Here is a 283,316-nt window from a genome sequence, read left to right on the forward strand (position 1 = left end):
GGAGAGGACGGGTGGACAACACTTCACTGTTTCATAATCTTTCCCTGCCGACCGTGGGGCATGGGTCAGCCTACGCACTGGGCCTTATTATCCTCATTTTACTGACGAGAAGACCAAGACTCAAGAGAGTTCTGGAAGGACCTGTGAACAAAGCTGCCTGTCCCTGGATGATGAGAGGTTAGGAAGGCTGGTCCTGGCCCAGAGGAAGGAAGGTCCAGAGCCCGACCCTAGGGGTCACCTCGCTTCACGCATTGAGCCCTGCAGCCTTAGGGAGGCCCCTCAAACAAACTCAGGGCCGCCTTGCTACCTTGTCACCTACACAGGGCCACAAGCCTGGCCCTGAAAGCCAGCTAAGGGCCATTAACAGTCCCACTGTGACTTGCTGGCCTGGGCAGGAGGCGAGCGGGGGGGTCTCACGAGAGCTCTGTGCCTTGGACCCCACCGGTTGCCTGGTGAAGCCTGCGGACCCATTCTGAGACAGTTTTTTAAAATTCAGGACCTCGGTCAAGAGCTCCTTAAAGGAGGCTGGAGCCCAGGGGTAGAGACCAGCGAGTGCTGGCTGGGTGGCTTGGGGCGGAGGAAGACAGAGCTTTCGCAAGACACATTGCCCTTGACTGTCCCCTCCGTGCACCTCCCAGGCCGAGCACTAAGACTCCAGTCCCATATTTCCTACTGCGTGATTGACTCTCTTCTACCATAGTCTTAGTGGTCTTTGAAAAGGTCCAGCTGGGGAGAATGGGCTCATGGGAAGAGTCTACTCCTAAGCCCATTCCCAGAGTTCCTCTCTCTGGGATTTGCACACGATGCCTGACCCCGCTGCCAAGGCCGGTGGCCCACAGAAGGTGGGGTAGGCGGGGCAGAGAGAGCCAGCCCAGCAAGGCTGACTGAGCCCATCCTCCTTGTTTACAGGGCTTCCCCCCCCCCCCCCCCCGATCATGAGTTCATTTCATCTTCGCTACGCTCCTAGAAGTGAGGACCGCTGTCTCCACTTGGCAGGTAGAGTTCAGAGACGTGGAGCATTTGCCCACAGACACACAGCCAGGAAGTAGAAGATGCCTCTGTGGCTGCTGTCTTTTCCTCGGGATCCCTGCTGCTGGAAGAAGCAGGAGGCAGGTCTCCTGTTGCTACAATTGCAGCTGGGTGGCCGGGAAACTAGGACCTGTATTTTGTATCTGGCTTCTTTCATTTATCCACTTGTTCGTTCATTCATCCATTCATCCCTCTATCCGTCTGTCCATCTATCTGACAAAAACGTGCCAGCCGCTGTGCTAAGTAAGCCCCAAGAAATGCGGTCAAGGCAGGTGCAACCTGGCCCCCACGGAGCTTATGGTGTGGGGAAGGGAGCAGAAAGAGAAAACTAATCAAATAATGACACAAATAAGTGGAAATGTGAACAGTGCCAGGTGGCTGGGATGTGTGGCTGGGGGAATGTGTCTGCTGGGCTTTATTTATCAAAGGTCAGGGAGGCCCTTCTAGAACTGAGATCGAAAGCATGAGCAGGAGATGACAGGAGAAGGCGGGTGTGGGGGGAGCTGGGCCAGATGGGGGCAGCTGTGGAGCCAAGGGACTACCCATTCAGGCTCTGGGGTGGGGGAGGGGCAGGCTGGGATTGAGATCCTGGGGGGATCACTGACCAGCTGCGTAAACGTGATAAGCCCTTCATACTTGGAGCCTCGATTTTTCCGAAAATCGGGATTATCATAAGAATACCCACTCCTCAGGAGTATCATGGAGATTTAATGAGAAGCAGCAGCGAGTAAAGCTCTCAGCACGGTGCCCAGCCCGTGGTCAACGCTCTGACTCAGCACTGAAGCTCTTAGTAAGTGTGGACAACGAATAAATAAATCCACGAAAGCACTTGTAAGAGGATCTCGCCACGGCATGAACCGAGGGGGGGGGGGGTGTGTGGAAAGTTCTATGGTTCACTTAGCAGTGGTTCAACTTCAGCTGAGTGTTAGGATCATCTGGGTCCCCGGGCCACACCCCACGTTAATGAAATAACCCGATCTCTGAGGGTGCATCTGGCGTCAACAGCCTTCAAGCCTCCCCCCCGGGGAATCCAATGTCCAGCCGGGACCAAGAGCCGCTCTCCGCGAGGGTGGTTTCACTGATGTCAGGAGCAGCTGGGGAAGGGTTCCTGGGACACTTGGTGGTTGGGTCCCCCCCGCCCTCCTCCGAGGACGGGGAAGATTCAGAAACGCAGAAAGGTCCAGGGAGGGAGTCCCAGGCTGAGAAGAGGCAGAACGACATCTTGGAGATTGGGGTGGGGCCCGGAGTTTGGGAAATGGGGTGCCATGAAGGAGACCAGAGGCTGGGAGAGGCTCACGCAGCGGGGTGGCGGAACCAAGCTGCCGCCCACTGCTGATGAGACTCGAGGGCTAAGAGACGCCTTTGGTTTGCCGGGACTGGAACGCTGCTCGTCAGGACGGGTTTGGAAAAGCTCCCGTCTGCAAGGCTGCCTCGTTGAGAAGAGCCGGGATGCCAAAGGGTGTCGTCTTATATGCCAATTCCCGTTGGAGTGGCTGTTTAGAGCGCCGTGTGGAGAAGGATTCTAAGCCTGGATCTGAGTGTGGCCAGCGATTGGCAAGGCCGAGGCCACTGCCGAGGCCGAGGGTGGAGGGGCTGGGCCGGCAGCACACAGAGCAGGCCCTTCTCACCCCGGCCGGGCGGGGCTGCAGGGGGCAGCTAGGGCAGAAAGCACGGATTGGTCTTTACTTTTCTTCTGTGGTGGTTTCCCTGAAATCGCTTCAAGAAAGAGGACCTTCCCTACACCTCGGTGGTCAAGAAGGCAGCCGGGAAAAGGGAGCTTTGGTCCACACTGGATAAAGTACAGGACAGGAAACAGTGCGGTCAAGAAAAATGGCTGGGTGGGCTTCGAGATTCTGATGATCCCTTGAAGTTCTGATCCTTGGAGGAGAAGAGTTCCCCAAACTGCCTTTGAGAGGTTGTGAGATCCCCATCACTGGAGGTATTCAAGGAAAAAATGCTAGAAGGCCAGTGGACTGGACAGGAGAGAGACTCACGTCTCAAGCAAGGGCTGGTGGAGGGCACCTCTTAGGGGTTCTTGACGTGGTGATTCTGTGACACAGCCCATAGCTGACGGCGGGACTGTGCGTGCCGAAGAGTGACTAACTCCTGAAGGCATGAGCAAGGACTGCATAGAGCCGGGTCTGTGCCCTAGAGGCCCAGAGACCAGAAATTAGGACCCAGAGGGAGAGGGGTGAGAGGGGAAGAGAGTTCACAGAGGCCACAGTCTAAGGAATGTTGGTTGCACATTGGGTTTAACCGCCTGTTCCAGGCGGATGACCCAACGTGACCCCAACGTAGCCTCTGAGTGTCCTTACTCTACACGAGCTTTTGCTTTGGAGCTATTTGGGGCCTGGGCTGGTCTCCCAGGAGTCTCTGTCTCAGAGGAGACTCGTAGACATATGTTCTCCTCTGCTGTTCCAACAAACACTTCCTGGAACAGCCAGCCAGCTTCGCTCTGACTGGTCGTGTTTGCAAGGGTAGCGGAGGGGGAGGGGGGGAAGGGGTGGGGGACAGGAGGGCAGGAAAGGCAGTGCCGTCTTTGGGCTCTGCTGGGGTCACAGTGACCTTCCAGGTCCTTTCTGCTATGGCTCTGGGGAGGCCAAGGCTACAAGACACGCATCGCCCACTCAGTGCTGTGTGCACGCTTTGAGCCACGAGCTCAGCTCTCCAGCCCCGCGGTGTAACCCCTGCTCTGTGCTCCCTGGGACAGCAGAGAGCGGTGGGGGAGAGGCTGCATGGATACAGAGCCACCGTCAAGACGAGAACGGGGGGCACAGTGTGCTATCCTCCCATTCGGGTAAACCATACGTTTTAAATACATGTGTGTCAGTGCACAGACTCTCTCTGGAAGGGTACTCAGGAAGCAAATCTCTGTGGCAGATACTTTCTGGGAGAGATCCGGGTGGGGAGGGAGATTGGGTCTTCGCTGCTTCACTGTTTGAATCTTTTGAATTTTGTACCACGCCTGAGTTGACGATTTAAAATGAAAGAAGCCCCGTTCTGCAGTCAGACTCCCTGGGTCCGAGCGTGAGTCTTGAGCCTATTACGTAACCCCTCCGTGCCTCAGTTTTCTCTTCTGTAACAACAGGGAGGTTACCAGCACCTGGCTCGGGCTGTGACAGGGGACTAGACCGTGCAGCACAGCGGCGATCACAGCGCCTGTCACGCAGGAAGCCCCCGATGGCTCTGAGCTTCTACGGCGGTGTTTGGACAGGGTTCCTGATGAGGAAACTGAGTCTCTGAAAGGCTAAGGGACCAGGCTGTCAGGAGCCCGTTCTGGACGTGAGGGCAAATGAGATGCTGTCCCTTCTCATGTTGGACGGTGTGTGGTGAGGGAGGGGGACACACACACGTGACAGAGCTGTGCACCTGCCCCGCCCAGGAAGCGCGGTGACAGAGACTGGAACGAAGGGCTGCGCGGATGCAGAGAAGGGGGCCACGCATGCTTCCCAAGGAAGGGAGGCCACCAAGGGCAACACGAGAGGGGCCTTGAGGACTCGCTGGCTGGGCAGGTGTCTGTCTAGGGGAAGCGGGCAGTCTGGGTAGAAGGCACAGCGTGAGCCAAAGCTTGGAGTCACCGAACGCCGGAGGGTGAAGGGAAAGCCCAGGAGACAAGGGTGGAAGGAGGTGGCAGAATGGAATGAGAACCAAGGGCGCAGAGGAATTGGTCCAGAAGGTAGGATGATGGAGGCAGGCAGGAGGGAGAAGGGAGGCGTGAAGCCCCCGGAGAGGAGACTGAGCCAGGGCAGGACAAGAACATTCTTCTCTGCGTCTCCACGTTCCACCCCCTGAGGGATGAGCAGGTGTTTCCCTTTGCACGCGCACACGGGCTCACGTGCACAGATGCACGCTCAGCCTTCATACGTATCTCGCCTGGGGTTCGAGACTCGGTCACAGTTTGGCACCGGTTTTATTGAGGCAAGTCCGAAGACACCATCAACACAGGGTGTTGGGAGGGGAAGCTCAGAGACCAATAACCCTTTCTCCCCAGGGCTGTCCCCAACCGCCCTGTGTGAGCTCTCAGCACCCTTTTCCGGCGCCCCACCCTGATCTATCACCTTGATCTTCTCTTTTTTTCATTTTTTTCAATGTTTATTTATTTTTGAGAGAGACAGACAGAGCACAAGTGGGAGGGGGGCAGAGAGAGAGGGAGACACAGAATCCGAAGCAGGCTCCAGGCTCTGAGACATCAGCACAGAGCCCAGCGCAGGGTTCGAACCCATGAACCGTGAGATCATGACCTGAGCAAAAGTCGAACGCTTAACCGACTGAGCCGCCCAGGCGTCCCTATCACCTTCTGATCTACTGATAATTTGCTGATTTCTGTATTATCTGTCTCACTTCACCAAAACGAACCTCCATGAAGGTGTGGGGTTTGTTTTGTTCTTCGTTTTATCCCCAGTACCTAGGTCTGTGTCTTGTACACAGTAGGCGCTCAAATCAGAACACTCACCATGGTGGGGGGGGGGGGAGGGTAATTACCATACGCTAAACATTTCTCACGCATTCTTTGTTTTGTCAGTTTTCACAATCCCAGCGTGCCAGGTGGGCATTTTTATTTCTATTTTACAGAAGAGGAAATTGAGGGTAGACAGGGATCCAGTAAGACACCACCACTTTCTGAGAGGTAAATAAAATCATCAGTCCCAGTTTGACACATTTGGGTTGTTTCGGTCGGGATTCCGCAGGAAACGGACGGCAGACGCGAGGGTTGAAGTGAAGAGAAGCTGGTGAAGCGTCCTTACCGAGGCGAGCTCTAGCACCTTCCTCCTGCTGCTGGAGCGGATTCTCACAACCTTCCGTGCTGGAAACAACACAAATTGTGCGCTCTGGTTCTGGAGGGTAGAAGTCCAGCATGTTGGTTCCTTCCGGAGGCTCCATGGCGTGGGGGATCCACTCCTTGACTCTTTCCGCTTCTGGAGGCTGAGGGCTTTCGCCGGCTCCTGGCTAAATCATCCCAACCTCTGTTTCCATCATCACATCTCCCTGGCCCTCCCGACTCCCTCTTCCGGGGGCCCTGATGGTTGCATTATTGGGCCCACCCAGGCAATCCAGAACAATCTCCCTGTTTCAAGATCCTTAACGTAGTCACCTCTGCCAAGTCCCTTTGGCCTTTTCAGGTAACACATTCACAGAGTCCGGGGCTTGGGGTATGGACACCTTGGGGGCCACGATCCAGCCAACCACACGTGGCCGTGGGAGTAGCATCAGGAAGGGAACTAGAGTTGGGGGGGGGGGATAAAAAGCGACCTCTGTCCTCCTGCCCCTGCCTCCCACTGGCTGAAGCCCAACCAGAGGCCAGAGGCACGGAGCAGAGCAGGGGAGGGATGGGGAGAGACAGAAACTCAAGCAGCACAGTACTGAGTTCATTGTATTAGCCGTGACTGTCACTGCTCTTCCAAAGAGGATCCAGGCCCTGGGGCCGCCTGCCTCTGTCCCCGGAAAAGCAGAACCCTCCCACACCATCCCTGCACAGTGGGGCAAGAGTCTGTGCTCCCCGAACCACACCACGAACCACGCTGTCAGAATCTGGGGCAAAAAGCTGTCGGGGAAATTCAAAGCCAAGGCCAGCTAGCTCTTCAAAGCCCTCTCCTCGACAAAGCGACAAAGCGCGCTGAGAGAAGGTGGGAGGACAAAGGCGTTGGTCAGCGGGGGGGGGGGGGGGGGGGGGGGGGGGGCTACGGGAAGAGGCGACAGCCGGTCTGAGCTGCCACAGAACCACACCCCACCCCCACCCCCACCCCCACTGGCCCTTAAACAACCCCCTCCAGAGAGCTGGAGAGTAAGCAGTGAGGAACCGAGAGCCCAGGACCTGGAATGTGGAGACTGGGGTCCAAGCCAGTTCTGTCACCACTAGCTATGTGACCTGGAGAGAGTGATAGCCATCACTACAGCTCCCTCATCTATACAATGGGGATAACGGGACCCAGTGCCTAAGGGCAGATTCTCCGGAAGCAGAGCCTGAGACAAGGATTCATTGGAGGGGACCTGGAGAGGAGTAAGGGATACGGAACAGGTGGGGCAGAAGCCAGCAAGGCTGTGGGTACAGTTGGATCCCATAGGGAGCACCTAAGAGCTGTTCCCCTTGAGAACAGGCCAACAAAAAAGATAGCTTTTGCACCTGTCTTGGGGGAAGCACGTGTCCCATTCTTTCCCTGCTCCAGGAAACTGAATAACGACCCCCCCCAAAGATACCCCCACATCCTCAACCCCAGAACCTGTTACCTTCTAGGTAAAAAGGGACTTCGCAGGTAAGGTTGTTGAGACTGGAGATTATTCTGGGTTATCTGAGTCCTTATAAGGGGAGACAAGAGGGTCAGAGTCAGTGATTGGGGGAGGGTGACAATGGGAGCAAGGGGCGGGGGGAGGGGGGAGGTGAGGACGAGGCCAGCAGCCGGAAGAAGCGAGGAAATGGATTCTCCCCAAAGGTCGCCAGAAGTCACTCTGTCCAATGACACCTTGATTTGCAACTTCTGATCTCCAGAACTGTGAAAGAAGACACTTGTGTGGTTTCAAGCCACTAAGTGAGTGCTAATTTTAGGGCAGCAGTAGGAAACCAACACAACCTGTCCCAGGCTCAGGGGTCCAGGCTCTGTGGCTCAAGTGATCACTGTTTCTGCTTAACGAGCACCTTCTGTATGTTGCACAGGTGACCCCAATCCCTCCCTCGGATCCTCTCACCAATTCGGAGCGCCCTGCCCCACCCCCAGCTGCCCTGTGCTTTAGCCTCTAACAGCCCTCAGGCCTGGAGCAGCTTTGACCTTGGGTACAGAGAGCCAGAAACCACTTCAGGTAGTGACAGACAGATGGCCTTGCCTTGAGTCTGACCAACTCGGAGCGGTAACCCACACTGGAGAGCCTCCCCCCCCACCCCCCACCAACTCGCCTGGCATTGCACTCTGGCTCTGCTCCTCCCCTGCTTTGCCCTGCCCCCTCCTCCCCCATTCCCTCTGGTTCCCCTGGGAGCATGTCTTTAATGGACCCATTGCATGAACCCTAGTCTCAGGGATCGGCCCGAGGGGACTTCTCTATCTGGTGCCCACAATTATGCCCCAAGGAGGGTAGTATACTGAATCTCATTTTGCAAAGAAACTGAGACTCTGACCAGCTCACAACTGTAAGGGGTCAAGCCGGAATCTGGATCCAGACACAGGAGACAGTGCTATCTTTTTTTTAAATGTCTATTTATTCATGTTTGAGAGAGAGAGCGAGCAAGGGGGTGGGGGGGGTGGGGTAGAGAGAGAGGGAGACAGAGAATCCTGTGCAGGCTCCACGCTGTCAGCACAGAGCCCAAAGAAGGGCTCGAGCTCACAAACTATGAGATCAAGACCTGAGTCGAAATCAAGAGTGGGACTCTTAACCCACTGAGCCACCCAGGTGGCCCGAGACAGTGCTTTTAATCCCTGAATTCTACCACCTCCTGGACGTCCCCTGGGCTCCTCCTCCTCTACCCCTTGGGGATAATCATCTATAATTCCTGGGGGCAGGACGTGATTGGGGCAAGGAGCTGGGCTCTGTCAGAGATAATCCTCCTGGGTCGCTGCCCATCTCACACTTCTGGCCCCAGCCTAGGTCCCCACAATGGAATAGTGGGGTATGGGGAGGTCTGGGCTCTCCAATGTGGATGTCAGAGCCACGGCTCCCTGAGGCCACCCATTGTGGAAAATCACACCGGCCTCACGATCCTTGAGTCAAATCCTGGCGAATCCTGACTTACCCCCTCTCCCCTTGTTTCCTCCCCCGTGAGACGGGGATAATAACCCCGTGGCCAGGATGAGACAAACAACAGACGGGAACTTGGCTAGGACAGAATTGGGCGCAGTGGGGGCTCCTTCCTGCTCAGATAATCTCTCTGAGCCTCAGTTTCTTCATTTGTAAAATGGGGATAATGATATTGCAGTGCAGCCATAGCGAAGAACGACTCTATCCCCAGAGCTGCCGTGAAGGTTCCGGAGCACGGGCTCTGGAGTCCCCATCCTGGGTGACCTGGGACGAGTCACTTAACCTCTCTGGGCCCCCTTTTCCTCGTCTGCTTAGTAAGAACTGTGTGAGGGAGAGCAGGTAGAAGTCCTGCACAAAGTAAGCGCTGTTACCACTGAGCGAAGGGCTTGGCCCACGCCTGGCATGTTGTTAGTGCTCAGTAAACGGTGGCCGTCCTGTTATCGGAGCTCCCTGGCCCCTGTAGTGAGGAAGGTCACCTCCACACACCCCCCCCCGCGGCCCTCTGGCTTCAGGCGCAGGCCCTGCAGGCTGGCTGCTGTGCTCAGGTCGGTTGGATGGGGTTGACTGCACAGAACACAGGCCCTGGGTGTCCCCTCCACCTCTGGGGGCCCGTTCATGCCTCCAGCTCTCCCTGCAAACGCACCCCTTCCAACCTCTTCTCTCCGCACCTAAGGGCCCCTCCTTCACCCACCTCGCTCCCCACCTGCCTCAGCTAATTGGCGGTGACTCAGGAGAGAGCCGAGGCCGAGGCTGCGTGGGTGTGCGATCCTTCCCCGACTCGTCTCCCTTCCCACAGCTCCTGAGATTGCGGGGCCCGGCACCTGAGGAGCCCGCCAGCCCCTGGGACCCCTCTTCTCCCCCGAGAGCAGTCTGACGTGGCAGTCCATGCTGGGGGGGGGGGGTGGGCAAGAAGTTCCCCGAGGGGTCCTGCAAAGGCCTCTCCAGCTCCCGGGCCTCCGTGTGCTGGTGTTGACACGTTCCTGCCTAAGTGGGGAAAAGCAGCTTCCAGAATCTCTGTCTGATGCCTCCTGTAATGAGAACAGCAGCTGTGGGGGCTTTTCCCTTTCTTTTTCTGGACGAAACAGCCTCCCCTGCTGAGGCTCAAATGCCCAGGGCAGACAGAGCAGCCCAGAGTTGGACCGACTGCCCAGAGAGGGGGGCGGCTTCGGCCCCTGGCCTCTCAGCAGCCAGCCTGGCCTTATCCTCCCTCCCATCAGGGGAGCCAGCGGCCAGGCCAGAAGCCCTTCATTGCTTCCCGTGCACCCAGGAACTCGGCCGGGCACTGGGCCAACCCGAGCAGGGGCTAGGCCCATCCGTTTTCCAGGCAAAACCGAAACTGGGAAGGGGAGGATTTGGGTCTGAACCCTAACCACCTCCTTTGTTAAACAAAACCAACCCAGAAAACAAACAGAGTGAAAACGTCCAAATGCACCGCATGCAGCTCGGCCGGGCTCAGGTCGTGGGTGGAGTTTAGGCCATGTTGAAAGGGCCCGAAAGTCCCGGGTCTGGGCTATGCCTGGACTCGGGGACACAGCCACACGTCCCCACCCCTGGGACTATCACAGGCTGTGGGGAAGAGAGACCGAAGGGGCTCCAGTTCCACGGAAGGGGCCTGAGGCGCCGTGCCAGGGGAGAGGGCATGCAGCCCCCAGGGTGCCCAGATACATGGTGAGGTCTGGCTGAGGGCGTCCTGCTGCTGAGAGCCACGCACCCCCCAGCACACCCCTTTCCCTACGGGACCCCCTTCGACGCTGTGACTTTTGCCAGCTCTCCCCTAAGGGGCAGGGTCCCTCCTTTCCTCTCCTCCTCCCGGAAGCAGCCCCCAGACTCAATGGCTCCCGGGTCCTCTCTCCTAGACCCTGCCCCCCACCCCTCCTTCCCCACCCGAAGTACTCCACCACCCTCCTTGTATCCCCTTCTGTTACCTGAATGTCCCCACTGGTCCCCCCGACCCTCCTCCCCTGCCAACCTAGAGACCCAGCTAGGTGTGCACCCTGAAGGTGTCGTCATTGCCCTGATGACAGATTGCCCGGTCTTGTTTCGAATTCAAAGAAGCTCGGCTTTAGCAAAAGGGCTAAAACGCTCCGGAGCGTTTAAGCTCAAACAGGAGGCTTCAAAGGCATCTCCTGCTAATGAGATTAAATGAGATAATGTGTGCGCACTTTCAGACGGAGCCCCCAGACCACCACAGGGAGCCTTTGCTGCCCCTTTGAAGTCAGGAACTTGAGAGGGAAGGTTTGCGGTTTTGCAGGACTTGTGACGCTGGCCGGTGGAAGGGGCCCCCCCAGGGACGGGGTGACGCAGCAAGCTGCAGGCATGAGTGTGTCAAGGGCTGTGTGTGTGCGTGCATGTGACTGAGAAGCTCCTGCCACATGGCACAGAATCTCATCTCTCCACCCCCCTCCCCGGGGGTCTCACTCAGCTGCTCTGTCTTGTGGTCACTGTGGTCAACACAATCCCTTCCAGCTTGGCCGGAGCCCCTTACCCTTGGGTCCCCCCCACTGAGCAGAGACTGGTTGTCATTTCTAATATGACTTTGCAGGAAGAACAGGTAAACACTCAATTGTATTTATGCTGGCTGTCTGGCCTATAGTTCTTTCTTAAAGCCAGATTTCCCCTTCTAAGAGACTCCAAGGAAACAGCAAAAACATTTTTGCACCTCTGTTTCTCTACTTAGGATAGCCACACAGACGCATAAGTGTCCATCTGGGCACACGGGGATTCTTCTGGACAATCTCTGCTGACTCAGGGCCAACTGTGGTCCCTAGGCATCGAGCTGGGGGAAGGGCCCTCCATATCTCCTTTTTCCTACCCTGTTCAGGCACTGCACTGGGAGCTTCGCATTGTTAACTTACTTATTCCGAGCAATGGCGGTGAACACAGAGTCCGGAAAGGTCAAGTTCCTTGTCTAAGGTCACTGAGTTAGAAAAAACAGCTTCAGTTATTTAATGGATTCTCTGCTGGGCTGAAAGGCAATCCACATTATATATGTGATATCACTGGACCCTTCCAAAGCACAGCAAGAGTTTAGGTGCTAATAACTAATAATACTGTTCCCCTTTTAGAGATGAAGAAACGGATACACAGAGAAGGGAAGTGATTTGTCCACTGGGACGCTTCTAGCTTTCCGAGGGCTTTGCCCCAGGGACTACAGTAAATTTAAGGATTTGCAAGGGCTCAGGTTCAATGTAGGCAAGAAGCAGGGGCCTGTGGGCGTGGCCCAGAGCCCAACTCCCTCAGTGCCCCGGCCGGGCCACGGTCCCATCTCTTGGACCCAGCGGGAGAAGGAGCTGGGCATGCTGGGGTTCTGCTAGGCTCTGCCACTGCCCCTTCCCCGTCCTCCTCCAGCAGCCCCTGAGTTCTCCTGCCCTGACCCAGGAGAACCTCAGCCGAGTTCCTGGGTCACCCCCTCGGACTCGGGGCAGCCCTTCCTCCTGGTGCCCAGTCCCCGGGGACCCTACTTTTTCTAGCCTCCTCTGTACTGTCTGCTCCAGCAGCAGACTGGCAGGACCTCCAGGCTTTAATCCTGTGTGACTCCAAATACATTAACTCACCTTTCTGAGCCTGTCTACCTCCTAAGATGCAACTATGCACCTGCTACTACTTCCCCCCCCCGCCTCCGAAAAGGCGACGTAAAGCTTTCCTTACCCCACACCTCCTTTGCTTTTTCTCATTTTTCATTTTCAGGGAGCGCTATTTATACAGTTCTTAGTCTGTGCCAGGCACGGTTGTAAGCACTTCTATTGCTAATGTAATCGTCATAACTATCCTGTGAGGGAGGCACCCTCATCCTCTTATTTTACAGAGGAGCCCTCGGGGGGCACAGAAAGGGTTACAGAATTCGCCCAAGGTCACACAGCCTTTTTAAACAAAGTGAAATATAATTGACGTCTAACAGTATGTTGCACGCAGCTTTTAAGAGGCAGAGGCAGGAATCCGTCCCAGGCAGCCTGGCCCCAGGGTTCACGCTCTTAACTTCCTCTTCTATGCTGACATAGTGTGTATAAAGCATTTTAGTATAAAACTCAACCGAAAGGAAATGCTTTTAATAAGTAATAACGGTCGTTACCACGTGGCCTCAAACGGGCCTCTGTGTTTTTTGTCCCTGCAGGGGACCGGTGATACCCCCCTGGCAGCATTCGGCAGAATAATGGGGGCGAAGTGCCCATCACAGATCCTAACACGGAGCCAGCCATGGGCTCTCGGTGGTCCTCCTCTCTGGAAGGTGCGGCGGGTGGAGAGGGGTCGGGAGTGACTTGAGTTAGACACATCCGCTGAGCCAGCAAGAGAAGGTGTAGAAATACCACCAGCCTTGGGGGGATGGGGGAGGGGCCCGGGCGAGGCAGCAGGTGGCTTAGCAGGTGGCCAAAAGCACAGGGGTCTCTGGGGGTCCAGGTGGGGAGAATCGGAAAGAGGGATGTGAACACTCATGGGCCAGCTAATCTTGCCAACAACCCTGAGAAAACAAGAGTCTCAGAGAAGTCGAGAAAAGAGTGAGTCCATTACAGGCCTGGGTGGTTTGGGCTTGGGTATCAGGAGGCAACGGGCTGTGCCCCCAGGATGGTTTTGTGGTTCCCCATCAGGTTGCCCTTCAGCGGGATGAAGGGCGTCAGCTACAGAGTCAAGGTCCAGGTAAGGAGTAACTGTTTCCTACAAAGGTGCATCGAGCTGGGGCCCTGGGCTGAGGAAGGAGGAGGGGCCTTGTTAGGAAAGGGACAGCAGGTGGAGTGAACCAGCAGCGGGGCGGGGGGCTCTGTCCTGGGAGGGGGCAGGGCCCAGCCGGGTATGGGGGGGCGGATCCCCTCCCAGAAGACTCTCCCCACGTACAGGTCTCAGAGTCACCTGCCCTGGAACCCGTGGCTAGAGGGTGACAGGACCCGTCTCCGGGGAGGCTGTCGGCTGTTTTCAGAGGCAGGAAAGCCACTTCCTGGGGGCCCAACTGTGCCCTTTGAAACACCAGGCCAGACCCAGCAGCCTCTGTCTTCACTTTAAACCAGAGGAGGGCCGCAGTGGACTCACCGGGAGAAGCCATGACCCTGAGAGGGCAGATTCGTTTTTCTGGAAAGCCTCTTCCCAGCTTTTCCATTTCCCCCCCGTGGCAGCGACAGCCCAGCCCGGGTCCAGTGGCTCCCCGAGTGAGGTCAGCGCAGTGATGAGGTCTGACCTCAGTCAGTGTTGCCATGGGGACGCCCTGGATGCCACTGCCACCTGCTGAGCAGCACCTTTCTTCCAGAAGGAGCGGGAGGGGACAGTGACTGATGCGGACCATGTGTCACCCTGCTCTCGGCTGCCAGGGTTGTTTCTCCCCAGACACATATTGCCACGCGCGGGGCGGGCCAGGGGACGTTCGCGGGGCCTGCTGGCTGCGCTGTGTGCGTCCGCGTGTTTGGGGCGCGGGGAGAGGCACTTAGGAGAGCCCCCAGGGTGCCTCATTTTCCTCTCTCCCTGCGCCAGACTGGGATGCTGATCACTGTGCTCCTGGTGGACCCAGACTGACATTTACAGCAACCTGATCTCCATAGCAACCAGCTGTGACATCACAAGGCACCTACAGACCCTTTCCCCGCGACAGAGGAAGCGTGACTACTCATTTAGGGGCAGAAATGAGGGGAAGTGGGCGTAGAAGGGCGAGGCGGGAGAGGGTCTCTCCCCAGAAATACCAGGTTTTTCTCTGAGCTGCCTACCAAGCCTTCTCTGGAGGTGTGAGTGGAGCCTAAATGAAGTCTCCCTCCCCCACTTGTTCCCCTCTCTCATCCCTTCAAAATTACATCTCAGTGTCTTCAACCGTAAAATGGGGATAATAGAAGTCACTCTTCATTGAGGGATTATTATGTGCCAGGCGCTGTGGGCTTTCTCATTTGCCTCGTGACAACCCGGTAAAGCGTGTTTTCCTTTTAGAACTCTCCCTTTTGTAAGTGGAGGAAAATGACACACAGAGAAAGGATTAGAACCCAGTCTGGCTCGAGAGCGTACCCACAGCCTCCCTGGCGCTCAGCGGCACCTCTGTTTCCAGCCGTGCTGGGCCAAACAGTTCTACGCGGGCTTCAGCTCACTTTGCGCTGCCGGCATCTTGCCTCACGCGAGCACAAGGCCTTTTTCTTTCTCTGCCCTGGGGCTTGTGCAGTGCCCAACACGGACTGCCGGCAGGAGCATGCTTAGCATGGGGACGTGCTGGGGGCGGTTAGCTTCCACTGGGCCAACAACCTCTCACCCGTGGGGCGTGGGAGCCGGTGGAGGGATGCTTCCGTCAATCTGTCATCTGGCTGACAAGCCCAAGGATCCTTCTGTACACCGTTCAGAGGGGCCTGGAGGCACTGAGTCCCAGTCACCCGCGGCACTGACCTAAAGATGCTCTGTGATGTTGGCTTTTTTCAGTTGTGTCGGTCCCCTGTTTCTGCTCCCTGGGATCACCTCTAAAATAAACTGCCTGCACACACGTCCTTGCATCAGGTTCCCCTGATGAGGGAACTCCAGGCCAAGGCCGTTGGCGACAGAGTCGTGCTAAGAGCAACACCATAGAGTGGCATTCTGGAACTGGAAGCCATGGTGAGGGGCAGTGAGGACCCTGTTGTGGTGGGACGGGAGACGGTGACAAGCTTTAGCATACGAACGACATGGGGACAGCGGTAATTATAAGGGTTGTGGGGTCGGCTGGCTTCTGTTAACGGCTCTCACAGTCTTAAAGAAAGAAAATATCACGCTCAGATCCGTCACATGTCATTTCTGGGCCCGTCACGAAGACCCAAATCCAATAAAGCACTGTTTAAAGAGACCCCCTCCTCCTACAGCCAGAGGGAACCTGGTGCCGAAAATCAGGCTCAGGATTGAACTGGAGGGATGGCAGGGCCCCAAAGGGGCCAAAATCCCAGCCTAAACAAACCTACGCAGGGTCAGGCCCAGGCTGGGGATGGAGTGGGACCCTGAGACCTGAGCTGGGGATACATGTGGGTGAAGGATTTTGAGGACCTTGGAGGCCCAGACACGTCTAAAACGTTGTGCACTGAACTCCCACAACTCAGCAAAGCACTTGTGGGCCAGTTGGGGCTAGGGGCCAGGTCCAGGCTGCCTCCAGGAAAGGCTGCCGTGTTCCCCCCTTTCCCTGTCGCCTGTTCAGGGCCAGACTGAGAAACCCCAGCCCCTACTGGGTCACGTGCAAGTTCACCAGGTCCGAGGCTCGCCTCATTTCCAATGAGGCGATTAATCGCATCCAATGAGGATTAATCGCATCTTGAGCAGAAAGACAAACTGGGAAGATGGGGACTGGCCTGGGCTGAGACGCAGCTAGATGTGGGTTCTAATCCCACTCGGGGCCCAGGCAGGCCCTGTCAACGCCGTCCATTATTGGGACACTTCGAGAAACTCATGGGTCCAAGAGGCACAGTCAGGGACTGAGGAAGTATTTACGCTGGGCCCTGTAGACATGGGGCTGCGGCCGTAAAACGGTTCTTGCCTCTCTCTCCAAAGCACAGTCCGGTGGGGAAGACAGGCGTGCGTAAAACAAACCAACTCCCAGTAACGAGCGCTGTTTGGGATTTCACTACATGCCCGGCTTTGTGCAGAGCTCTTCCACTGCCAAGATCACAAGACCCTTCCTCAAAACGTCCCCAAGATGTCCCGCCCACCTTTTACAAAGGGGGACAAGGTGGCAGCGACCTTACTCTGTGCACTGCCCTCGTACATGACCTACTTAGAGCAAGACAGCCTCAGCAGAAGACCCGTGTGGCCTGATGGGGAGATCCGGGAAAGGCCGCCAGACTGGTCACAAGGCAATCCGCACGGCCAAAGAGCGCCATCAGGGGCGCCTGGGTGGCTCAGCCGGCTAAGCGTCCGACTTGGGCTCTGGTCACCATCTCGTGGTTCGGAAGTTCGAGCCCCCGCATCTGGCTCTCGGCTGTCAGCGCAGAGCCCGCTTCGGTTCCTGCCTCCCTCTCTCTTTCTGCCCCTCCCCAGCTTGTGCTTTCCCTCTGTCTCAAAAATAAATAATCACCAAGAAAACAAACAAACAGACAAAAAAGAGCAGAAGAAACGTCAACCGTGGTTAGGTTATTATTAAGCATCTGTAGTGAGGGCTCACGTTTCCGGAAATGACCCGAAAAGCCGCAGATCAAAAACCAGCATGGGGCGCCTGGGTGACTTCAGCCAGGTCACGATCTCGCAGTCCGTGAGTTCGAGCCCCGCGTCGGGCTCTGGGCTGATGGCTCAGAGCCTGGAGCCTGTTTCCGATTCTGTGTCTCCCTCTCTCTCTGCCCCTCCCCTGTTCATGCTCTGTCTCTCTCTGTCCCAAATATAAATAAACGTTGGAAAAAAAAAATTAAAAAAAAATAAAACCAGCATGAACTCAGGCCACTGCCCTGTACTCAGGCAGTCAGGGAGCAGCCCCTGACCTCGGCAGCTGACCCCCGGGCTCCAGAGCCCCAGTTCTGCCCCCAGAATCTGGGGAGACGCAACACTCCAGTCTCAGCGTTTCCCCCTTTCAAAGCCTTTCTGACGAGCGAGCCCTGGAGGATGGGGGTCCCCGTTGAGACGTGCTCTGGCCCGGGGGGGAGGCGGGGCTGTACTCGCTGGGCCCCAGAGTTTGGAACCAGAGAAACCCACGCAAGCTGGGTTCAGCAAACAGCGGGGACTTATCTATGAGGTTTCAGGATTGCCCACCCTGGGCTGGCAGGAAGGGCCAGGTCTGGGGAGACTGGAGGTGGGGCCGGGGGCCACCAGCGCTGGCTCTCTCTCCTCGTCCAGCCGCCGCTCTGCCAGCTGGCTTCGTTCGACTCTCTCTCTTTGCCAAGCGGGGCCTTCTGTTCCTCGGAGGTCGTGGCTGCCCCGAGCAACTGAGTCCACTCTTCTGGCTCTGGCCCAGCCACGGGAGAGGCCAAATGGCTGGGTCCTTCCCTCTCCTCCCCTTCCCAGATCCAAATGTTTGGGGGAGAGAATGGACGGGCCAGACTGGGTCACGTAGCCAACCTGTCTAATCACCACAGCCAGGGCGCGGGGAAGAAGTATGGTACGGAGGGGTCTTTGGCTCCCCCAAAGCAGCCACGGCCGGCGGCCTGCCTCGGCGTCCCCCTCTCATCGTCTCTCCTCCCCACCCGCGCCCCTGCCGAATGCCCGCGCCTCCTTAACGTTCCACTGACCCCCACTCTCAAGCAATCTGTAAGGCACCAGGGAAAGCTCCGCCCCAACATGATATTTTCACTCTTAGGATTATCATTATTGTCTGCTATCTGTTGAGGTTTTCCTATACTCCAGGCACTGCCCTCACTACCTCATTTAATCTTTACAATGACGCTGCGAAGCAGACACCTTTATTTTGGTAATAATGAGCCAAGAATAAGAAGCCGAAGGACAGAAAGGTGAAGCCACGTGCCGGTGTCGCCCTGGAGGCTGTCGGGATGCGGAGCAGTGAAGCTTCTGGTTCGTTAGGCAGGCCCGCCCCCGCCCGACGAGAATCTCAGGGCCAGGACTGATAATGTGAGGCTGTGACCTCGCTGGAGGGGATCCCAAGAGAGGGACCATGGGTTTCCTGGACGGGGCGAACTTGGGTCTCAGAGGATGAGTCAGATCCGGACGGCAGAGGGGCAGTTGGGAGGGAGGGTTGGGGCAGGGCCGTGGGGAGCCGGCTGGGTGGCCTGGGCTGACTGCAGAGCAAAGTCAGGAGCCGACGCTTGGGCGGGTGGGCAGGGAACAGGTCCCGGCGGGTCTTACTTCCTGCTCCCCCCCTGTGAAGCACATGTAGCTGCTCCTGGCACTGGCTGCGTTGAGTTGACCTGAAACAGCAAGTAAAGGTGGCCCAGAGCAGGAGGAAAGCGGTTTTAGGCTGCTGTGGCCGAATGGGACCAAATCCTCCCCCGTCTGTGCCTGTAGTTTCTCTCCGGGCAGGTAGGTCCCTCACAAGTCAGGGATGGTGACAAGAATCACTCTGCCTCGTTTCCAGAGGAAGAAACCAAAGCACAGAGAGGTGGGGCGAGTTGTCCAATGTCACACAGCAAGTGGAGACTCAAACGCAGTCAGTGGTCCTTGCTGCAAACCCAAGAGGCCCGGGAGGAAGGGGTTCGGGTCAAACCTGGAGACAGGTTTCCCGTGTCCAGAAGAGATCACGGATACTGAAACACTGACTGTTAGAGGCAGAGAGAAGTGTCTGGGGTCCACCCAGAACTGTGTTTGAATCCTGGCTCTGTCACTGCCTAGGTGAGGACGACGGCAGTGTCTCAGAGTGTCCTTCAGAGGCTTGAAGACGTCAGTGGATGCACGTGACCATCACGGCGAGGAAGCGCCCGATAACTGCGCGCGTTGTTTCCTACCGTCAAGGTTGCCAACGTCGCTAAACCTACGGGCCTCAATTTCCTCAACTGCAAAAGAGGGGTGATGTCTGAGAGGTGTCGCGAACAAGGCCATCGGGAAGATCAAACAAGAAAACACGCCCAGGTCCTCCGTATCCAGGTGCCTGGCTCCACATGCGTTCTTTCCTTCCTCTCTCATGTCAAATCTACGCTTCCAGCTTACGTGACGTGCCGGTCTAAGAAAAGCACCGCTTGTGAAATTGAACGCACAGGCGTGCGCTGAGGAAGCATAGAGCACTTTCCCTCTCTCCCCGGTGACAGAGCCCCCACGGGCTTCGGGGTAAAACAGTCGTGTGCTGAGTGGGTGTACTTTTGCTGCCAGAGGGATTGTACTAGCTTCTGCTTCCAGAATTCTCTCGGGGCCTGGAGATTGCAGTTAATGGGGCAGCGGCCAATGGGGCTGGCCACACATCTGGGCAGTTGGGACCCGTCTGCAAGGAGATCCTTTTGGTTGGGTGAACCAGGGGTGAGGCAGAATGTTCTGGGTTACCGGACAGGGATAACAAACCTCTCCCAAAGACTGAGCAACAGATCGGAACCCCACCCCCACCCCCACCATTTTTTTTTTTTTTTTCTTTTTAAACACACCACCAATTAACGAGTACTTATTATGTCCCGGGCACTGTGCCACCCAGTTCACATCAATCCTGGCCACCGCCCTCTGTGCAGCCTTGGGCAAATTACTTAACATCTCTGGGCTTCATTCTCCTCACCTGTGCAATGGCCTTCACGCTGTGCCTGCCTCCTAGGATTCTGATGAGGTTTAAATGAGCTCATACAAGACAGTCGCGGTCTCAGCGAATGTTAGCTGGACGTGGGTACGAATGGTGTATGTTCGTCAGTTTAAACTTCACGCTGACCCTGAAAGGCAAGAACGATTCTCCTCTTCCTCATCTCACTCCTGGTCGTGGGGTGAGGGCGGCGGGGGGAGGGGGGGGAAGGCGAGAGGATGGAAAAGGAAAACCCAGACACGAAATTAGTGGCCCCTGAGTGCTGACCTGACCACAGGCAAGTGCGTGTAGACGACATGTGATACATCAGGTTCCTGGGCCTGAGTCCACAGAGTGTGGCTCCGTGAGTTCAGGATGAGCCAGCCCAGTGACGCATTTGCAGTGTAGCATCCCAGGCGATTCAGAGGTGGGGACCTGGGTCAGGTGATTCGGCCAAGGTCCCCCAGCCAGTCATGGGCAGAGGCAGGATTTGACCGCAGACGTGGGTCCCTGAACTAGCATTGTTTGCACAAACAACGTCTCCCCCTCTCCTCTGCCCCCTAGGGCTTGGGGCGGTCTCACCCCACCCTCTGTCCAGGGAGGAAGGCTGGGGGCGCTCTCTTGAGCAAGGTCCCCTAAGCAGCCATTTCAGGCCACCCCCACGCATTGCGGCTTCCTTTCCCCCAAGCCACCCGAGCCACCACAGCGCTTTGTGGATTCTGGAAGTTCTCACCAACAGCCAGGGACACACGCCCCGTTGGCTCTCCCCCCAGACTTCCTCTCCAGGGCTGGTCCCCGCCCTCTGGTGCCACCGGGCATTCAGGGAGCCTCTGGCAAACTTCAGGAGCTGCCAGAGCATTTAGTTACTTTGATCATTTTATTAATAAATGCATACTGGTGCCAACATCATGGAAGCTGCTGCCTGGGAACAGGGGTGGGAACGTGCTCTGGGGAGTTTTCTGGCTGGATGCTGGCGACATGGGAAGCAGACAGGGATCTACGGGGAGAAGGGAGGCGGGCAGCCGGATGGCCCAATTTAGGGCCTCTCAGGGCATTCAAGGACCTCTGGGGGTTGTGAAGACCTTTTTGGGGAAAGGATTGTCGAGAGGAACGAGATGTGAAGGAGCCTGGTGCCCTGACCCTCCAGTCAGAGGACTCAGAGCCACTTGGGGCTGGGAGACTTGCTTGGCCCGCAGCCAGACGCATCCTCCCTCCCGGGCCAGCCAGCCCCCGGGTGCATGGGGAGGGACAGGCTAAGTGGCAGCCTGCAGACGACCTTAAACCCCAAAGCAACGGGAGGGGCAGCGAGGCACCTGCCCCAGAGGGGTTGGCGGCCTGATGCTGGGCTCCGTAGGAGAGAGTCCCGATCACATGTAGGAAGTGCAGGGCGCCCAGGGCCAGGCGCACAGCAGACCCTCAGTACCCACGGTGAGCATTATCAGCACCTTTGCGGGATGTGGTGAAGAGAAATACTCAGAAATGATGTGCCCAAGAAGCACAGGCCAGAAAAGTGGGTCTTTGTGTAGAAGTCACTGGCAGGCAACCTCGCAGGGGGCGAGCTCCAGGCACCCAGGGCTCAGCCCCGGGTGCAGGCACCAGAAAAGTCCTCTCTTCCAGCAAGGATGTGTGTTCTCTTCTATTACTGGCCAGTGAGTAAATAATCGGAAAGCCTTGCCAGGATCCGCCGTTTACCCTTTAAGGGAATGAACTTGGGTTTCATCTGGGGAGTTAAAAAAAAAAAAAAAAAAGCCTCCCCAGACAAGAGCCTGGATTGGGGGAGAGTGTTTCTCCCAGTCTCCATCCTGGAGTGAGCTAGACAGATGGCGTGGATGGGGTGGGAACCTGAGGACTCCCAGGAGAGGCTCCCCTCCCTCCCCCACCGCAGGCACCTCCCGGACAGTCAACAGTCACCTCGCGCAGGAAGCCAGCACCGCACAGGCGGGCGTCTTCACTCAGTGCGCCCAGGCCCTTGGGACAATATGTGTAAATGCATTTATTCAGTATACACTTTACCCAATCTATATATTAATATGATCATTCCTTCACAACTAATAAGCATGTATTATTACATAACATATTATGAATGTTATCAAACACACACACACACACATATGAATTAAACAGCAAATTACATTAGAGTATAAAATAGTATTTAAAAATTTTTTTCAGTGTTTATTTATTTTCGAGAAAGAGGCACATGCATGAGCTGGGGAGGGGCAGAGAGAGAGGGAGAGACAGAGAGAATCCCAAGCAGGCTCCGCTCTGCCAGCACGGACCCCGACTCGGGGCTCAATGTCGCAAACCACGAGATCGTGACCTGAGCCAGAGTCGGAGGCTCAACCAGCCGAGCTACCCAGGCGCCCCTTTGAATGTTTTGATGATGGTGAATGGTTTTATGCCATCGTTAGCTCAGATCTCAAAGCGAAAAGCTATACTTAAGGTTAGGCTCATTAGTTATAAGGGTAGATATAAATTCTTAGTTCAAATCGCCTTCTTGCTCCTTTGTGAAACATGGGGACCTCTTTCTTACTAGACCCGGTCTTTGCCTTTGCTTCACCTGCGGCTGTCTGAGTGGATGCCACGGGGGAGTGAAGCACCCACAGGGCACCTTGTTCCGCTTATGTGTCGTTCAGTGTTTTCCTACTTTCCTTTTTTCCCCTTCATTCCCTGCTTTTTAAGTCCCTCGTCTGCCGAAAAGTCAGTTGAACGGTATTATAATCCATAAAGTTGCTGAACTGGACTCACATGAAGAGAAAAATTCTTCAAAATGCTAAAAGCAAGGACAAAGGCCGGGCAGCAAGCCTCTCTGTGTGGTCCCTGGAGTCACATTTGACATATAGACCAAATATGGACATCAGCGTCAATCTATAAATACGGCTACAATTTAATGCCCCGTCCCTTTGTTTTGGATACAATGGAAATAGAAATAACAATTTTGTAGTGTTTCTTTCCCCTCCGAGAGCTACCTTGCACACCTGATGACGCACCGCTTTGGAGACTTCTGTGTCAAGGTCCTCACTGTCCCCCTCACCTCTTAACCGATCTCCACTGCAAACAGTGGCCAGTAGGAGCTTATGACAATGGGAAAATGTGGGTGTGATCAAGCCACTGCCCCTCCCTTGCTTCCCATGGGTCTTTGGGGAAAAATAAAGCTTCTTACTTGGTCTGGCTGCTTCTCCCACCTCCCGTGTCCCCAGCCCTCCCCTCCTCCTGTCCCACTCTGCGTCAGCCGGGGGGGGACCTCCTGAACTCCGTGCCCCAGTCATGCACCTCTGCCCAGTACGACTTGTGGCTCGCTTCCTCTTATCCTTCGGGTCTCAGTTCTGGTGTCACCGCTCAGAGAGGCCGGGGCCGGCCCCTGATCTAAAGAGCATCCCCTTCCCCCCTTTATCCCCTGTCTCAGTGCCCCCGAAAGCCTTAATCGTATTTCGTCACTATGTAAATCTGTTTGTGGACTCTGCCGTCTCCTCCACTCGATGATGAGCTTGGAGACCACCAGGGAGGACCCATGTCTGCTTCTATCACTGCTGTATGCCTGGAGCCTGGTATATTGTAGGTGCTCAATAAGTGAATGAATAATGAAATGAATGAATCAGATACGAAAGGATCTATAAATGCTTTCTTGGACTAGACGCATCTCTTGGCCAGAGCTAGAAGATCCTGGTTATGGGGAAGCAGCCTCCCACCTCCCGGGTCTTGGACCTCTCCAGCACCCCCCCTCCTTACGGCAGGGAGGCCGGGGGTACCGGTCTAAGGTGCTCAGAGACAGCCCCGAGTGGTTTTCTGGGAGGGGTGGAGGGGTGGAAAAGCCAATGGAGAGTGAGATGTCCACCTTTCTCTTTGAGGGCTGGGAACCTAGAGCATCAGAGAGGGCTAGGGTTATACTTAAAGACACACAGGAAGTCAGGACAGAGAGCCCCGCCAGGAACACAGGTGAAGAGACAAATGGGGGTTCTCTTGATTAAATGGACTGCACTGCCCAGGGAGCTGTTGTTGAGAGCAGGGGTGCTGTCACCTGGGCTGGGCCTCTGTGAGGGGTAGGGCTAAGGCCCGACTTCACCCTCTCTGGGTACAAGAGTCTGTGCTCATATGATCCTCTTGGGACGTCCCCACAGCCTGGTCAGGGAGACACGGACACAGGGTGGCTCAGAGACTGGTCTGAGCTCACACAGGTAGTGAACAGTGGAGCTGGGATCACACCGGGGTCTCTCCTGCACAAGGAGAGCTCTTCCGCCCTCCCCCTGCTTCCCTCTCCTTCCCCTCCCCTATTCCCCCTCCCCCCACCTCCCCGCAGGCCCCCCCCAGCTTCAGCAGCCCTGAGGCAATCTGCAGAGCGGTCCCCTTGTGATTAGCCGGCACACAGAGAAGGTCCCCTTGTGATTAGCCGGCACACAGAGAAGCAATCACCAGTCTCACCGGGTGTCGCCAAGTGTCTGCAGGTGTGGCCGCTTGTGGCCACCGGCCCGGCCTCTCCTGCTCAGTGCCTGTTTCCGAAATGTGACCCTGTGGGAAAAGACTGGAGAGCAAGCGGGAGAAAATATCTCCTTTGCAGAAAGGGGCCCAAAGGGACCCTTGTTTTACTAGATTCCTTGACGGTGAAGGTGTTTCTAATATATTTTTAAGGAAAACTGAAGCCCGGGAGAATGGACCTCTCCAGCCCCCCTTACAGCAGGGAGGCCGGGAGTACCTGTCTCAGGTGCTCAGAGACAGCCCCGAGTGGTTTTCTGGGGGATGGAGATGGGAGGAGATGGTGGGGACCGTTTCTAAACGCCCTTCCCTCTTTGGGTCGCAGTTACGTCTTTACAGTGAAGGGATCGACCCTAAGCCAGCAGTGGACGGGCCTCCCAATCAGGAGGCTTAGGCTCTGCGGATGGGCTACAAGATTTCCAGAAGGTGGGTGCTTGGTCTGGGTCTTGGCAGGAAGAAGGGTAGGAGCAGTCAGGGTGGCTGGGGGCGGGGCGGGGGGCACTGGCCAGGGCCAAGGCCAGGTAAGCAGGCTGAGAAGGGAGGAGAGGGAGGCCGTTCCGAGGGGAGGGAGGCAGGGGGTGTCGTGGGAAGAGCCCCAGGGCACCAGGGACATCTGGACACCTCCCAGCTCTGTCACTGACTTGCTGGCTGATGTGAGGTCTCTGCCCCTTCCTAGGCCTCAGTTTCCCCATCGGCAAAATGGATGGGAAGGGTTTAGACAGGGTGGCCCCTGAGCTCCCGGGGCTCCTTCAGCACCTTCCTTCCCCCCTGGGCAGTGGCCGTCCTGGCTCCAGCGGAGGTTGCTGGTACCACCACATTTCTCGGGGGGGCCCCCCCGCTGCTTGCTGTTCTCTTGGGCCCACTAATCCCCTTAAACCGGTTTCTTCCTGGCTGCTGTCACCATGAGAGTCTTGTGGGGTCCTCCTCTCCCAGGAACAGGGACTTGGCATGGGGCAGGGGGGGTTGGGGGGACGGTCTGGCCTCCTTCCGCCCCCTCACCTGCCAGCGGCCCCCAGGCCATCTGTTCCAGGCTGGGTCCCAACAGAGAGGCCATTCAGCACTCCCTGCCTGTGCCTACCCCCTGCCCCCCCCCCCCCCGTCTGAGCAGATGGCCCGGTTGCCACCCCTCCATGCAGACTGGGGAGTCCTGAGGCCCAGCTGGAAGCTGGGGATGGCGGGGTCTGCCCTTCTCTTACAGAATTGGTCAGCACCCTCACGGGGCCCCTGTTGCTACGCACAGCACCCTCCCACCTCACGCTGCCCAGCCCAACCCTCCTCCAACCATTCAGAGAGGGCTAGGCCCTCAGACGGCACCAAGCCAGTCCTCTGGGCCCAGGCTGAGTCACCAGACCCCAGCCTGAGGCCTCACAGCTCCTCAGAGGACAAGCGCGACCGGGACCCATATCGCCGGCTCCCGGTGAGTGCCCACTGCCTCACGGTGTAGTTTCCACGTTGTAAGAGCACAGGGGTCTCTTGAGGGGCTGGGTGGGGGGTGGTTAGATTCTGGCCCAGGAGGTCTGGGGAGGGGCCCCGGAATCTGCATTCTCGGTCAACTTCCCAGGAAATGCCCAGGTCTCCCAGGGGCTGCCATTCTGTCCTATGCTTTGAGCCTGAATGGCAGTTCAAGGTCTGACACTCAGGCAAGACACGACTAATTATCCCCATTCTACCGGTGACGACACTGAGGACCCAAAAGCGTGCAATTTCGCCAGGTAAATTTCACAGACAGCCGGGCCTGGTGCTGAGTACGCATGGCTCCTTAGTTGGCGGCTTCCAGACAACAGTCCCCTGCCATCTCCCCAGGGGAGGGCAGGAATGGCCCTGAGATCATCTCCGCCTCCCCCGCCCCCCAGTTATAACACTTAAAGGCCCCCAGTCCTGGAGAGATGATGATGTCTCCCCTTGTCCCCAGCGCAACCCTAAATAAAATCAGCACTAGACGCTAAAATAACCGTGAGGAAATCTGATAATGACAACAGCCCTTCGGTGCATTTAAAAAAAGATATTGAATTCTTGGAATTCATTTGATTTGTGGCCCTGCTTCTGTGGTGCCCAGAGCAATATCCCCATTTCCTGAGATAGCTCCGCGTCCCTGTGCCCCACCCAGTGTGGAGTCTGGGCCAGGAGCCCGTTGGCTGCTGAGAGTCCCCTCTCTTCCCTGGGGCTGGGCCCACCCTGGTTCCTTCTGTGCCTCCAGATTTCCTCCCTCAAAGCTGGAAGGCACCCGCGGGGGGGCGGGGGGGGGGGTGGGGGACTGCATTTCCAGGAGGGGCCCTAGAGAGGCAGACTTGTGAACGGGGACTTGAAATGCGTACCTCTTCTCTCCTTGACCGCACGGCTTCCCTTCCTGGAAGTGGGGGGGTTGCTTTGAAGAAAAGCCCAAGCCTCCCTCCTCACCCCTCTGGGGAAGGGGCCCCTGCCTAGCCCTCTTTAGAGAGGAGAGAGAAACACAGGCCACCTGGGGATGCAGCGCAGAAGCCATTCTCTGCTCTGGGGACACTGGTGTTAGATGGTGCTGCAAAACAGAAGCCGAGAAGCCGGGAGGGACTGCAGAGGCTACAAAAAGCCAGCCACGCTGGGTGCCTTGTAAGGCATTTAACCTCTCTGGGCCTCACGCAGGTAAAACAGGAACTAGATCCTAATCTCCCTTTATCCAGGATTATCCAACGAGGAAAAGAAACAGCATATACACGCGTAAGGCATTTAGCACAGAGCCTGACTCTCAGGCAGAATTCAACACCCCGTCCGTATTGTCGCTATGAGCTAGTTTGACATCATAAGAAAGAGCACTGCGACAGGAATCGAGCCACTCAGATTCCAATTCGGGCTCTGCGACTGATGTGTGTGGGTGGCTTTGAACAAATCCGGTAGCCCTCTGGGAGCCTCAGTTTCCCTACGTGTAAAATGAGAGGCTGGGACCAGATGACGCCTCTGACTTTCCATCACTCCATCACTTTCCATAGCTCCTATGCGCGTCCTTCCTGACTCAGTGAAATGTCAGCGTTTCTAGGAAGACTTTCCTGAGACCACCCCCACCCCCACTAAGCTGTGAACCTACTGGTCACCCCTCCAGGCCCACCTCTGGGACTGCATTCCTCCCACTGGCCCCACACGGGAAGAACATGTCCCGGGAGGGGCCCCACACAGGTCGTATCACCTCCACCTCTGGTTTGCAGCCCCAGGGAGAACCGTGAGACTAAGGTGACACTTGGTCAGTTCTCTTGGGCTGATGGTACTCCCTCCACTTTACAGATGGAGACACTGAGGTCCTGGCTATTAAACAACCCACACAACACAGCTCGGGGAGCCTGGGAGTCTCAGAGCCTCAGCCTGATTTTCTGCAGTGATGAGGGCTCCGACAATCATTACAGCAGTGATTACTCCTTAAATTGGTTATTGTTCACTGTTGATGGTGCCAAGTGGCCTTTTTTTTTTTTTTCCCCCTCTTCGAGGTTGGCATTCACCAGCTTGGGGGAGGGGACTGAGCTTGAGGCAAAGTAGAAGGAAAAGACAGCAAAGGAGAGGGAGCAGGAAGGCTGGACAGAGGAGAGGCCAGGGTGGCTGTGGGATTTCTCACCATCCTCCAGGCAGCCCTGGACCTCTGATGGGGCAGGGAGAGCAGGGTGGGGGCAGGAGGCAGGAGGGTGGTGGTGGGGGGGGAGTAGTTCAGGGGTTAGAGGCATGGGGGGAGGGGTTCTAATTCAGGGCCAGGGCAGCCACGCCCACCTCTGCTCTCAGTCTCTCCCTGACTCCCCCACACTTCTAGACTCCCACCATGGGCCAGCACTGTGCTAGGCACAAAGATACAGCCAACAGACACAGTCTTGTCTGGAAGTAACTCTCAGCCAGCCCTGGGCACTTGGAACCTAGCTGCCAAATCCAAATCCACTATAATGTCCTGAAGGGCACTGCTGGGGTCAGCTGGCTGGGAAGGGGTAGGGGGGTTCTGTGTGGCCCAGCCTTGAGTTAGAGATGGGGGGAGGCACGTAGGGCGGTTGGGAAAGGTTTCGAGAGGAAATGAACCGAGGTGGGAAAAGCATAAGCGAGAGCCAGCACATGAGGATTGGAGCATGATAGGGGGAGAAAGTCCTGGAAGAGGCAACAGCACACAGGACAAGCCCAGGTAGGGGACAGAGTGATGCACAAGAAGGCAACTGGGAGTAGCATCTGGCTCGGTCTGTCTTCTCCACCAGATGGCAAGTTTCTCTGAGGCAAAAATGGAGTTCCGCTTCTCACTCGTTTTATGTGTATCTGTGCGTCTGCATGCATTCATTCCTTCATTTTTTTTGGCTGCAACAATTTAAAGTTTATTACAAATCTTGCAAAATAAAGTGGCAGATCTAGGATGGCCTTTACCCTTGGCCGCCATGTACTGTTGCACAGGCTGTGTACTGCAAGGCTCCCTCTGAAATAGGAGTGGCCCTGCTCTACATGTCATTAATTAGCAGTAATTATTCTGCCCCTGCCTCAGCTTCTGTAATACGCCTAGAGTAAGGTGCTGGGAATACAGTGGTGAGTGAGATAGATAAAGTCTGTGCCCTCAAGGGGCGGGCGGGTAGAAATGTTCAGGGGATACAAGGACTAGGAAGGTGGACTCGGTGCGGCCAGAGCGCCAGGAGAAAAGGGAGAGCCAGCACAAGCAGGGCCACACCATCTACAGCGACGAGTCTGGATTTTATCCTAAGCGAGATCCTAAGCCACGTTTCCCAATCATCGGTCAACTTTTTCAAAGCTCTCCTGGAAAGACTGACTTGCAGGGGGCACAGCTGAGAGCTGGAGGGACCAGTAAGGAGGAAAGACAGCTGTCCCCGGGGGAGGTGACAATGGCTTGGGTTAGGTTGGCTGGGTGGCATGTTAGGGCAGGTGGCAGCAGCTGAGGGGAAGAGGTCCAGGAGGGGCAAAATGGAGTGAGGTGCTCTTCCCGCCCTCAAGATCCAGAATGATGACAACAAATGTTATTATTGTCGGTGCGAAGCATTTCCGCAGCACTGTTTCTCACCGTGTGAAGCAGACAGGGCGCTGGTAATCCGCCCAGCGTCAGCGGTGTAAACGGAGGCACAGAGAGGCGAGGCGTCCCGCTGAGTTCCCATGGCCTGGAGGAAGCCCACGGGAACTCTGTCCCTGCCTCAGCATCCCCACTGGCACCTACTCTGGCCGGGTCGGTTCCGAGGCCCTTCCCCATGGCGGGCGGCGGGAGCAGCCCGGCACAGTGGGCTTCTGTTTACTGCCTGGGGCTGAAAACACATGTCAGCAATTGGCAAAACACAGGGAAGCCGCAGCCTAACATGCTTAGATTGGCAAACGCACACTGTACCCTTTTCTTATATGAGGACGTAAAACAATAATTTATTTACGCTCAGAAGCCAGCGCGTTGTCTTCGGCCAAGGCTTCCTGCAAGCCCCTCCTCCGGCCCCACCCCCTCCCCCAGCGAGGGGCTCCCAGAATGCCCTGGGGTCTGAGGATGGTGGAGGGGGGGTGGGGCACTGAGGGGCCAAAGGAGAGCTGCCCTGGGACCTTGCAAGTGAAGGTGCAGAGATATCCTTGAGCGCCTAGTGTATGCCGGTCCTTAATTATTTGTCATCGAATCGTCAGACTAATCCCGTGAATTGGAGACGAGAAACCTAGGAGATATGGACCAGGGTTTGAATCCAGGCTCTGCCCCTTATCAGCTAGCCGTTTGGTGAGAGCTCATCTCTAAAGCGGAGACGGTAACAGCCCCTACGTCCTCATGGCTGCTGTGTACTGTGCACGAAGTCTCTTGCGTATAGTAAGTGCTCAATAAATGCTACCGAACCTGGCGAGCCTGGGGTTGCTGTTACCCCTGTGACGAACGGGCAAACAGAGGCCCAGAGAGGCTCTGAAAGTTAATTAAGACCACACAGCTAGGAGTTCACAGAGCCACTGGCAGGTGTGTGGCGTTCTGTGGTCTGGGTCCGAAGACTGTCACCAAGCAGTAAATGTACCTGAGGGCTGTACTCGTCATCTCAAATTTACCTAGTGCTGGGAGAGGCCCAGTGTGTCCTAGGCCTGGTGGGGCGAGTTCTAGGATGAGCAGACACAGAGCCGCCATCCCAAAGGACATGGCCTAATGGGGGCAGACAGGTAACAAGAGCCCCCATAACGCAATGTGTTAGGAGCTGTCACCAGGTGCTCCGAGGGCTGGAAGAGACAGCCTTGAGGGGTCACTGATGTAGGGGGCGGGGTGGAGTGGGGGTGCCGGGACAGACTTCCCAGAGTTGGCACACTGCACAGTGGGTGGGAGGAGGGCATTTCTGGCAGACGGCCCAGCCTGGGCAAAGTCTACGAGGGCTGAGCACCCAAGCGTGTGGGGTGTGGCCCGGGCTGGTTCTCAGGGTCTGGGCATGGTGGGGAATGTGGAGGCCAGGCCTGGCATGCTGACCCCCACCAACCCAAACAGCCGTGGCATGTCCTTGGCACCGTGTGCTCGGCGGACTCCAGCTCCAGTGCTGCCTGAGCCAAACCCCTTCTCCCAGCCCTGAGGCCAAGGACGCACACAGTCCTTTCCACCCCGTCAATAGCATCCTGGCACTGGGACCCCAGATGGAAAAGGCGAGGCACCAACCGACCCACGGAGGTTACAAAGACCTGGTGTGGGGTGCGAGGGAGGGCCGAAACGTGGGCTTTGGGGCCGACACCCTCGTGGGCTGGAATTCTTGGCGCCTGAAGCCAACCCTTTCGGAGCCTCAAAGCTCCATCTGTAAAATGGGTCACCTCGCAGAGGTGAGCTGGATGCGCAAACCAGGCGTCTTGCACCCACAGGCCGCCCTACGTGTCGGCCTTTTTCCCTCTCTCAGCTCAGAGTGAGCGTGGGACGAGGGGGAGGCGGTGGTGACTGGGAGAGGGGAAGCCCTGGCTCAACCTCCGGGCGGCGGGGCGGGGGGGAGGGGGGGATCCACGAGGACAGGGGATCCGCCTCTGACAGCCCCTCCACCGGGAGCGGAGGGCTGCGGCCAGCCACGCAGGGGTTAACGCGCCGCGGGCGCGGCAGAAGGGGCCCGCTGGGTGCGGACTCCGCGGCAGGTGCTTCCTCCGCCCGCCCGGAACCCCCAGCCCGCCTTAGCTCGCGGCCCGGCGCCGGCCCTGCGCCGCTCCCCGGAGCGGTTACGTAACGATGCCGCGCGGCCGCCAGGCTGCTGCGATCCGCCTCGGCAGCGGCCCCGCGAGTATTAATAAACCGATCACTCAAAATGGCAGGCCGGGCTTTATTCGCGTAGCTTGGGGCTGGGGCCCTTCCCGGGGAACAATACACACGGCCCGCCCCTTTGGCCCAACCCCCACCCCACCCGGCCCCGCCCCGCCCCGCCCCCGCAGCCCCTCCGCTCAGAGCCCCTCCGTCGCCCCCCTCAAAGTGGGCGCTCTGGCCCCAAGGACGCCGGCAAAATTATTCCCGAACCTAGCGCCGTGGGTTCCGGGCCCATCTCATCCGCTTCCCGGATGCGAACTCTGGCAAAGGGAGACTCGTTAGTTCGCTCTACCTGGACAAGCCGAAGACCATTCGGTTTCTGAGAATACACTTTGCAAACTCTAGAGCCTTGGTTCTCAGACTTTAGCTCCGGTAGGTCGGTCGGAATCCACCTGCGGGAATGCAGATTGCCGCCCCGGGGACTCCCTCCCTCCGGAGTTTGCTGTCCGAGGTGGGACCGAGAAGTTGCGTTTCTAACACGTTCCTTGTAACCCTGCTTTGAGAACCATTTCTCCGGAGGGATTTTTATGAATTAGAACCCGTTGGCCCTTGATGCCCTGGTCCCAAACTTGAAGGACTGCATTGGGGATGGGGTGGCGCACTGCTTTGCAGGAGTCCAGGGGCCATCCTTGCCCGCCCCCGTCAGAGCCATTTGGGGCGCTGGGCCGGACTACCTGGGGTTCTAATCCTGACCTCAGCGCTTTCTAGGGTGTGGCCTCGGGCAAATTATGTAGCTCAGTGGGCCTCAGTTTCCTCATCTAAAATGGGGCTAATAATGGTGCCAACCTCCTGAGATGTATTAAGTACATATAATGTGCCCAGACCAGTGCCTGGCACACAGTCAGTGCTCAAAAGGCTATCTATTGAGATGATGATAAAGCCTTCTGGGGGTATGCAACCCAGGGGGCCCAGCATCCCCTTGGGCTGCAGGCGGGGGAGGCGCTGGCCCCAGCCCTAGCTAGACACCCAAGGCCCTGACCTTCCAGCCCGGAGTGGCTGCTGTAGATTCTCACTGCGACAGTCCTGGGGTCTCCAATCTGCTGCCCCCTACCCACACAGCAGTTTTTTTTTCCGGCAGGGCTCAGCACTTTGAGAGTCTGACCCGGCCTGAAGCTCTCCTTTGGCTTGCAAAAGTGTCGGCTGTGCCCGCAAGGGATAGTCCCTCCTGAGTTTTTGGGTGTCCTGGGCCTAGGAGACAAGGCCCCCGGACATCCCCCTCACTCCCCCAGCTGGTGGAGGATGACTTTCCTGCAGACAGCCACATGTACCGCCCCCCACTCCGGCCCCCCGCCATTTCCACGTGTTCATTCAGTGCTTACGTCCATGAGCATTTATTGAGCACTTGCTGTGAACCAGGCCCTGAGCTCAGGACTTAACACGTAGACGCTCACCTAATCCTCCAAGTACCCTGAAGGTCGTCGTGATTTTCCTCTTTCCGTCTGACAGATGAAGCCGAGAAACTTGCATAAGACCCCAGAGCTAGTTAGCAGAGGACCAGGGCCTTGTGCCTACATCTAGGATGGTGTAACTCCCAAGTCCTGCTCAGACCTGGCCTCTGGAGCCTCGGCCCCCTGGAAGCAGGAGAGGGCTGGCTGTGGTCCTCGGGGCCCCCAAGCGGTCCCACCCTTACTTTAGGCCCCATCGCTGAACCCCCATCCTGAGGGGTTGTCTCTCCCACAGGTGAGGAGCTGCCACAGCCAACGGTGTGGCTGGTGGCTGTGAGGATGATTCATAGGAGGGAGGGCGGCCTCCAGGGAATGGGGTGGAGGGAAGGAGGCCTGGCCAGTCTCCCCAGGCTGGGGGCGGGGGGCAGGCAGTGTGGGGGAGGCCTGCCTGGTCCCGCAGCTGCTCCTCACGGTCCCCAAAGGGGCGCTCAGCCGGCGACCAGCAGCGGAGAGGAAGCCCCCGGAGGTCTTCTTGCCAGACAGGCTCTGTCACCAGGAAGGAAAATCTGGAGGAAGTGAGGGGAACCAGGAAGGGAAACCGGTAGGCGTTACGAAAGCCTAACTCCTCTGCCTCACTCCCTGGGACAACGGCCCTCCCATCTTGGACCAAAATGGCGCTCCGCATGGCAGCTTTAGCTAACCGTGGCTCGACACTTTTCGTATCTCAGAGCTCCCTTTTACAGTTTACAAAACACCAGCACCTGCAGAGGCCCTCTCCCTCTCTTCTGCTGGGCTGCTACCCATAATATCAACAATAATGCCTAGTCCTTGCCAAGGGGCTTAACTCCCAGAAAGCCCTAGGAAGTAGGCTCTACGCTGCTCCCTATTTTACACACCAGGGAACTGAGGCTCACAGAAATGAAAGCACTGGCCAGTGATCCATACCTAGGATTTGAACCCAGGTCTGTCAGCTCTAAAACCCCTGTCCTCAACCACAAGGGCCTCTGACGACAGTCTCTTCCTCTCTGTACCCCGCCCGCTATCCCCAGGGAGGGGGATCACTGTGAACCCAGTCGCCAGGCCTCGGCCCCAAAGACTAGGCCCAGTGGGCATTGCCCTAGCCCCTCTCCTCCTCTTCCTCCCCGGATGCCCGCACTAGTCCCTCTGCTGAGTCTTTGAAATCCAGTTGCCTGCACGTTCCTCCCGAGGGATTCACAATCCACAAGTGATTTCTGGCCGCAGGTACAGGCATTTCCTGTGCCCACGCCACCCTCCAGGCACACACTCACCCACGTGCCACCCATCTGCACGGGTCAGAGTGCGTGTATCTACACGGACACAGGCACCATGAAGGTGCTGTCACCCCTGCTGAGGGTGACCGGGGCAGGCAACCTGAGACCCAGCTGCGCCCAGGCTCCCGTGGGAGGCTGGAGGGGAGTGACCCTCCCCCAGCTGGCTCTCCCCCCGCATCCCCTCGGCCTCCGGGGCGGGGGGAGGGTGGGGGTTCCACCTTCACGCACACCCTCCCCCACCCTCCTGGGGCTCTGAGGGACAGTGTCACAATGAGAATCACAGTAAGCATGAGAGTAATGCCTTTCTCCTCTAATGCCACACTTGATGAGCTCCTAGAGGCGGGTATTTTTATGTTCCCGCTTCTCAGGTGCCGCAGAGGGTCAGACAGCTAGTTAGGAGTAGAGCCAGGGCCCTAACCCCCTTTTCTCATCCTCTCTGGCAATGCTCCTCCTCCTGCACTGCGAATAAAGAGGACACCTCCTTGTCAGCAGGCCAAAGCACCGGTTCGTGCCTAGATTTGGGGAGCACTTTACGAACGTTCAGTTTCTGTCTCACAACAGCCCAGCAAAGTGAATTGTTTTTTACGCCCAGTGTAAAGATGAGGTGACAGAGAATTTAAGAGCAGAATGCCAGTCGAAGGGAACATTCCTGAACTAGATGCAAGTCACTTTAGTAGGAAGGAAGACAGCAAGAGTTTCTAATGGGCGCTTTAAGGACTGCAGATGCCTGGGGTCATGGATAGCTTCTTCTTTCTCCTCTTGCCCATCAAGCCCTTTGCCGGTCACTGTGAACTGTCTCCATTGCTGCTGTGTGTGCGTCTGACTCCCGAGAGCTATGAGCTCCCCAAGGACAGTGACTGGGTCCTGGTTACCCCCAGAGCCCCAGCACCCGGCACCTTGCCCGGCACACAGGAAGAGCCCAGTCAACACTGCCTCCTTCGTGAGGATGGGGGGACAGCCTGTGCTCCCAGGCTCCCCACTGATGGGCTTGGGAATCGGAAGACAGAATCAAGACACCCAGGGCTCAAAGGTTATCCACATCCTGTGCCACCGAAGGTGCGAATCCCTTCCCTAGCACCCCTCATTAATCCTTCCCTGGCTTCTGCTTGTATGCTTCCAGTGACGGGGTGCTCACTACCACTCAGGCAGCACCTTCCATGTTGGAGATCTTGGGTGATTGTTACAAAATCTCTCCTATTGATGTAAGGCCCTTGGATATAACAGTGATCACACCAAGGGCAGCACTGGTAGTGTCTCCGTGTCAAGGGGGGGACAATCAGAGGTGACACTGCACACTAGCAAGGCGGGTACCCTCCCTGTGGCGACCCAGAGCCTTGCATGCTGGGAAGACAGAAGAGGCAACAAATGAATTCATCATCCCAGCTTCAGCCAGCTCTGTTAAGGCAGCGAGTTGAGACTGAGTTGTTGGAAAGACGCCTGTCGAGCCTCAAGTCGGGTGGACCTTGGGTCTGTACTTCACCCAACACACTTAGGAACAATCTCGATCTGTAGTTCTGTCCATTCGTTCACTCACTTACCTATTCATTATTGGCCATCACCGGCTGGGTGCAGGGATGGTGGCACCGTGGGCCACAAAGGTGGCTCCGGATCAGAGTCGTTCCCTTGGTAATCAGGACAGCTCACTGTCACTGGGAGCTCTCTATAAACCAGGCCCCGTTCCATTTACTTCCGTGCAAAGGGCACAGCCTCTCCCGCCCATTCCCAGCTCCGGGGAGACAGGTGAGAGTCTGCTTGGCAAACAGTTGGCGCTCAATAAGTGTGTGCTGTTGCTGTTCCACAACAACCCCGGGCAGTGCCCGGTATTGGTCACCCCCATTTCGGAGGCGGAGGAAATAAGCCATGTAGAGGTTGAATAACTTGCCAGATGGCTGAGCCAGGGTTTGAACCCGGGCAGGGTACTCCCAGGGCCTGCCTGATTAACCCTTCAGGACCTGGTGCAGAAAGAGCTCAGACCTGGAGTCAAAGTGCCCACCTAGCTAGAGACCTGAGGCAACCACTCACCTCTGCCTGCTCTATTTACTTATCTCATGAAATGGAATGTGTCATCAACCTTGCCTTTCTGTCCCCACCCCCACTCCCATCAGATTAAAATGAAGAGATCCAGGCATTTTTCTTAGAAGGCTGCAGGGTGGTGAGACCTGGGGTGGGAGGCACATTACTGGTCACAGGGGGTTGAAATGAGCCAGAAATTGGGGTGGGGGGGGGAGCGTTGTTTGTAGGAGCCTGGTTCTTTTAAGCTGACAGGCTCCCACAGACCCCAAACCACCCCCATCACCCTCACCCCCCACAGGATGCGCAGAGATACATGGTCTGACAACTGTGCCCCCCAGGACGGGTCCAGGAGCCCCAGATAAGATCTTAGTCCTGTGACAGTGCGGCTTACAGCGACATGGCTGAGGCCGGGCTTTAGGATGAAAAAGGTAGAGGTATATGTGGAGGGGTGGGTGTCATTTGGGGGGGGGGGTCTAGGCTGGAAGCCCAAATCCGAAGTCAATGATCATCATCTGTAAAATGGGATGAATCACGCGGCTGGTATAGGCTGTTGTGAGCATCAACTGAGTTAAGGCTTGTAACTCCTTGCGCACACGGTGCCTGGCAGGGAGCGGGCGCTCAGCAGATGGTGACCATTGTTGTCACTGTGTTCCCTACACACTTGGGTATCTACCAGCCAAAGCAGTCCCTTCCATTTTAGACACTGGCCTAGGCCCCAGGGGATACCCCAAGGATATTTAAGACAGCGTGGTCTGCCAACCCGTGGGGGTGTTGATAGTCTCACGAAAGGGGCGCCGGCTTCAGAAACTTGCCAGAAAAGTCTTCCTGGGCGCCGCGGGCCCTCCGCTTTCATTCTCAGGCGCCTTCTCCCGGGGCGTGAGCGCGCCCCCCGCAGGCAGTCCCTAGGAAAGCCTCGGCTGGGGAGCCCCGGAGCCCAGTCGCCCCAACCCCTCTCCCCCTCCCGCCCGGCGGCCACCCTCGGGGGCGAGGCAGCCGGCGCGTGGGAGGGGACGGCGCGCCATTGGCTTGCGCGCGGGACCGAGAGGAGGGACCAGCGCGGGCCGCCAGACTCGGGCAAACCCCGGCCGCGCAGGACGCCGCGCGCAGTCCCGCCCGGCCCTGCCCTGCCCTGCCCCGCGCGGGCGGCGCGATGTGAGGCTCCCGAGGGCCCAAGCGTCCCCTGGCTCGCCAGCCCCGCGCAGCGCCGGCGCCAGCATGCGCTAGGAACGTAAGTTCTGTCCCCCGCCGCCGCCTCCGAGCCTCGCACGTTCCCCTCCCGCCGCCGGCCGGTACCTGCGCAGCGCAGCGCAGCGCAGCCCAGCCCAGCCCAGCCCAGCCCAGCGGGGCTTCTGCGGCCGCAGGGTCATGGGGGCCCCGGGCGCGCGACCTGGACGCCCCAGGACCTCTCGGCCCCGGCAGATTCTGCCGCGACTCCAGGGGTCCCCTCCCGCCCCCCCCCCCCCCGAGGCGCAGTCCTCCAGCCCCTTCGGTTCCTTCCCTCTGCCTCGGTTTCCCTGTCTCCCCTGGCTTTCTCCCTCCGCTGTGTCTGCTCCGTTGGACTGTGTATTTCGCCCTTACCTCCCCCCTGTGCTTCGGAGCAAGAGAGAAAGAGCGAAAAGCAGTTTCTGTCTCCCTGAGGTCTGACTGTTGTCCCCGCGCTCGGTTCTCTGTCCCCTCCCCCCCATCGCCATTGTTCCCCGGTCCGAGGAGTGCGCGGCACAAACTTGCGAGTGCCCCTCCTTCTGTCTTCGCCCCCGCAGGGCCGCTGATCGCGGTGGCGGAGTTCCCGCTGGCGGGTCCTACTGGTTCGGCCGGCCGTGGGGACGCCCAACAGCCCGGAGCTCGCCGCCTGGGGTCCCCAGCTCTCAGGCCCGGGTCTCCGAAAGTGGGTGAGTGTCTGGAGCCGGAGATAAAGGACACGTTGGAGGAGGAAGGAGCCAGACCGGGAGAGACCCCCGACTCCCGGCCGGGGAGGTAGGTAGGGGGAGGGGGGAGGGGGAGGAGGCCGAAACCGAAGGCGCGCCTAAGCCCCAGTGGTTGGGTGGGAGGGTCAGGAAAGCACAGGTGGAGACGTCGCCCCCCGCCCCCCCTCCCCCCGCTCTCCCCTAAGTCGCGCGCTCAGCAGGAAGGGGGCAGTGTGGGGCCATCGGCCTGGCTCTGCGTGGGCTGGGGCTCCTGCCGCGGACAAAATACTCGCACCCATCCAGGGGGTCTGTCGAGGAACCGCCAGAATCCCGCGCGCCTCCCCGGCGCGCCCCGCAGTATCCGGCGCCTGCTTTGCGTCCCCTCGCTCCGCCCTCCCCGCCCCCACCCAGTCCCGGGCTCCCGCCGCCCCCTCGCGGCCCCGGGGGAGCCAGTTTCTCCGCCGCCGCCGGAGCTAGGTGGGCGGGGGCAGGAGCAGGGCGGAGGCCGGGAGCCCCGCGGCTCCTCCAGAGCCCAGCGCCCATGGCCAAGGCCGAGTCGGCGGTCCCACCACCGCCCCGCGCTTCCTGGTTGATTTCCTTCAGACAAACTTTTCCTGGTGGGACAGTCCTGCGGGGAGAACGCATCAGGGCCGCAGGGATGCCCACCCCAACTGTGCGGCCTCTTGGACTTACACGTCTGGCCTGTGTGGAGAAGGCCACGGCCCCCTGCAGACCCTCTCTTCCTGCCGCCCAAAGAGCGCAGGGACGGAGTGGGTTGGGGTGGGGGGCGTTGGTGGAGTACCAGGAGGGGACGCTGTGCCTTCCTCAGCGGAAGCCTCACCCTCAGCCCAGGAGGAGGAAAGGTGTTTCTCCTTGGGCTGCTAGGAAATAAGGCACTGTGTGTTCTCCAGGTCTCTGTTATCCCATCTGTAAAATGGGCCGTCCGGTCCCTGAGGTCCCCTCTGGCTCCAGTACCCCGGGGATCAGCAGCCCTGGCGTCTTTTTTTCCCACCCACATGCCGTAGGTTTTACCAATCCTTCCAGATTTGGAGTGGAGGGCTGAGACCCAGAGCCCCTCACCGTTGTCTAGCTGTCAACACTTTTGCTGGATCCCTGCCCCCAGGCCCCGCAGTAACTTCCCCAACTCTATACTCAGCCACGGACAACCCTCCAGCCCCTCTGGAGAAAGGCCCTCCCCCTCGCCGGTGTGCGGGGGTAGGAGAGCCATGAAATTGGCAGTGACCCCTAGACATACACAGTTCTAGACTCTTCCGTGCTTTCACTTACTGAACAAATTGTGGGCCTGACACCAACGGTGATTTAGTGAACGAAGTGCCAGACACAGTCCCAGGCACTGAGAGGTAGCTGAGAACAAAATGAAGATTCTTTCCCTCACAGAGCTGACACTTAAAGGGTAGAGGAACAAATGATAAAATAAATTAGACGGCGTATTGGGAGGTGAAGGGGGAAAAGTTGAGTGTCAGGGGGTGTCGAGGCGCGGGGTGGGTGCTGTTTTACATAAAGGTGGTCGAGGAGGCCTCCCTGAGGAGGTGACTTGTGAGTCAAGGCTTTGAAAGAGTGAACTGTGGGAATAGCTTGGGTAAATAAAGATCCTGCGGAGATCAGCCTGTGCAAAGGCCCTGAGGCAGGAACGTATCTGCCGTATTTGAGAAACCGTAAGGAGCCAGCGTGACTGGGGTGGAGAGAGGGGGGTGGGGAAGAGATAGGAGGCAAGGCTGGCTGACAAGGAATGGTGCCTGTCCATTTCGCAGGGGAGGGAAGTGATGCTCAGATGGCTCTGAAGTTACCCCAGGACATGTAGCGGTGGCAGCAGGGCGGGGTGCCTGATGTTCTGACTCCCGGCCTATAATATTTTCACTTCATCCTGCAGCTCAGCTACTCATTGGCCACACTGGTTTGCGTCCCGGCCAGGGTCAGGCCTGGCCAAGAGCTGGAAACATTGGAGGGGAGCCACCCAGGCTTAGTAGCTCAAGGGGCTCCATATCCCTGCAATCCATTGCCAAACCCTCTCCAGGTTCTCCCTGCCCGTCTGTCGTGAGTGCCTCCGGGCCGCATCTGCCTCCGGGCCCAGAGGGAGTCCCTGTTCCCTTCCCATTTCCTTCTTTGGCCGTCCCTTGTAAACACCCCATTCTGTATCCACATGTAGCCCCTTGAAGGGGACTGTTCTGAAGCTGGTATGGTGAAGGGAGAAACTGAGGCAAAGAAGCTGAGTCTCCTAGTCTCAAAATAACAGCAGCAACATTACTAAGCGCTCACTATGGAACAGGTACTGTTCTGGGTGTTTTTGTGCGCCTCCCCATCAGTGGATGGTAGGTGGCCTGATTACACCCATTTAACAGATGAGGAAACAGAGGCCTAGAGAGGTAGTGTCACTGGCCCAACACCATGCAGGTACACAAGCCTTTTGAGTCTTAACCCACTCCTTTGACACTAAGCCAGAGCCCCCAAACCTGGGGGAGATGGGCAGTCCTGGCTGGCCCATCCGCATCCCGGGAAAAGTACAGGGACCCTTCTGCCTGCCTCCCCCAAGCCACCCAGAGGGCAGATCACCTCTCGCTTCTGGAAAAGTTGGCATCCCTGCAGGGAAGTTACTTTTGCCCCTGTTGTCCTCCCCTCGTAGAGGTTTGGAGACGGGTGGGAGGGGCGGTGGGGTATTGACGTATGTCCACTGCCCCCTCTCAAGAGCTCTGGCCCCATGGCAGCTGGAAGCCAGGCCGTCCCCAGGATCATGGTCCCGTGGGATCCAGAAGCACTAGCTGCCTTTGAGGGCCCTGACGCGGTCGCCAGGCTGTGGGGGAGGCAGGCCCATTCCCGGCTTGAGAGGACAGAAATTCCCCATGTGCTCTGCCCTTTGTGAGTGACGGTAGGGACAGGGAAGACCCTCTCAGCGACTTCTGAGTGACGATGGGTGGCCGGATGGATGGCCGTCAAGGGCTGAATCCCGCTTGCACACAGCAGCCCTCTCAGGCCCTGGGGTGAGGCCCAGGGATGCCCCCTCCCTGTCCTCTGCTCTCCCACCCTTTCCGACACTGCGGGGAATGTTTATTACTTTTTTCGTCCCTGAAGATTTGCAGATGTTTGTTTATGATGAAAGTTGGGGCTTTCCTCTGCAATTCTGGAAATCAGGCACCTTCAAAACAAAGAGAACTCGCGGATAAAATATGCGTGTCCCCAAGAGGCCCCCAGGCAGCGGGAGCTCGGGCCTCGTGTGCCGCTGGAGTGTGGATTTAGAAGCCAAATCATGACTGTCACAGCCGGGAGGGCCCCAGAGACCACGCTCCCATTTTTTTTTTTTTTTTTTGAATGAATTAACCGAATCTCACAGTTGGGCCCTGGTTTTCCTGCGGTGGCACAGTCTTTGGTGACCTCAGCTGTCCTGTCTCCCCGCCAGTGACTCAGGGCTCCGTTGGCAGCTCCCACGTTCCTGGAGGTTCTTGGAAATGGGACGTGGAATCCCTTTCTTGACTCAGGATCTAGGCCTGTCACCGTGGCGGGATTTGCATCATGCTCCCCCCCCCCCCCCCCCAGTTCTACCTGTCACCCTGCTCCCTTGCATCCGCGCTGAGCCCAGCGCTGAGCCCAGGGGTGACGTGGGACACGCGCCAGAGAGATGATACGGCCCTGCCCTCGACTGGCTCACCAGCCACTTGACAGGCGAGGCTGACTGCCTCAGGCCGGCTCGGCCTTTAGAATAACTACACCCTCAAGGGACCCGCTGCCCGGAAGTCGGCTTGGCTTTGTGCCTTAGCCCGAAGGCCCCGAGACCCACGAGGACCACACCTGCACCTTAGCAGTCACTGTGATGATGTCCGTAGGACAGCCGGCATTAGCCAAGCCCCCTTTGTGTCCTGGGGCTTCTTAGTTTTGCTGTAACTTTGCCGACAAGCTGGTAAGTCGGGCCTCATGACCCCCATTTCCAGTGCAGGAGAGGTTAATCTGCCCAAAGGCGTAGGGCTAGTAAGGAACATGGGTCCCTTCATCCCCAAGCCTCTCCCGTACAGCCCTTGAGATGTGAGATTCACTCCGCCTGAAGACCCAGCTGGGGGCTCTGGGTTGGGGGGGTCTTTCGACCCCATCTTGGCCAAGGGGCTGGTGGACTGCCCCAGGAAGGGACGATGGGGTGGATGAATGGGCTCCCTCCTCACCTCCGCTTCTCTCCGAGCAGGGCCTGGAGGCTCTGCCTCTCACTGCCCCCTCCCCTGGCACTGCCCTGTCCCAGCCCCTGTTTCCAGCTATTTTGCACCCGTGTGATAAAAGAACAATGGGCCTCCCCGCGGCCCTGCCCCGGTCCCGCCGGAGCCACAGCGCCTTCACCCAGGGGAGGCTGGACCCCAGGAAGGAAGGAGTTCGGATGCTGGCAACCTGCCAGAGACTTTCAAAGGGAGGTGTGAGGAGGAAGACGGCTTACAGCGTAGTTCTTCCTGGAGGTCAGGTTCCCCAGACATCACCACTGGCCCTGCCCACACACCCCAGCTCCTCGCGGGATGTCTGTTTGAAGTGCGGTTACCTCGGTTCAAGTGTCAACTCTGGCCACTTACCCCGAGACGCTTGAATAAGTCACTTGGTTTCCTCGTCTGTAGAATGGGGGTGACGATACAGCCGTCCTCCTAGGGTTGTCATGGGGATTGCAGAGAATTCCTGGTCTGGAAGTCCTCGTCCCCTGCCTCCAGCCCTGGGGTGGGTGCTCTCCGGGGCAGTTCCTACCAGATGGGGGAGGGACAGGTGTACTGTCTCTTTAGCAGAGGGTCTTGTTCGAAAAGGAAGGAAGTGGTTCTTGGCTCTGAGACTCAGCAGCAACTGCCCCGAATCAGCTGGTGGGTGTTCCGGGCCCCAGGCGCCCTTCCTCTCCTCTCCCCTCCCCCTGCCGGTCAGGTTTCTAAGCCAGCCCTCATGGGCACAGTCTCCACGCCAGGGACAGCTCTGCAGTCCGGCCGTTTCTATGGAAACCAGGCAGGCTTCTTGGGGAGGCCGTAGGGGGGTTGGGAGAGGTCCTTTAGGACCAGCACGGGAGTGACGCCCCAGGCCCGTCTGACCTGCCGCCAGGGCAGGGCCTTGGCAGCCGCCCCATAAGCAATGTCATTAATTGCTGTCCTGTATGGAGCTCACAGCAGGTGCCAGGCCCCTTGAGTGCCTGTGCTCAGCGTCTCCTCACAACCCTGTGAGCTCAGAAGTAGCAGTGTGGTTTCACCAAGGACGAGATGAAAGCTCAGAGGGGTTGGGAAAGTTTCCTGAGGTCACAGACAAGTAAGAGAAAGAGTTGAGGTTTGAGCCCAAGTTGGCCTAATCGTGCCGTATATTCCCCACCCCCCCTCCCATTCTCCCCTGGCACTTTGTACCCCTGACAGACCTCTCCCTTCCCGGCCTCCGTGTAGTCATGACCTCTCTGTCTTACTGCCACTGGGAGCTCTTAGGGATGTTCTTCCTGGCCTCAAGACGTCCCTGCACTTGATGCGTGGGGGTGTGTGTGTTCTGCAGGGAGTCAGAGCTTGGCCAGCAGTGGGGGGCTCTCAAACCCTTCCCCAGCTCACTACTCGGTCGCAAATATTTGCCGAGCCCCTCCCATGCCGGGAAGTGTCCCAAGCCCCGCGAGCCAGACCTACAGAAAGTCCCAGCCCGCGGCGCTGTCCGTCTAGCGGTGGCTGCAGCTTTCGTGGAGGCGGCCATCGTGAGGTCTCCCCGCCTGCTCTCCCCGCCTGTCCTGACCCCCGCCGCTTCCCGGGCACCCCATGGGCCGGGCCCTTCGCCGAGACATTGGCACCCACTCTCCTGTGTCCTCAGCACCCTGGACCCACTTGTCCGAGACCACCAGCCAGGAGGAGGTGTCAGATTCAAACCCAGCCCTGCCTGACCGCGAAACCCCTTTCCTGTACTCCTCTGCCACCAGCTCCTGTGTGGCCCGAGGCAGACCCTGCTGTCTCTGGGCCTCAGCTTTCTGCCCTGTCCAGTGTGTGTTTGGAACAGAGCCCCCGCTTGGGCCCTGCCACGTCTAACATAGCGTGATCTTGGGTGTTCTGGGTGGGGTTCGGGAGGCCTGCTTCCCGCAGCCCAACTGTCACTCCTGTGCCGATGAAGGGCCTGCCCGCGTGCCGAGGCCTAGCGGGAAGATGCTTGGACGAGATAACAACCCTGCCTTCAGGTCACCGGGTCTCCGGGAGCCCAGGTGCCCATGACGTGACTAGGCCTATGGGCTGGAAGTGGCCAGGGGCCGCCCACACTGAGACCCACAGAAGTCAGGAGGGGCTGTGTCCCAGAAAGCTGCCCGGAGGGAGGGGTCGTGCGGCTTTAAAGAACCAGAAGTGTCAGGGTGGGAGGACCGAGAGCAGGGAGGACCCTCCCGGGGGCAGTGGTTCAGAAATGGGAACCACTGTTCAGAAGGACAGCGACTTGCTGGCTTTATTGGGAACTGAGGTCAGAGAGGCCAGCCAGGGGCAGAACGTAGAGGGTCCTGAACTCAGGCTCTAGGGGACTGCAGGCTGCAATGTCCCTGCACCTGTTCTTTGCTTGGCTGGTTGTCCTCCACGCTGCCCCTTCCCTCAGCCTCCCTCGGGCAGCTGGCCTCACCTGGGGGAAGCCCTGGGGGCCCTTCGAAGGCAGCTGGCCCTGGGAAGGAAGCAACCGCCCTATGGGGCAGGCTTTTTCCATTGTGCACGGCTGAATGGCTGAAGGAAGAGAGCGAAGTGGGAGTGTGGGCGGGCAGGGCACTTTGCCCCAGGCCCCCAGGGACTCAGAGGGGTCTGAGTTCCCTCGCGCCCTATCCTCCAGCGCATGCCCGGAGCCAGTGTTCTCGTGGCCCCCATTTCCCAGGGGCAGAAACTGAGGGTGGGAGCCCTACAGCAGGGAAGAGGGCAGAATCGGGATTCGAACGCACATCTGGTTCAGACGCGATGCAGGGGGTACGGCAAAGGAAGGTGCCTTCTGTCCTCACTTAGGTTAAAATGAGACCAGGCTGGGGGCGCCTGGGTGGCTCGGTCGGTTAAGCCTCCGACTCTTGATTTTGGCTCGGGTCATGGTCTCACGGTTCGTGGGATCGAGCCCCATGTCGGGCACCATGCTGACCGCACGGAGCGTGCTTGGGATTTTCTCTCTCTCCCTCTCGCTCTGCCTCTCTCTCTTTTTCTTCCTCTGTCTGTCTCAAAATAAATAAAATCAACATTTAAAAAAAAGGTGAGGCCAGGCTAAAAAACACCTGGAGTGGGAAGGGAAGCAAGTTCAAGGGCAGATCTGAGGGGGCCGTGTACGTGGCTTGCCTCGGGGGGGTAGGGCCTGTGGAGGGGCTGGCGGGTGTATGGGAGTGATACAGCCCCCCACCTGCCCTCCCCAGGCAGGGCCCTGTGCTGTGGGTGAAGAAGGAACAGAACTTAGTGCTCAGAGGAGTTAGCTGTGCAGAGGCAGGTGCAGGGGATTCTTCTCCCTGGAGATTTCCCTGTCCCTGGGAGGCCCTAGGGCCCTTTGTTGGTGATGAGCTCCTTGCTGGGGGCTGGGCTGGGGGGAGGCCACAGCGGGTCCCACCAGCCCGGGTACCTGATGGCGGTGCCTGTGGATAAAGCCGGCCCCCCCCCCAAGAGCGGTGCTGATGTCAAATGGAGCCCGGGACACCGCAGTCCCCTTTCTGTACCCAGTCCCTGCGGGCTGGCCCCGCCACGCTCCACGGCCCCTGCCTCGCAGGTTCAGGCCTGCTGCGCGGAGGGGAGCGTCGTGCACGCGTTGGTGGCAAGGGGTCACCGGGCGGAGGAAGGCAGCTGTCGCTCTGAGCTGGGGTCACTGATGCAGCCCAGGCCTGGTGGGCTTGGCCCGAGGGCCGGCCTTATGGCGCGGGACTGGGGTCCGTTCATAATTGTCAGACTCTGCGAACGGCCCAGCGGTCCTTCAGCAAATGGCTGGCTTGCCAAGCCGGCACGTCTACCCCATGGAACATTACTCTGCCATAAAGAGGAGAAGACCGTTGACTGGCCCGGCGGCTTGGATGGACCTCAAAGGCATCTCATTCATTATGCTGAATGAAAGGGGCCGGTCTCAAATGGTTCTAGTTGCTACGATTCTACGTATATAACACACTGGGAAAAAGAAGAACAGAGCCGGGGTGACGGCCAACAACAGATCCGTGGTGGCCAGGGGCTACGGGTGAGGGGAGAGCATGACGCGGGCAGGGGTCCTGACTTCCCGGTGGTAGATGTGTGAATCTACACGCGTCCTAAAAATCTATGGAACTGCAAACAACAAAAAATGTCAGTTCGAGGCCAGAGGGGAGGCCGGAAGACAAAGAAGGGGTGAGGGCGGGGCCCCCCGGTGCTTCCTGGGCCGAGGACGGGTGAGGGGGGGCGAGCCCCGGCTGCCACCAGCAGCGGCTGGCCGGCCCTTGCAGGCTGTCTCGAGCGGCTCCACCTGGCAGCGGGAGGGACACCGGGCTGACTGTAGCCTCTGGGGTCACGAGAAGTGGTGGCCAGCGTTGAGGTGTGGGGACAGCGCCCGGCCCCTGAGGAGCAGTGTGGCTAAACCCTGCTTTCTCGGGCGGGGCTGGTCACCTCTCCGCCAGAGGGCCTTCCTGGCCACCAGCGGCCACCTCCGCACCCCTCCCCTGCCCCAGGGTGAGGGTGGAGGGAGGGGACGGCATAGCTGTAAGTAAGGCCGGCGGCGGGGGGGGGGGGGGTGGTGTTGGGCGGGCCCTTGGCCTTGAATGTCACTCACCGGAGGCCATCGGTACCAACTTGTGTGGTTAGCTCCAAACTTGAGGTACTCTGCCATTTCCCTCCTTTACCCGAGTCTGAAGCCACGATATCCACACGCCCCACACTTGGATTCCGTTCTGATGTTGCTTCGTCCGGGTGCTTTATTTTAGGACGCTGAGGACGGCTCTGCCTCTGGCCGCCCCGACCAGGGCCGGGAGGGGGAGACTTGGCTGGTCCCACACACACACCCCTCCGCTGGCAGCCAGACTGGGACCCAGGTCTGAGGCCTGGTCAGGGAGGTCCAGCAAGCCCAGCAGAGGGGCGGGCAACATCTGTGAGAGTAGTTTTGTGGCCTTGCCAGAGGGTAGTTGTGGGCTGGAATAAGGTGGGGTGGGGGGTGGGGGGGGTGCTGAAGTCACTCAGCCTGTCTCTGTTGAACTTTGCTGAGCTCGAGCTCCTCATCTGTAGAATGGGTGTAAGCAGCCCCCATTGCACACTGGCGGCTCCCAGCCCAGTGCCAGCCTTCGGAGGCCTTTGCCTCACCGGGGTCTACACTTCTATCTCCTTTGCATAGGTGCTGATTGAACCGGAGGACCGGCAGCCAAGTCATCTCCGTGTCTCCCAGACCAGCGCCTGGTAGACGGTAGGCGCTCAAGACCTGGCCGGGGGCGGGGCGGCGGGGGGGGGGGGGCCCGTGGAGGATGGCGAGCAGACACGGGGAGGGGAAGAGGCTGGCAGTGGGTGCCCCTGGCAGGGAGGGGCACGGGCTTCCACCAGCAATCCCGGCCGTCCTTCCCCTGGCGCCGCTGGGTCCCGGGGTCACCCCACTCCCCTTCTTTCAGCCCTGGCGGCTTGAAGGAGGTCGTGTGGGAGACAGGGAGGGAGTCTGGCTAGGCGGAGGGGTTGTCTGGGCCACAGTTCCGTGGGGGACCTGGACCCCAGGACTCGGGCAGATCACCCCTCGTCTGGCAAGACTGACCCAGACTCCCGATGGCCCCCACCTCCCGGATGTGGTCTCATCTGGGCCCGAACGCCTTTCCTGGGCGCACACGCTCTGAAGGGCTCCGTCCGGCCTGGTGACCTGGGGTGTACCGTGTGCCTTTAGGCCCCATAGGCTCACAGAGCGGGAAGGGCTTTAGGAACATCCTCCTCCACCCATTTAATAGACGAGGAAGCTGAGGCCAGGAAAGGGAGACACTTGCCCCTTTCCTCACGCAGCCGGGTAGTTAGGGAGCCGACTACCAAGCCTGGGCCCTCAGATTTCTTGTTGGTGCTCCCCCTGCTGCCCCACGCTGACGGGGAGGCCTGGCCAGGCCCCGAGGTCCGAACTGGGTGCCCCTGACGTCTGGGGGCCGGGCAGGACCTGTGGCTGAGGCTGGTGTCTCCCCTGGGCCTCCGTAGACAGCGGCTCCAGGACGAGATGGCGGCCAAGCAGCCCCCGCCTCTCATGAAGAAGCACAGCCAGACGGACCTCGTGAGCCGCCTGAAGACCCGCAAGATCCTCGGCGTGGGCGGGGAGGACGACGACGGGGAGGTGCACCGCTCCAAGGTGGGCCGGGGTGGGGGGGGCCTTCAGCTGGCCACACCCGGGGGCCCACCTCAACACCCCTTTGGGGAGGCGGGTCCGGCCTGCCATCTGGGAGAAGAGTAGCTGTGGCTGCAGGAGCCCCAGGACTTAGCTCATTTTCTCTAGGAACGTAACGGAGATGTCCGGGGAATCGTAACAAAAACGAAGACAGATCGCTAGAATGAATTTCGCGCTTATTATGTGCCAGCTACCGCACCGATCGCTTTATAAGCATTATTTAATCTCACTAAAGGGCTGGGGGATGGTTATTAATCCATTTGATAGAGGAGGAAACTGAGGCCCAGAGAGGGCCAGGACTTGCCCAAGGCCATTACCAGTAAGTGGCAGAGCCAGGCTTCAAGCCCGTGTCTAGCGGACCGCTGAGCTTTTGTTCTCACCCACCGTATTTTCAGCTTCCTGTGTAAGCCCCGGTGTCAAGGAGAGGCAGAGGGGGGGTGGCTTCAGTGTGACCTTCCCAGCCTGGGTGACCTTCTGGCTGAGCAGAAGTACCCCGGTGGGTGCCCGGACACGCCAGGGGGCTCCGGGAGGGGAGTGAGTGGGCTGGGCATGGCCCTGACCCCTGTTTGTCCACAGATCAGCCAGGTCTTGGGCAATGAAATCAAGTTTGCTGTTCGGGAGCCTCTGGGGCTGAGGTGAGCACTTGAGCGTGAGCTTGGGCCGGGGGCAGGGTTATGGGGAAGGGCCGTGCAAGACCCTGCCGCATCAGCTCTGCCCTGGTGCCCTCGTGCCTGTGGTTCCATCCCGTCTCGTTCCCTCCCCCTAACGCCAGCCATCCCTGGACATCTTGGCTGGAGAGGGGAGGGTCCCCTGGGGCCTGGGCGCAGCAGCAAGGGGCCTGGCTGTGACCCGTCTCTCCCCGTCTCTGCCAGGGTCTGGCAGTTTGCTTCTGCCGTGCTCTTCTCCGGCATCGCCATCATGGTGAGCCCCAGCCCCCCGCCCCCGGCCCTGGGTCCGGCTCCCTGTGTCCTGCCTCTGAACCTCTGTTGGGGGTTCCTCCTCTACCCTGGGGGCCCCGCTGCCTCTACCCACGTGGTCATCATGCTGAAGGCCCTCTAGCTCCCTCCACAGTCCCAGCTCCCAACACTCATTCCCACCTGTACCCGACCTGCTCTGGCACATCCTAGATCCCGTGGTCCACATTCCTGACTCGTTGCCCCTAGAAACCCAGAGCCTTCTGTCCTGACACGGAAGGCTTGGGGCCAATCAAGGTTCTGACAGTGGACTGCCCCAGGGATCTCAGCCCTGCTTCTGGGGGGAAGGAGGGACATGTCCAGAGGATGTTTCAACAGCGACCCCCACCAACTTTGCCCATGAACTTCCCACCAATGTCCACAGGCCCTCGCCTTCCCTGACCAGCTCTATGATGCGGTCTTTGATGGAGCCCAGGTGACCAGCAAGACCCCCATCCGCCTCTATGGCGGTGCCCTCCTCAGTGAGTATTGCTAGGGCAGACTCCGAGGGACGTGATGGGCAGCCGGGGACCAACGGGGACTGAGAGGAGCACGGGGAAGCCTTTCTTTGTGCGTGGGCTCCCCCTCTAAGCACCTGCTGTCCCTCCCTTCAGCTGAGTCTGTCTCTGCTGGGTGTGTGCCGCCATCTCGTGGCCACTGCTGGAATGCACCCGGTGGACACGGGCAAACGCCGAATACTTACTGTGTGTAGCTCCCCCCCCCCCCCCCCTCTGGTCATCCAGGTACAGAGGTGAATGAGGCTCGGGCCCTGCCCTCCAGGACCTCACGGCCTAGCGCGGGAGACCAAATCGACACGGGTCTGCAAAACCCCTCCCACCCTCGGGCCTCTCCTTAGAACCATTCTGTTTCCGAATTTGTCACACCCCGTGCCTGGCCGGAAGCCGAGTTAACAGCCTTTAAAGCCTAGCACAGGAGCGTCCCTCCTCTTCTCTAAAACATCCCGCGGTCCCTTTTACCTGCAGAATAGAGGCCCAGCCCCTCCACCTGGCATTCGGGGTGGTCTGTGGGGTGGATCCAGCCTACCTTCCCAGACCCGCCTCCCCCATATCCCACCGTGGGCCCTGGGCTCCGGCCGCATCTCGTGATGCCCAGTCCCCCGTTTCAGAAAGCCTCCATGCCTTTGCACATGCAGTTTCCCCCAACCTTGTGCTGATTGCACTTGTACTCATCCTTCAAGGGTCTGCACCAGTGCCAGGGGGCAGGGGCAGGGGCTGGTGGAGATCGGGGTGGCTTCAAGGACATCACCCATGCAGTGGGAGAGCTAGGGTTATGGGGTTCGGTGGGATGGCGGATGGCTTTAATTTGGGGAGTGTGAATGGGGGTGGGGAAAGTGGAAGTCTGGGTTCCTGGCAAATCTGCCCAATGGAGGAGGAACGGGCCCCTGCCCCAAGGGGTTAGGGCTCAAGATGCCTTCCCCAGTCTGCTCTTTGTCCCCCCTGCCCCAGGCATCTCCCTGATCATGTGGAATGCTCTCTACACGGCTGAGAAAGTGATCATCCGATGGACTCTGCTCACCGAAGCCTGTTACTTTGGGGTCCAGTTCTTGGGTGAGTCTTGAGGTGGGCAGTGAGACAGGGAGGCTGACGGGGTGGGAGGTGTGGGCAGGGTGGTGTGGCCCCTGGCTTTCCAGCTCTTGCTGCCTGGTTTCCAGGAAGTGACAAAATCCATCCGAGGGGGAGGGGCTCACGTGGCCGTGTCTACCTGTGTTCCCCTGTGCTCACCTACCCACACACACCTGTACCTTCTTGAATACACACACACACACAGCCACAGCCTCCCCCGTGTACGTGCACCTGCCGCCTCCCATAACCCATCGCTCACTTGTGTACCCAGAGCAGGTGTGATGGCATGCTTGCCCTTGCCCCAGTACCTGCCACGTGGGGGACATCACAACAGACATGTCCGTGAGGGCCAACAGCTGGCAGGACCCCCCCCAGCTCAGCATGCCATCTTTTTCCTTTTTTAAGTTTATGTATTTATTCTGAGAGCGAGCGTGGGAGGGGGAGGGGGAGAGAGAGAGAGAGAGAGAGAGAGAGAGAGAATCCCAAGCAGGCTCTGCACCGGCAGCACAGAGCCCAGTTCGGGGATCGAACTCACGAACGGTGAGATCATGACCTGAGCTGAAACCAAGGGTTGGCCACTTGACTGAGCCGCCTGGGCGCCCGTCAGTATGTCGCCCCGGGTTGAGGGTGAGGCACACCCCTCCGCTGACGTCTGTCCCTTCCCGGTCTTTCTCCCACAGTGATCAGTGCCACGCTCGCAGAGACCGGCCTCGCGTCCCTGGGGATCCTGCTGCTCTTGGCCAGCCGCCTCCTTTTTGTCGTCATCAGCATTTACTACTATTACCAAGTGGGCCGAAAACCCAAGAAAGTCTAGCCACTCCCTGGGCCGGGGCCCCTGTGTGGCGGGGAGGCCCCGGGGCCTCAGTTTCCCTCTGGCTGCTGGAAGGCAGGAAGGAGCCTGCCCTGTGCCGGGCCTGCCCCCAGGCAGGCGGGGCTGACCGCCTTCCTTTCCTCCCGGGCACCCCCAAATGCTGTGATCTCCTGGGCTTTCAGGTTTGGGGAGGGACGGGGCCTCTTGAACCTCTGGCCCTCGCCCCACACAGGAACGCCTCCTTTTCGTGGGTCTCTTGGCCTCCGGATCCCCTGGACAGACACTCACTGGAGAGCTTGAGTCGTGGGGTTTTGGCCTGAGATGGGGCTCCCGCCCCTTCTGCCGGGAGGCCCTTCTCTGGTTTGAGACAGGCTGAGCACTGTCCCCCAGTCCTCCCTACACCCCTGGCCACTCTAGTGCCCATGTGGCTGACCTTGGCTTCCGTGTATGCCTGGAAAAATCCAAGAATTTGACCCCGTGCCCCTATCCCTCCCCACCCATGGGAGCTGCCCCTGCCCCCTAACCGCACACGCCTGCCCTTCCCACAGCCCAGCTGCGGGCGGACCGGCAGGGGTGGTGGTCTCTGAGCCGGTGCCTCCCTTTCAGCCTCCCTCTGCAGTGGGCCACCTGTCGCCAGAGCCCGGTCCCCAGCCCCAAGCCCGGCCACCACAGGCTCTCCTAGGGCCTTACTCTAGGCTGCCGTGCCTCCACCCGGCTCCCGGACGCCCCTAGGAGTCCCCTTCCCCCAACTGGCCTGGGTCCAGCCTCACCCCCAGGCTGACCCCGACAGTGGACGCAGAGAGAGGTGGAACCCCCGTGATGGGGTTTGGAGGTGAAGAAGAGAGAGACGCAGTGGCGTTTCCTCGTCCCTTCGGTCTGCCCAGTTCAGTCCCCTCGCGCACCCTCGCCTTCTCCCCGGGGTGCTGCCCCCAAGACCCAGCGGGGTAGGACTGGGTGCCCTTCAAACTCAGCAGGGGAAATAAATAGAAATATTTCAGCAGGCCACTCCTCTAATGTCGTCCCCACCCCAAGTGCCCTGGAGGAGGCTAACACGCGGTTCCCTCAGAGCTGAGGACACCCTCCCTGCCCCTGCTCGTGCGCCCCCCTTTAGCCCTCACTCCCAGTGCTCTCCTTCCCTCTAGGCCGCAAATGTGCACAGAAGTGGTGGCCCTCACGGTCTGGGGACAGGGGTAGAGAAAGGCAGCCCAGGCCCCAGACGTGTTTCTCGTCTTGGGATAGTGTTGGGTAGGGCGGCGGGGGGGGGGGGGGGGGGCGGCAGGTGCAGCCCAGCTCTGGCTGCTTCCAAGTGAACCTCTGCCTGGGCCCCCTGCCCAGCCCACACCGGGCCCGGCTGTCCCCGAAGCCCAGCTGTAACTACTGTTCCACGCGGAGGGGAGGGGCCTGACGGGTTGGACGACGCCCACCGCCACCTTGGGGAGTCAAGTGGATGGCCAGTGGGCAGTGCCCTCAGTGCCCTGGGGCCCTGTCGCGTCCTGTATCTGACCCAGGCCTTTTAAGGCTGGGCTGATCCTCTGGAGGGTGATGGGTGGTTTGTCCTAGTCAGTGCTCCTCCCCCCACCCAGGGGCACAGGGGAATAGAAAGCATGGGCTTTGCAGCCTGGGTGAGGCACCTGCCGGGCTGGCCAAGCTGCCTCAGCCTCAGCCCGGGTGGGGGTGGGGCGAGCCGGAGGGCGGCCTGGCCTTGTCCCTTGGGTGGTAATGAGGGCCTGCTGGGATGGTGCTGTCGTGAAATTCTGTGCTGCTTGGACATCGGAGCTGGGCCCAGAGGGACCTAGCAGAGCCCGGCAGACCTGGTCCGGGGATGTGGCGGGGGGATTAAGGCAAGGAGCCATCGCTGGGAGGGAGGCAGTGACAAACAGGGAGGGGGACCCACACATCTCCTGAAGAAGGCCCAGTGTCGGCCCGGCTCCCCATCCTAAAGGTTTGGGAAGACACCCCCCGCCCCCGCTCCACCCACCACCCTTTACCTTTGCCCCTGGAGCCCCGCGCCCTCCGTGCCTCAGCTCCCCCCTTCTGCCCCACCCCCACCCAAGCAAGACCACCTTCTTCACAGCCACTATTTATTCTTCGTTCCTTTTTCTTTTTGTAAGAAACAGTCACAAAAACCAGTGCAAAACCATCAGTGTGGGCGTCCTGTTTTATATTACAAAAACTCCTCTTGATATAGAATATAAAAGGGGGGGTTCACAGGAAATAAACATGATAAATTAGCTCTGCTATCTACTGGAAGGAACATTTACAGGTTTCAAAATAGACTTTCGACACGGGACCCATGGGGAAAGGGAAGAGGGGGCTTCTGGGAGATGGGGGTGCCGGGGCCTCAGCTGGTTCAGGGTATCCTGGCCGGGTCCCTTAGGTATGGAAAGGAGGGACGAGAGCTTCGTAACCCCTCAGATGGGTTCCCTTTTCTAAGAGGCGGCAGCTTCGGAGCCAGAAGGTGGCTTTCAGTCTGGGGTTGTGTGACCAACAGGGTAGGGTTGTTTATCGGCCGTACGTGGACCAGTCCAGTTAGACCTCAGTGCCTGGGAAAGGCTCGGTCGAGCCAGACTGGCACGGACCTTGCCTTTTCATGCTTCAGAATGGCTGCAGACAGCCTTGCAAATAACGACCAGCCTGGGTCAATGCTACGGACTGTCTGCTTTGTCTTTCCGGCCCCAGTGTGGGCAGTAGCCAGATAAGGGGCTCTTTGGCCCCCTTCTGGAAAGCCGTTAGGGATGAGTCTCATATGCACCCTTGAACCTGCCTCAGCCAGATATTCCTCCAAGACCCACCCTTCCTCCCCCTGAGGGGATGGACTGGACAGGAGGAGGGGGGTGAGTGCCAGATAGATGCCAGGCCCTCCTTACCTTGAAGGGCCCGGATTCTCCTGGGTGCTGCGGACCAGATGGGGCCCGGAAGTCTGGGATGCCCCTGGCCTAGAGCCACACAGTTGCCCAGTCAGACCCCGAGTCCCGCCCAGCCAGCTCTTTTTGTCAACCTTAGGCCATTTGCCTCTGCTGGAGCCAAGCACGTGGGTGGGCGGGGCTGGAGAGGGGCATGCCCAAGGCCCCTCTCGGGCTGGGCTGGGGTTCCAGCTGCAGGGTCCCGGGGACGCCCATCGCTAGGGAGCCCACGGCATCATGTGTGGAATTGCCAGGACAGGCTGCTACAGGGACTCTATGGCAAGCCCCAGCTTGGAGACCACGAGGGGGACCTGGGACTAGAGGGGACAGCAGGAGGATGGGAGGGGGAAGGGGAGAGACAAGAGGAGGGTCAAAGCCAATCTTTACAGCAGGCACAGAACTGGGGCTGCATCTCTGAAGGGGGCAGGTGGCAGAGCAGAGAAGCACAGGGCTCCAGGCCACAGCTGTCTCTCTCCCACTGGCTGGAAAGCTGGAAGGGAGGCTGGAAGCTGACGCAGGGCCTGGGAGTCAGAACAGGCCCTTCCCAGACCCTGAAGAGGGACGTGGAGAGGAGGTCAGGCGCCACACCGCCCCTCCCCTTGCCAAGCCCGCGGCAGACGTCACTAATCAAGCGTAAGTTGTCGGGCAGACACCAACTAGGATTACGCTGTCCTTTCCCTCGGACCCCAGGCCAAACCCCAGATCCCCTGACCAGCCTCCGGCGGTCACTCCTGATTCACTGGGGTCGAGGGATCTTGTAATACGGTCGCCGACAGCGGTCTAGGATGTAAGGCCTGTGTGCAAGGAACTGATCGGTGGGCGCTGTGTAGGCGTGAGTGAGTCTAGGGGACAACCTCTCCCTGCCCAAGCCTGGAAGAAACACACAGAAATGTGCTACGGACAGTGAAGGGACAGGAAAGCATGTCACAGCTGGAACGAGATGTCTTGGAGCTCTGTAGCCTGCAGAAAACGCATCTGGGGGAAGACGATGTGTGGCCTTAACACTTTGGGAAGGAGAAAGAGAACGTGGGATGCCATGGATGCAACCAAAGAGAAACAGAGAACCCTAATGTGCAGTGAGCTGATGCTAAAAAGGCAGAGCAGTCCAAAGGCAGAAGGCTGTCTTGGGAGGTAGTAAGCTCCCCGTCCTTGGAGGTATGCAAGAAGACGGTGGCAAAGTCTTGGCAGAGAGCTTGTGGAAGACGTCCAAGCCTCAGTTCTGGGTGGGGAGAGGAGAACCAGATGATCCTGGGGGTTCCTTCCAGCCGGGGAACCACAGAGTTGGTGAACAGGGAAGGGGTTAGGCTTGTGGGCAGAGGTGGGCAGTGTGGCAAAGGGACGGTAGTGTGTGTTTGTGTGTGTGTGTGTCCCTGCAGGCTTAGAAAGAAGTATGGGGGTGGGGTGAAACGAGAGCAGGGGCAATAGTCCGTAATTTTCTCAGCTGTGGGCCTGGGAAGTTCCTGACCAGCCTGCTCTCTCTCTCGGGAAACCAGGACGCTGAGACTGACAGAGCCCTGGAAGCGGTGAGAGGCAGCCTAGGGATGAGTGGGTTCCAGTTCACAGTTGTCACGCACGTGCTGTGTGACTGTGAATGACAAACTGCCCCTCTCTGGGCTTTCCGGATTATTCGATCCAACAGATGGGGGAAGCGAGGACCCTGCCAGCTAGGCCATTTTCAGATCCAGCGTCTGTAGCCCACTCTTGGCCCCAGCCCGAGGCAGGGGCAACTCCATCCTCAGAAGACCAGGGCTTCGGTGTAGGTTCCAAGTCCTCGGGGACACGGTGCCCGAGTCTCCCAGGGGGCCCCTGGGCTTTGTCGATCTGAGAGTTGCTTTTGCCTCCTTGTTGCCTCGATCCTCCCGTTCTTGGCACCTGGAGCTGAGGAGAAGGCCCAGGCCTGGGGCTGCTAGGGGCTGGCGGGGCTGAGGAGGGAACCTGGGCTTGGGGTTCCTTTGGTCTCTAGTCCAGAGTGCTCCCTGGGTTCAAGCGCCAGGGCCCTCGCAGAGAGCCCGGAGTCCAGGCGGGGTACGTCCGTCCATTTTCTTGTCTTCATTTTGTTTTGTTAAAAAAATAGCTATTTTCCTCTGCCCCTTCCTCTGGCCACTCAGGATGGCTTCACCTCCTCCCCTGGGGACAAGAGGGCAAGGACACCGGGGAGGGGAGGGTGTTGGGTGCCGGGCAGTGGTGGCGGGTGAGGCTTCAGGCTCCAGGTCACGCCCTCTACTGGATGCCCCGGAAGAGACACATGGCAAAGATCATGGCGAAAAGCTGCAGAGGAAGTAGAAGTTGGCTTGTCAGGCTGGCCTCCCAGCCCTGCGCTGGGCTGTCCCACCCCGACGGGAAGCAGCCATCGGCCGTGGGACAGGAAGGGGGCCCACCCATCACTCAGCACCCTCCCGCAGTAGGGGTTCCTGACACTCCTTGGGGGCAAGCCCTCCGCATGGTCCCCTTTGTGCAGTGTAGTCACGGAAAGAAGGGAGCTTTGGACATGGGTTCAAATCCAGCTCCCCTATTTGCCAGCAGCAACCTTGGGCCCAACATGTCCCTTCTCTGGCCTGAGCATGTACTGGAGCTTACCACGTGCCGGGCACATTTCCAAGTGCTTTCCCAAACACCTTTTACAGAGCAGGAGGCAAGACACAGAGAGGTCATGCAACTCACATAAGGTCACACAGCTGCAAGTGAGGGAGCTGGGGTTTGAGTCTAGGCATTCTGACCCCACAGCCTATGCTCCCAAGTCCCACACACTCCGCCTTCTAGCTCACAGGAGGGTGGTAAGATGAAATAGAAGGTGATCAATGACCCAACGAGGCCTGTTCTCTAGTAGATGATTAGTAGAAAGTTACCAGGATCATTATTAATAGGCAAGGGCGATGTAGCCCTTCCCAGAATTGAGAGCACAGTCACGGAACACCTACCTAAGGGCCCTGGGGTGTTGGGGGCAGGCAGAGACCCAGATTCAGGGATGCCCCTCTGACCAGAATGGCCGATGCCCCCACGGTCAGGGCTCTTGCAAGCTGCACAAGGGACAGTCCCTAGAGCCCAGGCTCATGGCCAGATCTCCGGGAGGGGAAGCGAGGCTGGGACAGGGATACAGTTAAGGTCCCTCCTCCCGGAGCAGGGTTCTGCCTCCCATAGGGGTCACAGCTGGGCTTGGGGGCTGGGGGTGAGGAGGACGGCGGATCAAGAATGCAGACATTGTCTAACGAGCCCCCCGCACCCCCGCCAGGCAAGCAGTCCCCATCCTCCGCAACCTCCACAATGCCAGGAGCAAGGATGAAGGACGGCCCGGGGGGGTGGGGGTGAGGGGGACACGGTTAGCAGCGCCATCTTGCAGAGAAGTAATCTGTGGCTCAGAGGCCCTGTGTGGGGAGAGGCAGAGCCGGGAGTTGAAAAGAGTCCTTCCTGCGCGGGGCACACCCCCGCCATTTCCGCAGTCCCAGCGCAGATTTATCTGCTTCTCGCTCACTGTGTCCTCCCGCGAGAGAACTTCCCCTGGAGCGCTGCTGGCAAGCAGGGGCTCAATCTAGGCTTGCTGAATGAACGGATGAATGAATGAAGGACCCCTCCCGCTCCCTCATCTCCCATCCCCCACCCTGAAAGCTGCGCATGGTGCCGGGCATTCGAGACGTCCCCGAAAGGAGGGACGGGGAGGCTGGGGCTCCGGCCGCCTGACTTCGTTTCCCCGCTGGCCGAGGCCCGGGAGCGGTCCTTCCTGCAGATGGCCAAGCGTGGGCTATACGCGGTCAGTCCAAACTCCAGCAGTAGCGGGGGCTTGAGACCCAGGAAGGGGGCGGGGAGAAGGGAGGGGCAGCTCCGCTCCTCGGCTGAGGTGCCCCCTGGTGGCGGCGGCCGTAGTCTGCAGCTGCCTGCCTTTTGACGGGGGTTCCGGGACTGGGGCGAAGGGGTTAATCAAGACCGCCCTTGGGAGGTGGACAAGGCCTCACAGGTCCCGAACCCCCCCCCCCCCCAACAAAGAGCCTGATCTAGAAGCACAAGCCGCAGCCCTTTCCTCAAGGCAGCGGTGTTGGTTCTCAGTTAAGAGTTCACTCTGGACCTTGGGGGACCTTGGGGGAGGATTAGGCAGAGAGGAACCGCGAGGGGGGCAGTGGGAGGAGGATGGGGGGGTGACTCTCGGAGCCTGCCCACTCACTGATGGAGACTTGCTCGGAGGAGACCAGAGTCCAACAGCGACTCGGGCAGCAGACAGGCACAGCGGGGCCTGTACTGTCCCTACAGCAGGGAGCCAATTTGGTCCCAGATTTAGGATGTGGAGGCAGAGGCAGGCTGGGGGGTGCAGGGCACCGGGCATCTCCCCAACACCCCGCGTGTGCCTTGCTTCCGGGGGACCCGCGGAAGTGGGGGCCTCTACTTACCTCTATGGCCAGCACCCCTATGGCGAGGGCTCCAGCCAGGTAGACGTAGGTTTCAAAGGTGTTGAGGATCACGGTGTAACAGCCCTGGGAGGGAAGGACCAGAGGTGAAGCCACAGCCGGAGAGACAGTGCAGAATCAGGACCGAGGTACGAAGCCTGGGAACTGGCACGTGACCGGCCCCACGGCTCAGGCAGCAGCAGACTTACCCTGTCAAATCCACCGTTTGGTGGGGGTGGGGGGTGGGAGGGGGTGGGAGGCAGGAGGCCTCCGAACAGCAATCTGGCAGCAATACACCGGAGACCCTCGTGACCCTCGAGGTCCCCTCTAAACGGATGAATGCTTTCACAAGCAGTCCTGGGCATATACGAACTGGGATAGAGGTGGATACAGACACACGGAGAACGTGGGTGTGGTCCTACTGACGCCCTCGCCTCCGGTCCTCACTGTGCTCCAGCCCACCCCAGGGCCTTTGCACGTGCTGCTCTCACTCTCTGGCTTGGAACACTTTTCCCATGCCAGGAGGATGAGGGTGTAGCACTTTATGTCAAGAGTCACAGCAGCACCCACACTCACAACCTGCCAGGAAGCAGGTAGGGAACGCTGGGGATAAAGCAGAGAAACAGTGATGCTGTGAGGAGAGAAGACTTAGTATCACCCCGACAGATGGGGAGTATGTACGACTTCCTATTGGTGGTCACCACTCTGGCCTGGAGTCGCGTTCTAGCAAGGTCATCATCTACTGGGAAGCCCCCTGATTTGTTTCCAGCAGGGGAACACGTTCTTGACTTGCTTGGGGGCCATCTTGACCCAGGGAAGGCTGAGGAATGAGCTGGAGAAGCCGCCCTGGAGGGTCTGACTCATCCCAGTGGGGGAATCTGAGCACTCATCACAGGTCACCTTCTTTCGGGATTTCTTCATTTCTTTTCATTGGAGCTCAATGGTCAACGGCGGTGGGCTAATTCAACGTCCACAGACAGGGGCCTTCTGCCTTGGCCTCTGGTGGCCACGTAACTGAGTCCCGGCCATCAAGATCTATGCAGATGTCTACCGGGGCTTTCTGGAAGGATGGTGTGCCCCACTTTCCCCTGCTCTGTGTCTTAAACATGGGTGGGGTACCTGGAGCTATGACAGCCATTTTGCCACCGTGGACTGATATGTACAAAGAAAGGCCACAAAGATCACAGAGACCAGGCTTTGACTGACAGGACAAAGCTACCAACTTCCAGAACTCTTGCTGTGTGTAAAACACAAAGGGAATTTGCATAAGCCTCTTTAGTTGGGATTTCAAGTCCGTGCATTCAGACGTTTTGCTCACCGACTGTGATGGGGTGCAAGGCAAAGTCAGAAATGCACACCGGGCTTTAGGAAGGAGTCCTTCCACAGAGGCTTTTGAAAGGAAGAATGCCCAGGAGGGATATGAGCATCTCAGAAAAGGATCCCAGAAGTCAATCTCGGGGGATCCTTATGAAGCGCAGAGAAGAGTCAACATAAAGGGCTAATGTAGCTGCACAGGGACCTCCCCGATGAGCTGATTCCAAAGCCATGCCCAGGAGATGGAAGAAGGTGTCATGATCAAGGATGAGTCCACAAATGGGCAGCCTCTGAGGATAAAGCCCGAAAGGAACAGGCCCCAGCAAAAGCCTCCCTGAATAACTGACAAGTGGCCTTAGGACACAGGTTTGGCTGTGGGCACCAGGAGGCCCAAACAGCAGTGCCTTCAACCAGCCAGAAGTTCATTTGTCTTTCATATTAAATCCCAAGCTCTGGTGGCCCGTCTGCTCCACGGAGTGGTCAGGGGCCCGGGCTCCTCTGGTGATGCTCTGACATCCTGGGGGGCCACCCTCTGCTGCCAGGTCCCAGATGGCTGTCACCAGAGCTCCATTCCAGCCAGGGGGGAAAAGGAGTAGGGGTGGGCACAGTGCCTCCTCTTAAGGACCTAACACAAGTTGTACACATCACTTCTGCTCGCCTGCCCTTGGCTGCTGCGAGGTCCCTTGGCCCAGCTGCAGGGCAGTAGGATGTGCTGCCTTTCCCTGGTGGTTATGGGGTCTAATAGACCCCGTCTTTCCGGGGAGAATGGCCAGCAGTGTGTGCCACAGCATGAGGAATCTGAGGTCCAGAGAGGGTGTCACAGCAGGCGGCAATCCAGGCCCGCCTGACATCAAAGCCTGAAAACCTCCCCCAGGCCCCCCTCCACATCCTAAAGCCTCCCCTCGAGGCTGAGACCCAGCCTCTCAGGGGCCCTCGCTACTCCAAGCTCACAGCGGCCTGACCCCCAGGGCCCTTGTGAATCCTCTGACATGGCACAGGCATGTGCAGGGGACAGGAGCTGAGGTGCTGAGCTCCAAGCTGAATGGCCTCCTGGGTCGGCCAGGGTCAGGCCTCAGTCAGGCCCCTTCGTTGAGGCTCTAAGAAGCTTGCCCTGAGGCCCCCACCCCAGTCCCTTCTAGCTCCTGTCTAGGTTTTATTTTCTTTATAGCAATCATTACCATGTGAAAGTACGACTTAGTTTGCTAGACTGTGAGCCCCACAGGGACAGGGGCCTTGTCTCCTGTTCCCTGCTGTGTCCCCTGCATCTGCAACTCTCTCAGGAGATCCTCATCAAAAGCCTAATCAAGGGAGGGGCATGGGGCAGGCACCGGGTTCATCCCTGCTCCCCTCTCCCACCCCCACCCCACCCCTGCCTTGCCTGGTCTCACACACACACCCCAGGGGCTGGGGGCCCGGTGGGGGGAGAGCACTCGGAGGGAAGGAGGAATCAAGTACAAGGGCACTGTCCGTCTCACAGGGGGGGGGGGGGGGCAGGGGGAGGTGGGGCAAAGCAGGGGCCAGAGAAGCCTCTTCTTCCTGCAAGAAGAGGAAAGGGTTTCTTCCCAGACTGAGATCAAGTCCTTGGGTTGCAAGAGAAGCAGAGTCTGGTAGTTTCCCTGACCTTGGGGATGGGGGGGAGGAGCCTTGCTCTCTCGGGGTCGGGAGGTGCTTCTAGACAGCACATGTGAGTTTCCCCCAGAATCAGGGCTAAGGAGGGGCCCCCACTATGTAATTCAGGGGCTGACTCCCGACCTGCATTATCGGAAGCTCGGGGAGTGCTCTGCCTAGAACACTGGAAAACTCCTACTCACCCTTTAACCCCAGACAAAACGCCCACCCCTCCGGCCTCTGCTATCGCTGGCCCATCTGCTCCCCTCGTCGTCCTTCCTCTACTTTGGTTGGGCCCCAGGGGCTTGGATGGAGCTTCATCAGCCCCCATTCGGGAGTTGCACATGGCAGCCGACACTTCCAGAGGATTTCTGGGACGACTTCAGACCCTCTGTGCCGACGCGGCCACCTGCCCGGCTCTGGCCATCGCAGCCCCTGCCTGGGGGAGCAGGGCCCGGTACCTGCTTGTTCAGGAACAGGTCTCTTCCCAGAAGGCACTCCTCCCTGCTCAGCAGGACCCCGTCCCGAGTCTGGGGCTCTCTCCGGCAGCAGGCCTCCGGGACCTCGGCACTGTCCAAAGTCAGCAGTCGGAAAACCGATGCGAACCTGAAATCTTCAGGCCCGTTGACCCCACAGCAACCAAACTAGGAGGAGAGCACAGGGACAGGGCTGGTGGGTGGGGGCTGGACCCAGGGGCAGAGATGGGCAGACAGCCACTCCCAAGGCCACCATCAGGCAGGGCGGTAGAGAGGGTCAAGACCAGCTTGGGTTCTATCTGCTCCTCCTGTGTGACCCTGGGAAAGTCACTCGACTTCTCTGAGCCTTCAGCGCCCTCATGTGTCAAGCAGAGGTGGAGGTGGCAATAACAACCCCTACCTCACGAGGCATCAGCACCCAATAAACTCCTGCTGAGATTACCGATTACCGTCACTGACAATTACAGTTGTCTGAGGGCTCAGGTCAGGGGTAGCAAACAGGTTTCAGCCGGAGCCTGGACTGCATTTGCTGGGCCGTTAGTAAGGGCCCAGAATGCTGTACGGATGCTGAGTCCCAGGCCAAGCCGGGCTCAGTGGGCCGGCCCTGACTGATCACGGATGCAGGCACTTGAGCAAAGCGGGCTCTGGAGGCCAGACACTGGCCGCCCTGGGCATCGTGGCTCTGAATGCTCACGGCATCCCTGGGGGAGTCACTCACCGTGATCATGACGGAGTTCCAGGTGGCAGAGAAGACGTCTGTGTCGTTGTTGCCCTGGTAGTGCTTGGTGAGCTCCTTGGTGAAGAACTCTCGGGTGAGCTGGGGAAAGAGGCAGAGGGCAGGCTAAGACCCCCGCCCAGCAGCGCGGTGCAGCCCCACCCGTCCAGGTCTCTTCAGCTGCTTCCGGAGGGGAGGGAAGGCCTGAGGGCCCAGCGCAGGGGATTCTCCTAACTTGGGGTGGCCCCTTAGTCCCCACTCCAGGGCCTGTGGCCTCCCCGTATCGGCTCACTGGCACGAAAGGGAAGCCTCCCCACACACCCCTCAGTGAGCCCGAGGCCAGGGCACGCTGGGAACCTCTCTCAGCCCCTGCGGCCATTTCTCAGATGCAGAGTTTATCCACGATGGGCAGCTTGCCATCCTGAGCTGTCCCCCAGAGCCGGGGGATCCCCTGGGTCCCAGCCCCGGGGTCCCAGCCCCTGAAGACACCACAGTGTGGGGCAGGGAGCCTGCAAATCCAGTTTCCAGAGGTGTCCTTGGAAGTTGCTCCTGCCCTCAAAATATTCTCCTGGGGTCTAACCACCCTCCTTCCCGCTGCAGTGATGGGGCGGGGCCCTGCGTGGTGCCCAGTCGGAGGCTCCCTTCCCTGCCCACATGGCTGCCTCCTCCTCCTGTCTGTCCCCTGCTTGCCTCCTCCCCTCCCCCAGGCCGGCTTGCGTCTCCTACCCCCAACCCCCTCCTTTCCAGGCCCCCTTTGGCTGCAGTGGTTGGTCCTATAGACTCAGGGGAGGGAGCTGGTACCCCTGGTGGCTGGAGTCCCTGGAATAAGGTGGCTGGTGGGGACAGTTTGTCCAAACTGGATACTGGCCAGGCCTCAAGCGAACGTGCTCTGTTCTCTTGCACATCACTGGACCTGGGGGACAGCCTCTCTGACTGTCCTCAGACCGTCAAATGACTACTGCTGGGTACGGTGTGGAATGGAAGGTTCCAGAATCAGGTGTGGGGTCGTATCAGGTGCTTCGGAAGGGCGGAGACCCTTAGGGACCCTCCGATTCTGCCCTCTGGAAAAACTCTTGCAGGAAGAGGGTCGCTGGGGTTGTGGGGCCGCGAAGCGGGGCCGGGGCACGTGGGCCCGGACGTACGTTTTCCCTGAAGATGAAGGCCAGGATGGCCGCCGAGAGCTCCGCCAAGAAGATGATGAGGATGAACAGGAAGAACTGCAAAGACAAGAGGCAGGCTGGTGAGCCCTGAGGGCCGCGGGGAGGGGCCCGGCGGCCGCTGGCGGATGCCCCCTTCCGCTTGTTACACAACTGACGAAATGCACCGGTTTTATAAGACTAAGGAACTTCACCGCCATAGGTGCGGCATTTTTTCGTAATAAGCATGCCCACAATCCATCTTTGGGGTCAGCAAGGCTGCAACACAAATACGGAAAAGTAAGCAAACAAATACGCCTTCTGCGCCAACAGCACCCCTTCGACGATACCCCTTGTTCAGCGTTCAGTGTGAGCGATGGCACCGGGCAGCCCCGGAAGGCGGTCCGTGCTGACCTGGTGGGGCCCTGTACCACCCACGTGGTACACACTGTGGAAACCCTGAGTTCCGGGGGACCCTGGACCGGCTCTCCACACCCTGCCAGCCCCAGCACCCCCTCTCCCTGCCTTGCGGTCTCTGGTTCCCAAGGGCAGAGGGGAGGTGATAGGGATCTTCAGCCACGATAAAGGAGCGAGATGGGCGGCGAGGTGATGCGTCCGTCAACATCCGAGAACCCAGGGCCGGAGGTGGAAGTCTGACGGACCCTTCTCTGCTCTACTCCTTGTATTTCTCGATGTTCCCCAAAGTATCCATAATGCCTCTTGTCTCGGGCCCTCACCCCCTGCACTCCCTGTCCCGGGAAGGCCCCTCCCTTCCTCACCCACCAGCTCCTCATTTTCCAGACCAGGTGGAGCCCAGCCCCTCGCCGGTGAGAAGCCTCTCCTGTCTCCTGCCTCCCTGACATCACAGGGCCCCGTGGACGTGTGTGCACAGCAGCGGCCACCCCCACCCCCCACCCCCCCACTAACATCAGCAGCACAGGCTGTGACTTCGCGTGTTGCGTTCCCGATGCCCGCCAGCACAGGTGTGGGAGCATGGCTATCAGATGAACGAACACGTCCGTGAGTGACCCACTCACCATAATGACCTTGTTATCTGCTACATCTCAGACCCCGGCCATTACGGGCACCGTTTTGGCAGAAGGCTGCTGGCGGAAGAAACGGGAAATGACTTTGCCTCCGTTGCTCGGCATTGCCGGCACCCTTGGCATTTCCAGTCTGCGATCACACAGTGTGGTCCTGCCGTTGTCAACCCACCTAGAGGCCACCAGCAGAGGACCCAGCCCCCAGTGCCCACGGAGACTCAGCTCGAGAATGCGGGAGCAAACCCTTCCTCTTCACCCAGCTGTCCCTTCTGGGCACCACACGACGTCTTCTCTCTCTGCTGGAGGGCGTGCTTCAGGACTGGCCTGAGGGATTCTCCTGAACCCTGGGGGTCTGCTTCCGGAAGGTCAGTGGCAGGCTTGCTGGGGTCTGGGGGGCAGAGTTCCCTAACCGGAGGGGAGAGTCACAGAGGGCCTCTTGTGCCCCAGGCCGCGACAGCCACGGTCCATTCTGCAGCCCCACAGCCCCCACTTCCACCAGAGGCTCTGCAGCCCCGTGACAGTGACAGAGGGCCCTGGCGGGGCTCCTGGCACTTCCATTTGGCTGGAGACGCACGGCCATCCGGCTCGGTTTCTCGTGGCCACCGCGAGAGCCCCTCCCTGCCCCCTGCCCTCTCGGTGGAGTTGCTGGAAGTTCTCAAGCTGGCAAGGAGTAGCCCCAGAAACGGTTTCCATCCTCGGCGAGGCGACTGAGCTGGCCCTGGCTATCGATCACAGCTTAGACAGTTATAAAGTATGGACGATGAGACCGAGCTGGAGCATCGCGCACGCCGTGTGCCCATCGCGCTGGGAGTGTGCTGCCTTCCCGGATGACTTAGCAGGACCTTGCTTAGCTGGTGCAGGCACAGCGTGCGGATGCTCAGATGGTGGCTCAGAACCAAGAGGCAGGCACGGCCTTCCTGAGGACACGTGTGGGCGAGTTCTGAAAAAATAATAGTTGCTACCACCTATTGACAGCTCACCGCCTAGGCGCCGCGGATCTTACGTGGCTCATTTCTTTGGATGCTCTCGGCAGCCTGGGGAAGCAGATGCTGTGACTGTCCACACCTCCGGCTTACCGAGGGGGAGACTGGGACCCCGAGGGGGTAGTACTGTGACCAAGCTGGCCCAGCTGGTAGGCGGTGCACCTGGATAAGCGTGGGAACTCTGATTCTAGAACACAGCCTCTGAACACCGTGTCACCCCAGACCCTGTAAGAGCCTCTAGGTCTTAAGACTTGACAGATTGCTGGGGCACCTGGGTGACTCAGTTGGTTGAGCATCCGGCTTCGGCTCAGGTCATGATCTCGCAGTTTGTGGGTTCGAGCCCCGCATCAGGCTCTGTGCTGACAGCTCGGAGCCTGGAGCCTGTTTCTGATTCTGCGTCTCCCTCTCTCTCTGCCCCTCCCTTGCTTGCATTCTCTCTCCCTCTCAAAAATACACATCAAAAAAATTTTTTAGGACTTTTCAGATTGCCTGTAGGGGTCTCTTGTGGACAACCCAATTCTTTGAGTTTCACATTTATCCAGTGGTTGCATGTGCTAGGAACAGAGTGAAGCAAGATGCTCATTTTCTCACTGAGCCACGATCACAACACCGTGGCTGGGAAAGAGGTACCCTCACCTTCATGTTACATAGGAGGAGTCTAGGTTCAGAGACGTTAAGTAACTGCCCTCAGGTCACACAGCCAGGAAGTAGCAGAGCAGACATTGGAAGGTAGACTTTTCTGACTCCAAAGCCCATGCTCTTATCAGACCTCTAAGACCACTTCCTCTCTGTCCCTTCATTCCAGGGCTATTCACTGAGCACCTGCTTTGTGCCAGGCATGATGCGAGGTACTAGCAAACCACTATGCAGAAGGCAGATGTGGCCCCCAACTTCCTGCAGTGAACGTTGAGCCAAGGTTCATGACTCATGAGATGGAATTTAAGAATGAACCTAGTAACTTGAAGGAGGAAGGGGGCCTGCATATCTCCTTGCCTGGAGCAGGGTTTCATCAAGCGCAGGGACCGAGGGGCGATTTGAGTGTGTGTGAGCAGGTCACCTGAAGCAAAGCAAGGGCTGTGGTGCCACTTCTGCCACTTTGCCTTCTCCGGCATGAAGTAGCTTCCTCTTGCTGAACAGAGTTCCCATCTGGAGGGCCTTCCCCTGGACCTGGCCACGGGGCTTGTCCTGACGCCTCCCCGGGGCTTCCCATCTGGGGGCGAGGCCTTTCCCAGGGCTTCTGAGTTAATCTCACCTCATCCCATTTGCCTAAAGACACATTTGCCAGTAATTCCTGAGCATCAAATGTACACCACTTTGCTTAGGATTTTGGAAACACTAACCGAGGGACGGCAATGGCAATTTTGCCTACCTGCGAGCACTGCCAGGGTTTTCTAGCCCATCTGCCTACCGGCCCATCTACTCTCAGTTCTCATTCGAATAAATGTTGACCAAATTTACACGCTTGATGTGCCATTCAGCTCATTTATCTCTTCTAAATACACTCATTTCTTTTCGCTGTGCTCCTTTCCTAAAATTTAGCAAGCCTTTGTCAGAAAATATTAAAAAAAATTTCTGAATCTTTAAATAAATTGGTGAAGAACCGTCTGCAAACGACTCCTAGGTAAGCCACTACGGAAAAGGGATGACACGAGATGTCCATTACAGGCGGAAACTGTCCCGTTGTATGTGGAAATGCTGTGAAATTGATCAACGGGAGCGTTTGGAAACTGTATCTTTAGAGAAATTGATCAGTGGGGGACGCAGTCATTAGGTTCGTGGGGGGGGGGTGATGGGGCCCTGGGGTTTCAGACTCAGACTCAGAGCAGTGGGGGAGGGGCAGCTCAGTTACCCCCACCCCCGGCCTCCTCCTCTGCTGTGGTGGCTGACATCACTTCCTCTTGTCCTGTTCGTGACAAGTCTTCCTCCCTTCCTGAAGGTGGAGGAGCAGGGGTCTCGGGATTCTCGAGGGACCCGAGTGGCTACCTGTAGAGAGACTCTGTGCCCCTCTTCAGCGGGAGCCACCGCATGGCCGGTCCAGGTTAGAAAACAGAAGTGGCTCTTCTTAATTTTTAGGTCATGAGGTCATGAATCTATTTGGAAACCTTCCTGAAGCTGTGGGGTCTGTCCCCAGAAACATGCATGTGCATACAACACACACACACACACACACACACACACACACACACAGCACATATGTACACGCACACAAAGCCCTAACCTAATATTTTGTACATAATTTTAGGTGAATTTCAGACATGGGAGTCCATTTTAGGTGAGGGGCCCTTCGACTAGCCCTGGTCTGAGAGACAGGGGACCTCCCCCATGGGTCCAAGAGTACCCTGCTTCTTTTGGGGTGCCTGGGTGGCTCAGTCGGTTAAGCGTCCGATTTCGGCTCAGGTTGTGATCTCATGCTTCATGGGTTCGAGCCCTGTGTCGGGCCCTGTGCTGACAGCGCGGAGCCTGGAGCCCGTTTTGGATTCTGTGTCTCCTTCGTCTTTCTGCCTCTCCCCCGCTAGCACTCTGTCTCTTTGGGGGGCAGGGGGAAGAGTATCCTGCTTCTGACTTGCACTGTGGCCTCAAGCTAATAGGTGCTGGGCTTCAGAGAGAGGAGGAGGAGGGGGGATGGGAAGGGAGGGGGAGTGGGGAAGAAGGGAGGGGAGGGGAGGATTGGAAGATAGGAGGGAAGGGAAGGGGACACAGGGGAAGTAAGGAGAGAGGGGCAGAGACTAGGAGAGGGATAAGGAAAGGCAGCAGGAATAGAAAGCAAGAGATTAAGAAGCAGAGAGACGGAGGCAGAGAAAGATCAAGAAAAGAAAGAGAGGAATGTAGACAGAAAAGGAAGGAAGGAGAAGGTGGCAGAGGAGAGGGGTGGAAGGGGCTAATTTAAGGTTCCAAAGACCAGGCTCTGGCCACAGCTAGGACTCAGCTCTTCCTTGGGGGACTTGGAGTGCACCTCAGTTGGTCTCTGGGCTTGGTCTTCCCGCTTAAGCGCCGGGGACTGATGTATCCATTCACTGGCAGGCTCAGAGGCTGCCACTTCATGGGAGGACTTTTGAGGGCCCCAGCCTGTTCCAGTCCAGCACCCTGGCCTGGTCCCCTGTCTTGAGGTCAAGGATGAGCCCCAGGGGCTGAGGTGAGGGGGGAAAGGGAGGTGGGCCTCACCAGGCACCCATATCCCAGCTCCTTTTAAAGTCCCCTTGGGCTCCCAAGCCAACATTGGCACCGGCTGGCACTGCAGAAGGTGGCCCGCCAGGGGGCGCCCGCAGGTTTCTTTGTTTCTCTCCAAACGAAAAGTTTGCGGTGTTCAGGCTGCTGTAGGCCAAAGGGACCCAGGGCTCCCAAATCACACATTTCACTGCTGATTTCACTTCCTGTCTGGGATATGGGGAATGTCACCGTGACATGAACAGAGGCCACCCCATCTGTTCTGGTCTGGAGAGGAGGCATTGTGGCAAATCTCTGCTCGCCAAAGCGGCAGGAGCAGATAACCTTGCAAGGAAGCCCTTCTGCCGACCAGCCGCGCCTCCCCGTCGCCGGACTCCTGACCCCTCCATCCACTCACCCACGAGGGGCACCTGCACGCTGACCCATCCACACACACGCCTCATGGAGAAGGACTGGGCTCAAACTAGAAGCTCTCCAGGCCTGGGCGCCCACTGGACTTCACCGGGGAGGAAGGCCAGGAAAGTAGGTGCAGGCCCAAAGGACCCCCGCCCACGGGAACACGGAAAGTCAGAGAAACAGAACGTCCACTACTCGCCTCATTTGGCTCCAACCTATAGCTAAGCCGCCCCCTGATGAGCAAGCGAAGGCATTAAAGCTCAGAGAGGCTTAGAAACTAGGCCCGAGTCACATCATTAGTGAGGGGTCTGAGCAGGGTGTGCGCTCAAACCCAGGCCCGCCGCACGGCCGGCCACATGCCTGCCTGCCTGCCTGCCTGCCCCTGTGTGGCCTGCAATAGCCGTTCAGGGACCATTTATTTAACGAATAAAGAGACTTCAGAGATCATATCACCTCTGTTTTAAAAGCGGAAATGCAAACGGCAAGAGACTCATCCAGTAGGTATCTCTCCTCTTTCGCCAAGGGGTTATATATGTGAGTTCTCGGAAGCATCATGGTTAATGTTCTCAGTTGACTATGCCTTGGAGAAACCTGGCTGTTCAGACCTGGAGGCCAAGGCCACGCTCCATCTGAGGACAGCCGGCCCACACGGCAGGCATGGGCCCGTCGCAAGGACCAGGCTCCGAAAGCTGGGGCCACCAGTGCGAACAGAACAGGTTGGTGGCCTTCCCACTCCTGGAGGACAGCCTCCTAGGCTCGGACCTGGGTGTGACCTCCGAGTCCTCTGCAGTGTAGACACAGGGCCCCCCACGCTCTGCCCCAGGGCACCCGCGGGTGGGGTGGGGGATGGGGCTACTCACAAACAGCAGCAGACACTTGTTCTCACGGACGGCCCCGCAGCAGCCCAGGAAGCCGAGCAGAAAAAGCAGGCCCCCCATGGCCAGGAGGATGTAGGCGCCCGTGATTAGCAGGGGGTTGGCGGCCACGATCTCCCGGAAGCCGGTGGGGTCCACCATGACCCAGATGCCGATGCCCAGCAGGCAGGCCCCACCCAGCTGCCCTCAGGGCCAGTCAGGAGGGAAGAGAAGAAACAGGCAGACACGGAGGTTAGACACTCCAAACATACACCATCCCTCTGAGCCAGGCCCCAGGGTGGAGCCGGCGAGCCCCAGTGAGCCCCAGAGAACCAGGCGGGAGCCCCATTCGCTGCGCGAACCAGTGTCCCAGCAATGCCTTTCTCTCGTTTGCGTTTTCCTGGATGCCCAGACCGTTAGTACATCCTCTAAACCCAATCTCTGACCCACGCCCCGACACAGGCTGCTGAGGACCATGTCACGTAGAATTTATTTGCCACTTTTTACATTGCCCTTGAATGTCAGAACTGCTGGATAACGAGGTCCTCTAGTCCAACCCTCTGATTCCAAGAGGGCACCTTGTAGCCCCGCCCACCTGCTGGCAGCCCCCCAGGGCTCTGCTCAGGCCTCTGGCTTCTCCCAAGAGCAGAGCCACACCCTGAGCCCCCGCAGGTTGTCCTAACCCTGCCAAGACCCGGATGAGTGAAAGTCCACTGGTGCCGTCCAGGGCAGGGCCACTGTGAAAGAGAGCTTCCTTTCCGGTCAAGTCTGACTCTTTCTCTCCTCTCTCTCCATTTTGTAGCCATGTCAGCAACTCTCCTGGGTTCCCTCCCTTGCCCATAATCCTGAGGAGCAGGAAACAAGCCTACAGACTTGAATTCCGGGCCCACCTTCCAAGCTCACACGTGGCTCTGGGGAACCTCTGGTCCCAGGGTGTGGCTCTGCTCCTGGGAGAAGCCAGAGGCCTGAGCGCAGCCCTGGGGGGCTGCCAGCAGGTGGGCGGGGCTACAAGGTGCTGGGTTGGCCACCTGAGCACTCCGGGCCTCTCTGTGCCTTAAAGTAGAGAATCCATAGGCTGGATGCTAAGGACGGAGCTAAGCTATGGAGCGCTGGCACATTCCAGGCACTTTCTAAACTAATCGCGCTTAATTTTCACCAAACGTCTGTTGGGGCAGGGAATTAAGATACTGAGGTTCAGAGAGGTGAAGTGTGCTTCTGACCCCACAGCTGGTAAGATGCGGAGCCAGCTTGGAACCCCAGGCCCAGAGAGGTTTCAAATTACATCAGGTGGTTACATCAGCCCAGCGCACCCAGCCCGGATGTCCGCCACTGCACCTCTGGGGGTCAGGGTGGAGCGGGGGCTCTCTGGCCTGCCCTCTGATCACCCCCATCTCCTCCTTCTCCCCGACTCTCCACAGGGGTCGGATCCCAAGGCGGGAGTCAGGGCTGAGGCCCCAAGCCTTTGTCAGAGACCTGAACCATCCCGGGGGTCATGGGCACAACATCCCTCCTGGGCCGGTGGGCTCTTTGCAGTGGGGTGGGCACTACTGGGGGCTTCTCATCCAGGAAGTTCTGGCTGGGCAGGTAAGATCTGCTTCCAGCACTGGCCCCTGTGCCTGCCCCCAGGACTCAGTCCCGTGTGACTACTTCAAAGCAGTCGTCTGTTCCTTCCACCCAGCAGAGGCCCAGGGAGATCCCAGGCATGTTCTAGCAATACTTACAAATATGAAGAAATTGAAAACAAACATCAGATACTTCATGCAGCTCAGACAGTCGCCTTCCATGGTGTTCTACCTACAAAACAGCAAGGCCCCTCAGTTTTCCCACTGGGGGAACCCACCCCTGTCCCTTCCCCATGGGGGTTCCCAGTGGTCAGCCCTGCCCTTGCAGCAGGTGGAGGAAGAGGGAGACTGGTAACGACTTCCTCTCTCAGAGGCTGCTGGGGCCAGAGTTAGGAGTGAGACCTTGGAGAAGCCAGCCCGCCTGGGCTTAAGCCTGATGCCACCATTTATTTGCTCTGTGGCCTTGGGCAAATCACTCTACCTTTCTGAGTCTTGTTCTTTCCAACCTGACAACGGAGATTAAAACCAGAAGCTTCCTCCCAGCAGTATTGTGAGCAGGATACAAATCCAGGCCTCATAAACCTCCTACCACCCCATACACCCTCCAGCCCGAAGGACTGCCCAGGGCTGTTTCATGGTGCCAGTGAGGAGGGGTATCACAGGGGCAAAGGGATGTGGGCACATACCTGGGGGCCCAAGCCCTGTTCCTGGGGCCAAACCCTCCCCACACCCTGACTATTTCCAACCCGACACCTACAGCATCGCACCTACCTAAGGAGCCTTCCCTAGCCCTACCTAAAGGTATGGCCCTGGTAGCGAGTCTCTGAGTACAATTCTGTTCAGCCAGCATTAATTGTGCATTGACTGTGTGCCAGGCACTGGGGCTTGAAAGCCACAAGATGTAGCCCTTCCACATCCCCGAGGGGAGAAGCATCTGCTGTCATGGGTCAGACCTGTATTCAATATTGCCACACTTTCTTCACGACAGCCCCAGGGAGAGACTCTGATTCCCCCCGGGGCAGGGATCAGAGGTCCAAGTGACAGGTGAGGAAACTAGGCTCGCAATGGAAATAGCAGGTGCAACGTCCCCCAGCTGGTAAGGGGCAGGGCTGGAGCTGAGCCAGTCCAGAGTCCCTCTTCAGGTGACCCCGGCAGGCGGTCTGTGCTTGTACAACATGACTTGGTGCAAAGGATCCTGGGAGTATGTGTTGGACGCGGACGAATACGGGGAAGATGGTGCTTCGTTACTTTCAACGGTTTCCCATCTTCCCTGCGGAGAGAGCCAGGGTCACTTTTCCTCACCCACAAAGTAAGGTTGACAATTCCTGTCTTAAGTGGTTACTGCGAGGTCTATGATGAATCATATTAATAATAGTAATCACCATTGGGGAGCGCCCGCTGTGTGCTAATATGGCCAAGCGTTTCACATATATTATCTCATTTAATTCTTGTAACAACCAATGAGGCGTGCGCATTGGTTAGGGCAAACTTTCACATTACCTGGCAAGGTGTATGTATGTAATTATCAGAGAGATTAAGGGATTTGCCCAAGGCCACGCAGCTTGTAGGAGGCAATGCTAAGATCTAACGCCAGAGCCCGTGCATGGTGCCTGGCGCACGGTGGGCGCCCAGCAAACCTGCCCCCTCGCTGCCCCAGACCACAATCCAACGCCCTCCCCAGCAAGGAAGGCCAACACCCTCACAGTCCAAGGAACAAAGTGGCCAGGGCCATGCGGCCCATTCCTCTTGGTGACCACAAGACCATGCCCCAAGCTGCATTTTGCTTTAGGCCAGAGGGTTTTTAAAGTGCATTTGAATCCATGGAGACCAAAGCACAGGGGGAACCCTCTGCTGGGGAAGGGCATACAGGAAAGGGTGGCGCCTCGCCTGTCTTCTCGTGGTTTCTGCTGACGTGCCAAGTGTTTGATCTCGGCTGAGCAGTGGCCATGGCACCACTCAGGCACCTGGGAGCCCGTGAGGAAGGTGCTGGGTTGGGCGGGCATGGGCCCTGGAGCCCTACGGCTTCCCGGCTGAAATGGCCCACCTCCTGCTGGCTGAACTGCTCGGCCTATTGTGCCAGATAAAAGACAGAACTGAGCAGGGGACACACAGGCAGGGCACTGAGCATCAGAACCAGACGTGCCTTCTTACTTTACTGGGCGGCAGAAAGAACACATCAGGTCACACAACGATGAGCCCACGGCCACTCCAAGAGAAAAATCAGGGAGTGAACCTCCAGGCTCAAAGCCTTTGTCCTTCCAAAGGCGCTCCAAGGGCTTTTCTTAGATTGGGTGAGAGGAAAAGGGAAACACAGGGTTCCTGGGGTCACCTGGCCAGTCTCTACCGCGGCAAATAATGACATTACTGAGCATTTAGTATGTGCAAAGCTCCACCCTAAACATTGGATGTGTATGAACTCACAACAACGTACGAAACAAGTACGATCATCACCCTAATGATGGGAAACTGAGAGAGGGAAACTGAGAGCATAGAGAGGCTAGGTGACTTGCCTGAGATTGCAGCTAGTGAGTGGTGAAGCCAAGATTTGAACCCCGGCAGTCCAATTTGGATGGAGTGTGTGTGTGCGTGTGTGTATGCATGTGCGTGGGAGGGGGGATGATTCTTCTTTACTTCACTGAGCTGTGGCCTGAGTTTATGCAGTGTCATCTGCCTCCCAAGCTGGAATCCGGTGACACCATCCACTCTATTCTGTGCATCTTCCAAGTGCCTCCAGCGACAGCCCTACTCTGGCCTCATCCTCTCTCAGTCAGATGCTGTCAGTCTTGGCCCTGGCTCCCTACCTCCAGCCACTCTCCTTCCAGCCAGTTGCCTCCAGAGGGACCTTTCCACAAGGCACATCTAGCCACACCACGCCCCTGCGAAGCACCTGGCCTCTCCAGGAGACCAGCCACCCCCTAACTACGGACTGCAAGGTCCTCCAAGGCTCCCAAGGCCACTTTTGGTTCTCCCTTGACTGCCCCGTCGCCAACAATCAAAGGAGTGTCCCCAAAGCTCACTTAGTGCCTCCACTCACGCCGATCTCTTCTGTTAGAACCGCTTTTCCACCTCGTCCCTTCCCGCTTAATCCCTGTTCATCTCTCAAGGCATCACCTCCTTTAGGAAGCCTTCCCTGATTCTCCCCATCCTGTCCCTGCTTTCGCAGGAGCTCCCATGGTCTCTGCTGACCTCCACCCCTGCCCCCACCATGCTGTGTGCCATCATGTCATCAGCCAATGTTCCTGTGAGCTCCCAGAGGCACGGGACAGCAGCCGTGCCCTCCTCCTGGGACACAGCAGGGATTGGTACATGGTTTGGACTGCATGAAAACCCGCCACATAGCAAACGTTGATTAAACAGCACGTGCAGGAAGCTTGGTGCTGGGCTAAGGGCTTTGCGTGCGTGGGGTCGCTGTGTCCTCTCTACCCCCGATATTTAGAAAGAGGGGGCGTGAGGACTCACACAGCAGCGGGCTCCCAACTCCTGCACCTCCTTTCCTCTCTCTGCTGTGCCCTCTCCAGAGTGAGGACAGTCCCCATGTGACTTCTTTTGATGCCCCATTTGCTCGCCTTTCTCTCTAGATCTTCTTGAGGCCAGAAAGCCCAGAAGGCTGCTTAGCCAGCCTGCCTTCTGACCGGTCCATGCCAGTGCCTGCCAGCTGCCGAAGGTCTTGATCATCATCCTTGACTGGGGGTCGTTTTTGTCACGTCCATCATCCCTGCCTCCAGAGTAGTTCTCCAGGATGCCATCTCCGGGCCAACTCATGTCCAGGCCAGCCATGCCCCTCCTCCATCTCCAGCCTTCTAGAAGCAGCATCTAACCCGCATCTAAACATAGTGGCCTCTGGAGTCAGACACACCTGGGCTCCAGTCCTGGCTCTTCATCTTTCTACCTCTGTGTCTCTGGTAAGTGACCTACCCTCCGGGAGCCTCAGTTTCCTCATCTGCAAAAATGGGCATGTAGGACCTGCATCGTGGCATGTTGTGAGAGTTAAGTGAGAAGTCCCGTGAAAGGGCTGCCCACTGCACCTGGCCCGGGGCAGAGTGGACTGCTCTCACCATGACCACCCCAGCTCTGCAGCTGGACATGACCACCGGGCTGCTGTTACTCCTGCCCCAGGATCCCCGGGACAATGACCTGAACCCTAGGCACTGTGGTCCAACCCCCTCTCCCTTCGGCACTAGTATTTGTTCAGCACTGACTCCTTGCCAGCCACATGCCACGTCCACGCAGTGGCTGCCCTGACTCAACAGCCCCGTGATGCGGGGAGCGCAAAGACGAGGGCACCGGGGCTCAGGGAAGTGAAGTGACCTGCCCGACATCCCAGAGCTTATACGCACGCCACTCAGCCCACTCCAGATCCTGTGTTCCGCCTGGTCCAGGGGCAGCTTTCAGATAGGGAGAGGGGCAGAAGGAGCACTGGACTAGGAGTCCAGAGTCCCAATCTCCTGTTCTGCAAGTCACTTCCTTTCTCTGGCCTCAGCATCTTCCTCTGCGAAACGATGGCACAGGAGTTTGATGACTCATCAGTTCCCTCCGTCAGGCTTGAACTGGATGGGCCTTTGGAGGGCAGAAGGAGCGATCCCACTAAAATGCTGAAAGTCTGCAGGAGGCCAGGTTCCAGCAGCCCCTCCCTGGCCCACCCAGGCAACCCTGCTCTCCAGGGCGGGATCTGGCTTCGGCTGGCTCTGGCTTTTTAGCAATTAAGGGGCATAATAAATATGGCAGCTCATAAACAGACTACCTGTATTTATTACGTACGACATTTGGTACAGATCACATCTACTGGGTAGCTTGCGGAGTGCAGGGCTCCCAAACAAATGCAATGAAGGGAGCGTGTCTCCTGGGAAGAGCCTCTGACAACCTCGAAAGTGAGGCAGGTAGGAAAATAGATGACGTGCGCCGGAGAGCAGACGGAGATACAGAGACCCAGGTCCAGGGCAGGGTATGTGGCTGGAGAGACGGCCTTGGTGCCTGACCAAGGATCAGAAGCCCGGCCCTGCCAGGCTTAGCGGGTGCCCTGGGGCAAGTTCCTAAACTGCATGCATCTAAATTCCCTCGTCTTTAAAATCAGTATAAACACAATGCTTCCCTCACAACGCATGGAAAATGCTGAGTGCAGGATTCGACACATGGGGGCTAACGATAGCAGGGGCTGGTAACAGCTGGAGCAGCTCAAATTCTTAGCGTGTGCCAAGGACCACGCACAGTCTCAAGCCTCGGGAAGCTCCAGGATAGAGGTAATGCCATCTCCATTTATCAGGTGAGGGAGCTGAGGCTCAGACGGGTGCTATCACTCATCCAAGGTCACAAAGCGCACAAGCGCCCGAGCCAGGACGCGAACCCAGGTCTCTCTTTAATCTGGAGCCACAACTCTCCAACATCATTTCACACTTCCTGTGCCACCTCAGGTCCTACTGCTCAGGGCAATCAGCCTTTGGGGCCATCATCCGCCGCCAGGCTGAAGTCAAAAGGCCACTGCCTGCCAGCTCCACCTGCCACGAGGGGTTTCTGAATGTGGGACACACCTCCTTAGCCAACTGGCCGGACACGAGGGGCGGACCAGGGAGCCTCCAGTCCCTGCCCGGACCTGGCTGTTAGCTCCACTCACCCACAGAGCCTTTTGGAAGTTAAGCGCATCATAGCCCAGTTCCCTAACTTGCCTCAAAGGAGGGTGGGGCACATAGTTTCTAGAAGGGGGGGGGGGGGCGCTGAGAAGAATCTTGAGCCTATGAAGTCCCAGGGCTTAACTGATGTTCAAAAGGCACTTATGAAGGAGACCGGGGGTCCCTCTGCTGAAGGGAAATGACGCACCCTCCCTGGGGCCAGGGCTGACAGGCCCACTGACGTTTCCCCATTCCACGGAGGGGACGGGGACCGGGAGGGCAGAGCATCAGTGTGGGTGGGGGCTGTGGGGTCAGACCGGGCTTGGTCCTTCCGCTTTCCAGCCTCATGGACCTCGGACATGTCGCGTAACTTCTCTGGGCCTTTGTGTTCACGTCGGCAAAATGGGGCCAGAAATGCTGACGTCGTCAGGAAACTGCGCGGCCTGAAGACTGAATGGTATTCTAGAGAGAGCTCTTTATGCCATGCGTGACGCTCCATGGCTCTGCCCCTTATCTCCTCCCTGCTGCGCAGCCGCGAGGCGGCTCCTCTTGCTGACCCTCCCAGACGCCAATACACCGAGTTCTCAGGACACGGGAGGGTCCTGATGCAGAGGGTTTCTGAATGCGGAGAATGGTTCTCAAACTGGGTTCCCCGGGGCTAGCATTCTCTTAAAGCTATTTTCAGGGTTTCCATGAACACCTCAGGAATCACCCCCTCACCCCCGGGGCCGGCTCAGGGGTCTGCCCCCAGGGTGAGCATGGGTGGGGAGCCTGCTGCCCTGGATCTCAGGTCACGGTGGCGCCTGTCACGGTGCCCCCTCGCCTGGCCAGCTGAGGGCTCTGGGCTTACAGACAGGCGTGTTATCATTCAACACGACCCCCAGAGGCAACCGACTGTTTCTTGTGCGACGAAACCAGGTGTGTCAGACCTTTCCGACCGGTCGGAAACTTTTCTCCGACACTCCCCCTTGTGTCACCACTGCTTTAGAATCTGGGGCTGGAATAATTTATGTCACCGGCATGTCAATAAAGAAGTGCTTGGTCATGAGAAGGGAGGGCGGCACTGAGTGGCCTGATCCCTTCGCTTGGGAGATGAGAAAACAGGCTGAGAAATGGAAAAGGGGTGTGGCTAAGCTATCACACCGGTTAGTGATGGAGGCAAGCCTAGGGCGCTGGCCTTGAAGCCCAGGTCAGGGCCCCGTGGATGCACTGCCTACTCGGTGTTGTCCTTATTTGTTTTGGTAGCACGTACCTTCCCTTGTTAGAAGGCATGCTTTATAAAGGCATGGACTGGGGCGCCTGGGTGGCTCAGTCGTTAAGCGTCTGATTTTGGCTCAGGTCATGATCTCACAGTCTGTGAGTTCGAGCCCCATGTCGGGCTCTGTGCTGAGAGCTCAGAGCCTGGAGCCTGCTTCCGATTCTGGGTCTCCCTCTCTCTCTGCCCCTCCCCAACTTATATTCTGTCTCTCTCTCTCAAAAATAAATAAATGTTAAAAAATATATATATAAAGGCTTAGGCTTGTTTTGTTCACTGCCATATTCCTAGTGTCCAGAGCTGGGCCTGGCGCATAGTGGGGCCTCAATTAGTACGTCGGAAGGAATGAATAGAGGGAAAAAGAAAAGGCAGAGACCGGTACAGATCTGCAAATCAGAGAAGCAGACCAAGACGAGTCAGAAAGAGGGAAAGACGGAGAAAGACAGCGAGAAGTGACACAGGAAGAGACAGACTGAGGAAGAGCTGGAGGGGGGACGGACGGGGGCCAGTGTCAGGGGGACAGGGCAGAGGTGCCCACAGAGGGAGCATCAGGTATTGACTTGTCACCTGGGCAGGTCTTTCGGTGTCAGCAGGTCAGAGTCTCCGGTCAGAGGGGTTCTGGTGTGTTCTTTTATTGGCCCAGCTCGTCCTAGAAGAGAAAATATTCAATTACTATAGGAAGTCAATAAGCAGCAGCCGCGTTCAAGAAGCTGTTTATGAAAACCTGCCCTAAGGACGCACACAGGGCGAGCGCCTTGCTAATCCGGGCCCATCAGCGCTAATGAAAAGCTCTCGGCATCCGGGCCCACTCCAGCTGGGGAGGCCCGCACGGGGTGCCCGCCCTCTGCCCAGACGGCAGCTCCCGGGTCCCCACAGGAGCTGTATGGGGGACCACATCTCTAAGAGCCTTTCAGTTTCCGGCATGGGCTTCGTCTATGCGGATGTACTGCGAGTGGCTGATGAGCTGAGAGGAGGCAGTGGGTGTGGTGGCCCACACGCCTGGATGCCACACGGATGCCACCTGGGCACCTGCGGTGATGTCTCAGCAGAGACTGCCGGCAGGGCCCTGTTCATCAAACTCCCTCCCCAGAAATCCGAACTCCCGAGAGAGAAATCTGATGCCGGAAAGAGTACCTTAGCCTCACATAAGGATTTGCCAGAAGGCTCCTTTAGAGAGCCACATCCCAGCAGTGGAAACGAGGGTTTGGTTTCAGTAGCCAAATGGGCCCGGATGGAGGCTCGTGTTCTACCACACCTGTGGGCACCTCTCCGGCCGGGTCCTGCCCAAGGAGGATGCAGAAAAACGAGGCCGGGGAAGCTTGGGCCTCGGTGGGCGTTCTCGCGGGGAGGAAGGGGGAGATTCGGGGGGGGGGGGCGTCTCAGGCGCCAGTTCAGATTCCATCCTGTTCATATGGGGTGGTGGTTGCAAGATTCCTCTCCATCCATCCGTGCACCTGCTCAGGAGACACGGATTGGCACCTACCACGTGCTGGGTGCCGTGTTAGGAAACGGGGTTGCAGGTAAGCTCACCCTCATCACGGGATGGCGTTAGGGAATGGAGAGACTGGTAAGCTCGCCCCTGTGTTCGGAGGAGGAGATCAGAGGACACAGAGAAAGGGATGACGATGGGGCTGGGGACCAGCAGGAAGGTGAGCTAACTGCCCATTGGCATAACTCCACTGGGGGCAGTAGGGAGGTTTCACGGGGAAAGGGTGGCGCGGGTGAGCAAGTCTTGAGGAAGTGTGGAGGTGAGGCTGGGCAGACGGAGGAAAGGCAAGAGGAGGGGCCTCCCTCCTGAGAGCCCCCTGGTGCCCCTGTTTGGCCTAAACACACACCCACGCGGGAGGCTCGTCCACTGCCTGCCCCTGTGTCTGCCGCGAAGCTGTGGGCTACACGCTCACATGCATGAGCTCACTGGGTGCTCCCAACACCTGGAAGGAGCGATCACACCAGCATCGCCATTTGCCGAGAGGAAGCCAAGGCCTGGAGAGGAAATGGCTTGTCCAGCATCACACAGCTAGGAAGGGAGGGAGCCCACATGCAGACCCAGGAGTCAGGATCGGACCCAGGGATGGGAGAAAGTGCTTTATCCGCCCACGTGTGAGAACACTGAAGCCTCATAGCAGCCGTGCTAAGAGGACTACCGGCCCATTTACAGAAGGAAACTGAGATGTACAGACGTAAGTGGCAAAGCTGAGCATCCTCCCGAGATCCCAGGAGATTCCAGGCAAGATGTCAGAAAAGCCGTGCGGGGGGCCAGGAAGGGGAGGGGCAGAAGGCCAGCTCCATCTGGCCTAAACGGTGATGAATCCCCTGAAATCGGCCGTGGGGGTGAGGGAAGGTTCTGTGTACTCTGCCCCCTAGCCATCAGGACACTACCAGCAGGGTGGACACAAGAGGGCTGGTGGGGGCAGGGAGAAGCCCCCCAAGGCCAGGCAAGGTCCAAGAAGCTCTGGAACTTTGTGGAGGGATGGGTCACTGGGCAAGATAAAGCCAACGCAGGCTCCTTTCTAGAGCTAGGGTCTCTGCGGTCCTGGGGAGAGGGGCTATAATGCAGGCCTGGCCCTGGGGCTCAGGGACACGGGGGAGGAGTCAATCTTCCCCTCCCCTTATTTCTCCCCTGCCCCAGACCAACCCTGGTCCCCCACCATCACCATTCCTGCCCAGCCTCCCAGGCTGGCAGCTGCCCTGAGCTCATCTTCCTCTGGACACTGAGGCTGGGACGAGACACCCGGCTGACACACAAGGCCCACCCAGCGACAAGGAGGAGGCACTGAACTCCGTTTGGCATCTCCCCACCTCTTCTCCACTGGATATCCCCACCCATCGTACGCCGGCTCCTGGGCTGAAACGGGCTTACCCCTCTTTCGAGTTCCAACCGCTCTGAACAACCTCCCGTCTTTGTCCTTCTTGCTCCCCCAGCCCCTGGCCTGGCTCCTGTTTTCGGACACAGCGACGAGCTGCATTAAGGGGAAGCTGGCAAAGGGCAGCCGAGGCGATGACTTCCACACGCACCCCATCGCTGCCGGGATGGCACCTGCCTTGGCCAGCTCCCTTGAGACCTTCAGAAAGTCACTACCCTCGCTGAGACGCCAGGCTCTCCTCTGAAAACCGCGCTCCTCAAGTTTGAAGCCAAAGGTGGTTGTAAGAATGCATGATATGAAGCGCATGAAATTAATTGATAGGATTTGGAAACCTGCAAAGCGCTCTTCCCACGGGGAGCTGTTATTATCGGCAGCATCACATATTGGAAATAAGAGGATGCCCAAACCACATCCCCCAGTTATCAGTGGGGGTGGGCATGGGGGAGAACCATGGGCATATGGCTCGGTCAGGACGGATATAAACATCTCTCCCCTAAGTGGCCTCAAATTCAAAATAACTGCTACAATTTTGTGATGACCGACCTAACAATAACTAATAGTATTGAGTGTTATCCATGTAGCAGGCTCTGTTCAGCATTTCTCCTGCATTTTCTTGTGTACCCCCATCTAGGGGGAGGCACCACTATGTTTCTTTCTTTCTTTCTTTCTTTCTTTCTTTCTTTCTTTCTTTCTTTCTTTCTTTCTTTCTTTTTCTCTTTCTTTCTTTCTTTTTCTTTCTTTCTTTTTCTTTCTTTCTTTCTTTTTCTTTCTTTCTTTCTTTTTCTTTCTTTTTCTTTCTTTCTTTCTTTCCTTCCTCCCTCCCTTTTTTCTTTCTTTCTTTCTTTCTTTCTTTTTCTTTCTTTCTTTCTTTCTCTTTCTTTCTTTCCTTTCTTTTTCTTTCTTTCTTTTTCTTTCTTTCTTTCTTTTTCTTTCTTTCTTTCTTTTTCTTTCTTTCTCTCTTTCCTCCCTCCCTCCCTTTTTTCTTTCTTTCTTTCTTTCTTTCTTTCTTTCTTTTTCTTTCTTTCTTTCTCTTCCTTCCTTCCCTCCTTTCTTTCTTTCCTTTTCTTCCTCCCTCCCTTTCTTTCTTCCTTCTTTCTTTCTTTCTTTCCTTCTTTCTCTTTTTCTTTCTTTCTTTCTTCCTTTCTTTCTCTTTCCTTCCTCCCTTCCTCCTTCCTTCCTTCTCTTTCTTTTCTTCCTCCCTCCCTTTCTTTCTTCTCTTTCTTTCCTCCTTTCTTTCTTTCCTTCCTCCCTTCCTCCTTTCTTTCTTTCTTCCTTCCCTTTCTTTTTCTTTCCTTCCTCCCTCCCTCCTTTCTTCTTTCTTTCTTTCTCTTTCTTTCCTCCTTTCTTACTTCTTTCTCTCTCTTTCCTTCCTTCCTCCCTTCCTCCTTTTATTCCTTCCTTCTCTCTTTGTTTTCTTTCTTTCGTTATTTCTTTCCTCCCCCTCCCTCCATTTCTTTCTTTCTTTCTTTCTTTCTTTCTTTCTTTCTTTCTTTCTTTCTTTTCTTTCTTTTTCCTTCCTTCCTTCCTCCCTCCTTCTTTCCTTCTCTTTCTTTCTCTTTCTTCCTCTTTCTTTCCTTCCTCCCTCCTTTCTTTTCTTTCTTTTCTTTCTTTCTTTCTTTCTTTCTTTCTTTCTTTCTTTCTTTCTTTCTTTCTTTCTTTCTTTCTTTCAGAGAGAAAGAGGAGGAAGGGCAGAGAGACAGAAGGAGAGAGAGAGTCCCAAGCAGGCTCCACGCTGTCAGCACAGAGGCTCCATCTTGAACAGTGAGATCATGACCTGAGTCAAAACCAAGTGTCGGTTGCTTAACTGACTGAGCCACCCAGGTGCCCTGGTAGGTACCATTATTATCCCATTTTATATATGAGGAAGCTGAGACTCAGAATATAAATAACCGGCTTGAGTTTCTTCACATGGCTAGTAAGACATGGCCATGATTCAGGTCCAAGCTGGACTCCAAATCAGAACTCCTGACAAGATACCAGCTCATGGAGAGAACACCAGGAAGAGGAAGTTCTATGCCTTAGGCTCCAAAATTTCCAATCCAGGGCTGCTCTATCCTGAATCAGGGCAACCAGGCAGACTCCCAGGGAGCCAGCCAGCACCCGCCCCTGTGCCAGCTGGAAGCCTCCTGGGGACGACCCAATCCTGCCATCTCTTGACAGATGGAGGCCCTGAGGCCCAGAGAGGGGCAGAGACGGGTGAGGTCACCCACCGCCTCGGGGTTCTCCTGTGCAGGCCCCTGCCTGGGCCAGACAGCTTTATTAACCTTGCCCCTCCCACCGCCCCAGATGGCAGCTCAATTCCATCTGCACAGAGCGGGCGGGCCTGGGAGGGGTTCTCTGATTAAGAACAGCTCAGTTCATAAATCACTCCTTTTACTTTCACTGCCCCCAGCCCCCGGGCATACTTTCTGGAGAGAGAGGAGGAGGCAGGTGGAACGGAGGGAAGCCCCACGGGAGGAAGCACAGGCGGGTCCGGGCTGGTGTAGAGCCGAGAAATGTCATCGTGCAAGCACCCCGGCCAGGTGAGGGCTCTGTGGTCCAGGGCAGAGCCTCAGGGTCCCCCGGGAGCCACCACACCTCCAGCAGCCTGCTTCCAACCAGCAGGGCTCTGCTGAGGGCTCACCTCCTGAGCCTCCCCGGCTCCTCACCCGTAAGACGGGGGTCCTCAGAGCCATGGCGACCATGGGGGGGGGGGTGGGCGGGGGAGGGGACTGCTGGAGCTGAAGCACTTTGGTGGCTGTACAACCAGTCCCTTCCTTCCTGCAGGCCGGGCCCCTGCCAGTGCCAGCCCTGGCTGGGTCCAAGGCACAGACACCGGTGGCTTTCCTCCCTCCAGGACCCACTCAAATCTAGTGCCAACCAATAACCCCGCCCTCGGAGAGGCGTGTTCACAGCCGCACCAAGTGCTCTGGGCGGGGAGCACAGGGCAGCGGTGATGCGCTGTGTCATTTGTTCACCTACAGCGATCTCACCTGACCCACACGCACCCCATCACGAAAAGCCCTGCAAAACAGACAACCCTGCCGTCAGTCCCCTTTCACAGACGGGCAAACTGAGGCTCCAAGGGGCCTCAGGAAGGTCCCAGAGCCAGAACCGGCACCACGTCTGCCCGACTCTAAGACCCGTGTTTGTTTTCCTTCATCAGGACGTGGGGCAGAGGCTTGTCAGGATAATGACGATTCTTGCCATCAGGTTCAAAGCCGAGGGGGGAGGATTTATTTGCTCGCTGGCTGGGCCTGCTGGGCCTCCTCCCAAGACAGACGGTCTCATAAACAAGCAATTGGCCCGCAATCCTGGCGTGCCTGGTGATGGCACGGACGTGGGGACATGGACACAGCTGAGCGGGGGATAAAATCTAATTAGGCTCCTGGGGGCGGCACCGCGAAGGTTAACCAGGCCGAGCCTGCCATGGATGCAGAGGGATTCTATATAACAGCTTTCCCTGCCCCCAGACTCACTGAATCCGTAAATGCCGAGGGGACGGAGCGTCTGATCTGCACCGTCTGGGAAGGCCCCGTCCAGGGTGTGAGTCGAACCAGCTCTGGTCTGGACGCCTGGTCCCTGCCACAACCCCTTCCTCTGTCCCAGACCTCCCGCGGGGCTGTTTCCATCAGAGACCCTTCACAGACCGAAGTGCCTCAGTAAGCGTTACCTCCAACTCCCTCTTTTCACGTTGGATGCTGAAGCCCAGAGCGGGGCAGGGTCTTGCCCAAAGTCACACAGCACAGCTGGAGGAGGCAGGAGCTCCCGATTTTAAGCTCTTCCCCCACGCGGGCAGCCTCCTAAGACTGACATGTTAACTTATGTTGGCTTTGGAAAGGATGGGGCACACACTACCTCCTGAACCCTCCCAACCCCCCGGGAGATGGGCACTCCTGCTCTACAAAAGAGGAAACTGAGGCTTAGAGAGATGAAATCGCTGGCCCAAAGTCACACGGTATGTTGGAGGAATCATTAGTACAAAGCAAGATTCCTTGTCCTTCTGCGCAGGCTGGCTTCCAGAGGTGTGGCCCTGGGAGCTTTGGGCTGCGGCCGCCCAGAGTGACCCTTGCCACAATGCATGCCTCCCATTCCTTCCATGGGCCCCGGCTGGACTGAAGGTGCTCACCCCAGACCCAGGCCAACGGCCCCATCCTCCCGCCTTTGCCCGGAGACCACCTGTTTGCAAAGGCCTCCGAAGGGACAGGCTCTGTATCCTCCCGCAGGGACTTTCATTTGCCACCGTCAAGGTGCTGAAGGCAAGGCAACCAGTTTGAACTTGGGCATGAGCAGAGAGAAGTGGCTACTCTGTATCAGGCCCAGGATTTGGCCTCAGGACACCAGAGTCCAAAGGCTGGGAGGGAGTAGGGCAGGGCAGAGTGAGGACGCCGGCCCTCCCCCCAGAGCTCCCGTGTCCTCAGGTCCCTCTGAGCCCCCAGCAAAGTTTCTCTGACAGCCAGCCACTGGCAGTGATCCAGTGATCCAGGCAAAGGTAGGCGTGTGAGGAGGAAAGGAGAGGGTAAGACTTTCCGAGCCAACAAGGAGGTTCCCGGTCCCCAGGGGAAACCCTTCCGGGTTGTGGCAGGGATACTCAGGTTCTAGGAGATGGTGTGGCTACCAAGGGGATGAGGAAGAAAGCCAGCCTTCCAGAGGTGAGCAGACAGGAGATTTTAACTCTCTGGAAACCCTCCTGCCTTTGGAGAGAGCCTGGGGCTGGGGTGGGGGTGGGCGCAGCATCTTTTCTGCATCCCCTAGAGGTCTGAGATGAAACTGAATCCAGGAAAGGATGAGCCCCAGTGTCCCCTTGCCAGGAGCGGGCGCTCTGGGTCCTTCGCCACCCACCCCAGCCCTGAGTCACCTTCCAGGACCAGAGAGACCAGGAGGGGCCTGCAGGTCTGGGGTCCTCCCATTGGGCTCACTTCCTGAGGGGCACCCACAGGACAGTGTTGGGGGAAGAGCCCATCCTTAGGGTTTTCTTTTTCTTTTTTTTAGTTTATTTATTTTGAGAGAGAGAAAGAGAGAGAGAGAGAGAGAGAGAACGAGTGAGGGAGGGGCAGAGAGAGAGAGAGAGAGAGAGAGAGAATCCCAAGCAGGCTCCGCACCACCAGCAGAGAGCCTAATGTGGGGCTCGAACTCACGAACCTTGAGATCATGACCGGAACTGAAATCAAGAGTCAGACACTTAACCAACTGGGTCACCCAGGCGCCCCACCATCCTTATGGTTTTCTAGCACATCTGTGCCATCGGGAGAGGGAGGGTTCTACACAAAGGAGGTCACCCCCATCTAATAGCCAAAGACACTAGCATCCAGGGGAAGAGGTCCCCCCAAGGGCACACAGCACAGTCAGGGCTGGATGACATCATCCAGACCCCCAGCCTGGGTGCTCCCTGCCACACTGGGGGGCAGCCTTAGCATATGCTGGGGGTGGCCTCAAAACCCCACCTGGGGAAAGCCTGTGGGAAGGGTGAATGTGGAGATGGCAGGAGCCACACGGCACCGCCTCCATGACTGGAAGGGACAGCGATGTGGAGCACTGGATGTGTCCTATGAACGTACCGTTGTTGTTGGACCTTTCCCCCCGGACGTAAGGCCTCAGTGGCCGGAGCTGTGTCTCCCACTTCCCGTGAGTCCCTTCAGGGGACAAGAGGATACTGGATGGAATACTGTCGACATATAACTGCTCCTGCTTCACATGCACCAGAGACCACGCTGAGCACTGTTCCAACATCATGTACGATGCGGGAACTATTCCTGAATTACACCAAGGCTCAGAAAAAGTGAGTGAGCTTCCCACAGTGGCCCGGCTGGCAAGGGGCAGAACCGGCTTCAGACCCCAGAAGGCACAGTGCTAAGTGCTAGGGCATCTTCTGGCTGACTACACAAGGCAGAGTGAGTAGCAAAGAGAAGGAACCGGCAGGCAAGAGTCCTGGGTTCAAGTCCAGAAAACTCTGCACGGCCTGCCCTCTCTCTAACCCTGGTATCCTTCCTCTGTTTCCCAAGGCCACTGCATCTCTAAGCCAAGTGGGGGGGCGTGAGCCCTCATCCCTCCCTTCCCACATTTCATCGCCCCTCAGGGCTGGGAGCTGCAAGAGACCCTTTGAAAGACTTGGAAATCCATCCCAAAATATGCAGGGCTGTTGCTGGGGCAACCTGGCTTGCCACGCTGCCAGATTTAAATATTTAATGGCTTCTCGGGTATTAAGGGGGCCTGGGAACCGGGCGGGAAAGGGCACAGGTCTGAGCTGGGGTGAAGGGGTGGGGGAACCCTGGCAACTCCTGTCAGAGAAGCCCCCCTACGCCTCCCCCCCTCCCCCCTCCCGTGCAGAGAAGGGCGCTGAGGGCTCCTGGCTCTGTAGCTGTCTTTAGTGTCCGACAGGATAGGGCAGATTGTGGCTGGGACCCAAGTAGTGGGTGAGACCCAGAATTCCACTGCTGGGGTGAAGGGGGTAGATGCCGGAGTGGGGGTTCTCTTTTGCAGGTGGACAAGAGAAACTGACTTTTTTTGCATACTATGCGGCTGGCACTGTGTAAAGTCGTTGCCTTCTCTCCTTTGAGCCTCACTGTAATCCTAGGGGGCAGCCTGTTATTATTCCCAATACAGCTGAGACAGCTGGGATCAGAAAGACGCAGTGACTTGCCCAAGGCCACACAGCTATTAAGTGGCGGACTTGAACCCAAGGCTGTGGGCTCCAAAGCCACTGCTTTCTTCTGCTACATCTACCAGAAGCCAGGCCAGAAACAGTAACAGCTCTCATGTATGAAGCCCATTCTGTGGGCCAGGCACTGTGCTAAGGGCTTTAACATCTTCTTTTTTTTAATTATTTTTTTAATGTTTATTTATTTTTGACAGAGAGAGAGAGAGAGAGAGAGAGAGAGAGAGAGAGAGAAAATGAGTGGGGGAGGGGCAGAGAGAGAGGGAGACACAGAATCTGAAGCAGGCTCCAGGCTCTGAGCTGTCAGCACAGAGCCCGACGTGGGTCTCAAACCCACAGACCACAAGATCATGACCTGAACTGAAGCTGGACGCTCAACCGACTGAGCCACGCAGGTGCCCCAGGATTACATCTTCTAGATCACTTAACCCTTCCAACAGGCACTGTTACCCCCATTTTGCAGATGTGACAACTGAGGCCCCAAGAGGGGAAGTAAGTAAGACACCAGGACCACAGGTAAGCAAGCAGAGGAGCCTGGATTCAGGCCTCCACGATCCACTCCGGAGTTGATACTCTTCATCCAGCTCTCCTTACCCCGCATTTAGAAGGGTGTGTAACAAAAACAACAAATTAGTTCGTTAAGATCAAACTTAAGATCTTTTTACCCTGGTGCTCTGTCCACACCCTCCAAAGCTGGCTAGGATGGCAAGAGGAAATTCTCCCAACAACTTAGTGATAAAGATGGGTCAGCTTGAGGTCTGCCTTCACTGACTTGCTCTACACACAAGACACATGTACACAAACCCACACAGACAGCAAACGCAGACAGAGGCACGCACACATACACTCACGCACAGACACGCGCACACAAATGTACTGACATATACAGACACACACACACATACACACTCATAGATATGGCCACTGGTCACTTTCCTGCCTAATTGAATTAGCCACAGTGTCATGAAAAAGACATCCAAAGTCATCTGGCCCACACCTCTGCCCACGTCAAGAATACTGGAAAGGTGCAAACCAATTTGATCTTCCTCTTAAAGTTCTTCAGTAAGGAGGCTAAATAAACCCCGCCATTTCATTCTGATGTCTCCTCAAGTAGGGAAGTTCCTCCTGGCATCTCAGCCAATTCCATCCTGCTTTACATTAACCACAACACAATTCCTTCCATTAATACCCTGCTTTACAGCTCCCTTCTGTTTTCACACTCTTGCTTAATCCCCACAACCATCCAGCCAGGCAGGCAGGGCAGCGATGATTTGAATTTATCAGGAGTAGGGCCCAGAGTCGTCAAGGAGCTTGCCTGAGACGACACAGCTATTGTTTAAGGCGGGCTTCCCACCTAGGTGTTGTGCCTTCTATTTGGCTGCCGATTTGACCCTTGTTTCAAGGAGGCCAGGCTGCTATCAATGTCCCGTCAATTTCACTGTGCTCCTCTCTGCATTGAGATAAGCTCAGCCTGTGTTCAGTGAGGGGACTTCCCTGGCCCTGGCTCACCTCCCTGCTGTCTACATGATCCCTGGTATAGCATGGAGGGGAGGTCCCTCAAAGCTGGGTTACCCCAAAACCCCACACCCTGAGATGTGCTGGGGCAGATGGGTGAGGCTTACCCCTCCTCACCCACCAGGGTGGGATCCCTGAACTACCCCTCCCCTCTCCACCGCCCCCCTCGCCGCCCCCAGGGCCCAGGAACTGTTGCTGGAGCAGAAACCATGCCTGCCTCCTCCCCGCCAACCTCCTGTCTTTGGGGGTCACTGCCCAAGTTACATTTGCTTGGTAATAAATATTAGAGGCACTGGGTCTTCCCAGGGCAACTGCAACTGATTCCAGTCACCTGGCCCGAATTAAAGAGGCCACAACCCCTTCCCATAAGAGGAATGACTACAGGTATTTGCAGCTCAAGTTCTGGAGGGCCAAGAAAAGACAGAGCTCCTGCCTGGCTGAGAAAAGCCTGTGAGGAAATGAATCAAAGGAAAATCTGGGGCGGGGCCTGAGCAGACAGGCAGGAGTCAGAGAGCCCTGTTTTCTTCCCTCCCCATAAAAAAAAATCAACCCAGTGGCTCCTAGGAGCCCTAAAGAAAGATGCGGGTCAGGGGTGGGGGAGGGAAAGGGCTGGGCTAGAGTGGAGACAGGTAGGGGGTGGGGGAGGTGCTCAGACAAAGGGGAATGAAGACATAGTCCATCCCTCCACAGAAGTCTGGCCACCAATTCCCACCAAACATCATGATTTCCAGGCCAGAAAAGGTGCTGGCAGTCCTGGCCGGAAGCCTTGGGGATGAGCAAGTATTCAATCTTAGAGCGTGCCCGGAGAAAATTTTTACTTCCTTCTGACAGTATGGTAATCATAAAAAAACAAAACGTCAGGTCCTGGTTTCTCCATCTGTGCAATGGGACAGAAGTCCCCACCTTGCCCTTGCCACGAGCTGGTGCTGGGCAGGATGGGAGGAACCAAGGGAAGGATCTGCCAGGTGCTCACCTAGAGCGGAGGTGGCTACTTTTCCCTTAGAGGGCCAGGTAGTAAATATTGTAGGCTTTGCAGACCTATTGTGTCTGTCACAATGATTCAGCCCTGCTTTGTTCGAGAAAGCAGCCACAGAGAGCATGGAAAGGAATGGACATGGCTGTAGGCCAATACAAGTTTATTTACAAAAAAAAAAAAAAAAAGACCAGGCAGGATTTGGCTCACCAACTGTGGTTTGCGGAGCCCTGACTGACCCTAAGGAATATTTAGGGACTTACCTTGGGTTAAAGCTGCAGATTACAAGTGGATGTGGTTCCCCTGTGGCGCAGGGAGCAGAGAATGGGAGAGAGAACAGAACCAGGTCCCAGAGAACTGGCTTCTAGCCCTGGGTGCAGGCTGTGCAGCCCCTGCCAACTCCCAGCACCTCTCTGAGCCTCAGCGGCTTCTCTGTGCCCGCAAGGACAAAGACGGAAGCGCCTCCCCAAGTTATCGAGAGGGTCTGAGGAGCCCCGTGGGGGGTGGTGGGCAGTGCCCTCCGCAATTAGCAAAGCCCGGCTGGGAGACTAACTTCACTGCAGCAGGCAGGGCTCCGGCTGTGGCCCTGGCAGCGGGTGAGGCCCACTTAAGAGTTCCGAGTGGGGCATGCAAGGGTCTGGACAGCACTGGGGTGAGCTTTCCAGCAGGAGGCGCTGAAGGAGCTGGAGCTGGTCCCCCTCTGATACCACGGCCGGACCCTACTGCAACTCATTTAATTTTTGCAATAAGCTATGAAGCGGGCACGATTAGTACGGGGAAATGGAGGCACAGAGATGTGAAGTAACTTGCCCAGAGCTGCACAGCTACTAGGCCGGCATTTAGAACCCAAGCAGTTAGTTCCAGCATCTGGGCTCAGAGGGTATCTAAAAGGTCTCAGAGCTAGTGGGGCAGACCATGGAATTCTCCAGAATTAAGAAATACACCAGAAAAGAGGGTATGGCGTGGGGGGGTGGGTGGCGGGGGGGAGGCTTGGGAACTAGTCTTTGCTTTGCCAACAGCCAACAGCATAACCTTGAGCAAGTTTTTTGTCCTCCTTGGGCTGCTCTGGGGAGGCAGCATGGGGAGTGGCCAAACGCATCAGAGTGACCAGGGGAGTCATCTCTCCCGCTCACTACCTGTGTGGCTTCGGCTTCTCTGAGCCTCTGTGTACCTTGTCATCTTGTGTATGTGAACATCGAAGAGACCACTCTGCCCAAGACATGGGAAAGCGTTCAAGAAGCTGGAGCTGCACCATCATCCATTCGGAAGCCATACCTTTTGCTCATCCATCCCGGGCCCTGAGCCAGGCTCACGGCTCCCACTGCCAACACTGAGCAAACCTCTAGGTGTCCTCGGTTCCATTTCTGGGTGGAAAGGATTCAGGTATTGTCCTTTCAGGAATGGAAATGGTGGTCTGAATATTTGATGAGCAGACCCCATCCTTTAAACATGTAAACACAGCTCAGTCTGTAGCCTCCAGAGCTAACAAATGCCCAGGGAATAAAGAAGTCAGGGCTCCAGAAGGCTCAATGAAACAAGAACTCTGGGGGCAAAGGAAGGTGGGTCTCACCCCGGCGGGCACTGGATCACAAGGTGCATGGAGTGTACCTGAGTTTGGCAGTGAAGGCCACGCACCCACTCGAGCACACTGGAGTTGCCCCGCAGAGCACAGACAGGAGAGGTGCCAGCCACCCATGTGTCCCCTGCGAGGCCGGGGTGACAGTACTGAGAAAAGGGCTATGGGAAAGGGCTTCGGGCCTGGCTCAAGTCAAGGGCACACTGGCACCTTTTTTGCAATTCCTGAGACGTAAGGATAAAAGGTATTGTCTTTAGTCCGGTGATCAGGGTTCAGATTCCAACTTTATGGCCAGCCTGTGCCTCTCCATCTTAGAGTCTTGTCTCTGCCACTGTCCACTCTCTCTCCCATCTAGAAGTGACCTCGTGCGCGCGCGCGCACACACACACACACACACACACACACACACACACACGCACTGCCCATTTCCTGGGCAGGCGGAAGGCTACCTGCTTATGTCAGCTGAAACGCTTCTTTGAAAGCACACCTCGCTGGGGGCCTGGACATAAATCCCCTAGCCCAGCCCTGGAACTGTGACCCCCAGCAGGCGGTGGCCGCAGTTAATTTAGAGGCTCCGCGTGTGTGAGCCCTTCTACAAAGCTGGCTTTCCCAAGGCAACCTCAGGTCTGCCCAGGCCCTGCTGGGAGGAGGGGGTCCTGGGGCGCCTCCTTGCTGGGAAAAGGAAGAACCTGGCAGGTGTTTCATTTCCCCCTGGCTGCCCGGTAATTAAGAAAGGAAGACTCAGCCAGTTCATGGGGCAGTGACCACATGGGGATGGGGGGCGGGGGGGGGACACACAGAGCAGGCTTTAGAAGGAGGCTGTCCTAGGCTCCAGTGTGACCTTGAGCAAGTCACTTCGTGTCTGAGCCACCAGGCCCTGACCACGTGTGTAGAGCTGGGTCACGTCCAGGGGGACGCACGCAGCAGGGCTATGCTGTAGCTATCACGTGTGTTGGGGGAATGACTCTGAACTTTGCTTGAGGCCATTAACCTCCCCCATCCTCCCCACCACCAGGTGCCTCCTTCCTTGGTGTAATTCTGAATAGCAAATGCTGTTGGAGAAGAGACTCCGTGGGAAACAGTCTTACGTGAGGCATCGTATCAGACTTTCTAGGGTAGATGTTCCAGTAAGAGACAAACCCCAAAAAGAACCTGGATCCCGTTATGTGAGTGAGCAGGGGCGAGAGGGGTGGGGCCAAACCACCTCCTCGCTGTGTACCGTGGGGCCGCAGCGCCTCCCCAGTGATGGGTAATCGGGGTGATGCAACGTGGGTGCACCCAGAACCAGGCTCGGCATATAGCGGGGGCTCCGGGAAGGTCCACTCGCATTGCTGGGCTCCAGGCGGCCGGAAATGTCTGCCTGTTCACATGTACCCCAGTGAAGCCTTCCACAACCTTCTGGGTTCCCAGACCATGAAACTAGGACAAAGCCCTTCAACGGTGAGAGAGCCTTACAGGATTACAGCTGACCTGTGTGAACTGGAAATCCCCAGGCTTTTTTCTTTTTCACCCTTCTCTCTGCTACTTTTCAATGACCTCACACCATTTTAAGGTCATGTTTCTCTCTGAAACATGGATTTAGGGATCCTTGGCCCAATTTCACCAGTGATGCTCACAGAAATCTTTCTTCCCAGGTCGCCCTGTCCTGGTCATGCGGTTACAGATGACCAGCTACTCCCAGAGGGGACTGGCCCTCCCCGGCAGTGGCAAGGGTTCAAGTTCATCTCCAAGAACGGTAGGCTGTTTCTCCCTCTACCGCCCATCTTTTTCCCAGCTTCTCCCCCATCAGCGAGGCTCGGCTGACTGGGCCAGGATGGAGGGGGAGGCAGTCAGCTGTTGTCCAGTCAGAGGAGACACAGAGCTAGGTGACAAGCCATCCCTTACCAATAGTAGAGAGCCTGGCCCTGAGGCTGCCACTCGTCCCGTGCCCAGAGACAACTTGACCCAGAGTCAAGAGCTGTGGCTGAAGGAATCCTCTACCCCCTTGTTTACTTATTCCCGTCAACATTTATAAGCCCCCTCCCCCATCACTGAGCTCATCTCCACCCACCCTCCTTCTCCCTCAACCCACTACAGCCATACTGGTCTCTTCCACACGGCAAGCACATTCCTACCTCAGGGCCTTTGCACCTGCTGGTTCTTCTGCCTGGGACTCTCTTTTCCACATGGCATAATCCCTCATTTCATTCAGGTCTCAGATCAGATTCCTCAGGACGGCCTTCCCTGACCACTCCCATCCCCCCCTCTCCCCACCAGCCTAAAATAGTCTCTCCCTCTAGTCACTATCCGACCCTTTGTTGTTGACGCTTATCTCCAACAATGTTTTCTTCCTGTTATTTATCTTCTCTCCCCTTCCTCTGAATGCGGGGGGCGGTGGGGGGGGGCAGTGACTTTGTTCTGCCTGGTTCATTGCTGAATCCCAATGTCCGGTACAGCACCTGCCACAGTGTGAGTTCTCAGTGGATATTTGGGGAAGGAAGGAAAGAAGGGAGAGAAGAATGAATCTCTGTGTGGGCCTCTTATAAATTTCTGATTTAACCCTTGTTAAAATCTATCGAAAGATGAAGCACCAGCTATAATTTGTGGGACCCAGTAAAAATGAGGAATCTCTTATTCAAAAGTGAAGAATTTCAAGACGGTGGGGCACCTGGGTGGCTCAGTTGGTTAAGCACCCAACTCTTGATTTCGGCTCAGGTCATGATCTTGAGGTTCATGAGTTCAAGCCCCACATCGGGCTCTGCACTCTCAGTGCAGAGTCTGCTTCAGATCCTTTGTCTCCCTCCCTCTCTCTGCCCCTCCCTCACACGCTCTCTCATAAAAATTAAAAAAATTTTTTTTTCAAGATGGCAACAGCAGAGCATTAAGCCAAGTGTGGGGTCTTTTTAAGTATAGCCCCTTCCCCCAGCAACTGCCCAGATTGCATACTGTGACCCTGGCCTTGGGGATGTGTTATTACCATTGCCACTGTGCCATTCAGAGATAAGAGGATCACAATGGTGTAGGGTTTGTCCAACATCACACAGCATTATGCTACGGCTTAGGACCTCACACAAACTCCTGCTTCTCTGTTCTTGCATTGGCTGCAGAAGAAATCTTATTATCCACACACACCTGGAAATCTGGGGACCCAGCCCAGAGAAGAAAGTGAGAGAGCAAAATTGCCTAGAAATCTGTTACCTCACAGGTTCATGATACATACATATATATATGTATAATATATATATATTATATATATAATATACATATATGTCATATCACATACATATATATGTCATTTTATTTCAAAATATTTCCACAGTTGTTTTTTTAAATTTTTTTAACGTTTGATTTATTTTTGAGACAGAGAGAGAGAGAGCGCATGAGCAGGGGAGGGGCAGAGAGAGAGCGAGACACAGAATCCGAAGCAGGCTCCAGGCTCTGAGCCGTCAGCACAGAGCCCGATGCGGGGCTCGAACTCACAAACCGCGAGATCATGACCTGAGCTGAAGTCAGACGCTCAACCGACTGAGCCACCCAGGCGCCCCTCCACAGTTGTTTTAATATGAAAATAAGGTATTGTTCTCCAAGTCTTTGAGGAGTATTGGTATTCTCTTAGTACATACTGGGTTGATCCTGAGAGTCTGGGTACCCCCGACTCGGGGGAGAGTGCCCCAGGCCCTGCAGGTACCTACCACTCAGTCGAAAGAGCATCATCCAAAGTAGAAGACCCCAGCACAGGCTCGACGCCCAGTACCGCCCCAAAAATGCTAGCTTCGTGCCTTCATTCATTCCCTCCCTCCTGCTTGGTCCAAGGGAAACCTCCTGGGGGTGGCCACAGACCCAGATGGCAGGTAGTCTCCCACAGGCCTGCACGGAGACGCCGGACCTCATTATTCCAACAGAGACAGAGGGGAACCCGGGCGAGGCTCGCTCCTCCTGGGGAAATGGGCCTCGGCCTGTTAGCGGGAAGGGGAGCGTGTTATGAGCCTGCTCAGCCAGCCAGGTTCACTTGCCACGCTAACTGGAACACGTAATGCTTTGTTAATATAGTCTAATTTGGGGAGGCTGGCGCACTGGGGTCTCTGGGGTCGGGGTACGGTGTGGGGGAGGGGAGCCCCTAATGGTATTGGCAAAGAGGGCTGGGAGAGTGGCTGAAACGCTCTTTGGTGTTCGGCACCTGCCTTGCAAAATGACATCTTAATCCAGCATCCAAAGGCTTGAAGTCCATTGTGCGGCTGTGTGTGTGCATGTGTGTTTCTACGTGTATGTGTGTGTATGAGGGTGTATGTGTGTGCATGTGTGTGTGAGCGGTGAATACGGTGGCCAGCGGATATGGGCAACCGTGTGCGTGGTATAGGAGTGTGCAGGGGTGCAGGACTGTGCGGAGGGGGGGAGGGAAGGGAACGCAGCTCTATCACACCTAAAGGCAGAACACAGTGGTCTAATTTTGAGAACGCAAACAAAGACATCTATTTTCCCAGGAATGGCTCACCCAGCCCCTATTAACACTAATTAGGAGGCCTGGGAATTCCCCATAACTTCATAATTACTGTTAACAGACTTCACAGGGGCCGCGAAGGAAATGGAACACCCCTGTCCTGTTTTCACAGCCAAGGTGATGATGGTTCAGGTGGGCACCCCCCCCCCACCACCCACAAGGCACGGGGATTCCCCCAGGGGGTCCTGGGTGTTCAGACTGCCCGGGAGGCAGAGGTGGGGGGGGAGGGGGCGCCCTCGTGGGGGAAAACTCACTCTGTGGGGGCTGGGGAAATAGAGTTAGGAGCCCAAGGAGGGCATGGACACATGCCACATGAGCCTTAAGCTTTGAGTCTGGAGGTCAAGGAGCAGACAGACCACTCCAGGCCTCAGGCCACCCTCTTAGCCCCTGTCCGTTAAGATGAGCCGTATTTTAAAGGTGGCACCAAAGAGCTGGCAAGACCGCAGCAGTGACTTCACGGTGTCATCAGCCCCCCCCCTCCCCCCCCCCCCCCGGCCTGCTGCACCCTGAAGCCAGACGCCTTAGGAAACCACAGTTAAGCCATCACGGGGACCCCTCAGCAGCTCGCCAGCGAGATGGCCACTTCTGCCAGCTGACAGGCGCAGGGACTTCCCAGAAGCAGCCCTGCGGCCCTTCCCGAGAGGCCTCATTCACGCCTACAAAGACCCTCCCCCTGGGCCACCCCCCTCGGCTCTGCAAAGGCCTGTGGGGAAGCAGGCGCCAGCGCTGTCCCGGCGGTCCCCTGCGTCTGCCCCCACTGGCGTGATCTTCCAGCCCCCACCCCCAGGAAGCGCTGTCCGTCCGTCTAGCACTTGGGGCCTGGCTCTGCTTCCAGAAGACAGCTCTTTGTTCTTTGCTGTCTGCCCAGAATCTGAGATTCTCCATGTATTACAGAGCTGAAAGGCTATTTTCTTAATCATGTTAAAAAGGGCTCAAATGGTTTCAAATGCTGACTTTTGGTGCTGTTTCTTTTATGCTTTATACTCAGCTGACTTCTATCCTTTTTCTCATAAGGAACATGCATTATTTGGTATTATTCATTCACAAAGCATCGCGAAAGGGCCACTCAGGCCCTCCCACTCTGATGCCACCAGGTCTCTGCAGGTGCTGCAAGGTGGGGCCGGAATACCTTTGCCCCTGTGGTCAGCCTAGAGTACTTCTTCTCACCCTTCAATGCCCAGCTTCACATTTCCTCAGCCGTGAAGCCCTCCCTGATTTCTCCAGCCGAGGCAGTGTTTCCTTCTGCTTAGTTCCTCAGTTTGGAGATCAGAAAACAAGGCCCAGGGAGGGGCAAGGGCCTCGCCAGGCCTCACAGCTAGGTCATGGGTGGTGAGGGCTACGGTGGAATCCAGAAGGGCTTTTCTTTACAGCCTCCAGGGGTTGGGGGGAGGTTGGCACACACCCCGCCCCCCTTGATTCTCAATACCCCCTTCCTTCCCTGGAGCCAGCGCCTGCCCTGTCGGAGACAGCCTTGACCTCCATCTTTGTTCTCCTCAGGAATGAGCCAGGATGCTCCTCTCTCTGTGCCCCCAGGGGCACAAATCAGTGAGGCATGGGATGAACAGAGAATGGCCTGGTTGTTGTTCCACAAAGGGACGTGTGGACAGGAAGCACTTGGGACCCTTCCTCCCTCTCTGGAGCTCAAGGCTGTCTGAATGGCCACCCCTGCAAGGGCCAGGCAGGGCCTCCCTGCCCACCCGGCCCCTGCCCTGGCCTCTCCCTGGCTGAGCCGCTGGAGGCCACGCCCCCTGAGCCTGACTCTCAGCTGTGCCCCTGAAGAGCAGCCGTTTCACATACCCGAGCCTTACAGATTACCAGAAATACTAGTATTTCATAAGACAACCTACCATGTATTAAGCATTATTCGGAGCCAGGGCACTGGTTAGGTGGTGTTGTTGTTGTTAAGTTTATTTATTTATTTTGAGAGAGAGAGAGATGGTGTAGGAGGGGCAGAGAGAGAGGGAGAGAGAGAATCCCAAGCAGGCTCCACACTTTCATCGCAGAGCCCGATGCAGCACTTGAACTCATGAACCGTGAGATCATGACCTGGGCTGAAGCCAAGAGTCGGATGCTTAACCGACTGAGCCCCCCCCCCCCCCGCCCCCCAGCATCCCTGGTCAGGGGCTTTATATACCCCATGGCTCATCCGCATGACTGCTTACCCTTTCAGTCACCTGTTACCACTCCCATTTCCCATGGGAAATGTGAGGCTCATGGGAAATGAGGCCACTCCCCCAGGGTCAAGATCTTGAGGTGACTGAGCTGGGACTTAAGTCTGGACCTATGTGGGGGTTATAAGCCTGGCTCCCAAGATAGTTATATGGATTGGGTGAGATAATTGCACAGGCTAAGCGTTCCACAGATAATAACGCGTCGAACATTACAGCTTGCCTCATTTTCATTTCATAATGAGAGCCAGCACTGCGGTGACCTGGCCCGGCCAAGAGTCGACAGGCAGGCAAGGCTTCTTGGGGACCTGGTAAGAGGGGGCAGACCCCCTCCCCCAACAACCCCCCGCCCCGCCACGCCCTAGCAGATCCTACCCCTGGAAACCCCAGGGCCCAGATTGCTCCTAGCCAGAGAGTATTATTTGAGAGTAAATATTATTTTACCCTCCAGCTTAATCCAGACCAAGCTTATCTTTCCCACCGAAAAGCCCACAGCCCGCAGTAAGTTAAGCCCTTTGCTGCTTTCCTAATTGCAGGTTTGCAGCTTTGCCGGGGGAACCACCAGATCTCTGGGACAGCCCGATAAGTGGTCTGGTATTTGGCAGTGGCATCAGAGAGGCTGGCTCTGGGCTGGGCCGTCCGGCTTTCCAAGCCCACGCTGGGTTGGCCGGGGGCGGGGGGGGGGGGGGGGGGGGTGGGCGGTGGGGCGTCCAAGGGAGAGAAGGCAGCCTGGGGCACATTCCCCTTCTGCGCCCCAGGGCAGATCGAACTACAGTGCGGGTAGGGGAAGTGAATCGTGGCCTCCTGTTTCATGCTGAGTCCCATTTGGCTAGAAAAGTAACACGGGGATCAGTGGGCTGCCAGGCCCATCCTTCTCCTCCAGTTACACCACGTCTGTTTCTTCCTGCCTCTTCCTTTGAAGCATGGGAAGAACTCATTCAGACCAGAGGCCCTGAGCCTCCCCGTGCCCCAGGTTTCTCTAAGGGGGGGGCCCTCTAGATGGCGAGCAGTTCCAGCAGACTCCATGCTGCTGCAGGCTGTTGAAGGGATCCTCAAAAGGTCCAAGGAGCCAGCCTGGGTCAGATCGGCCCCTGGCCAACCCCTGTCTCGCATCTTCCCCACGTGGCTGTCCACCGAAAAGCGCTGGTTGGGCGGACGTAGACCCGAAGGACCCACGTCCAGGCGGGTGGTCTGCGTGGGTCTTGTTCGCAAAACTAGCAACAATGGGTGCAAGTTACAGGAATACGAAGTTTGCCCCGATTACAAAGGGGTGCCACGCAGCTCAGTTGGTTGAGCGTCTGACTTCGGCTCAGGTCATGATCTCACGGTGTGTGGGTTCGAGCCCTGCATCGGGCTCTGTGCTGACAGCTCAGAGCCTGGAGCCTGCTTCGGATTCTGTTTCCCTCTCTGCCCCTCTCCCACTCATGCTCTCTCTCTCTCTCTCTCTCTCTCTCTCAAAAATAAATAAACATTTAAAAAAAAGTTTTTTTTTAAGAAGTTGGATTTGAAATCAGACAGACCTGGGGTTTAAATCTGGCTTCACCCACTTCCTACCTGTGTGACCCAGGGTAAGCGCCTCAACCCCTCTGAACTACAATTTCGTCGGCTGTAAAATGATTCCATCTTGGAGGACGAACCCAAGGATCAAATGACATCAGCAAGCCTGGCACTTACCATGTGATCAGGACAAGCAAGTTTCTTTCAGTCCCGGGGTTAGCGAGCTGCCTGTCGCCACGCGTATTCAAGCAGATGTCAGAGGGTCCTCGTGTAACGTTGGGCACACAGGATTTCCTTCCTGCACTAGACTAAAGATTGCACTCAGTGTCTCCAGGAGATCTCCCAGCTCTAAGAAAACACACCAGGACGTGGCCTCAGCCGTCTGTGGAAAGGTGGGCGTATCAGTGAGTGGGCACCGTCTCCTCGCGCCTCTGTCAGGATATAAAAAACAGGCATCCACACGTGGTATGTGCTTCCATTTATATGAGATGTCCAGAAACGGCAAAATCTCCAGAGGCAGAGAGGAAACGGCGCGAGCCTGGGGCTGGGGGTGGGAACAGGATCTGATGGCAAGTGGGATACCAGGTTTCTTTTTCGGGGGGTGATGGAAATACTCTCAAAGGACATTGTAGCGATGTTGCACAACTTCTTACGGTTACTACAAGTCAGTGAATCATGCCTTTAAAATGAGCGAATTTCACAGCAGTGAAAATTATACTTCCGTAAACCTGTTAAGAAACCCCAAACAGTGACACCAGCAACAAAGTCCAGAGGGGCCGACGCACGGTTGGGGGTGATGCCCCCACCCTGTGGGAAGCAGTGGCAGCTGAGGCCTGAGGTCACCGCCGGTTTGGGGACTCCTTCTCCACCGGTGGGTTCACAGTGGCGCCCTCTGGTTATTCCTTACCCCGTGGGAGAAACTACTACCCACCCACCAGCTGGCCTCACTAACACCCCGAAGTGAAGCCCCAGTGATACGGGGAGGCAGCTTCTGCAGAAGGATGGGGAACCTGGAAGGTGGCAGCATGAAGGAGGAGGCCTCCGGGAGACAGGCCTCCCAGAAGCCTCCGCAGATCAGTGCTGGAGGGCGGCTCGGGGATCTTAAAGTTTGGGGTCTCTAAGTTAGGAGGAAAGCCGAAGGCGTGGCTTGGCCTGGTCTGTAAGGCACTGGTGGGTCCACTTGAGGGAGGTGGGGACAGGACCAATCACGTGCTGGGCACTGCTACCTGCCGGGGAAGGGCTGACATCTCTCCTGGGGATGTGACACCCTCGGGCCTGCAGATGAGCAGAGAAGACCGGTCTCCGCTCGGGGTCCGCACACTGAGGAGAGATCCGACTTGCTCACGGTTGCTCCTGTGCAAAGCAGGAAAACAACTTTCAAGGCCATCTGAGCACTGCTGTCTGCACTGATAGCGAGCTCTCCGTCGCCAGTAGTATGTAAGCAGAATTCAATGAACACCTCTCAAGGAGTCGAAACAGAGGACTTTGAAACCCCTCCTGGTCCGGCTAGTTGGGGAGGCCAGGAATCCTTGCCGGTCGCTTCCCTCAAGAGTTAAATCTGCACTCAGAGCGAAGCGGAAAGGCCTGAGCCATCCTGAGGGAGGGGGCCTGGCACCTCCTCTACCAGGACCGCACCTCCTCCCAGCGCTCACCACACGCCCGCACTGATTGCTGGTTTGGGCTAACAGTGATCCTTGAATACACACAGGCCAGGCCAGGCAGCTCAGGGCTCCAAGCGAATGCACTGGGGCCTGAACTATGCCGGAGGTGGGGGCAAGGGAAGCAGAGGCTGCTGGCCCAGAGCTGCTGGTAAGCCGGTCGAATGGGGCCCTGTCTGGCCCTCCGGCCAGACGCGGGTTTCATACTTGCCCACCGTCAGGCATGCAGGGGCCTTGCCTCTCCCCACTTCTGGCCTCCCCAGGGACTCAGGATCCTGGCGGCAGTCTGCAGGTTCCCCCGCCTCAGCCCCAGACTCACCGCAGGATGAGCTCATCAGAGGCCCCTTCCCAAAGGGGAGCCCCAGGCCTGGGAGAGGCCCCGGCTCCCTTTCCTGTGCCTGCCTGGCCCTAGGAAGGCAGGGAGGGAGGCTGGGCCTCCAAGGAGAAGGCCAGGCTGGGGGTTTCCCCCGCCACCTCCTCTCCAAGCCCACCAGGGCCTGGGCCGCTCTCAGGCGCTCGCAGGCTCCACCCAGCTCCACCGTCAGAGGGGCTCTAGGCATGCTGCTGCGTTTCTTGGTGCGGCTACTAGGTCTGGGACCTAGCCGTGCGGACAGAACCGTGGTCTCCTCTCCCTCAGAGATGGCAAACGGAGACTCTGGAGTGGAAGGCATGACGCCCAGACTAATCACAGTGCAAGACAGAGTGTTCCCGAGGTACAAAGAGACGGACAGAAGAGGGCCACCCGGGCTCCAGCATTCAGTAGTGGCTCCCCGGTGTTCGTGTTCTGGCAACAGGGCAGGACTCCTCCAGGACCCAGGGTATCCCCGCCCCACCCTGCTTCCTACTCCCCATCCACCACAGGCTCATCCCTGCCCTCCAGAAGACAGCCCGATACCTGCTGTGGTCCAGAGACCCTTCCCCTCAACCACCCGTCTTCCCAGGGTGCAGGTCTTCCCTCCCCCCTGCATAAACCTTTTCATGGCTCTCCAGCACTCCTGGGGAAAACCCAACTCAGAGCACAAGAAGCCCATTGATGAGCCCTCCCCTCCCCCCCCATGCTCCTCCCCCACTCTGCCCCAGCAATACCACTTACAGGTCCTGAATGCTTCTGTTCTATCATGCCTCAGGGACTTTGCATGTGCTGATCCCTCCGCCAGGAATCCACTCCCCTCCCCCAAGTCACACACAGATTTCTCTGTCCACCTCTAAGTAAGTCATTCATAATCCCTATCTACGTGGACTGTGTCACCGTGGGCTGTGTCACCCTGTCTACGTGCCACTGCATCACAGGGCCCTGGACCACTTGCCACCTGCCTGTTGCTCAGTGAGCCTTGAACTTCAGCTTGCATCTCCAGCCCCGGGGGAGCCTGTCAAAGTCTAGACTGCTGGATCTCACCCGCAAATCTCTGATTCATGAGGTCTGGGGAGGGCGTCTGAGATCTGCATTCTAGCAAGTCCCCAGGCAATGCTGAGCTTGCTTGTCTGAGGACCACATCTGAGCCCTCTGAGCTCGATCTTGTCTGATTTTTCTTTCATTTCCAGTCTCTGAACCAATCTGGTTTAGAGTTGGCGTTCGGTACCCAAATGCACGAAGGGTCCCGGTCTATCTGTGGTAGCCAGTGTGGATGGCAGGAGAATTTACTGAGACACGTTTTCCTGATTTGTTTGCTCTGCTGTGGGAGCTCTCTCTCTCTCTCTCCCTTTTCCCAAGATGGCGGCCAAGTCTTTGGATCCCATGTCTTGGGGGCTGCTGGCTTCCAAGGCCAGGCACAGAGGTTGCTGGGCTAGGAAGACCGTCCACCCTCTGGGCCCTGGATACTTCTCAGCAGGGCATAGGCTGGAGCCTGTGAAGGTGGAGGCGTGTAAGCCTGGGCAGGGGGGCAGGCAGAGGCAGCAGGCCCGGGGAGAGGGTTGTTGAGCATCTCTGGATATCAGCAAGAAGTGAAAGTGGGGGGATCTGAGAACGACAGGCCCGAGTGCTGGAAGAGCCCTCCCACCAGGTGGCAGGACTTCCACGGGGCCACCCTGAGAAGCCTGGGCAAGGCTGGAAGGCTATGCACCCAAACTCACCGCTTGGAGTTGCAGCCAAACTCCACTCTTGGGCCCAGGATGGCGTGGAGATGGCCACGGCCCGCTCGCCCTCCCTGGACCTCAAGGCTCGCCAAAGGAGCCTACCCTAAGTGTTCTGGGCCACACAGGCGCCACCAAGACCCCTACAGGACGCTATTAGCGCTATCGTTTTCTAAATGACAACACTGAATTTGACAGAGGCTAAGTAACATGCCCTGGGGGCAAGAATCCTCCCTCCCCAATATGCCTGGGATGGAATGTCCTTCAAATGGGTAGCGGGGGCTCCGTGGCAGATGGTCAGAGCTAAAGAAGTAAAGGCAGATGACACATTTGGCACCATCGTGATGCTAAAATTCAAACCTGCTGTGGGTCCACTTAGTGCCAGTGATGCACCAGGCCCCATGCTAGGTCCGGGGCTGTTCCTGATGGAGGGAAGGAGTGTGGCACCAGAGGGCAAGCTGCGGACGTGCAGACTCTCAGGAGGCGGACAGGAATGAGCGAATGTCTTGCCAGGAGCATGTAAGCTCGGGTTGGACTGAGCCTGGGGCTCCCTGACAGAAGAGGGAGCCAGGCCTGCATGCGGCCAGACACAGTGTCGGTGAGTCTGTCCCTCCAAGCCTGGCCTGAAGGTGGCCTGCCCCAGGCCACCTGCCAGGACTCCAGGACCCGGAACGCTGGAGACCCTCAAGACAGAGAGCAAACTGCAGCCAGGATGCCAGGCTATCCCCTGCTCCAGTGGGACCACTGAGGCCTGGACTTCTGGCCTGGACGGCAATTCAACACAACAGCCACCTGATGGCTGTCCTCACCTGACTGCACACTTGTCCCCTGGTCCTGGGGAGAAAAAAAGGGAGGAGAGTTCCAGACTTGGGAAGCTGCCCACTAGGCAAGGGAAGGAACTGGCTGGCGGTGGATGAGGCATTTGCTTTTTAATTTAAATCCTCCTGGATCATTTGAATTTTTAAGGAGCACGTATTACTTCTGTAACAATAACTTTTAAAAATAATTTTTTGTCTGAAAAATGCAAAGCAGTATGCAAAAATCGGTTTGGAAGAGAGAAGTCTATGCAACAAATAGCCTAAGGGGTCATTAAATACATCACCATCATCCTTCTGGTACATTTACCATGTGCCCAGAGCTCGGCTCTGTGTTTTTATCCCCATTATTTAATCTAAGCTCGTCACAGCCCTCTGTGTTGGATGCTATTAGTGCTATCATTTTCTAGATGAGGACACTGAATTTGCGAGAGACTAAGTAACATGCCCGAGGTCACCCAGCCCTGGAGCAGGGCTCTAAACTCTCGAGTGTCAGGGAGCAAGCTCCACCCTAGATCAGGGTGCGCGCGCCGTGCTGCCTCCTGAAACTGCAACTGAGAGATTGACAAGCTCAAAAACCATTTGTTCTGAGTCTGCTCTGTGACTTGAAAACCACTGCGACTGCCCAGGAACCAAAATCAAAAACAAAGCCAGAGCCTGGTGTCTCCAACCACCCTGGAAACTTGGACCGAGGCTAAGAAAGCATGTATTACGGGGAGCCCACTGCCACCTGTCCATCTGTCCGTCCACTCACCAGCCACTGACTGAAGGCGCTGCGTGCCCGGCTCTCTGCCGGATCCTGGCAACCGAGGACCCACGTGGGCGAGAGGCCCACGACCACCCAGAAAGGACCAGGTGAGCACAGGGCAGATTGGACCCCTCAGGGCCTTCCAATCTGCTCTGCTTCCTCTGCAAATTTCCAAAAGCTCTTGCAGTCGGAGATCCAAACAGACATCAACAGGGGAATGAATGAGACACAACCCTGCAATCCGTGCCCGGTGGCAAGCCACTCTTCTTTTCCAAAGCACTTAGTTTGCATAACGCTGAACCAGGGCTTGGCAATCCCAGCGGTCTCTCCGGTCCACGTGTGTTACCAGGCCAGTTAACTGCACTGGGTTCTCTGGCGTTTCGCCCAAGCCTTTGCCCCAAGATGGAAAGGGAGAGGGTAGGAAAGATCCGGGAGCCGGGGAGACAGGTGGGATCTCTCCCAGGGTTCCAGCCTGCAGAGCTGAGCGCACCATGCTCGGCGTGAGGTCCCTTGGCCAATGGTGTCGGCGGGGCCAGCTGGAGGTACAAAGCGCGCTTTGCGGCAGCCTGAGCTGCTGAGAGCAGGGAGCTTGGGTGTCCCGTTCAGCTCTCAGAGGCCCAGGCACAGAGCAGGTGTTCAGGAAATATTTGAGTGAATAAATGTAATTTTGAGGAAGGCAGCTCTCCCCCACGGGAGGGGTGTGACTTGTCCTGATCACTGTATCTGGGGGACATGGACTTAAGCTGCCCAAAGGCACCTACATACCAAAGACTCTACTGAGGATTCCTCCCAGAGTCATAAAACTGAAAATCTAAATAATAAGAACACCCATAGCATGAGTGCTATCACTCAGTACTGACCCTCTGGTGGACAAGCTGGTGAGCACTTTATCTCCTTTAGTGACCTCATGGAATCTCCACATCCGTCCTGTGAGATGCGTAGTGTCATTATCCCCAATTTACAGATGAGAAAACCGAGGCTCAGAGGGCCAAGGCCATACTACTGGCAGAGCTGGGATCTGCACCGAGGTCTGACTTAGAATTAAAGGTCTAAGGCTGGGAGCCTCCCCCCTCCTCCCCCACCCATTTCACAAACGACAAAGTACAGGACAGGGAAGCTGAGGACATCCGTGGCAGGGCTGGGACAGGAACCCAAGTCTTCTGACTTCCAGCCCAGGCTCTGTCGTGACTTGAGAAGTTACAGGTGAACACGGTTTCTCTGTTCCATTAAGAACCTTGGAGTTGGGGGGATTCATTACTTTGGGTCCCTTCTTCTGAACGGCCCCTCCGCAACTCCCCTTCCTGAGGATGGAGGGGAAAAAAGGAAAATGGAAGAGCCACTTGACTCCAAACCCGGGCTGTCGTTTAAAGGAGGATTTGAGGATGGCCACGGACCTGCACGCAGCCAAGCCTGGAGGCCAGCAGGGAAGAAGCTGTCCGCGTCCATCCTGTTTCCTGCCTGGCACAGTCTTCCAAGCCCTAGGCTCCCGCCTCCAGGCTTTCGCTCTCACTGTTTGCTCCTTCCTGGCATCCTTGCCTGTCCGGTACCCCAATTTTCGAAGCCCAGCTGGAATGCTCTGCATTCCCGGACTCCTCACCACCGTCCCCACCCGGAAGTGACCTCTGGATCACTGGCCTTGGAACCTACAAGCCTTCTTTTATAATTCTGCTCTGGACTCTCTTATTCTCTACTTTGAATGTCTTTGCTCTCATGTCTATCTCCTTATGACTGGCCGGGAGCCCCCTGAGAGGCTGAATGAGCAAGGTACAACCGGAGTGAAGGCTGGCCAATTCCTTCCGGTTACTTGTGCACCTCCCCCCACTGGGTCTGCACACAGATCTCTAACCGTCACCCCCGTCCCTCTCCAGGACCTATGGCAAGCTGTGTCTTGTAAGTCCTACCGGGTGAGGACCAAGCCATTCTAGAATCTCTGCAGCGTCAGTGGGGGCTTTGGAAAATAGCGTGGAAAATAATCAACTCGTAGACTTTCACCAAGTTCAACTATGGCTCAGCATTGAACGAAACCCTGGACAAGGGGTGTGGGGGGGATGGGGGGGAAGACACCGGGAGGAAGGGTCCTGCCCTCAGGGGCTCTCCCAGAGGGGAGGGCGGGGACCTTTCAGCTTTGCTCACTCTCTATCCCTGGCAAGTAGAGCAGGTCCGGCACATGATGAGAACACAATAGTCACTGGCTGAAGAAATGAATTAACACTCATTGACCCAGCAGCACTGAGCACACCATATAAGGCAGGATAGTGCTGAACACTGAGCTGGTCTATGTGGTGAGTCAGAGCTGCAGAATCCACAGGCAAGAGACGGAGAAGAGAGAGAGAGAGAGACAGACAGACAGACACACACACACACACACACACACACACTGGTGAAGGGCAAGGAGGTTTGTGGTTGACCAAAATCAAGCAAAGGACAGAACGTAAAAAGCACTTGGCCACAGTTGTCTGGGAGGCGGCATCATATGCTGTGGTTTTCAATCTTTTTCCTACAGAACAATCTTCTTTCAAATGAGATCATACACCGCACCCTAAATGCATAACAGAGCTGCCACGGTGGACGTCAGCGAAAGCCGAGAGGCCGGCCTGCTCCCATGTTCCCTGGAGCCCCACGGAGGCCCCTGGGTTCCACAGAGATGGGGTCCTTGCTCAGTCAGCCCTGCCTCTCCGCTGAGACGCCTCAGTACATCTGAGGGGAGGGCTGGGCTACAGTTGTTCTGAGAAGGGGGTCTTCATAGGCTCAGGGCTTCTGGGAGCCCATTTGGGGCAAATAAACCCTAAAGTGGCTCAAGAAACTTTCCCCAGCCACGAGGGAGTCGGGGGAGGAAGGAAAAGGTCCTCCCAGCAAGTAGAGGGGAAACCAAGGCAGCAGGATATGGGGTGGCTGAAAGAGTGGGGTGGCTTCTCCAGTGCACAGCAACTCCATATGGGAGGGACGTTCGGGGCCAATCCTTCTGGAACGCGAAGCATCACCTGGAGGTACACTGTGTATGTGAGTGCGTGTGAGGGTAGGGCTGCAGGTGCATAAATCAGGCTTTCAGATACCAGATCCACAGAAACCCAGGTGCACCTGTCAGAGCAAGGCCACCCTCCTCCTGTAAACTACAGGAGGGACCGTTTGGGACAAATCAGCATTCCCGTTTCCTCCGTGTCCCCCAGGCCCTGCCATGGCACCAGTAGGCTCACCTCCTGTTTTGTCTCCCTAGCATTCCTTCCTCCTTCTGAAAACAGCACCCGGGTTTTCCCTTTGGGGTTCCAGCCCTCTCCCAATTTCAGGCCAACGCCCCCCCCCCCCCCCCCCCCCACTGATAACACATGCTGCCCCACCGGCCATCGACTCTGACCTAGTCTGGCCAATCAGCACATTCTCTCTTCCCACCCGCCCCCACCCCGGTTTCAGTAATTGGTCAGAGACGGGCACGTGACCTGAGACCAGCCAATAAGCTTCAACTCTGGAACTTCGGCTGGACATCCTGGGAAAAAGAAGCTCTCCTTTCACGGGCTTGGAAATGAGTGGGATGTCAGTCCTGAGCTGTCTGTTCATCACTGCCCTGCCACCCCACCGGGCCCGGGTGCCAGGGATGGAAACCCACAAGGAGGAAAGCAGAAGGCACAGACATGGGCATCATTTGAACCTTGGATTCGGCTCTGCCTTGGACACCAATAAACACGCCCCAAACTGTCAATATATTGGAAACCAATAAAAAGCTAATAAATCGCTTTGTCTCGCCTAATCAGGTTTGGAATTGAGGATTGGCTCCCAACTGATGTGGTATCTGACCTCGGATCAGCCTTTGCCCTGGTCTCCCCTGCAGCCAACCATCATTTCTGGCCCATCACTGGTTCTTGCTGACCTGGGCAGCAGCTCCCACCTTCCCCAGTTGAGCTCAGGGGCCCTCAGACTCAAGCACTGGCCACAGGCCGTCTGCACCCCAGCCTCTCCAGCCCCCTGACTCCCCCTTGGGCTGTGTTTTGGCTGATCTAACGTTGGCCCAGATCCACTCGCTTTGTCCCCTCTCCTCATTGTTCTGCCTCGCTGACCTTGGGTTCTTGTAGGGGAGACAGACACTATACAATGAATGAGGGTCCCGGAATGCAGCCACCCCAGATCTTGGAGCAGGAAGAGTCACCCCGGGGCTTTGGTCCACAGTCTCAGGGAGACCTGCCCTGGGCAGAGGCTGCGGGGAATGCGAAATGCTGCAGCCACTTTGGAAGGCAGTTTGGTGGTCTTTTAAAAAGCCACATATGTTCTCAACCATACAGTTCAGCCAACATGCTCCTAGGTGTTTACCCAACTGGGTACAGCTTAGGCCCATACAAAAACCTGCATATGAATGTATAGCACCTTTGTTCATAATTGCCTAAAATCAGAAGCAACCGGGACAACCTTCAGTAAGTGAATGCATATACAAACTAGGGTACATTCAATGGAATGTTATTCAGCAATAAAAACAAGCCATCAAATCATGAAAAGACATGGAGGAAATTCAAATGCATATTGCTAAGTGAAAGAAGCCAATCTGAAAGGCAACCTACAGTATGATTCCGATTCTATGATGTTCTGGAAAAGGCAAAAGTCTGGGGATGCTCAAAAGATCACCGGTTGCCAGAGAGAGGGAGCGGAGAGGGAGGGGGAAAAAAGGGGTGGGTCATCTTATCGGGCAAGGTGGAGGGTCCCCCAGTATCCATGTTGCCCTTCTTCCTTCGAAATAGAATGGCAATTGGGCAGATGGCCACCCAGAATGAAGCCTGTAATTCCCAGCCTCCCTTGCAGCAAAGTGTGCTGTAGAATGACTGCACTCCGGCCGATGGGGCATGAATGGAAGTGACATGGGCACCCTCTTAAAGGAAGTGGCACCCTCTCCTTCTGTGGTTTCCTCCTTCTTGCTGAGTAGAACAAAGAAGCTGTCATGGGCCATCGTGGATTACATAGACCAGCAATGGTGAAACCACAAGACAGAGGAAGCTGGGCCTCTAACAATTTTGTGTGGAAAAATCTTCTTAGCTCAGAATTTCACTTAGACGGGGCGCCTGGGTGGTTCAGGTTGTTGAGCATCTGACTTCAGATCAGATCATGATCTCACAGTTCATGAGTTCGAGACTGCTTCGGGCCCTGTGCTGACAGCTCAGAGCCTGGAGCCTGCTTCGGTTTCTGTGTCTCCCTCTCTCTCCACCCATCCCCTGCTCTTGGTCTGTCCCTCTCTCTCTCAAAAATAAATAGGCATTTAAAAAAATGAAAAAAAAAAAACAATTTTACTTAGAGGAAAATCAACCTCTTTCTCATTGAAGGAACTATCATTAGGGGTTTTGTCACACACAACCAAACTCATATCCAGACTAATGCAAGGACCTTCAAGGACTTGTCCTGTGGGTTCTGTATAAAACAGGCAAAACACCTTCATACATTCATCCATTCAACAAATAAAGGCCAGGGATGCCTGGGTGGCTCAGTCGGTTAAGCGTCTGACTCTTGATTTTGGCTCAGGTCATGATCTCAGGGTTCATGAGTTTGAGCCCCGCGTTGGGCTCCACATGAACAGTGTGGAGCCTGCTTGGGATTCTCTCTCTGCCTCTGCCTCTCTATTTCTCTCTTAAAAATAAATAAACTTGAAAAAAAGCAGGGGGCAGTTTACAGTGCTGGGACCTGGGGATTCAATTAAGAATGAGGCAGACAAACCCCTGCCCTCATGGACTCCACCTTCTGGCAGGAGACAGACGATACCGAACTCATTACGGATCGTCATGAGCCCAGGGGTACCCTTAGGAACAGTTACCGTCTCTTGAATTCGGAGCTTACTCTGTGTCCATCCTGTTCTAGGCCCTTTTCCTATATTTCATCTTCACAAACCCAGAATGTGGGTGCTCTTCCTTCCTGGTTTGACCGATGGGGAAACTGAGACACAGAAAGGTTGGCGAGACACCTGCCCAAGGTCCACACAGCCAGTAATTGGTGGTGTCAGAATTCGAACCCAGGTCTGCTGGACTTTAGAGCCTGAGCCACTGGGCTCTCCTGCTCTGGAAGGGTATAAAAGAGGACACTGTGATACAGAATGACCGGGTGCCCCTGCTCATGGTTTCTATTAGCGACGACAACAGGCGCAGCGTAGAACCCGGTGCTGAGCAAGCCTGAACTCCCTTACCTGGGTGGCAGGCGTTGGGAGGCCTGGAAAAGTACTGGGCCCGTGTCTAGACGCCAAAGTCAAGGGTTTCAAGTTGCTCTGATGATGGTGTCAGAAGCCCCGGCCACTGCAAGCTCGGGCTGTCCAGGAGATGCCCACCTGTCAGAGACAAGCACATCAATCCTAACTGCCTGGTCCGGGGAGATCTCATCAGCTTCCCCGGACGTGTCTTTTTGTTTGAGATGCTCTCTGGATCCCAAGGGGGCTGTGGGATGGGGCAAAGACAGCAGGAACCTGGGGTCATGCATCAGGATAGAGGTCCCAGCTGAACTTGCCTGGAAGCGAGACTGAGACACAAAGATATGCATATGCCTGTGTGTGTATGCCCTGCATAAAAATACATAAGCATCACACCCACTGTGTCTAGCACCGTGCCCTTTGCAGAGCGGGGAAGCTCGACAAATGTTTCGCGGTTTGCTTTGATGTGAAACATAAATGTATATGCTGGAGTGAGTGGGTGGGAACTCCACAAGAGTGTGAGTGCATCGGAGGCAAGATCCTTCCTCATGTGAAAATGCATTCTTGGGATGCTCCATCCAGCCAGACCAATGGCCTCATTTTACCAACGAGGAGACTGACATCCAGAGAAGGGCGGGGACTAGTGCAGGGTCACATGGCAAGTTGGTGGCAGAGTGGGGCCTAAACCCTGAGTCTCTCCTGACTCGCCGCTGGGTGTTCTCTCCAAGGATCCACCCTCCTTTGTAGCGGTCAGACTTGCAGCCCGGGTACAGTGCAGGGATCGGCCACATGCCGTCAGGCGGATGCTGGTCACAGGCCAGGGCAGAGAATTGTTTCCTGGCTGTGTTCAAACCCCGACAAGGTGCAAGAGTCAATGCCCACAGTGGTCAGAAGCATGGTCTTTGGAGGCAGGTAGATCATGGCCACATGCTGGGGCAATCTTTTTCCAGAAGTGGACCCTGAGTAAGTTAGGTGTCCACTCAGAGCATCAGTCTCCTCACCTATAAAACAGGGATAATGATAGCATCTCTCTCCGAGGATTGCAGGCAGTTAAAGTCTGTGAAGGCCATGCAGAGCATTCGCTCAACAAATGCTAGGGATGTGATGCAGAGGAGAATATTGTCAGGGGCTGCACAGCAAGGTGGAGCACCGGACTGGGGCTTGCTCTGTGTCCCTGGCGAGTCTTCAGACAAACTCTCAGTTCCACCTGGTCATCCATTCCTTCTGTCCCCACCTTCCTCCCTCTTCACTGACTCTCACAGAGCAGCACGGGGCCCCCAGCCCCGCATATCTGCCTCTCCGGGTGGGCTGCAAGCTCCCCGCGTGCCCCCGTGGGATCCCCACCGCCCAGCCCACGTTTCGACAGCGAGCAAAATGCAAATGTCATTAGCGCTCTGCAAGCTGGTGAGTGCTAACGCCCCCGGTGGCAGCCGGCTCTGCTCTCGCGAGAACTGGGGAGCGTTCAGGGGTGGGGGAGCGAACTCCCCAGGAGGGGTGGCGGTCTCGGCTTTCTCCAAAAGGGGTACGGTAAAGAAACAAATAACTGGCTTCAAGAAACAACGGAGACTGTTTTAGCAGCATGAGGCGCAGCGAGGCCTTCCTCGTGGACGCACGTGGCGCCTGCGGGCCCTGCTTCAGTCCCCATCGGGATGATCGGTGTGTCCCAGCCTCTCTGGGCCTTTTCACCACACATACTTGAGGACGAGGCTCATCTGGGGGACCCCCAGCCTCCACGTTTCATTTCCACCCCAACCCACCCCCCCCAAACGTGTTGAAAGAAGCAGACCACCCACCCAATGAACAGACCCCTGGTGGGGTGGGGGGGGGCGGTCTTCACCCCCAGGAGGACGCAGCTGCAGTGGACCCTCCACCCCCCTGCCCTGAGTCTTGCAGGCAGGGGTCCTGGGCTCCGGTTCCAATGCCACACTAGCTACGCCCAGGCACATGCTCCCCTTTGCAGGGCCTTGGTTTCCCCATCTGTGAAACGGGCTGTTGGGCCCACTGGCAGTCCCTACAATCTCTCTCGTTCAGCTGGAAAGCCCGGCTCTAGTAACTTCTGGGCGGAGCTGCCAAAGTAAGGCTGCTCCTCTAATGTCCTGACAACAATGCATGGACGACCCCAGCAGGCACATGAAGCCTTCCTGGAGGAGGGGGCAGGTGTGTGTGTGTGTGTGTGTGTGTGTGTGTGTGTGTGTGTGTGGAATTGAGAACAGGGTGCTGTGGGCAGTGGGGCGGGGTGAGCAAGGGCGTCGAGATACCCAAGTGGGGAGCCTTGAGCCAGTGCTGCCTGTCAGGGCGGAACGGGAGATGAGACGCAAAAGTCCTGGGGTCAGTGCTTCCTGTGCATGTCCCCATTTGATCCTAACTGCGCTATCATTCGCATTTTACCGTTTCACTGGTGAGCGGTTCAGTACCTTGGCAGACACATGACTGTTAAATAGCACAGATTAGATTTGAACCCACAGCTAATTTCAGAGCAGCTCATTTTGACGGCTTGTGGCAGATCCCTGCCCTGCACCGGGGCTGCAAGTCTGACCGCGACAAAGGAGGGTGGATCCTTGATCGCCGCGGGCCGCCACCCGCCGTCTAGACCGTTTAAAATGGAATGTGAACTAGAGAAATGTAGGATCATGCGTGTCGTGAACCCATGCAGACGAGCTCGCGGTGGCACCTGCGGGGGAGCAATATTGTGGCTGGGGCGAGGGGAAGGAAGCTCCGTGTATGAACGTGCACATGCTGTCCTTGTGTGTGTCTTTGTTAAGTGATGCTCCAGCCCTGAGTCCAGGCCCAGAAATGCCAGAGGGGCGGGACGTGGCAGAGGGGCCATCGGGCCTGGGGAGTGGGTAACTCGAAGGCCCAGGCCATCCCACAGCAGCCCAGGAAGCCCTGCTCTCCAGGCTGTGAGCTGGGCCTGACCTGCATCACTTCCCCTGGCTTCCACAGGCCCAGAGGCCGACCCCCTGCCGCCACGGACAGTGGTACATCCGGCCCTTGGCTGCCTCTCCCTTGGCTCAGGCTGCCTGTTCGGGCCGGGGGCACAGGGCCTACAGATGGAGCCCGGGATACACAAGGGGCTCCCGCCAGCAGGTAGGGAAGCCGGCAACCACACCAGCTGACGGCAGGTCAGCCCTGTTTTCCAGCCCTGGCCCTGTCACTAGCCACTGGCCTTGTGATTGGGACATGTGGCCTGCCTCTCTGAGCCTCAGGGAAATTCTGCTGAGCTGCAGAGATGACCACCTACGGTCAGGTGCATGCAAACGGTAAAGTGCTGTGCCCACCAATGGGGTTGTGGTTCTAACCCCAGTGGCCAAGATAACCCAGGAAGTAATAGAGAGTCCCTAAGGGAGGCTTGACTGAGAATCCAGCCAACGCCTTTGTGTAACTCCCCTTCTTTCCTCTCCTGGGCCGCAGTTTCCTCACATGTAAAACTGAGGGTCCAGGAGCTCAGATACGGAGTGGTCTACAGCCCCCTGGGGTCTAGCCTCCTTTGCCACGATTGCAATTAACAGCGTATCCGGATTTCATTTGCCAGAAGCCAGAAGGCCATTCACGCAGCAGTCAGCTGAGTACGCGGGGCCCGGGACGGGTACATTTTGATGGAAGGGAAGAGGAAAATGGGTGACCTGGAAGGAATGGAACAAATCTGGGAAGACAGAAGGAAGCTTGTGGGAAGGAAGGGAGGCGGAGCTGTCGACAGGTGATAGAAACTGGGCAGAGTCTTTCCCTGTTTGCGCTGGGCTGGCCCCGGAAGTCACAGAGAAGACGCAAGGATTGTCTTTCTTTCCTGAGGCCACAAGCAACAGGAGCATTCACTCATTTGGTGAGCATTAATGAACACCTACCGTGTACCTGGGACTCCAGGGGTGCCAGAGATGACTGAGGCACAGACTACACCTTCAAAGAGGCTCACGGTTATCAGGAAGAGAAGTCAATGCCCTTGTCTTCATGGTTCAAGGTGATAAGGAGGGCTCATCACATAGCTCTGAGTTCAGAGGCAGGAGAGGTCCCTCCCTACGTGGGCCCCAGGGAAGGCTTCCTGGAGGAGGGGGCAGATTTAAATATAAGATGACAGGAGGGTGCTGTGGGCAAAGGGGTCAGGGTGAGCAAAGGCATGAGGGTACCCAAGTGTGGGCTGGGTATTCAGGACCATGAGCCAAGGCTTCCTGTTGGGGCAGAGTGGGACATGAAGTGGGAAGGGAAGGCAGGGGCTCCACGGGTAAGGTCTTTGAACGCCAGGCCAAAGAAGGTGAAATTTGTCCACAGGCAATGGGGAGCCACTGATGGTCATAGAGCAGAGGTGTGCTTCAGGTAGATGAAAAGCAGGAAGGGGCCCAGGCAGTGGAAACAGATGGTGAGGCGATGACGGATGATGGGCAGAGACCTGTAGAGGTGGTGGGAGGGTAAAGGTATGAGGGAGGTGCGGTTGGGGGCCCCGAAGCTGACAGGCCAGGGAGACAGGTGTGGGAGGAAAGGCGGATCTCCACCCGTAGGGTTTGTCTCCCAGCTCTACCACTGCCACCAACTTGTGGCCTCAGGCAGGTCATTTAACCTCTCGGGGCCTGTTTCCTTCTCTATAAAGTAAAAAACATCGAGCCACTTCACAGAGACGTAGGATTCAACTTGATAACATGAGACGCGCTTTAGGCACAGAAAGTGATGGTGGGACGCATGCTTTCTAAAACTTAAGCATTTGTGGCTTTTGTCCCCCGTAAGGACACTGAAGCTCAAAGTCCAATGGTTGGCTAGAATCGACAGTACTGGGCCTTGAATCACAGGAGAAGCAAGTTATGAGCAAATAAACCTGGGTGACTCAGAGAAGAGTCTTGATTTTAAAATATTGCTAAAGAAAAGGGCCGCTTTATGACTTCTGCACCGTGCGCTTATTAAACCCAAGCTATAAACGTGAAGTAATAAGTGAAATGAGTTAAGTTAATGAAAAAAATCAACCTTCAGGACGAATCCATATTACCTAATGGCAGTCCATAAACATAAACATAAAATTTTAAAATACAAGAATGAATTGCAATGCCCAGCAGCTCAAGGAAGCGGCAATTTCTCTCTCTGGAAAATAAAAGCTATTGATTTTAGCTTGGGTTCTCATTGCTCATGAGTGAGTCTTTGAAAAGTCATAAAGGAAGGAATTATTTCAAATTGTTTACTCACTAAGGATCATATGTATTGAATTTAAATCATCTCCGATTCCTAATTAGTACAAACCAAATTAGAATCTAAGTACAGAAGAACTGAAAAGGCCCTTGGAGGCCTCTGAGCTCAGTTTTTTTTTGTTTTACAGACCTGGAATCCAAGGGACAGAGGAAAAGTGACTTGTCCAAGATCACGCAGCAAGTGGGGTAGGAGCCAAGTTAGAATCAGGGCTCCTGGTACCCCGGTCAGCATCCTGCTCTGGTCCCTGCAGTCTCTGGGATCAGATCATTAAATCCAGACCTTTCAGGTGTGCTGGGTGTTACCATGGCCTCAGCCCAGGGGGCTCCTACCATAAGAACTTTCTCCCGGCTGCTGGAGTAAAGGACCCTCAAACCCAGGCTAACACTGACAGCAATGTAAGTGCTAAGGCACTGTGAGTATTGACACGTACAGAACCCTCGAGCCCCTGTGCCAACCCAGCTTCAGCAGGGAAGCAGACACATACTGGGGGCCTCGGGTTCTGTCTCGAGAGGGGCCACAGAGCCTCAGGCCCACGGCAGTTCCCCACTATGTCAAGGGGAGGCCGGGGCACAAAGATCTCACTGTATGGTGGGGACAGGAGGGGTCTCTTAACCTAGCCTGGCTCTCTGCCTCTCTCTCTTTCTCACACACACAGACACACACACACACGTGAACGAGCACAACCAGAACCAGGGACTTTTACACACACACACACACACACACACACACACACACACACACACACCAATGAGCACAACCAGAACCAGGGAGCTTCGCCTGTGGCTCGGGCATGTGTGCATGTGTGTGTGCGCGTGTGTGTTAAGCTTCAGCCCGCACACAATTATGAAGCAGATGTTTAATTACTACCTGGGTGTTATTAATCAACACGATTAATACACAACCCATACCACATAATTACTTTGCAATTACACCAAAACGAAATATTTTATTGCTGAGGGTTTGCTAATTACCTGGCCTTGCCAAAGGACAGGTATAACGGGCAGCAATTTTTCTGCCTTCCTTCCCTCCCTTCTCTGCCTCCCCTGCCCTCACATTAATCTCCCGGGCTGATGTCCACGGAACAGGGAGCTGAGGCAGGTTGCGGCAATCACGTTCATTTTAATGGGAACCCTGAATCGTCCTGGTCCTTTCCTCTCAGCGCCCCCAGCATGGAAATGCGCATCCTTTCCAGAAATGGCGATGGCCTCCTGCAGGCCTGCAGCCGGGGCGGGGGGTTACCTGGGGATAACCTGGGGGGTAGGGGCTCTGCAGGAAGCTGCCTAGAGTTGAATCCTAGTTCGACCAGTTAGCTACCGGCTGTGTGACCCCATCACATTAACTGTGCCTCAGTTTCCCTACATGTAAGGTGGAGAGGGTAACAGTAATTACCTTGGGGTTTGAGTACTGAATGTGATACAGGCATAAAGCACTTAGCACAGCACCTGCCAGAGGAAGGCTTTGGTAACACCCATTATTGTTATCATTTACCCAGAAATGGGCCCTCCACAAATCTTCCCAATCACAGGGTCCCCCAACATTCAGAGTTTTGGATTCCACTCTCTCTCCCTCCCCTACCCCAACAGCTCAGTCCAAGCTACCTAGACACAGCTCCTCACATTGGCCCTTTCCCACTACTGCTACCTCGAGGGACTTCACTTCCTTAATCCAATCCTTGGTTCTCTCATCTGGCCTGCAGCCATAGCCTCCACAAGGTCTCCCTGCTGCCCCCACCCCATTCCATCCTCCCCTGGGGAGGGAGACAGATCTTTAGGGGTGGAGCTCAGACCAGGCCACTCTCCCACTCAACAGCCTTCTATAGCTCCCCATTGCCTATGCAGCAAGGTCCACTTCCTCCTCTGGCGTTTTAGGACCCAGAAGATCACTAATGGCCCAAATTCCTCCTTCATTTCTTAGGGCGTTAGCACAGCATAGCACCTAAATTTCTGATGAAGAATGAATGAATGTCTTGCTAGATTTTAGAGGTACCTGTGTCCACTAAGCTGGGATGTCCTAGAACATTTTGTAAGCCTGCGTATCTCCACAGACTCCACAGCCTTCACTGTTCATTTCTACACCATCCTGGTCTCCTACTTGCCTTGACAAATGTCCTCCCTAAACCCAGCTGCATTTAGAAACGGTTGATCTCTTAGGACACAGTAACGGCATGTCTTGCTAAGCAAAAAGACTATGTAAGGACCCGCGATGCAGGACTAGCGTGCGGTCCATTTGAGAGATGAGCGTAAGGGGGGATGGTGATAGCCCTGATCATGGATGGCGCACGTTGGAGGAAGAGACAAGGGAGGTGTGCGTGTGTGTGTGTGCGTGTGTGGGCGTGTTGTGTACATGGTGGCACAAGTGGGGCTGGTGTAGCTACTTCTGAGTGTGCATCGACTCTTTCACTTACCAAAATATTAAATCACGTGGGTCATTCCCTCAATCACTCAATAAACGTAGGATACTGGGTTCTGGAGTCCGAACACTGGTGACAGAATCCTGTCTCTGACTAAGCTGCGTGACTCTGGGCGAATGCCTTCACTTCTTTGAGACCTCAGTTCTTAATCATACAATGGGGCTATTCTAGGGGTGCCTGGGTGGCTCAGTCGGTTAAGCATCCGACTTTGGCTCAGGTCATAGTCTCACCGTTCATGAGTTCGAGCCCTGCATGGGGCTCCATGCTGACAGCTTGGAGTCTGAAGCCTGCTTCTAATTCTGTGTCTCCTCTCTCTCTGCAACTCCCCTGCTTGCACTGTCTCTCTCTCTCAAAAATAAATAAACATTAAAAAAAAATCAGAATGGGGCTATCCTAGCTCCTACTGATAGCATTGCTGTAGATGTAAGGCACACTTTGCTCAGTGCCTGGCATACAGGAAGAGCCCGACCAATGTTAGCCATTTTGTCATTATTATTAATAAGAATAATAAACCCCGGGGGTATAAAAACTCCATTCCCAAAGCAGAATATGGCATTAGAGTACGCGATCAGCAGGTGGAGGAAGGCCTGCAGAAACATTTCAATGGAAGGCAGTAGAGTGATATTCGTTTATCATTCATTCATTCACTCAGCCAACACTCACGGAATGCCTACCGTGTAAGTTGCTGTGTTAGGCACTGGGGGAGGCAGAGGGACTCTGGCGAGGCTGAGTGCGGCTCTGCCCTGGGAGAGCGCAGAGGCGGGGGAAGATCTAACCCACTCCCGGCTATATGCCCGAAGCCTCAGTTGCCCGTCACACCTGGATGCTGGACGAATGGGCAGCGGGTGAAGATGGGGGAGGGGGAGGTAGCACCTGGACGGGAGGGATCAGTGTCACGAGTGGTGGAGACGAGGAGGAAAGGCGCTCCAAACCGAGGGCACAGCCAAGGCATTGGCACAGGGACTTCCACGAGCATGGCAGGTGTGGGCCACAGCAAACGGGCTATGCTCGGCCCTGGCGGGAAGAGAGAGTGGAGGCGGGTGTGCACCCAGGTGCCACGACAGAAGCCTGGGCCAACAGGGAGCCGACGGAAATTCATGGAGGGGGCAATGGGGACCATCCAAGTCCCGGGTTTTCCTCCTCTGTCTGAAGTTCAAGCCTTGGTATTGGGAGTCTGAAGGCCCCTCCTGGGAAGCTGATGAAAAGGTTTCCAGGGAGTGTGGCACCATCTACTTCTCTTGCCCGGGATTTACATAAAGGTCCCTGCTCAGCCACAAGGCAAAGGCACAGGCACAGCGGTCTAGCCACCAACCTCTGGGTGGCACTGGATGCAGGACTAGCCCAGACGGAAGACAGGCAGCCTGCCCGCTCCAGGTAGGAGACGCAGGGAGGGGCGCACTGCCAGGACGCAGCTGTTTTGCCGCCGAGGCCACCAGGGTGCCGCCTCTCCTCTGCCGGCGGGCACGCGGGCAGCCTGTGACGAAGGCAACGGGGGAGAGAAGCTTCCTTCCACGTTCCGTGGGCCTCCCACGCCCGCTCCCCCTGCCACGATCTGGCCCTTCACTCACACACGTGCACGAACTCATGCTCTCGACAGGGAAGGCTGAATTCAAACGCCACTCATTACGTGACCTTGACGCCTTGTGTGAACATCTCTGAGCCTCAGTTTCCTCATCTGTACAGTGGGGACAGTGACAGTTGTCACTCCCAGAGTGAATCGAGAAGACACAAGGAGATTGCCCAGCACGGCGTCTGGGGCCGAGCGAGCCCTGAGAAGGTATTATCAGTATTACGATTTTAGCTCCAACCACATCCTGGGGAACCCCCAGCCAGGCAGTTTCTTCGGTCCTCTGTGCCATCCCATTGGCAGGGACCCTGGGAAGTGGCTGACCTACGTCCTGGTCCTCACCGAGATGGCGTGACGCCCTCCCCGGGCCCTAGCAACAGCCCCAGCCCCAAAGGGGGACTTCTCTGACCACCCCTGAGCCACACACAGACATGGCTGTGGAGTTGACATTAGTTTTCTGGACAAACAGTGGTCATTCCTTGGAGCCCTGGGGAAAGCCACCCAGCATCATTAGGGCACTCTAAGCTCCCCTGAAATGTGTCGTTTCTTACCAGCGGCATGTATCCATATAGCACTTGCTAAATAACAATGGGAATAAATCATTCATCCGGAGACACACACCTCTGGGGAAATCTCAGGCCTTGACTGACCCCCAACTGAAGGCTTTGGCTGCGTTTCTCATTCCTGGAGGAAGGGAGCTGAGAACAATGGGCTTCTCCTCTCTCAGCCCTGGGGCCAGGGGTCATTAGGGATCAGGCAGTCTACCACCCGACTGTCTGACTGTCCGAGGGAAGGAGCTCATCTGGGCCAGGCCAGGCGGGAGAGACGCCACCCTGGGAAGGTCTCCATGCAGGTGAGGCAGTGAGAGCAGGAAGCCGGACTCGACCCACTTCACAGGTGCTGAGGGCCTACTGTGCACCGGTCCCAACAGAACGGCTGTCCGTGTGGCATCTGATGCGTGTTTTCTTCCTAATTCCGAAGTAAGGGATTCCGGGGCCTCTCGCTGCTGCACCAGACCCCTTTCCTAGATGGTGCAGCCCTCCCTTGACCCTGCAGCGCTGGCTGCGAGTCTCCGCCCCCACCCCCTCTGGGAGAGCTGCTGGCTCCTGGCTGCTTGGAGCCACTTACACAGACGCGCCTGGGAGGCTACACCCCTATCCCCACCCCAGGCCTGGCCCGCAGCCCCGACAGACAATGTTGGGCACAAACCCGCCAACTCCAGGGCGCCCCTTGGGATCCGGCTTTGGCGAGACTGCACTTGAACCCCAGGCCTGCTTCCTCGCCGGCATGCAGGTGTCTCGGGAGAAGCCCCCCTCGGCACTTCACCTGCACGGCCACTGCCACTCAGGCTCTGCTTCTCAGGGAGCCGCCCGCAGACAAGCGAAGTTCATGAAGGAGACAGACATGGGTCCTGCCATCACGAGACTCAATGCCCAGCAGGAGTCAAATCTGAGACACTGAGCCACCGTGACACGATCCCCTCGACTATGACCGTTGCTCCCCCCACCTCCACTGCCATCTGGTATCAAAAACTTGCGACGTGCCGTGCAACCCAATTTCCCTCCTGCTCTCATCAAATACCAGCCCAGCCACGGGGGCTTATCTCCCATTTTATAGACGAGGAAGCTGAGGCTCAGCTAGATTATAATTTTTCCAAGGTCACTTGCAACTCCTCCTCAGCTGCACTGGATTGGAACTCAGTTCTGCTTGGCCACTGGGCCCCAGAAGTTGCTTCCCACTAACAAAAAGCACCCAAACGCCACTGCAAAAGATGAGTGATGCTTGCCTCGTGCCATCAGGACCCTCTCCTACATCCCCAGCCTGGAGGCTCTCTCCCTCTCAAATGATTCTCATTGCCGCTGGCTCATCCCGCGTCCCCCACCCCCAAGTCCCATTATGTCCCAGGCTTTGCGGCTCAGCCAGGCGGGGATGGGGAGTTTTACCTGTTAATTTGATTCCTGAGCCCCTGCTGTTTGCCAAGCCTAAGCAGCCCCACAGCAGGCTCAGAAAGGAGGAGGGGAGACAGGAATACGCAGCAAATGGGGAAAACCACATAAGCAGTTGCTAGGGGGCTTCCCTGAGGGGGACGGTGGTCCAATGGGGCCAGGGGAGCCAACCTGGCTGGACCCCAAAGCAGGAAGGGCATCTGGTTCCCAGGGCACCAGCCACCTGCTCACTCTACCCCATTCTTGGTGGGGAAAGGGCAGAACATGTCAAAGATCCCGCTGCTCAGGAGAAGAGCTGAGCCCAGCCAGGTGCGGGTGACCCCTGCTCCCTCAGCCTTCCTTCCCACAGCCGTCAGCCTTTCTTAACACGGCCTCTCCCTAATGTATCTGGAGGCCCCGCTTCCCTGGGCCAATCCTTTCCCATCCTCCCTGCAAGAGGAATTATCATTATCATCCCCATTCCACAGATGTCAAAACTGAGTTTCAAAGAGGTGATGTATCCTCGACACGTCCAACATGGCATGACCGTATGACCCCGCAATCCGACTCCTAGGTACGTGCCCAAAAGAATGAAGACGGACTGATCGGACCTGTCGTATACGTTCACAGCAGCCTGAAGGTGGAAAAAGCCCGACTGTTCATCAACGGATGAATGGATAAACAGGCAAATGTGGTATATCCATCTAGTGGAATAGTATTCAGCCAGAAAAAGGAATGCAAAGTCTTGATGCGTGTTATGATGGTGTAGATGTACCTCCGGAACACGACGCTAAGTGAAAGAACCCAGACACAAAAGGGCAAATACTACGTGATTCCATTTATACGAAGTATCTAGAATAGGTAAACCCAGATGGACAGAAAGCAAGTGAGTGGTTGCCAAGGGCTGGGACGAGGGGTCCCAGTGTTTACTTTTGGGCTCGAAAGCTCCTTGGGTTCTCGAGCTAGACAGAAATGGTGGCTGCATGACAATGTGAGTGGCCTAAATACCACTCAAGGGTTCACTCTAGTTCATTCTACATTATGTGAATTTCACCTTAATTGAAAAAAACAAAAAGGAAAGCAGGGGGAGAGAGGATGTCACGCGCTAGGGTCACGAGCTGGTTAGTGCGAGTCCAGATTCACACCTGGGTCTTTGTGACTGCAGGCCCTGTGCCCTCGGCCGCCATCTTCCCTTGCCTGCCATGCACTTTTCTACCCCTGGGCCTCTGCTTCTTTGTTGTTGCCTCAGCCAGAAAGGCCCTCCCTCCCCGTTTTTGCTGTCTATACCCTACCCTTGTTCGGTGGCCTTGATTAAAAGCCACTCCTGTACCCGAAACCCTTCCCGATCTCCTTGGACCTCTCTCCACCTTGGAGCCCCGCAGCCCTGTTCCCCTCCCGCGGCAAGCTCCCCCTTCGGCCCCCTGCTAGACTTAGCACCGCACAGGCCTTTCCTTCGCCCCCCCACCAGCCTCAGAGAGTAACCACACTCACAGGGTCCTTGTCAGGGTTCAACGACATTAATGCCCACAGAGTTCTGGGCTCTGTGCTCGGCGTGCAGTAAGCACTCAATAAACGGGGGGTTGTTAATGGGCCGGGCTCCCTCCTGAGGGGCTGGGGCCTGCTCATTCATCTCTGCTTCGCCGGCCCAGACCCCGCTCCCGAGGGAACTCCTCAAATGACTGGAATGGAAGAGGAGAGGCAGACAAACCCCTCTGACGAGAGGGCCCTTTCCTACCTGTTTTCCAGCAGAGCAGGCAGCCCGTCTTGTTTCACAGTTTATAATAAACACAACCCCATCTCCCCTTGGCCGGGCTGGCCGCGGCACACACCCAGAGCCGGCTGTTCCTGTTAAATGTCTGAGGCTCCTTGGACCAACCAAGCCCTGACTGAGCCGTGGTGGTTTCCTCCACGAGGCACCTCCATCAGCAGGTTCGGCAGGTCCAGAAAAATCAGAAGTTCCAGCCTCCCGGGACACAGGCCCCTGCCACAGGCTCTCCCCATCAAATCACAGGTCGGTCGCCAAAATTCCAGCTGGCAGGGACACGGACATTCATTAGCCACATACTCGTCAGGCACCTGAGCTGGGGTTGGGGCCGCAGGTGTGAACAGGAGAGCCACGAGCTTTGAGCCGGAATGCGGGAGTCACGGAGTCACGCAGAACCAGGAGGGATGCGGATCCTGCTGCTCCCTGGCTTTGTGACGCGCTGGACAGGTCGTGTAATCCCTCTGAACCTCAGTTTCCTCATCTGTAAAATGGGAACACTAAGAGGACCTACACCCCTGGCACAAAGTAAAGGCTGCATCAGCGTAGCGGTTCTAGTTTGTGTTATCGTTTCCATTTCACAGACGCAACAACCGAGGCACAGGAAGACCAGGAGGAGTCTGCGAGAGTCACAGAACCCCCGGGCGGAGGCTTTACTCTTCCTAGCAAGTGTGTGTTCCAGATGAGACACACTCAGAACAGCCACTGCTTGGCAAACTGCCCCCGGGTGTGGCACTGGTGGGGGCTCAGCCTGCCGGGTGGAAATGCCACCGGCTATGCTTACTCACTCACTTCTGTGTGGACCGTGAGCCCCGCAGAGGGTCAAGGGGGACAGCATGGTGGACGGAAAGAGCACAGGGCTGAGAAGTAAAAGCCCTGGGTTCAGACAGACGCTCACCCATCTCCTGGCCAGGGGACCCTGGGTAAGTCACGGATCCAGGCTTCTGTCCGTGCGGTTGTCTTGGTTTGAAATGCCATATCCTGCCTCACGAACTCCTATTCATCCTTCAAGACCCAATTCCCATGCTGCCCCCTATATGAAGCCTCCGGCCCCCCTGGGGCAAGGTGGCCGCTACTGGGCTGTGCTCCCACTGCATTTACTCTATCTCTGCAACCTCTCTGAGGGCAGGGAATGCAGCTGGTTTGTTCTCTGCAATGTCCACGCAGCACAGTGCCTGGCATGTAGGAAGAACTCACCTAGTTAGGAATGAGTCTCTATTCCTGCACCCCCTGCACTGGACACTGACCTAAGGCTTATGCATTATTCACTAGGCTTAGAATGCCCAAGCATACAACTCATTCAACTGTGGCTGCCTGCCCAGGACTGGGTCAGTCTTCCACCAACTTCAACTCAACACGATCTGTCTTGTAATTGGTGCCCTGCTGACCTCCCTGGCTTCAACTAATGAATATGTAATAAGACAAGCATCATGGAAGCACTTTATCAACTAAGGGAATTATACATTTAAGGTATGAGCAGTAAGAATAATTCCACGCACCAGATAGCGCCAACATTTTTAGCATGTTTTGGAAGCTCCTTCGAATCTGCAGTGGAATGTGAATTCGTCGAAGATGCCAAGAAATTCACTTCAAAGAAAAAAACTAGGTGGCCAAATGAGGAAGTCCCCACACCAGGGAAGGCAAAGAGATGTGGACTTCCCAGATCTCGCCTCTCTGCTTGGCTGTAGAGGGTGGGCCATGCTAAGGATAGCATACCGGAAGGATGGGAAGCCCTTCTCCTGCTGACACCCAGAGTGGAAAGAGGGGGCTCTGGGATCAGAGGAATCCAGTCTGGTCATTTGCCAACCCTGAGATCGCGGGCCAGGTCCTTAGACCCCTGACTGTCAGGTGTGGGGGCACAGAGACGTGGAGGGTGCTGACGCCCACCCCACTGCGCGGTGATGACCATCATGTAAGATGAGGTGGTCAGGCGTGAGGACCGGGCTGGGCACGAGGTGTCAATAAACACTCATTCTCTTCCTTCCCAAACGATGGAAAGAGGGCGCTTTGGGACCAGTGAAAAAGCACACCACAGACTGGGAGGAGTACTTGCAATGCAAAGGTACGATAAAAGACTTGTATCCAGGATATGTAAAGAACCCATACAAATCAATACGAAAACAATAAAACAACCCAGTTGTAAACTGGGCAAGAGAGAGGACAGTTCCCGACAGAAGGCCCCCAGATAGCCAATAAGCATATGGAGAGGTTCCGGCATAATTAGTCACCAGAGAAATGCACATTAAAAACACACTAACATGTCACTATCGAGGGGTGCCCGGGTGGCTCAGTCAGTTAAGCGTCTGACTTTTGATTCCGGCTCAGGTCACGCGCTCACGGGTCTTGAGCCTGGGTCCCAAGTCGGGCTTGGGATTCTCCCTCTCCCTCTCTCTCTGCCCCTCCCCTGTCACGTGTGTGTGCACACACACTCACTCACACACACACACACACAAACTCTCTCTCTCAAAATAAGTATTTTTTTTAAATAATAATAAAAAAAAAAAGAAACGTCACTATTGAGCTATCAGTTGACCAAAATCAGACAGACGGGTGATACCAACTGTGGGGAGGGGGTGGAGCAACTAGAATGTTCCTACGCTGCGGGCAGGACCATCGGATGGCACGACGACGCCAAGCGGCAGCATCCACAGAGCTAAACTGGTGCCCGCCCGATGCCACTTCAGCACATCCACTCTGTCACACACCCACGTACCTACAAAAAGATGTGGCCCCCAAAGTGTGTCGTAGCCTTATTCATAAGCACCCAGAGTGGGAAACCACTCAGTGCTTGTCCACGTAGGAATGGATAAAAAAAACTAATCTAGACGGTGGTCACTCAGTGTCATAAGGAAACCACCGAGCTGGGGAGCCTGGGTGGCTCAGTACCTTGAGCATCCAACTCTTGATTTCTGCCCAAGTCATGATTCCAGGGTCGTGGGATCGAGCCCCACGTTGGGCTCTGCACTGAGAACGGAGGCTGCTTGAGATTCTCTCTCTCTCAACGGGCACCTGGGTGGCTCAGTCCGTTGAAGGTCCGACTTAGGCTTGGGTCATGATCTTGCCGCTCGTGGGTTCGAGCCCCGCGTCCGGCTCTGTGCTGACAGCTCGGAGCCTGGAGCCCATTTGGATTCTGTGTCTCCCTCTCTCTCTGCCCCTTGGCCGCTTGTACTTTGTCTGTCTCTGTCTCTCTCTCAAAAATAAATAAACATTAAAAAAAGATTCTCTCTCTCTCCCTCTTCTGCTCCCTCTCTGGCTCATGCTCTCTCTAAAAACTTTAAAAAAATTTTTTTAAAAAGAAGAAAACCATTGAGCTGTACTTTGGCAATGTACGCACTTTACTGTATATATATATATATATATATATATAGTACCTACACAGGAATTGTAAAAAATTCCTGGAGTAGATGACAGATTGGATCAAACTATCTCTAAGACCTACCAGCCCAATCCCTCTGTGATTCCCAGAGCCTGGAGAATGATCTCAGGTTCTAGTGCTGTAACTCCAGGTTTTTGTGCTCATTTTTCATTCTGTCCTTTCTCTTCCCCTCACAGTCATCTGGCTTGCCTGGAGAGGCCCCTTCTCTTGCTCCCTCTCCCTCTCTGACTTTGTATGAGTCAGTCAGCCACTCCTGGCCTCATCACCCCATCTGCAAAAAAAAAAAAAAAAAAAAAAAAAAAAAGGGAGGGGGGTCATGCTGCCTGGACTCCCCTCCAAGTAGAGAAACATGGTCATACACGGAAAATGCTCTGTGCATCACAGAGCAAACATGCTAAATGCATTCCCAGAATTGCTAGCAGATGTATCTTTGCAAATCAGGCAGAATTGCAGTTACAATGGTGAGGGTGTGGTTTACAAATCAGACTTGGCCCCGGTGCGTTTCTTCGGCGTGAAAGGATCTAAGACAGTGGCCATCGAGCAGAAGTCATCATGGGAAAGGGACAGCCCTGAGTTTGACCTGGGAAGGCACGGAAGCTGGCGTGGTACCTCAGGCTGTCAGGCCAGAGCCGTGCAGGGCTCATTCTTGAAGGAGACAGAGGCGGTGCCTAGCCTGGGGTTTCTGCCAGCCCTTCAAAGGAAGGAGCATTGAAGCTGGAGTCTAAGATCCTGGGCTCGAGGCTGCTTTTGCCCTCATGTGCTGTGACAATGGCCACCTGCTTCCCACCTCTGGGTCTCACTTTCCCCATTTCACAATCAAGGGGAGGGCTAGATCATACTGAGAAACCTTCCAACTCTATCTGTTTATGAACTTACAAATTGCTTAATTCTTTTTTTCTATTTAAAAAGAATTTTTTTAATGTTTTTATTTAGTTTTGAAGGAGAGAGAGAGACAGAGCACGAGCAGGGGAGGGGCAGAGAGAGAGGGAGACACAGAATCCGAAGCAGGCTCCAGGCTCCGAGCTGTCAGCACAGAGCCTGACACGGGGCTCGAACTCACAGACCACAAGATCATGACCTGAGCCAAAGCCAGACGCTCAACCAGCTGAGCCACCCAGGCGCCCCCACATGATGTGATGACTTTAAGAAGTAAGCAATTTGTGGGGCGCCTAGGTGGCTCAGCTGGTTGAGCGTCTGGCTTTGGCTCAGGTCATGATCTCTCGGTCTGTGAGTTCGAGCCCCGTGTCGTGCTCCATGCTGACAGCTCGGAGCCTGGAGCCTGCTTCGGATTCTGTGTCTCCGCCTTTCTCTGCCCCTGCCCCACTTGTGCTCTGTCTCTCTCTGTCTATCAAGAATAAATGAAATGTAAAAAAAAAAAATACTTAAAAAAAATCGCATCGTATGTCTCCCTGCTTACAACCTTATCTACAGCTTCACATTAGAGTTAGAACAAAATCCAAACTCATGACTGAGCCCTCCTCTCTCTGTCCTTCGACACTTGAACCCATTTGTGCCCCAGGGCCTTTGCACACTTTGCCCTCTCAACTCGGATCCCTCCTCTCCCCAGCTCTGCTTGGTCAGCCTTTTCCTGCTTTATGGCACCAGCTCAGAGGCCCCTCCTCAGATGCCTTCCTTGACCAGATAAAGCAAGCCCCTCTCCCTTGTTATTTCCTCTTCCACCTTCCTACTCATTACAACGTGCAGTCATTTGATGAATTTGTGGCTCCCTTCTAAGTTGCGTGCAGGCGGCTACTGTGCCTGTCACCATTAAACCCTCTGGCCTATACACAGTAGATGCTCGATAAATTTCTGCGCGGTTTCCTAATCCGCCGAGGCAGCGCTCCAGAGCTCCTGTGGCCCTCAGGGGCTCGTGTCAGTTCCCCAAAGGGAAGAGAACGCTTAGGTACTCGGGGCCCATCAGGAACCGTGGGGCATACCAGGCTCTCGGCATTCTCGTGTCACTTAATTCTCACTGCAACCCTCGAGACAGAACGAGTAGGGAAACCGAGGCTCAGAGCGGTGCAGAGATGTGCCCGCGGTCACACACCGGGACCCTGGAGGCCTGGGCTTGGAGACAGCCGGCCGTGGGCCACGTGCTGGCATGTGACTCTATCTCTCCAGGCTGTGCTTTCCTTGTCTGTAAAGTGGGGCTAAGATCTCCTGCCCCAAATGCAAGCTGTGGCCTGACCAGGCAGGATAATTAACGTCAAGAGGCGCGAAACGGTCGGCTTCTTCCACCGGAGTCTCTGCCTGCCCCTCGGGGAGGCGGCCAAGGAGTGAACCGGCGCCTTCCGGAGCCAGCTGCCCTGGGCTGGGATCCCGCTCCCCACCATCCCCACCCCCCATCTCGGAGCTGGGAGCCCTCAGGCGCACACATTATTTCTTTCCTTATTTCACTCCTTTGAACTTCAGTGTTTCCCTCTACAAACTGAGAAGGAAGACTCCCCTCCCCCCAGGACTGTTATGAGCGTTAAGCAAGATCATCGAGAAACAGGGCTTTATTCCATCCAAAGCACTGCGCAAATGCTGCCCGTCTTTTGACGTCTGAGGACACCTAGCTATCGTTCTATCAACCACCCTGGTGAAAACAGAGGCACCCCCCAGGCGAACCCGGCAAGGACACTCAAGGCAGCACTCCCCTCCCCCCCCCCCCCCCCCCCCAGCCCGCAGAGGGAGCTCTCACCACAGGCCAGGCACAGCAGGACGCCCTCTGCAGGCAGGCTCCTTAGTCGCTCAGCACTGAGTCCTGTTTCACTATCAGCCCACTTGATAGACAGGGAGACTGAGTAACCTTGCTCGACGGTCCCTGGCTGTGGAGGCATAATTTTCTTCCCTTGGAGGACTTGCCAAGGCAGCACCTTTGTTTCCTATAGAGTAAACCCCTGTTGACTTGGGACTACACTCACTTTCTTCTTCTTTTTTTTCATGTTTATTTTTGAGAGAGAAAGCGAAAGGGAGAGCAAGAGAGCGAGAGCGAGAGCAGGGGAGGGGCAGAGAGAGAGGGAGACACAGAATCTGAAGCAGGCTCCAGGCTCTGAGCTGTCAGCACAGAGCCCGACGCGGGGCTTGAACTCCCAAAACTGCGAGATGGTGACGTGAGCTGAGTTCAGATGCTTAACCGACCAAGCCACCCAAGTGCCCCCCGCCCCTCCTTTTTTTAAAGGATTACACTCACTTTTGAGGTAGCCATGCACTCCGGGCAGGTCCTGGCCAGAGGTTCTGGTCCCAGCTTTGCGAGGGGCCGAGGATGGCCACTGTCCCTGAGTGTGGCACCCAGGAGCAGGCACACAGAACAGTGAGGGTGCATGGGAGGACAGGAGCCAGCTCTCGGCCCAGGAGAACCATCCTGACTAGAGATCACCGAGGAAGAATCGAATCATACCCACCTGGCCCCCCCAGACAGACAGTCACCGGCCTGGCCTGTCCTCTGGCTGCTTCCCCCCCGGTAAAGGTCCCCCTAACCTGGAAATGACTCCCCATCACCCTGTCACCCCTTTCCCTGCATGCTCAGTTCTGTGGCCGTGCTGGTCGTGACACTTAGACAAAATTAGCGGGACAGAGAGAAGGCAGGTGGTGGAGGGGTAACAGAAGGGGACTCTCGGGGCAGAGAGACCGCAGGGGATGGGGACAGAGGGAGGCTGGGAGAGGCAGAAGCAGGCTGAATGAGAGGGAGGAAGGGTAAAGGGATTTGCATCCAAGAGAAGACGTGCGGGGGAGACAGAGACTCTGGGACACACATGGGAGGTCACATGGGAGGGAAAGAGATGGGCCAGAGACCCTAGGAGAAGGGAAATAGGTCCCGTATTTGGCCTTATCCCAGCGAGCGGCTGGGAAGTGGTTTCTCCTCGAAGGAGGCAAGGGAGGCAGCCTTCACGGAAAGGGGACAGGACAGGGAGCCGGGACGCCGGGGTCCGAGGTGCTACCGCTCTGCACAGCAGGGCAGCTCCTTAGCGAGGGAAAATGAACAACCGTATCTGTGTGTCCACCAAAAGGTTCACGGCGGTACTGTTCCTAGCAGCCAAAAGCACTGGGAGCCACCCGTCGTCCCGGGTTCTCCGGACCAACAGACCAACGAGAGATACATGTGTATGTATATCAAGAGATCTCTTTTAAGGGACCGGCGGACGCGATCGTTGGGCGGGCGAGTCTGGAATCAGGCCAATGGGCTGAAGACTCAGGCAGGAGTCGATGCTGCAGTCTGGAGGCAGGACCCTTTCTTTTCTGGAAAACCTCAGTTTTTGCTCTGAAGGCCCTTCAACGGATTGGACAAGGCCCTCCTCCACACTGAAAGCCAACCGATTGAAAAGGACGTTAGCCACGTCCACAAACACCCGCACAGCAGTACCTGGGTTGGTGGTTGGGCCGACAACTGGGTGCCGTAGCCTAGCTAAGCGGACACATCAGGTCTCCTAATACGATTGCCTGTGGTTGCTGTAGAGAATTACCACCAATTTCGTGGCTTAAAGCAACACGCCCGTATTATCTTACAGTTCGAGAAGACTCTAGGGAGATTCCTTTTCTCTGCCAGAGCCGAGAGGCTACCTGTGTGCCTCACGGCCCATCCCTCCTTGAAGGTCAGCAGTGGCCCCTCCACTCTTTCTCAGGCTGGATCACCCTGACACTTCTGTTCTGTCACCAAATCTCCCGTTGCCTCTTTTTTTTCAACGTTTTTGTTTTTTGTTTTTTGGTTTTTTTTTTATTTTTGGGACAGAGAGAGACAGAGCACGAACGGGGGAGGGGCAGAGAGAGAGGGAGACACAGAATCGGAAGCAGGCTCCAGGCTCCGAGCCATCAGCCCAGAGCCTGACGCGGGGCTCGGACTCACGGACCGCGAGATCGTGACCTGGCTGAAGTCGGACGCTTAACCGACTGCGCCACCCAGGCGCCCCTCCCGTTGCCTCTTTTAAGGACCCATGGGATTAGACCGGCCCACCCGCACAATCTCCCCACTCAAGTTCTTTCACTCCATCCTGTCCACAAAGTCCCTTTGGCCACGTGAGAAAATACATTCCCAGGGCCCAGGGATGAGGACGTAGACATCTTTGGGGGACCTGTTATTCTGCCCACGAGGCCACCCAAATGCGCATCGGTAGTGGGGTGGACGCATTTCGGTGCCGCCGCCACCCGGGGGAGTGTGACGCAGCCACAAGAAGAGACGAGACGGCCTGACCCCACCCGGGCTACAGAGTACTCTCCCAGCAGCATCGGGTCCCTGAGAGCGGGCCGGACCCTCCCAGGGAAAGCACGAGAACAACTCGCAGGAAAGAATAAAAAGATGGCAGCTTAGAACTCCAAAGAACGGCGACATCTGACAGAGAATCGGGCTACTCCAGCCTGGACGCTGGGCGCACTGGGCACCTGCAGGCCCGGGTCCTAACTTCCCCGTGACTCTCACCTTCCCGAGTGATCTTCGTGAACGGACCCTGAGACTAGGCTCCACGTGCCGCACACCTACTGCGCGCTAGCTAGGGCCTTCACATACGGCACTGTCGGGGCTCCGCCCGGGGTCCCCTTCTTCCTCGGAAGGCCCGCACCTACCACTCCCATGGGAGCCCTCCGTCCCGCGCACCGGGCGCCAGAAGTGCCTGGAAGCTCACACCTCTCTCCCGGCCACACTCGCGTGGCCCTTAGCCAGTGTCAGAGGGTGTGGGAAGATGAAAAGCCCTTTTGTCAAGTCGAGGCAACTTACGCCCCCGAGTTCCCCTGAGCGGTCAGGCCGGTGCAGCCTCCACAGGACCGCGCCTGGCATTGATGCCTTTCCTGGCTTCCTTTCCTTCCTCGTCTGCCCCCACGCCCCAACCCTCTTACCGGCTTCCTCTGGAACTCAGCCCTCCTAATAAACCCTTAATCCACGAATGCTTGGCTCAGTCTTCTTCTGGGGCATCTGGACCACGATACCTATGCTATCCCGTTTAACAGCAACCCTGTGAGGCGAGTGATGTGATTATTCCCATTTCCCGGATGAGGAAACCGAGGCTGGAGACGGTCAGCAATATGCCCGAGTTACACAGTACATAAGCAGCTGAGCAGGATTTGAACCCACACCAAGCCTGCATGTCCGACCTCCTCTCTCCATGACATCCCCAACTCTTTGGAGAAAATGAAGGAAGGGGTGCTGGGGAGACGCATTTACTAAAGAATGATGGGTGAAAACACCCTGTGGGGCCTTGGATCTCATGAAAGTTAAAAAAAAAAAAAAAAAAAAAAAGGATTCATCATCTGCCAACTCGGGCACATACTGTGTGATCTGAAAACCAATCTGTGGGCCTCCCCCCGGGGCTGCTTCCTCCCCTCCCAAGAAGGAACTCGGTGCCTCTCTCCCTCGGAGCTCAGGCAGGGTTCTGTTTTCTCAGGGGAGGAGGGAGGCTCCAGGGGCCGCTGGGGCTGGCGGGTCTTTGTGCCAGAGCAGTGAGGTATAGGCTGGAGATGAGCCAATGGCTCTCAGTTCCGTGCCCCAACCCCCCCTGCACCCCCACCTCCCCATGGGCCCTACTGAAAAGGAGGAAAAGGAATCATAAAAAGCCCCCACGCCCCCTTCCCTGTGCTCCTGGCATCTCACAGTTCCTGTCTGGGTTTAAGCTTTGGAAACAAAGGCCGACCCCTGGGCCGCACGTGGCCAGGCAGAGGGGACAGCAGGAATGAGTGGCCTCCCAGGCGCCACCATAAATTCCTTTTCTGCCCGGTTACTTACCTGCCCAGCAGGCTCCATCTGGGCCGGTCATGGGCAAGCAGCCTCCCTCCTACATGGGCGTGAGCATTTCACTGCGGCTGATCAGGGACGGGGGGGAGGTGCGACTTTATGCCCCTGCACGTCCCCAGATCCCAGAAACCCGCAGGGTGACTTCGAGGAAGGAGAAACAGAGGCCCAAGTGAGGCGTGTCACAGACCTGGGGTTTGCACGCAGGCCGGAGATGCCAGCACCTCCCATCTGGGCTGACAATGACCCACAGTGAATTTAGCCATTGCAGGCCAGCTCCTTGAGGTAAGATGATGCTATTCAGCCTTAGGAGCCCAGTCCAGCACAGAAGAGACGATCATTCAACAACTGCTCCCAGGAGTCAAAAGCGGTCATTAAGGAAGGACCGCTGGTGGTGAAGGAAGGGGGGACGAAGGCCCAGAGGTCAGGGAGGGCTTCCTGGAGAAGGAAGGTAACCCCCTTGGCATCAAGGCTGCTAGAGGTGGGGGAAGAGTAATTATCCACCCCCCATCGTTTGCTGCCTGCCAGCATGGACCTAGGGGCCTTTCTTTGTCTCGAATCATGAAATGAATCCAGCAAGGTAGTCCTATTATTTCGCTCTACGGATGAAGGAATGGGGCTCAGAGAGGTTAAGTTACTTGCCCAAGGTCACTAAGCCAACAGGAAAGAATGTTAAGATTTGAACCCAGGTCCACGTGTCCAGCCCGGAGCCCGCCCCGTCCCCTGAGTCATGGACAGCCAGGCACAGAAATGAACACTAAGGAACACGCAACATGCTATATAGAATTCAAAGTTGGGAGAGAGTGTTTCTCTTGGAGCAGTAGAGGCAGGCTTCCTGGAGGAGGCACCTTCCAAACACGGAAGCGTTGGGAGGCAGAAAATGGTGGAAGGTCATTCCTGGTAGAGTGGACTGTGTAGGTGAAGGCACAGAGTGGGAGTGCAGAATGGTGTTGGGGAACAGCTTCACTGGATAGATGGTCAAAGGGGGCATTGCTGGAAAGCAAAATCCTAAGATTATCCAGGATATTCAGGCCTATGCTCTGCAGAAGGTCTTGAAATAGCCATGAAGACTGGCACTGGGAAGCCACCGAGGTTCTTAGGATAAGTGAGCGTCTCTGAAGCCAGTGAGGTGGTGTGGAGGCTGTCCACTGAAAGAGGAGACGGGCCACAGGCTGCTGCAGGGCCGGGGAAAAGCAGGTGTGACGAAGACCCGAGGCAGTGGGGACGGTGAGGGAGCACAGCTCCGGGAGGCCTGGCCACAGCAGACCAACAGCCTCGGGCTGGGGGGCCAGAGGACGGGGTCCCTGAGAGAAAGAGGATGCTACAGAGAGAAACAGAGCTTTCTGGGACAGTGTGGTTTGGGGGAATATGACAGGCATGTTCCAGGTGTATCCAGCCATCAATGTGGACAGAGCAGCTCAGGGGTGGGGAGACTCTTTTGGCACTGGAGGTTGGTCATACTCGAGATGTGGACTTCGACATCTCTTGGGTAGAGAACTGGAAATAAAAGCTGGGTGGGGGAGGGACAGCAGGAACAGAAGGCAGGGAGGGAAAAAGAAAGAGAGAAAGGGAATGAAGGAACCATCCATCCACCCATCCATCCATTCGTAACACTCGTAACACAGAGGTGCTAAGAGTTGTGCTGGGTACGTAGAGTTGACAGAAGACCGAAAATATGTGGAGGGAAAGGGGGAAGCTCTGAGGCAGGCTGCCGGACTTCAAATCCCTTGTGCTGGCCACTGAAGGTGGGTGCTAACTTGGGGCACGTGACTTGACCTCTCTGTGCCTCGCTTCCCACCACGGAAGAAGTGAGTATAACAACACATGCGTCATAAAGTGGGAAGTCGAGCAAGAATACATGTGACACAAGTCAAGTGCTTGGACAGGTGGTGGGCATCCACCAAACTCAGTAAGGGGAGTGATCTCCTCCTGCTCTCCTCCTCCCTCACCCCCTTTGATCAATGGGCTCTTCCCGGCCGCTCCGCCTCACGTGGCCTGGGCAGCCTGGGCACTGGCTCTCCCTCTGCTTTGAATCTCTTATCCTGGATCTTCACTCAGCTCACTCCCTCTTTCCTACAGATCCCTGCTCAGATGTCACTCCTCCCAGACGCCTGCCCAGACTGTCCCAGGCACTGCTGGGACAAGCTCCACGACAACAGAAATGCTGTTCGCCGTTTCCCCAGCACAGAAAATATGGCCCAGCACATAGCGGACATCCACATGCATTCGTGCATGAACGAATAAGTGAGTCAACGAATGACCCAGACACTCTGACTACCCAGATTTCTCCACCAGGACAGGGGGACAGTCAACGGGCTGTGTAAATCAGCGAGCTGACGTCCAGCTCTAGCTCTGTGGGCCTGCTTGTCCCAAAGCCAAGTTCCCCAGGTCTGTCAGGGCTCGGGGTGGGGAGGGGGGAACACTGAAAGCAAAGGGCAAAGAAACGTAACAACACTCAACAGCTCTAGTGTTCCATGAAGCCTTGACATCTCTCTCCTCTGGGCCACATCTTTTGTCTGAGTCCAGAGCTCTGAGCACACATTATCTTTTCATCAGGTCCTGAGGTAGGAGACAGCCTTTCAACAGGTCTGATGGGGCGGGACAGATCAGGATTCCCAGATGACCTCTCCCGCTTTTCTGCTTCAGCTCTAAGCCAGCGCTCAAACCGGCGTCAGTAGGCCACGGCTGTTACCCTAACACGGCAACAGCATGGTGGCATTTAACACCAACGGCAAACAATTTAATTGTGAGTTAGCTGGCAACATTTAACAAATGGGAAGCATCTCTTCAAAAATCTGAGTCTTCAGGGGCATCCGGGTGGCTCAGTTGGTTAAGTGTCCAACTTCAGCTCAGGTCATGATTTCGTGGTTCATGGGTTCGGGCCCCGCATCGGGCTCTGTGCCGACAGCTCAGAGCCTGGAGCCTGCTTTGGATTCTCTGTCTCCCTCTCTCTCTGCCCCTCCCCCACTCACACACACTCTCTCTTTCTCTCAAAAACAAATAAACATTAATTTTTTTTTTTTTAAATCTGAGTTTCAAAAAAGAGAGGCAGGGGGGAGAAGGAAACAAACCACAAAAGACTCTTAACTATAAAAAAAAGGGGCGCCTGGGTGGCTCAGTCGGTTAAGTGGCCGACTTCGGCTCGGGTCATGATTTCGCGGTCTGTGAGTTCGAGCCCCACATCGGGCTCTGTGCTGACCGCTCAGAGCCTGGAGCCTGTTTCAGATTCTGTGTCTCCCTCTCTCTCTGACCCTACCCCATTCATGCTCTGTCTCTCTCTGTCTCAAAAATAAATAAACGTTAAAAAAAATTAAAAAAAACAGACCCCAAGGATTGATGGAGAGAAGTGGGTGGGGGGATGGGCTAGATGGCAGACGGGCATTAAGGAGGGCACTTGTGATGAGCACTGGGTAATTTTACCATACATGTTAACTAACTAGACTTCAAATCAAAACTTGCAATAAAAACAAAATAAAATAAAAATCTGGGTTTTTGATTTCTTTTTTTAAATTCCAGAAGATCTGAAAATACCGGAGGCCCAGAGTAGCTTCTGTCTTCAGACGGAGGATGTGTCGAAGTTTACCACAGTCCTCGCCACTCCCTGGTGTCTCCCAACCAATTAAAGCCATGGTTTTAAATGCTGGTTTTCACTGAGTGTGGGCTCCTGGTTTGTCTGTCTGTCTGTCACTCAGCCTGCTCACTCACTTATGTCAGCTGCCCGGCCCCCGTAGGAACTTGAGCGATTCCTCACCTAAGCCCCCTTTGCCTCCATTTCCTCACCTGTAAATTACAGATGATCTTCTCTGCTAACATCAAAGAAGATGATGAACATGAATGTGACTGAATGTGACTGCAGACCATGGCTGGTATCTCTAACTGGTGCTCAGTCAATATTTCCCCTTCCCTTTCCTGTCTAGCTAAATTGGCCCAGCCACGTACTCTCCAATCAGTAAATAAATGTTGAGTAACACCTTTATGCCAAGTGCCATTCGAGACAGCGGGATGCGGTGGTAAATAAACGGACATGGTCCCGGCCCCCCGTGGCAGTCACAAACTATTATTAAAGAAGGAATCCGGCAAATCAATCTGTAGTTCCAGTTTGAAATATGTGCCGTGAAGGCAATAAATGGAATGGAATGAGTGAGAAGAGAAAGGTGTCCCCAGGGAGGTGGGTCTGAGTTAAACACTGAGGGATGAGAGGGGCAGGTGCAGAGGCTGGGTAAGTGCTCTAAACAGAAGAACAGCTGGTGAGTGGCCCCCATGCAGAAAAGGGCTCCCACTATTCTAGGAAAATGGGGGATGATATGACCTGGTGAAGAGAAAAGAGGCAGATCATCGAAGGAATAGAGATTTTTATTCTTAGTGCTGTGGGAGCACAAAATATTGGGAGAAGCATGGTTGATTCAAACTGCCTTTTTCAAAATGCCTGGGCTATAAAACAATCATAAAATACTGTTATAAACTTATGAAGATGGCTAAAATACAAAAAAAAAAAACAAACCCTGATAATACCAAATGCTGGCGAGGATGTAGGGCAACAGAGACCCCCAGTCATTGCTGATGGGAATGCAAACTGGTACAGCCACTTTCGAAGATGGCTTGATTGTTTCTTACAAAACTGAACCTATTCGGGGGTGCCTGGGTGGCTCAGTCGGTTAAGCGGCCGACTTCGGCTCAGGTCATGATCTCGTGGTTTGTGAGTTTGAGCCCCGCGTCGGGCTCTGCGCTGCAGCTCAGAGCCTGGAGCCTGCTTCAGATTCTCTCTCTCTCTCTCTCTCTCTCTCTCTCTCTCTCTCTCTCTGCCTTTCCCCTGTTCACACACTCTCTCTCTCTCTCAAAAATAAATAAACATTAAAAAAAATTAAAAAAAAAAACTTAAACCAAACCTATTCTTACCATACAATCCAGAAATCATGTTCCTTGGTGTTTCTCAAATGACTTAAAATGTGTGTCCCCACAAAAATGGGCATACAAATGTTTACAGGAGCTTTATCCAAGATCATCACCACTGAAAAAAAATGGAAGCAGCCACGATGTCCTTCCATAGGACAAACAAAGATAAAGAAACTGTAGCACTCCCATACAATGGAATATTATTCAGCAATAAAAAACAAAACAAAACAAAACACGAACTATCAAGCCAGAAAGAGACAGGCAAGAACCTTGAATGCCTATCACTGAGTCAAAGGAGCCAGTCTAAAGAGGCCACATAATGTGTGATTCCAGCTATACAACATTCTGGAAAAGGAAACACCATGGAGATAGAGAAACGATCAGAGGTTAGGTTGGCCGCAAAGACAGGGAGAAATGAAAAGCAGAGGAGCACAAGGAAATTTTAGGGCAGTGAAACTACTCTGTGTGATACAGCAATGATGGACACGTGTCAGCATCCACTTGTCAAAACCATACGATGTACAAGACCAGGAGTGAACTTTAACGTAAACTGTGGATGCTAATTAATGTATCAATTCTGGTTCATCAATCATGACAAATGCTCCACAATAATGCGAGACGGAAATAACAGGACCAACTGTGTGTGCATATTTTAGGAATGCTCTCTCCTTTTTTTTTTTTTTTTTTTTTTTGATTAAATTTTTACCCACGTAACGGCTGAGGTGGAGAGCCTGGGTTAGTGGGAGGGGCCGAATGGAAGGAGGAGAGCAGGTGTCCACAGGGGAGATCGAGGTGGCCTCCAGGAGGGTGGTGATGGAGAGGAGGGGGTGGATCCGAGAGTTATTTAGGAGGTAAAATGTACAAAGATCTGATGACGGGCTGCCTGAGGGGATAAAGAAGGGAGCCAGTCAAGGAAGATTCCCTGGCAATGACCTTGACGGTGGGTGGACTGAGGCTCCATCCACGGCGGTTGGGCTGCCAAAGGGGGAACAGGATTGGCAGAGGGAAGCTTCGAAGCCAGGAAAGAGCCCGTGGAAAAATCCAGACACTGGGGATGCGGGTCTGGAGTTTCGGCAGTAGGTCTAGCTGGAAAGTCGGGGAATCTCCCTCCTATGGAAGTGAGCTCCTGTTTGTGAGTTCAATTCGGCCAGCCTTTCTGGGGCCCCTCCTCAGCGCCGTGGCACTTGACATCTACCCCTGGTGACCTCAGCCCTGCCAAGGCCTCACGGATCTCCCCAGCCCTCCACAGATAGGAGACGACGTCCCAGGCAAATCAGAATTGCCAAAGGCCCTCCAGCCAGCCCACGGCAGGGCTGTCGCGGGGCTCCCAGCTCTTTGCCACCTTCTTTTGCAGGAGCCCACATGCCCTTTCCTCCGTGCACCTGTCTCCAAGTCCCCCGCACACCAGGTCTCACGCACACATGTGAATTTTCTAGCTGGCGAGGTACCTTTTGTCTTGCTGTGAAACATGGAGATGGGCGTCTAGGGGAATATTCTGAATCACATGCGGTCTAGTAGACCAGGTTTTGAAAGGTGGGTCATTTGACTCCAGGTTCAGGCTGAGGCCGTGATAAAGATGAACAAAGGTGACAAAGGAACCCCTTCCTTTGTTCCAGCGCAGACATGCGAGTCCAGGACTTGGGAGGGACCGCAGGACCAGGGGAGGCTATGACCCGGGGGGTGGGACAGAGATTGGACAGGTTGAATGCAGTGGAAGACAAGCTGAGTGGGGGTCCCGGATGGGGGCGAACCTTCAGCCAAGCTATCAGGAACCCATTCTTTCCAGAAGCTGGCACGCTGGCCAGGCGACAGAGGCAGGGCCGGACAGAGAGCAGGGTGGGTTAACGCCTCCTCTATCCTCATTCCTTGTCTGTTTCCCGCTGACTAAATTATCCCACATCCCCAGAAGACTGGGCCTAGTTTCTGCCTCAGTTCATTTCCCCTTACTTCCCCTTGAGGAGTCTGTCCCCCAAATTCTGGAGATTCCGAGCAGGGCACACCGAAGGCACATAAGACATTCACCATCTAATTCAACCTCCCACCCCATCTCTCCATTTCACAGATGAGGCGACTGAGGCTCAGGGGGCAGTAAGGCACGTTAGGGTCACACAGCTTCCCTGTCAGAACAGAGTCGAGGGCCAAATCTCAGATACCAACTCACTGCTCCCTTCTCTCCCCAGCACTGTCCCCCCCAACGTGAGCTCAGCATCAGAAGTCATTCAAGACAGGAGCCCTCCAAGGGTGAGGCCCCTCCTGAGTCCTCAGATCACTTGACAATGATGCCCGAGGCCTGCTGGTCCTGGTCAGTCTATGGGCTTTCCACACTGGGATCCCTGTCATGTGTTACGTTATCTTGGGGATCTGGAAAAGCAGCCCCGGAGGCTGGAGGTCCCAGGATGGGGGCCTGAGGTCAGATGATGGCAGGCAGCCGGGGAAAGCATCAGGTTGACAGGTAAGATTAAGTGGGAGCAATGCCCTGCGGGGAGGAGTCTCACCGGGCCCACAGGGGCCGGTCACCCAGGCAGGGCCCTCACCAAATAAAGGCTCCTGGGCGGGCCAGACAGGGTGCACCCTAGAGTCCAAGCATCTTCAGGTGTGGAAGAAAGAACCTCCCAACCAGGTAAGGCTTGGGCCAGCTGGGCATAGGAGCCTAAGGGATAGGGAGGGGAAAAGGCATCCCGGAGGCACGACACTATGCAGAGAGTAAAATGGCGCCCTTCCCCTGGACCCCCAGGGCAACTCCTCCTGCTCCAGCTGACTCCGGCTCTGCTCAGCATACGAGGACCTGTGTGTGTCTAGCCACAGGCCACGCAGACATGAAGAGGCAGACCTGTGGCACGAAGAAGAGCGAGCTCCGGCTTTTGGAGTCAGGCATTTCTGGTTTAAATCCTGGCTCTACCGCTTGCTTAGCTGTGTGACCTTGGGTAAGTTACTTAACCACTCTGTGCGTCAGTTTCCTCATCTCTAAACAGAGTGAGAGATGAGGCACGCAAAGCTCTGAGCACACCGTTGGGCACACAGCAAGCTTAGGGGCCAATACTGGGGATTCTCGCAGGCAACAGACACACGGGCAAATCCAAAAGCCTGCAATTCGTGTACCAGAGGAGGCAAACTTTGCCTTTCTTCTTCCTTCCTTCCTTCTTTCCTTTCTTTTTCTTTTTCTTTTTCTTTCTTTCTTTCTTTCTTTCTTTCTTTCTTTCTTTCTTTCTTTCTTTCTTTCTTTTTCTTTCTTTCTTTCTTTCTCTTTCTTCCTTCCTTCCTTCCTTTTCCTTTTCTTTTCTTTCTTTTCTCCCTTTCTTTCTTTCTCCCTTCCTTCTTCCCTCCCTTCCTCTCTCTTTCTCTCCTCCCTCCCACCTTTCTTTTTCTTTCTTTCTTTCTCTTTCTTTCTTTCTTTCTTTCTTTCTTTCTTTCTTTCTTTCTTTTTCTTTCTTTCTTTCTCTTTTCTTTCTTTTTCTTCCTTACTTCCTTCCCTTTCTTTCTTTTTCTTTCTTTCCTTCTTTCTCTATCTTTCTCTCTCTCTCTCTCTCCTCTCTCTCTCTCTCTCTTTCTCTCTTTCTGTTTTCCCTGCTCCAGAATGAAAACACCCTGATTTCCAAGGCCACCTTGCCTTGTGTGTACTATATGACAGGCCAAGCAAGCACCCCATGCTAGGCTTATTACTGGAAAAACAAGCCTCAGGGTCTCTGTTGTATAAACCAGGGAAGTCTGGGGGTCCATAAAATGGCCTCGTAAAAGAATCCAAGAATCCAGGCCCCCGGTGATATGCAAACCCAGACAACACACTCTGACGTATTTCTCTCAGGCTCAAGTGCCCATCCAGAGATGTTCCGGAAACCTTTAACGAGACAGCCAGCCCCTGACTCCTGTTTCCTGTTCACGTACATCAGGAGGCCCCCACGTGTGTGCCCGCATCAGGTCATGCAAGACCAGCCTTGCGCTGGGAGGGGTTCGGCCTCTGCTGGTGCCTGAGAACTCAGCAGTACAGCAAGGGTGACGAGAGGCGACAGGACCCAGCGAGAGGAGTGCAGGGTGGTGATGGAGTCCTGCAGTCCTCCACATAAAACTCCGTTTCCTGGCACGTGGAAGGTGCTGGAAAAACATCAGCACCTACCTGGCTACCTTGAAAGACTCCTTTGGTTTGGAGTCAGAGACTTAAAACCAGGGAACTCTTGGCCCACCTTTGATACTCAGGAGGCACCAAGGGCGCTCAGGTCACAACAGCTCTGGCCTGCTAGCGTGGGGCCCGACCAGGGGCCCCCTCAGCACCACTTCTCGAGCTTGGGCACACTCTGCTGTTTCCCTGGCCTTGCTGAACGGCGACAGGTGCTTGGTGCCTGTCTCTAGGACCAGAAAAGATGTCATTAAGGACAGGGGCAGGCAGATGTTGATTTTTCTTTTTTTTTTTATACATTTTTTTTTTTTAATGTTTACTTATTTTTAAGACAGAGAGACAGAGCATGAACAGGGGAGGGTCAGAGAGAGAGGGAGACACAGAATCCGAAGCAGGCTCCAGGCTCTGAGCTGTCAGCGCAGAGCCCGACGCGGGGCTTGAACTCATGGACCGCGAGATCACGACCTGAGCAGAAGTCGGACGCTTAACCGACTGAGCCACCCAGGCGCCCCCAATGTTGATTTTTCTATTCCTAGCACCACGAATAGCCTTTGGCACCAGGTGGCCTGTGGCATGAATGAATGAATGAATGAATGAATGAATGAATGAATGATAGCAGTGTCCCCATTGAAACATCAGATGCACAGTTCGCCCCTGAGCAGGCTTCTCCTGAGAGGAAGCAATCATCTCAAGAATCACAGCACAATAAAAACTACCCTACAGGAAGCCTAGCCCGTGTTTACACTGAAGCCTCCTCTCAGTGGGTGCGAGGAGCCAGCCTCCAAATCCCAGGCACAGACCCTTGGGCCCTGGGCTTTATCTCAGGGCTTTCTCCTTCCTCCCATTGTCCCTCCTGGCTTCCCACAGCCCCGGGCCAGGGGCTGGCTTTGTTTGGAGGTCACAGAGCCGCCAGGACTGCCCCAAGACACAAGGTAGAGTAGAATGACCCATTCCCCTCCTGGGGGAACATTCTTTTCAGATCTTTCCCAGGGACCCGCCCCTCACAGCTTGGTTTCTTCAGAGCCACATAGCTCCTGTCCCTGCCCCCTTTCCCAGCTGGCTGGTGGTCAGAGGCTCCCCCCCAGAGGCCAAAAGCTAAGCCAAAGTGGGGAGTAGGCAACACATTTCCACACCGAATAAGTCACCACGACCACAAATTTTGAATGCTAAATAATGACAGCTAGAGGGGGCAAGGAAGGAGGGGCTCTGATCCAACCCTCCCTAGCAGAAGGGGAAGGCCACAAATGAGAGAACGCACAAGCACCCAGAGCCTAGAGATTTCTCAGAACTCAGCTAAACTCAAAGAAACCCAGAGCCTTAACTCCAGACTCCCACCTGTTGAAGGTGAGGCAGGTTTGACACTGAGGGAAGACCCTGGAAAGGTGGTGGTGGGGTCAGTACCAAACTTAGTGTTTCAGCTCATTCATAGCGGCTCGCCACAGAGCAGAATTCCAGGCCGTGTTCTTAGAGCCAGGAAAGAAACGAGCCCCATCGATCCTGGTCTCCCCATGTGAGAAAGATCCAGAGTGGCTGACTCCTTTCTCGTCCTCCTTTCCAGCTACGTGGCCCGAATGGGCTCCTCTAATGGTCACAGAGAGCGAAATAAAATGCTGAAGACAGGGGCACCTGGGTGGCTCAGTTGGTTGAGTGTCCAACTTTGGCTCAGGTCATGATCTCACGGTTCACGAGTTTGAGCCCCATATGGGGCTCTGTGCTGACAGCTCAGAGCCTGGAGCCTGCTTCAGATTCCGGGTTTCCCTCTCTCTCTGCCCCTCCCCCGTTCATGCCCCCCCCCCTCAAAAATAAACATTTACAAAAATGCTGAAGACAAAAATATCTCACAGCAATATCAATTCTATTCATCTTGCCCTTAAACCTAAGTTGTGACCTTCCATTTCTGATGACGTAATGAAGGGGGAGAGGATACTAACAGTAGAAGTTCACGTTTCCTGGGGGCCAATGCTACGCCACGATCTCTCGCTAACCCAAACAGCAACTCGCGGAGGATTTCACAGAGATTCAGAAAGGTGAGACACCTGCCCGATGTCACACAGCTAGGGGGTGAAAGAGGGGGCGCTCACACTCAGTTCTGCCTGCTCATGCCCACCCTTAGCTCTTTCCACCCCCTCAACGTGGTCTGGCCGGACATAGTATATATAACCAATGGGGGAAACCGAGGCCCTGACCAATGATTTCTCTCTCTGCTCTCGGGAGCAGGGTCCTGGTCTTCATTTCGGGCCTGACATTTTCCCAGTTGGGCTGTGTCTCCTCAGGCTGCTGGGAGGTACTCCTCAGATAGCTGAAAGCGGTTACATTTCCAGGGCCGAGAAGGTAGCTGTCCCTCACACACTCCTGCTCCCCTTCCAGAGTGAAGGGCTGCGGCTAGGAAGGGGCTGGCTAGCCAGGAACTACATATCCCAGCTTCCCTTGCACCTGTGTGTCCATGTGACTCATTCTCACCAATGGAAGTGAGAATAATGTGAACCCTTCCAGGCCAATGTGATGAGGAAGGGGCTGGCCAGCCAAGAACTACATTTCCCATACTCCTTTGCCCTATGTGCCATGTGACTCCTCACCAATGAGAGTGGGAGTTATTTGAGGAGGAAGCAGATGAGCCGTCTCATGCTTCTCTTCTTCCTTCCCTGGTGATCTTGGAAGACACATGTTGAAGATGGAAAGAAGTAGGGGCCCTAAACACTGTGTGGAAACTGCCCTCCACTTTCACTGAAAAGTTGCTGGGTGACAAATAAATGTGCACTGGGTTAAGCTGCAGAGATTCGTGGTTTACCTCCTATGACACCCAGCAATACCCCAGTGAATACACTAGTCTCGGGCTCTCAGTTATTACCAACCGTCTCATCCACGACTGTCATTGAGAATGCTGGGGAAGACTCTGGCAATCCCTAGAGCTCAGACAGAAGTTCATTTCATCCAGAAGGCATTTACCGAGTACCTCTTCTACCTGGCCCTGTCTCATCAACATGCCAAAGTTCCCTGGTATCCCCAGCACTCGATACCCCCTGCAACGCATAGCTTGTGACTTTGTGTCTTCCCTGCCTTTCACAACCAGACTTCTCTAAAAAAAAAAAAAAAAGTCATCTCCTCTGCTTGTCACCATTTCCACATCTTCCACTCACTTCTGAACTCCATTTCTCTATTACAGTTGCAGACTGGAGTCTCTTGGTTTCTCAGAACCTTGGTTCCTGTATCAAATGGTCTCACCTTTCAGGAGCACAGCCATCCGGACAGCCCGTCTATACCCACCTGACTTATTCTGACCCTCACTACTACCTCGAGGGGATCATTAGTCACCTCATTTCTAGAAATTTCTGCAGACACCTACTGTGTGCTAGACAACATTCCAGAAGAAGATGGGGGCAAAGAAGAAACCATTCCTGCCCTTGAGAAGCACTCAGTCCAGTAGGGTAGTATATCCCATTTTTTGGATGACAAAACCAAGGCTCAGAGAAGCTAAGGGTCCAAAACAACACAGCTGAGTGGTGATACTGGCCCACTGAAGCAATACGCAGGAATCATCTGAAAAAGACGATCAATGAAGATAATGTGCTTCAAAAGGTTAAAGCCTTAATATGTGCCTAACTCAGAATTTCCATATGGGGACAGAGAAAAGAAAGAAAACAACCTAGGTTCATTTTCCCTTCCACCTTATTGTATTATCTGTAATGTTCTAATTAAAAGTCAAGTGATCTTAATAATCCCCAATGAGACCTAAGGAAATATCTTGGTCTTAATTTTAGCTCCATGCCGAATAGTCCAACATCATCTTAGTCAAAGTTATCCGACCTTCAGAAGTTACAGCCCCTCTCTGGGTGTACAATTAGAGGGCTAACCTAGATGAGCGCTTGGGCTCACTGCAGTCCTCACTGTCTGTAACCCTAGGATATTCTTATTCTCACTTGCTTACCATACATTGGGAGCGGCCTCACCCCTTCACTTGACCCTACCACCAAGTTACCACGTTACTGAGTGCGTCACAAGGTTGATGTCGTTGATCTTTCATCACAGCCCTATGGAGCAAATGTAATCATCTTATAGATGAGGATACCAAGGCACAGAAAGTTTAAGTGCTTTGCCCAAAGATGCCCAGCAAGTGAGTGGCCGAACCAGGATTCAAACCAAGCATGTAGCTCTCCAGGGGGCTGTGGCCCCTCCCACAGTTGCATCTGTCCATAGCTCCTCTGGAGCGGACATCGGACACATGACCTTGCCTGTTTGCCACAGCTGATTGGACCAGAAAGGACACCTGCACCCAGGGCAGCCAGCCCGACGCTTGACCTCTGGAGGGTAAGGCATGGCCTGGCGTGGAGGGCATTCAGGATTGCGTGGGGAGGTTCGGGGGGCTGGCGTGTGGAGCTGAACTGAAACCCATGAGGACTCCGGGGTCCCCTCACCTGATGGTTATGGGCAATAAATTAGCAGACCATGCCAGTCAAAGCAGAGAGAGCAATGAGCCACCTGGAGGGGTCCTGACCAGACACAGAATTCCACGGATGCTCTTCTGACTGTCTCCCGACAGCAAGCCCAGGTGGCCCTTTGTCCCACGTAGTCCCAAGGAACTTGCTGAAACCAGAACCTCTGAGCAAATCGATTTGCCTTCTCCTTCCAGACACCTTTGCTGGGTCTGAGTGTGCCTTTACAAAACCAATACGCTCATAATAAGTAAGCCATTGGCTCAGGCTCTGGACTTTTCTGTAATACAGAGATTTGTGCTGTCACAATATTTACTGTGACAGGATTTGACAAATAGAACAGCGGTGTGAGAGACAGTGTGTATAAAGGGGGTGGGGGGAGATAGAAGGTGAAAAACAACAACAGCAAAAAAAAAAAAAAAAACCTTCCCAGCTCAAGAAAATGGAAAAGGCAGAGTGCATAACAGAGGGGAGAAAAGTCAATTAAATCATGATAATTACTTCCGCTGCCATACCCAAGAGCAGCATGAACGTCTATTAATTAGGATTTCCATGTTGACTGCGGCCATTTGACTTCAATGAGGCTGTCAGTATGCTCAGTAATAACGTTCTCCTGGAGAGAAAATGTGTGAAAATATTTTTACCCTGACAATTAACGGTTTTAAAGAACCCTACACACACACACACACACACACACACACACACACACAGCCAGTTCCCTGAGCCCCTGTGGGGGGACATGAAATGTAGCAGGTCTCTGCAGCCCCACCCCCACTCCCGGAAGTCCAGATACCCTAACCTCACTCCTTATAGTTACCAGCTCCTCCCAGGTCTCTAATGAGCCCTAAGACGCTTGATGGGGTGCAAATTCCTACCCAGAAGCAGAGAACAGGAGCCTGAAGGGTAATCTTGTCCAGCCTCTGCTTCTGGAAAGATTGGCCCAAACCACTCAAGAGAAGAGTCTGTCTTAAGGCGACACTGAAGGATGAGGGTTCAGGACGAATTGACTCCATTCTCAGAACCAGATTCACATCTAGAAGCCAGAAGCATCGGTGGCTTGGCTACCAGTGAGTGTTCTAAACAATCCATAAACCTTGGGTCTGAGATGATGATTCTTCCTGTTCAGACAGGCAAAGGAAGGCCTGCAGTGTTTCCTTAACTGTCAGGCCCAACTGTGGACTGTCAGGGTCATGAGTGGTGTAAGAGATCAACTGGGCTACTTGGCATATGGGGAGACTTGAGGCTCAGGGTAGGCGGGCAGCGTGCTTTTAGCGGCAGGGCCTAGGGCCCAAGCCCTAGTCAGGGCTCTTCTAGTGATCTTATAGGCCAAATAAGGACACAGTATATAGATATATAAAATAACTACTGTTATATAGTACCTGGCACATGAAAGAAAGTCAATAAAGAACAGTTAATTTCCTCCTCCCTTCCCCTGCAAGGATGAGAGGCGGACATTGGCTGCCGTGTTCCCCAGCCCCGAGGGATCAGCGAAGGATGGAGGGTGGAGGCGGAGGGTGGATTCTCCAGTTCTGCCCCCGCCGAAGCTCCCTCAAGCCCCTTAGCTTGGTCTGGCTTAATATCATACAGGTGGGGAAAGTGAGGCCCGGATCAATGATTTATCTTTTTTGCCTTCAGGAGCAGGGTCCTCCTTCCTCTGTTGCTTCTCAGAGGAGAGAAGCAGGGAGCGAGGACGGAGATAAACACGGAACGTGGGGCCAGTCACCTTTCAACAAAATCAGTGCCAACCTCCATGCCCGCCCTGATCTGCTGGAAACAGAGAACCCGGGCTGGGGTGTGGGCCCCACTGAATGCTCTGTGGCCAGCTGGTGGGGCTGAGTCAGGAAATCCTCCGGCCCTCAGGCCCCAGGCTCTCCCTGGCCTCAGGGCCGGGGCTGGAGGAAGGTCAGGGTCAGGGCCCAGGAGGGCCTCGTCCTGGAGGATGTATAGAAATAGCGTCTCCTGCACGGGCAGGGCGGCACGGGCCAGGCTCTCGGAGGGAAACGGGCTTTCCTGTCATTCACCATCAGTCCCGTAGCAGCCAAGTTAAACAACAGACATTGCCCACATCACACACCTAGCCAGAGGCAAAATTTGGATATCCTGACTTGCAGACTAGTGCTCTCTGCTCTCCTAGCCTAATAGATGCTGGAGGCTGAAGAGAGCGACTACGGGCACTCAGCATGGAAACAAGCAGACGTCTGCAGCCAGACTCTCCAGCTGCCCGGATGGGTGATCTCAGCCATGGGACGTCCCTCTCTGGCCTCAGACTTTCCAACTACATAGCAGGAGTGACTGCTGGCACCCCGGGCACCGTTGTCAGGCTGGATATAAGGAAGCCGCACTGGGCAAGTGCCGGGACCGTGGCGGCCAAGGGTTCGGACACAGGGTCAGTGGCCGGGGTAGACTAGAGCGCCCGCACCTCATTGCCCAACTGTGAAGTAGATGGGGGCAGGGAACGGCCACCCCACGGGGGCCGCGCCTGAAGCACCTTGCATGGCCTCTAGCACAGAGTGCCGCGCTGTGGTTGGTGTGGGAGTCCTTCCAAACCTCAGCGGTAGCCTTAGACTGCCCGAGTCTTCCCTACCCTGTAAGAATTATTCATCCACATCCGCAGGCAGTGACTGCCTGCCCCTGACTTTAGGTCTGACAGGGTGACCCGCTTTGGCCAATGGGATGTCAGAACAGAGGCAGGACTGTCCCTGTGTGGTTGGGAGGGCCCTCTTAAACGCCCTGTTCAACTGCCGCGAGGACGTGTGTCAGTAGCCGCTGCCCCTTTAGCCTGGGCCCCAGAATAGCCACACGGAGAGGAGACCACAGGCCCCAGCAGCTGCTGTTTCAAAGAGGAAGAGAGACACGTATGGAGTAGATTCAGACTCAACCTGCAGCCAGAGCCCGGAGCCTGGAGACCGGGCCAGCCCAGCCAAGGTGCAGTTGACCCACGGCTCTAGAACACGTGAATAAGCATTGCTTTAGGCCACTGAGCTCGGGGTCTTTTGTTCTGTGGCACTATTTTGGTGATAAGTAATACAAATCCCATTTTACTACGAGAGGGACAGAGGTGACGGGACTTGCTCAAGCTCACACTGCTGGGAGACAGCAGAGCCAGGGTGGAAACCTGGGACGGCCCCCTTGGGCGTGCCCTTAGCTGCCTCTCCAGTATGCTGAGACAGTGAGGTTCACCAGGTGCCCCGAGTGTTGCCACGCAGGCCCCGACACCTGCCCGTCTGGCCTCACACCTCCCTCAGAGGAGTAACCCCTCAGACTGTGCCCGGGACTGCTAACCACAGCTCTGGCACCAGCATCCCTGCCCCAAACGTCACCCACACCAGAGCCTGGGCACTCTCATGCTTCCCGGGCAGGGACAGAACCGAGGAGAAATGGGAGAAGAGGGAGAAGAGGACAGCTGTGGAAAGGGAAGGCTGCCAGGCTCTGGCTGGCCCGGCCCAGCCCCTGCACCCAGACAGCAAGGCAGCCTGAGAGCCAGATCCTTCCAGTAAATCTACGCTCACTTTGACGTGGAGGCAGAATTCACCGGAGACAGCAGGCTCAGGGAGAGCAGGGAGGGACAGAAGCAGGCAGTCAGCATCGATTTCTCATTGACTCATTCCCCAAGTGATTCTTTGTCAGGGCTGAGTCTCCGAATGTGTGCGGGGCCCTCACCTTCTCTGAGAAGGCAGTTGTTGCCACAGAAAGAACGGGGGGGGGGGGGGGGGGTTGGCAGTCAGATGGGTTCCAGTCCTGGCCCTGCCTCTTGCTGGCTGCAGGACCGTGAATGAGTTCTTTGGGCCTCAAAATCAAGAGAAAGGACTTAAGATCCATCCCCAGAGTTGCTATGAAGGCTTCATGGGTTATGAGCACCAGGGCCTGGCATAAACTTCAAGGTGGTGGAACACGTCACCTACTGTTATTCTCTGGTGTTGGGCTGTGCCAGGGGGCACACACCGCCCTCAACTCTGATGAACTAGAGGATAAGATACACAAGCGCCGAAGACAGGTACAAGCCCAAACATACCCAGCGTGGTCTCTTGCCAATTTCGGTCTGGGAAATGCAGGGCATGAACGAAACCCTTCTTAGTCTCACCCACGGCAGACATCACTAATCAATTACAGCACTCTTTGCTGATCAACCCAGAAGGGAGGCTGTGAGCCCAGTGCATTAGCAGGTGCGATCACGGGTTGGAGTCGGCACTAACAGGGAATCCTATTTGCCATTCCTGCTCTAGTCCAGCCCTTTTTTCTCTGCTGCAGCCGCCGGTCTCCTTGATGGTCCTGGGACATGCCATCCCGTTCCCACCTGGGTGCCTCTGCTGGCCCGTCTGCCTGGCGCACTCCCCCTCCTCCTGATCCATGGCTGGCGGCTCTCACGCTCCACTCTCAACTGTGCCTCCTCAAGGAGAAGTCCTCCCTGATGACTCGGTCTGAAGCGGCTGCACACCCCTCCCTCCACCATGCTGCTCTGTCATCAACCTCTATTTTCCTCAGCACACCTGCCATGAGCTGTGTTCATCTAAGGTATGTATTTATCATCACCCCAGCACCCTCAGGCCTCGAACGATCTCCAGCATCGAGGAGGTGCTCGGTAAATATTTGTGGAGGGACTCCCATCAATCCTCAACAGACCAGACCCCCTTTCGCTCACACACACACAGGCACACCAATGACAGCAGAGGTGATGCCTCAGCTGGGCAGGCCTCGGGACCCCACACCCTAGTTCTGAGGGTGCTCCCTCCAGCCCAGCAGCCCCTGGGGAGGGGTGAGGCAACAGTGCTGCTGGGGAGTTATGCCTTTGGGTTTTCCATCTCTTCATTCACTGTCACCTTCTGGAAATGGGGATGGGATTCACCTGTTTTCAGACCTGAGGTGGGTTGAGAAGGACACCGAGCTGACAGAAGGCATGCTCCCGGGCCTTGGTTCACCCTGGTCTGTGCACCCAGTTCGTGTGTCAGGGTAGAAGGTGCGTCCTAGCCGGGCACCTGGAAACCCCCCGCTGTGACATCACAGGCCAGGGTCCAGGTGGGTTTCCATTTCCACACTGGCCCAACCTCAGGCAGACCCCAGTGTGAGGCCCGCTGAGCACTTCTGGCCCTGGGCCTCCTCCCCTCAGGGTCCGCAGAGGAAGTCTCTGCGCCTGCTCTCACCTCCTCTCTCCCCTTCACTCCCTACTCACCGAACCTCCGCACGAGTGACTGCTCCCCCACGACCAGGCCCTGTTCCACCCCAGACCTGATTTCCTGTCTGGAATGTTCTTCTGCCAGCTCTCTGCATGGCCAGGTTCTTGTCATGGTTCAGGCCTTCACACAACCATCACCTCATCAGAGATGCACCTGACCACCCCCATTACCTCCTGTTATCTTGTTTCATTACCCTTGTATCACTTTCACTTCCTGAAATCTTCCTGCTTAGTCGCTTCCTTTAATTTTCCTCTTTTGTTTCTGCCCATCAGACTTTAAACTCCATCGGGCGGTACCTTGCAAGCCCTCTTCATAGTCTATATTGCCAGTTGGCGGGTGCACGGTAGTCGCTCTGACGAGTGAATGAATGAACGAACGAACGAACGAATGAACGAACAAATGATACTACCCACGACTCCCTGTGGGATCTGGTCCTCGTAGGCGGAACTTCTCTCGGAGGCTGCAGTGCTAACCCAGGCCTGGTGAATGGCATGGGGAACAGACACGTAAGAAGTATCATTCAATGAATGAGCTGTCTTGTCTTCAGGGCCTCAGTTTCCACACTTGTAAAAGGAGGCGTTGGAAGAAATCAATGCTTTTCAACCCCTGTGACTGGAAACCCTCTGGAAGGGGCTCCCACCTGCTGCTTTCCCGCTGTGGGTTTCAAATCGGCAAATGAGCACACTCAAGACGAGGGAACGGAGTTTTCGTGAAGCCGGGTGTCCTCCTGGTAAAGCTCTGTCCCTCCTGTCCTGTCCCGCCCGAGAAAGGGGCAAATCTTTATCCTATGAAATAATGGGATGGGAGATGGTTGCTGTCTTTTCTTTCTTTTTTTTTTTTTTAACATCCTCACTCTCCCAACAGGAAGAGGCCATCAACCAGATGCAGATGTCAGTCCTGACTTAAAAAATTTTTTTTTATTGGTAAAGGAAATGAAGTCTGGGACCCTCCACCCTGGTGCTCTGCTGATTGCCACAAACAATGAGGCATTTTCCACCACACAAAGAAGAATTAAACCGCCCGAGGACTCGCTTTTGCTTTTGTCTGTTTCCTATTTTGGGCTTCCTTTGAAAAAGTGGTTTTGCTGCTTTATAAAGTTTGATCATCTCTGAAGGATCTGTCTCCGTGGCCCCATGCCCAGGGTCTCTGCGCCCTTGATTCCTCTTTTCCCATCTCAGCCTCTGCTCTGCTCAGACCCTTCTCCAGGTCTGGGTGTGCCTGCGCCCCGGGTATGCGGAGCTGGGCTAACGGATCCTGAGGACCCCGGACGGCTCTGCCCTGCGGGGCCTTCCGTGGTGGCCTGTCAGGGGCCACCGTGCCCTCACCCACACGCTCCTTCCTGAGCCTCTCGGTGCCAGGTTTCGCACATTTTGCAAAAAAGAAAAAAAAAAGGGCAAAATAAAAGCATTGAGGCCTGTGCTGGGAGCAGTTGTACAAGCCCCACGTTTAGCCTCATTCAGAAAGACCCAGTGTCTTGTTCAAGGTCACACAGCAAGCAAAGCTAGTTCTTAGAGGTCTTTTCTCCCGGCAGTGCCTGCGGGTAGAAAGTTCAAGAACCCTCCGGCAGCCTGCCTGGGATGTGAGAAGCCTAAACCTGTCTCCAGTTTACTCACCCTGCGCTCCTGATCCCTGGGTGTCGAGCACTGGGGCAACCCCACAAATGCAAGCGTGTGTGACGATCCCCACATTCCCCTGTGGAAACTGAGGCTCAGAGAGCTTATGTGAGTGCCCGTGATCACGCAGGGAGTCCTGGGCAGACAAGACGGGCAAGATGCCCACATCCACCCCAAGTGCAGCCTCTTTCCTTTGTGTAGGTCCCCCAGTCACGGCCATTGGGTCCCTGCCCACAGGGCATTCAGCTGGCCTTTCTCTGCTCAGGGTCGCCTCTCGGGAAACAGTTTGACTGAGCCCCTGTCTTGCAGAAGAAGAAAGCATCAGGCTGCGGAGGCCAGGAGCGGGCTGGAGGGGCTGCAGAAAACCTGCAAATCTCAGGGCCACTCAGACAGTAAGGGAGCTGAGCACAGGGGACAGCAGCTGCTATGAGGTGAGGGGTTTGTGGGGTATCTGAGAGGGCAGGCCTGGTGCTGGGGGCTAGGCGGCCGCCTGGCCGTGCTGTCATTTCACTGATTAACCCCCACACACAGAGGACTTATCTCCGTCACAGAGCAAAATAAGGCATTTGTGTCCTGTGTGTGTGCTGACAGGTTCTGGCGCTCCTGGGAACCCCAGAGGCCCCATGGTGCCCGGAGCAGCACGATCACCGGGCTGGGAGCCGCCTGCACCTCTCTCCCTCCCTCATATCTATCAGTCCCTCCTCCAGCCCGGTGAGGCTACTGTATGAACCTGGCACCTGCCCAATGATAATGCCGCCTGCCTTCCTTCGAGGGATGGGCTCGGTGGGCAGGCCGCTGGAGAAGTCATCCTGCTCCCTGCCGAGCTCCGCAGGCCCTGCGGGGCTTCCTTCTGGGAGCTCCTTCCGTGACCTGGGATTGGCTAGTTCTGAAGGGGGACGAAAGCCAAAGTAACTGCTACCCCCACCAAAGACAGATCCTAACTTCCAACCCTAACTTATGACTCACCTTAGGCTTTATGTAGGCTTCAGATGCCACCTTAAACACACACACACACACACACACACACACACACACACACACACACCCCTGCCTTCAGGACACCTCATGTCAGGCCACGCTGCTCACCTCCTGTGAAGCACGTCCCATGCTGGGCCCCCACTGGGAACCTTTTCCACCAGATCTGCTCTCCACCCTCCAGGAACCAGATTAGGGCGTCACCGTGAAGGCAGTCCACACCCCCCCCCCCGGCCCCACCCTGTGTCCCAGCAGCATGTGACATGCCTTTTATTTCACCTGCATGTTTACCGTCTCCACTGGACTGTCTGCCCTGAGAGCGGAGGAGGCCTCTAGCTTCACCACGGCTTTTACTGTACGTCAGAAACAGAAAATGCCCAGCAAGGAAGGAGAGGGCGTAGTAACAGCGATCACAGAACTGAGCCCCCGATATGAGCCAGGCATCTGGCGAAGCCCCTTACAAGCTGGAGCTCATTCCATGGTTACCGTTACCTCCTGGGGGCACTGAGGCCCAGAGAGGTGAAGCCACCTGTCTAAAGTCACCCGGCCAGGAACTGGCCAGCTCTGAACGCAAGCCTGCAGATCTGCAAAAGGACATGCTGGTGAGGCCTGCCTGGTCACAGGGGACAGAAGCCGTCCCAGCCTGGAGGCCTGCCTGGTGGAGACCTGCGACGTTTGTTTTGATTAATATGGGAGAGCAGGGGACTCGTCTCCAAGCACGGCCCCGAGCAGCAGCGGCCCCGAGCAGGAGGCTGATGGCAACACATGCTGTTGACGGCCTGCCCACTCACGGGCTCCACTGCGACAGCTGTCATCCGAGGAAGCCAGCTGACCCTCCTATGCTCTTCTGGGGGTTCCGGATTTTACCAATGGCAGCGTCTTCACTAAAGAGCCTGTCACCACACCCACACAGTCCTGTGACCCTGTCACTCAGCACACCTTTGCAGATCCCCAACTTTACTCTGAACTAAAGGGAATGTGGTTTGTTTGTTTTTTTAAGTCCATTGATTTATTTTTGAAAGAGAGCCAGTGGGGAAGGGGCAGAGAGAGAGAGGGAGAGAGAGAATCCCAAGCAGGCTCCAGGCTGTCAGTACAGAGCCAGACATGGGGCTTGATCCCATGAACTGTGAGATCAAGAGCGGAGCCCAAACCAAGAATTGGACGCTTACCCGACTGAGCCACCCAGGCGCCCCAAGGAAATGTCTTTTAAAAAGCATAAAATATCGGGGTGCCTGGGTGGCTCGGTCGGTTAAGCGTCCGACTTCGGCTCAGGTCATGATCTCACGGTCCGTGAGTTCGAGCCCCGCGTCGGGGCTCAGAGCCTGGAGCCTGTTTCAGATTCTGTGTCTCCCTCTCTCTCAGCCCCTCCCCTGTTCATGCTCTGTGTCTCTCTGTCTCAAAAATAAATAAACGTTAAAAAAAAATTTTAAAAAATAAAAAAAAAATAAAAAGCATAAAATATGGGGGGGCCCGGGCGGCTCAGTCGGTTAAGGGTCCGATTTCGGCTCAGGTCATGATCTCACGGTTCGTGGGTTTGAGCCCCGCATCGGGCTCCCTGCTGTCAGCACAGAGCCCGCTTCAGATCCTCTGTTTCCCTCTCTCTCTGCCCCTCCACCCTGCCCCCTCAAAAATAAAGAGACATTAAAAAAACTTATAAAAATGAAACAAAATGTCTAAAAAGCATCAAACGTATAAAAAGCATCAAAAAAACTTACAAAAATTAAACAAAATGTATAAAACGCATCAAACATGCCCTCCAGGGGTTTATCCCCAGACTAACAGTGCTTGTATTTCTGATTCTATTTCCAAGGCTAACTGTAGAGTGTGTCTTTCTCTCTTCTCACACCCTTTGAATGGTGCTGAGTGCCTAATGGAGGCAGTTGCAAAACCAAAACATCAGATTATGTCAAGAAACATCAACAGAGACACAATCTCCCGGGGGGACAGTAGCCTGTGGAAAAGCAGCAGCTACCCAGGGAGGAGACACAGACACTTGCGTGCTCGCTTGTGTGTGTGGCTCAAACTGCAACTTCTGACCCGGCAAGTGGAGGCGTCTTAACTGGGTTTATAGAACAGAAGGTCTATTATTTTTTTTAAGGATGAGACACGTATTTACCAATTTTTGCCCCCACCTTTTCTTGTCTTAATTTTTTAAAATCTTTAAGTAAGCTTCATGTCAAACGTGGGGCTTGAACTCACACCCTGCGATTAAGAGTCACACGCTTTAGGGGCGCCTGGGTGGCTCAGTCGGTTGAGCATCCGACTTCGGCTCAGGTCATGATCTCGTGGTCTGTGGGTTCGAGCCCCGCGTCGGGCTCTGGGCTGACGGCTCGGAGCCTGGAGCCTGCTTCGGATTCTGTGTCTCCCTCTCCCTCTGACCCTCTGCTGGCACTCCATCTCTCTTTCTCTCTCAAAAATAAATAAACATTAAAATTAAAAAAAAAAAAAAAAGAGTCACACGCTCTACCGACTGAGCCAGCCAGGCGCCCCTGCATGATTCCATTTATGTGAAATATCCCGGATAGGTCAGTGCCTGGAGAGAGAAGGCAGACTGACCGACGAGCTGGGGGAGAGGAGGATGGAGGGAAGCTGCTTTACTGGGCAAGAGGTCTGACTTTGGAATGATGGACGTTTTGCGAACCAGACGGGTGCTTGCACAACACCGGGAATGAACTGGATGGCACCAAGTCCTTCACTTGAAAATGGTTCACGTTACAGGCGCCTGGCTGGCTCCGTCGGCAGAGCATGTGACTCTCGGTCTCAGGGTTGTAATTTCGAGCGCCACTCGGGGTGTAGAGATTACTTAAAAACAAAAACCTTAAAAAAAATAAAATAAAATGGTTCACTTTATGTTATATGAATTTCACCTCAGTAAATTCCTTTAAAAGATTTTTTTTAGTACTTTAAATCTTTTCAGGAAACGCCTGAGCTTTCCCGATGATAAAAGGAAGCCGCGTGATACGCAGCAAAGCACTGATTTACGACTCAGGAGCCTGGGTCTGCTCTCCCTTCGAATCCTGGGACTCAAAGCTATCGCTTTTGTGTGCTCTCAGCCTCAGTTTCCCCCTCTGGAACTGAGCCTAGGCACGTTGTGTGAGGCCCAGCAGGTGCTAGTCAGGACAGTGATTTTGAAAATGTTAATGGTACTAAGTAGACATTTATTGAGGAATCTCGGGCCAGTTACTGTGCTGTATAGTTTTCTCTGTTCATCTCACTTAATCCTCAAAAGGAACCCATTTTACAGAAGAGAAGCCTGAGGTTTAAAGGAGACTAAAACACAGCCGGATTTCAAGCCCTGCCTGCTCTAAGCACAGTACCACACTGCCTCCCCCTGAAGCATACTGTCACCAATGGTTCAGGACAGCTGGCGGATGCTGGACTTGCCACATCTCGAGACGACCCCAGGCACCAACCCACTCCAGATCCGCGAAGCGAACCCCCTCAGCTGCACGCCAGTGTTCAACACAGAGCAAGGAGCTGGGTCATTCTGCCCCACATCTCACCAACCAGCCGCATCTACGGTCCCGGGGCTTTTTGCTTCTCAAATGGCTTCTTTCTTATTTCTTGGCATCCACTGATTTGCATTTCCTTGAGAGCAAACTTCATATTCAAGTCCTTTTGTTACCAAAACAAATGATCAGACACTCTTTTTTATTTTTAGTTGTTTTAATGTTTATTTATTTTTGAGAGAGAGAGAGAGAGAGACAGAGGGTGAGCAGGGGAGGGGCAGAGAGAGCGAGGGAGACACAGAATCCGAAGCGGGCTCCAGGCTCTGAGCTGCCAGCACAGAGCCCGATGCAGGGCTCGAACCCACGAACCGGGAGATCGTGACCTGAGCCGAAGTCGGACGCTTAACCGACTGAGCCACCCAGGTGCCCCCATTATCAGACACTCTTCATGTGCCAGTTGCCATGCTGGGTTCTAGGAATACAGAACGGAACAGACTTTTGCCCCCAGTTTCAAAGAACTGGCCGTGAAGATAAATGAGAAAATAAATAAGTATTCTCAATATTATAAACTCCGTGATAGATGTCTGCTCAGGGTATGCTGGCTGTGTGTCAAAGGAGCTCATGGGAAACTCAGCATGGCATAGTGTTAAGAGGGTAGGTCTGAAAAAAAAAAAAAAGAAGGTAGGTCTTGGGGGCACCTGGGTGGCTGGGTTGAACATCTAACTCTCGACTAGGACATGATCTAACGGTTTGTGAGACAGAGCCCTGCATCCATTAGTGCAGAGCTTGCTGGGGATTCTCTCTCTCTCTCTCTCTGCTCCTCCCTCATGTTCTTTCTCTCTCTCTCTCTCTCTCTCTCTCTCATAAATCAACAAACATCAAAAAAAAGAAGAAGGCAGACCTGGTTCAAATCGTGCTTGTACCATAGCTGAGCTGTGTGACCTTGGGCAAGTCACCTAACCTCTCTGTTCCTTATTTGTATAATGAGGCTAATTGTACCTGGTTTAAAGGGTTGTGCTATGGATTAAATAACTGAGCATAAATCAACATGTGAAGTGCTGAGAACAAGGCCTGCTACATGGCAACTGCTATGTGATTAGCATCAGCTCTTATTGTTATCACAGTCTCTTGCCAGTGTAGGGTGTCGGCCAGGGGAGCAGTTAAGGCATGAAGTTCAAGAAAGACACCACAACGGCTCCGAATGCCAAACTAACTCAGGCCTGTTTCTAAGTGAAAGTCCATGTGGAAATACAAGTCTTGTAGGAAGAAAGGCAATTACAATTACCACTAACCATGGCGAGGAAGATGTAACCCAGAAGACTGTCCGCTGACCCAGATCCACTGGGAAGTGAGAATATCAATTTCCAAGAAATGTTATAGCCCCCTCCCTGTGTAGTTGCCAGGCCCCAGAGAGTAATTTCATGTTCAAATTGCTTTTTAATCCCGTGAGATTGCATCCCCCCAGCCCCCGTGGTCTCCAGAGGATGCATTTGGACAATTTCACCTGCTTCTATGCTGCAGAAAAATGTGAAAGCCACAGATCAGGCAATGATCCACGGCGTCCCCTTTCTAGAAAGACAGGTGAAATGAAGAGTAAGCCTGTGGGATGCTGTTACCTAGGCGATCCTTATGTATAAAAAGGTGTAGGATTTTCTGGTCAATTTCCAGTCTCCTCTCCTGTATGGGGTCTGCCCACCTTCACAGCTCTTCTCTGCATCCCGGTTCAGGAATGCCCACTCCTAGGCCTCCCTCCGCCTCTTCTAACTGTATGACCTTGGTCAATTTACTTCACCCCTCGGAGCCTCAGTACCCTCATCTGTACAATGGAAATAATATTGCTTTTCTCATGGGTGTTTGCAGGAAAAATTCAAGCAAAGCACCTGGTACATAGTGGGAGCTTAAAAACCAAAAATCCCAACAAAGTTTCCTGAACTGCTAAAATGAAACCTACAAAACAGGTCTCCTCTTGGCCCCATTCCAGCTTCGGACCTGCAGGAGGCTGCCTCCCAGGTGAAGCATCTAGGGGACACCTCCAGCTCACGGCTCTGGAAACCAGACAGCCCCACGTTGCCCCCACTTCTTGAGCAACTGGAGTCTGGGTCTTCCAATCTGGATCCCACTGGAGGCACCTCAGATTCGATAGCCGCATCCAGCCCATATCAGCCCTCCCTTGGCACAGACAGCTCTACACTCCACGGGGTGCTCCCCTCTGTGCCCCAGGGGTCCCAGCACCCTCAATTTACAGGCGGGGAAATGGATGCTCCAAGGCACTGAGTGACTTCCCTGGGACCACCCGGCCAGTAGGTGGTGTAGCCGAGATGCAAACACTCTCATCCACTCAACCGGTGTTCCCCGAACAGGAGCCATCCCAATGATGCCCTCATGATACTCACAATATCTAAAATATCTCCTTGCACACGACCAGTGCTCATTTCTCCTTAATCTATATTGCACCTGGACGATTTGTTACTGAATCCTATTCTTTCAAATGACTTGAACCAATTTTTTAAAACTCTTTTTTTTTTTTTTTTTTTGAGAGAGAGAGAGAGAGAAAGAATCTTCAACAGGCTCCACTCTCGGCGTGGAGCCCAACATGTGGTTTCATCCCATGTGACCCTGGGATCACGACCTGAGCCAAAGTCAAGAGTCAGACGCTCAACCGACTGAGCCACCCAGCTGCCCTACCAACTCATTTTTTAAACCTAACCTTGTCTTAAGTAATACTAACTAGGAGATCACGGGTTTGAGGTGTTAAATATATGTTATCACAGACTCAATTGCTATAAAGCCATTCAAATAAAAAGCATTCTAGTTCACATGAGTTCCACCCAAAATCATCTGGCTTGTCACATGTCGCCAGTCACGGATGCACTTCCTCTCACTCTGGAAGTGTGGAAGGAACCGGCCCCTCGAAGTTATGTTTGATTTAGATCTGCCAAAGACTTCCTAGATGATGTGGCCAATGTTCCAAGACGTGTTGGATGGAGACTTTGTGGAACCAGAAAGTGTGCTTCCAGCCCCAACACAAGTTAGACGGATTTTTACAGTGGGACAAGTGGCATGAAACGAATAGCTTGGACAAGTTTCTGGAGACATCCAAGCAAGTTGGAGGCTGCCTAACGCGAGCATCCCAGGTGTGGTTAAGCAGCTACATGTCTTGGAAAAGCTCTGGATTCTTGGAAACCCACCCCTGACTCCGGAACAGGTCTAGTGCAGGTTTAGCTGACGTGGGCCTGTTATGAACGAGGCAGGCAAATCCGACGTGGTGTCCTACTTTCCTTGAAATAAGATAAGCACTCTACATCCAACAGGCACTCAATAATTGTTTATGAACGACCTAAGTTGAACTTCATAAAGTGCAACAACGCTTTAAAGAAGGAAGGTGTACTGGGTTGAATACTGTCCCCTCAAAATTCAGGATCTTCATTGGAACCTCAGACCGTGGCCTTATTTGGAAAAAGGGTCTTTGTAGATATAGTTTAGTAGGATGAGGTCATACTGGCTTAGGGAGGACCCCTACATCCAAGGATTGTATCCATATAAGAGGAGAGAACACACAGGAAAATAGACACAGAAGGAAGGTGGTCTCAGGAGGGCGGTGTGTGGGGCAGGGGGGGTCCCCGAATGGCCAGCAACTGCCAGGAGCAGGAAGAGGTAGGGAGGGGTCTCCCCTAGAGCCTAGAGGGCGCATGGCCCTGCTGGCACTTTGATTTCAGACTTCTGGCCTCCAGAAGTGTAACAGATCACATTTCTGGTGTTCCAAGGCGCTCAGTTTGTGGGTAATTTGTTACAGCGGCCTAGGAAACTAACACAGAAGGCAAGTCTCAAGGTCCAGAGAGGCCAAGCCACTGAGCTGAGGTCCCACAGGGAGTTAATCTCCAGACTGGGGGAGGGGTGAGTGGGGGAGGGAGTGGGGGGGGTTGATCTTATCTTAGGGGGACCAGTAGCTTCTCAGAAACAGCAGCCAGAACACCAGGGAGGCATCCAGATCCCTCCCCTAAACCATCCCCGATTCAACACTGGGAAAATCCCTGAGACCTTATTTGCCTCGGTGGAAGCGACTCTCCTTTTTTTTAACTTGTGCCTCGCACAGAGCTGTATAAAGTAGCCAGAGAGGCCACCTGCCATTAGGCAAGTTTCTCGGTAGGTTCTCACTGGCTTTCCAGACAGATGCACCCATCCGCGGCTCCCATTTACAGCTGGCTTCCTACCCTGCCAAGGCGCCCCACCCAGGCACCGATCAGACCCAACCTTTAAGAAAAGCATGATTTCTTTGGGATGGACCACGCCGGGCTGCCTCAGCCTGTGATCCAGGGGATCCGTTCTCACTACCAAGACGCCAGACGGGTGCTCCGGATGCACACCCCCCAGCGCAGCACAGCTTTGCTGCTACCCAGCCCTCCAGGAGAAGGTCTATTATTTTTCCATAGCCCGAAGGCTGGGCTTGTTGCCCACCTCACTTAAACACCCTGCTAGCTCTAACCTCCGTCCCAGAAATCATCGGGGGAGGGGAGTGACAAGGTTCTCATCCCTCCCTCCTGCCCCCACCGCTCACCCCCTTCCTCAGAAATGCAGTCCGCTTATTGTTTTAGGCTGGGGCTTTTAAACGCCTTTGGACTTGAAAAGAAAAATTGCGATCCAAAGCGTGAAGATAAACACAGCGCGGCAAGCCTAGGAGCTACCGGAGGGGAGTTCTGGAAGTTCAGATTGTGAAAGATACTCACCCGCTGCGCACGGGCCCACAAATGCCAGTTCAGGGGCTGCGAAGGGCCAGGCTCAGCGCCGAACTGGAGCAAGCCTTCCTTTCCTCCCTCCTTCCCTCCCTCCCTCCCTTCCATCCACAGATACATGTTGAGCTCTTCTACTGCCAGGTACTATGATGTATTCTGGGTCCAAAGGAATTAAAAAAAGAAAAGAAAAAAAAAAAAAAAAGAGCCGATGTGGCCCCTGCCTGGAGGCCCTAAGTGAAGCTAACATCTAGCAGCAGAAAGAGGCAAGGAGGCACATGAAGATGAGTAACAATGTAATCTGATAAAGACCTCACAGCAGGCTCTGGGGTGGCAACATTTCATTCTTATTTTCAAGGCTTAATTAATGCAGGTCAAACTTCCATCTAAGTGCTGAGAGAATACTGTTGGAAAGGAATTCTGATGGAGGAAGGGTGACGGAGGAGGAATCCTAACTTCTGTTTCCAAAGCTGAGTTCATCATTTCTCTGGCCCCTCTAGCTAGCTGTTTCCCCAACCTCTGAATTCCCATCAGTTTTCTCAGCAGCCCCAACAATCCCCTAGGTACCTCAGCTCCAAGACTCAAAGGCGTCGCCATTTCTGCCCTCGCGCCATCCAATTCACTCCAAAGGCTTACAGAATCTTCCCATTGCCTCCTATATCTGCCCCTGGTCTCCACCTCTGTGTCCCTGACTCACTTGAGGCCTGCACCCTCTATTGCTTGGACTGCTACAGTAGCCAAGTTGTTCCAGTCTCTCACAACCTTCAGTCCATCCTCTACGCCCTATCATAGCAAAATCCCCTAATGGCTGACCACCTGATTCAAAACTGTCAAAGCCTCCCTAAGGCTGAACAATTAAATCCAAGTTCGGCATTCAAGGACGTCTGGCCCCAATCCATCTTTCCAATTTAATATTTCACTACTGCTCTGCATATTCCCAGGGTTACCACCAAAGGGGATCCTTCCTTCTTTGCTGAAAATATACACCTCATGCTGTCTGACGTCCAGGTACTGGCAGTTGATGCCCCACAAGCTGGAATGCCTCCCTTCCCCGCCCCCGCCCCCCCGTCCTTAACTCTGCCTCCATAAAGCCTTTCTCCACCCCCTCCCACTTTTACCCCCTAAAAGCCTCTCCTTGTGGATTTTGCTTCTGACACCATTCATACCTACTTTGTGCCACAGGCTGTATTCACTCCCTTTATTTTCTTAGGCTGAATCCCTAGGGGGCAGAAGTGTGGTCTTAGAGACCAGCAAATGACTGGTAATGCCTAGCAGGGCCTGGAAAACAGGGTGCACTCCATTAGTGGGTGCTAAATAAAATCACTTCTACTGTTTCTTTCCTCAAACCTGTCCCCACACCATCCCCTCCCATCAAGGGGCTAGAGTGCCCATTTACCATAGCAACTCAAAATGTTAAAATAACAACATTATTTAGAACAGTGTTTTATATTCATGTTAAAATAATACTGAAAATAATAGGACAACAACAGTAAAAACATGAACAGGTTTGAGCAGACTCGGGGAAGGATTTCCCTAGTAAAGCCCTCAGTGCACACAGCCCGCCTTCATTTCCTCTTCCTTCCCATTATTTTGGGGACTGGTATGGACCGACTGAGGATTCCTACCTCCCAACGAGATGCCCTAGGGTTCCCCCTGCCAACCTGGAGACACCCCCAGCCACCTCGACCCGGCCCCAGGATCAAGTCCACCCTGACCGAAGCAAGACGTGTGTGTGTGTGTGTGTGTGTGTGTGTGTGTGTGTGTGTGTGTGTGAGACCAATGCCCACCCCCAAGCAGGTCCTTCCAGGGAAGCGGTCCTGACTTGTGTCTCCTGGTTCCCCCTTTCACCCTGTAATCCATTCTCCATGCAGCAGCCAGAGACTTATTTAAAATGCAAATGAGAACCTAGAGCTCCTCGGGCTTAAAACCCTCTGAACGTTTTTTTTTTTTCATTGCACTTAGAATAAAATCAGAACTCTTCAAAGGCCTACAGCCCCCACCCCAGCGTTCTTTACCCCCTAAGTGTTCTCCCCATCCCCACCCAGCCACATCCAGCTTTGCTGTCCTGGTCCCTAAGCACAACTCAGAGCTTTGTGTTTGCTGTTCCCTCTCTGGGAGGGGGGTCTGCCCAACCCCGTGCTCCCAAACACTCCCTTTCTTGCCTTTTCTACTCATGAGGGACCTTCCCCCTTCCTAATGAGACAGCTCCAAGACCTAAAGGGGAATTTCAGTAGAAAAGAAGGGGAGCGGGGGAACCCTTCTTTAACACTTTACCGGGTGCCAAGAATGAATTACCATTAGGGCTTTTGAATCTAAAGCTGGCTGCTGGGACTGGGTTCAGATCCCGCTTTGACCTCTTACTAGCTGTGTAATCTGGGCAAGTTACTCCATCTTTCTGTGCCTTGGTTTCCCCGTGTATTAAATAGAAACGAAGACAGATGCTCATCTTTGGATGGGCACAAATGAACATGACCTCATAAATGAGGCATTGCCCATGAAGGGCCCCAGACGCACTCAGCAAGTACTGCGGCCTCCAGAGAAGGCCTAGCAGACCCGGGCTTTCTGCGGCTCGCCGTGCCCCGGGGCCTTGCTTAGAAAGAGTTCGGAGGGCTCTGCCCCAGGTCATGTGGCAGGAAGGGGCCCAGCCGGCCTCCAATCCAGAAGCCTCCTGCTTTTTTGTCCACCAACCCAGGCACGGGTGGCCCCTGGAACGCACCTTCAAGAGGTGTCCCACCTGCTCCAAACCCAGCTCGGCTCTCCACAGACCTCTTTCCCTTCCTGGCCAGGGACTTCTGAAGCCTTATCATGAAGAGGGGAGGGAGCCCTTTCCAGGCAGAGCCACGCCAGAAGTAAAAACCTTCTGTGGGGAGGAAAGCTGGATTCTCCAAAGCCTGGAACCCCGAGAGGTGGCCTGGCCCAGCTCCTTGCTTCAGATAAATAAGGCACCAAAGCGCTGCTACCTGAAGGCAGCCAAGAAGGTCCAGGGAGGTTAAATGACACTCCCACGGCCACTCAGGGGGCAGTCGGGGCACTTGGGCGCCTCTGTGTGACTGCCTCATTCTAACACTAGAACCGCCCCGATGACCACTCTACAGGGAGAGAAATGGAGGCTTTGAGCAGGTCAGAGACTCCCCCAAGGTCACGGGGAAACGGGAGCTGGGCCTCAAACCAGCTCCCCCATCCTCTGCACCCAGCCACCGCCCTGAGGCCCCCCCGACTCATGGAGACACTTGGTTTTCTCCGCCATCCCGCACCCACCCCTGAAGCCACTGTGCCTTCTCCAGACGCCGCATGTACACTATTTTACTCCACAGGTATTTGCTGGATGCCTTCCGCAGGCCCGGCTCCGTGCTGGCTTCACACACACCAGGCGACAAGGCCAACGTGAGAGCTCACACCCCACTGGAGACACACGTAAACAGACAACTAGTAAGAAGACTGTGAATTGTCCCGAGTTCTGTGGAGGAAGCGAAAAGGGGGCTGTAGGGAAGGATGGCAATCTGCTGTTTTCGTTCAGAAAAAGGCTTTCCGAGGAGGTGACATTCAGTTGATCGTTTCAGCTGATAATTTGGAAACTGTCAGACATACAACACCCCAAAAACCCCCGTGTACCAATCATGGGGCCCCAACAATCTGCCATTCCTGTTTTGATGCTATTTTAAAATGAATAAATGAGCGCGTGCAGTTTAAAAAGTGTCCGATGGGGGGTGGGGTTAGAAGATCTGAAGTCTGGCCCCGGCACCACCCTTGCCTGGCGCTGTGACCGTGGGCTGTGGTCGGGCTCCTACAGACTCCATGGCCCCCACGTCCCAGGCCGGGTGCCCGCATGGCAGAGAGCCACGACGGCCTTCAGGAAGTCTACTTTTCCCCCCAGAAGACAGCCTTCTGGGCAGACACTGTGCCTCTATGGGGCGGGGGGGGGGGGGGGGGGGGGCGCTCTGTAATTAGCCTTGATTTATGATCAAGGCCTGAGAAGTCCCTGCCTGTCCCCACGCCCAGCCCTGGGGATCACCCCTCTCAGGGAGGGGCCACGAGGGACCTGCGGGATACGTGGCCCAGGCGGGCCCACCAGAAACCTACAAACAGGTGTCACGGAGAATCCTGCTGGGCAGCCCGGGAAGAGGCTCCTTGGGAAAATCAAGCACAAATGCACTTTGAGCCAAGCTTCCCAATGCGGCAGAAATACAAGGGGATTTAGTTCGGTCAGGAAAAGCCCTGGACAGGTGGCTGTCCTCCCAAACATAAGGGCTCATCTGCCCTCCGCGCCTGGTCTCTTCCGCGCCTGGTCTCTTGACTTAGATGGGCTTTCGCTCTCACAGCGTTTGTATTCAGCTGAAGGCTTAGAGGAAATTCACCTGAGCCAGAGGTGGTTCCAATCCCAGACCCGCCGGATCCATGAGCTCTGGGCCCCCGGCAACTCCTTTTACCTCTTTGCACCTTAGTTTCTCCTCCATGAAAATGGGCCAACGTCGCAATCCCTTCATGTTCATCCTGAAGATGGTGATCCAAAAATGGGCCATGAATCCTAAAGCATGTGCCCCGGGGAAAGACCATGCGGGGAGTATTAGTATACCTGCTAAGTATTCTGATACGGGCAGTGGGTGGCTAAGAGCAGCTCTGAAAACAGCCTGCCCGGGTCCACATCCTAACCCTGCCACTTGCTGACTGTGACCTTGGGCAAGGTTCATCATTCTCCCTGCCTCGGTTTCCTCTTCTGCAGGAAGGAAATAATAGCAGCAGCTACCTCGTGGGGTTGTTGCGACCACACAGATCGTAGCTGGCACATGATAAACCCTCAACCAATGCTACTCCAGATGACACGTGTAGCAACGGTCATCTCTGGGGTTCCCCACTACAGCGCCTCCTGCCCACCGGGAGCCGTGGCTCATTCATCGCTGTTCTCCATTGCGTGGAGGGGACCTATGGGATCGAAACGAAACAGAGTGGGGGTTGGGGACCCCTAAGGGAAGAACGAACTGGCTGATCCAATAAAGCTGCTAAAGCGGAGCTTGGTGCCGTGTGGTGGTTGTGCTGTTTGGACCATGGGTTTGGGACGTGCAAGGGCAGGGGGGTGGGGTGCGGGACAGGCTCTTGGGACTGAGAAAATCCTTCTGCCCACCAGACAAGTTTAGTGTGGTTTCCCAAGGGGACAAGGGTTCAGAGAGGTCTGGGGCAAGGCTGGGGAATGCTCCACAGGGCCCCTGGGGAGGGGGCAGCAGGGGTCTATGGTCTCACAAGACTTCCATTGTATGCTGTCCCCACTGGCCAGCCCCCACAGTGGCCCAGGCCCTGGGGAGCTCGGCAAGAACAAAAACCAAGGGAGGGGAGGGGTGAGGAGGGGCGGGCCCTGGCTGAGACCGACGGGGGAGGGGGGGGGCAGGACGTGCCAAGTCACAAAGGCCTGGGTGGGAGGTGGGCTTCACTGCATGGGCCCCCTACTCAATTCAGTCAGGAGGGGTGTGAGAGACTGGAAAAGCAGAAGGCAGCCAAGCCCAGACAGGGCTGAATAAAAGTCCTTTATTTGTCTTAATATCCCTTGAACGCACAAACTTGAAACCCTAAACCCTCCTTCTTTATTTCTTTTGGATGTGGCTGGGCCTGGCAGAGCTTCTCCCTCTTGCCTGAGCTCCTGACCAAAATTATACCAGTTTCCTGTTTAAAATTCTCCAATTCCACGAGCTTCTGAGATGCTCAGCATCAGCTCCGGGATGGCTGGGGGCAGGGCGGAGGGCGGATGCCCAAGGGAGTCCAGACTCCAGCCCGGTAAGGCGGACACCAAATTGAGGGCCCCAGTGTGGCTTGGCCAGGGTTTGGGATGGATGGGGGAGGGAGACAGTAGTGGTCAGGCTGGGGAAGGGGATGTTCTGGAACTTTCCTGAGACTATATTCTTGTTCTGCTACTTTCCAGGCACGTGACCGTGGGCAAGCCACCTAATCTTTTCCAGTGTTGCTTTCCCCATCTGTAAAGTGAGGACAGTGATGAGAGTATCCTATCAAAAGGCTGTTTGGAGCTTTAAATGGAAGATGCATGGAAACTGTTTACAACAGTGGCTGACCCAGCTGGAGGACTGAGTAAGGGATAGCCATCATTATGATGCTAATGATGGCTCCAGGTTCGGAGTAATCCTCAGCCCTGGAGTGATTTCCCAAGAGCCAGTAGGGGAGGGAACTATGCCCCTCTGACCCTCTTCAGTGCCGGCCAGCAACTGAGCACAGGCCTGAAAAGCCTTTCCAGAACTGTGTTCAGATGTTAATAAAGACCTCAGCAAAAAAGGCTCTGTCATCAGCGAAGTCTGGGAAATGCTGGCTTAACCCAGGTTAAATGGGGTCCTTGGTGCGGGCCTCTTCAGGGCCTTTCTTTGACCCAGTGTACATCTTGAAACTCCAGAAAAATTCACACTGGTCCCTAAAACATTCTGCTGCACAGCTGTTTAGGGCCAAGGGTTATCGTTCCGAGTCAGCCACTTAGGGGAAGGCCCGTGTTACTGCACCCTAGGCACGGGAGTATACTCACTCAGTTATCTACACTCTCCTACCTTCCTGAACCCTATCCCCCCCTTCATTCACATCTGCACTCCACAAACCCTCCCTCAGAACCTCATCCTGTCAGGCCCCGAACGACGCACAGGCTGATAAAGTGATGAGTCTGGCACAGAAACAGTCCTCAATAACCCTTAGTCTCATCAGGGAGGCACTGCAGGGGTGGACACTCCGTCCCCCATGTTCATTTCTTTCAGATGCTCAGATCCAGAATCTCCTACTCGCTATCCTTCTTGTCCGTCGTCTGTCACATCCATTAGCAAGTCCTACCAGATCTACCCTAAGCTATGCCCCCAATCCAACTACTGCTCACCATTTCTAACGACTACTGCACTGGTCCCAGCACCCATCATCTCTTTCCTGGATGCTGCAGTGGCATCCTCAAGGATCTCCTCGCTTCTACTCTTGCCCTACCAGAGTCTCTTCTCCGTGGGGCTAAATATAACCAGGCGTGCCACTCCCCTGCTTAACACTATCTGATGGCTTCCTCTCACACTTAAACCTGAGCCAAACTCCTTGCTCCATCTTCTAAAGCCTCCCTCCTTCACGGGCTTGCACACCAGTCACTCTGCTCCTCGCTATCCTCCAGCCAGGCAGCTTCCCTTTCAGATCTCACCCCAGGGCCTTTGCACTTGCTGGTCCCTCTGCCTGAAATACTCTTCCCCTGGGTCTTCCCACACATATCAGGAATCTGCTTAACAGTCCACCTCTTCAGTGAGGCCTTCCCTGATCACCCTTCCCACAGTAGCTCCTCCCATCCCAACCAGTCACGACCACATTTCCTGCCTGTTTCCTTCATAGCGTTACCCCCATTTAGACGTTTTGTATTTCATTTGTTTCCTCATTTATTTTCTCTCTCCTCACCCTGGACGGTAAAAAGCTCCATGAGGACCAGGGCTTCATCTCTGTATTGTTCTGCTGAACAATGCCTATCCCTAGTAGGTGTTCTAGAAATATTTTCTGGAAGGATGAATTAAGGAGAATGTTCAGTAGAGAGCGGTGGGGACAGTCATGGGGCCGTGGCATCACCAAGGTTCTTAGTACTAATCGGACCGGAAAAACACTCCCCCCGACCGTCACCCCCGGGGCCACCACTCTTAAAGTCAGATCTGAACTCCTCACCATGGGCAGGCTCCTGCCACCCCACCGGCATCACGTCCCCCCTGCTCACTCTGCTCCAGCCACACTGGCCTCCCTAGGCTCCTTGGGCCGGTCTCCGTCCTCACAGCAGCTGCTTCTGTGCTGGGACCACTCCTTCCTTGCTGGCCCACTGCAAGGCAATGGGACCACTCCTTCCTCGCTGGCCCACTGCAGGGCGAAGGGCTTGACATCACCCAGCAGATGCCACTCCCAGACCCCTGGGCCTGAAGTTGGCATTAGATGATGTTTACGGTGCCTGCCCTGAAGCCATTCCGCCTGAGTTCAAATCCAACGTCCCACTGCCCGCCCCAGAAATGGGAGCCCAGTGATTTCTCTAAGCCTCGACTTCCCCCCCCGTAACGTGGGCATAATGATAGTCCTGCCTCCACTCATTCATTCCTTCTGCCAAACAGGAGGGCAGGGGCAGCAGCGGGACGCCAGGTAGGCGGCTACGGGACTCATCCACGCGACTCACGGCGGTGGCCGCCTGTGGCACACGGGGGTGCAGAACCGACATACACCAAACCTCCGGAAAGTTCACACTGAGCAAATGCCACCTCCTTCCTCCTGTCACTTCTGGCTGTCTTAGTCCCTGGGGCCCGAGCCCCCATTTCTTGCTCTAGGAGCAGGGAGAAAGGCAGACTCTTACCAGACCCCCTGGAAGAAGCCGTTGCACTTCCTGGAGTCGGATTAGTTCCCGGGTGGCTTGGGGCCTTAGGATGTGCGGCTGTGGGATGCACCTGTTTTCTTGGTGGGGCCGCGTGGGGCCACCTCCATGCCCTGAGCCCCCTGCAGACTTGCTCCAGGGGCTTGCTGTGGTCTGGAGAGATCTGGGACTGAGCGGAGCCCCTGCCCCTGGACTGCCACAGGCGGATTCGTAGCTTGTAGCCACAGCCTGTTACTGGCACCGCCCACGCAGACCCCAGGAGGGAGCCGTGGCTGCACGTGCACCTGTAAGTCCTGTGTGTCCTCCGACCCCCTCAGGCGCCCCTCCCTTGCCTCTTCCGCATCGCACCACGTCTCCCTCGCTTGTCTCAGTGTCCGGGCCACCCTTGGCCGTCGTCGGCTCTTACAGGACAGCCAACTGAGAACTCACAGGATGGCAAGGAGGAGGAGAGAACGGAGGCTCCTTGTTTTTGCTAATTTGCTTTGACGGCTGTAATTTCATTTTAATTATTTATGCTCATGCTCCGGAGCTCACTGGCAACTGACCAGAGGTGTGTGTTTTGTGCAGCGAGAAGGCACGGCGTGAGAGACTGGTTTTCAGCTTTTACGGGTTTTTTTGGCTGATTCGTGGGAAATGGATGTCAGGGTCCTGTGCCCCCACCCCTACGCCTGGGGGCTACTCCACCATCACGGATGAATTCTTCTATTTTCGCACCGTGGGGACAGAAAACAAGAACCCAGAGCTCGGCGTCCTGTGGGTTGGCTAAGCCAACGGTCCCTGTTCTTGGCTGGGCTATTCCTCCTTGGATTCCACTGCCACCGTCTCTGGGGTGTGGCCTGCTCACAGGGCCCACGGTGGAACCCCGAACGTCAGGGTAGGGGAAATGTTGGTGACAACTGGTCTTGCCCCCTTGTGGTGTACATGAGGGGAATAATGACCAGAGCAGGACAGGGATATCCCCAGTCACACAGCCACAAGCATACCACAGTCCTGCGGCCCCCAAGCTGGCGAAAACCCACCGGCCCCTCCTGTCTGCCCCTGCGCTCCTGCCCTGGCTGGTAGGTTAGAGCAACACCAGGGCATCTGTTAACAGGCATATTCCTGGGGGCGCCAGGGTGGCTCAGTCGGTTAAGCGTCTGTATCTCACATCAGTTATCGCCGGACCTGCGATTCTGCCACTGGAGAATCTTCCTCTGGGCCCAAGCATCACCCTCCAGCCTTCCCATGCAGATACCCCAGGAGGAGTCGTTCCCCGAGGCCACGAGGACTCCGTCCTCACAACCCTCACGTCCACTGAGTACACGGCACGGCCACCATCTGATCGCTCCCAACAACACGGGACAGCAGACGAAGCAAGGCTCACGGTGCCCATTTTACAGACAAGAAACCGCCGGCTCCAAAAGGACACGTGTCCGAAGTCACGTCGTCAGCGAGTTCACAACCCAGATTCTGGACATTCGAGCCCCGCTGGAGCCTGCTGGGGGTGGGTGTCAGGAGACAGGAGAGGAGAGGCGAGGCCGAGAGGCTGGGTGAGTGGGGAGGAGTGGGAGGAGGAGAGGCTCTGGTGGGGCCACCATGGCCACCTTGTTTCCTCCCCACTGTGGCAGCTTGGACGCTCTATTCATTCATTCATTCATCCACTCACTCACTCACTCACTCACCCCATTCCACACAGCTTCCCGTGGCGAGCTGGTTTGTAGCAGAAGACCTGGCTGTGGCCTGCTGTTTTACAGAGTGACTGTGTGACCTTAGCTACAATTAGGGGGGTGAAAGCGACCTCTCAGGCTTGATGTGAAGGGTTTTTAAGTTCCCTCCTGCATGTAAAAGCGCCTAGTACAGCACCTGGCACAGTACGTAATCTCAGCTACAACTTTCCAAGGGGGGGCAGACCCTGGCTGTTTGCTCCTTGTTCATCGGTATCCCATTCTACAGATAAAGAAACTGAGGTTCCGTCAGGTTATCTAGCTCCATATTTCAGCCACTGGCGGCACCAGAATTTGAACCCACTATCTACCTGAGTGCAGATCCCGAGTCTTTGATGCTAACCCTTACTCTGATCTCTACACACACACACACACACACACACACACACACGAAGCCCTCGGCTGTTTGGGCTTTAGCTCTAGGAAACACTCAGTGGGGGTGAAGCTGGAGAGGGCTGCAATGTCTCAGACAAAACTTGACTGTGGTTCTTCCTCTTTCTTCCTCTCACTGTGCATCCAGAGGCGGCTCCTGCTCAAGCCCCCAAGACGGGGCGTCAGGGGCAGGGGCTCTCTTCTCCCTCCTCTAACGGCTCACGTTCGTTCCCGGATAAGGCAATCAGAGCTCAAGGATTAATGGACGTGGCTCCGGCTTTCGAGTCCCACCCGCTGACAGATCGCCTAATTCCTCCCCCCACCCTGTTCCTGAACCTTGCAGGGAAAAAACACAGGCGGCTTGCTTATCTTAGTGTGGGGTTGCCGTGGAAACTGCATCCCCCGTGAGATGCACTGTCATAACATTTCAGCGCTGTTCGGAACCCTTAAAGACACAGCCTCCTCCTCCTCTTGGGGCCTCGGTCCACAAGCAGTTGTCAGATGCTGGGGGGGGGGGGGGCGGGAGGTGAAGAACTAGGAGGAACCCTGGCTTTGGAAATGTTGGCTCTCATCCTTCTAGGGCTTGAGAGCAACTGATGCCTGGCAAGTGAAGGGGCTGCGGGGGAGCTGGAGAACATGCTTCAAGTGGCTTCTGGGCCAGGCAAGGGGCTCTGCTTGGGTTTTTTTGTGATGAATCTCACCAGCTTCCCCACAAAGTTGATATTATGATGACCTCCATTTTACAGAAGAAAAAGCTGAGGCTTGCGGAGGTGAGGTCACTGCAGTGGACTCTGTTGCTGCTCCATGACCCCTCATCCTGGGTTTAGAACTCAAAGTCTCAGGACACCTGGGTGGCTCAGTCAGTTGTGCGCCTGACTCTTGATTTCGACTCAAGCCACGAAACAGAGTCGTGGGATCAAGCCCCACGTTGGGCTCTGGGCTGAGTGCTGAGTGTGGAGCCTGCTTAAGATTTTGTCTTGGTTGAGCCTCTGACTTCAGCTCAGGTCATGATCGCACAGCTCGTGAGTTCAAGCCCCGTGTGGGGCTCTGTGCTGACAGCTCGGAGCCTGGAGCCTGCTTCAGATTCTGGGTCTCCCTCTCTCTCTTCCCCTTCCCCACTCACGCTCTGTCTCTGTCTCTCTCAAAAATAAATAAACATTTAAAAAAATCTTTTTATAAAAGGTTTTTCCTCTCTCTCTTTCTGCCCCCTCCCCAAATCAAGCCCTCTCTCCCAAAACAAACAAACAAACAAAATCCCCTCAAAGTCTCACACGCCAGGAGACCCCTTGTCCCTTGCAAACCAGGAGGGTGGGTCACCTTACCTTCCCCCATTTCCCCAACTCATCTCCCCAACAGACCCGGCATGCCTCCCACCTTCGGGGGGGGCACTGGCTTGAATGCCTGCTCCTGGTTCTCCTCTTCAGCAGATGCCCGTGGGCCCCTGGAGCTACTGTGCCTCCCAGAAGAGAGCTGGAAGTGTTCTGAGCCACCGGTGGCCCTGAGCCAGGGGCTGGCAGGTAGGGGAGCAGGAAAGCCCAGTTCCCCTGCCTTGACTGGGGGCAAGCTCTGAGCTCCCCTGTGGAGTTGAGCTGAAGCCACCCTCTGTGGGACTTTTCCTGGGAGCCCCTGACTTGGCACACTGGCCTCCCTTAGCGGCAACCCTGGGAGCAGATCCTTAATGTGTCACTTGTCCAGAATCCTCCCTGCAGGCTCTGCTCCTGCGACAGCTGACCTCAGGTCACACAGCAGGCCGCGCTGGGCTCCCCTCACTTCACACTCCCCCATAAATCCCAGGCTGCCAGCCACATTTGAAGACTGCCTTTCCCCACAGCCACGCCTTCTGCAACCTCAGGGCCTTGGCACATGCTCTTTGTCCACAGTCTGTTCGACGCCCCCTTCCCAGACTGCTCCCCCAAATTGAGGTCCACTTGTCCTTCCAGAGCTGGCTGAGGTGCCAGCCACCAGAAGGGGCTCGGCAGGGCCCAGGGATGTCACTGTGCCTCCATGGCTCCCACAAGGCTCCACCAAAGCCCCACTCCGGAGAGGGTGTGCCTCGTAACCCAGAGCCAGCTGAGACCCTCTGAGACCCTGTGCTTCCGTCCCCGCACCCCCACGCCCCACCCACCAGAGGCTGTCACGAGGTGCTCACAGACACCACATGAGCGAATGAAAGCACAACGAGGCAGCACCTGCTCTGTGCCAAGCAGTCGGCAAAGCAAACCCACAGTCCTTACCCGCAGGGCCCGACCCGATCCCCCTGGCTGCCTCCCCACCTCCTTCCACTCACCCCCACCGAGTCTCCTCCAGTCCCGGGGCCCACGCTCCGTGCCCACGCTCCCCTCTGCCTGCAGCTGGTCCCCAGAGGAGCTCTGGGTGTGCGCCCTCCCTTCCTCAGGTCTCTGCTTACATGTTCCCCTCAGAGACATCTGTCTGGCTTCTCCCTCAGCTTCCCCCACCATCGCTCAGAGATCTTCCCACTCCCTTAAATACGTCTTTATTTACACATAATCACTGTATGAGCTAATAACAAATACAAAATTATACGCATACAATTAAATATATAATATTTAGACAACATATAAATCAGTTCATATTGACTATGTACCACGACTGTGGCTCCCACTAGAGTGTAAAGGTCCACGGGGGGGACTTTGTCCACTGCTGTACCCCAGGACCCAGAACGGCGTCCACAGAACATCGTAAGTGCTCGATGCATATTTCTAAACAAATGCAGAAAATGCCAGCCTCTCGCTAATGCTGAGAAACCGTCCTTCGAGGTAAGTACTGTCACAAATTGAAGCTCACTTGGGAGAAATGACTCGCCCAAGGCTGCACACACAGCCAAGAGCAGAGGTCACCATCCTGAGCTCCACAGCCCTGGGGCCTGACTGCTGGCCTTGACCTTGAACCTTCTCCGGCAATGCCACGCCCTGCATGCTGTTCCGGAGCCAGTCCCCTTTCCCCGAGCAGAGGCCCAGACCTCAGTGACTGGCTCCTCTGTGGCTGGGATGCACTGGGGGCCATGAGGAGGAGATGGTCCACAGAAGAGGTGACTGGGGCGCCTCTGAGCACCTCTTGGTGCCCGCGAGAAAGAGGTGGGGCTGGGGGCATCATGGGTCATAAAGATTCAGAACAGAAACACACCCACACACCAGCTCCTCGATTTCTGCTGAGGCCTCTAGCCTCCCCACGCTGGGGTCCAGGTAGAAGCTCTCCAACTTCTTCAGGGACCCAACACGTCCACTATTGATTGGTGAAACATACGAGCCAAATTGTGCAAAAGTGTGAATGGAAATCATTATGATGTGTTTCGGGCATACGTCCCTCTTGCCCCCCAAACGTGAGAAGAGCAGGGGCTAAACGTGACTTAGTCCCACTGCTCACAGTCTAGACCCAGGCTGGAGTCTCTCAGAGGCCACCCCTCAAACCAGGCTTTATTTACTGCAATAGGGACCTGAGTAGACTTCACTTTCTGAGAGCCTGGAGAAGGGTCTCTCCCCCTGTGAATAGTTATTCGCAGTGCCACTCTACAGATGAGCAAGCTGAGGCTCACAGAGAGAGGACACAGGATGATAAACCTCATGAGGTCCCCTTTTGGGGTATCTCACTCTGCTGGACCAGGTTCCTTGGACATCTATCATTCTATCTCCTTTTCTGTTCTCCTACAGCTCAGAGTGAGCATACGTGCACACAGCAGACAGACACAGCCTCCCGGGACCCTCAGAGCCCAGCAGTGAAGTCACTGCCTGGGTGACTGACTAAAAGCTGTGAGTCTGTGATGTCGGAGGTCTTGGGTTCAGGGACAGAATGAAGACGCCCTCTGATGGGTGTCCTTCTGACAGCCTGGGAAACCCCAAGAGACCCTGTTCCCTGGTGTATGACCCAGCGTCCCTCAGGCCCCCAAATCACTCAGAAAGGGGCATGGGCCTGGGGCAAGGGCTCCAGAAGGAGTCTTTCAGTTCCATGGACCCTGCACAGCCCCACACAGACAAGGATTGGAAGGAGGTGGGCAGGGCTACGGGCTGAGCACAGACTATTATTGATTTCCTCTTCCGAAGCTTGCGGTGTCCTGCTGACCGACTACGAAAATAAAAACTCATTTCCTACTGATCTGGGGTCCTTTCTTCTTTTCATTCCACAAATACCACAGTTCTGGGTTGATGGCACATAATCCACCCAGGCCTGGCTCCCGGATCAGCATAACTAATCTTGCAGCCTCCTGCAGAGCACATCTTTCTCTGCCAACCACTCCGAAGGACCCACGGACCTTCACTGCTTCCAAGGCCAGCCTGTCTTTTGTCTCCCGGAATTCCTACAGGCCCCCTGCGAGGTATCGTTGCCAGCCTTTCTCACACGAGGAGATTGAGGCTCAGAGAGGTTGAGTAACTTGTCGTAGGCCACACAGCAAGTTCACGAAGGAGCAGCTATACCGTGGAAAGCTTTTTCCTTAGCAGACAGAAAAGCTAATTGAGCTCTGTTCCTACCAGAAGGCTCCAATTTGGACAGTTTAATCCCAGCGTGGGTTAAAGATGGGAAGAGCCCCATAAAATCTGACTGGGGGTCGTTGCTTTATTCCCTTGCCCATGACTTATTTCTGCTGGGAAGTGAGAACCTCAGCTTCTCTGATGATCTCAGCTCTGCCTCGTGTAAACATTTGTAAGCTGTGAAAAGAATTCATTGATGAACTCACGCAACACTCCCTTCTCCCCGGGTGAATGAAACCCAGTGACTGACATGAGGGTGTTATTGTAAGGTTGCTGCAAGGGGGAAATCTGCACGTCTGTCCTCCTTTGCTGTTCCCCGACTCCGGATGCCCCGCGTGGCTCTAACCGAAAGCTGAGGAGAAAGACCCGCCGCCACGCGGGACTGCGTGGCTCCCATGGTCTGCCCCCCCCCCCCCCACACCGTGCCCGGGTGCCCTGCACAGCCCTGTCTGCAGAAATGCAAAGGCAGCCAGACGTAAGGGTTCTTCCTTTGACTTGGCCCCTCTCTTCCTCCAAGCAGTGACGAGGTCACGCGTGTAAAATCAACCCCGACACAGGACCACCTTAATCCCATACCCCTTCCTCAGGTACAGGAGAAACAAAGCCACCATGAAGGTGCCACCAGCTCTCCAAACTGGCAGTCACTAGCCGTGTGTGGCTATTTAAATTTAATTAATAAAATTAAACGAATTAAATTGCCAGTCACCCTCTGCCACACTAGCCACACTTTCTTTTAAGTGTATTTATTCATTCTGAGAGAGACAGATCGGTTTGAGAGAGAGAGATCGGGGGAGGGGCAGAGAGAGAGAGAGAGGGAGAAGGAGAGGGAGAGGGAGAGGGAGAGGGAGAGGGAGAGGGAGGGAGGGAGAGGGAGAGGGAGAGGGAGAGGGAGAGGGAGGGAGGGAGAGGGAGAGAGAGAGAGAGAGAGAGAGAGAGAGAGAGAGAGAGAGAGAGAGAGAGAATCCCAAGCAGGCTCCACGCTGATAGCATAGAGCCCGACATGGGGCTTGAACTGTGAGGTCATGACCTGAGCAGAAACCAAGAGTCAGATGCTTAACCAACTGAGCCCCCCCAGATCCCCCCACACTAGCCACACTTTAAGTATTCAAGGTGGCAAGTGGCCCTCGTGTTGGACAGCACAAGTACAGGACGTCTCTGTCCTCACGGAACATTCCACAGACCAGCACCGCTGTCAGAGCCAATGAAGCCGTGACAGACAGTCCTCCGGTGATCACGTTCATCTGGGATTCAGGCTAATCCCTGGCTGCCCTGCTCTCCGAGAGCCTCGACTTGCCAACTGTTCAGAGAGGGTCTCTGGGCCCCCGCAAGACTCCTGGGAAAAGAGGTATGAGAAAAGTATACCCAGCCAGCTCCCGTTTTCATACCCTGGATTCTCTGTCTTTTCTCCATCTGTAAAATGGGGATGTGAAACCTGCTCCGTGCCAGCAAGAGTCGGTGAACAGACCTGGGTGTGGACGAGGCTCCTTGTTGGTCCCCAGTGTGACCACCTGCCCTGTGCTACCATCAGGTGCTTTAAGACTTGCCCGGGGACAGCAGATTGGGTGAGCAGGGACACTGAGGGCTTCCGAGAGCTCCAGAGAGTAGCCTGGGCAAACAATGGGCAATTACTGATCACCTCAAAAGCATCCCGAAGCAGCTGGAGGAGAGGTCAGCTCGAACCCTGAGGCTGGGATGATATTCACACTTGCCAATATGTAGCCAGTGCGGGCTTTGGACTTGGCCAGAGGCTACATGTTGTGTCTTTTAAACCTCACAATGACCCTATGAGATCGGAAATTTATTTCCATTTTTCGGATGAGAAAACTGAGGCACCGGGAAGCTAACAAAGCCAGTCAGTCTGGCTCTCAACCTCTCAAGCCCGCTGCCCCCCTCACCTTGCCCTTCCTCGCTCTCCAAGGGGGTGAGAATATGAGTTGAATGAGTTGCCCAAGGGCATGCAGGTCTTAGAGAGCAAGTGTTGATAACCGTCTGTCAGAGTCCTCTGCTGGCCCGCCCCTGCCCGCTGACCTCGACCATCCCATCCCGGTGCTTTAGCACTGGTACCACTGGTCAGCAGACCCACACACCCCCGGGGGCCAAGTTCTGCTTCACCAGGTCCAGGCGATGACCCCATGCATACAGAGTGAAACAGAGACGGGGCGGGGGAACCTCCGGACAAAGGGACACTAGTAATGGTAGAAGCCACCTTGCCAAAGCCACAAACATCTTGTGGAAAAGACTTGAAGCGGGCGGCAGTGTGCGCCAAAACACAAACGAGGCATTTGAGGGGAAAAGCTGGCTTTCAGGGAGTGGTGATGGGGCGGGGGGGGGGGGGGGTGCGGTGCACATTCCACCAGGAGAATTTTTATGTCAGAGAGAAAATAGAACATCTCCTATCTCTCTCCTCTTTCAACAACTGCAGGACAGCAGGGGGGTGGGAAGCTCTACAAGCATTTGCTGAATGAATATATATAAATGAAGAGAACGTGTTAAAGGAACGGATGTGGAAAAGCCATAAAAAAAAAAAAAAAAGCAGAGAAGAGGAGAAACGCAAAGTCTGGAGTGGGAAGAGGCAGACTCAGGCAGGGTGCTTGCTGGGTCTTTGGTGTTTCTGGGTCTCAGCAGTGGGTACTCCTCTATACAATGTATCATTATCGTGATTTCCCTGCAATCACTGTATACATAACTTTTTGCATCTTGTCAACTTGTCATAGAAACATTCACAACAGGAAATATATCAAGCCCCTACGGAACATCTGGATTTGTACACTAGCCTTGCCCATATTTAGACTAGTGCTTTGTTTCATCACCGTGGTTAGGGATGATTAAAATCACCATAGATATTTTTTTTTTAATTTTTTTTTAATGTGTATTCATTTTTGAGAGACAGAGAGAGACAGAGCATGAGAGGGGAAGGGGCAGAGAGAGAGGGAGACACAGAATCCAAAGCAGGCTCCAGGCTCGGAGCTGTCAGCACAGAGCCCGACGCGGGGCTCGAACCCATGAACTGCGAGATCATGACCTGAGCCGGAGTCAGACGCTCAACCGACTGAGCCACCCAGGTGGCCCTCACCATAGATATTTTTAACGGCACCTTTTATTTATACAGTACTCCACGTTTTTATATTATTTACTACTCGCATTATTGGGTTTAAACTTAGAAGGAGTGCAGCGGTCCTGGGGCGGAAAATGCTAGAAACCAGAAGATCTGCCCTTCACTCATGACTCTGCCTCTTACCAGCTGCAAGACCCTGAAGAAGCCACTGCACTTCCCAGAGCCTTGGTTTTCCAACTGGGAAAAATGGGAGAATACACTCGGGTTGACTATCTTGTCAGGTGGCTGTTCGTTCATCCTCATCGACTAGCCAAGTATTCACTGAGCAACTGCTGTGTGCCATGCACAGTCCTCAGGGCTGGGGACCCGGCAGTGGACACGGCAGAAGCAGTGGCTGCCTTCACAGAGCCTGCTGTCCAGGGATAGAGAGAGTGGACAAAGAAAATCACAGTAGTGCCTCCCTACACGGAGATGAATATGAGAAGTGACAGCACAGGGTCCCCGAGACACCTGATGGTAAGGGGTTCAACAGGTTTGAGGGGCAGAGCTGGGGGCATTAATGCCTAAACACATTCTCATAATCTGTGGTCTTGTTAGAAAGGTAATGGCATGACACGATTGTTGTAAATACAGGAAATAAAAAGGCTTCAGAGAAAATGGGGTAAAAGCAAGACCGTGAGCCAGGACCAAGAGCCCACAAGTATGCGTGGGACAAAATCCTGCCATATGCGAGCACTGGTTGGTGACTAGCTGTTTCCCTGGGCTCCAGAGTCTTCCCACAGCCTCCCCAGCCTGACCCCATGCCCCAGCAGTGAGGGTGGAGGACGTCTGGCCCCGTGTGACCACCACCGTCCACTCCGGCTGGTCAGGGCAGGCACCCACTTGTCCTTAAAGAGTTGGCTTTGTGCTCCTGACGCCAAGGACAGGGTTCCTAAACTGCACCCCAATCTCTCCCCACAAGCCACCAAAGCAGGCTGTGCCCTGACCCCTCCTCTCCCACCCAAGCCGCTGCAGCTGAGCCAGGCCATGGCTCAGGGTCCGAGGGGCAAGGTAGCTGCTTGAACAGCCAGGAAAAGCGTGTTGTCGAGGAACAGCCTACGTGACCGCAGCTGCAGGGGAAAGAGTTTGGAGCCAGTGAACACAGTGCTGGCCCAGACTGCGAGCAGGAGAAGGCGGAACCTTGAGGCCCCGTGGAGGATGCCAGGACTCACCCTGGGGGCGCTGGAAATGAAAGAGGGGTGAGCCAGGACCAGGGGTGCAAGCCCCAGAGGGCGCTCTGGCCGAGACGGGAGCGGCCTCGGCGGGGCATTGTGGGATCGGGCAAGTCCTCAGAAATGGCCAGGCTACCTCCCGGCTATTTACATGGGCTGTGGCTATCTTCTTCCAATCTGTGGCTTCCCATTCGTTTTCTTAACAGTGTCTATCGACGAGCGAAAGTTTTACAATTTAGGGAAGTCCCATGCATCAGAATTTCCTTTTATGGTTACTGTGGTTAATGTCCCGTCTAAGAAATCTTCCCCTATCACAAGGCCACGAAAATATTCTCTGAAGTTTTCTTCTAAAAATTATAAAGAATTCCCTTCACTCAGTAATAAAAAGAGGCAATCCGACAAAAACTGGGGCAAAAGGACTGGACGGATATCTCACAAAAGAAGATACTCGAACGACAATCAGCCCACGGAAAGGTGCTCAACTTCACCCAGTAAGCGAGTGCGAATTAAAACCATAATAAGATAACACCACACAGCTATAGAATGGCCAAAATTAAAAAGCTGCCAGTGGGGCCCCTGAGTGGTTCAGTCACGGTTTAGCACCCGACTCTTGATTTCAGCTCAGGTCATGATCCCAGGGTCATGGGATAGAGCCCTGTGTTGTCTTAGATTGCCCCTCCTTCTCATTCTCTCTCTAAAAAAAAAAAAATATATATATATATATATATATATATATATATATATGTATGTATATATATGTATGTATACATATGTATATATATATGTATGTATATATATATATGTATGTATATATATATACATACATACATACATACATATATATGTGTGTGTGTGTATATATATATATAAATAGGGGCACCTGGGTGGCTCAGTCGGTTGGGTGTCCAACTTTGGCTCAGGTCATGATCTCATGGTCCGGGAGTTCAAGCCCTGAGTCAGGTTCTGTGCTGACAGCTCAGAGCCTGGAGCCTGAAGCCTGTTTCAGATTCTGTGTCTCCCTCTCTCTCTGCCCCTCCCCTGCTCTTTCTCTCTCTCTCTCTCTCTCTCTCTCTCTCTCTTTCTCTCTCTCTCTCCCTCCCTCCCTCGCTCTTGCTCTGTCAAAAATAAACATTAAAAAAATTAAAAATAAAGATTAAAAAATAAAATAAAAAATAAATTAAAAAAATTTTTAAATAAAAAATAAAAATAAAAAGCTGCCGTGACCATACTACATATTGAACAAGTTGCAGAAGACCCAGGACTCTCACACGTGGCTGGTGGAGATATAAGGGGGAACGACCATTTTAGAAAACATCTCGGCAGTTTCTTGTAAGTTAAACACATACCTACCCTATGATGTGATCATTCCACATCATTCCACTCCTAGGTACTCATTCAAAAGAAAAAAAAAAAAGCATGTGTCCACACCAAGGCTTTACTCAAATGTTCATAGTAAGTTGATCATCTAGTAACCCAAGATTGGGAACATCCAAATGCCCAGCAAAGGATGAATGGATGAGCAAATCCTTATATGTATGTATACAGATATGCAGAAGATCTAACCCTATGCAGCCATGAAAAGTCAGGAGCTATTCATGCAGGCAACAACATGGATGAATGTCAGAATTATTATTATCATTATTATTATTATTTGAGAGGGAGAGAGAGAGTGCAAGCAGTAGATGGAGAGAGAGTGAGAACCTTAAGCAAGCTCCACACTCAGCGTGGAGCCAGCCCACAAGCCCCGCGCTCAATTTCACAAACCTGAAATCATGACCTAAGCCAAAATCAAGAGCCGGACGCTCAACTGACTGAGCCGCCCAGGCGCCCCTAATCTCAGAAACATTAAGCTGAGTGAAGGAAGGCAGACACAAGAGTACACACTGCAGTCACAGTCCATTTTTAGGAAGTTCTAGAACAGGCAGAGCTAATCTATAGCGAGACAAAGCAGATCCACGGTTGCCCGGGAAGGAGCCTGAGGGAACTTTCTGGGCGAATGGAATCGTTGTCTATATTGCTGGGAATGTGGATTGCATGGGTATACACGTGATGAAAACGGGGTAGACGCTTACGATCTGTGTATCAGTTGTACCACAATAAAGTCTGTAGTTCTTTGGGGAAAAAAGAAAAATAATTGTTTGTATGTGTCCACGTAAGTACGTCGACCCAGGCGATATATGGAGGTGTTGAATCCCTATATTGTATACCTGCAACTAACATAGACTGTATGTTAACTAACTGGAATTAACATAAAATCTGTAAAAAAAAAAAAAAGCATGTTGACTATTTTATTTAAGATGTGTATTTATTTATTTAATTGAAATATATTTGACACATAACATCGTGTAAATGTAAAGTATGTAACATGTTGATCTAATACATTTTATACTATAATATGATTATTTTCTACCAATAGCACTTTTATCAGTCACATAATTATCATTTCTTTTTTGCAATGGGAATAATTAAGATCTAGTCTCAGGGCATCTGGATGACTTCAGCTCAGGTCATGATCTCACGGTTCATGGGTTCGAGCCCCGTGTCGGGCTCTGTGCTGACAGCTCAGAGCCTGGAGCCTGATTCAGATTCTGTCTCCCTCTCTCTTTGCCTCTCCCCTTCTCATGCTCCAGTCGGTTGGGTGTCCAACTTTGGCCAAAATAAATAAATAAAATAAATAAATAAATATTTATTTATTGTCCAAAATAAATAAATATTAAAAAAATATTAAAAAAATATTTAAAAAAATGTTTTTTTAATGGGAAAATTGAAGGGTGCCTGGGTGGCTCAGTCCGTTAAGCGTCCGACTTCGGCTCAGGTCATGATCTCACAGTTCGTGAGTTCGAGCCCTGCGTCAGGCTCTGTGCTGACAGCTCAGAGCCTGGAGCCTGCTTTGGATTCTGGGTCTCCCTCTCTCTCTGCCCCTCCTCTGCTCATGCTTTCTCTCTCTCTCTCTCTCGAAATAAACTTAAAACAAAAGAAAGATCTAGTCTCTTAGCCAGTTTGTGGATTATAATACAACCTTGTTGTCTATATTCACTATTCTGTGCATTAGATCTCCAGGATTTATTTGTCTACTAGTTGTAAGTTTGTACCCTTAAATGACATTTCTTCTATTCTTCCATTTATAAAAAGCTCTGCTGTCTGGCGTTGTTACGAAACATGCCAGGGATGTGGGAGGAGACAGGCATGCACAGGCTGCTGGAAGGTTCCATTCATTCATCATCCAACAAAGATCTGTCGACCCCTACTGTGTGCTATTACAGCCTCTGAACAACAAAGGCGGAGAAGATAGTGTCCCATCCATCAAAGGGCCAACAGTCGTGTGTGTGTGTGTGTGTGTCTCACTTCTCTAGACATTAGCCTCATGTTTTACGATGACCAACAAAAAGTGTTACAGTATTTTAAAAAAATGGGGCGCCTGGGTGGCTCAGTTGGTTAAGCCTCCAACTTTGGCTCCGGTCCTGATCTCTCAGTCCACGAGTTTGAGCCCCACATCGGGCTCTGTGCTGACAGCCCGGAGCCTGGAGCCTGCTTCAGATGCTGTGTCTCCCTCTCTCCGTTTACACTCTGTCTCTCTCCTTCTCAAAAATGAATAAACATTAAAAATATTAAACAAACAAACAACAGCCACTCGTCTACCTCTTGGTTCCCCCAGGGCCTTGGCAGCCGCAACATCTGCACCTGCATCAAGGAGGCCCCGTGGTGCAAGCCAGGTGAGGCAGGGAAGGGTCTCTAGGTGGACTCTGGTGGCCGTGGGCCAGCCTCCAGCAAGGTCCAACATGCAGACGCCAGCAGTTCTCCAAGCCTTTGCCAGGCTTTACGGACCCTTTGCTGCAGACGGCACGGCCGGCTGGAGCTTCCGGCGCAGCATGCACGATGACTAAGCCACCAGGTTCTGGCTGTTCTTGCTGCCCTTCGCACAAACCCCTAGAGCATCGCATTTCCTACATGTGTGTGATAAGCCTGTCCTATGTCAACCGCTCTCCCTTAAAGGGACAGAAGGAATAAACTGACCGACCATCCCTAAAAAGTAGGCATTCCAGACAGGCTCAAGGACCCACAGGTACTTTGAGACTCCTCACCAATGTCCCCACTCTCATTCCAGCCCCAGGGCGCTGGCAGGTTGCAGGGATTTATTTCACCCCATCCCGCCCCCGTCTACAGGAGGGTTTTGATGGTGGACACAGAAGTCCCCAAGCCGGTGCTCACGGCTGCCATCCACAGGGACAAGGGCCCTTCTGGAGAGAAAAGCATTGTGGTCCCCATTTTACAAGTGCGGAAACTGAAGCTCAGAAATGACATGACGTGATCAAGGCTGCACAGCTTCCCACTTGGCAAGAACGGGATTCCAGGTCATGTCACGTCATGTGATTTTCTCCTTAACAAACCATAGCATCACAAAGGAAATGCCTGGTTTGCTGCTATGAATATGTGTTGGAATGAATGAATGAATGAATGAATGAATGAATGGGTAGATGGCTGGATGCATGGAGGAAACAGGAGGAGTCAGGAAACACACCCAGCTTCAGAGGGCATTGGCACAGGGCTCAAGATTATTCCCTGACTCAACCTTCCCACTCTCCCCGGAGCCCTTGCTGGGTTCAGCATCTGGGTAAAAGGGTCCCAGATAATCCAGGTTCTGCAGGCCTAGAGCTGAAGAATAAGCAAGACCATCCAAAAGTCTGGCTGCAGCCCCTGTGTGCGTGTGTGTGCGTGTGGGGGGTTTGGGGGGAATGGTGGGGAGAGGAAGGGAGGACACGGCTGGGGTGAGGGAATCTGCAGGAAGGAAGGAGTGTGCACAGGCAAGGACACGTGGGTGGTAAGTGGGAGCGGGGGTGGGTGTGGGGGGAGGTATGTGCAGGGATGTGAAAGTGTTGCACGGATGGGCGTGTGCAGGCATGTGAGTAGGTAGGTGGGTTGGCAGGTGCACGGGAAGGTGAGCATGAAGGCCGAGGGTGCAGGAGGCGTGCATGTGCCCTCTGAAGCTGTTGAAGGCAGTCTGGGTCTTAACGAGGTGTGCCCCATTTGCTCCCTAGGGGGACTGATTGTAGCCACAGCCCTGATCCCAAAGGCTCCCAGCCTAGGAAGGTCACTGCCCTCCATTAACCCTTCTCTGGATCTGTCCCAGCTGGCTTGCCCATTCATTCCCTCCTGCCCACAGCAGGTCAAAGAGGAGCCCTCACCGAATACAAAAAGGGCACAGTGCTTTTTCTTAGTACGGCCAGGCCCGAGGAGGCTCTAGACAGTTCTGAAATTTCTACTCTCTCCCTCACCCCATTTCAGAATCCTGGGGGGAAAGGGCTGGTCTTACGTCGCATGAGCTGGGGCAAACTGAGGACATAGCCAAAAGGGACACTGAGGTGGGAAGGAAGAGGGTTGAGGAGGAACAAAGCTGGAAGCAAAGTGAGCACAAAGGAGGCTTCTCTCTGCCGAGAAGAGCCCAGGGGTCAGTCCCTGGGCTCCCGAGACGGACACACTCGGTCTGCAGCCACGGCAAGGCCCACAGTGGCCAGACCAGGTCCTCCCTTGGCTCAGAAGGACCTGGAGCCTGGGCTGAGCCTCACACTGCCCAGACTTGACCTGATGGCATCCAGTCGACCTCTGCAAGGATGTCTGGTGTGTAGGCCCAGGGACCCCAAGTGTCTCCCATGCCCTCTGGCCACTGGACAGGTGGCCACTGCCATCTCTTTGGGACAGTCAAGACCAGCCCTGCCCTTGGTCAAGCTGACCTCAGCAGTGAGGATTCTGAGAACCACAGACCACAGGACTGAGGGAAAGTCTCAGCTGCCTGGTTCGCCAGTATACTCCCAGGAATGTATTCCCAGTGGATTAGGGGGTGCACGGTGATGCTTCGTGGAAAAGAGTGAACAAAGGAGTGGACTGACAAACGCTGGGCGGCTGGCACGGAAAACATCCTCAGAGACCAAGTGGGCCTTCCCTCTCCCCTGTCCCACAGGTGAGAAAACTGAGGCCCGGAGAGGAGATGTGAGTTCTTCATCACAGACACACTGCCGAGGCTGACGCGAGGCCCGGCCATCCACCGCAGGGCCCCCACCTCCCTTCTGAGGGCTGGTTTCCATTGATCGGTAGTGCCCACCTCGCCTGGATCTGGGGTCCCATGAAGGTGCCACGGTTGATCAGTGATGTCTGCCGTGAAAAGGGGATGGAGGAGAGACTGCATCTGCCTCACGTTCGCTCCTCCCGGCCTCAAGCAAAGAGGAGATGAGGGAGAAAGTGCCCTCTCTCCGTAAGAGAGGCCATGGTTTGCCCACTCAGTCCCTTACCACAGGAGGCCTTGCAGCCCAGCTAGCTAGGGCACCCGGGTGACCCTGGGCCATCTCTTCTGTCTGTGGTGGCCTCCTCCTCCTCCAGCTCAAAACCAGAAACGATACGGCCCAACCCACAGTTCTAGCTCTTCCTCCTCCCCCTTCCTCAGTGCTAGAAGACTCCATGCCGCCAAGAGGTCCCTTGGTTCACACCTGCTCAGCTTGGTGCCCCTCCCTCTGCCTGGGTTACCGTTTCTGCAGGGGGACAAATTCCTTCAAGGCTCAGGACGAGTGGCAGTCCCTATGCCCGGCCTTCTCCCAGAGAGCCCCTCATACACCATGCCCCAACCCCCTGCCGGTCTTAAAGCAACTGGTTCCTCCAGTAGAGCTCCATTGTTCTTGGTCCACGCACCCCCTTCACGGGGAGACATGGTGCTCCCCGCACCCCCCAGCACCTCAACCAGGGCTCAAATACAGTAGGTGCTCAATAAATGCACGGTGAATTACACGGACACCTTTGCCCAGCCTCCTCTTCTGGAGCTCGCAGAAAGACCACAAGGAGTTGCAAGAAAGAAAAAGGAGGGCTGTGGGAGGCAGGCGGCGGGGAACCACAGCGTGATCTGTTAGCAGCCAGAGAGGAGAGAGAATGAATTCATTTCCTCTCTGTAGGTAATGTGCCTGTAAATATTCACAAACCACGCAAGTTCTCGTAGGCTTCCCATTAAAGATAAATGCATAAATAAACCAGTCTACCCAGGGGCTCTGCACACAGGCTGTCGTTCCTGTGCTAGAATAGCAGGGTGACTATTTATTTAGCTGCACCTCGCCCCCCCCCCCCCCCCCCCCCCGCACACAGCAGTCCAGAGGGTGCCCAGAAGCGGGTGACCCAAAGAGGAAGCGCAGGGCTCAGCAGGGGGTGGGGCTGGTCACTCCAGAGCTGAAGTAGCTTTGCCTACAAGACCTGGGGGTTGTTGATCCAGCAGCCCGGAGGCCAGAACAGGTGGCCGCATTGGCCAGGCAGGGTTTGACTTGACAAAGGGTCCTCCCCATTCCCCCACCTCGAACACCCGAACGCCCATGGAGGGTCCAGAGGTCACACACAGAGAGGCCTCTGCTCCAAGGGGATCCTTAGCCTAGGAGATGACAAATGCCTCCTTGAAATGCTAGAAATGTATGACATATGGAGAGGGAGCGCAGAAGGTCCCAGACAGATAGGCTATTCAAGGGCCAGCGTCCCCTGGGCAGGGGTCCCTGTCAGGGTAGAAGTCATCCGTCCAACAACCAGGGCCCCTCGTAAGGTACCCACAGTCCCCTCTCAGCATCTTTTCCGAGCACCCCAGGGAAGGGTAAGCGGACAGACAGTGGCAGGAAGCAGGCTCAAGGTGTGTGTGTTGGGGGGGGGGAGTGGTTCTCCCTCCTCAACGGACAGTGCAAACTCCTGCGGCCCAAAGCCCAGTCCTGTTAACACGCTCGGGCTATGAACCAAACCCAGGAAGGCTTGGTCAATCTGGACTCACCTAACCAAGGCCCAGAATGACAGTGGCAAACTTTTGCCTAGCACTTGCCTGGGGGATGGGCTCCGTTGCTTCTGATCTTCCTGGCAGCCCTAGGAGGCACGTGACTATGATGATCCCCATTTTACAGATGGGAAAGTGGAGGCCCAGAAATATCGTCTCACAGGGAACGGGGGCGGAGTCAGGAGTCCCACCCGACATTCCGGCCCTGGGGTCTACACACAAAACCACTAGTGCACCCAGGAGGGAGGTCAGCAAAGTAGAAAGAAGCTGGGTGCGGGATCTCAGGATCTGGGTACGTTTGATAATCTGAGAGGAGGGGATTTTATGTGCCATTAAAAAATACATACATATTTATTAAATATATTATATTATATACTTATGTTTGTTTTATTTATTTATACTCATTATAACTTGTTTGTATTTATTATATATTATATTAACATATTTATTTATATTGATACATTTATTGTATATTGATATATATTATATAATATATATGTTATATATTATATAATATATATATACACATATATATATAAGGGCCTGGTGTGCAGCCCACCTACATCATTCACTCACTGAATCTCAAAAGCAGCTCTGCAAGGAAAGGTTATTATGCCCAATTCACAGATGAAGAAACTGAGGCTCATGAAGCTTAACGGTCTTCTTCCAGGCCAGGATTCGAATCTGGGCCAACTCACCACAGCCATTTCTGCTGACTCCAGGACGAGCTCCTCCACTAGCTGGAGTGACTTGGACCAAGTCCTTTACCTGGCAGACTCAACTTCCACATCTGTAAAATGGTGCCTTCCTGAGCCCCACCCAGCCCAGGCAGCCGGAAGAAGGGGTTGGCAGTGAACGTGACGGACCAGCGCACACAACCACACCGCAGGCTCTGAAGCCCAAGTACTGGCTGCATGTGGAGGACTGACATTTACAACAGCGGGTCCCGACGCCCCACAGGATGCTCTGCCAGCAAAGAGATTCAATTATGGTCATTATGGTGCACTTAGGAAAACCAGGGAGCAGGCTAATACATTTTAGAAAGATTTGCAACAACAGAGGTTGAATCAAAACGAGTTTTCTACTTAACCCTCAGTTAAACAGAAAATCCATTTAACCACAAGGCAACACGGTCTTTCCACTCTGCAGTCAATCACTTTGTGTTTTATACTGTCTGCCGTTCAGATTTATATTTTTATCACCCTGAAGCTGCCTCAGAATAAAAAATAAGTTCGCTGATGGAGAGAAAGATGCCATAAACCTGTGTGGGTTTGCAGCCCTGGGTCAACACCCTCAACCCCATTTGCTTCCCCAGATACGGCAGGGAGAAGGAAATGCTTATATGCATCACTGCTGAAGACATTGGTAGGGTCTGTCGCAGCAGCTCCATGGGCCCAAGCGAGAGTGCTAACTCACACCTCCCACCTTCCTCTTCTCCCCCCCTACTGAGAGCAAACCAAACATCTGCAGTCACTGGAAGCTTCCAGAAAGAGGCTGGGGAAGGGATGTTCTTAGAGTGAACTACAGGGGCTGGATTCTTTGAGCTCCAAGGGTGCTAAGCCACAGAACAGTGGAGACCAGAGTTGGACAGAAGGCGTGCTCAAGAGAAGGGACAGATTCAAGCTCCTTTTCCATGAAGTGGGAAAGAAAACATACCAGCCAGATAGTTCTGTCTGTATCAAAGAAAGCAGCATTGACTACGTACACGCAAAGACACTCCAGGTATAGAGTCAGCAGATAAAATACAGGGTGCTCCGGTAAGTTTGAATTTCACGTAAACAACAAGTAATCTTTTTTAGCTTATGCCCCAAATATTACGTTTGGCTACTATTGATGGCATAAACTTAAACCAAAAAATTCTTCATTGTCTATTGGAAGTTCGAAGAAACTGGGCAGCCTGTCGCTTTATTTGCTAGACCCAGGAACCCCTTCCAGGAGGCATGCAGCTCCTGTGGAAGCAAGGCCAGTGGAAGCAAGCCAGGGGCCCCTAGCCCGGGGCTGTCCAGGGACAAGTCCACATAGCTGTTGTGCAGCAGGGCGATGGAGAGCGAAGAAAAGCAGGAAAGCCCAGCTGACCGGCTTTCTGGAGGCCCCTCTGCTGAACATATGCCTGAGCGTGAACAAAAGCAGGAAACAAATGGACCCCTTGTCCCTGAGAGGGGGACTGGATGATTTCTCTTCCCTCCTTTCCCAAGCTCTGTAACGTTGTTTTATTGTCTTAACAATAACAGCATGTGTGTGTACACAAAGCATTCGACTTTTCTTATCTTTGAGAGTAATCGGGTGGTTCGATCAGATTTCAAGCTCACTGAAGCCGAGGGCTGGGGATTTTTCATCTCTATATTGGAGTGGATGCTTAGTGAATGACAGAGGGAGGGAAAGAGGTGATGAGGGGAGGGAAGGAGAGGAGGATTTCTGAGGGCCAGGGGACCTCCCAGGCCACAGGAGCCAGCTCTACGGCCCCCAGGACTTCTCGATACCTCCTGGGTGGGGAGGTTTCCACAGGGAAGGCCTGGGTGCTGTTTGGACAGCAGGCAGCACAAAGCCCGGCCTCTGGTCTGAGGTCCCCTGCTCCCCAGCACGGGGACACACTGCAGCACACAGGGGACAGGCCTGGGGAGCTTCTCCCAGAGACAGAAAGCAGATTCTGTACCCCCGGCTCTGCCCCAGCTCTCTCGTGGGACACACTTGCCTCTTGGTTCAAGTTCAGTTTAAGCAGATGTTGTGTTCCTAAGAAGCCCTGTCTTTGAAGTCTGGGAGAAAATCTCAGCTCCAAAGGGACATTTTCTACCTAAAAGGCTCTCCGGGGAGTCTCGGCAGAAATAAAAACCAAAAGCCTTGGATTTTTATCTCTTGGTAGTTACGAGATTTTTCATTAGAAGGCTGCCTCCACAGACTGCTCCGAGGGAGAGAAAGAGAAGGAGAGTGAGGGAGGGAGGGCAGGGACCCCACTGAGCAGGGCCTGCCGTGTCCCCAGGAGGGATGCAGGCTCACATCCAACCGGGGCAACCTGTCACCATAAGGATGGAGTTTTCGGTACCCGACTCTCCCGCACACTAGACACCATACACAGACGGTTCTCAGGATCCGGATGGCTTTCAGAACTCCAGCCAAATAAACCTATGGACTCAGGTTCTGTCCTGCCTCCCGCCTCAGCGTATCCTGGACATTAGAAGGCCTGTCTGCCCCTCTCCCACCTGGATACTACTGGTCATACGGCAGGACCAGCCACAGCGTCTCCTCCAAAGGATCTTCTGAGAATGTTCTGTCTCTTCCGCCTCTCCCAACCCCCACACCCTGCAACACCTTCTCTGGAAACATCTCCCTATGGTGTCCCAGGGGTGGGGCAGTGGGAGAGGTGGGTGCAGGGTGTAGGCAATTAGGGGATGAGCTGTCTGTAGGGTATTTAAAAACAAACATGAAACTGACTAAAAGCGGATCATTCCAAATAATGTCAGTGATAAATCGCTCTGCCTTGGAAAAAAGTCTTTGAGGTTCTAAACAACTGCGGCAGTCCTGCTGAGTTCCTTTTCTTTCCCAAGAAGTTTTACTCATTACTTTTCATCCCCGTAACTTATTTTTTTTTTTATAACTGGAAATTGGTACCCCTAAATCCCCTTCACCTATTTTGCCCATTCCCCCTAACTCCTCCCTTCTGGCAATCTCTAGTTTGTTCTCTGTATTTATGAGTCTGTTTCTGTTTTTTGTTTATTTGTTCGTTCATTTGTTTTGCCTTCTAGACTCTGCATATAAGAGGGACCATGCGGTGTTTACCTCCCTCTGACGTATTGCACTTAGCGTGGTATCCTCTAGGTCTGTCAAAGTTGTTGCAGATGGCAAGATCTCATTCTTTTTATGGCTGAGTGATATTCCATTGTATTTATGTGTGTGTGTGTGTGTGTGTGTGTGTGTGTGTGTGTATACATATATATATATATGTAGTATGGACATATATATATATGTCATACACACACACACACACACACACACACACACACACACACACACACACATATTACCACATCCTCTTTATCCATTCGTCAGTCAGCAGACACTTGGGTTGCCTCCATATATACCTTGGCTATAGTAAATAATGCTGCAATAAACATAGATACATATATCTTTTCAAGTTAGTGTTGTGTTTTCTTTGGGCAAATACACAGTAGCGGAATTACTGGATCACATGGTATTTCTATTAATAACTTTCTGAGGAACCTCCATACTGTTTTCCACAATGGCTGCACCAGTTTGCATTCCCACCAATAGTGCATGAGAGAGTTCCCTTTTTCTCCATATCCCCATGTGTCCATTGGCCACCTGTATGTCTTCTTTGGAAAAATGCCTGCTCAGGTCCTCTGCCCAGAATATTTGCTTTTCTGGTGTCCACTTTTATAAATTCTTTATATATTTTGGATATTAACCCTTTATCAAATACAGTAAAACCTTGGTGTGCGAGCATAATTCATTCCAGAAACATGCTTATGATCCATGGCACTTGTATATCAAACTGAATGTCAAGAACCGTTGGCTCATTTGTGATCATGTGACGTCTGGCGTCATGTACTACTTGTACTGCAAGGCATCGCTCATTTATCAAGTTAAAATTTGTTATAAATGTTTGCTCGTCTTGCAGAACTCTCGCAGAACAAGTTACTCACAATCCAAGGTTTTACTGTATGTAATCTGCAAATATCTTTTCTCATTCAGTAGGTTGCCTTGTCATTTTACTGATGGTTTTCATTGCTGTGCAAAAGCTTTTTATTTTCGTGTAGTCCCAATAATCTATTTTTGGTCTTTTTCCCCCCTGCCCGAGGAGACATATCCATAAAAAAGTTGGTAAGGCTGATATCAGAGAGATCACTGCCTATGTTTTCCTCTAGTTTTATGATTTCAGGTCTCACGTTTAGGTCTCTAATCCCTTTTGAGTTTATCTTTGTGTGTGGCATAAGAAAGTGGCCCAGTTTCATTCTTTTGCATGTAATTGTTCGGTTTTCCCAGCATTATTTATTGAAGAGACTGTCTTTTTCCCATTGTATATTCTTGCCTCCTTTGTCATAGATTAATTGACCACATGAGTGTGGGTTTATTTTCAGGCTCTCTATTCTGTTCCATTGATCTATGTATTTGTCTATTTTTGTGCCAGTACCATACTTTTTTGACTATGGTTTTAAAGTATACCTTGAAACCTAGGATTGTGATACCTCCAGTTTGTTCTTTCCTAAGATTGCTTTGGCAGTTTGGGGTCTTTCGTGGTCCCATACAAATTTTAGAATTATTTGTTCTAGTTCTGTGAAAAACACTATTGGTAATCTCTAGATAGAGATTGCATTAAATCTGTAGACTGCCTTGGGTAGTATGGACATCTTAATAACATTAATTCTACCAATCCATGAGCATGGTATATCTTGCCATTTGTTTGTGTCGCCTTCGATATCTTTTGTCAGTGTCCTAGGTGAGTTTTAGTAATATGTATATAAGCTCCACAAGAGCAAACTTTTATTACTTAAAGTTTAATAAACATTGTACTACATGGAAGCTAGTTCAAAGAATACCACTTGTGTAGCCAGACCTAATGCAAATGGGACTCCGCGAAGCATGTTCATTTCAAGAATAGGGATTCAGAATCCAAGCCATTCTCCAAACCGTGTGGAGTTTACTTTTTTGGAACTTTCCTCAAGCATTTCTTTCTTTTTTTGAAATACCCATTAATGTAACTAAAAAGTGTGAACCCATTACTTTTTCCTTTTCTGTGCTAAGATGTTTGTCAACTGGCTTGGTTACACATATGAAGTTCTCTGAAAGGTAAGTTTTGCCATCTGTGTTTCTTTTCTGGCCATTGTTAGAATTGATTTTATTTCATCATTATTGCCAAAAATAATTTCGTTGCATAGAGGAGGCAGGTATCAGAATACCATCTTCCTTGAATGTCAAGTACCCTAGGCAGACCTGCTGCACCTGTTAATATATAAATATATATACTTATAATATATATGATATTATAATTATATATTATAATTTATATATAGTTATATATATTATATATTTTTATAATTTTATATATAATTTTTTATAATTTTATTATATAATTTTTATATAATTATATATATTATAACTTATAATATATAAATATAACAGACCTGCTGCACCTGTTATATTTTATGTCAGGCACTGACAGTTTTACAGTGCTTTCTTTCAGAGCAGGCACCCAGGACTTGCTCTTGGAGCTGGCTTCTCATCCTCATTACGTGCCACTCAATAGCTCCCAGCCCACTGTGAAAATAAGATCTGTCTTCCCCAGTGTCCAGGATGGGCTGCCCCTGGGCAGCTCCAGGTAGCCACCAGTGGGCACCTTCCCCAGGTCTCCAAAGACCCTGCATCCCCCATCATCTTCTCCATCTACACTCCATCACTCCCTAGATGATCTCCTGAAGGCCCAGGGTTTGAAATACTCTCTATAAACTATGACTTACAAATTTGTCTCTCCGACCCTGACCTCACCCCTGAACTTCAGGTTTGTCAATCCACCCACTTCTTGCCAACTCCCTTTGGATGGCTACTAAATATCTCAACTTAAAATGCCCCAAAACAGAACTCAGTAGGTTTCCCTCCCTGTCCACCAAAGCCTAGCCCACCCAGGCTCCTGTCTACAGGCATCTGGTCTCTGGTCATCCTTGACTCTTCCCCTACCCCATCCAACCCATTAGTGACTCTGTCAGCTTTGTGTTGTTGTTGTTAGTGTTCTTTAATGTTTATTTATTTTTTGGGGAGACACAGAGTGTGAGTGGGGGAGGGGCAGAGAGAGAGGGAGACACGGAATCTGAAGCAGGCTCCAGACTCTGAGCCGTCAGCACAGAGCCCGACACAAAGCTTGAACCCATGAACCGTGAGATCAAGACCTGAGCCAAAGTCGGACGCTTAACCAACTGAGCCACCCAGGCGCCCCAGCTCTACTTTCAAAATGGATCCTGAATGTTTGGGCTTCTAAGCACCATTTGGTCTTTCCCGACCCCTTCATCTTGTGCCTGGATTCTGATATCAGCCTCCATGCTGGTCTCCCTGTCCCCTACAGCCTGTTCTCTACCCAGCAGCCAGAGTGGTCTTGGTAACATGTAAATTTCACCCTGTCTCTTCCGTGTTTACTGGCTTCCCATCACACTTAGAATCAAAATCCAAAGCCCTCACCCTGGCTGGCAGCTCCTCTCCTTCCATGCCACCCTCACTCTAGCACCCTGGCCTCCTTGCCGACACTCCCACATGCCTAATGGCCCTTACTTTTGCCATTCCTTTCACCAGGAAGGCTCTTCCTGCAGACGAAATCAGGGCTTCACTACCTTCAGGTCTCTGCTCAAATGACATCTGCTCAGAAAAGGCCTTCCAAGTGCCTCTTAGCCAAAACAGCAAAGCCTTGGCCGCTCCCCGTCCCTTCCTGCACCTGATATTGCCTGACATTCGGTTTATTTGTTTGGTCTCTCTCTCTCTCTCTCTCTGTCCCCAAAAGGAAAACAAGCTCCATGAGGGCAGAGACTTTGCTGTTTTGTTCACTACAATATTCCCAGCACGTAGAGCAGTACCTAGTACACAATAGGGGCTCAATACATACTTGTTGAGTCAATGAATGTGGGCTCACCTTTGCCATTTGCCATCAGGTATTGCTGTCACCATAGCCATTCTGCAGATATGGAAACTGAGAATCAGAGAACGGACGGGGTTTACATCACAATCCCTCAGACAGCGACAGATCCACCACCAAAACGTGGGCTCCACAGAACAGGAAATCAACAGAGAAAATAAAACCAAGAGCTGGTTCTCTGAGCAGACCGATAAAATTGGCAAGCCTCTAGCCAGGCTAAGAAAAAAAGAGAGATGATACAAATTATAAAATTATGGAAGAGGGGACATCACCTTAGTTCCCATGAACATTAGAAGGATAAGAAAAGAATACGGTTAATAATTCTGGGTCCATAAATTCAGTAACTTAGATGAAAGAGACCAAGTCCTGGAAAGACACAACCTGCCCAAACTCCTACAAGAACAGACCACCTAAATAGGCCTATAGCTACTAAATAAATTGAATCCAGAATTAATAACCTTCCAAAACAGAACACAGGCCAGATGCATTCACTGGTGAATTCTACCAAACATATGAGGAAGGAACCGTACCAGTTCTCAACAGTTTCTTCTAGAAGATAAAAGCAGACGGAATGCATGCTAACTCATTCTACGAAGCCAGCAGTAACCTAATACCAAAACCAGACAAAGAAAAGAAAACTGTGACCAAAAGCTACATACGGAGGCTCAGAGCAGCTTTTGTTCATAACTGCCAAAACTCAGAAGCAACCAAATGTCCTTCAGGAGGTGAACGGATAAATAAACTCAGGTGCATCCAGATACTGAAATATTATTCAACGTTACAAAGGAAAGTCTGACACCCGCTACAACACGGAGGACATTACGCGAAGTGAAATACGCTGGGGACACACACAGACACACAAAACCCAAAATAACCCCAAAAGACAAATGCTGTATGATTCCATTCACATAATAAGGTACTCAGAGTAGTCAAACTCACAGAGACAGAAAGAAGAGTGGGGTAGCAAGGGGCTGGGAGGAAAGGGGAATGGGGAGTTAGTGTTTAATGGGTGTAGAGTTTCAGCTTCAAAGGATGAGACGAGTTAAGGGATGGATCGTGGGGGTGGCTGCACGACAGTGTGAATGTATTTCATACCACTGAAGGGCACACTCCAAAACGGTCAAAACAGTACATTTTATGTTATCTGTATTTACCAAAATAAAAAAAAATGGGGGGGGGGGGGAACGAGCTACCAAGTCATGAGAAGACATGGGGGAAGCTCACACGCGTATTTCAGAGTGAAAAAAGCCAATCTGAGCAGGCGACATCCTGTATGATTCCAACTGTAGGACATTCTGGAAAAGGCAAAACTATGGAGACAGTAAAAAGATCAGTGGCTTCGTGGGGAAGGAAGGATGAATGGGCAGAGCACAGAGGATCTGAAGGGCGGTGAAGCCATTCCGTAAGATACCACAGTGGTGGATACGTGTCATTCTACATTCGACCAAACCCACAGAATGAATGTATGACACCAGCAGAACTGTAATGCCAACTATGGGCTTTGGGTGATGATAACGTGTCAACGGAGGTCCATCGATGTAATGCAGGTACCACTGCGGTATGGGGTTGTCAGTAGTGGGGAGGTTGTACGTGTGCAAAGAGGGGGAGTATGAGAACTCTTTGTGCTTTCCCTCAATGTTGCTGTGAACCTAACACTGCCCTAGAAAATAAAGTCTGTTAAAAAAAAAAAAAAAGGTTTCAGAGTCCAGAGTGCAATCTCCTTCCTCGATCCCACTGTGCCTTTCTTTCATAACATAACCCTACCCTTCCCCAGGAATGAGGACACTCTGGCGGGCCCCAAAGCATAGGGGATGGCATCATTCATTTCTTCTCGCCTCAGCAGCTCTGTCTGCACAGGTCGTGAAACTACTCCCAGCTAACAGACGGCACTGCCAGCCGATTTGGACTCTTCCCTTTATTTTTAGGCCACTAATTAAAATCTATCATTTCACGCTTTTAACTAATAAAAGAGGCAGCTGGGTGCAGCAGCAGATCACCAGATCAGGCCCATCTCTAACACACCACAGCTGTGTGACCTTGGGCAAGTCATTTCCCTTCCTCTGTTGCGGACATGCGTCTGAAAATGGTGTTCCTGCTTCCTCCCTCCTTACCACACCTGGATATTTGAAAGCGCTTCAGCTGTGATTCACAATGTGAGTCTATGTCATTAAAAAAATAAATAAATCCTCCTAAAGAGCATGTTCTGCTCGGTTTTGCTGCATGAACAGAAAAGCAGCAGAAAAGACTGGCTCCGTCTTTAGATGAGGAAAACAAAGACTTGTTAGTACCTCCCCACGATGTCAAGGAGCAGTCGCGCCCCCCCCCCCAGAGCGGATGGTGTGCCTGGCCCGGCTCTCGTAGCCAACTGTGTATGGAGCGCATCCCAGAGAGAGGCTTCCCTGGCTTTGTCTCCTTTCAGGGACGAAGTTGTATATGGCCCAGGGGTGAACCTTCTTGTGTAAATTTAAAACAACTTGAAAAAGAAAGGAAGGAAAAGGTTTGGGATGGAAAGTATCCTCGACGGCAGAAAAAGACCAGGTTGCTGTCATGAGTCACATGTGGACACAGGGCTGGCTTGAGGCCAGAAAGTTCTGGCAGACATTGGGCTGAGTGAGCAGGAAGCTGGGGTGGTGAGAACCTGTCATCCTGTCCCCTCACATACGTGTCCCAGCCAGAGAGTGAGGGGGAAGCCAGGGGGGAGAAGAGGCATGGGGATTGGTGCCCCATCCTGGGCTGAAACCCAAGGCTTGCACCCCATCTGTTAGAACTGCAGAAAAATGAACAGTTCAGGGGTTCAGATGGCACCGGTAATGATACCCACCCTTTCTGGAATGTGGACTCCTTCCCAGGGGGTGGGCTACGTACCTGATAGCCATCATCTCATCTAATTTTGACCATGAAGCCTGCAATTACAATGACTATCTTCACATAACAGGAGAGTAATAGAGTTCATTTGCCCAAGCCAGTAAGTAGCTAAACAATAGCTCTCAAGTTCATCTACTGCCAAAGCTATGCTCTCCCTCCTGCATTAAACTGCACCATGATTTATAAATACCAGATGGAAAATGTGATGTAGATGGCAAGAGCGCATCCCTTTTCTACCTGGTCAACGAAAAGATGGGAGCTTGAATCCAACCGGGATGCAGAAATCATTGGACCCAATGCCATCTCAGCTGCAGGAATAGAAATAAAAGGTTTGGACTGAGGGAGGTGATGGTCCTGCCCACCTTGGCTGGAGTCAGAACACGGCCGGAGCTCTGGCCTTGGCTCTGAGGGCTGAACTATAAAAGTGCCAAGTTCAGGCTAGAGTCCCCCCAGAGGAAGGTCAAGGGAACAAGAAGTCAAGAGTCCACTAAGACCTGCATCCTCAGAGGGAGGCAGAGGTAGCCATGACCTCTCGGCAGCAGAGGGGAGGTGTGTGACAAGGGACAAGGATGTGGGACGGCAGCCTGGAGGGAAGGGGATGATGCTTCTTCTCTGCAGGCCCACAAAGCAGATTAGGGGCAAGCAGATGAAGGGTACAAGAAAGTACATTTCAACTCGGCAGAATAAGACACTCTGACCCATCACAGCCGGCCCGGGGCAGCCCGAGGCAGCAGAGGCCACGGTGGAGGCCGTTTGCCCCAATCCCCCAGAGACAGTTGGGCAGATTCTCACAAGCACTTGCCAGGAACTCTGGGGTACAGATTCTGCCAAGCACTCAGTCGCCTTTAAGCCCCTTCTAGCCTTTGCAGAGCTGACCTGTTGACCCTCGCTCGCAGCAGACGGTACTGACCCTCCTTATAGAGGTTTAGTGTGGTCCTGCAACTTGTCCAGGGTCACACAGTGGAGCAGAGCTGTGACTAGTACCCAGATCTTCCCCAAAATCACCCTGGGGGTGGGCAGGAGGTTAATGGAGCTCACCTGGACCACTGGCTTCCACTCTCACCTTTGGCTTCTCCAAGGCCTTCCGAGGACTGGGGAGGATGGGAACATCTCCCTTACCAACTTCCCTCAATTCCATCATGACCTCTTTACCCCGATAACTGGCTTTGCGTCTGGACCGCATCCCGGCCACCCTGCACTGCCCTACATCATTCTGGCAGTCTCCCAACTGGCCTCCCTAACTATGCCTCAACTTCCTCTAAAGACCAGGGACACTAGGGTGGGCATTAGAATCACCAGGGAGCTTAGAACATACTAAGACTCCAGGGGCGCCTGGGTGGTTCAGTCGGTTAAGCGGCCGACTTCGGCTCAGGTCATGATCTCGCGATCCGTGAGTTCGAGCCCCGTGTCGGGCTCTGTGCTGACCGCTCAGAGCCTGGAGCCTGTTTCAGATTCTGTGTCTCCCTCTCTCTCTGCCCCTTCCCCGTTCATGCTCTGTCTCTCTCTGTCCCAAAAATAAATAAACGTTAAAAAAAAAATTTAAAAAGGGTTCCATGGTTGGAGGGGCACCTGGGTGGCGCAGTCGGTTAAGCGTCCGACTTCAGCCAGGTCACGATCTCGCGGTCCGTGAGTTCGAGCCCTGCGTCGGGCTCTGGGCTGATGGCTCGGAGCCTGGAGCCTGTTTCCGATTCTGTGTCTCCCTCTCTCTCTGCCCCTTCCCCGTTCATGCTCTGTCTCTCTCTGTCTCAAAAATAAATAAACGTTAAAAAAAAAAAATTAAAAAAAAAAAAGAAAGAACATACTAAGGCTCCTCCAAAAGTTACACATAAACATATAGTGATCAGGCGCCCAGGTGGCTCAGTCAGTTAAGTACGTGACTCTTGGTCGCGGCTCAGGTCAAGATCTCACGATCTGTGAGATCGAGCCCTGCTTCAGCTGGCAGCTCAGAGCCTGCTTGGGATTCTCTCTCTTCCTCTCTCTCTGCCCCTCCCCGACTCATGCTCTTTCTCAAAATAAATAAAGAAATTTAAGGAAAAAAAAAGCTATAGTGGGGCGCCTGGGTGGCTCAGTCGGTTGAGTGTCTGACTTTGGCTCAGGTCATGATCTCACGGCTTGTGAGTTTGAGCTCCATGTCTGGCTCTGTGGTGAGAGCTCAGAGCCTGGAGCCTGCTTCGAATTCTGTGTTTCCCTCTCTCTCTCTCTCTCTCTGCCCCTCTCCCACTCGCTCTGTCTCTCTCTCTAAAAAAGAAATAAAAACATTAAAAAAAATTTTTTTAAAAAGCTATAGTAATCAAAACAGCATGATACAGGCTTAAGGACAGACACATTGACCAATGGAACAGAACCACGAGAAACAAACCTATCTATCTATGGTAAACTGGTTTTCAATGAGAGTGCAGAGACTATTCAATGGGGAAAGAAATAGTCATTTCAACAAGTGGTGCTGGGATAACTGGATGACCACATGCCAAAGAATGGAGCTGGACCCCTACCTCACACTATGTACCCAAATTAACTCAAAATGGATCAGTGATCTAAATATCAGAGCTAAAACCATAAAACTCCTAGAAGAAAAATCAGGGGTGAATCGTCATGGCCTGTGGCACTGGATTTTTAGGTATGATACCAAAAGTATGAGCAACAACAACAACAAAAAGCAGATAAACTGGAGTCCGGGTACAGGTTCTCCTAGGGAAGCCAGGCTTCTGTCACCCCCTCCCTGCCACCTGCTTCCTGCTGTCAGATCTCAGCAGGAGGCAGATCCCCATGCTTCCTAGCAATTGCCTTCACTGGCTCCCTCAGCCTGCTGCAGACGGCTGGCTGGGGAGATTAAAACCATCAGTGGGCTTCCTGTTCTCTCGGAGCTCTGAACTCTGTGCAAGGCTGGGTGGAAAACACAGGAGGAGGACCGCCGTGAGCGCCACGGGGTGATGCCGCGTGTCGTGCAGGGTGCCTCGTGGGTGCTACGGGGAGACACAGATGTACGGGTGCCGTCAGTGGCACCCTGGGAAGCCACGGTAGTGCTGTGGGGTGTGGTGTAGACCTCTATTGGTGTGGAAGGGTCCCACATGGGGTGTCTTTGAGGGCACCATGGGTGCTGTGGGGTGCTGTGGCAAACACGTCGTCCTTGGGGCAGGGGCCCCGTGCTTAGGTCTTAATATGACTGCTTTTTAGACATGAAACCTGGAGTAATTTACAACTTCTCTGAATCCCAGCTATCCTCACCTATATAAAGCTTACTAGTATCTGCCCCTTGGGGCACAGGAGGGATCAACGATTATCTACAGAAAGCATCCAGTAAATGTCACCAGGAGTGAAGTATAAACCATGGGATAAAGGCTCAGGAAGAACCGTTCACACCCAAGGTGGCCCCACGCCCCCAGGGTGTCAGAACGGAGAGCTGACATAACCCAGGCCCCATTCTCGGCCCTTTTTTAGACCACGCGCAGAAAGAGGTATGTGTCTCCAGGGTAACCTCACTGTTTGGTCCCAAACACCGGGCTCTTACGTCCCAAGAGCCTGAGCCTCTTCAAGGAGGTCACCTTGGAAGGCCACATCATCCCAGGGGGCTTGCTGTTCAAAGCAAGCAGGAGTGTCCTGCTGGCGGTTTCCTGGGCATGCTATTTGCCCATTTTATAGATGAGAAAACTGAGACTCTGGAGACAAAATCACTCACCCGGAGTCAAAGAGCTACCCAAGAGCGGAGCTGGGACCCAGGTTCCATCAGTCTGGCCCCAAACCCCAGCAGACACTTCCCACAACAGCACACACCTGTCTGCCCGTTGCTTATGGTCGTCTTTGTATTCTCCCTGTGACTGCACAACATGTATCTGTTTCCCAGCTAACGAGGGGGGCAAGGCTACATCACTCTGCTCCCTTGCAAACTTCTTGAAGGTAAACCAAGAACAAAAGCACCCCTGCTGCTTTTTTCTGTACTTAAAGAGATTCTCTCCTCTCAGACACGGAGCCCCATGGCTTCCCCTGATAGAGAAACATCCCTAGCAGATAGGTCCTGGGGAAGTTAAGCTTTTTCCGACTCGCTTCAGCGCCTTCTCCTGATTAAGAAGAGCGTGCGGGATCCTGGCTCTGAGATAAGGCAATGGCTTCCTGTGGGGGGCAGGGCAGGCTGCCAGGAGGCTCACAGTTGAGATTATGGCCCAGGCAGCTGGCAGGACAGGGTGGGCCGCAAGGCGCACGGGACTTCCGCTCCTACGCCACCGTTGTCTGGGGCCCCGCCTGACCTGGCTTTATCTGCCTCTGGGAGCCAGCCACCGTGCCTTGGATCCTGGCCTGAAACATCCCGGCCAGCCTGCGGCTCACTCCAGAAGTGATCGGATGAGCTCAGAGGCCAGCGGAATATCAGATCAGTGTCTAGCAAAGTGGCCGAGTGCTTCCCAACCACAGCACCAGAAGCAGCTGGAATTGCAAATGCCATCACACGGTTGGGTGCAGGACTCCCCAGCGTGTACCCCCCATCGACTCTCGCAGCAGCTTTGGGGTGAGAAGGCAGGGGGAGGGGTGTGTAGGGGAGGCTTCCGTACCTCCCTCATTTCATCTTCTCCCCAGAACAACCCCATGGATAGACGTTATGCTCCCCTTTTAGAGATCAGAAAAACAGGACCTGCAGAGACTTCATGATGAGCTCAAGGTTTAAAAGCAAAAAAAAAACCACCACCACAACAACAACAACAACAACAATCACCACCACCCTCTAGGCTAAGGAAACCAATCCTTTTTATGTCCTTTCAAGAAATGCAATTTCCAGGGGTGATTTGGCTTAAAGGATTTTGTTAACCTTAAGACTCAAGTCACAGAGTCACTCAAAGGAAAACATACAAGAATTGTATGTTGAATTGTATTTGAAGAGGGCTCCAAATCTCAGCCACAGCTCACTCGCTGCTGTGTGACTTTGAGCAAGTCACTTAACGTCTCTGAGGCCCGATTCTCTGCTCCCTAAGATGGAGGTGATTTTAGTGCCAAGAACACAGAGCCACTGAGAGACTGAATGCTGGTGCTTAGCACTGCGCCTGGCAGGCAGAAGCCCTCAGTCAGGGCTTCCGTTGTTGATCCGACGCTTCCGATCGGCCGGGACCCAAACTCAGTCCATTGGCACCTCAGACTCTGTGGTCTTTCCCCTGAGGGTCTGAGGCACATCCTTTGTCCAAACCTGGCAGTCAAATCTCCCCAGAGCTTTCCAACGCCCTTCCTCTCCGCAGCCCTCCCAACCCCCGACTCCCTTTCTGCCTCTCTGCTGCTTCACCACACCCATCACTTCCTCAGGTCCAGCCCTGGGCTGGGAGCCTCAGAAACTGAGGCCGCGAGGGCTGGAACAGAGTTTCAAGCCACTGCTGCCCGTTTTACTGGCGGGAAAATGAGGCCCCATGAACGAAATGGCTTATCAGGGCCCTTGAGGCACTATGGCGGCACAGACTGGGCCAGAGGACAGATGTCCTGGCTCTTCGTTCAGGAACCTTCCATCAGGCCACCCGGCCCATCACCAGTTCTGCGATCGTGGGCAGCCCCAGAAGCTCCCAGAAACCAAGAAGCAGACCAAAGACTCTTCCATTCTCAGTTCCCTCCTGGAGGGTGAACCGTATCCGAGAGTCCTGAGATGGACGGTGGGGATGAGGGAGTCATTCCAGAAAGTTCTCTCCTTCTCACAATCCCAAGATCATGATGCCTTCCCTTAGAGGGCTCGCTGCCTCCCATGCTTCAACCCTCACCTCCTCAGACGACCCCGAGGAGCAACCGTGACGGGTGGCCGCCTCATGGGGCAGCAGCCAGCCCCAGTGAGACCCCACCTCAGCACCTGCCTCTCTCTCCTCACGCTTCAGGTGTCCTCCCCAACCCTGAAAAATGTCTGGGGTGGGGACAAGAGGGAAGCCGCCCTTTGCTTGCCCTTGTACCCCAGCATCAGCGGAAGGCTCTCTCACTGAGCAGCGGAGGGTTTGTGGGGTGGGAAGAGCAGAGGAGAGAAGATCAGACTCTCATGAGGGTAAGACGCCGCCATGTTGCCACATCGTACCTCTTCCAATTGGTGTCTGTTCCTTCCAGGAGGGTCGGGATCCTCTTGAGGTCTCTCTCTGATGGCTTCAGGATGAACTGTGGAAGGAGAAGAGAGAGACCTAAATTTTCAAAAGGCAACGGCTCGTGGGCCATGCGGCTGCTGGGGGCGGCCTCAGTTCAGGTGCGCACCTAGCCGCCGAGGTCCTGCTCTTCTCCCCAGAACAGCCCCGTGAACAACCCCTTCTGTCTCTGCAGGCACAGAAGTGGCCAGAGAGACAGAACTCAGCCCCACCGAGGCTTCCAGGATGGCGTCCCCAGAGCCTACCGACTGGAGCCCGCTTTCGGCCTTCCAAAGTCAGCCCAGGAGCCTGGACAACGGGCACGTGATGACATCACACACGCTAACCACAACATTGCATCGCATTTCTTTGCTCCTAGCTACAACATTACCAATCTGCTGTGGAAACTCCATTTTCCTCAGGCGGAAAAAAAAAAAAAGAAAAAAGAAAAAAAAAAAGGCTTTCTGAGTAATTTTGAAAACGTGAGAGACAATTAATCACTGCTTAATGAATGCAGGCTTTTTGGGGCAGACCAATACTTTCAGGATCTGGGATCCGTGAAGAGATAAATAATAGAGAGGACAGGTCTTTGGTAGTGAAAAAAAACAACTCAGCCCCAGCGTGCAGGGGCCAGAAGTCCGGCCTCTCCCCCACTTCCTCTGTCAGTTTGACGAAGAGTCCCCAGGTCACAGGACAAGGATCAAATTCGCCACGTCCAGGCCACATACCTGCCAGCCAAGGCTGAGGCCAGTCCCGGGGGGGGGGGGGGGGGGGGGGGGGCGCGGGGGGGGGCGGGGACCGGCTTGTGCACACGCACGGCTGAGGAACAAAAGAGCAAAACTTACAGCAGAGACAGGATAGCCGAGCGCCCTGACCCCCAAACCTCCCAGACTCCTTCCGCTCTCAAGGACCAGCCCACACAGTAGAAGGCCTGGTCAAATTTCGTGTTGTCTCAGATGATGACAACAATCCCGAAACCCTCTACAATCCTGTGGGACAGTATCCCCACTTTGGGGACGAGGGCCATGAACCCAGAGGAGTCAGATAACTTGGCCAAGGTTTTAAGGGCGAGACGGGGCAGAGCCAGGACTAGAAGCCAGGTCCATGGGAGGTCAAACCTGGCATAGCGGGAGAGCAATGAATTCTGGGTCTATGCCACAGATCCCAGCTCCATGCATCTCATGAATGGATGAGGTTCCCAGAACTCCCCGCGAACTGATGGGGAACAGGGCTTGGCCAGAGGATGTGGCCTCATTTGGGCCATCTTTGCCTCAGATGCCCACCCAGGCAGAGTTGGCCCTGGGAACCTCACGTATCATGGACCAGACCGAGGCTACAATCAGAAGAATCCATGACCTGTATGCATACACATACACATGTACATCCACAGACACAGACATACGGGGAGGGATATGGAAGTATATGCATATATTTTCCACTTGTAATTACAAAAGTGAAAGTTCTTCCTTATCCGTTCATTGCAAAACGTCTGTAACGTGACCTGGTAGGCTTTACTCCCTGTAATCACACGTGTGTGGGAGCATGCGCCCGTGTGGGCCCACGGGACCCTGCACACATGGGACCTTGCCGCCCACGGTTTCCACCCCCCGCTAACAGGACCACCACGTCTACGTATGGCTCTAAGGATATCTAGATCTTCCTGAGTTTTCTTCACAGCTGCTCAGTGTCTCTTAGCAGGTGCAGACAGTACCTTCTTTACCTGCCCCACCTTCCGTATAGGGCATATTTCCATTTCCAGCCATTGCAAGCTTGTGGCCGTGATCCCTTGCCTGCTTACATCACCGTGTGGGAATGCTGGTACAAGTCCACAGCCCGGACGCCTGGACGTGGGATGGCTGGGCCGGGGCTCTGGACGTGGCCACATGTTGAATCGATTCTGACAAACAGCCTTCCCCGAACACTGGATCAACTCCCCTCCAATAGCAGGGCAGAAAGAGCTCCTTTTCTTGGATGCAGATTTGAACCCAGGGTTCTGCTGCCTGTAGAGTTTCTTTTCCCATCACCTCCCAGATGGCTGGGAGGCCAAGTACCCTGGACAAAGGGAGGAATTTATTTCTTGGCCCCCGCAGATGGCCACTGTTCCTCTGCCTGGGGACATGTCTGAGGAACTCGCGCCCACCTGAGCCGGGAACTACATTTACGGGCTCAGAACTGATAATGAGCTTTTATGAGCTCTGGGGACCACGGGGAACACGTATTAATGTCAAGTGTGCCCATCAGCCACGCAGCCCAGGTGAATGTCACCCATTAACGAAATTAAAGGCTGCAGCCCCATCAGGAAGAAGCTGCGGGCTGCGTGTCAGGCAGTGTGGGCAGGGCCTGTCAATAATAAAATTACTTTACGGGCTTTGCACTCCTGAGCCTGAAGCTGTCTCCCTCTCCGATGGAATTCTGCCTTCCTGCAGTCTGAGAGGAGATTAGTTTATTACCAGTCTGCCAGGAAAGGCAAAATCCAGCACTAATCCTAATTCCCATTTAAGCAAATCTGCATTATGTGAAGGAAACCAGCTGGGCTTGGAATTTCTTCCCCCCTCCATCCCCTGAGATCTCATTCCATCCCCCTCCTCTCCACAGGAGAGGGGGGGTCACCACAGATGTCAGAGCAGGAGCCCTCCTGGGACCAGGGAAAGAATCCCATGGTTTCGGGCCAAGAGGGGGATGGGCCTGGGTGACAAGAGGCTGCGTTGAAAGTTGCTGGTGCTCGCCCTTGACCTGGCTGTCTCAGGCTCTGGGAAGAAAAAGCCACCACCCTCCCGGCCCCAGACTTGCTCCTTCTTTGAACAAAGATGCCTTGAAATCCTGAGTCCACTTCTGACTAGCTCCGTCACCTTGAGCACGTGACCACTCGACTTCAGGCTGCAACTCCTCATCCGGGAAACAGCTAACAACAGCCAACCCCTCATATGATGGTGTGAGGGTTACACGGAAAATGTACCCACGGGACACCAGAGATCCTGGCACACAGCACCCTACTTCCTGAATTAAGACTCATCGGGGGCACCTGGGTGGCTCAGTCCTTAAGCATATCTGACTTGGGCTCAGGTCATGATCTCACGGTTCCCGAGTTTGAGTCCCACATGGGGTGAACTCAAGCCCTACTTTGGGTGAGCACGAGTCCTGCTTTGGGTGAGCCCCGCTTTCTCTCTCTCTCTCTCTCTCTCTCTCTCTCTCTCTCTCTCTCTCTCTCTCTCCCCTCATGGGATTCTCTCTCTGCCCCTAGCTCACTGGCGCCCTCCCTCCCTCTCTCTCTCTCTCTCTCTCTCTCTCTCTCTCTCAAAAAAAAGACTCCAGTTATAATCACACCATTATTTTACTGCCTAACTTAGTTAATCATAACATGGCCCTTTTCCTACGATGCATCCTGGTTTCGGAGACCTTAAAACATAAAAAATCAAATAAAATCCACAAAATATAGAGCTCAATCAAGGGCAGCGAACATAATATTATTAGCCAAGTTCCCCCCACTCTCTTAAGGTCTAGCTCAAAACTCAGATCTTCTTTCTTCCAAACAAAGCAAAGCTGTTCTGCGTGAGGGAAACCAGCCCTCGATTTGTAAGAAAAAGCCTGAGAGCTACTTCAGTGACCTCGGTGAGACCCAGTGTCCTGGATGAAGAGACTTTAATATCTACCTTGATGTTTCCCGCTCTATTTTTAAATTGAGACAGAACATACATACACACGGGTGCACGCGCCATGAGGACACAGCCTACTGTCTTTTCACAAACAGAGCACCTTGCATAACCGACACTGAGATCAGAGATTCCTATTTTCCTGCCATTGTTTCTCTTCCATCCCAGGTCTCCCAAGTCGCCCGTGACTCTCCTCTGCCATTGCCCCTGACTGCCCCTGCCTGTCCCTGCCTGGCTGAGCCTTATCGCTGCCTATCTGCTTACCGCAAACGGGCTCCTGGCTGGTCCACTAGCATGTGGCCTTGTTCCCTCCAACCTGCCCTCTGGCCTGCTGTCAGACTGAGCCCATTCATGTGTCTCTCTCTTGCATTGGTGGGTCCCCTGGCTCCCCTTTGCCAACACATGGGGCCTTTGCTCATCTGAGCCCCAGGTGCCTTTCCCGGCCCATCTGCAGGTCCACACCAATATGCACAGACCCCACAGTGAAACTGAACTCACCTGGACCCACACACCCCACCAACCTCCCTGCTCTTCATTCTGCCTGGAAGTCCCTTTTTCCTTTTATAACCCTGAAGTACACCTCCCCTCCCACTCCCCAAACCACCTGGCAAACTCCTACTCATCCTTCAAAACCTTCCTTCGGTATCTCCTCGGAGAAACCTTCCCAGACCTCCACAGGCACAATTAGTCACGCTCTCTGGGCTCTGATAACCATTTATGTGTAGAGGCGGTAAAGTCAAAGTCAGCATCACACGCAGCACAGTATATAGTTTGTTCCGTATGATTTTTCTCATCTACCAGACTATGAGTTAAGGATGGGGACAGTATCTTACTCCCTGTGGGGTCTCAGCTCCTGACTCAGCAAATAACAGCCGGATGGGTGGACAGCTGCTAGGATGGACAGAAGGATGGATAGATGGATGGATGGATGAGTAGAGAATGGATCTATAAAAAGCACTTGAATAGTGGGAAAGAGGAACTAGGTTATGGTTGGTTGCAGGGGTGGATGGATACTAGCAGGGATGGAAAGACGAATGGACAGATGGACGCATCATGGACGGATAGATGATAGCAAGGACAGATGAACACAGGGACGGACAGAAGGGCAGGTAGAAGGTGGATGGATCCATAAAAGAATGGGTTAAATAAACCGTGGGAAGACAGAACGGTGTTCATGGGAGGAAGAGGGGGAATGGACGAGTCCACCGCTTGTATCACTTTCTCGGGACCCTGAGGGGCTGAGCCTCTTGCAGCCATGGACGGTGCCTTGCTTTCGTCCTCCAGAGTTTACGGATCAGAGCAGTGGGCACCGGCAGCCCCCAGCTCCTCCCCATCTCACCTCACCACTCCAGCCGTGGACCCGCAAGGTGAGGCCTCAGGAATGAGGGGTCCGAGTGACCTCTTGCCTTGGTCTTGAGCCAGGTGGTGAAGACCAGTGCCACAAGGAGATCAAAGCTTCCCGATGTCTGAGTCCAGCCCCGGTCTGCAGGGCGGGTGGTGTGCCCGCCGTGTGCCAGGTCTGTGATAGGCCAGCCGCTTGGTTTGGAGTGGATGGACGGCTGCTGATACCCGGGCTAAGCGGACAGGACAGCAGCATTTGGAGGGCTACCTTACCCACGAGCGGGCTTCCGTGGGAACCAATCCGCCACCAGAGCCTGCCGTCTGTCTGCAACGAGGGGCGGGGCTGGTGGTAGGTGGGGAGCCCTCGGTGGTCCAGAGATCAGGCTTTCATGTCCCACGGGCCCGGGTTTGAATCTGTTTCGCCACTTGCCACCCGGGTGACCTTGGAAAAGCTCCTCGTCCCTCTAAACCTCAGGTTACATGCCTGCAAAAGTGTGGAGCATCAGAGTCCCACCTCACCGGCCTGAGCTGGGGATCAGACGAGTTAACGGATTCCCAAGAGTAAGCGATTCCCACGGTGCCTGGCCCAGGCAAGTAAGTGCTTGACGCACAGAGGACCCGGGAATTACGTCATACAGAATCTGCCGCCACTTTCTGTAAAACGGGTAGTGCCCGTGAAAAGCAGTGCCAGGTTACGCTCTTCAGGCCCTCCCGTCTCTTCCTCGGGGGTCTGCACAAAGAACAGATGAAGTCTACGCACCATACCCACCCTAACGCTTAGCTCACGACAGCTGGACTTGCTAACGTTTTACACATTAAGCCCCCGTGTTGAAGATCGCTGATTCAGAGCTGACGTCCTAGAATCCCAAGTCAGTAGGATTCTAGAGGAGGTGGAAAGCTGGGATGTCTTCCTGGAAGAGGAAGCAATGAAAGAAGGGAGGGAGGGTGGGAGGGAGGTGATCAGCCCAAAGAGGAGTCTTTCTCTGGCTTCAAGGGAGAGCAATGCCTCTCTCCCTTGCTGTGTACTCAGCTCACCGTCTTTCTCTTTCTTCCCAACCCCCTCCCCACCCCCTCTCTGCCTCTCTCTTCCTCTGCCTGCCCCCCATGTTAGCCACCCTACACCTCTACCTGGCCCCTAGGTGGAACAGACATCCTTCTGAGCCCTGGGACCACAAAGACTTTTGGTCTTGTGCCCCAAGAAGGGGCAGCATCCTCAGTGAGACCCTGAGGCCGCCCGGGGCCCCTCTCCCCACACAGATGCCAGGCCACAGGATCCAGGCTGGGCCACTGCCAGCCAGATGCATCGCTTGTTGACAGATAACAGTGCTGCAGTTTATGGCTCCATAGCCAAGCCAGGGCTTTGTTTTGCTTTGTTTTAAATTAACAATGCAGGGGGTTGATGTGGAGGTGGGGGAGAGGGAGAGGAGCCAAGACATGTTCAGGATGAGTTCCCGCTGGGTCCTGTGACTCCAGGATCCACCCGCCCACAGCCCTTAACGAAGCTGCCCTGCCCGCTTTAGCTTAGGTCTCTACCTCCTCCCCACCTGCCCCCGTCTCCCTGGGAGAGTGGGGGAGGGAGAGCATGGGGGAGGGAGGGCGCTTCCGCTTCTCTGTGCCACCAGCCCTGTCATTGGGCCCCACCACCCTCTGTTCCCATAATGAGACCCAGAATGGGCCTGCTAATTGTGCCCCAGGGTCACAGTGGGGCTGAGGCAAGCCCTGACATCCTCAGAAAGATTGGGATTTTTTTGGGGGGGAGCAGGGGGGCCCCCATCTTGCGTGAAATTGGGCATAGAGCGGTAGACCCCGGCACCGCTGGCGAGGGTCTCTGGGGGGCCTGCCCGGTGGGCGAGGGACTCCCAATCGGAGCCCGTTAGCTCTGGGTGGCTTGGGGACGGTGGTAGGACCAGGGAGGAGGGCATGTGCAACCCCGTAAATTAACACATTGAGCCGCTTATTCTCTGTGCAACCATCCCTAGTAACCGGCTCCTCTGTCTCCACGTCCCCATCAGGTCTGGGGGTTCCTGAAGACGGACGGCACGGGCCAACCAGGGTCTCCGGTGCCCTCCCCAGGAGCACCTGCGGGAAACAGACACCTCTGTGATGCTCAGCTGCGCATGAAGAATGTGGGGCCTCCGGGAGCCTGAGACCCCTTGTCCCCAGTGGCCACAGCCTTGCACTTGCGAACCCCTTCGTCCTGTCAGGGAGCATCTTCTTTTCACCGGAAGGAGGCAAGACCAGAGCTGTCCATCCACCGCAGCTCTCTTTCCTTTTGATTTTCGCTCTTCCTCCTACGCTCTTCCCATTTCTCAGATGGGGAAAAGTGAGCCTGAGCCACAGCGGCTTGATGTAGCTGAACATGGGTGCATTGTTCAGAGACGGGAAAACAGAAGGCGTAAGCGATTCTCTCGACAATGTCTGCCAAGTGAGGCTCACCCGTTCTCACGAGGGGGTCCCCACAGACCCTCCAGGCAAGTGCCCAGCATCCTGGACCTGGCCATTTGGGTGCCAAAGGGACCCAGAGGAGGAACCTAATGGTTCAAGGGACCCATCTCTGATGATGGAGCCCGGCCTGCCTGCCTCGGTTCCACTGTGCCATCTGCATGAACGAAAAATGAAAGATGTGAACTTTATAACTCTCCCACCAAGCGGCTCGTGTCCTCCTCACTAGCTAAGGAAGGAGATGATGCTCAGGGAGGTCCAGCCGTTTGTCTACAGAGCTGAACCCGGCCAAGGGGAGACGAGAGCCCACGATTTTGTTTGCAGCCAAAGTCCCCGGAGCCCCTTGGCTGAGGCCAGCCTGCGCTGGGCTGTCCCCATGGGGTCTGTCCTCCCGAGGACGCATCTGAGAGGTTCTCAGGCCAAAGATACCTGGGCTTTCGAAGATTTCCAAAACAGCCCAGTGCTTCTAGTACGTGGCCCAAGAATAGCAGACGCCGTCTTAGCGCTGAAGTTGACTTTGGTATGAATGGTGTCTCAACATGTTCCAGACCTTGAACTCGACGTGGGTCCACGGTGTGGTCTCACACACACAGGAGTGCCTGTCCGAGGATATGCCGCCCCGGAGAGAAGCAGTTTTAAAAAGCCACACGACGGTAATCGAGATGTTTCCAAACTGGCCACCCTGCAGCTAGTAAGGAAGCCAAAAGCTAAGAACTCATAACTGGAGCTGAGGGAAGGGGCCAGCCCCACAACCAGCAGCTGCTTTCCTCCGAGAAACACGGGGGCTCCGGGCCTCGTAATTCAGACTTTATAGTCCACTGGGTTGCGGTGGGATCTGGGGAAAAGAGCATCTCACGTGTCTGTAATTCTCCCCCACTCAAGTCCATGTAAATATATTCTAATGCAGAAAAAGTGTCTGCGGGAGGTAAGACCACAGAGCCATTAGCATTTTGATGGGTTTTCCCAACACATGGAACAAGAGTGGTTTAAAATTCATAGTGTGGAAATTAATCCGGGTCAGGCCTCTCCCTCCCCAGCTTGAGGTGGCCCAGAACTCTTTACCCCTTTTGATTAGGGAAGAAAGTTAGGAAGTCAGTCAGTCCTACAGTGAAGAGACAAGACGGTTTTCTAGACTGAACGTGGAAAGCCCCCTAAACACAATGATTCCACAGAATCAGCGATAAGGGCAGAGAAAAAGATCTGACACGGCTTAGGCGTGGAGTCCTTCCGGCCAAGCCCGGGAGAGAAGTCCTGCTTACTCCTAACAGCACATGAGTCTCTCTCGCCACTGACAAAGGCCAGGCCTCTTACCACCCATCCCGGAAGAATGTGCCACAGAGTAGGTGCTTAGAGGAGAAGGATCAGGAAGACAGGAAACTCAGCAAATCCCTGATCTCAAGAAGTTTCAGGAGAGAGGGTGGGCGGGGAGAAATTGACAAATCCAAGAAAATGTGCAGGGAGACCAGTCCAGTTGCCCTGTCACCCTGAGGAGGTGGCAAATCTGGGGCATTCCTGGTCCTTCCTCAAAACTTCCTTCTGAAAATAGATATGAGGTACTATTATGCAGAAGGCAAGATGCACAGTTTTCCAGAGTGTGGTCCGAGAGAGCATACAGATGTTGTTAACCTAAATGACCCCCAACTTGGAAACCAGGCGAGGAGAGGAGGGTCTTTGTTCAAGCATTGATTAGTAGGCCCACCAAGGATTCTTTAATGACCTAGAGGATTCTAGAGAAATGTAACCTTGACTCATGTAAAGCGGCGTGAGAACTTGTAATAGATTAGATTTTTTTTTTTTTTCGGTCTGATAGAGAAGATAACCCCAACGGTTATGATTTTTATTGTAGATTTGTAGGAGATCTCATAGGATTTCTGAGTTTTAGAAAATTATACTTTGACGGTACATACCCAATTAAACACACACACACACTGCACAAGGAGAAAACGGGAAAGAAATATAGCAAAATCTTACCAATGGGTATCTTTTGGTCGTTGGCATATGTATGCGAGTGAGTTCCATAATCAGAAAAAAAGTGATAAATGTTACTTTTAAAGTGGAGAAACACCCACCGGTCTGTGATTCCTCTAGCAGGAGCTGGTGCACAGTGTTTGCCCTAAGGCGCTTTATGTGGATTATCTCACTAAGGCCTCCCCACTGCCTTATGAGAAAGGTACTATGACCCCATTCTACAGATGTGAGGAAATGGATACACAGGAAGTTAGCCTCAGGTCACAGGTACAGGCAGTAAGAGCCAATCTAAACCCCAGGCAGCGAGGCCCCGGAGGCCACCTGTGTAACCACCCTGCCAGACCTCTGCCTCCCAAGGGGAAGAGGAAGGAATAAACACATCTGCCGGGCCGTCAAGGTCAGGCGTGGAGAAGACGGTGCTCCCACCCCCTCCCAGGGCTCGCAGTGTGCTGGGAAGCGGGGCGCAGGCCTCTCCAGCCTCGAATTGAATTCGCATGTGTCTCTCCCACACTTGCAGGCTGGGAACCGGTCTTCTCCGGTCTTGGGCCTCCCACCATCTTGGGAAGGGGCACACTGGGGGCGGGGCAAATGAAAGCCCTCACCTCTCAACCTGCCCTACAGCATGGCCTCTAGTGAAACCGGTTTCTGTGCTCTAACAGCCAACAGCCGCTAATTAACAGTTCCCTCCATCGCTCTCTTCGCCCACACAGTTGCTGCAGAACAGCTTCGTTACCTAGATCATAAAGCGAAGGGCAGAAGGGCAGCCACACTTCAGCAAAGACAGGGTTCATTGTGTAGAAAAGGACCTCTAGGAGACCTGGAGGCCGTGGGTTCTGCCTCCAAGTCACCGCGTGACCTTGGGCAAGTCACCAAGCCTCCCTGGGCCACATCACGTCGCCTTTAAAAGGGGCAGGGAGACCCATTGTGCTCTGATGCCCCAGATGTTTGGCCAGCGTAGGTCTTGCTTTCGCCGCCGGGGTGTTTTACATGCCGTGGGCGTGAAGCCACACCAGGGACCCGCGCCTACTGATTCTCACTAAAGCTCTTCATGTGGCAGGTCACTGCCGACTAAGCCTGTGCAGAAATTAGGTTTTAAGGGAGGAATACCATGTGATCTCCGAAAACCAAACTGGGGTGGGGGCGCTGCAAAAGGCAGAATGCAGGGAGTGGGGAGAGATTTAAATAGGGCCCTTGAGAGACCCCCAAAACCACCACATCTGTGGACACGGAATGGTCACAATTTGTTAGTTTGTTTGTTTAGGTCAAATCGTTTCCCTAGGTGTCCAAACACCTGCAAATTCAGGCAGGATTATTTGGGTAAATACTGTGTTTGCAAAGCTTCCAAATAAAAAGCCCCATTTTCCTTGATTTAACAACAAATATCTATCCAGCCTTTACCTATGGCTGTGAGGAAGGTAGGAGAGAGGATAATTCAGAAATGTCAGCTGCTAAATAAGTGTCAATATTGAAAGACACGTCTCTAGGTGATTAATTAAGATCAATGAGCAAAAGAAACACAGGCGAGCTCTTACAAAGACAGAAAATGATTCTGCTAACGAAAGTAATTTTAGCAGACGTGGTTACTTCTGATTCCTGGATGAGTTACTGTCCCTTTCAGGCTCTACGGCTTCATTACCTACCACCCAATGGCCTGTGATTCTCCAAATGGGTTTCCCAGGGCATCAGAAGCTGCCAACGTGGAGAGAGAACTTGGGGAGGATGGCACAGCCCCCATGACTCCTCCAACAGGGCAGTTCCATGCTGAGTGATTTCTTGCAGGCTCCGTGTGGAACTTTCTTTGAGTTCTACGGCTACAAGTTGAATGCCACTAGACTAAATCATCCCAGGTCCTTTTCACTTTAGTATCTATAGTGCCCAAGATGGTACCTTGGTTAAGAACCCCAAGGCAGGGGCGCCTGGGTGGCTCAGTTGGTGAAGCATCCGACTTCGGCTCAGGTCATGATCTCAGGGTTCATGAGTTCAAGCCCCGCGTTGATTCTGTGTCTTCCTCTCTCTCTGCCCCTCCCCCACTCATGCCCTGTCTCTCTCTCAAAAATAAGTAAACATTAAAAGAAGAAAGGAAGTACAAGCCATACTGGTAGCCAATTTTTTTTTTTTTAAAGTAAAGGCATCATGGCAACCTATGTGCAACATCACTTGGGGATAGAACGCCTCCAATTTTGGAATGGGGGACCCTCTGTGCCAGGCAACGAGCCCCCATCCCTAGCCAAAGGGTCTGCCAAGACAGATCCTAAAACCACCATAAGAACTGGCAGGGCCTGAAGAGGGGTGCTTGCATTGTCCCAGGTACTTTTGTTCGCTCAGTCCCCATAGCAACCTCATGCAATAGGGGTTGATCTTCTCTCCACTTCGCGTGGGAGAACCCTGAGCATCGGAGAAGTTGGGTAACATGTCCAGGCCCACAGGCTCCTAAGGCAGGATTCAACCACAGCACCCTGCCTCTTAATCACTTAGAAAGCCACAGAATAGAAGGGGACCCGGGGACCAACTGGTCCCTCGCATCCATTTTAGAATGGGTGACTGGGGCCCAGAGAGGGTAAAGGGACTCGACTAACGTACAAACAAGGCGTTGGTGGCAAAGCAGGATTAAAACTCAGACTCCCTCCTGAAGTCTCGTCTGCCCACTCTGCCGTTAGGCCACTCGGGACAGCATGGCTTGGTGGTCAAAGCTTCACTCGAGTGCAAGACCCTGCTCTGCCACCCATACACCCTGTGACACCCCGCTCGTTGCGCCCCTAAAACGGGCATGGCATTCACACTTGACCTGCAGGGCTGTTGCAAGGGGTGCAGTAGGACAGTGTGTGTATGTGGTATGTTCTCAATGAATTCTAGCTCTCTGTCGATAGAAGCCGGGGCAGGGACAGAAGAGGACACAGAATGAAATGGACCCTTTTCTTTTTTTTTTTTTTTTTTTCCTTTAAGTGGGCTTCATGCCCAGCACAGAGCTCACCACCCTGAGATCAAGACCTGAGCTGAGATCGAGAGTCAGACGCTTAACCAAATGAGCCACCAGGGGCCCCTGGAAGTGGATCCTCTGGGTGGATTCCAAGCGGGAAACACAGGGTCTCTGTCCTGATCCCACCACCCCTCCCCCATTAGCAGCATCAAACTAACCGCTGCCCCCCGTTTCCTCAGTCACCTCTGCGGGGGAGACATCTGGGAGAATTAAGAGGAACAAGTCCAAGTGAGATGCCATGACATGATGTCTCCCTTAAGTCAAGAGTGAACCATCCTCTTGAACTTTCTATTTTCTCCTGACCTTGTGTTAATTCCTAGCTCAAAATAAAATGATGTCTCTTCAGTACCAGGAAAAGGCTACAAATTTCAGGTCAGCACACAGCCTGGGTAATGAGACTGAATCCATTCAACTGCACAGTCAGGGAATTGAAGATGTGGAAAGAACCTTATCTCAGAGCATCTGAAATACCGCATTAAAAAATGATGATCTCTCTAAGAGTAAACCGGTAGCCTTGCCTCTGCTGGGAGGCAGGAAACTGAGGCCCAGAGAGGCTGAGCGACTTGGCCCCTGTCGCACAGCCACGGAGCCGGCTGGTAAAAGAGGCAGGCAGGGTGAGAACCAGGTCTCCCGACCTCATGGCTCTGCTGACACTCAAGGGTGCGGGTGCAGGGGGAGGGGGGATGAGCGAGAGAGCCGGAGAGGGGCACAGAGGCAGGGGAGTCTGGGGGTGAGTACAAGTGCACACAGTTGAGAAAGCATGAGCCCCTGAGGTGGGGGGGAAACCTCTGGGCCACCTGAAGTCCCGCCGACACTTCAAGTCGCTGTGAGAAGAGCGTGAACAAGCGTGCTCGAGGCTGAGTGAGCGAGAGGGATGCGAGAGGGGGGTGTGCAAGAGGAAATCGGCGTGCTGGAGAGAGCGAACAAGAGGGAAAACATTTGGGCCATTTTCAAATTCCCACAGTCGAATAAATCAAAACAGACTGTTCTGAGACAATGAGGCCATTTCAAACCACATCCTTTACACTAAAGTCAACTCCAAATGGCCCACTTGGTGGTTTCTCATGGCCAGAAAAGCAGCGCCGGTAATATGCCCAACCGGATAGCTAGGATCCTCGAACCTAGGGATGAGCCAGGTAGGGTTAACGCCCACTTTCCAGACAGGGCTCCTGAAGCCAGGACAGCGCAAGTCCCTTGGTCCCCACACCCTGCTGCCCGGGTGATTTCTGGGAGGCGGCAGAGTCCGGGAGACCCATGCCCCTGAGGAAGGGCTGCCCTGGCTGCCGCGGGCGGACAGACAAGGAAGGAGCAACGAGCGAAGATGGAATGTTCTGGGCGCCAGCTGCCCCACAAGGCAAAGCAGTTGCCCGCCTGTCCCGGGGCGCCCGGCAGTATTTGCTTCGATCAGCACCTCGCTGCGCGCCTGGCCCTGACCTGCCGGAGGAAGGCCCTGCCCTTCCAAGCAAGTGGGGAGCTGGTGCACGGCGCTGGGCCAGGCAGGAGGACAATGCCAAGGCCCCAGAGAACGGCTCATCTCCCATCTTCCCATCTCCCAGCCCAACATCTGCAAAGGGACTGCTGTGGCCACACCTGGAGTCCACCAAGCCCCCCCCCCCCCTCCCAGCAGCAGGAGGGGACGGCCCCAGGCCAGCTGGAGCCGTGGACAGATGTGGCTCTGTAAGCATCCATGGCCACCAGGCGGGCTGTGCATTCTCTAACCATGCGCTTGTCCTAACCTCAGAACATTCCTTAGACGCGGGTGTTACTCTTCCCACTTTACCAAGGGGTAAATTGAGGCCCAGAGAGACTAAGTAACAGCCAAAAGTCACCAAGATGGTAAATTTAGACACAGTCAGAATTGCATGCCAGCACGACCAGGTCCTTCTAACTCACCCATCAGAGAGAAGGGGGTTGGGAGGCCCAGAGGGCAGCATTTTCTCATGGGTTCCAAATGCAAATCCCAGCCAAAACCCTGCTCGCCGCAGCCCGCTCTTGCTAGCTAGGGGCGCAGACTCTCCGAGAGTCCCCCTCGTCAAGGAAAGCAGAACCTAGACTTGTATGCTACACCTCTCAGTACTTCCTTCAACTCGTTAGAATCCTCATGTTTTCTGTTGCGTTAACGGAATTCTCAAAAATGAAATAGAGGGGCGCCGGGGTGGCTCCGTAGGTTAAGCGCCCGACTCTTCGGCTCAGGTCTTAATGTCACCGTTCGTGAGTTCGAGCCCCACATCGGGCTCCTTGCTGACAGCGCGGAGCCTGCTTGGGATTCTCTCTCTGCCCCTCCCCCACTCGCGCATACACGCGCGCAGAAATATTTAAGTAAAGACATAAATAAAACTGAAATGTAACATCTACACAGAAAAGGACACACCATCTGAAGCAAAGAGCTCGATAAACGTCTACAAACTACACATACCTACAAGAGTACCAACCAGAATAAGGGAACAAACCAACCAGCACCCAGAAGCCCTCGTGCCCTTGCAGGCACTCCCCAACTGCTGCCCGAAGGTCATCACTATTGTGCCTTCTAACGCCACGGGCTTAGCTTGGCCAACCTTGAACCTCATATAAACAGAACTGCGCCGTGTAGACTCTTTCACATCTGGTGTCTTTTACTCCACGCCGGGATTCTGAGATTCTTCCAAGTGACTGTCAGCAGCAGGAGCCCATTTTCTGCTGCATCGTACTCCACCGGGGGCCTATATTCATTCTTTCTGTAGACATCTGGATGTTTCTGGGAATTGCTTGCCATGGACGGGGACGTCGTGAGCATTCTCATACACGACCTTTGGGGAGCATTCATATGCACTGCTATGGGATAGATGCCTAAGGGTGGCATTGTTGGGTCACACAGTCTGTGTCTACTCAACTTTGGTTACGTTTCCCAATATGTCTTTTTTTTTTTAATTTTTAAAACTGTTTAGTTTTGAGAGAGAGAGAGAGAGAAACAGAGCGTGGGTGGGAGGGGCAGAGAGAGAGAGAGAGAGAGAGAGGGAGACACAGAATCCGAGGCAGGCTCCAGGCTCGGAGCTGTCAGCACAGGACCCCACGCGGGGCTCGAACTCATGAACAGTGAGATCATGAACCTGAGCCAGGGTCAGATGCTCAACCAACTGAGCCATCCAGGCGCCCCTCCCAGTATGTCAATGTGGGGTCCATTCTGCGTTTTAGACATTGTACACCTTACACAAAACACACCCACAGCTCAGTTGTGGTCTACAGGGCCGCTGTTTTGCACCTTTGGTCTGTGTGCTTTGCTCATTGTAGCCACTGGCCAGGCCATCCTCCTTCACAGCATCCTGACACCTCACAAATTAACGTAAGAGTGGGAGCAAATTCTAATACCCCCCTACACTGAGGGGTGACACGAGGCCTACATAGCGTGTCCGCGGCTGTCCATCAGTGAGACCTCCTCTACTAGGGCGAAGTCACATTAAAGTCCCTTCAGCAGCCTCTTCAAGATACACACGCCGGGTGACTGGACTAGTCCAGCCTCCCTGTACCACCCCAACTGGCTGAGCATGGACACATGCAGGAATAATTATTTTAAAATCTAGCCCAACTGAGAACCAGCAGCTTGGGTCACACAGCAACAAAGCTAAGGATAGCAGGGCGCCCAGGTTCCCCGATTCCTAGGCTCTCTCCTGCCCCCCAGGGTTCCCCAAACCTCCCCGTGTGCCAGCATTCCGCCTGTTTCCAATCACAGCCGACAAGAATGGATCCTGGCATTCCTTCCGGCCCCACCCTTCTACAGGGCTCAAGCGGGTCCCACCAGTCAGAGTTGGGATCTGGGATGACAATTTTTTGCTATCCGGGGACCACACGTCATGCCGCTCCTGCTACTCGGGGCTGGCCTCGGGAACCCTTGCTGCTTTAAGTGGCTCAGCCTTCTTGCAACTCAGGATGGTTCTAGGGAAACAGAGAAAAGCCCAAGCCCAAAAGCCCTGGCCTCATTCTTTGGCTTGTTTGAATCTGATTCCCACACTAACCCTGCTAAGCCACCCGCGAAAATAATTTGTCTCTGGGCCAGTGTGGTTTTGCTTGGTTTTGGTTCTCGCCCTGGGTTTGAGAGACGGCAAACGAGCCCAGAGAGGGCTAGTGCCTTGCCCGAGGTCACACAGCGAGCCTGCGCCAAAGCTAGGACTTGAACCACCTCCCCATTTCTAACTTGGGGGGGGGGGGGACCTTTCCCAAACAAGTAGGAACCACCAGAAAAGGCAGAAACGCACGACGGTCACCTCTTTCAGCTCTTACCTGCTAAGCAGTAAAGGGTGGGGACAGCGCCCAGACTGGCTGCCGGCAGGGATCTCAGCACGCAGACAAGAGCCTCGGCCAAGAGCAGGCCAGGCGTTGTTCTCCTGCTGGTCCCTGGGCTATAAGAAAGAGATTTTCCCCAATGCTGCTGAGACTGGTGATCTGACCTCGCGGAGAGTTGCCCTTTTCCCAAGCGGTAATACACAGACCCAGGGAGGGGCTACCGGGCGGCGGTGTTTCCCGCAGCCCAGGAGGCCTCCCTTGTCTGACTGCTTTCGTCTTTATTAACATTTGCAGAAGAACTCACAGTGCCTTTGGCTGCAAATGAGAACCAAGCAATCTCATTTTCTCCCCTCAACTAGGCCACGTGGCTCCTTCCTGTTCTTTCCCCAACACTCACGCGAAAATTCAAAACAAAGGGCCAGGGGGTGGGGGCTAAAAAATACTAAAACGTTCCTTAACATCTGCAAATCTGTCCTTTGAGGCCATTTTTAGCAAAATGTGCCTGAAACTGGGTCCGCAGCTTGTGTCAACACAGTACTTCCTCGGGAACAGCTCTGTCTGCACCTCTCGTCTTTACCTTCTATGGAGATTGGGGGGTTGGGGGGCGGGGGCGGCAGAGGCGGGCACCCCGTAACCCGTCCGCGTCCGGGAAGTGAAGGTGGGACTCCAGAAATGGATGCCGTGCCGGACACCCCCCAGCTTCGGCCAACACCTTCCTTGGCGGTCTGGCTCACCCTTCCCAAACTCCCGGGGACTAGCTGCCGGCGGGCGGCAAGCACATGCTCGCGGGCAGGCGTGTCCCGCGCTCTGCTCGGCACTGCGCATGTCCGCTGGGCTCCTTCCGCCTTCCGCCAACCTCACCGCTGTTATTCCGGGTCCACGGAAGGAAAAGGAAGAATCGGGCTCGCCCCGCCTGGTTCTTCACAAACCAGGAAGTGGCAGGGCCAGGATCCACCCAGGGTGGGCTGGACCCCAGGCCCCCAGGCCCCCAGCTCTAAACACTGCTCCGCGTGGCTCTCTTCCCATTACCCATCGAACTGGTGGGGACAGGCCTGGCCCCAATCCTGTTTCTCCTCAGCCCAAAGGTACAGTCATCCAGCCCTCCACGATGCCGTAAGGCACAGGTACAGGCCCTGCGGAACCCAAGGGGGGGGGGGGGGGGTTGGGGGGCGGAGCGGGGAGTGCTGCTTCTGTTCATAGGCTCCTGCTGACTGACAGGAGGGACAAAGAAGACAGATGTGGGCTAAGAAGATGACCTGTCTTCCCTACAGGAGGCTCTCCTAAGAATAGTGTCTTCGAAGGAGCATCTCTGGATCAATGCCTGAGTCGGTTCCTGGGAATTAGGTAGCCTTAGGAGTGTGAGGGCAGGATGTCCAGGGTCAGCAAGAAAGGGCCTCCGAGAGGGTTTGATGGCAGGAAAGGAGGATGAGCTGGGCGCTGGAGAGGCTGTTTCCTTCCCCACTCTCTGGTGGAGGGGGACCACACCTGAGTCACCTGTACCAGGGGTTAGGGGTCCTCTGGGTGTGGCCAGGAGAGCAGAAACCCTGTGTGCCCAGAAGGAGGGACAGAGGGGTCCTGAGCCTAGGGAGGAGCTGGGGAGAGGAAAGGACTAGGCAAGAGGACCCAGCCCCAGCCAGAGAGTTCCTTGTGGTGGCTACAGCTCGGGGCTTAAAGACCCAGAAGAGGGCCACCTGGGTGGCTCTGTCGGTTAAACATCTGAGTTTTGATTTCAGCTCAGGTCATGATCTCACAGTTCATGGGGTTGAGCCCCACATTGGGCTCTGGGCTGACAGCTCAGCCCAGAGCCTGCTTTGGATTCTGTGTCTCCCTCTCTGTATGCCCCTCCTCTGCTCACACTCTGTCTCTTTCTCTCTCTCAAAATTAAATAAACATTAAAAAAAATTTTTTTAAATTTACTCTATTAAAAACTTATTTTAAAATCTTTTAAAAAGCACAAACTATTTTACAATTAGAAAAGGAGCGCCTGGGTGGCTCCGTCGGTTAAGCATCTGACTTTTGCTTTCAGCTCAGGTCGTGATCTCACAGTTCCTGGGTCTAAGCCCCACTATCGGGCTCCATGCTGACAGCACAGAGCCTACTGGGGATTCTCTCTTTCCCTCTCTCTCTCTGCCCCTCCCCTGTTTGTGCTCTTTCTCTCTCAAAATAAATGAGTAAATAAATGAACTTAAAAAAAAGAAGAGGAAGACCTATTAGAGTTTCTGTTGTTCAGAGCTGCCCAAGTGGCTACCTACCCTCCGTCTCAACTCTTCAGTAAAATTCCAGTGCACAGACAAGAAAAGACAGAAGGCAGGAAGGAACGCCTACTTTCTGCATTCTGCAGACCTCACGGCCACACCCCCCTTTGCTTGGGAAAGGCCAGGCCTCGAGGGAAGGTGCAGACAAACCCTCCAGTCTCTCATATCCTCCTCCGCCCCCTGGGAAATCTAGGCAATTCCATAATCTCTGCCCCTCGGGCTTCCCTTCCATGAAATGGGGGTTTGCTGGGCCTCGGATGACAGCGTTTGAAGTGTGCGTACTTGGAAAAATTCTGCTGTGCTTCTGGAGAGACAAGAGAAGGGAAGAAAACCCAGCTGGCAGATCGCCCCACACCCGGCACCAGGCGAAGCACCTGATCCGGCCTGTGCTGTCCTTGTTTTTCAGATGACAAAACAGAGGCTCAGTTAGGATAAAAATAAGAAGAATAAGAATAAGAATAAAGGAAATCCAAAAAACAAACAAGCAAAACAGCTTGCCAAAGATCACGTAGCTGCCGACAGCCAGGATTTGAACTCAGATCTACGGGACCCGAAAGCCACTTCCGCACCGCTCCCGTTCAAATGCCACGTGGATGCTACGGCTGCCTTTGGAACTCTACCTTCCAAAACAGGGGTTAATTTTAATCCCGTACATTTAGACCCAAAAGACATGCATGAACTCACGCACACACCTTCAAATATATTATTAGCATTATTATTGTTTTGCCAAAGATGTTCTGTCAGGGAGCTCTTTCTCTCTTTGCACACATGTGTACCTCTCAAACAGGTTTGAGTAGACCTTTGCGAGGGGTTGGGCTATTCAAAAACAAAAATTGCCCATCATTTCAATTCAATTACATAGCAACCACCTTTTTAAAAGAATATTTTTATTGGAGCTCATTGTTTAGCAAATCGTCAGACACTTTCTTTCTTCCAACTACTTGGAGAAGGAAGAATTATCAAATGAAGGGAAGGAAATGTTATGCATATCATCCCAGCTGCTGAAAAGAATGCCGATGGATTTTCCTCTTGCACTCTTCATTTATTTAAACAACACCCCGCTTCCATCAACAACCACGCCTCGGCTTCCTGAGTGCTTTTCTCCAGGGGATTCGAGGCTTTTGGTCATATTCCCCACTAGAGACTCTGAGGGGAGGACGTAGAGTCAGAAGGAGACCCAAAAATAAAGCAGCACCCACACCAGAATGTGGATGGGATGTCAGGAGTCCGCGGTGGGAGGAGAGCCAGTCAGAGCCAAAGTAGGACTAGACCCCAGACTCTGACTCTGGACTTCCAGTCCAGTGCTCTCCTGGTCTCTCCCGTTGGGGGACAGTGGGGATGGGTGGTTGGGCTTCAGTCCAGGTTCCTGGTGCCCTGAACCTGCATGCCGGTTCCGTGGCAATGCATCTCCTGAGATGCATCAGACTCTGAACTTGGCCCCCAGTGTCCCTCTCTGGGCTCGGGGCGGGGGGGGTGGGGGCGGCGGGGGAAGAGCCCTGGGCAGCTCCCACCCGTGGCCCCAGCTCTAGCCCCTCTGAAGTGAGACCTCCAGCTCATCTAGCCTCTGGAAGAGCCAACAGGCAGTGGGCTCCCACTTCCCCAGCAAGAAGCCACTGGAAAAGAAAATACAACAACAACAAAAAGCCCTTTGATCTGCCACGGATGGCCTCATCCAACCCTGGCGGAAGGTGGAGGTCACCCTCTGTCATGACCTGCTGGCCTCTCTCCTATAGGTCCCGTCCGAAGGGCCCAGGGCTCTTCCACAGACCCCGCCTAGCCTGGCCTCCTGGACCCTGTAAGATGAAAGGGTCACAGTGACATCTGTGAGGACCAAGTGAGGATGGGCAGGAGGCAGAAAGAGGCCAGAGAGGGCCAAGCAACTATGGGAGAGAGAAGACAGCCATTGACCCAGCTGGCCACTCTGCAACAGGTGTTCTCAACAGACTGTCTACTTGGTAGGGTGTCAGGAAAGCGGGGGGGGTTACGAGAGGACCGTTTCAGTTCGTCAGTGGGGAATCAGGCAAAAACATCATGGCGGCCCATGCAGTGGAACCCAAGACATCCCTCACAGTGAGAGCTGCGCCTCTCCCATACCCCCAAGGTCCAGCCTGGAGACTCACTACAGCTTCAGGGGACGGTTCTGTTCACTCTGGTGGCCCTCCTCAAGCACCCCCTTCTCTCTCTTGGCCTGAAGGCAGGCTGGAAATATCCAGACGCCGATGTTCTAGGAGGAACCCTCAACCAATGAGAGAACAGAAGCTGGTGACCACTCACTGGGATGATTCTGAGCGTGCTCCCCCCCAGTCACTGGCAGGGTCCCCGGTTGCCCACAGCAGTAGGCTACTCAGTACATTTTTTTATTAGCTCTCCTCCCCTCCCTGACCCCTCCCCTTTCTGGGACCAGCCTCACACACCCATAAACGAACTGCACCCAAATCTTTGCTCAGGGACACCCAGCTAAAACAAGGCAGAAGTGCACGCACTGATACAGAACAAGTGGAAACACGCAGGACGCAGAGCATCAGGGACAGAACCCCACCGGGACCATAAAATGAAGGGTGCCGTGCACACAGATATGCTCATTTACCTCGAGGACAATTCGAGAGAGGCAAGAGGCTGGTGACTTTGGTTGTCCCTCGGTGAGGAGACTGGATTAAGCCTGAGAGTTCCTTTCCATCGAATATACTTTTATTGTAGTTCCCTTATTCTCTTATTATGTTTACTCTGATTTTTTTTTCCCAGTCTTTCACCAGTAAAACATGACTATTTTCAAAGAGCTTCTGAGAACTCCTAGAAAATCAAATCCATGAACTATGGAGGAGCGAAAACCCTGGAAGTGATCATCGCCCTCACTTCCTGAGACCTGCTTACTTCCTTCGCGCCCCACCGTGGCCTCGGCCTCCTTCTTAGCCCCGGTGCAGGATGAAACGTCCCGATCCCCTCATAGGGTTGGCAGTGGCCACTGGACAAGCGATCGGGGTTGGAAGGCACCAAGGGCCAAGAGAGAGGCCTCTGAGACCCCTGGATCCTGGTTTTCTCCCCGTTCGGGCTGTGGAGACACAAGCTGGCTCCAGCAGGGGAGACCCCAGTGTCCCACAGAGCAGCACGGCCAGGAGACAGACCCACTAACGCTTGAGGGGAGGCTTGAGGTTCAGACCACCTGGGTTTGCACTTCTATACCCCTGCTTACCAGCTGTGGGACCTTGGGCAAGTGACTTAACCTCTCAGTGCCCCAGTTTCCTCAGCCACAAAAATGGGGACAACCCTAGTACTGAATTAAAAGGTATTATGGGCTAAACCATGTTCCCTCCCAAATTCATGTGTAGAGGCCCTAACCCCCAATACCTCTGAACGTGATTGTATTTGGAGATGGGGGGGGGGGGTCTTTAAAGTGGTAATGAAGTTAAAATAAGGCTGTCGCCGTGGGTCCTAATCCAATCTGACTAGTGCCCTTAGGGAGAAGGGGAGATTTGGACACCCAGGAGACGGCAGGTGCATATGCGCAGAGAAAGGCCACCCGAGGACCCAAGTAGGCAGCCATCTGCAAGCCAAGGAGAGAGACCTCAGAACTCATCAAACCTGCTGACTCCTGGGTCGTGAACTTCTAGCCTCTCCAAAACCGTAAGAAAATAAGTTTGACACGAATCAATTTATTTCGTCCTCACAACAACTCAATAAATTAGGTGTTACTTTTGGTCCCATTTTACGGATGAGAAAATGAGGCACAGAGAGGCTGAGTTATGTGCCCCAAGGCTGCGGAGTTAGTAAGTGGTAGAGCTGGGACTGTAAACCCTTATTCTATTGGATGAGATCAGACCCGTAAGCGCCTGGCACACTGCACGTGATCCGTACACGTTAGCTGTGCCCATCATCCAAAACAACCTGGAAGAGACTGATTGCAGAGGAGGCCATGGAGGGAGGCACCCCCTCAGCGCCTGCCAGGTTCCCAGGCGGGGGCCAGGTGTCTGGGATGCAGCGTTGAGCAATGGCGGGTGGGGGGGGGGGTGGGGTGGGTGGCGGTACATAAAGAGCAGCCCTGTGCCAGTGGGCACAAGGAAAGGAAGCGAGGCAGCAAGGGCTGTGAGAAAGCCTTTGAACACAATTGAGAATCCACTGGAGGGGCACGAGCAAGGTGGCTAAGATGATCACATTACACAACAGATGTTTGTCCTAACAAAGTGTGGAAGTCGGGCTTCCGTAAATTGAGTTTTATTTTTAAGGCAGTAGGGAGCAATGGGAATCTGAGAGCTAATTTGTCTGTAAATTGAATGAGGGGCCTGTGATCCAGCTGGCATTTTCATAGATCCGGCTGCCTCGAGTGAGGTGCACCTGTTCGGCAAAAGTCCTGAAGGAGGGGTGCCTGGCTGGCTCAGTTGGTAGAACATTTGATTCCTGATGTCGGGGTGGTGAGTTCGAGACCCATGTCAGAAGTAGACTTTACTGGAGGGGGACGCCTGGGTGGCTCAGTCGGTTGAGCGTCCGACTTCGGCTCAGGTCACGATCTCGTGGTTCGCGGGTTCGAGCCCCGCGTCGGGCTCTGTGCTGACGGCTCGGGGGCTGGAGCCTGCTTCAGATTCTGTGTCTCCCTCTCTCTGCCCCTTCCCTGCTCATGCTCTGTCTCTCTCTGTCTCTCAAAGATGAATAAACGTTAAAGAAATAAAATAAAAACAAATAAACAAGAGTTTACTTGGCAAAAAGGTCCTGGTGGACTGGCTTGGTAGGGGCCGTGGGAGGACATGGTGAAGTGGGGCAGTGTCTCCACTGGCCATGGGAACACCTGACACCGTAAATGTGGCTCTCCCCACCAGGCCACCACACAGCCTGGGGTGACCACAACCTTCTAGGCTCCCCTGCCCTGCCCTTTCCGCATGCTCCAAGCCTTAACTTGTGCTAGCTCCATGAGGAGGGCTGTGCTGCCCCTGCTCCCAGGTAGAAATGTCCTTCCTGAGTTTTTCTTGGCAGCTAAGGCCCTTCACTGGGTTTATTCTCATGGCACCCCCAGTGCTCCCACATAAGAGGGGCTTATGGCTAGAGGCCTCAGTGCATTGCAAGGAAGGATGTGATCATTCACTCATTCATTCAGCATGTACATCCTGAGCATCTATTCAACCCCAGGCACCGAGCTACACCCTATGGGGCCTCTGCCTTTATTCCACTGATGGAAACCAATGATAAAATAATGAGAATAATCCTAACATTCACTGAATACTGTTCAAGTGTCACATTCAATCCTAGGAGATACACTTCATGCATTTTAGTCTCATCTTCATAAAACTCTATGCGGTACAATGGTGGCACAGAGAAGTCGAGGAATTTGTCAACGGCCATGGCACGTGGCTGAACTGGGATTTGAACCCAGGCCCTTATGTTCAGAAGCTGTACTCCGAACCTTTGGTGGGGTGTCGATTCCTCTGCCTTCATTGCACAGGGACAGGCTTCATCTCTGAACCCTCGACCACATCAGCTGAGCCCCCAGACCCTCTGGGGCTCCTATGGGACCAGCTCCAGAGCAGAAAGCTGTCTGCTCCTCGCCCCCACCCCCCACCCAGGCCCCCTCCTCAGACAGAGATGCCCAGACATTGCCCCTGGGGAGAACAGCCCAGCTTGCAGAAGTCACAGTGACTTCCGGTGCTGCCGGTGAGCCCAGGATAAATACCAAGCGGGAACAATTCATCTCCGCGAGACATTCTTAACCTGGAAGGGCCTGGAAAAGACAGGCAACTCCAGAAAGGTGGGCTGCAAGAACATAGATGGTGCTTCTCATTCAGCCACTTCGAATCATTTTTTCTAGAAAACATTCTACCTGCAACTGGTTACAATTGATATACGTCCCTGTTCCTTGAGTCCAGACTGAACACCCGGCACCCCTCCAGGCCTGTCCGGAGGGAGAGAGGGAGGGAGGGAGGACAAACGGACAACGGCATCTGGCAGGTGCTTGTCTGCCAATAAAGTGTGTTTTAATGCAAACACTGACCTCCTCTGTGCTCACCACTAGGCTGCGAGGCGGCTATAAATCCCCACCTTATTGATAAGAAAGCTGAAATACCGAGCTGAGTACCGAGCTCAATTTACCAACTGCTCGCCAGTTGGATAGCTGTGGGAACCTTGGCAAATTATTTAACCTCTTTGTGTTGGTTTTCTTCGTTGTCAAATGGCACAATAGTAGGACCCACCTATTATGGGGTGGATGGTGTACCCGAAAAATAGATAACGTTCCTAACCCCTGGTACCTGCACATGAGTCCTTATTCGTCCTTATTCAGAAATATAGGGTCTTTCCAGATGTGAATAAGTCAGGATGAGGTCATTAGACCCTAATCCAATATGGCCGGTGTCCTCAGAAGGAGAGAAAGGATAGGCACAGGAGGACACTGCGTGATGACAGGGACATACTGGGTGATGTGTCCATAAGCCACGGGACACCAAGGATTGCCAACAGCCACCAGAACCTAAGTAGGAACAAGAAAGGACCCTCCCCCTAGAGCCCTGCCAATACCTTAATTTGGGGCTTATAGCCCCCAGAGCTGTGAGAGAATAAATTGTCTGTTTGCTTCAAGCTCCCATCTGTGGTACCCTGTCATGGGAGCCCCAGGAAACCAGCTGCCTCTCGGGGCTCCCGAGCTGGTCCAAGGCCCTGCTCCAAGTGTCCCAGGTGAGAGGCTGTCGACGCTAGGCCAGGGGACGGGAGCTAATGAGGTGTCGGGGGGGGGGGGAGAGGGGGGGAACCTCGCAAAGCCTAACTCCCAGGCCCAAGTGGCCTTCATGCCTGCCAGTGCCTCTCAGGGGTCAGCCTGCCTCCCTAGCATCTTGGTGGCTGCTTTGGCGGAAGGCCACGCTCCTCAGCCCCCAGATGCAAGTTTCCGCTGTGCCTTGCGGGGGGGGGGGGGGGGCTCGGGCCCCCTCAGAATCCCGTCTGGAGGAGCCACTCTCTTCCCACCCAAAAGCTATTCCTTTGAGGGGGACAGTTAAGCCCCATTATTCTGGAGGTGTTTACGTCTTGGCTGGGGAAGTGCTCCATTCCCCTGCGGGCTGAAACCCACATGAGCGCCCGAGCCTGCTCTGCTGGAGGGGGCCCTAAATGTCAGGCACCAGGTGGGGGGGGGGGGCTGCTCCCCAGGAGGCTGAGGTTCACCGCCGGGGAGAGCGCCACAATCCGTCCCAGCGCGAGAGACAGCAGCACGGGAGGGGGCTCCCCGCGGCACCCCAGACCCGGCGCCCACGAGGCAATGGGTCTCCAAAAGACGGGCCCAAGTCCAAGGGCCAGAGCTCCAAATTCTTCGCCCATTTCCAATGGAAGCCGTGTTAGTTCAACACGAGAGCAGAGGCTGAGGCCGCCGGGGGTGGGAGCCCAGCGCCCGCACATCCCCGAGTGGGGGGTCACGGGCCCGGGTGCTGGGCCGGCCTCTAGCCTCTCCTCAGGTGCTGACCCTTGGCCGAAGGCAACTCTTCCTTCTCACGCAAGTGGGAGATCAGAGAGATGCAAACATGTTGACCCCCTACTACGTGCCACGGCCTGGTTAGCTTGCGGCTTCTCAAATACTGCCCATGTTGCAGAGGAGAAAAATGGAGGCTCAGAAAAAATAAAGCAGCACGAAGTGGAAGAGGCAGGATTCAAACCTGGGTCTGACCATCTTCCTGCTGGCAGAAAATCAGGGCTGGAGGCCCCCTCTCGTTCCCTGCCCAATCCCACAAGGAGCGAGAGGACCAGCACGGGTGGGACAGGAACCACAGGTAACCCTGTGTGCCATGGCGGACGCGGTGGCGGGGGGGTTGGGGGGGAGGCGGTCAAGGGGGACTCCAAAGCTTGCCTACACAGCCTTCCCAAAGCAGTAGGGGGACCAAACGGCTACAGCTGTCGCCACGAATATCTAGAACAATGACTTCTCTCACCTCAAGCCCCCCTGCCACTTCCCCCTCAGCGTCCAGATAGTTCCTGCAGTCTTGTCCCCCTACCCCCACCCCACTCCACCCCACCCCACCCCATTAGCATAGGGGAGGAGGAGACAGGAGCAAAGGTAGGTTCTGGAAGATCCTGGAAGGAGTTCTCAGGGCAGGAAAATTTCAGTAAGCCGAAGGAGGCCATGGGAGCACAGGGCTGATTAAAGATCAAGGCCCCAGCCTGGTGCCCTTGCCGAACACTCCCTTGCAAGTCCCTTGGCCTCTCTGGGCGCGACCTCCCTCCAGCGGATCCTGGGCACTCTGTGATCTGCCCTGTGATCATTTCCATGCACACGATCTGTAATCTATAAAGAGCAGCGCGAACGAGGGAACGGAAGCTTCCGTGTTTTGAGGGCCAACTACATGCCAGGTGTCTGTTAAAAGCCTTCCACGCGTCATCTCAATCCTCAAAGCACTCTCCTCGGGAAGCGTGAATGCGGAGTTAGTGCTCGGCCGATATCCGGCCACTTGCTGGCATCTGGAGCCTCCCTTGCAACTGGTTTGGGGCCACGCGACAGGTGACGCGGGTCACCTTCTGGCTGAGGCAGTTGGGCGTCAGCGTGCCTTTCCCACTTCTCTCCTCCCCTGGGCAGTAACTACGGATGCGAGAGATTCCAGAAGGTGCGGCTACAGAGACAGTGGAGTCACCATCAGCCTGGGTGCCTGGGTAAGCGCATGGAGCCGAGATCCGCGCCACCCAAGGCACGTGAGCGGGAATTACACCTGCAGGGTCAGGCCACTGAGTCTGGCATCGTACCTGTGCTATAGCCGCTGATACTTAGCTCAATGGTGTTATTGTCCCTACTCTGCTGCTTCTCACAGATAAGGAAACCAAAGCCATAGAGCCAGGAAGTGTCAGAAGCAAGGTTCAAACTCACATCTGTGACTCCAACGCGCATCCTTTCCAGGAACCTTTTGTTGCTTAGTAAGGTCATTGCCCTCTTGTAAGCAGCAGGGAGGAGAGGGCCTGAAGGAATCTTAAAGGTAGCTTTCCTGGGGCTTTGGAGCTCGCAGGAGGTTCTGATACAAGACGAAGTATCACACCGTGGTTCGGAGCGCTGGATGGGCAATCAGATCGACACAGGTTCACATCCCAGCACGACCACCTGCTCGTTTGGCTCTTCTGAGCCTTGCTTTGTAATCTGTAAAACGGGGACAATATCTAACCCAACCTCATGGGTGGAGGTGAGACGAAGCGTTGTCTCTCCCAAAATGTGTGCCACCACGAAGACCATCCCTGGAGTGGCTCAGAGCACCAGCCTCGCTGGAGGGGGCGAGGGGGCGTCTGGAGGGGGCTGCCCCCGCCAGGGCTGCTAATTAAGCCCGGGACACATACCCGGCCCGGTCCGTGTCACCACAGCAGACCAAGGGGCAGAATCCAAAGAGGGAAGGGTCAGCCAGACCTAATGCAACATAGCAGAGAAGCCCAGATTATTTATTGTACATTCAAAAGTGTCTCCTAGCAAGATGGCCTTTGATTTGGGTGAATCTGGGAGTTGTTTATCAGCTTAAACTCATTATCTGTACATATGGTCTTCATACTATGGCTGAGGGCGGGAAACAAAGGATGGAAGGGAAGGGATGGGCAAATTCTAGCTGATGAAATATCATCCCTCAAGTGCCAGAAACCAGGATATTTTCAGTGACGTCAAACTGGGCTTCCTGCCATGGGGATGGAACACACTCTCTCTCTCTCACACACACACACACATACACCAAGCCACAGAATATCAGAGCTGGAAAGAATCAACATTGTCCCCTCCCATTTCACATAAGGACAGTGATGACAGGGAACATTTGTTGAGCAGTGACCACATGCAGGGCACGGTCCTAAGTCTCCTACACGTTTTATCTCATTGCCTCGTCACAACAATCTGATGAGATATTAGTAGTCCCATTTTGCAGATCAGGAAACTGAGGCACCAAAGGTTGAACGGCCTACGGTCACACAGCTGATCACTAGGAGAAAGCCAACATTCAAACCCGGGCAGCCCAACCACCGCGCAATGCTACCTCTGAAGAGACGGCAACACAGGCTCAGAGAGGGGCAGAGAGCTGAGGTCACACAGCTCCATTTGCAACAGAATCAGGGCTCAAACACAAGTCTCTCTAGTTACGGTTCAGTGACCTTTCCACACCACCCTGTTGCCTCTCAGCACCTGCCCGCGTGCACACAACCAGGGAACACGTTTTTTTGCGCATCTCTGAGTTGTTCGATTCACTAATTACACCAGCAGCCTTGGGTGCGGACGAGGGGCCAGGGCTGACCTGAAAATAAGTGCGGACGGGAAAGACGTACTTTGCCAGCTGCGCACATGGGGGCTCTCCATCCCATTCTCTCTTTTTAAAAAGACGTTAATTATCCGCACACCCCCGCCGGATTTGGGTCCAAGATGCCAGCTCGTACAGCAGGAGGAGCCCAAGCTGGCAGGTTTGCCTAATGGGATCAGGTTGCAGAAATACTCGATCGACCGATCATCTGCTCCGGGGGACCAGAGTGCTGGTTTCCAAGGCCCCCTCCCTTCGCTGTGTACCAGCTGAGCACGAACAAATGTTCCTGATTTTCCTTCTCTTGACTAATGAAATAGGCCAGAAGAGCAAGCCCTCTGGAAAGAGGGGTCCCTAAAAGGGGCAGCCCAGCCACCAACATTTGCTCTTCTCAGGGAAGGGGAGCGAGGGCTGGACAAGCATCCAGAGAATGGCAACACGTGAGCTCTCAGATAGACTCGGGGCTCCCAGCAGGCACAGGTCACTGGCATTACCTTCTCTGTCCAAAACAGCAATCTGATGGAGGATGGGAGCCTGGTTCGTTGTGTCGTGCAGGGGAGAGGAGGGCTGGGGCAAGACAGCAGGAGAGATGCCCTCCACTGGACTGGAGGCAGGGCAATGAGCTGCCTTCTGCCCTAAAAAGTTACACCCTCCTGCCTTTAAGCTGTAAGCCAGCCCAGAGCCTCCTGGGCCCACACGTTCATTTCACAGACCGGGAAAGCACCTTGGAGAGGGAAAGTGACTCGCCCAAAGTAGCACTGATGATCTAGAAAAGTTGGATTTCAAAGCAGCCCCCCTCCGAGATCCCAAACCTTGCTGCTTCCTCGCTTTCTTACTCCCTCCCACAGGGGGACATCATCCCTTGCCTCGACACCCCCTTCCCCACCTGTCCCTTCCCAGCACCCCGTGTTCCAGCCCACCCTCAGACCATTAAAACCTCATTCAGTATACTCAGTAGCTCTTTCCAGGCCGACATGGAATTTTCTTAAAGGTGGAGGGACTACTTACTTCCTCGATGACCCAAAGTATCCTGCCTCCAACTCCAGATGAACTTCTGCTTCTAGAAAATGCCCTGATAGACTGCCATTTCAGCCTCGGGTTGGGTAAAGAGGTCCCGAGGTGCAGTGTTTGAATGGATTTAGGGACCGGGAGATAAGGAGACCAGATTTCCAAGACTTACAATTTTGCTGAATCAGAGATCTTGGAGTTTACACTGGGTCCACACGTGATATGCTAAATCCAAACACAAACATCAGCAGCCTTGGAGTCTCAAGTCCCTCTTCTCCTTAGGGCAGGTGGGGTGGGTTGTGGGTGGGGCACAGAAAGAAGGGGGACAACACAGGAGCTGGAGGCCAACCGGGGACCCCAAGGCCAGGGCCGCTGTGGGCAGGCTTTCTTCTGCAGAAAAACAAGAGCCACTAACAACAAAACAAAATGAAAAATTCCTTTTGTTTTCTGGCCCCGTGGAATGTCTTGAAGACATATCCAGAGACATGGGCTTCTCCACCCTTTCCTCTGTCTCCTCCCCCCACCCCGTCTGTTCAAAATAATCATGCTGATCTTTCTTTCCGGCACCTCCGTCCTACGGTATTTCGGTAACATCCAGCAAAAACACCGGCTGGGCTATATGGAAAGCAAGAACCTCAACTAAACTCTTTCGGGGACCGCCCCATCTCTATCACCTTTGCAGGGGACTCTGGGGACAGGGGAGGGGAGGCGGCTGTCCAATGCGCACACATTTCTGGCCAAGAGAAAAATGAAAACGTCCCATGGCCAGTATTAGGCCACTGTAGTTCTTTGATCTGCTCATTTGTACTCTCTTGAGGTGTAGAGAAGGGGCAGGAAATTAGAGAGAGATAAGGCAACGGTCCCTTCAATGTGGAACAGCCCCGCACATGACAGAGACCCAGATGCCAGCAGCCTTCTCGCTTCCCATGGCCTGGGCACAGATACGCAGACTCAACACACAGGAGCCCTGAGGTAAGAAAACGGGACACCCAGCAGGTTTCCACCAACTGTGAAATGACCAGATGAATGTGGCCTGTAGACTCAGACGCAGGTGAGAGGGACTCCTGTCCACCACTGAGAAATTCCCACTTCAGCTGGGACTGCTAAAATCTTTAAGGGGCCCTCATCACCCCAGTACTGTGCCACCGGGCTTACTTGCGCCCACAGAGAGGCTGACTAAGACCCCCCAGGCAGCCCACACCAGGGAGGGATCTGGCCGCATCCGGGAAACAAAGGTATAACTTTTACAAAAAGGGTGTATTCAGCAATATGGGGTTCTGACTCCAAAGAAACCTCACAAGTTTACCCTCTTCTCCTCTTTCTCTACACCAATTCGCTGTTAGTGTAAAGTTTCTCTCCGTTTGTGTTTTTCTGGGGGTGAATGTTTTTTTCACCCATACACCCTGCGTGATCCCCAAGATCACGCACCTCCTGACCACCACCGAGCTTTCCAGCACACGGTGCACCCCAGCTTCACGCTCGGGCCTCTCCCCCGCCTCCTGCCCCGGCCCGGGGTGCTCCTCCGCGCGGGCCCCCGCGTGTGTTGGAGGGTCTGTGGTTCCAGGTCCCCGATTTCGGTGCGTTTGTCTAGCAGGAACCAGGACTCTCGCCTTCCTGTGGGCGAAAGGGTCGGGGAATGGCTCCCCCTGGCGGGGGCCACCTCACTTCAATCCAGCGGGGATCCAAAGCTGGCGCGAGCCCGCCCGAGCCGAGAATCCCTCCCGGAGGATTCCTAGCACCCCCCCTAAATCTGGATGTGCCAGAGGCTCGGACCCACCGAGCCCCCACCGAGTCTGTGCTTCACTTCCCCCAAACCGCGCACACCGCGTACCGGATGAGGGGGACCCGGGAGGAAAGCTTGGCGCCCCCGCCCCGCCCCGCTGTTGGGACCCCAAAGGCGGCTCGTGCTCCGTGCCCTGGCTGGGCCGGACAATCTTCCCGGCCCCGGTCCTCGCTCCTAATCCCCAGTCCCCACCTGATCTCCTACCGAGTGGCGTGGCGCGTACCCCCCCCCCCCCGCCCTCGGGGCGCAGCCCCCGCTGAGACCCCCAACCTTGTTAATCACACCTGCCACCCGCCCCCCCCCCATCCTCCTGGCACCCTCCACTCACCCACCCAGAGCGCCCAGCGCCGACTGGGGCTGCACCTGTCCTGGGGGGAAGCCTCTAGTCCGCGGATTCCCGGGCAGGGATCCGGGGCGGGGATCGGGGTGAGCACGTCTCCCCGGTCTCCTCCCCAAGCTGGTTGAAGTACAACTTGGTTTCTGGGCTTCCCCCCGGACCGTTCTGGGATCCCTCCCGCATGCCATCCCCACCCCGGACCGTGCCCAACAGTCGCCCGGGGAGCGCGCGTGGGGTCTCCAAGTCCCCGGGGGCGCAGCAGCGGGGCGCGCGGAGGGCACGGAGGTGCGGACCCCCCTACCTTCCAGCAGCCGCAGCGGGACCCCACGCCAACTCCCGCCGGCGGCCGCGGGGGAAACTTTCCCCGGGCGGAGAGGCGCGCTTGCAACTTGTTCGGCGCCGGCTGCCTTCCTGGCGGCGGCGGCGGCGGCGGCGTGTCCGGGGGCCGGCTGGCGCGCGGCGATGGTGGCGCTGGCTCGGGGCTCGGGGCCGGGGCTCCGGCGGCCTCGCACGGCTCCGCTGCGGATCGCTCGGCGCTGCGTCCACCCCGCAGCCTGGAGCCCCCGAGACGCCGGCGGCAGCTGCAGCCGCCCGCCCGCCGGCCCCACCTCCCAGCCACCGCTCCGTCCCTCCCTCTCCCCCGCGCTCCCTCCCCTCCCCAAACCTCCTCCCCGCCAGTCTCCAGTCGCCGCCGCCACCGCTGCCGTGGCGGCCGCCGAGAAGGCACGTCTCCTCAGGCGGGCTGCCCCTCGCCTCCTCCCTGCCTCGGTCTCCGCCTGCGTTGCAGCATCCAGGCCTCGCCCCAGGGGCCACCCTCAACCCCGCTCCGGTCCTTCATCCCCTGCCCGCCTCCGCGCTCGGCTCAGGGGCCCTCGCTTCGTCTGAATTCGGGAGATCGGCTGGGGAAGTGGGGAGAGCGGCATGCTAGACCCGGAGTATTTTGTATTTTTCCCCCGGGAAACTTGCACGCTGCCCACCCCCCCCCCGACCCGCCCCCCCATAACCGACTGCAGGGTTAGAGGCTGGATGACTGTCCCTCCGGACCTCGCTGCTTCTCCTGGGCTTCCTGCTGTCCTGGAGTACCTGTTGAAAGCCAAGGGGATTCACCCTCCCTAGGGCTGCTTTGGACTGTTGCAGATAACGGAGGCCCCTGGCGGGGGTGAGGAGGGGGCGGGGCTGACCCCAGACCCGATGCAAATGACTTGATTGCGAGAGGCCAGACCTGTGTCTCCGATCTCTGGACTTATCTTTTCATCTTTGTTCTGCGGTCACAGCCACACAGCCCCTCCGCAGCCCCTGACACATGACTTCACTGAGACACTTAACCTCTGAACCTCCCCGGTGAAGCGGCAACCCACCCCCCCCCCCCAGCCCCAGACAAAAGGCGCAGCCAAGGAGATCAAAGGGGACAACCCAAGTGAAAGTGCTTGGTAACCACCCCCGCCCCCAGGAGAGGGGCTCTGGATGCCCACCCCTCTACCCTGGGGAGCTCTTTTTTGAGTTCCAACTCTGAAGCTGCCGCACTCGCACTCGGGGCGTGAGGGCCCTGGAGTAAGCTCTGAAGCCCATTGGTCAACGGATTCCCACTAAGGAGTGCGTGACTGATAGGCTTTGAACCTATTACAGTCTTGAACATGAATGTTGGTAATGCTGGGCCACGGGGCAGAGTTTCCAGGGGCAGGAAAGCACTGTCTTTCCTCGTCCACTTCCCTGGAGAAGGATACATCCCTCCAAGGACTTCCAGGATGTCTGGTCCTTTCAACCTGTTCACCAAGTCTCTGGATAAGACTGACGAGGGTCTAATAGAGTAGAGGTGTGACTGGGGAAAATAAAACCAGGATCCACCTTTTCAAAGGGACGCAGAGTGAGTAATGCTTAACCCAAGGGGAGAAGATCTCTAATAGCCCAATTTCTGTAAAACAAAGACAAGGAAAACTCTAAAGGGATTCAGCCTCCACGTTCACCCCTTCAGCTGCCAAAACAGGGTTGGGGGAGGCTGACCCTTCGTGCTGAGAAACCCCACAGGCTCTGCGTTTATGGAATGCTCTTGGAAGGGGCTGTCTGTGTGGGCCTCCTTGGACGCGAGGCGCCACATAAATTTAAAGAGGAAAAAGGCTGAGTCTCTAGTGAGGGTGCGGGGGCCTGGGAAGTGCAGGCCAGAGACAGCAGGAGGGATGGATAGGGTGTGTGAGGGTCTGGGGGGATTGGCAGAAGCAGGCAAAGAACAGTGAGGGCAGAGCCAGCCGCTTGGACAACTGAGACACCCAGCTGGGAGGAGAGCTCCAGTCCCAAGTGAGAGTTTCCCAGACCACAGCCATGCTCCCGCCTGCACGGAGTATCTGTGCACCAGATAAGGCGGTTTGCCTAATAGCTTCCTTTAAATCAACTCTCGTTTTGTTATTTTGTTTTTACATAAATGTGCTTGTTTTTACAAAGAAATGTTATACCATTACCATAAATGGAAAGCCAGCATCGCATTACTAGAAATAGAAGGTCCCATAAAAATAAATACAATGAAAATAAAACAGCGTTATTAAATTCTAACAATGTATATTTAACCGCCATCAAAAAAAAAAATCCCAACAAAATACTGCTGCCTGAGGAGGTGCTGAGCCCAAGGCCCCACTCTCTTGTAAAGGGAGATTAACAAGGGCTCGAAAGGTGTTAAAGACACATGAGCAACAAACTGAGACTCCAAGTTGTGATCAAAAGGGTTGAAAGAGAACAGGAAAGGGACCCCCCCCCCCCTCCCGGGCGCACACACAGAATTCCAGCTCCTCACAGGCCAGCAGGGATGTTGAAGGCCCACGGATGAACGCCTTCAGTCTTCTTGAAGGCCTCTGATGCCCCACCATCAGGAAACACGATCCTGAGTGTCCAGGCAAAAAGCAGTTGTTAGCCAAAGAACACCCAAGAGCTGAGTTCCGGACAAGAGGAGGTGATCTTGGTTTTGTAAGAAGTGGGCCTCTCCTCCATAGGGTGACCCTGGGGCAGCCACTCCCTTCTCTGGCCTCAGTGTCTCCACCTGTACAGTGAGAGGCTTGGACAAATGGTCCCTGGGATCCCCTTTGCTACTCTTTGATGAGAGCAAAACAGGAACCAGGCCAGGGCTTATCAGGAAATGGAGAAGGAGAGAGTTTCACAGGGGAGGGAGGTGGGGAGGAGGAGGCTCGGAGAGGGAGAAAATGTTGAGGAGGGGTAAGGACGAGGGTCAGCACTCCTCAGGAGGGAGCGAAAGGGGTGTCAAGGCCACTGTTGACTGACTGGAGTCTCACAAACCCAGAAGTGGCCCAGCCTAGAAGGTTCTAGATTCCCCATTTACTCATTCTGGAAGGAGCCTTGTAGAGAATCCAGTGTAATCCAACCACTTCCTGCTACAGATGGAGAAACTGAGGAAGCACCACAGACTAGATCCTGGTCATGGTTGGAGAGCTGGGTGTCGAACCAAGGCCCTTTCAACTCTCCCCCCCCCCCCCCGCCGTGTTTGGGGTTCTAGTAGAAATGGTTCTTCTGAACATATTCAGCTCTCCTCCAAGGGGCTCTTAGACTTTGTTTTTCTCTGACATCTGGAAAAAACGTTGAGCTGGCTTGAAAGACCCAAAGTCACCAGAGTGCAGCCAGCGCTGGGCAGCCCATGTCACTGGACAGGGGATTCCTGGAGCGAAGCATCCGCACACCTGCACCCTGGGGACACTAATGCAGAGCAAACAGCCCCAAACCAGGAGTCCACAGGCCCAAGTTCCAGTCCTGGCTTCCGTGTTCCCATTTGTCAAATGACACATCTAGGTGCGATCAGTGGGTTTCCACTTAGACTTACAGTCCTGTCCCAAGTGCCTAGGGAGTGTTGGGCGGAGAGGGGGAGGTCTCCCTCCCAGCTTTCACCAGAAACACGTTCCCTTTTCATCTGTGTTGTATGATGGTGTCTCACATGAGACTTCAAGGAGAAAGTGTCCTTCACTTACAAAGAATTTGAAATCACTAGAAGGGGTGACCTCTCGCTCCTAACCTTTATAAATTTACGGCCGGTTAGACTCTGAGCTTCTCAAGGACAGGGACCCTGCCTTGTCCACGTCTGGCTCTCCAGGACTTTTTAAAGTCAGCGCTCAGAGGGATGTTAGGAGCCAGTTCCTAACCATGCCACCTTGGGCCAGCCACTGTGACCCTCTGAGCCTCAGCTGATACATTTTTAAATGGGAATTGTAACCACACCTCTGGCATTGGATGGCGGTGAGATTCCCAGGGAAAGCTCTCAGCACAGCCCCTGGCACATAATAAGTGCTCAATAAAAGGCAGCCAAATGTAGGAAATGGGTGAATGGAGGATGCTGGAAGCCCCGGGTGCTTTCCCCAGGAGGCATCTTCAATCTCACAACCCAGCATTTCCAAAGCAGTCTGCATTTTAAATATTTAATCATTGCCCCCCTGAGGTTTTTTTTTTTTTTTCTGAATTGTTTCTTCTCATATGTAATCTGCAATCATTTCCCCCCAAATGACAGTTCATTAAATGTTGCACCGAGCCTGATTGAATTTGTTTCTCTTTGCAATGATTTTCAGAGAATAAATTTGAAAATCCTAGGAACGTCCTTTGGGGGGTTGAAGAATATCCCTCCGACAAGCTGCCCCAGGCCACAGCCAGCCTCTAGGAGTGTCGTCAGCCAAGGGCTTGCCAGGCCAAGGTCCTCCTTCCCCCGCCCCAGGAATGCAGCTGGCTAGGAGTTAGAAGAAAGGAGTGGTACTGACTCTCTCCTCACCACCCTCTGGGGGGGGGGGGGGGAGGGGGGAAGACGTAGATTCTAAATGGCTATGCTGGGAGGGACCTGGGGCAGAGCTTCTTGGGTGCTTCCTAGCCCGGCTTTCCAGAAAACAGCTCCCTGGAATAGATCCTACCAGATAGGGAGACTGCTGAACCCTCATCATCTGCCTTCATTTTTGTTGTTGTTGTTGTTGTTAATTAAATGATAGTAATATACAATACTAATAATTACCACCCATCCGGGAGTGTTTTCTAGTGTGGAAGCTCAGGTTGTGAGGGCAGGTAAACCCAGGTTCCAGGCCTGGTTTCTTTGTTCATCAGCTGTGTGGCTTTGGGCAAGGCACTTGCCCTCTCTGTGCTTTTAGACTCCTAATCTTTAACAGGAGGAAAGTGCACCATGCCAAGCTCTGTGACAAGGACTTTCGAACACGGCTCACTTAAGCTTTCTAAGGACTCCATTAGGTAGGGGTGGCTAGGGAGCCTGTTTTTACAGAGACAGAAACCAGAGATCCACCCGAGATCACCCAATAAACAAAGAACTGAAGTTGAAGCCTTTTCTCCTTTCATTTCCTTTCTCTTTTCGCCTCCAGCTGTGGGTTGGGGTGAGGCTCAGAAGTCCTGGGGCCAGCCTGGCATTGAACTTTCCGGCCATGTGGCCTTGGCCAAGCTGAGCCTTCCTCGTCTTCCTCTTCTCAAGGGGAATGATAGCACCTACCCACCCACCCCCGCTCCCCGCCACGCCGGGTCACGTATAAACACCGGAGGAGAGGACATCTGCAAAGGAGGCTTTGGCAACCAGAAAGCACATCACAGGGGCACCTGCGGCTCAGTCTGTGGAGCACCTGACTCTTGATTTTGGCTCAGGTCACGATCCCAGGGTTGTGGGATTGGATTGAGCCCTGTGTCGGGCTCTGTGCTGAGCATGGAACCTGCTTGGGATTCTCTCTCTCTCTCTCTCTCTCTCTTAAAAACAAACAAAACCCACGGCACATACCCAATGTATTTTATTTATTTATTTTTTGAATCACCTTTATCATCCACGTAGAGCTGCTGAGATCACATCTGTGAACTGCCTCCATACCTGGGCGCCCAAACCTGCGTAAGAAGAAAGAATGCATTGGTCCCCGCCCTCATTTGGACGATTGACAGGGAGCAGTCAATACGACCAGCAAATTTTTAAATTTAAGACAGCTTGTGCAACCCTCCTCCACAGACAAAAGTGCTGAGGTCAAGCTGCGGTTGGGCAGGGGCGACCCGTCCCAGATCTGCCAGCACGGTTTGCCTTTAGAGTTTAGGGAAGTTTGGGTCCTGCTTTTCCCAAGTCAGTGTTCTGCTGGCCAAACGTCTTGCCTCATTGTTTGCGCTCCAAGCTTTGGTCGCTGGAAGATACCCCCTCTGCCCTGTGAGCTCTTAGTTCCTACCTCTCTGCTCCAACCCAAAGCCTCTTGGGCCCACCCTTCTATGCTCTCGTGCAAACAACCCCCACAGAGAAGGAACAGGAAGGCAGGATACCTGCAGGAGTTGCCCCGGGGAAGCCATAGGGTTGGGTCCACGGCCAAGGGCCCTCCTGCCCTCGAGCAGCAGACGCCCTGTCTGGGTCGCTAAATCCAGCCATGAAAGTAAAGGTTCCGCTCAGCTTCCTTGCAGTGCCCAAACGTCACCGCCCTTGGACTCTGGGATGGACAAACCTGGGCTGAAAGGTCAGCTCACCGTGACCCTGGGCAAGTCACCGAGTCTGCCTGAGACTCAGCTTCCTCCTCTGCGAAATGGAGATAAGAGAGGCCTCACGGGGGACCGGGAAGGTTAATTGAAGTAACACGTGGAAAGCGCTTGCCGAGGGCACACAGCATGGGGAGGACTGTTGCACCTACCTGCCTTGCAGACCAAGCCTCACCCATACATGAGGCTTGGAGAGCCTGCGGTGTGCTCCAGGGGAGGCAAAGTTACAAAGGCCGCAGGCCAAGAACTCTACTGAGCTCCCACTCAGTCCCCAGCGCCTTGCTCAGCATGGTGTCTGTGTTAGTTCCTCTCAACAACCCCTTGAGGAAGCACCTGCTACTGTCCCCATTTACAGAGGGGAAACCTGAGGCTCAGAGGTCATTACTTGTCACTCTGCTGGTGAGCGCGAACCCTACGGCAGGCATATTCCAGAGCCCAAGATTCTGTATCCCGAGTCATGCTACCTCGTGCCCATTATCTCTGTGTTCGTTCAAATAACCCTGAGGTTATTGGTATCGTCCCCATTTTACAGATGAGCAAAGTGACGAAGTCAGGTTCAGATTGAGTCAGGTTCGGAGTGACTCACAGAGCCGTGCAAGGGTGGGGGGTGGGTGGGTAGGGGAGATCCCAGATACACTGCGATGGCCGGGACTTATTTACCTTATATTACAGAGCACTTGCCACGCACCAGGTGACCTGCTAAGTACTTTCTGACGATTCACTACTGTCATCATCCCCATTTCACAGGTGGGAAAACTGAGGACATAATGGTTGAGGACTTTGACAAATGTTGCTTAGCTAAGAGGCAGAGCTGAGATTCAAACTTGAGGAATCTGGCTCCAGGACCCACATCTATACGTGTGTGTGTGTGTGTGTGTGTGTGTGTGTGTGTGTGTGTGTGGTGAGAGAGAGAGAGAGAGAGAGAGTCAGGGGATGTAAGTGTTGGTGTGTGCGTGTGCATGTGTGTGCTTGTATATATCTACGCTGATTAATGGCGTCTCTATTTTTCTTTTCAGAGTGAGGCTGATTCATTCACTTACCCAGATGAATGTTCACATCTCGACTGACTTATTTAATGAGAACAAGTTCATGTGCCAACGTGAGAACTGACCCTCAAGCCCCTTCCGCCGAAAGAATTTGGACCGTATCTCGTTCCTGAGTTAACAAGCCCTGGATGAGGATCGCTTGTTTTGCACAGCGATGCCTGCTGGCCTCGGCTAGCGTTCTGACAAGAGGGTGGGGGGGTGTGAGAGCTCGTGAGGGAAGACGGGGAAGAAGGACCCCCACAGGGGAGCCAGAGGAGAGCGTGGCACAGTTTATCAAAAGTGATTTTACCCCACCGGCCGTCTTTGCGGACGAGGAAGCCCACGGATGGCAGCGGGGCAGTGGCTCGGCCAAGTTCATCGGCTGATTTACAGCGGAACTGGGGCCGAGGCCCGTTTGTCCAGCTGTCTACGTCTCTCCTTCTAGTTCGTCTTCTTCTTCCCGGGTTTCCTCCTTCTCCGCCACTGCCTGCCTGATTCCTTGCTTTTTATTCCAAATATGTAAGTCTCTAATAAACCTACAGATAGGCTGATGCCTGATTTATCCCCAGTTACAGAGGAACCAGAGCCAATTATAAGGTGGATAAAAGGCCCCATGTGCAGTTTTTAGAAATGCTTCCCCAGCACAAACAGCTTAACTCTGTAAAGCTCCCCCAGAATGTTTGCTTAGTGGCTCCATTTTTTAAGAGGCTGACCTTTGCTACAAGACCTTGGGTCCGCTCAGATGATTGCAACATCGCAGGTGGTGGCTCCCCACTGAGTGTGCACGAACCAGCCACTTTGGGACAGCCTTGCCCGGTGTTTAGCGCTCAGGGTCTGGCACCTGGTAGGGGCTCCATAAACACCTAGTGAACGAAGGCATGAATCAGATAATCAATAAGGGTTAGCTTTAGCAAAACAGAATGAGGAGATTAAATCCTCCGAAGGGAGAAACTATCAAATAGCATATCCTCCCTGGCCAAAAAGATCTTGTTATTCTGATCAGAGCTCCCTGTTACCAGAGAGACTGTGCTGCATTTGGGGGCACGATCCCCCAAAGTAGAGGTTCTGTCCTTCCAGTCCATACCTTACTTAGAGTTTCGCCTGTGTGCCAGCAACTATGCTGGGTGAACACTGGGTGTATAATAGTGAATCCGACAGATGTGGCCCTGCTTTTATGGCGCTCACAGATCACAGGGGAAGGCTGTCTACATTGGGATTTACTAGGCATGCAGCTGCCCTGGGAAGACAGAAGTGAGCCCAAGGCAGGGAAAGACCCCTGAGACCCCACTTATGGGAACAGTGGGTAATTCTCCCCTCCTGAGGGGCCCAGCCGAGGAAAGCAACTGCAGTTTATCGGAGATAAAAAACCCCGAACAATCCATACCCTATTTTCTACAGTCCGGAGCCACTGCCCCTAAAACAAACTAACTAACGAGAACTCAAGGGACCAGTTAAGCCCCAGGACAGCTCTCTGGAGCCCCGAGTACACCCAACACCTGGAGGCCGTCTGGGGGGCTGGGGTCAGGGGTTGACCACACTGAACATCAGCAAGTCGAGATTCTACTTCCAGCCTTGCTGGCGATGGGCCAGTGATGTGCTCGTGGCCTGGATGAGCCCCTGCCCTTTCTGAGTTGTCCGGGTTGCGTGAGATGAGCCCTGAGTCCCTTCCAGTTCAGACCTTCTGTGGCTCTATGAAGTGCCTCTCTTTTCCCTGTCCTCCCTGCCCCTCCGCCTGGCGTCCTTCCCCTTAGGATCATGATGTGCCCGGGTTGTCCTGCGTAACTCTCAGTAGTGTGCACCCGCCCTCAAAAGCAAGCTTCCTGGAGAAGGACTGGCCACAGGGCGCACAAAGACTCGGCCGACCCCAGGCTGGGAGGGGACCGCAGCTTACGTTATTAGGCTCAGAAGTGAAAAGGCAAAATACCAGTGCCGGTGGTCTATGGGGAGCAGGTGGGCACGGGGCTCAGGTAGACCCTGCCTCTCCACACTTGGCCTTCCTGTGGCTTGCCAGAGATGGTGATCCAGGCTCTTTCTCTGTGTCTTCCATAGGGGAGCCCACTTCTACGAGGTGTTTCCCCACAGAGCACCCCACCCCTACACAGACCCCTGGGAACCAGGGTGGAATACTGGTCAGAGGTCAGGCCTGCATTTGCCCTTGCCGTTTTCAGAGTAAAAGCCAAAGTTCCGACAATGACCTACCAGGCCCAGCCTCATCCTTCCCCCACCCATTGCCTTATATCATCTCCCATCTTCCACCTTGCTTACTATGCTACAGCCATAGGGGCTCTTGGCCATTCCTCCAACACCTGCATGCCAGACACGTTTGCACCCCAGGGCCTTTGCACTCCCTGTTCCCACTCCCTGGACGCTTGCCCTGGATAGCAACATGACTCACAGTCTCATCTCTCCCAAGGCTTCCCATAAAGGTCACCTTTGCAGCAAGGATTACCCTGCCCGCCCCATTTAAAATTGCAATCCTAATACCACTAATCCTGCCCTCGTTTTCATAGGACTTGGAGTCTTCTAAGGTTCTGTCTCATGCGTTCATTCATTCTGTTAGCGGATAAGCTTGTTGTGGATGGAGGTCACTGTTTTGTTCACTGCTGTATCCCTGTACCTGGAACGATGCCCGGCACAAAGAAGACACAGGATGGGGAATGAACGAACGGATGGTTACCTCGGACTGGGGCTCATTGAGAGCCGAGGCAGTGTTGGCCCTGACTGGGGACTTCCCGGTGCTAAGCCCAGTGCTAGGCACCGGAAGCCAGTTAGCTGCTCCATCACTGAGCTGCCATCGGTACGACAGGAGCTCACAGTTACTCAGCACTCACAAGGCCAGTGCATTGGATTTACGAAACCATTTAATCGCTGCAACTACCCTCAGTGCTGGGGCCTGATATCAGCCCCACGTCCAGAGGGGGCACAGAACACTGAAGTGGGTTTCCCAAAGTCTCAGTGTTGGCAGGTGGCAGAGCGGGGCTTGGGTTCAGGGGCCTGGGCTGCCCTCAGGGAGCCCACAGACCGATGGAGGGGACAGACACCACTTTGGTGACTTGTGCGGAGACCAAAGGACAGTCCAGGCAGGCCAAGGAAGCAAAGAGGAGACCCTGACACCAAATACAACCAGAGAAGCCAAGAAAGGCTTTGCATGAAAAGCGACGCTTCATCGGCTTTTAAGGGATGTATAGGAGTCCGCCAGCAGATGAAAGGGGGATGAGGTCCCGCGTCAAAGGGAGGAGGGTATGAAACAGCCTGAGAACCTTCTGGGGATTGCGAGGGATTCATAATGATGAAATCATGGGATGCCCGTGGCAGAGGGCGTGGGAAGCCAAGCCAGAGAAGTAGGTAGCAACCCGTGAGTGCTAAGCTAAAGAATTTGGCTTTATGAGTTTTGGAGGCCAGGGGCTCAAGTCGGGTAGTGAATTCATTCATTCATTCAACAAACATTTTTAAAATGTTTGCTATGGAACAGGCACAGTCCCACGTCTGGGACCTGCGTTTGGAGCTCACTTCTAGGAGATAGGAAAGGTGGCTGGCTCAAATTCTGACTCACAGCAGAGGTTCTATGGGTGACCGCTAATGGAATGAATGAATGAATGAATGAATGAATGAACTTCATTCCTCTACCCAGCTCTCTAGGCATGAAAATGAAACATCGCATAGAAGCTTTGCGCCCTATTCCTCCAAGCACCCACTCCTCTGCCCACCCCCTACAAAGGAATGACAAAAAGAGAGACCCATTAGGACCTGGGTAGACTTCCAGAGACCATCACCAAGGGCAAACGCCTCTCCCCTGCTCAGGTTCATCACTGGCCCTGGTGCTCCTCACAGAGGAAGACAACCTGACCCTTGCCTCCTGGTGACCCTTCTCCCTGCCTGGGCTCAAGTCCCCAGGACAGTAAATCGCAGGACAGAAAAGACAGGACAGGCAAGCTTGCTTGTTTGTGGGAAGGTTCATTTTCTTCTTCTTATTAAATGTTTATTTATTTTTTACAGAGAGAGAAAGAGAGAGACAGAGCGCAAGCAGGGGAGGGGCAGAGAGAGAGGGAGACACAGAATCCGAAACAGGCTCCAGGCTCTGGGCTGTCAGCTCAGAGCCCGACGCGGGGCTCGAACCCACAAACCGCGAGATGGTGATTTGATCTGAAGGCAGCCGCTTAACCGACCGAGCCCCCCAGGTGTCCCTGTGGGAGGGTTCATTTTCAAGTGGGACTTAGAAACGGGATTTATTTTCTTTAAATCTCCCGCCTGCCCTTTTGCTTCAATTTCCTCTAGTTCATCTTTTGTTTACAGAGGTCTGTTTGAGCCTCCCAGGGACACACGGAGAGGCCCCCCGAGAGGCAGGCAGGCAGGCAGATGTTTATCGTGTGCCTAGTGCATGCAGGGCAGCATCCTAAGAAGTCACGTCAGAGGGCAGGCCAGGAGAACGGGAGCGACCACCAGCAATGCTCTCAGCCAGGAGCTCTGTTCCCAGCTCTATGCGTGTCAGCTCACTGAATCCACAGACAGCTCTTATCAGCCACTCCTATGATTACAGTCCATTTCACAGAAGAGGACCCTATGGCTCTGAAGGGAGGGTTACTTGTCCAGGGCACAGTGCCCTCGACCATGACTCTGTGACAGGACAGGAGGCCCATGCCTGGGTCTGGGGTGGGAGCAGGTGGTTAGTAGCAGTTGCGACAGGGACTATCTATGTGCACCTGCTCACAGCAGAAGCAGAGCCTGTTCATGAACAAGGTGCGTGTGGTTGTTTCAAAATATGTCCCCAAGTCCCTTCAAAGGTAGAGCCTAATTCCCTTTCCTTGGAGCGTGAGCCTGACCTAGTGATTCCTTGTAACAAATAGAACGCGACAGAAGTGACTACGTGTGACTTCTGGGACTAGATCACGAAAGGCATTTCAGCTTCCTCTTTCCTTCCTCTCTCTGTCTGTCTCTGTCGGTCTCTCTCATGACTCACTCTTGGGAAGCCAGCTTGCATGAGAAGAGGTCCATGTGGTAAGGAACTGAGGCCAACAGCCACACGGGTCTGCCATCTTGGAAACAGGTCCCCCAGCCTCAGTCCCGCTTTCAGATGACCACAGCCCCAGCTGACCTCTTGACCACAAGTTCACAAGATGCCCCAAACCAAACAACCTGGCCAAACATCATGAGTCCCCAACCCACAGAACTGTGTGAGAGATTGTTTTATGCCTCTAACCGTGGGGCTGATTTGTTTTTGCAGCCCTGGATAATTAACGGAGGGCGGGCTGGCCTTGGGAGGGAGATGCTCCCGGGACCTTAGGGCGAGGAGGGCAGAGGAGGGGGCTCCATGGAGGACGGCTGTCCCTCGAGTGGATGCGTTGGATGTAAAGGGACTATGATGATGATGATTCCTGAGGGGGGGGGGGGTTGCATACACTTGCTGAGCTTCTGCTTTACTGGTATCGTCTTCATAACAGCCCTGTGTAGTGAGGATTCTTCGTCACCCTCTACTTAAAGATAAGGAGACAGAGGCTCAGAGGGGTCAAACGTGCTCCCTGAGGTCACAGAGTCCATGCAGAACAGTCAGGACTTGGCCAGGGGCAGGCTGAACCCAAAGCTTGTGCCCTCAACCACTATGCTGCCTTGAGACGGGGAAGCGTGGTATTCAGAGGGATCTCAGGGTGGGGGAATGTGAGAGAGGGCCAGGTGGGTTGGTAGCAGTCTGCTGCTGCGGAAAGAAAGAGCTGGAAGTACTGGGGGGCTTAGCAGGCTTCCAAGTCCAGCCATGAGCAAAGGCCATGTGGGTGGTCACGACAGGGACAGGGACACCTTCCCACCATGCTAAATGGCCCCAGGAAGTAGGTGGCTTGGGTTCACAATGTGTGCTGTTGCTGCGGGAGCTTAGGGTTGGCCCATTTGACGGGGTAAAGCCAGGCCGGCCCCCAACTACAGTGAAATACTACGGAAATGCATTTCCCCCTCATGGGATAGCTCCAACATTAACACGCTTCTTCTAAAGCTTTTCCACCAAAGTCACTGCCATTTGAAAATGAGTCCCCGGGATCGTCGGGGTCTAGCTAGGAGGAAGGGGCAGGCAAATACGGACACGGTCCACCCAGGGCCTTGAAGGATGACCTGGGAGGAGCACCATGCCTTCCACTCACCGTCTTTTGGTCAGAACCCGTTTGGCGGCCATGTCCAGGTGCAGAGAAGGATGGGAAATGCAGTCCAGCTCGGGAGCCACCTGCAGTCACGAACATACGGAGGAAAAGGACACAGATTCAGGGAGCCACCAGCAGCCTCTGCAACAGGGGGATACTGGATGAGGCTTGACCCAACAGGCAGGAGACTGTAAGCTGAATCCAGACTGACCCCCTTTTTAACCTTTGAAAGGTAATGGACATCTTCGAGAACCTTGAGAACGCCCCCCAGAAAAGTATGCCTACACGTAACTGTGATGGACTGAATGCCCCTGTCCCCTGCCCCTTCCCCACCAAAGGCCTATGCCGAAGCCCTCATTTCCGACGGAAGGGGAGCCTTTGGGAGGTAATTAGGGGGTGAAGTCTTGAGGGTGGCACCCCTGTGAGGGGGTTGGTGCTCTTCCAAGAAGAGAAAGAGACCCGGAGCTTCCTCTTTCCACCACGTGAGGATACAGTGAAAAAGCAGCCATTTGCAAATCAGGAAGAGGGTCCTCACCAGATGCCAAATCTGCGGGGACCTTGACCTTGGACTTCCCAGCTTCCAGAACTGTGAAAAATAAACGTTCCGTTGTTTAAGCCACCCAGTCGATGGTATTTTGTTATAGCTGCCCGAGCGGACTAAGACAATAATTTTGCATACAAGTTCAGGAGCTTTATGAAGCCTTTGGCACCCATGCACGTCAGGTTAACAATTCCCGGATTAGAAACGGTTTATAAATGTATTAATCGTTGCCATTGAGGTCTGAGCTTCCCAGCAGCCAAAGCAAAAGGGGGATAGTGGGTTCTATAGCTCTCATTTGTCTCAGGGGTTGGGGCGGGGGGCGGGGGGCGGGGAGAGAATTACCAAATCCTTTGAAAAAGAAAAATCTCTTTCCTGGCACCATCGTCTGGGAGAAACGTATCTTTGGGCGGGAAAATAGTATCTCTTATTTTGCCACTAGGCTGGAGCGCGGGTTGCCTGGGAATCCCAACCTGGCAAGATGGCAACGCCACCTTGAAATGCAAAACACGCCCAGCCTCCTTTCCCCAGGGACGCGCTGTCTTCCGCCCCGGGGCGTAAATGCGGCTCAGAGTTTTGAGGCAGGTTGCTAAACAGACGCACACGACATATGGAAGACCCCGGGGGTGCAGCCGCCACCGGGAACCGCTCCCAGCCGCCAACCTGCTGCCGCCGCCCCCGCCGCGCCTCGCGGTCCCCACCCCACAGCCCAGACCCACATCCTGCCTGGCTGCCCTGCGAAGGAGACCGGGGGCAGGGTCGGGGTGACCTTTCCGGGAGCGGACAAGGGTCATCTCCAGGGCCTTCGCGCGGCCGGGGACAGGCGTCCCTGGGGGGGGGGGGGGGGGGAGGGAGGGGCGGGACCGGGACGGGCGGGGGCGGGGAGTCCGCCTCCCGCTCAGCCCCGCCCGCCCCCTCCCTCCCCCTCCCCCCTCCCCCTCCCCTGCCCAGCTCGCCTTTACTGACTCCGGTTTCTTTATTTACTTTCCGGGGTCCTTCTCATTTTTTTCTCCCTTTCTCTGCCGGTCTCTGTCACCTGGAGCTCTCTCCGTGTTACTGTCCTGCTGATGGGGACTCGGCCCCATCTGTGTCCTACCAGCTCGTCGTCGTCCTGTGGTGTCTGTTTCTCCCCGTGTCTGCCTCGCTTCTCCTCCTCTTACTCCCTGGCTCTTTCTGGCCCTTTCCCTTCGTCTGTCCACCCCCCTCTCTGTGAGTCTGTCCGTGTCCGTTTTTCTGTCTTTTGTGAGTACTTGCTCTGACCTGACACTGACTTCCTTCCTTTCCTCCTCTCTGGTTTCTCTCCTTCCCTCCGTCCCTTCCTCCCCCTTCCTCCCCCCTCCCCTTTTCCCCCTCTTTCCCTCGTCCCCCTCCTTCCTCTCTTACCTCCCTCCTTCCTCCCTATCTCCCCTCCATTCCCCCTTCCCTCCCTCTCCCTCTCCTCCACACCCCACTTCTTCTCCTCCTCTTCCCTTACTCCCTCCCCCTTTTCCCCTCCCTCCCCTCTCCGCCTCTCCCCTCCCTCCCCTCCTTGCCTTTCTCCCACCCCTGTCCTCCCTCTTCTCCCCTCCCCTTCCTCCCTCCCAACACCCTAATCCCACCTACCCTCCCTCTTCCCTGCCTCCCTCCCCCTCCTTTTCCCTCCCACCTCTCTCCCAGTGCCCTCTTCCTTCCTACCCTCCCTCCTTCCCTCTCCCTCCCGCCTCCTCCCTCCCATCTCCTGCTTTCCTCCTCCCTCCTTCCCTCCCTCTCCTCCTCTCAGAATTTTGGCTGTGCATCTCCCTCTCTTCTACTGGTGTCAGTCTCTGTATCCATGCCTCTCACTCCATCTTCCTTTCCTGAATCTCCCAGGGGTGGGGGCTGGGGCCCAGAGAACCCTGATGTGAAGCACAAGGACAGTTAATCAATTCCGAACCCTGAATCTGGGCCTTACACATCCCCCCTTCCCCACAGGTCACTCTGGTCTCTGGGACACCCCCTCGCCACCCTCCGTCCCTCCACCCAGCACATGCACACAGAGTGGCCCCGGAGCCCAGCCTGGCTGCAGGCCTGGCCATGGTCCTGGCTCTACTCCACTCCTGGCTGGAGTGCCTGGTTGCCATGGTTACCGCAGCTCTCCTCAGAGGCCACAAGGGACCGCTGGCGCTGGTGGCTTGGGTTAACTGGGACCAGAAACACCTCCCTGGCTCCCGTGCCCCGCCTCAACTGGCCTCTCTCCCTGTTTCCAAGGGACTCCAGCCTGGAGAACCCACCATAATTCTCTGGGAGGCCGTACAAAAGGACATTTCTGGCGGTACATTTAAAAAGAGAAGTTAGACCCACAGCTCCCTCATTTCAGCTGGATTCACGACCAGGACACCGTTAGCCAAATGTGGATCAAAGCTGCTGAATCCCTGGTAACGCTCATTCACCCATGCACGCGTTCACTCATTCAAATATCTGGAGATACAGGGCTGAATAAAGATAGGTGTCTACCTTTGAGCAGCCCACACAGATGACAGGGACAGAGGACTCCGGAAACGTCAACCTGCCCGAGTCTAGGGCGTCTAAGAGGTCTCGCAGAGGACAGGGTGATGGTTCGCCCTAGAAGGTGAATAGGGGTAGGAGAAAGAGAACGACTGGGATTTGAGTACAAATGGTGTAGCGTGTGCAAAGGCACTGGGGTGGGGAGAATGCCACAGTGCGGGTCCCGGTGAGCTCCATGAGGGCGGTAGCCTCCATGCCTGATTCAGTGTCTGGCAGAATAAAAAGTACACGAATGCTCAGGGAGAGAATGAATGAATGAGTGAATGAATGAGTGAATGGATGAGCGAGCTGCAAGAGGTTCCTTGGAGGCCGGATCACAAGGCGCTTGAAGGGGGTCAGGGGAGAAGAACTGGACAGATGTTTCGGGGCGGGTTTTATCGAAGGCCCTTCTGCCCAGGCCACAGAGTTGGGACTTCATGCCCCCGCCAGCTAGGGGCTTCGTTTGTTTGTTTACTTCTTAAAGCACCATCACTCTGGCAGCTGTTTGCAAGACAAACGGGAGTTTGAAGTTGTGAGGTTGACTCGTCCAGGGCTGAACTGTTGATTTTCCTCCCCCCGCCCCTTCCAGCCCCCACTAAAGCTGCACGAAGCAGGAGGAACCATGGCCTTCTCTCTCCAGTTGATGGCAACTCCATCCTTCCAGTTGGTCAGGCCAAAACCCCTGACGTCATGCTCGACTCATCTCTTTCTGTCACCCCTGCATCTGAGATGTCAACAAATCCTGTTAGCTGCACTTGCAAAACGTGCCTGGAATCCAGCCACCTCTCCCCACCCCCACCCCCACCATCCCGGTCCAAGACACCGTCACCTCTTGTCTGGGATATTCGACAGCCCCTAACCTTCCGTTTCCCCCTCTTCTTACCTCCCCCCTACCCTAAGTCTCCTCTTGTGCAGCAGCCAGAGCGATCCTGTTAAAATGTAAGTCAGACCTTGTCACTCTTTAGCTCAAAACTGAGATGACGCCGTCTCAGGCTGGGTAAAAGCTGAAGTCTGTCCTGGCCCAAGGGCCCTGAGGGATCTACCCTCTAGCCCATCCCGTCTCTGATTTCCTCTCCTACAAGTCTGCACCCTCTCACGTACTACGCTCTGGTCTCCTTACTTTTCTTCAAACACTTCAGGCAACTGCTTGCCTCAGGGCCTTTGCACTGGCGCTTCCCACTGCCTGGCACGCTCTGCCCCCAGATGGCCTCCTTACCTTCACAACCACTCCCCACACATCTTCATTCAAAAGTCATCTTCTCGGTGAGCCCTGCCTGGTCACTGTATTAGTTTCCTGGGGCTCCCGCTACAAAGTGGCACAAACGAGGTGGCTTAAACAACAGAAATCTGTTGTCTCCCAGTTCTGGGAGCTACAAGTCCTAGACCTAGGTGTTGGCAGGGTTCCTTTTTTCTGAGGGCCGGGAGGGAGAACCTTGTTCCGTGGTCATCTCTAGTTGTGGGTGCTTTGTTGGCCATCTTCCCTATTCTTGGCTTGTGGCTCTCTGGCTTCCTCTTCACGTGGTGTTCTCCCCACGTGTATGTCTTGGGTCCAGATTTCCTCTTTCCATGAGGATGCAGGGGAGGGGGTGGGGGTGGCCCACCCCACTCTACCCCAGGACGACCTCATTTGAACTAAACAAATCACGACGAGGTCACATTCTGTGGTACCAGGGTACCCACAAATTTTGGCGAATGAACTTTGTGGGGGAGACACAATTCTACCCATAACAGCCCCCAAATTTAAAATTGTTCTCTGATCTCCCCAATCCAGTCTCTATCTATGTCCTTTTTTTTTTTTTTTTAATTTTTTTAACGTTTATTTATTTTTGAGACAGAGAGAGACAGAGCATGAATGGGGGAGGGTCAGAGAGAGGGAGACACAGAATCCGAAACAGGCTCCAGGCTCCGAGCTGTCAGCACAGAGCCCGACGCGGGGCTCGAACTCACGGACCGCGAGATCGTGACCTGAGCCGAAGTCGGCCGCCTCACCGACTGAGCCACCCAGGCGCCCCTATGTCCTTTTTTTTTTTTTAAAGTTTATTTATTTATTTTGAGAGAGACAGAGAGCAGACTCCCTGCTGTCAGCTCACAGCCCGGCAGGGGGCTTGAACCCATGAAACGGCGAGATCATGACCTGAGCGGAAACCAAGAGTCAGACGCTTAACTGACTGGGCCACCCAGGCGCCCCTTTATGTGTTTTATGTGGGGTGATCATCATCTCACATCTGCATAACTTACCTGTGGTGGTTATTTACCCCCCACCCCCACCCCCAAGCGAATAGAAGCTCCACGAACACAGGACTTGTTTTGTTCCCTGAACTATGCCAAGGGCCTAGAACATGCTGGACCCATCCTGGGATCTGGTGAAACGGTACTGACAGGAGCCTGGGGGGCGCCATTCAGAGAACGGTCCTGGCACCTGCAGCCCAGACAGACGCCACGCAGAAGGGATGACAAGCAGGGCATAAACTGGGGGAATATTTTGGAGTTCAAGTTCATAGGATTTGGTGGCTTTAAGGGATTTTAAAGAATTCAAGAGGCTGGGGGTGGCACAGGTAAACATGGAAGACATTCCAGATTTTTCTAAGCGCAGTTCTTACAGCAGGCAGTGTGGGTCGGCTTCCCCGGATCGTGCCCCACTGCCGTCTTGCCACCGTGAGGGGAAAGTCAAGAGGCTCAGAGAGGCTGGTATCTCTGACTGCCATAATGTTGTCATGACATTAACCCAATACCAGCCATCCCTCCCTCCAGACATTCTGGTTTGTGAAAGGCGTAAACCCCTACAGGCTTAACCTCCTGTCGACTGATGTGGCACATTCTCAGAGGGGCCCTCTCTGTCTCCCTCTTTGGAGGGAAGTTGGAAAGCTTAAAAAATAATGTTCCCAGACTCCCTTGCGGCTGGGATTCTCGGGAATGAGGCTCTGCAGGTCACTGTGCCTGCGTGACAGGTGGAGAGAACAAGAAAGGTGGCCGCCCGGCTGCAGCCCTGGTGACCCAAGTGACTGGTCACCAGCCTCACGGGGGGGGCAGCCGTGGGGACAGCCAGCAGGTCTGAATCCCAGCGATGGTTACAGCCTTCCCATCCCAGGTTCCCAGCCGCCCCCTGACCAAGAGCCCTCCCCACAATTTTGCAAACGCCCAATTCCCTGTTTTAATTCGCTTGCTGCTCAGGGTTCAGAGAGTTTTCCACTCCCTGCCCCGAACCCTCACAGCCCCATCCTGTGTCACTGTTCTCTCCTAGTCTCCCCGCCCACAGCCTGGAGAATTCCTTCCGGCTGGAAGCATGGGTGGAGGTCATCTTTTTCTCTCTCCTCCTTTCTCTAGATCTACCAACCCAGAACTTGAGCACCTCCCACCCTTCTGAGACTTTCGAGGTCCGGAGTCCATCCAATTTTGTTCTCAGCCGTCTCCAGGCCTTCCTGGGGGAGGAAGTCGACTCCTCTGGGGGGGCTTGTTCTGAAGGCCCCAAGATAGACGCTCCTCCACATTCCCCTTGTCTAGACCGACCTTTCCCCAAAGTAGCTTCTGTGTGAGGCATGTGAGCGGGATTCTTCGAGGAAAACCGAGATGATGGCTTTCCATTGTGCGTCGGAGAGTGGAAACAGGGCAGGCTCCGAATCTAGAGAGTTCCGGGTGTAGCTTACGGCCACACCGCTTACCGTGGGAGAATGACTGCGCCACTCTGAACCTCAGTTTCCTCTTCTGGGACAGGATACCTCCCACCCAGGAAGGCTGCCCTGGTGAATGAGGCGAGGCGCGGCGGGTGCTGGACAAGCGGTGGCTGTGGGGGAGGGACACCATCGCCAGCCGCACCTCTTCTAACCACGGCCCGGCCAGCCAGGCTGACTTGGTGAGCGGAAAGCAAGTGGGCCCCGGGGAACACACAGGGACCCTTCCCCTGAGTTCCGATCATGCCTCTGGGGCTCTTGGGTTTCAATATGCAACACCACGGAGCTGCTTTGCTACCCGAGACAACGTCCCGTCACTGAAGGACTAACAGGCATTTCCAAAGCCAATTTTCACCCAGGCGGCTGGTTCCCGAGGACGGAGGCTGGGCCCAAATTGGGCCTGGAGGACGCGGAGGAGACAGACTGATTGTCGCAATAATAACAGTAATAACTGAGACCTGGGCGGCTCACCGTGTGCCAGACATGGCTCTAAGCGTTTTGCGTTTTTCTCAGTTCATCCTCAAAACCGGCCGAAGAGGTGGGCTCTACAGCATTCATATTGTGCATCGCGGGAAACTGAGGCTCACGGCCCCTCCACGGCCCCAGGCAGCCTCACCCATCCATGGCTAGCCTCCCCTGACTCTGGTCAAGTCCTGGCTCTCCCTGAGCCCGCGACGGCTTCCATCGAACGTCCACTTCTGGGCTCGGGTCTGTCCCGTGTCCCCTTTGCCTCCTGTGGCAGCCGGGAGGCCAGAGGGCATCAGGCACGGCAGCTGATGGGTGGAAGGCACCAGAGCAGTTTCTGCCCTTTGGGGGCAGGCTGGGTCCCTGCTCTGAGCAAAACAGGGGAGTTTCTTTTCAGCTATTTCCTTCCAGAGGATTCCTGCTTACCCGGATCTGTCTCTCAGAGGGAGAAGGCAAAGAGTGGAGGGGAGGTGCAGCCCGGACGAACAGGAGGGTCAGAGGTGCCTTTCAGGGCCACGCCCCTGGCTGGCCAAATGCTTTCATTCATTCACTCATTCACTCACTCTTTCTTTCTTTCCTTCTTTCTTTCAACAAGTTGTTATTGACTGCCTTTAGGTAGGTCAGGCATTATTCTGGGTACAGTGATCTGGTGGTGAACAACAAAACAAAGTCCCTGACCTCATGGCGTTTCCCATCTAGGGAGGGAGACAGACAATAAATACACAAGCCAGTATTTATAGAATGTAATGTCAGGTGCTGTGATGATAAGAGAAGCAGGGTAAGGGGATAAAGAATGAGAGAGAGTGGTGATTAAACCAGGAGGTCCCTGGGGCACCTGGGTGGCTCAGTCGGTTAAACATCTGACTTTGGCTCAGGTCATGATCTTGCAGTCCGGGGGTTCGAGCCCTGCATCGGGCTCTGTGCTGACAGCTCAGAGCCTGGAGCCTGCTTTGGATTCTGTGTCTCCCTCTCTCTCTGCCCCTCCCCCAATCTTGCTCCCCCACCCCCCCCACAAAATAAATAAACATTAAACAACAATTTAAAACAGGGAGTCCAGGAGGACCTCTCTGGGAGATGACACTTGAACAGAGACCCACATGAGGCAAGAGAGCATCATGTCCGTGAGGACGGGAGTCCAGGCTGGGGGAAACATGCATACAGGGGTCCCAGGAGAAGAATGTGTTTGGTGTGCTGGAAGGGAGTGAGCGGGGCAACAGATCCTGCAGGACCTCTGAGGCCAGGAAGAACGCTCTGGCTTTCACCTCCAGTGGGAAGTTTGAGGAAGGGAATTCCATGGTGTGATTTGCCGTGGGCAGAACAGAAGGGCTCAGACTGTAAGAGCTTGCAAGGAAAAGGGGAGTTAACTTCTGAAAAAGACTTATAGAAAGTGCTGTATGAGGCTATATATTATTATTATATAATATTATATATAGGTACAATATATAATATTGTATTTTTATTTTATATGGGTACAATATATAATTTTGTTATATATGGTACAATATATAATATTATATATTTTGTTATATATGGGTACAATAATAATATTAATATATATAATATATAATATATAACAATTATAATGTATATAATATACATAATATATAACAATTTCTATATTATTGTTACCCATTTTACAGAAGAAGAAACTGAGGCTTCGAGTGGTAACTAACTTGCCCAAGGTCAACCACTAGCACACGGTGGAGCCAGTCTGTTACCAGAGCCTGGTCTCAGCATCACTAAGAATTGGAGATTCAGCAAAGTCACATCCAAGTCTTGGCCCCATCACTTATTCATTGTGACTCTGGGTGACTAACTTCCCATGGTTCCTTTTCGGCGTCTATAAAATAGAGGTGTGGCAGATGGCCTCAAAGTCAGCCCCCGTGGTCCTGCCCCTGGTGTTTGAGGTCTCGTGCACACCTCTCTGCTGTGTAACTTGCTCCTAACCAATAGAATACAGCAACATCGAGGGACGTCATTCCTCTGGTTAGGTTACAAAAGCTTGTGAGGAGACTCTCTTGCCTTCTGGGCTTGCCAACGTTGATGAAGCCCGTGGCCATGTGGGATGGGCCTACGTGGTAAAGAACTGAGGACGGCCTCTGGCCACAGCCCACGGAGAACTCGCCTCTGCCAACAGCTACCGATGAGCTGGGAAGTGGATCCTCGCACGGCCGAGCCTTCAGATGAGACTGCGGCCCCAGCAGACAGCTTAGCTGCAGCCTGAGGGACCCTGGAGCAGAGGGTCCAGCAAAACCAGGCCCAGGTTCCTGACCCACAGAAGGCGTGGGACAATAAATGTGCTGCTAAGATTTGGAGTAATTTGTTACACGGCAATAGATAAACTAATAAAACAGGCAATACGTGTGCCTACCACCGACGGTTATTTGAGGGAACCAAACCCAATGTTTTGTGTAAGACATGTAACCTCGTGCCTGACACAAAGTGAGTTTTTTTTCTTAATTTTTTTTTTAACGTTTTATTTTTGAGCTAGGGAGAGACAGAGCATGAACAGGGGAGGGTCAGAGAGAGGGAGACACAGAATCTGAAACAGGCTCCAGGCTCTGAGCTGTCAGCACAGAGCCCGACGCGGGGCTCGAACTCACGGACCGCGAGATTGTGACCTGAGCCAAAGTCGGACGCTTAGCCGACTGAGCCACCCAGGCGCCCCACAAAGTGAGTTTTAAAAGTAACTGTTTGCACTTTAATAATAAAGCCCTCCCCGAGGGCAAAGGGGAAGGCTGCACTCCCTGAACGCAGGGTCTGAGCAATGCCTGGGGCTTGCTAGGATGTGGAACTAGAAAGGCCAGGCGTAGACCACCTGCTCCAAGGTCAGGGCTGTCCCTGGCTGGTTCACTCTGCCCCTGCAGGGTGTCCTGGGCCTCCTGACGTCCATGACGTGGCAGGGCCTGTGCTGAGCCATGGCTTTGTTTGCACACTTCGCCTTCAGAGTGACCTCAAGATTTGCCCTCTTGCTGTCCGTGCGCACCTCCAGATGCCCACCCTTCTTAGAGAAGCGACCTCCTTCCCAAACCCCAGAGAGGAAGGGGTTAGTGGGCAAGAGGAGGGCCCAGTGCAGACAGAGGCTCAAGGGTGTGCTCGGCCAGGCCTGTCCTTTGGGGAGCAGCCCCTCCGTGCCAGAGGCGTCCAGGCAGCAAGCGGGCCCTGGGGCTCTTGACCCTGGCTCCGGCATTTTGTCCATGGAGGCAGGGCTGTCCTGCCTGGGTTTCCCCTGCCCGCCCCCCCAACTCCCCATGCAGGAGGCAGCCTCCAGCCTGAGTCACTGGCTCCAAAGGCCTCATGACCATGACCATTCCTCTTGAGGACATCACGAGTCAGCCATCCGTCCACTCTCTCAGAGGCAGGACATGCCATATCCAGGTGTCTGCACTATCCCCTGACCTCCCCATCGCACCCCTGGGCGGGTAAAGCGTCTCAGGACGCCTCACTCTGTTTCTGCGTCTCTCTCTCCCTCACCTCTCCTCTCGGCATTTCTGTCTGTCTGGGTCCCCTCCACCCTGCTATTGCTTCATCACTCTCCCCGTGCCCTCCTTGGCTTCAGGAAGGCTCCCTCCACACGTGTCATGCTTCTTAACACTGCCCTGAGCTTTCCCATCACCCTCAGCCCACTGCCATCGCCACACGGTCAAGTCCTGGCTCAAGGGCCACCTCCTCCATGAAGCCCACCCTCATTACCTCTTCACGCCCCTCCCCTGAAACTGATAGCTGACTCCCATGAAGTCCCAGGATTTGACCTCTCTCTTTCGATCTCGTGTCATGTGATTTGTGCGCAGGCCCACACTCCCCTCTCCTCCCCCCTCATCTGCTTCCACACCGGGCTCAGCCATCCTCAAGGGCAATGAAGAACGTCAGACCTGGCTTAGGTCGGTGTTCAGGAAGCCTTGAAAGGGAGGTGCGGAGAAGGAAGGAGGCAGAGGAGGCAGATATGAATATAAAGATGCCAAATGAATTTATTAAGTGTTTCCTATGTGCCAGGTTTTTGCTGGGTGCTCCCCAGGACAGAATGACCAGCTCGCTCAGAGAGCTAGGGAAATGAAAGCCGGTAGGAAATGTAATTGCGATCAAGTGCCATGGAAAGGCGAGACCAGGGCTGTGGGGGTCCACGGGGCACATTCCTTACCCTGGACTTGGGGGTCTGGCAAGGCTTCCTAGAGAATGTTGTGCTAGGTTGGCACTTAAGGGCCAAGTTAGCAAGGTGAAGAGGGAAGGAACAGTGTGGTGGACCAAAGGAACCACCAATGGGGAGGCTCAGAGGCAGGGAGGGCAGGGTGGGTGGATGGATGGGAGGGTGAGTGTGGTGAATGAATGGTTGGATGGGGGCATGACTGAGTGCATGAGTGGGTGCCTCAATGGATCCAAGAATGCGTGGAAGATTCGAGAATGCACCACCTGCCTGGCCAGCCATAGGGTCAGAGCGGCTACCTCTAGCAGGAGGCAAGGGGGTGGGTCTTGGGTCAGGCCATCATCCTCTGGCCCTTTGATCTGAATCACAGGCCTACACTAATGACCGCTGCCCCCACCCCTGGCCACAGGGACCAGACCCTTTGGCCTGACCCCCTTCCGTGCCTCTCCTGGGGATCCTGGAGACTGGGTTATTTATAGATGATAACCTTTCTGCCCTTACCCCCAGGCAGACACTTGCCTCTCTGCAGCCATTTCCTTCTATTCTTCTGCCCTGTGTGGGGGGAGGCCACAACCCCCAGTCCACACAGCCCTCCTCTCCATTCTTCTTATCTCCCTCCTGGCGGGTTTCCTGCCCAAGGAGATAGGGAGCAAAAGGCAGGCCCTCCTGGGAAGGTTTGTGATAGTGGGAGTGAGGCTCTGGGGGGCTTCAGAGCGGGGCAAGGCTCTGGGGGCTGCTCTGGGGGGATCCGGGGCAGGGCGGACTGCCCAGGTCCAGAGGGGTCCCCATGCAGCCAGGTGGGGGCGGGTGGGGGGCGCCTGCACATGGGACTAGGATGGTGATGACGAAGCCAGTGGCCTCTGCCTAGTCTGCATCTCTGAGTGAGTCACAGCCTCCCTCAGCCTCAGTTTCCCCATCTGTGAAATAGGTCCCAGAGCTGGGGTTAAGGGAAACAGTGGAAGTCACAGTAGGGGAGGACGGTTACCTTGTGGTGTTAAAACTGAGAATCCTTTGAGGAGCTCTGTGGGGCGAGGAAAGGGGGTGCTGGCCAGGCCTGCAGGACGCGGGCAGGGCACGGGTCTGGTGGGAGAGTGGGTGTAGCTCAAACCTGCTGAGCTCAGGTCTGGCGTTCCCTCCCCTGGGCCTGGGAATGGCTTGGGAAGGCCTGCCTCTGGCCTCCCGCCTCTGGCTTCCAGGAAAGACCTGGGCCCCCTCCCCACTCCCACCCCTAACACCTCCCCCGGCCACCCACACAGGTACAGGCACATAGAGATGCACTCAGAGATACACATACAGAGACAAACACACACACACACACACACACACACACATAGAAACACACACAGACACACACGGGCACACACAGCAGGGTTGGAGGGGCTCCCTCCCACGGTCCTCTTGCAGCAGGCAGGGGAAGGTGCACAGAGACCCCCAACCCCACCCGATCCTGGGCTTCCGCTAAGAGCCTGATACGTCCCTTCCTCGGAGAGAAGGGCCTGGGACCAACCCGTCTGTGACTTTAAGGACCATGGGGTGAGGAGGTGGCAGGGCTGACATCCATGAAGGAGCCCGCGTGGTGGCTTCAGGCAGCAGGGGGACATTTGTCCCGAGAAGACCCCAACAGGGACCAGCCGCCCTCGGGGGCCAGGAGCAGCAGGGGAGGGGACAGGATAAAGCAGACGTGCTGGCTGTGTCAGCCTCTCTCAGGAAGAGACCTTTACCGCCACCGTGAAAGTGGGGGAGACGGGTCCAGGCGGAGAGGTGCTGTGAGGAGGAAGCGTTTGCAACCGGAATGTCCGGATCCGGACCGGGTCTGCTTGACTCGGCTTGTCCTCCAGCCATCACCTGCTGCCCCAGATCGTTGGAGGCTGCTGCTCCTGGGCCTCCCAGCCCATCTGTCACGGGGCCGAGAGTCCTGCCCCTGAAATGGTTCTGCTGCATGGCGAGATGCGCGTTGGCGGGTCCCCTAGCTCCTGTCCCCATCCTCCTCCCTGATCCCAGGGACTGTTCCAGAACCAACACTCTGGGTAGCTAGCCTGCTCCAAATACACCCGTGGCTCCCCATTGCCTACCCAGCCAGAACCACTGCGCTTAGCCGGTTCTCTCGGTCATGTCGTAGTGACATCACGGCCCCCTGTGCCAGCCCGTGTCCCTTCCACCACGCCTTGCCCCTCACGAGAAGCACATGAAGCTCCCTTGTCCTCTGGCCTGGAAGGCCATCCACCCCGCCCCCCCCCCCGCCCCCCGCACTTCACCTTCATTTCCTGTGGAGCCGTGACTCTGTGACCACCCCGCACTGCAGGTCCCAGCACCGCACACACGCCTCTGTCCATTTCCTCCACGCGCAGACACGGAGGGGGTCAGTACCCCCGCTGGAGGGGTGCCCTTCTCATCTCTGTGTCCCCGCTGCCAGCTCCGGCCCGACAGACGGAGGGAAAGCAGTGTACAAACTGGGTGGCCTTAAGACAGACCCAGCCAGGGGCCCTGGCTCAGCTGCTCCTCCCTGGACATTCTCAGTTTCCTTATCTGTAAAATGGGAACAATATCAACATCTCTCATGTCCGTTTGCTGAGATGATTGAATGGCAGGCCTAATTGGGTAGCACCACACCAGGAGATGTTTTGGAAATGGACCGGGACATTCTGGATTGTCATGACGAGGGGAGCAGGTGGGGAGCCCGGCTGTGTTTAGTGGGCAGTGGACTGGGGAAGGCAGGCCGTGAGAAAAGAGTGGGGCTGTCGTGCCCAGCGAGGAACCGTTCCATAACCCGCATGACTGCCACATGTCCTGCTGGGCATTCGTGCAGGGGAGAAAAGATGTGCATAATTATATGAGCCTCGGCTTTGACTCTGCTTTACGCAGAATGAAAAGCATTTTTGCACAGCTAACAACATTTTTTTTATTTAAGTAGTTGCTACACCCGACGCGGGGCTCCAACTCACCACCCTGAGCTCAACGGTCATGTGCTCCTCCGAATGAGCCAGTCAGGCGCCCCGAACAGGTTGAATATACACTGAATTTTCCAGAGGTGTCGCTAACTAAGGACAAAAACAAGAGAAGTCTGCATTTAGTTCTATTCAAAACGTGCCAAGGCAGGTTTGGACAGTGACACCGCTGGAGTATTGGGGTCCCTGCTCTGTGGCCCACGCTCCTGTGCATCTGTGGCCGTCACCCTTGTGGTGGGTCCGCGCGGCACCTTGAGCTCGTGACCGCTTCGTGATGTCTCCTGGAACAGCTGGCCCTGAGCACTTGGATGTTCAAGCGGATTTTATTTCATCCAAAGTTCTTTATGCTTTTCCTTTATATTCTAGTTGGGGCATTACATATGGCTATTTAAAAAATTATGTTGTGTAGATAGGTTACGGTATCCGTGGGAGTCATTTCAGAGTATTAACGAGGATACGACATATTTTTAACATAAAAAGGTGTCAGGTATGACGGGGTTGAGAACCAGTGTTGCACGAAGTTGTGAGAATTTGGACGATATTGCCAGGGGCTCAGCACACATTTGAGGGGTGAATGAATGAATGGATGACCAGAGACACGTCGTTGAGGGAGGCTCTCTGATACCCCTCATGTTACCTCTTGCTCGGGCCCACCTGGGCCTGTCTGCTCTCAGTTCCAGAACCTTCCATGGAGCCAGCTAAGCACAAGGCTTTTTTTTTGGTTCCGGGAGCCAGCTCCTCTGTGGGTCATGAAATTGCTCAGGATAACATTAGCTTTGTCTTCGGGACCCCAGAACAGAGGGCTCTTGGATTTGACAGCCCAGCCAGAAATGGATCAGGCCCGCTGGCCCAGCTCCTCGGGCTTTCACAACCTCCCGGGATGTGAGCGGGAAATCCTGCCCAGGTCCAGGCAGAAGGGAAGGGAAGGGAAGGGCGGAGACCAAGGTTCTCGGTGTCATACTCCTTCCTGCTGGGAATAAAAACCATCACACTGGCTTCACACTCATTTATTTCCGCATTTTCTCCTTCTAGATGATACACGACGTCAAGAGAGCTCCAAGCGGTGCGGGACTGTGGAATTCCCTGTTCTCTCTTCCTGACCAGAAGCGGGCCTCTGGCATCGTTAATAATGTAGCACAGGCCTTTCCCCGTGTTTTTGCTGAACATCCAATCCACCTGCTTGTTTTGTTTCTGTTACAAAACCCAGATCGTATCCCAGCTACTCTTCCTCAATTTTTTTTTTTAACGTTTACTTTATTATTTTTGAGAAAGAGAGAGAACACACAAGCCGGGGAAGGGCAGAGAGGGAGACAGAGGATCTGAGGCAGGCTTCCGTGCGACAGCCGGGAGCCCGGAGCGGAGCTCGAGCTCACAAACCGTGAGATCGTCACCTGAGCCAAAGCCAGACGCTTAACCAACTGAGCCACCCAGGCGCCCCTGTTCTACAACTTGCTTTTACGCCAGATAATGCGTTGAGGACACCTTTCCAAGGCAGCACATGCAAAGCAACTGCCCGTCATTTTGTGGATGCATCTTTGTTTACTTGGCCTTGAACCGTTCTGTTAAATTTTTTTTTCCCCCTGGAGGAAATACATGCATGTGCTTCAAAGGCAATAAAAAGTGAATTTCTCTATAGTGGCTCTCTGTGATAGAGGGAGGCTGACAGTTGGAACAGGGGACAAGCCCACAGACAGATGCAAGTTTTAATAATGTCCTGACTCTTCTCTTGGGTGATCACGCCCTGAGTATTTATATAAATACACAAAGGAGAATCATTCATGACCCCATGACAAGAGGGTGTCATGCAGGAAGGATTATGGCTAATCTAATTGGCCCTGCAGTTCTAGGTCCAACGTAGGAAAAAACAAACAAACAAAAAACAAACCAAACCCCCCTGGAATTTCACTCAGAAAAGGGAAGTTGCACCTTCCACCAAGATTGCCGAGAGTAGAGGGTGTCAGCCGGGACCTGCCAGGGGCTCTCTGGCCTTTGGGTGAGAATCCCCAGCCCAGAGGGAAGCAGCCAGAACTGCGTGCAGAGAACATAATCCCGACGCCTGGGTCCAGCTGTGCCTGAAGCCCGACACGCTGACCTTTTCAATACACGAGTAAAGAGATCCCTGCTATTGCTTCATCCAGCTCGATGTGCCTTGCTGTCACTGGCAATCGACAGAATCCTGAGCATTTTCTTCAGCATATGTCTTCTCGGCGCAGTTCAGGAAAGGTTTGAAAGAGGAGGTGAGACCCGAGCTGAGCAAGTCTGGAAGGATGATGAGTGGGCCCTGGTCAAAGGCACAAAAGGAGAAAGGGGGGGGGGGTCCCAGAAATGAGCAGAGGCAGAGAGGAGGAAAAAAGCAAACTTTAAGTTTGGGATTTCTCGAAAGTATGGTGGGAAGGGGGCTCCGGGGAAGAAGCCCACCCCACGGGGGTAAGAAGTGGGAGCCCCAGCCTCGGATGTTCGGACTCGGCATGGTAGAGAAGGAAGAAAACCAACCGGGGTGTCAGGAAGTCCACTTGGAGGCCAAGACTCGAGTCCAAACCCAGGACTCTTTACCTCCGAGAGGGTGATGGCGGGAAGCAGGAAACAAACTCTGAGCCCGGAGAGGAAAAGCGGGAAAGCAATTCCCTGGGCTCCGGTCAATGCCTGATCCTGCATAAGAAACAGTCTTTGGAAGCCAGCGCGGCCTCCAGATGGCTTGGGGACCCCACGAGGCACGTGGACACCCACCAGCTTTTCTCAGTCGGACCTGCAGAATCTCTGCTCAGGCCAGAGTCAGAGAGATGGCCGGAGGGTCTGTTGTCCCTGGACCAGGCGGTGGATCACGATTCACTCCGTGCAGGGCGCCAATCCAATGAGCCGTCACAATCATTTTGTGAGGGAAGTGCCCCTGTCTTCTCCGTTCTACAGACGGGGAGACTAAAGCAGCGCCTAAGGTCACACAGCCAGTTAAGTGGCAGAGCTGGGATTTGAACCCAGGCAGGCTGGCTCTGCCCGTGCCGTCAGCCCCTGTCCAACGGGAGGCTCGGACGTCTGAGGGCCCGGACCCAGCAGCACCCTTCCCCTCGGCCTCGTCTGCATCCTAAAAACACGGCAGAACGGTTGTTTGTGGGCTCAGGGAAGGTCTGGCACCCTTCTTCTCTGCTGTCCCTGTGGGGGGCTTGGAGCTCTGGGACAGAGGTGGGAGCAAAGAGGACACGTCCCTCGGATCCTTCACCTTACCTTGGAAATTCTCGACGCAAGGACCCGTCGCCAACATAGGGAAGAGGTCCAGATCGTGGGAGTAGTTCAGAATCGTGAAAATCATAATGGTAGCGCACACACACACACACACACACACACACACACACATCAACTGGCTAGGACCCATAGACCCTGTCTTCGAGCAATGGTGAGGTCAGGTCTGAGCTCACAGGCAGGGCAGGTAGCTTTTAAAAACCCAAGTCTTACAGTTTTGTTGTTGTTGTTGTTTTGTTTTGTTCTATGTTTTTGCTTCGTTTTTGTTTTTTGTTTTGTTTTGTTTTCTAGAGAGAGAGAGAGAGAGAGCGAGAGGGAGGAGAGGGGCAGAGGGAGAGAGACGATCTCAGGCACGCTCCACACTCAATGCAGAGACTGATGCAGGGGTGGATCCCGTGACCCTGGGATCGTGACGTGAGCTGAAATCAAGAGTCGGACCCTCAACCCACTGAGCCACCCAGGCGACCCTCGCAGCTCTTCATAGGAGGGGACCAGGTCCAGTGTCACGAAGGCAGGGTGGGCAGCCGAGAGCAGGCTTTGGCATCAGCCAGCCCTGGGTTGTGGGTTCGAGTTCCAACACTGCTGTCACCCTGGGAGCCGTGGGCAAGCCCTTTCACCTCGCGTCTTCAAATGGGAATAAGAAAGGTAGTCGCCTCAAGGGAACCCATCCAGTGTGATGAGTAAAGGTTGATAAAGATGAAAACCCAGGGCCTCGCACACGAGGGGTACTCCGTAAGTGTTTTATTGAATTGAATGAAGTGAGCGACGCGCTTTGGTGACCAGAAAACATTTTATGATACGAGGTTAAGTAAGGAAAAAAGAATCCAGACTGCAACGCTCGCTCTATATTGAATGGGGACCCGGAAACTTTATATCTGAGCGCGGACAAGGATTGCAGGGCCAGGGACAACAAGGACAGCGATTGTGGAGGGTGGGGGAGGCTTGGGACCGCGGTGTGTTTGCCACGAATGGGGTCTGTGTGGTGCCGGCATGGAGAGGAGGCCTCCCCCCGGGTGCAGCGCCCGCCGTGTGCCATCATCCAGCCTCAGAATTCATCCTCCCAGGAATCTGCGATGCGGGGCTTCGAGACCCCATTTTGCAGATGAGAGAGTCGAGGCCAGGTGAGTCTGGACGTGCTCCAGCAGCAGGGCCAGGGCTAACTCAGACCTGCGGCCTCTCGGCTGTCCTTTTCCCTGTGAAAATCCCACCGGAGGTCAGACAGCCGGGCGACTCCTTTGCAAGACACGGCGTGCGCTGTGGAGCCCCGAAGACATCTGGTTTCTGGATCTTGGGACCCCCCCCAACCCTCAGGCCAAGGGGAGGAGGGGAGGAGGCTTGCAGGGGAACCTTTTTATCCCCCCACCTTGCCCTCCTCCCTCAGCAACCTCGTCCCAACCTCCGCAAAGCCCAGGTGGCCGTTCAGGACTCAGCAGCTGGCCCAGCACCTGCGGCTGGCGACCAGCCAGGCTGAGCCCCCACCCACCTACTCCCCGCCCAATCCCTCCCCATCCCCAGCCCCCAAGTCCCAGCTCCCAGCCTGGGGCAGCTCTCCACTCATCGCCTGAGGTGGTACTGGCTCCCCCCACCCCAAAGGAGGCGGCACGGGGTGCGGGGGCAGCCTGACGGGAGAAGCCGACTAATGGGGCTCGGGGAAGGGAGATGTCAAGCGTGGGGAGAGCCGATGGCATGAACAGACCCTAAGGGCGAACAGGGCCGCGGCAGGGGCAAAATGTAGGACTGAGGGCTGGCGTGGGTGCCCTGTGGGGCCCCCACCCCCTTCACTTCAGTGACACGACGTCCTAGTTCAGGCAGGGGTTAGCTGAGATGTTAATAACCACAACGGAAAGAATAATGGTCGAATAATGGTCGTTGCCATCTACTGATGCTTGCCGGGCAGGTGATAAGTTTCCTCTGCTTAGCCTGGGGCTTCACAATAACCCTCTGAGGTAGGGACTCTGTTGTTGCCATTTTGTCTTGGGGAATCAGAGAGGTTAAGTCATTAGCCAGAGGCCACACAGCCTCTAGGGATCCATAGCCCGCTCCCCTCCCTTGATCTCAAGGGCCCTGTGACTCTCCAACTTCAGTGTCCAGCAAATCACTTGAGATGCTGGTAAAAATGCAGGCTCCTGGGCCCCACCTTGACGCGCCAAATCAGAATGCAAGGGGGGGTGAGGTTCTGGAAACCGTGTTTTTGACGAGGGCCCCAGGTGGTTCTTGCCATCAGGCGTGTCTGGAAAATCTTGCACTAGGGCTGCGGAAGGAACCTACCCAGAGAGCACTAGGAAGCACCCAGATGGCAACATGTGGTTTCTGAAGCTGCATGACGTGCGGGAGGAGGGAGGCCAGAGGGAGGAGGGCTCGCTCTCTCGACACCTCAGAGAGGGTGGATGGGAGGTCGTGCCCGGCCTATGGAGGTAGGGGGCCTTTTCATCCTTGCTTCCCTTCCCAGAGCCCCCTTCGTCCAGCAGCCTGGATAGAAGGAGGGATCAAACTCTTCATCTCAAAGGCCCCAACAGGGCGCCTGGGTGGCTCAGTTGATTAAACGTCCGACTTCAGCCTCAGATCATGATCTCGTGGGTCGGTTTGTGGGTTTGAGCCCCGTGTTGGGCTCGTGCTGACAACCCGGAACCTGCTTGGGATTCTGTCTCCCTCTCTCTCTGCCCCTCCTTGATTCACACTTTCTCTCTCTCTTTCGAAATTAATAAATGAACTTGAAAAAAGGGGGGGGCTGACAAGTGGGCCTGTCAGCCTTGAGGTGAGGCCTGATGGAGGGTGGCACCCTCCCCGCGCCTCTCCCTGGGGTCATGCTCTTCCCGGCTGACCTTCCCAGGCTCCTGCTTGCCCCCTCCCCAGCTCCCCTTCCCCCATTGCCCGGGACTCCCAGACTCACTGTAGCTACGGTTTCACCCTCTGCACAAGGACACGACAGGCTCCAAACCCTGGCTCCCTCACCGCTATATGACAAGCGGGGTGCCGTGTGACCCCCACCTGACCAGACAGGAGACTGAGGCCCTGAAAGATGGGCTGCATGTGCACTGCATGAGGGTGCCCAACTCGAGGAGCGGGGGTGGGGGCTGGGATCCGGGCCGACAGACCCCGGGTCACGGGCCTTGGCTTCATGCTGCAGGTTTTTCTACTTCCGGGGCATTTTTCTACTTGGCGTGAGGGCACCAGGTGGGCAGGTCCATTTTGCAGGAAGAGGCTGAGATTCGCCCCGGGGCACCTGGTTGCCAGGTCCCAGGCATCTGGGCCCCGGGACCCTCTCTGTTCTAATGCACCGGTCGTTTCAAATTGCTTTATCCACTGAACTCTTTTTTCAAATCTCACATAAAGTAACAAATAACAAGAACACTAGCCAACAAGGTTTGGGCACTTCCCATGCGCCAGGCTCTGTGTTAAGCACTTCACGTGAATTTCCTACTTTGACCCTAAAAATAACCTCATGGATAGTTACTATTATTATTGGCAATTTATAGACGCAGAAACCAAAGCCTAGTAAGTCAGGTAAAAATGGCATCGTTGCTCTGGCTGCACACCTCTGACCTCCAGGGGTTCCTCAGAGCACAGCTGAAAACCGGGGCACAGGTAATCCGCAACATTCCTGGAGCTGTGGCAGCCATCTTGTGACCATGAGGCAAAAGTCAAGAGGAGAGTTGAGAAGCCAGCCGAGAGCCCTACTTCCATGGAGTCACCGAGTTTGCCAACTCTCCAACTGCTCATTCCGGGTGAGACAATACATTTCTTGCCGGTCCAGCTCTTTTCCCTGGTCTTTCTACCACATGCAGGTGAAGCTTGCCAGTTGAGAAGCTCCGTGAGGTCTGCGATGCAGTTGCCTGGAGCCACACCGTGGCCAGAGACGATGGAAGGCTATTGCCCCGGTGGGTTGCTGTGGGACCCCAGCCTCCTCTCCATCAGGAGGCTCTGTCTCTTCCAGCCAGGAGGCGCAAATCCAGCCCCAGACCTTTCTAGACAAAGCGGCTGTCGAGAAAGTCTTCCTATAATAGAGCCTCGGTGTTTATCTCTCACGAAAAGGCGTTCCGCCCAAGGTGAGCGGTGAAGGGACCGTGACATGTGCCCTCTAACCAGGACCAAACGTGAGTCTGTGCTGGGTCCCTGGCAGCTTTACCCCGAGAGCTTCTATTGCTGTCCGTGGTCTGCCGTTTATGCAGCCAAGAGTTGCCGTGGATCCCTCGGGGTCTCGGAAGGAAACAGAAATCCTATCAGCTAGGACTTGGAGGAAGACCGAATGAAGGGGCCTCACAGAGGTGCAGACAAGGAGTGTGTCCTGAGGCACCCTTGAACGAGTAACAGCAGGAGGCCATGACCGCCCTCGTCCTGAAGGCATGAGGGGCGAGAGCCCCGCCAGGACTGGGGTGTGGGGGCCCCGCCACCAATGCAGGAGCTGAAGCAGCAGAACCCAGGCGGAAACACCCCAAACCCTCTCTCCTCCCATTCGGGTCTCTTCTCAGCCTCTTCCGACCATCATCAAGAATATGGGAGCCTGGAGAGCAGAGAGCTAATCTGCTGAGAGATTAGGACATCCCTAGAGGTCAGCCTCCTGAGGCATGGAGGGCAGAGCGTGGGTGGAGGGAGGTGCCAGGGGGAGGGGCGGGCAGGAGTTCCCTCCGCAGGTTCCAGAACTTCCCCCGCGGAGCAGAGGGAGACCACGCCCCTCGAGCCTGGTCGGTTCTGATAATGCAGGATCCCAGTTCGGAGGCCACTGGGCAGGCTGGGCTGCCTTACAGCAAAGTAGGGAGAGCCCCAGGGGCGAGGGAGGCAAGGAGCCAGCGACCCCGCCAGACAGGCACCGGAGGGGTTCTCGGGAAGGGCCCTTGCGAATCAATGGTAAATGATGAAAAATGCAGGCAGATAAATAACTTAAAAGACCCAGCCTTGCCGGAAGCGGTTTCTGATCTCAGCTTGGCTGCTGGACAGCCAGGCGGGCAGGCTCTATTTTTAATCAGGGGCCGTTGGGCGGAGACAACCGGTTCCTTTGGGTGGCTTGGGAAGAAGGCTCTGCCTGTGTCTTCCCTATGGGACTGCTTTTGCCTTGTCCCCGGGAGCCCCTCGTCTCCAGCCCCAGCACGGGAAAGGTCACCGGCAGCCCCCACTGTGGAGACAAGAGAGGTGGAGACCCTGGATCCGGATCTCAGCAAGAGATGTGTTGAAGCTCCTGCTCTGGCGCTTAAGTTACGTGTTTGGGGGCAGCTTGTTCAATCTTGTCGCGTCTCAATTGCCCCCTCTGTGAAATGGGATAACAGTAGCACCAACTCCTGAGGCATCGATGCAGCCGTGTCTGTGCCGGGCTCGGCACACAGCGCCTGCAGGGGAAGCGCCCCACGGATGGGAAAGGGAGCTGAGCTGCAATTTGGGAGGAAGGCCGCCTGGGTCCACATCCCAGCTCTACAGAGCCTGCCTAGGCTTCGGTGTCCTTGCCTGTAGGATGCACGGCTTGGCTGCGTCCGCCCTCTGCAGCTGACACGAGGGTTAGGTGACACGATGCCCAGATGGCGCCAGACCGATAGTAAGTGCTAGACAGACGGCAGTGGTTGTGGTTGTTGTCATTGTCTCAGGAATATTGGGACCAAAGAACAAATAACCAGAGTCACTGCTATAGAGCGGGGTCTGAGTGGGGGAGGAGGCTGCTGGACACACACACACACACACACACACACACGCACACACGCACACACACACAGTGGAATATTATTCAGCCCCTGAGATGAAAGAAATCCCATCTTTGGTCATGTGGATGGAAGAACCCGCAGGGCACACTGGTGAGTGAAATACGCCGGATGGAGAAAGACAGATACACATGCTGTCACTTCCTTCTGGAATCTTTATGTAAAAAAGTTAAACTCCTTGGGGCGCCCGGGTGGCCCCGTCGGTTCAGCATCCGACTTCAGCTCAGGTCACGATCTCGCAGTTTGTGAGTTCGAGCCCCGGCACCCGGCTCTGTGCTGCCAGCTCAGAGCCTGGAGCCTGCTTCGGATTCTGTCTCACTCTCTGTCTCTGCCCCCTTCCCTGTTCGCACTCTGTCTCTCTGTCTCTCAAAAATAAATAAACGTTAAAAAAAAATTAATAGTTAAAAAAAGTTAAACTCCTGGAAACAGGGAGTAGACAAGTGGTCGCTTGTCGCTCCCTGGAAACAGGGAGTAGACAAGTAGACAAGGGCCTGGGGAGGGTAGGGGAGAGAGGGCGAGGTCGGGCCAAGGGTACGAGTCTCAGCTGTACGATGAGGAAGGTCTGAGGAGCTCACGGACACCACGGTGGCTACAGTTGAGAATCCCGTGTCGTATCATTGAAACTTGCTGAGAGACTAGGACTCAAAGGCCCTCACTGAAACGAACAGGGGGGAGCGAAAAGCATGGCACACAAGGGGTCGTGCTCGGGCCCAGTGGGCACGCTGCCCCAAGATGCCATAGGGAGGGAGGAACAGACTCACTCTCCCCCCTACCCCCCTGCAAGGGCCTGCATTTCCTAGTTGGTGACGCACATGTGGGGTAGTGTGAGCTGTTACACGATGCCTCTCCCAGCCGGCAGGGTTCCGTGGAGGACGGGAGACCATGTCTCCATCCCCCCATCTCCCATATCCGGGTTCTGGACTGGTGGTATCCAATCGGTGCTCCATAGGACAGTTGCACATCTGTGCATTGTGTTACTGCTTACAAAGCATATCCACGCCCGTTATCACCTCTCAACCCTACAGCCCGAATCCTCAGTCTAACCCCATTTTACCCACTCAACCGGCCCAGGCGACTTGTCTCGGGCCACACAGCTGGTGGGGATATAAGCAGACTCCCATCACACCTTGGATGGTTCTGTCCTCTGAAATGCTAGCTGAAGTGGTGTGGGCTTTTTGTTTGTTTTTGAATGCTTACAGTGTCTCAGACCATGACCATCCATCATCCGATTTGATTCTCATAATAGCCTCGTAAGGGAAGTGTTACTATTGTCCCCGTTTGATAGGTGTGGATGCTGAAATCCTACTGTAGCGTTACTTGCCCAGGTCACCCAGCCACTGGGGCAGAGCCCTGACTTGGAGCCCAGTCCGCTCCCGAGAACCTTCCAGAGTCTTCAGAGTTCACACCCTCAACCACCACACTCTGCTGACCACCATTTTCTCTTCCCGACTCCAAAGCTGATTTGGTGACGATGCCGCAGCCCTTCCTCCAAGATGTCCGTCCTGCTTGTCCTGCTACCTCATGCCATGCCCAGGACAAAGCGAGGCAGAAGGGTGGACACTGAGAGGTGAAATGACATGATCAGGGTCAGCACGACAGTTGGGCAGCAGAACCAGGATTAGAATAAGGTCTGTTGGATTCCAGAGCCTGAACATCTGTCACATAATATTGCCTTCAATCATAGTTTTAAATGTTTATTTTCCAGAGAGAGAGAGAGATTGAGAGTAGGAGAGGGGCAGAGACAGAGGGGGAAAGAGGATCCGAAGCGGGCTCTGTGCTGACAGCAGCCAGCCCCATGTGGGACTCGAACTCATGAACCGTGAGATCATGACCTGAGCCTAAGTCCAACGATCAACTTACTGAGCCACTGAGGCACCCCTGCCTTCAATCATATTTAATTAACTTTGTATTTAATTTAATGTACTTATATTTCATAGTAGAGTGCTTATAGGTCATTAATTTCTCATTTATGGCTCTTACCCACTACATTGTAATTAAGGCTTCATTTGTTGCAGTTAAGGATTCAATAGATCCCGTGTATATGGTGCTTAATGCACATGGTTCCTACAAAGAACGGGGCCTCTCCAAGTATCTCTGAGCCCCTCTTGAGCAAAGACTGGGTTTCAACTGCCTCTTTAGCTGTGGAGCCCAGCCTAGTGCCCAGTACAGTGTTGATACTCGGAGCAATGAATGAAATAAATGAAGAGCGGGGGAGCTGAGCATCCAGCCACCTTCTCGAACTTCCTTTGCTGATTTCCAGGGCTTCCTCCTTTATATCACAACCTCAAAGATCTGAGGTTGCAGGAGTGGTACAGCAGTACAACCTAGGATTCGTGTGAACTGCCAAGGGGTGGACTGTATATAGCAAGGTGGCTGAGCATGTGAGCTCTGGACCCGGCTTGCCTGGGTTCACATTCTGACTCTACCACATTAGTTATGGGACCTCAGGCAAGTCAGTTAGCCTCTCCCGTTAGCAGAAGCGGTTGCCACAGGCAAGGCTCGGGATGGGCGTCACCGCCACCTGGGTGAAGGCATCTTGGGCTCCACCAATGGGCAAGGCAGATGCAATCAGTGCCTTAATGCCTCTCCTCCCTCAGACTCCCCTTGCGGCCAGCTTTGTACTCTTGCCTGGCCAAACGCATAAAGCCTTGTTAATAATGAATAGGCCCCTGTCTGCCTTACTTAACACTGAGCTCCAAGCAGATGCACAGTCCTTTATAAATGATCCGGTCCAGCTGATTAGGCCCCACGGGGCGCATTCCTGCAGCCAGCCTCTTGTTCCCCATAATGGAATCATAATGTTAATGTGATTTCAATTAGGGCTACGTTACAGAACACAGGTGCTAGAGTGAGCCTGCGGGCTGGGAGGCCTCCCCAGGGACTCATTTTCCTGGGAAAGGTACGTGTGTTTCCAAGGCCTCCGCCAAACTCAGGAAAAAGCAAGTCACTGTGGCTGAAAGGAAGCTGTGAAAACAGACAAGAGATATCCAAGCTCTTTGGGGGCCCTGGCCCTGTGTTTCTTATTCAAATTTGACTAGTGTGTAGGCTCCTTTTATAGGAGAAAACATGTCTTGGGGACCTCTGAGGTTCACAGGCCCTTAGGCCCCAATTTGAGAAATTGAGGCCCAAGGTCTAAAATATTACTCTGGTAAAATATCTTTCCATCATAAATTATTGCTATAAAAGGAGACAGTCTTGTTCATGTGTAAGGGGGTTCACTACGTGCCAGATAGAATCCTTAGTATTTTATGTGTATGATCTCATTTTTTAGATTTTATCATCAAAACGCAAGCATGTGGACATTTTTTGAAAAATTTCGTGGGATGCAAGGATTCCTAAGAATACATTTCCAGGCTCCAGTCTGGGAAACCCCGATCTGAAGCAGCCAGTCCAGATGGGACCTTGAAGCGCACAGGGGGGCCAATTCTCGTTCTCCAGATGAGGAAGCAGAGAGCCGGACAGGGGAAGGGACTTGCTCAAGCTCTCCCAGTAAGGCAACGGACAGAAGGAGACAGAACCAGTGTCTCCTGACTCCCAGCCCTAGTGCCTTCCACCATGCTCATTGTGGAGAAGGCACAGAGGAAAACAAAACAAACAAAAACAAATCCAAATCCCACTGTCCAGGAATCTCCATCACTAAGATTCTAGATATCCTTCCAGTCTTTTTTTCTGTAAACATACATGCACTTTATAGCATAAAATGGGATGATAATGAATAGACTCTTGCAATCTGGTGTTCTTCCCTGCCTAAATATATCATGTCAGCTGGGCAGCACTGGGGCATTTATTTCTCAGGCCATGTCATTAATGACCCCCTAGGTTCAGGGTGGCCTTTCTTGAAAGCCTCATCTTGCCCAGGTTGTCCCCTGGCTCCTGTGCTCCAAACACTGAACATGATTTGCATTTCTCTGATCAAGTCATATAAAGGATGGATGGATGGTCCTAGAATGGAAAGATGGATGGAAGGATGGATGAATGGATGGATGGATGGATGGGTGAAAAGTCTGTCTTCTCCTTCCCTAAGGAAGGATGGAGGAAAGGAAGCAAGAGAGTGGCAGGAACATCCAAAGGTCTTAGTGACTGGAGACAAGACTCAAAGTCTGCCTGTCACCCAAGCCTTTGGCCATAGCCCAAATGTCAACTAGGTTTAATAACTTAGCCGTCCACTGGCTGCCTGCAGGCTGACTTAAGGTTATGCCCCTGAAATAAGCAGAGATGTCCTTTGGAGCATCTGAAGGATGCTGGTCAGAAAACTGTCTGGTCAGAAAACTCCCCTTGACCAGAAAGGCCCCCCAGAGCCATAAAGCTTCTCCTTGCAGAAGAGAGGCGCTGAGCCCCTCTTTCACTGACAGCAAAGATCATGGTGACCTGAGTGTCTCAGAAAGTAATGCCCCAGAGCCGCCCAGCTGGCCCTAGCCTCAGGCTCTGAGGGGCCTCCTCAGACTCACCCAAATGAAGTCTCGGAATAACCCCCACCCAGCTGCCCAGGCTGGATTACAGGAGGAATGGGGAGCCGGAGAGGCTTGGAGAGGAGCCCAGAACCCTTGGAGCACCAGTGCCAGCAGGGACTCATGGATTCTTCCAGGCCACCCCACCCCTTGCATAAACGGAGACACCGAGGCTGGAGAGGGTGGTGGTTCCCAAGGTGCCCCATGGGCCAATCAATGGGCTTAAATGCAGGTCCCAGGCACTAGGGCTCACTCCTCATCCTCGCTGCCACCGGACCCTGTTATCTACTCCTTGGCTGAGTGTGTGGCACCAGTCAGGAGCTCCAGGATCTCTCCGTGGGAGCATGGCAGGCACGGTCTCTTGTTTATAATCAGAAACTGATGCTCCTTTCACGGCAACCCCTGTAATGTTCCAGGTTGAATCAATATCCAGGATTCCTGGAAGCCAACAGAATTCCCCAGCCATGCCACTGAAGGAAGGAAGTGGGACAGGTGTCTTCACGTCGTGAGCCCCTGGTTATTACCACTGGGACGCTGACCTGAGGAGGGGGGCGACGATGGCATGGCGTTCCATGACCGGCAGGTGCGGCCATGCCCAGTGGTAGCTAACTCACACCAAGAGGCCCATCCCAGTGTGCCTGCGGTGCTGGTGTTGGCATCTCCCCTCACCAGCTGTGTGGCCTTTCTGTCTACACTGAATGGACGATGGGGCAAGGGACACCAAGAAGGGGTGGCCTGCAAAAAAAGAGGAAAATGGGGCATGTATTTCGGGTCCTAGAGGCCAAGGGAAGAGAGTTTTCCAAAACGCAGGAATTTTCAATAGCAGACTGGAGGCCTATTTACTCTCCTTAACCCAAAGCTCACCGAGGACGACAATGAATTTGGAGAAGAAGAAAAAGAGAACAAGACCTCTATCTTTTATTCAACCATAAAGTATACTTGCTAAATGCTATAAAATGGGATCTCAAACAAGAGCCGTAACAGTCGCAGGAGGAAGCGGGCGTCCCTCCAGCTGGCACAGTGGGAGGCCTGTGGATGACAGGGGTCTGGGCTGAGTTCAGGCCGTGGAGGCGTCAGTCACCACCCAGAGGCAGGTGCAATGCCACAGGGCAGTGTGGGGGCAGGGAGGGAATTTGCTGGCTCGCCTCCTTCTCCGCCCAGCACCTCACACTGCCCAGCACAGGCGGAGATGGAGGGAGACAGATAGAAATTGCAGATCGCAGGCACGCCTGGGTGGCTCAGTCGGTTGAGCGTCCGACTTCGACTCAGGTTATGATCTCGTGGTTCGTGAGTTCGAGACCCATGTCAGGCTCTGTGCTGACGGCTCGGAGTCTGGAGCCTGCTTCGGATTCTGTGCCTCCTTCTCTCTCTCTGCCCCTCTCCTGCTTGCACTCTGTTTCTCTCTCAAAAATAAATAAACACTAAAAAAAAAAAAAAAGAAAGAAAAGAAAAGAAATTGCAGATTGTAGCTCTGGAGCCCCACAGCCTAGAGTTTCCAGCCTAGCATGGAAACTGGGGGGCTATGTGCCCGGAAAGGAAATGAAGGATTTAGTAAGAGTGTGTTGGAGAGTACGCACCCCAGTCACTCCCCAGAAGCCCTGCCCCGCTTTCTTAGCATCATCCTTCAACGAACGGCTGGGTTTGTTCCAAGGTGAACGATGATCACAAAGGAAGCATCAGGGGACTGAAAAACAAACAAACAAAAAAACCCAAAAAATGGAAGTGGAGGTAAAGAGCATAAGCAAAAGGAAAACTAGCTTACATCACGGGAGGAGTTACTATAAAGAAAAACAAAAGCTGAGGGAACGTTCAAGCGCACAGCTCTCCATGGACTCTAAGAGACTGCAGGTGGTTTGAG

At 54.7% G+C, this 283,316-nt stretch overlaps 2 protein-coding genes, 2 long non-coding RNA genes and 1 other non-coding gene across 12 annotated transcripts; 2 read left to right on the forward strand and 3 right to left on the reverse strand.

Moving 5' to 3' along the window:
• Positions 1-8,952: 8,952 nt before the first annotated feature.
• Positions 8,953-14,342, reverse strand: LOC113603383 (uncharacterized). Its single transcript, XR_003424957.2, has 3 exons — positions 13,771-14,342; positions 11,607-11,659; positions 8,953-9,779 (listed from the first exon to the last, which is right to left on the reverse strand). It is a non-coding gene; the product is annotated as an uncharacterized LOC113603383 (long non-coding RNA).
• Positions 14,343-47,238: 32,896 nt separating this feature from the next.
• On the forward strand, positions 47,239-52,679 carry TP53I11 (tumor protein p53 inducible protein 11). Its single transcript, XM_027072839.2, has 7 exons — positions 47,239-47,390; positions 48,149-48,296; positions 48,909-48,967; positions 49,205-49,253; positions 49,671-49,767; positions 50,752-50,853; positions 51,549-52,679. Exons 2-7 carry the CDS (start codon positions 48,168-48,170, stop codon positions 51,680-51,682), a joined length of 570 nt encoding a protein of 189 aa, XP_026928640.1. The 5' UTR covers positions 47,239-47,390; positions 48,149-48,167; the 3' UTR covers positions 51,683-52,679.
• A 2,159-nt stretch (positions 52,680-54,838) lies between these two features.
• TSPAN18 (tetraspanin 18) lies at positions 54,839-240,807 on the reverse strand. Of its 7 annotated transcripts, none has more exons than XM_053203276.1 (11): positions 240,517-240,807; positions 207,953-208,029; positions 100,947-102,122; positions 79,633-79,714; positions 72,367-72,439; positions 70,652-70,846; positions 64,211-64,285; positions 63,072-63,170; positions 62,339-62,521; positions 58,959-59,042; positions 54,839-56,850 (listed from the first exon to the last, which is right to left on the reverse strand). In XM_053203276.1, exons 5-11 carry the CDS (start codon positions 72,427-72,429, stop codon positions 56,803-56,805), a joined length of 747 nt encoding a protein of 248 aa, XP_053059251.1. In that variant the 5' UTR covers positions 72,430-72,439; positions 79,633-79,714; positions 100,947-102,122; positions 207,953-208,029; positions 240,517-240,807; the 3' UTR covers positions 54,839-56,802. The 7 variants fall into 7 exon arrangements, with proteins under 7 accessions (XP_053059251.1, XP_053059250.1, XP_053059252.1 ...); XM_053203275.1 differs by having other exon boundaries at positions 79,626-79,714; XM_053203277.1 differs by lacking the exon at positions 240,517-240,807 and adding an exon at positions 224,625-225,778 and having other exon boundaries at positions 79,626-79,714.
• TRNAR-UCG (transfer RNA arginine (anticodon UCG)) lies at positions 231,335-231,419 on the forward strand. The gene has a single exon. It is a non-coding gene; the product is annotated as a tRNA-Arg (tRNA).
• A 5,153-nt stretch (positions 240,808-245,960) lies between the features above and the next one.
• Positions 245,961-254,850, reverse strand: LOC113603385 (uncharacterized). 2 transcript variants are annotated; one of them, XR_003424959.2, is made up of 5 exons: positions 254,717-254,850; positions 254,369-254,419; positions 253,837-253,916; positions 248,425-248,574; positions 245,961-246,062 (listed from the first exon to the last, which is right to left on the reverse strand). It is a non-coding gene; the product is annotated as an uncharacterized LOC113603385 (long non-coding RNA). The 2 variants fall into 2 exon arrangements; XR_003424960.2 differs by lacking the exon at positions 248,425-248,574.
• Between the last annotated feature and the right edge of the window lie 28,466 nt (positions 254,851-283,316).

The sequence above is a fragment of the Acinonyx jubatus genome, chromosome D1, assembly GCF_027475565.1.
Source record: "Acinonyx jubatus isolate Ajub_Pintada_27869175 chromosome D1, VMU_Ajub_asm_v1.0, whole genome shotgun sequence".
NCBI classification, from domain to species: Eukaryota; Metazoa; Chordata; class Mammalia; order Carnivora; family Felidae; genus Acinonyx; species Acinonyx jubatus.

Excerpts from the sequence above, each read along its gene's own strand:
- TP53I11 (XM_027072839.2), top strand. The coding sequence starts at position 48,168 with ATGGCGGCCAAGCAGCCCCCGCCTCTCATGAAGAAGCACAGCCAGACG. Across the intron at positions 48,968-49,204 it reads CGGGAGCCTCTGGGGCTGAG|GGTCTGGCAGTTTGCTTCTG; the intron begins GTGAGCACTTGA and ends CGTCTCTGCCAG. Across the intron at positions 49,254-49,670 it reads TCTCCGGCATCGCCATCATG|GCCCTCGCCTTCCCTGACCA; the intron begins GTGAGCCCCAGC and ends CAATGTCCACAG.
- TSPAN18 (XM_027072835.2), bottom strand. The coding sequence starts at position 72,429 with ATGGAAGGCGACTGTCTGAGCTGCATGAAGTATCTGATGTTTGTTTTC. Across the intron at positions 70,847-72,366 it reads TTTTCAATTTCTTCATATTT|CTGGGTGGGGCCTGCCTGCT; the intron begins GTAAGTATTGCT and ends CCCTGAGGGCAG. Across the intron at positions 56,851-58,958 it reads TAGGGGTGCTGGCCATAGAG|CTTTTCGCCATGATCTTTGC; the intron begins GTAAGTAGAGGC and ends CTTCCTCTGCAG.